We start from the raw sequence: 288,358 nt of genomic DNA on the forward strand, positions 1-288,358 counted from the left end.
AATCAGACAACCCAAACCCATGATTGGTAGACATTGACCAAATACAAAAGCTTTCATAGCGCCGGAGGTTGCAGTTCATTGGGGACTCTGTAATTTGGTAGGGTTGGTGCAGTGAATGGATTGGAAGCCCTGCGAGGGAGGAATGTGCAGCAGGTGTGCAGGGGCCACCTGTCGCCTGCATGTGGGTAGTGGGGACTGAATGATTCATAAAAGGTAAGAGTACTAAGGTAGGTATGTGGGTACCTTACACATGTTTTAAAGTAGGTACCTAAGTTAAGTCACAGATTAAATATTAGTTACTATAGTTCAATTTGATTTGTAAACTATTAACTATACTTACAGTTTTGCTACAGTAGGTACCTTTTGCACCTTGTCAAACTAACATAAGTAAGTAGGTAGTTTTTGATCTCCATAGTAAAAAGACACGTGGCCACCAAAGTTTCTGTGGTGAAGCTATTTTGTTAGTCGCGTATAAGTATTTCAAAGTCGAGCAAAAGTTGTTCAGAATGACCCCCTGAGTCACCCCTTTCGGCTTAGTATATACTAGTGATGTAACGAATGTGTGTTTTTGGACATTCGCGAATGCGAATGCGAATGCGAATATCTGATATCGACATTCGCGAATGCGAATGCGAATGCGAATATTCAGTTTGTGTTCAAAATTGGCGCCATTTGTTTGGTGGCAGTCTCGTACTGAACGAGGTACCTACGTTTCATTCTAGGCGCATTCCAAATCGGACTAGCCAATATAAGTACTAGTCGCAGTTTTTTTTTTCAAGTATTAAACTTTAGTTAGCTCTGTAACTGTTACGACACATTGCATGCAAATAATCATCATCATCATCATCTCTTTGCCATCTTGGTAGAACAGTAAACATCTATACGAATCGCTCCTTTATTAATTTAATTCTTATCGTGCGCATACGCAGTATCAAGTGCTAATTTATAATAATAACGTTAATATTAACTCAAAGTGATTGTTATTTAGCACCGGGACCTGTAAACAGTGAGTAATTACTCTTAATAACAACCACTATACCATAGAAGATCGAATCGACATCAAAAACGAAACACGGGTAGGTGGGAGGACCTCAAACTATTCTACGACTGCGCGCTACGGCATACGGGTCAAATCTGCGTGCGCGCTTCGCAGCCCGCTGCGCGGCGACGTCATAGCGGCAACGGCCATAGAATAACTAGTCGCAGACGCGGAACTGCCATCTATATCTGGGTCTTGACTCTGGGAGGCACCAAATACCGTCGATATACGGATTCGATCTTACTTCATATTCATACATACTCAGCATGGATAAAAACTCGGCTACTTCCACGGGCACTTCTGAGAAGTCCAAAAGTTGTGAATGCTGTCGTAGTCCGTTAGTGCCTAAGTGGTCACTAGTATGCTCCACGCCGTCTTGTCGCCGTGAATATAGACACAGCTGTGCTGGCTTAACCGACGACGCCTATAAAAAACTCCCAGCACTGTCTAAAAGCAAGTGGGTATGCCCGGCATGTAAGTGTGCTAGACCCAAAGGTGGAGATAACAACAACACTCCCATCCGCCCCGCACAATCAAACGCAGCGGGGAGCTTGGACATCAGTCATGTCAACACACTACCGAGAAGTAAAGGTGAAACTAAAGGTGAGATTGTTGTGTCCACTAATTGTGAATCACCGTCCTCTCTTCCCTCTTGGTACAAAACGCTGGAAGAGTCTTTGTCAACTAGACTACGTGCCATGTTGAAATCGGAGTTAACCGAGATCAAGACGTCTAATGACGAAATATTGAAAAATATCTGCTTTCTTAACGAAAGATATGACGAAATGCAAACTCAACTAACTTCTAATAATGATGAAATTGGCAAGCTTAAAAAGGAAAATGAAAAATTAAAATTAACTTTATCCGATCTCTCATCGAGGATTTCGCGAGTCGAGCTGCATTCTCGAGAGTGTAACTTGGAACTGTCATGTCTCCCGGAATTTAAAAACGAGAATCTTGTATCCACTGTCGTTCAGCTAGCATCAGTTGTATCGTGCCCCATTCAGATATCGGATACTGACATTGTCACTTGCAAAAGGGTAGCTAAACTAAATCCGTCTAGCGAGAGGCCACGTAATGTGATCGTTAAATTACGCACAACTGACCAACGAGATGGAATACTGGCAGCTGTAACAAGCTTCAACAAGAAGAATCTCAAAGAAAAGTTAAACTCAAGTCACCTGGGACTAGGAGGAACGAAGAGTCCTATTTATGTATCGGAGCATCTCTCACCATCCACTAAGCAGCTTCACGCAGCGGCAAGGAAAGCTGTTCGCGAAAAGTCCTATAAGCATATCTGGGTGCGTAACGGACTTATTTTCGTGCGGAAGGACGACACAGCTCAAGCGATAAAGATCCGTGACATCAATGATATTTTAAAGATCCAATAGTACTTTAATCATACATTTAATAATGCGTCCGTATAGACTGACATATACATTCACGATCTATTATCAAAATATGGGTGGAATTCGAACTAAATTGAAGGATCTCAGACTAGCATCATTAACCTCCACCTATGATATAATAATAGTAACGGAAAGTTGGCTTCATGACGGAATAACTGACTCTGAAGTTCTAAACCCCAATTACACTATTTATCGTCGAGACAGAACAACTAAGGAAAGCACCAAGGGTGACGGAGGTGGAAGCTTTATAGCGGTATCAAACCGGCTTAGGTCTGCTAGGATAAGAAATCTTGAGAGTTATTGTGAAGATGTGTGGGTTTCTGTGACCGACTCGGGTGGCGAACTGTTTACCGTTTGTGCTGTCTATATTCCTCCAGATTCTAATGTGCCAGTGTATAACAAGTTTTTTGATCAGTTGAGTGACAAATTATGTAACCACAAGAATAAAGTTATGATCTTCGGGGACTTTAATATAAGTGCTATTAAGTGGACACGCGACGTTTCAGGTCTTTGGTGTAATCCATCTACATCCTATGTGGGAAAAGCTCTGTCGCTTTTTGATTTTATGTCTCAAAATAATTTTTATCAGCTAAACCACACGCTCAATAGCAACTCTAACACTTTGGACTTAATCTTAAGTAGCTTTGCTGGACCAACTGTGAATGAATCACTTAACCCTCTTTGTAAAGTCGGCAAGCACCATCCTCCACTGGATTTGGAGGTTTCTCTTGGCTGTAACAATAATAAGGTGCTTAGACCTAGAAAATTCGCTAAGTATAATTTTAAGAGAGCCGATTATACCATTGTCAATGAGAAACTTAGCCAGGTCGAGTGGAGGTCATTACTGGAATCGTGTGATAACGTAGATAGCATGGTTGCAGCATTTTATTCCTCTGTTGAATCTATAATAAACAACAACATACCTAAAGCTAGGTCTCATTCGGGTGCTTATCCCTCCTGGTTTAGTTCGTCATTATTAAAAATGCTACGGGAAAAGGAGAAAAAGCGTAAAACTTTCAAGAAAACAAATAATCCGCGAGACCGGTTAGAATTTGAGTTGCTTCGATCAAGGGTTCATAGCAAAATCAAGACCGACTACAGAAACTTTATTGAGTCTGTTGAGAGTAGCCTTGTAAACAATCCCAAAAAATTTTGGTCATTTATCAAGGAAACACGTAAGGGTAAAACTGATTATCCTTGTAGTATGAGTCACGGTGACACCACTGCTGATAACAATAAGGAAATTTGTGATCTTTTTGCAACGCATTTTTCCGCTACATTCTTGCCTAAAGCTCCACTATCTGCCGACCTTACTGTCACGGAATCCAGTTGCTCAACAATACATAAATTTAAATTTACAGAAAAATCCATCTTGAAAGCTCTCGCCTCTCTTGATGCCAGTAAGGGAGCGGGCCCCGATGGTGTTCCTTCTGTATTCATTAAAAGATGTTCTAAAAGTCTAGCTCTGCCCCTTTCAATAATTTTTAATCAGTCAATGAAAACTTCAACTTTTCCTAAGGTCTGGAAGGAAGCTATGGTGGTACCTATTTATAAAAAAGGTGATACTTCCATTGTGGGAAATTACAGACCAGTTTCACTCCTATCAATATTTTCCAAGGTTTTCGAGAGTCTTGTTTACCCGGTGTTACATGGTCATGTCAGATTATTGCTTTCCCCTCTACAACACGGTTTTATGCCTAGAAAGTCAACAACAACTAATTTATTGACCTATGTGTCTGACCTTACGCATACTGTTGATTCTGGTAATCAGATCGACGCAATCTACACGGATTTCAGTAGTGCCTTCGATAAGGTCGACCACGACCTGCTTTTACACAAAATGCGCTACCAATTCGGGATTACTGGTGAGATGTGGGGCTGGTTTAAATCATATCTATCAGATCGCAATCAACGTGTAGCCAAAGATGGTTTTAACTCAGAGTCATATTTTTCGACATCGGGTGTACCGCAAGGCTCCCACCTCGGGCCATTATTGTTTAATATGTTTATTAACGACATAGTTTCAGTTATTAAGCATAGCAAATGCCTTTTATTTGCTGATGACTTGAAATTATATAAACAAATTAATTCGGACTCTGATTCTCAACTACTTCAGATTGACTTAAATAATATAAAAAAATGGTGTACTATTAATCGCATGACACTGAATGCTAGCAAATGCTTTCATATCAAATTTACGCGGAAAAAACGTCCCGTTTGCTCTAACTATACTTTAGATGGTACAAACTTAGAAGAAGTTCGAACAATAAGAGACCTGGGTGTAATTTTTGACTCCAACTTAAATTTTATAAGTCAAATTGAGCACGTTGCTAATACAAGTAACAAAATGTTGGGATTTATAAAACGCATGGCTAAGAGTTTTAAAAAAATTGAAAGTTTTAAGTTACTTTATAATGCTCTCGTTTTGTCTCGACTCGAATACTGTAGTCAGGTTTGGAACCCTACATACCAGGTGCACATAGATCGGTTAGAGAGGGTGCAGAGATCCTTTACCAGGTTTCTAGCGTACAAAACCAACAGCTCCGATATTAATAGTCGCGTTCCCTACGAGGAGAGATTAAAGTATTTTAAAATGTGTTCCCTTGAACAACGAAGACAGTACCAGGATCTCAAAAGTCTACACAAACTGGTCAGAGGCGAATTGACGGAACCAGATTTATTAACTCGACTCAACTTTAAAGTTCCGAAGTTGAATCACCGTAAATGTCAGGTTATTAAAACATTTGCTCCACTTTTTTCCCGTACCCAACTAGGTAAATTTTCGCCTCTCAATCGTTTCCAGATGAGCTACAATGATCTCGAGTCGACATTGAGCTTGGACATTTATAATGACTCCCCACTTTCTTGGAAACGTTAACTGCTGCAAACTAAATAGAACTTAATTAATCAATCATTCATCAATTCTAATTTCAACTACATATAAACCTCCTATTTCTACATTTCTACATTCAAATTATATTTTATGACATAATATAATATATATAATTTCTGTCAATTATTGTATTGGTGTTATTAATTTGTAATTAATGTTTGTATTATTTTGTAATTAATTTTTGTATTATTTTGTAATTATTTTCTGTAATCAAATCAATATAAATTTCATTGTACAATATTATACCTAATTTAGTTTAGATGTAAGCATTGTATGCATGATTGCATGTTAGAATTTAAATTAGTTATTTATAAGATAAAATTTTTGAATGCTGTTGCACACCTATAATTGGTGCATGGATAGGATAAGCAACATATACTGTGTCTGAACAATTTTTTATCTAATGTACTGTTGGTGTGTCTATTTCTGTAAATAAATAAATAAATAAATAAATTGCGACTGTGTGCGGTTTCTGAGGTTACACGAAACATTTAAACGTATATTTAAATCTATGTCTGTCTTGCTCTGACACTACAGGGTTAATGGTAAGTAGACCTGATCCTTTCAAGAGGTGATAGAGGAAGACATTCCCAGTCGATTGTATCCTATAATGCATTATCCGACCTTAACCATTTCTAAGATATTTCCCAGGTGACAAGTCCCAGGTGACTTCACCGTATCGCAGATCTGTGCTCTGTATAAGAACAAAGGTGACCGTTCTGACTGCAACTCTTACCGAGGAATATCCCTGCTGTCCACGCCTGGAAAGATTTTTGCACGCATCTTACTCAATCGCCTTGTACCTGTCTCTGAAAAGATCTTACCTGAGTCACAATTTGGTTTTCGCCCACAAAGAGGCACATGCGAGGCCATCTTCTGCCTGCGGCAACTTCAGGAGAAGAGTAGGGAGCAATGTCAACCTCTGTTCCTCTGCTTCGTTGACCTTGAGAAGGCCTTTGACTGTGTGCCACGCGAAGCCCTCTGGATGCTGTTGGGTAAACTTGGATGCCCCGATAAGTTTGTCCGCATTCTCCGACTGCTGCACGATGACATGAGGTGCTGCGTCAGTACAGACGGTGAACAATCAGACTTCTTCTCCGTCACCTGTGGAGTAAAGCAAGGCTGTGTACTGGCACCTACCTTGTTCGCATTATACTTTGCAGCGGTAGTGAATGAATCACTAAGCGTTTCAACAGCCGGTGTCCAGATTCGATTCAGAACAGACGGGAATCTTTATAACCTTGCCAGATTAAAAGCGCGTACCAAGGTATCCTGTGACACAATTAGAGAGATCATGTACGCCGATGACCTGTGCTTTGTATCAGATTCAGTAGAGGGACTGCAAGAATGGATCACCAATTTCGACGAGTCATGTCGCAGGTATGGCCTAAAAATCAGTGTTGGCAAGACGGAAGTCATGGCGATGGACACTGAAGAAGGCACCGTCAATTCGACTCTCGACATAAAGCTCGGAGAAAACTCTCTGAAACAAGTGTACAAATTCAAGTACTTGGGTAGTACTGTGTCGGCGAAATACGATCTTGACCCTGAAGTCAACAGCAGAATCGGAGCTGCTGCTGCAGCTTTCGGGAAGTTGCAGGCCAAAGTGTTCCGCTCGCATGACATCAGGCTCTCAACCAAGATTGCTGTCTATATGGCAATTGTTCTCCCGAATCTCCTCTACTCTGCCGAAACCTGGTGCCCATATCGTAAGCACATCCGCGCGCTAGACAAATTCCATCTGAGATCCCTCCGCAACATTCTGAACGTCAAATGGTCTGACCGTGTCAGAAACACGGAAATACTGCGTCGCTGTAATGTTGGGGGAATTGAAGCTTACCTGATGAGACGTCAGCTGCGCTGGTGTGGCCACGTGCGACGGATGCCCGAGGAGAGAATGGCTAAACGCATTTTCTACTGCGAACTTCAGAAAGGGAAGCGCAAACAGGGCGGGCAGTACCTTAGGTTTAAGGACGTGCAGAAACGCCACATGAAGAGTTGCGAAATTGACCATACGACATGGGAAGAGCAAGCTGAGGACCGAGCCGTGTGGCGGCATACTGTCAACACCAACATCTTCGAGTTTGAGGCTAAACGAAGAGCTGCTCTTGATGCCAAACGTGACGAACTCAGAAGTAGACCACCAGCTGCCATACAATACCACTACTCCAATGGAATCCTGACATGTAGCCAGTGCAACCGCACGTTCACAGCCAAGATCGGCTACATAAGTCATATGAGGGCACACGACCGACGCCCTCCCCAGCCGTAACAGTCGCCGTGACCGAATCCGGTCGGACAGAATCATCATCATCAATATATACTAAATTTTAAGCTTGAAACAAAAAATAACTAGCTATATTTCAATAACTTTTTTGGTTGTTTTGCATAAGTGACACCTTAATAAAGTAATTTAAAAAATCTTATGTGCATTATTTGACTAAAATTAGAGACAATTCCTCAAAATAGTAAAACATTTAAAAAAATATATCATTCATAACGTAAAAATAATAAAAAAATCATATGACATTTTTTTGTGCACTTCAGCTTAAAAACATTGTCAACTTATAAGCTTTCAAGTAAGGTATTTCAATATCAAATCGATTTAGGTATCACCAACAACCAGAGAAGGCGAAGAAAACGCACTTGACAAAAAAAAATTAAAAACTTAAATATTAAGAGCTTTAACACAAAAACTTAGACAGTATTTAACAGATGTTTAGCGCTGTCAAACGCGTACAAAATCTGTCAAATTTAGTGTAAAGCACTACTTAAACAGTGTTTAAAGTTTTTTGTGGTAGTACAGTAAAATATCTTAGAAATGGTTAAGTTTCGGATTATGCATTAAAGGGTTCAATCGACTGGAAATGTCTTCCTCTATCACCTCCTGAAAGGATCAGTTGCCCGAGCACAGGATTCGAAACCGCCGTTTACGTTGCGTATCGTCAACTGTCACTGTCAAAATGTAAGGCAAATTTGTTAGTTCCATAAGTGGCATTTGGGTTTTTTTCCGGGGTTCGCGTTGGTTGGTGCTCACGTGTTCCTCAATTTTCGCGTTTCTTGGACCCCTTTCTGGGTCAATTTAACCAGTTAACTCTTGTTTTTTGTCGTAATTGTGGTGCTGGTAAGTGTTTAGTGTTGTGTTCGTCCATAAATCCCTTCTCTTTAAAAGTGTCGGTTCCATTCTAAATAATGGAGCATCATTCGGATCCTCCGATCCGGCTCCCGCCGGATCCCCCTGATGGCGAAATGCTTACACCCGATCAACCCCCGCTATCCCCCCCGATGTTCACGGAACCGTCCCAGGAGACGCGAAAGCGTCCCAGGGATGATCAACTACCGCAAACGCAAGGTAAGCGCGTTATTGTTAGTCCAGATCTGGCATCCGCTAGCATCCAGACTATCTATACCCACCCAAGCCTCGACGCCACCAAGGTGTACGACGAAACAGACGCAGGTCCATTTCTTGTTAATGTTAGTCAGGAGATCCCATCAGGAAATCCTGCTTCTGATGCCCCCCTTAGGGCTATCAAGTTTGGTCAATTTTTATATCAAAACAAAGTAGCTGACATAACACGAGATGGTGTAAAAATGACTGGTAGAAACAGAGTCTCAGTTGAGTTTAAGACCGCAAAGGCAGCCAATGAATTTGTCCATCATCCCGCACTTGCACCAAACAAATTTAAAGCTGAAATCCCCACATACAACATAACCCGAATGGGTGTTGCCAAAAGAGTCCCGGTGGATCTATCACTAGATGACTTTGTCAACTCCCTTGATCTCCCACATGGCTGCGGGGTTGTCCTGAAAGCCCGCAGATTCAGCCGAAAGGTGGTCAACGAAGGTATAACAACACACGTCCCAACACAAAATGTAGTGATTACATTCAGGGGACAATATCTACCTGAGAAAATTTACTCCTTCCGGGCTGTAGTAGAAGTTGTGAGGTATACTTACCCCACAATTCAATGCTATGCCTGCTGTAGATTTGGACACACCCAGGCTCAATGCCGTTCAAAACCAAGGTGCTTCAAGTGTGCTCAACCACACTTGGGTGAATCGTGCAATACTCCCCAACCAACATGCCTTTACTGTTCTGGTAATCATCCCTCAACTGACAAGAATTGCCCTGAACAGTCAAGGCAAAAATCAATTAAAGTGCTTATGTCGCAGGACAGCATCTCATTTGCTGAGGCAGATGCTCGCTTACCCTCAAGCAAAAAGTCTTTTGCTGAAGTTGCTTCAACCAAACCAAATGGCCAGTCTCCCAACCGTTCCTACAAAAAAACTGTAGTCACACAACGCAGGCCTAGGTCTCCCCTTCGTCCTGGATACGACAAACTTGCCCATCAGGCTATCATCTCTTCTCCATCTTCTTCACTTCCTAATGGAAGTGCCCTGAGTGTAATCACTCCTAACGACAATTTGCTTGACCACCTTTTGTCTCTGGTTGTTAGTCTGCTGGCTAAATTCAGTGACACCCTACCGCCCAACGTTGCCCAAAAATTACAAGTTATCTCGTCTCTATGCCACAATGGCTCTGAACCCATCCCCAATGGCTGCGAACCCGATCCGGGTTCTTCAGTGGAATACTCAGAGCATTAACAGCAAGAAAAGCGAACTGCTCACATTAATTGATGACATCAAGCCCGCTGTCCTTGCCATCTCGGAGACATGGCTTGTGCCGGGTTCCCGTTTTCGGGTTTCTGGTTACTCATGTCTGCGGGATGACAGGGATGACGGGTATGCTGGGTGCGCTTTGCTAGTAAAGCGTTCCCTTACCTTTTCTTCTATCCCTATCCCCCCCCACGGGCAGGAGTTTAACGTCGTGGCTCTTAGGGCTATAGGCGTTACATTCGTGTCCGTCTACTTCCCTGATCCTCACCCTTCTCTTCTTCCTTCTTTCTACAATTTAATTTCTTCCCTCCCTCATCCCCTCCTGATCATGGGGGACTTTAACGCCCACCATTCCTCTTGGGGCTCTTATCGTACTGACTCATTCTCTGTCGCCCTCTTAGACGTGCTTGATACCTTAGATGTTTGCATTTTAAATGACGGGTCTCCAACCCGTCGAGTCCATCCTCATCAAAACCCTAAAAGTGCAGTGGATCTATCCTTCTGCTCTCCTCTTCTTTCATCATCAATATTCTGGAGGGTCCTTCCAAATACCTTTGGAAGTGATCATTTTCCCATTTCAATCACTATTCCCAACAGGTCCAGCATTCTTACCGACACATGTGCCTTTCCAAGGTACATGGTTGGCGAGAAAGACTGGTCCAACTTCATCTCATCAGTAGAAGATAAACTTAGCCTGATCCAGCCCTGTACTAGTGACAATTTTCTCGCCAACTACGACATGTTTGAGAGAGCATTGACATCCTCAGCGAAAAACAAGAAAACTCGCAAATGCCAAAGAGTCTCACCGCCTTGGTGGGATTCCGACTGTACCACGGCCATAGACGAGCGCAATAATGCTGAGGGTGTTTATCTCTCAAACATGAGCATGGACAATTTTATTTATTATAAACACATTGCGGCTCGCACTAAAAGGCTTCAAAAAAAAAAGAAGAAACAGGGCTGGTTCAGGTTTTGTGAACGTCTCTCCCCCAGATCTCCCCCTTCCTTAGTGTGGAGATACATTCGACGTTTCCGTGGATCTCTGAACGTCGAAAACATCACATCCAATGATCCCTCTGTATGGCTCGAAGGGTTCAGCGACAAGCTGGCCCCTCCATATGTCCCACACTATGATTCTCTTCCTCCTCCCCCGTCTATTATACAATCTTCAGACAGATTGGATTCACCGTTCTCTATGGACGAACTTCAATCTGCTCTATCAGGTCTATCCGATTCAACTCCAGGCATTGATGGCATTCCATATTCGTTTCTTTCAAAATCAAGCCTCAAGGTCAAGCAGGTCTACTTGGAGCTGATAAATTACTTCCTTGAGTACGGAGTTACTCCGAGCTCATGGAGTAAACAAATAGTCGTACCTATTTTGAAATCCGGAAAGGACCCTCGTGATCCAAACTCCCGTCGACCGATCGCCCTATCCTCTTCCTTGGCTAAAATTCTCGAACACATAATAAAGTGCAGGCTCGAATGGCTAGTCGAAAACAAAGGTATCTTAGCCAAAACCCAGTTTGGGTTTCGGAAAGGCATGAGTACTTTGGACAGCCTTGCGATACTCACTACAGACATCCAAATTGCCTTTAAGAGGAAAGAATACCTGGTGGGTGTCTTTCTTGATGTAGCATCTGCTTACGACAACGTACTTCTTCCTGTGCTCAGGCAGAAAATGCGCCAGCTGAGTATTCCAGTGAAGCTTACCCGTCTTGTTTGCAGCCTACTAATGGAGAGATCCATATTTATAAAATCCCCATCATCTTCCCTAGACCACCCAAAATTTGTTTGGAAAGGCCTCCCCCAGGGATCAGTCTTGAGCCCTCTCCTGTACAGCCTCTATACATACGATCTTGAACGGTCCGTTGACTGCTTTTGCGACATTTTACAATATGCTGATGACCTTGCACTCTACCACGCTTCTTCTTCATTAGGAGAGACAAATGTCCAGCTGAACCTGGCCCTAAGATACCTCTCGGACTGGCTGACTCGACATGGCTTATCCCTCTCCACTCAAAAATGTACAGCAGTCGTATTTACCAAGAAGCGCAACGTCCCTGACGTGGACATCGTTATTGGAGAAGATTCAATTGCTGTATCAAGTGAAGTAAAATTCTTAGGCGTGATATTGGATTCCAAGTTATCAGGTACCCATCATATGAGCTATGTGGCTCGGAAGTGTGAGAGGGGTGTCAACGTCCTCAGATCACTGTCGGGTGTTTGGTGGGGTTCCCACCCTTACTCACAAAAACTGCTATATAATGCGATTGTCCGGAGCCATTTCGATTATGCTGCCTTCATTATAGACCCTTGCAATAAAGCAGCTCTGGAGAAAATTGACAAAGTGCAGTACAAGTGCCTTCGCATAGTTTCAGGTGCGATGAAATCCTCCCCTACCAATGCCCTCCAGGTTGAGTGTGTTGACCCTCCTCTCTCACTTCGGAGACAATACTTATGTGATCGGTTTTTCTTTCGAATCTGGCAATCTAACTCCCATCCTTTGTTGCCCAAACTTGATATCCTTAAGCGTCTGTGTAATGCTCAAGAAACCCATGGACTTTCCTATCTACTAAAAACCTATATCTTTTCTTCTAATCTCCCCCACCCTACATCCAAATTTAGTATTTACCCTCTGTTTGATGTTCCTTACGACGCCTTAGTTTTTCAGCCCAATGTAGTAATGGATTTAGGTATCAGTAAAGACTCTCCTGCCGCTGAAAAAGCTCTAAGTGCGAAACTCAATTCAGAGTGGCCAGGCTGGCTCCCCATATTCACTGACGCATCCAAACTCTCCGAAAACAGCAACGTGGGTTTGGCCGTATGGCTGCCCAAGTACAAAGTTGCACTCAGTTTTAAGCGTCCCCCTGAGTCCTCGGTCTTCACGGGCGAGGCAACAGCTATTCTCGAGGCGCTTCTGTACGCTGAGTCACACAAACTTAACAAAACTATTATCCTTTCTGATTCGGCCAGTTCATTACAAGCAATTATTTCCTTTCCCTTTAAATCCAAATCCAAATTCCCCATCATTTTAAAAATTAGAGAAACCCTATTCCGTTGCATGACTCAGGGTATAGAAGTAGCTATCGCTTGGATACCTGGGCACAGTGGTATTATTGGTAATGAGTGTGCAGATTCCTTTGCTAAGGATGCCGTTAGCTTGGGCCTGGACACTCATTACCAAAATTTTGCCCATGACCTTGCCTCGCTCGCAGGACCGAGGCTGGATAGATCCTGGAAAGTGTCCTGGGACACTTCTAGGAATTTTAAAGGTAAATTTTACTCCCATATCCAACCTCATATCCCAAAAAAGCCATGGTTTTTTAAAGCAAAACACTTAGATAAACCAGCAACTTCCACTCTTTGTAGACTGCGTCTGGGCCACGCGTGCACCCCGGTGCACTTGGCTAGGATTCGGGTCCGTGATAGCTCTGTCTGCGACTGCGGTGCCAGTGAAGGATCTGTTGATCATCTCTTTTTCGAATGTCCCAACCTCCAAACCTCCCTATATGACATCCTCCCCCCCACCATTCCCAAACCTGTAAATACTAACTATCTTCTTACCCTTGTACATACTCCCCTAGTTAATATACTGTACAAATTCCTTAAGACTAACAATATTAAACTGTAAATGTGTTTGTACATATATACTAACAAATCTAACCATTACTTGTGATGTCCACTTATTGTTTGTATATATTGTGTTTGTCTGGTTGTTTCAGGTTTTAACTGTGTAAATAGTCTAAAATAACCGTAACGACTGCTTTCCAATACTGTGAGCATTGGTCACGTGACTCTGGCCCAGTTAGCCGTGTTAGTCACACACGGCAAAGAGCCATTCAACCAAAATTGAATTGAATTAAGTGGCATTTGTTTTTTCCATGTTAGGTGGAATTTCACCAAACGCTAAACGTATTTAGTAGCCTGTCATACGTCTGTCAGTTAGTACAAAATGTATTTAAAATTTGATTTATATACGTTTAGCGTTTGGTAAAAGTGACCCTTCGTGTAGATTCGAAAATAGTATCGAATCCTATGCTCGCTACACTGGTCTACTTGCAAATAACCCAGTGTATACTGTCAAAATACGCTTTTTGTTTTCTTAAAGAGTTTATTTATGTTTAGGTCTTCTGAAACTACAATGTGCAATGAAAAGGTTCCACTCACAAAATGCCGACACGAATCAACCCCAACATTTGATATAAAATTTGAATTAAATATTACCGTTTTTAGTTGGTAGAACCCTGATGCTCTGTTAAATGTGCTTCAATGTTGCAGAAGAAGTCATTGAGCTAGCCTTTTCCGTTTAGTAGTAATTTGGTGCTTTTCTGAGTGGAACCTTTTCATTGCCCGTGAGTGTATTAACTATAATATCTAAAATTTCATTTCCCAAAGTACCTAAATAAATAATTAATGATAAAGTATGACTGGAAATGTGATTAAGAGGGTAACTTGTAATAAAAAGGTTATAGACGAATGGATTTAGATTTTGTTAACCTACCATTATTTTCAAATATATTTTTTTTATAAGTACCTACTGATATTCGCAAAACATTCGCACAAAATTTTGCGAATGCGAATGCGAATGCGAATATCCAAAAAAATGCGAATATTCGCGAATGCGAATGCGAATGCGAATATTCGTTACATCACTAGTATATACCACTCCCCTGTATACCTACATATACCGTCAAAGTTTGAATGAACAGAGGGTGGTTTGTGAGTTGACAAGATACAAAAATGTTGAATAGGTTTTGTGTGAGCAAATCAATAAATAGGGAAGTAGGTATATTTAGTATCATTATAGTTATTACAGTTTACTAGGTAGTAGCATTCAATTCGCTGTGGCACCCGCTGAATGGAGCGCTTTTATCGCATTCATTTCCCGACTGATACAGAACGGATCTAACGGATCATGAAATTCATGGATCGCTTTGTACCGAATGCAATAGACGATAGGTAGTTAACTATACTTTTTAAACTCAAGAACTTTTACAGGTACAGGGTAGAATTTTATTAGTAAACTTCTCCTTGCCAGGTGTATACTGCGAGCAACTTTCAGTGCAGTTTACCAAAAACTGTAAAAACGTGTAAAAAAAAACTGCTCCATAAGTCCAAATAGTAACATAAGTAGCCACTTCATTACCCGCCCACAACTGGCTGACATATGATCAATAATGAAATTATTTAATAAAACAATTATTAATACGCATGTTAAATAAATGAAAGTCGAGGTGTTTAAATATATCAAATTGAAGAAATTAATAATTATTGAGTAGCCAGTGCCTAAACTACGTAAAGAATTATATTTATTGCTAATATGAAATGGTGGTATGGTCTGTGGTATGGTATAAATTTATTTATTTATTTATTTATTTAAAGGAAAACTTACAGCTAGAGATATCAGTAAAAATAGCAAAGTATGAGACAGACAGCCAATTACAAGTTTCCACATGTAAGAAACAAAATATTGCCATTATGCCTAATAAGTTCTACTTATTTCAGTGAATAGTAATAAATAAAAGTAAAAAACATTAAAATAGCCTTAAATAATAACTTTACGTAACTATAAGTGAGATTACAAATAAATGAAGTGAATGTGCCTATTACACAAAATATCTATATAAATATCTACCTACTTAACAAATTTTGAGCTGAATTTGTCGGTCAGACAGAAGTATGCCATTTTAGGGTTACTAACAAATAAGTCAAGACCTGGGTATTCTCTGGTCAGGGAGTTAAATGATCGTGAGGCTCTTAAAAGAAATGAGTTCTGTCGGTAGTTTGTGTGTATTACTGGTACATGCAAAATAGTCTTTTGTCTCATTTGACGATCGGGGGCTAATATGTTAATTTTACCTAATAAATCCGGACAGTCAATTTTATTTTGAGCGATCTTTAAAATAAATGCGATGTCTGCTGCGTCACGCCGTATATAGAGGGGCAATAAATGAAATTTGTTACACATAAATTCGTATTGACCTTTAGGGATTCTGAATTTATAACCTAAGTATTTAATAAATTTTCTTTGAATTGATTCGATCTGTGATATGTAAACATTATATAGTGGATTCCAAACCTGACTCGCGTATTCTAAATTACTCCTGACAAGGGAGCAGTATAGAATTTTTATGGACTTCATCATTTTGAAATTTTTACAGGAGCGAATAAGAAAGCCCAATGCTTTGTAGGATTTTTTTACTATAGTTTGAACATGTGTATCAAAGATAAGCTTGGAATCCATTGTTACTCCTAGGTCTCTTATTTCGGAACAATTGGAAATTGATTGGTGGTTCAGCTTGTAACTATTTCAATATATATTTCTTTTCCGACTAAATGTAATAGAAAAGCATTTAGATACGTTGATGTCTAATTTGTTATGGCGACAGTATTGTTCCACTCTATCAAGGTCATCCTGAAGCAAAGAGCAATCTAGAGAGTCATTAACTACTCTAAATACTTTCATATCGTCCGCAAAGAGGAGAAAGTCGGAGTAACGGAAGCAAGTATCTATGTCATTTATGAAAATAACGAACAATAAAGGTCCCAACAATGATCCTTGAGGAACTCCTGACGGAATATCTGTCCATAAAGATTTATAGCCATTTAGTACTACTGCCTGAGTTCTGTTACAAATGTATGAAGAAAACCAACGATACAGATCACCTCGAATGCCAGCCATAAGTAACTTTTTTAGTAACATTTTGTGATCGATGCGGTCAAACGCCTTACTGTAATCAGTATAGATTGCATCAACGTTATTGTTACTTTCCATTTCCTTGCTAATAAACTCATTTAACAGTACCAGGTTAGAAACGGTGGAGCGATGCCTTAAAAAACCATGTTGCTGGTGATTAAAAGTAAGTTTAAGTGAAACGTAGACTTCATTATAGACTATTCGTTCAAATACTTTTGCTACTAAACATAATTTTGAAATAGGTCGATAGTTGTCTACCTGATTTTTAGGACCCTTTTTATGAATAGGACTGATAAAAGCCGATTTCCAGATCACAGGAACTACGCCTTCAGCTAAGGATCTTCTAAATAGAGTGGCTATGGGGACTGATAGCGACTTTGAGCATTTGATGAGGAATATCGCTGGTAGATCATCTGGTCCTGCTGATTTATTGGGATCAATTGAACTCAATAGCTTGTGGACAGCGTCTTCGGTTATTTCTATAGAGCTTACGTCCGCAATATTAGGAGTCGCATCGTCCACAGTACCACCATCCGCATTTTGATCAGGCTCCGGTTGATGAAATGTCGACCTTTACGTTTGTTCTTTATAAAAGACCAGAAAGCCTTCGGGTTGGTGTGAAGTGAATTTTCGATGCGACTCATGTAACTATCGTAGCACTGTTTTTCAAGACGTTTAACTCTTTCTCTTAGTAACTCGAAAGTTGCCTTGTCACAGAGATTCCCATATTTTTTATATTTCTTGTGAAATTTGAATTTTTCTTTAATTGCTTTAGAAAGAGCTCTACTATACCATGGCGGATATTGGCCAGTATAACCAGTACGTTGAGCAATATGATTATCACGAATTTGACGAGGAGCTTGCCGTAAGTTATCCACAAGATAGAGCAGGAAACGGCCGCAAGGGTCCTCGACCAATCACGATTTAAATAAATACAATTTAAAACTATTAAGAACACAGAGAAGTACGTGTACTCGTAAGGCTGGCCAAAAGAGAACTGATAAAAACAGAATAATAAGTTAAGTATTTTTCTTTTTACTCCATAGTTTGGTCTGCAAACAGTAGTTATTTGCTTGCTATGATCAGTTAGGAATGGGCATTATCGCGGCACCTATCGAAGCGTTTGAATTATGAGTTTATGTGAGGTAGCCGGGCTGTCTCACTGGCCGCCGCTCCGTGACCAGAATCATCTAGTATTTACTTCGTACATACGTACCTAGATATAAATATGTAGGTAGGTACATACATCTATCTCTTATAGTCGTTAAACTGATTTGTTCAGTGGGAAGGGAAGTAGTGGGCACCAACGAAAGTGTAATATTGTAATTTTTGCTTTATAGCGCCTGCGTTACTGCTGCTTATGTGGTCTGGTTGCAGATGCCTGAGAGGCCTCGCTTCAACATCCAGAGGTTCTGGGTTCTATCCTTTATGCAGATCCAGCGAAATCTCTCCACTCATGTCGGTTATCCATACCATTTAGTTTATGAGAGTGCCCTTAATACTGTGCAGTGTGTGCACACACCTGGGTCTTGGGCTGGGCACTATATTCCACCCCTGTCCCCTGTCCCGATGAATGTTAGGTAATATCTCAACTTCTTTGTTATATTATGTAGATACCTATACGTATACTTATTTATAGGACCACATTTGCTATCCATGTATTCACAGTTCGATTATTCTCCCCGTTCCCGAGATCCGTACCTCAAAGTGGAACGCTGTCGCAAGCGGCGGCGGCGGCGGCGGCGGCGGCGGCGCGGCAGGACGCAAGTGCGAACATTAGCATTCACGCGCACGCGCACGCCGGAAGTCGCTCAAGAAACATGGCCGCGCACTCACTACCAACATGGCGACGCACCAAACATGAATCCATAATCACCAGCCAATACTAATTTCATATCACTCCATAAGAAAAATGTGATGTAACTCTGGACCATTGCCTCGGCACAATAGCTGATCCTTGGCGACGCCTAAAAGGGCCAGCTCAAATGACCACTGAATGATAAGTAGGTTTCGTTTTGGACTAGGACGGGAAGTCATTCTGATCGCGCTGGACGTGATGTGCTTTAAATGTTTGATTGTGTTACTTGTTCGCTTCTGAGAATGCGCGACAATAAATTAATAGCATCCGTTAAGTTACGTCCTCTTTAGCCTTCGATAAGTAGGTACAGTGATGGTACCTCTATGTACCTAGTGGAGCTTTTCCACGAACTGTTACACATCCTAGAGGAAACAATTGATGATTGGGGGAGAATAGTAAATTTATAACGCACGTCTAAGTACTTACCTAGGTACATCTATGTTATTTGGAGAAAGGTAAGTACTAAGTAACAAGTTAACTACCAACAATGTACCTACCTACCTAAAGTCCGCCCTGACAAGTCCTCGGCCAGAATCTGTCATAGTCGGTGGGTCCAGGTTTTTGCCGCGCACGCTCGGTCGGCCCCGGGAAATGTCTCGACGGATGCCTCGCACCGGGACTAATCATAGAACTGGGGTTTTTTGTCGACACTCTAGCAGATGTACGGAGGTAGGTACGAGGGACGGAAGATCCTTGATTTCGTTTTGGTATTTGGCTTGCTTTTTGTTTTATGCCGTTTGTATTTTAATCTAAGTATTAATTATATTTATAGGTGCCCTGCCTACAGACTTCCCACGGCACATACCTAATGCCTAGCCTAGTGTACGAGCATGCTACCCAAACATTTTGCATTTCCATGAAACATCTGTTTATTTAAGTAATTTATTACGCGCCTGACAAGCATTTTACAATTCGGAATGATCAGATGGGACAACCCCTTCGGCAGACAAAACCGTTTTGAACACCTTTTAAAGATGTAGGCTCTAGGCACCAAGCTATTAATGTGCTACAAACTTTTTTTATGAAGTTTCAATCTGTGGTAAAGCCAGCACTCCCGATCACAATCCCCGTGTGACATTGTGACGTAGCAGTCGTGACGGCCGCGCGAGGTCGCCGACCCCGCCCCATCCGCTATCCTGCGGGTTTATTCCCATTTCGAACATCACGAGAATAGGGACCCGATACTCACCTTAGCCCTAGCGTGCTAGTTATTATTCTAAACCCTAGCTAGAAGCCACCTATTGCCTATAGGTGTATATGTACTGTTAACTCGTATCGTGTTACTTGATTAATGCCTGACATTAAAAGGTTATGTGTAGGGTGCAGGATATTGAAGTGATATTCAATGTGGACGTTATTACTAAAGTAGGTGCTATTGGTATTTTTAGATAAACAGGGCGGGTTTTGTTTGTTCATCGCATTAAGTGATCGCTGTTGCGTAGAACCTTTCCCTCTATTCGTATTAATAAGTACTCTAATGATGATAGAGCTATTAATACAGACAATATGAGCATAAGGAAACAAAAAAGGTAGGATGTTTATTAGCAAATCTAAGTATTTATTATAAGAAATCATAATAAATACCTAAGTAAGTATTTTTCAAGTCAATCAACTAATACAGGCCGCATAGATTTTAAAATAAAAAACTAACTGGCTGTTTGAGTCGTTGTCGTCGGCACGCCATAGACAAGAGTAGACGCGGGTAGCTCAGCCCACCGGAAACAGGAAACGGGCAATCAACATTGTTAAAAATATCACACATTTGGAAGTCCATCCGGTGGACTGCTGAAACTTCAGTAAAATACGCTTTTGGGTGTCTTTACTATTTTAGGGCGCATAATTTGCTGAACTGAAAGAAATGTTTTTGGTTGTTCAACTTTATTGACTGAATAAATAGGTCTGTACACATAGGATATACATTGAGTTGTGTTTAATGTTTGATTACGGGATAGTTTTCCGAGTTACATTATAAGGTTTAAATTTTTACTATTTGTGAAAGTTGTTAAGAGTTGAAATATTTTTAAATTTTAAGTTGTTTTAAGTGGGACTTCCCACTATATTAAGAATTACAAAACTACTGACTACGTCGCTAGTGCTAAACTACACACCTATCTATGTTTATCTGTAAGCATTACTGAAAACTAATACAAATTATTAGGTAATAAGTATGCTAATAATTCCAAAGTTGAATAAAAATATATCTAATTTTAACTTAGAAAGTTAGTTGTGCTAGGTTTTCCTTAACTTTAAATAATAATAAACCAAAATACGTACAATATGTGAGATCTGGGTGGGTAACCTAAACTAAAAAAATAATTGTAAGTTAAGCTAATTTATAACTAATAATTATAATGGTATGAAATAACGTAGGTATTAATTATGTAGGTATATTTAAATATAAACTATCATACAAAATCAATCAAATATATTGCATACTGTTACATATAAAGAAGCTAATCAAAATACATAGCGACTGTCTTTGTAATAATTTTAATTTATACTAGGAAACTTATAATTTTTAAATCTAATGGTTGAAAGATAATCATAAATAGATACTTTAAGATATTGTATACTTTTTCATTAATCTAAGAATACACTGTTTTATCCATTCATGGGCTAAAATAAGGTAAAGTTTAAATATAGTTAAATCAAATATGATTTTACAAAGGAGTCAAAAGAATCAAGCCAAGAATTTATTTATGTCAAAAAAATAGACTGTATAATAAAGTTCAATATTTATTAGTGGATCTTTAGAATAAATAGTTCCTTGGATCATCCAAAGATGTCATCACCACTGCGTTTGTTTCAGTTTCAGATAATACCAATTAAACAACAGAGATGGCGCTAAAACACTTCATAAAAATGATTTAAAATCATAGAAAGACCTATTACTATTAGGCTATTAAGGATTTAATATCCTATATAGACCCTGTAGTGTTTTTTTTTTAATTAATTACGCAAGTTAAAAAAAAATACATGTGGCAGTAAGTACGTTTTCCATCATGTTACAGGTAAAAGCATAAATAAAATGCAAGATTGACGTATAGGTACAGGTTAAATCATGTATCTTGACCAATGACCAACACTTTTTAGGTTTCCTTGGAGGTGAAAAATTAGACTAGGGTGGAAAGTGACAACACCGTGTGTCGCATCTTCTTGTGTCATTCGTTCATAAATACAACATGCGCTGATGCCCGTCATTTTAGTCAAGATACATGATTTCTATCATTATTTTCACCTAAGACGATTCCTGTGACAGTTCATAATTTTCTGAATTACGCACTACCAAAATCTGTGTCTATAATTTAATTTTGAAAACAACTTATACAATAAGGCGACTGACCAAATCGATAGAATTTCAATATGGGATAAGTGAAAACCGTAAATCTCAACCGTCACAGGAATCATCATAGCTGAAAAGAAGTAAATGTACGGTAATTAATGTAAATGCGTATTTACATTGTTAAAGTTAGTGTTCAGACGTAGAAGAGCCGGACGCGGGAGGTGGTGATGTGCAGGTCCCCGTCGAAGAACTTTGTCTCGATCACCACGTTGCCGCTGCGGACATATAAAAAAATATAGAGACCAAATTATAGAGGGAGTTTTCAGTTGCGAGAATAAAAGGGACACACAGTATTCATATTGGGGGAGAGCCGTATAGGTCCACATGTAAAGGGTACATATCATGTATATCTGCAGCGTTTTCTGTTACATACTTCCAATCCAATACTGCAATGAAGCCAAGTGTAAACGTCTAGATCATGGCAAAAGTGCAGACGTACTGTACGTGATACGTCGTGTATTGCCGCAGTAAGGTAGGCTTATGGAACCCACACCACTCCATGGTGTCTAATTAGTCTAATAACTGGTGGTTTCATGAGGGTGGTGGAGGGAAGAGCCAGGCTGTCTCAGGTGTTGAATTCCACTCGAGAACTCATTTACCCTAATGGTCATAGGTTTTTTGGTAATATATGGCTGGCCAAAACCACTTGGGCTGATTTTTAGAGCTATGTCAGTTATTAAGGTTCTATTATTTGTACTATTAAAAGGAAAATTATTTATTTATTTATAATATGATTTACTATAATAATTATCATAGCTGAAGACTTTAAGGAGTAACCACAGTGACTAAGAGACAAAACTTCCCAAATACAGGTGCAGTCCAACCCAGATGCATGCGCCTTACAGCCTTCTTGGCTTGACTAGATTTTGCCACCATCGCGAAAGCATTATGCCTAGTTTCACCCTCTATCACAGCTAATGAGCTAGCTATACACTTTTGTACCTTGTCAAAGCCACAAATTGCAGTCATTCATTAAAAACATTGAAGTTAGACAAGTGGTCCTCGGCCGTCCTCATCCAGCCTCTACCGGCTACCCACCTAAGGTTGTCGGTCGAGCGGGCAGGAGGGCATTCTACACTACGTTTGCCTGTTTGTGGTCTGCACTTGAGAATTCATTTATCCCAATGTTTATCGGTTCTACGGCAAATATGACCAGCCCAGTCAGCCCACTGCCACTTCAGCTTGCATGTTTTGACAGCGACTCACTTGAGCACATTAGCGGGCATCATCTGGCTCTCGGGCGCGGATTCGATCAGCGACTGCCACGTGTTGTTGGAGTTGGGGATCACGTAGCCAAACTCGAAGAACCACTCCTCCAGGCAGCGGCCCTTGAAGAGGACTTTCTGGAAAGGAGATTGGGTGGAGATTAGTGAGGATGTTACAGTTGCTGGTAGCATTGGTAGCCTAATGTTTATAACCGAGATGGCATAGATTTTTCGTTCTAGAAGTGCACAGTACAGACAATAAAGGATAAAGTCCAAAGAGCAACACAAGATTCCATCCTGGCTTTTTTAATTCATCCAGGACGGTTCTTACAGGAAGGTTAGTCTTGAGCTCTCGTGTGATAGGTATGTTTAACGCAACAAAATAAAGTGATATTAAGCGCCTGTGCATGTTGTGGACTCTAGATGATGTTCATTGGAGTTTGTATATGTTTAACTAGTTTCTAAAGTTACTGACAGGTCAAGATGTCATACATATTGCGATTGAATAGATATTCATCATTGGCTCACTGAGCAGTTAATGGTCCCAAAACTCCATTGTCAAGTACAAGCAGCCCTTCAGGTTCTGGCCACATCTCTCCTTTAGAATAACGTGAATTACTAGTCTCACAAACCAACCTGCTCCAACTTGAAATGCTCCATACTCTCGCAGGAAGTGAAGTTCATCTCGCGCGACACGACGCGGCACTTGAGGATGCGCTTCGGGACCCGCGCCTCGTGCTCGCGCGACGGGCACGACATGTCCTCGTTGTGCTGCCACAGGATCTTGCCTGGAACATGGGAGGAGCCGGGTTGAGACTAGGAATTATGTTGCATGTTGAAATGAAGGAATCATGTTACATGCTTATTAATGACCTGTTTAGCAGTTAGTTTTCAGAATAGTACATAATATAAGTCTGTATTTGTTAGAGTATAATCCTAACTAATATTATAAATGCGAAAGTAACTGTGTCTGTCTGTCTGTCTGTTACTCTTTAACGCCAAAACTACTGAACGGATTTGAATGAAATTTGGTATACATATGGTCGAGACCCCTGGGAAAGAACATAGGCTACTTTTTATCCCGGAATTCCCACGGGAAAACTTTATAAGGCGAAGCGAAGCGCGCGGGAACAGCTATATATAATATATGTTTGAAGCAGTCTGATACACACATACATCATTTTTAAATCTACTGATCACATGATGGTCTTTGATTCTGCATTTAAATATGTACGTGGGTGGTCTGAAAAGTTTCCGACCTAACATAGATACAAGATTTTTTTTCTTAAAATTTATTTTTATTCTTCTACATAGCCTGTAAAACAGTAATTAGGCGGCGCCAAAACACGGATTTATTGCGCCTAAACTGCGCCAACAGAGCATTGGAAATGTTCATTCGAACACGTCGTTGGTCTGACGTTAGCAAACGCGGCAGCCATCGCGCGGACAGCCTTCTCATGCCTAAATCTTGATTTAATATGTGATAAACACGTTTTCTGGACATTTTCATTGCCTCTGCTATCTCTCTCACTTTAATTCGGCGGTCGTCTAACACCATTTGGAGAACTTTAGTGATGTTATCGTCAGTAGTTACAGATTTTGTACGTCCCGAACGTTCATCATCTCGGAAGCTCTTACGGCCACGTTTAAATTCGGCTGCCCAAAATTTTACAGTGGTAAATGACGGTGAAGAGTCCCCGTACACAGAATCTAACTCATCTTTGATTTGCGTAGGGGTATTCCCTTTCAAAAACCAATATTTTAAGACAGCTCGATACCCGATTTTTTCAATTTTCACAGAAATGCTCACATCGACTCACTCAAACGACTGTAAAATAAAAACCACGCGTCAAAAATGGCTGAAACTTTGAAGTGTTGCTGTCAAAAGATGCACAGTTACATTCCCTGACTTTAATTGATGTGTGCTGCCATCTTCACGTTGAGGTCGGAAACTTTTCAGACCACCTACGTATGTACAATATGTGTACACCTTTCTCATTTATTCCATAAGTCTTTCATTCACCCAAAGGTTGCCTGGATGACATATCATTTTCAGCGACAAGGCCACCTATTGTGCTTACTCTTTCTTTGTAACATATTTTATGTTCTGTGTTTTTCAATACAGTTATATTGTATTGTATTGTATAATGTGTTCCCTTGCAATAAAGGATGCAAACTTTGTATATCTTTATGAAAATAGTAGGTACTACAAAGTTCTCATGGGCTTCTGTTATTCAATTGGATGGTTTCTACTATGAAAATCAAATAATTTTCGGTAAAGTGCAGTCAATTAACTAACCACAGATACAACCTTAAATGTATTCATATGTGGCAATACATACACCTACCTGGGTTGCACGAAAATCAATATCTACAGGTTTGTAATGGCTATTCTATTGTATCATTATGAAAGTTTATTACCTGTATCAGCGTCGCGCAAATTCATCCAGTTACTGTAAAAATATAGTTAGGGAAATATTTGAACAATTTTCATACACAAATTACACGTGAAATTCCTGATTTTATCAAATAAATATACAAAATATGGTCAGTTACTAAATAAAAGGTACTGAAAGGATACATTTGGAAGCCACGTAGAATGGTTTCTACGCGTTCCCTCTGCGCGTCTTCAGCGGGCAGGACCTCCGTCATGTTGAAGTACGGTTTTTTGAGAATTATCTTGATGTTTTATATAATTTTTGAGTAAAAATCCTTGCGAAAGGAAAACGGGACAGGATGGCCACTTTGGTTTTTTAGTGTTGTGACAGTTTTTTTTTTATTATAATGATTCACAGAGCACAGAATACAGAGTAAAAGTAACGTAACAAAAATTGACACAGTTGCGTAAGATACTGAATGTAATGATAAATTTTATGATAATGATTATCGGTAAATTAAGATATTTATATACTTAGATAGCACAGGGGTATAATCGTGACAGTTCTGACATTGCGAAAAAGAGACGCTTAGCTACATTAAGCGTAAGAAAGAAACGTTAAGCTGTAAATGTTTTTTGTCCTTTTTGCTGTGGCGCCTATTTACGTCAGTTCTCTGTGCCAAACAATGAAACAAATGAAAAATCTGTGCCAAACAAAGGCTGACAGTTACAACAAAATTTTCTAAATGCTATTTATTTTTGATTTGCTAGTGATTTGTGGGTGTTTATTAAGTTTATTAGACTATTATCATCACTTAGCGAGTGTGTGACATGGGTGGGTGGATTTTGTTCGGTTGTACAGAGCATATTGAACGAAAACACGATGGAATGATGGATGAGATATATTTTCACATGTAAGTAGATACTATCAAGTTTAACAAGCTTACATTCATCATAGTACTATCTATTGGCTCGATTTTAATATAAAACGATACTAATTTTAATACTGTAAGGTCTTTTAGTATCAGTTTTAAGTAAAAATTACGAGGTACCATATCATAACAAATCACATGGTGTTGCAAGTTATTGAAAATTTATTTTACCCACAAATATTATAGTATGCAAAGAAAATACTAGAAATTGTAACGGACTCGGGTTGGGTTTACAAATGGGGCGCACGAATTCGGTTTTTGTGAAGATTGTATTTTGTAGAAGTCATTCTCCTCTTTCAAATGAGGTGCCTCTCATTGTGAGGAAACGTTCGTTTCTTTTTTTTTCTTCCATGTGTGATTTCTTCTGTATAATATAAAGTTTATTGTATTGATACGAAATACGTGTTTCCTTTAAAAAAAACCCCATCACATATTTGGCCCACGATTATAATGCTCATGCTCATCCATTTATCTCTTTCATAGGTTTCCGAAAGAAAAAAAAATATCAAGAAAATGGATAGACATTACCGGTCGCACAAATTGGGAACCAAGGAAACATACAAAAATTGTGTTCGGCACATTTTGAAGAGGATTGTTTCGATTGGACGAAGACAATGAATTATACAATCCACTCAGTTTGTGTATATTAAATAATTATATTGAAATCAAATAAGTATGAGTAAAGTTTTTTTTCTTATATCGTCGGTTGACAGGAAAAACTCACTAAGGCTGATTTTTCAATATTCAGATAAATGTTATCTGGGTAATACAAACATTGAGAAACATTGAGACGCAACAGCATCAAAATTATTTCCCAGCAAAACTTTTGTCTGGCTATTGAAAAATTAGCCTTTAGTGTCTTTTTCCTATCAACCGACGATATACTCAAGTTTTGTTTTTGTTATTATGATAAGTTAAATTTCCCCATATTTAGGTTTTATTTTTTTGTCGGCAACATCTATGGTTTGAGTGAGAAAGAGAATAGTGCACACGGCGATTGCGAATCTATTTGTAGTTGATCTGAGTTAGATAGAGATATTTTTTTTTTATTTATTTATTTTAATAACTGAACAAACAGCCAAACAAACAATGATTAAATACATTTGACACAAATAATAAGGCCTACAGTTCAGATAGATTAACTAATTATTTATAAACTATGCGTTAACAGAACAGCTTATTAAATTATAAACGTAAGTAATTTTACTTAACTATAAGTAATAAGAGAGAACACACATATAGAAAGGCAATTGAAGTGCTTATCTTTACATTTAAATTTAAGAATAATTATTTAAGTTTAATTGCGTTTACATTATATTAATAGGTAAATGTAGTCACACACGCCTTATTTATTTATGGAGTTATAGGTGAGAATTTATACATAAAAAAAAAAAATATATATCATATTAGTTATGTCAATTTATGCAACAAAAATACCTATAGGTTTATAGCAGGTAACTATACTAACATGGTATAATAGTAGGTAAGTAACAAGTTCACAGCAAATTTTTATTATGTACTATCCTGGGTAAATAACATTTGTTTGATTTTACTTTTGTAAGCAGCATAAGAATTGCCAAATATTTCGACACACGATAGTTTTGTATTATATAAATTACAGGCACGTCTAATAAATGAATTTCGGGTGTAGTTTGTTCTAGCACGGGAGATATGAAACAAAACATGTTTTTATTTCGAAGTCGGAGACTAGGAACTCGATATTTTATACGTTCTACTAACGGAGGTGAGTTAAGTTGACCCTGTATTATTTTGAAAAGTACAGATGCGTCAATTGCTTGACGTCTTGAGCAAAGAGATTGAACATTGTATCTTTTCAAGCAAGATTTGTAATTGTCAAACTGGTTTCGATTACGATAGTCTAGGCACTTGAGGAATTTGTTTTGTAAGTTTTCAATACGATCGTTATGTTTAGCGTAAAGAGGATACCAAACTGAGCTACCAAATTCCAAGATGCTCCTTACGAAGCTGTAGTATAAAGTTTTATATGTATTGGGGTTATGAAAAGGTTTACCCATTCTTAAAATAAAACCTAATCTTTGAAACGCCTTTTTTAATATTTTATCAATGTGGGGAATAAAGGTCAGTTTTGAATCAATAGTAACGCCTAGATCACGGATTTCTGTTACTTTTTCAAGCGTGACGTCTAAGAGATTATAATCGAATTCATAAAGTTTTCTTTTACGTGAGAATGTTATAGAAAAGCATTTTTTTGGATTTAAGTACAGGCTATTTTCATTACAGTAGTTTTGAACGCTATTCAAATCGCTTTGGAGTAGCTGACAATCATTTGAAGAGTTAATTTGTTTGAAGATTTTGGCATCATCCGCGTACAATAGATGATTAGAAAACTTAATGGATGATCCTATATCATTTATGTAAAGTATAAAAAGCAAGGGGCCCAGGTGGGACCCTTGTGGGACACCAGAACTTACTATTTGGTAATCTGAAACAAACCCTTTAAGAGCTACAGCCTGCATGCGATTTTCCAAATAGGAGAGCAACCACCGGAAGAGGTCGCCGTGTATACCGATCTCCCACAATTTCGACAGTAGCGTAAAGTGACTTATTTTATCAAAAGCTTTGGAGAAATCAGTATACACGGCGTCCACCTGTGCGTTTTTATCCATAGACTCAAGAACAGATTCAGTAAAAGTTAATAGATTTGTGTCCACACTTTTACCCACACGAAAGCCATGTTGAGTGTCGGAAATAAAATTGGAGGTTAATTTTGACAACTGGTTTGTTACAATCTTTTCAAAAATTTTGGCAAAAATATTTAATTTAGATATTGGCCGATAATCAGCAATGTTCCGTTCATCACCTTTTTTCGGTATTGGTGTGATAAGAGCATATTTCCATAGTGAAGGGAAAATTCCTTCTTGAATTGATTTAGTAAATATTAAGAAAAGTGCTTTGCTAAGAGTCGGGGCACATTTACGAATAAAGACTGGATGTATACCATCTGGCCCTGCACCTTTATTAGTATCCACGGATTTCAAAGCTGTGAGAATAACGTTTTCGTCTAAATGTATTGTATTTATGTCAAGAATTGCTGATGATGATGATGATGATGGAAGATTAAGAGCGTTGTGCAATGGTGTTGAACTTGGTTCGAAAACAGAGTTAAAATGTTCACTGAATAAATCACATGATATATGAAGTAGATATTAGTATTCATTGTTCTTATAGGTGCCTACTATTTCTTCACGAAAACTAATAAGTTACTACCACGCCATCTGTTCTTAAATACAATGAACTAGTTAACACGTGAGCAGTTCTAACCATGTTCTAACGAAGTTGCTAGGATGTTTTAGTTTTTTAAGTCACCGTTAAGTGCATCTGTTTGATCTGTTTCTGATCAAGATGACGTTAGTCACATAATTATTTCACATCAAATACACATCCGGTATATTATGTCGCCTCCCCTACAGGATTGCTCTTCTTTACAGCCTCTGAAGATGTTCCCTTCTTCCCTCTACAAGTTTACACCATACCCCATAGCATAGCATAGACGCCCAAAGTTAGTGAAGCACACGGTGCGTTGAGGCGCGTCGTACCGCAAAGTTTACGTCTTGTGATTTTGCTATGCGAAATATTTGCGTTGCAGCGCCGCCGCCGCGCCGTGTCGTAAGGTCCGCTTTGCGACTCGTGTGAGTCATTTTGTACGATTCCACTAAAACAATAATTTTTCCTTCCCTCATTCTTCCACAATTCGGTAAAGAGCTTCTAATACACTTTTTATTTAGTTACCTATTTTTGGTAAGTAGGTAGGTACATAAATAGTTTTTATACTTACTTACTTACGATATAACACATTACTTATACGAGTACTTAGTACTTATAACTACTTGTAACAACTATCATTTTATTTTACTCTTTCGGAGGTGCGGCGGGCGATACGGCCATTTTTCTCACACTAGGGGTTAATAAAACTGCTGTTTCAGCGGAAAGATGACTCAATCGATGCTCTCCGCATAAAATAAATTGGAATATCTCTCGACTCGGACCGAGAACAGATTTATAACATGTAAAGAGAGTCCCTAAGGACCTCATGCGTGAGAATTTATTGTTTTCACATAGTTCTCAAAGAATTTCCGCCCATTTGGACCCAAGGGGCTCCACTTATAGCACAGGGTGCTCTTGAGTGTAGGAGAAGTGGGCTGGAGTACTAGTCTTAATGGAAAACTATCACTTTTATTATTCTTAGTAGATACTAAGTACATATACATTACATTTAATACATAGGTATGTGAAGAGAGTTACAAAGATTACACCTTCTTTCGTTGAAGTATTAGTTAACTATCACGGATAAATCGTGATGATGAGATGGCCTACCATATACCTAACCCGGGTTCGGGTTCATATCACGACCGGAGTCACGTTTATGTTTCCAGTACATGAGTACAGCATCAGTTTTGTTCATCAATGTTCACACTTAAAGATAAAAAAATAATAATATTTAATTAAGTATTAAGTACAACTTATAATAAAATAAACGCTCTATTCTTTGTTTTCGTGTCTTCAGTTCAAGGTAAGGTAATTCGACAATATAATTACTTAGGTATTTACTCATATACTGTTTTCCCCGTGATACAGGTAGTACCTAGCTGTATAAGTAAATTACGTACCTAGGTACCTATTATAATATACTCACTTACCTATTTGAAAGGCCAGTTACTTTGAGTACCTAACTTAACTAGCTCAACCTCTTAGCTCTTAGCTAACTACTTAGGAAGGTACTTTATTTAATTAGTGAAAATAAATCTGCAGGTTCATCAAATGAGTACTTGAAGCAAAAAGTACTTAACTATATAAAAGTGATAATTACTTACTTACCCCCCAAATATACTGATGCTTTATATTATGTATCAGTTAAATTCCCACCATCCTGTAGGTTTAATAATAATACGTTCGGCTCGAAGAAAGCCTAAACTTTAGGCTCTACTAGCGCGAAAGTATATAGTGAAGTCTAGCCTATCTGTAACAAAAGTTAAACCATCTTCAAATACCGAGAGCTGTCTTATTCGGTTATAAATGTATTAATAATTAAATGGCCCCTGCATTTGAAACTTCTGTGAATAAATTAATCAAGCCACGTTTCTTATTGCCTTCTCTGGCTGTTAAGTCCTCTCTCAGAGCTTTAGATAAATAGCTTTTGTTTTGTTAGGGTAATCAGAGTCACGCCCTGACGTCGTCCGCTATACATTTATGTATTTCCTGTGAAAACTGTCAGAGATCCGTTTAATTGTCTGTTTCTCTGATTAATTAATGAAGGTAATTTAATGAATTCAGATGTCCTCTTAATCCTTGATTCTGAAAATGTCATGTTCTTCAATGCGTAGGTAGGTACTTATACTTAGTCGTTGATTTTCACCGATTTTCCTTCCTTCTTATTTATGTGACTTGAATTATATTTTTGTATCTTGTTGGTGGCTGATTAGGGAATCCTTACTTGTGATGAAAATACTTGACTAAAGAAAATATGTAGGTAGTCTCTTCACTTACTCTTTACAGGTCTGTTGGCAGATACGAAGCATCCCTATTCCTAGAAAATTAATTACGTAACTTGGGTCTTAGCTGTGAAAAGAAAATAAAGGCATTAGTAAGCCAAGTGCCTATGTAGTTATATAAAATCTATTCCGCTTAATGGAACGAATAGAAAAAGCGAATAGGATTTCTAATAACTGCTGGTGCTGCTTACTATTTCTTGCTCCCAAATGGCCCGATCAATAAACGGCCAAATTACTCGTAAATATATCTTTCCCCATACAATATGTACATAAGATATTATAAAGAGAGATGGATTGGCCGCACAAAAACACGATCGCATTAGGTACACGCTTCTGTTCTTGTATCAAACATATATTATTTTTCGACATCAAAGAGCGGACCCGGAGGATCCTCCGTCAACAAACTTGGTAAGCTTGTAAATCTTAGAACAAAAGTAATCTGTCAAGACTTATTTGTGGCCCAAACTTTCGGCCTTGTGTAAATAAAAGGTTATTTTAGGGTTAAAAGCGGCCAACGCAGACTGCATGGTGAGTGGAGTGGCGTGGAGGAGACGTGGCGTGGAGGAGACGTGGCTCGATGTTGTCGCTCCTCGTCTAAAATATTAAACGCAACCATTCGTCAGCCGTCACTCACTAAAATTGACTGAAAGAGTGAATAGAGTCGCTGTTTCTACAAAACTGTTGGTTATGAAACTAAAATAATAAGGGAGAATCTTTAAACCCCGACTGAGTAGTTTTAGTTGACTCTCATCAAGAATAAATCCATTTTACAACAAATACCCACTTCAGTAACTTTAAAAAAATCTTTCTAAGAAAATCATTTTGAAATATCACCTCTTGAAGACGTAAAATAGGTCCACAAGAAATTCATTTCCACGTTCGTCGTTCGAAGTGATGATGCTAACGGGTAAATATAGTCAGAAGCTAGCTATACACCGACATCGACATTACATGTACAACTTGACCTACTGAAAATTTGTATCGTGGGTGTTAAACCCCTTGACTTGTCGCTCATATACTGTGGCTATAGGCTTCACCACAAGCGTAGGTATGTATGTACTCTACGTGCCATTTAGAAGCCACCTGTGGCACTAATCCTCAACTCACGCGCCTATCACGCACGACTCACCCGTCTCGCACTCGACTAGGTAGGTACCTGACCCGAAGCTTCCTGTAACTGATACTAGGTGGCGTTGTATGCACTTGCCACTAGTAACCCTATAGGTACGAACTCCCTGTCCGCTTTGATTTATAAACATCGTGCACTTGAGAATGTCATTGGTGCACAAGTTTTCGTGTTGTTTTCGATCGTTGGATTATCGTTTTGTTTTGTTTTTTGGAGTCCCATAGAATAGAATACGCATTATTTTGCACCATGAAAGAAAGAATTACAGCAGTACAAAAAGGCGGTCATATTATATTTTTCATTAGTAGTAAGTTCGGAGCCTGAAAACATCATGATCAGCCGTCCAACTTCACTTGTCCAACCAGTCGAAGTGTATAAAGTAACTACATATATTTTTGCCCATATTTGATTTATCGGACGCTATGTACGCCACACCAGTCATTATAAAAGGCCTAAGTATAATGTTTAAACGTAGACAGACTAGTTATTATTCTGTGACAGTTTACAGTGCACAAACTACAACATTATGCGATGCCGTGCGGGGGTCTATTCTAGTAATCCACGGTGCTTCAGCAGCCGACATCCCTGACGGCAGTTAATAGCCGAGCACACACCGTGAGCGGCTCAAGTGACGGCTGGCGCTAAGCTCACCCTGTATAGCTGTATCATACATCCTGTATAGTGGTATCTTGCACCCTGGTTACGGAAGTGGGGCAAAAGTCGAAGAAACCCTGGAAACAGGTGGGCTATTCAGGCTGAAGACCTGTTTTTTAGGCAATGGAGAGCGGAGGTAGGTATTTTAAGTAATACCATGTACTTAATACTAAACTTGCAAAGGGTGTTTTCAGTTAGTATACCATAAAGTTACCCCTTAGATATTCGGCCTAAGTACTTAACTAACTTTATAATTATGCATCACGGGGCATCACTAAGTAAGTAGGTATTTAAAAAATAACTAAATATTAGTAAGTAAGTAGGATTATGAATTGTTAGTGAACAAAGAACGTCTATTGCCTCCCCAAAGTGCTCTATCCTTCAGACGGGGCCTGTAAAAGTTTTCCAATATCTCCAATGACATCTCCCTAGCAGGGATTACACGAAAAACTAGCAATTCCTTCAGATATAATTTCATTATCACTGATTGTCGTCAAAGGAGGCATAAAGGAATCCCCGTGAGACAGAAAAACTTCGCCATCTATCGGTAGCGGTAGGTATCACTCACTGCCGGGGCCCGTTTCATAAAACTAACATTTGTAATTAGGCTTAGTAAATAAGGCAGAATAGGTAATTAATTAATTGAAACGTCCAATAAGTTAGTATTCAACTTTTTGTGTAATCTTATTATTTAAATCTCGTAATTAGCACTTAAAAATACTATTCGATACATATCTATATGTGATGGCTATCAAAATGTATAATATGTCTTCAGTAATCTTCCTCCTCCTTGATAAATATTACTGAATTTTGAGGTATGTGGCTTTCTGCAGAATCATTCGCATAAGCAGGTGATTCGGCAGTACTATTCGAATTTTCAGTATTGTTGCACAATCTCAATTCAAAATCTGAAAACAGCTTGGCCAATTCAAGCTTGACCATGGCTTGCTCCCGCTGGGGAAACTTTTTAAACGTGTCAGCATAAGTGAGAAACAAATTATCTATCACATCGAGTTTCCTCTCGTTTTGTTTTTCTTCGAAATATTTAATGATCCTTTCGATTCCATCATCATCGCTTCCGTTACTTTGCAGAGGTCTCTTTCTGTGTCTTTGGTCGTTGTCGGTGGTTGGCATCGTGTTGTGTGACTCTATAGCGTTTGTGATTCCTGTATTAGTGTCGGTTTTGCGGATCTTGCGTGGTTTACCCGAATGATACTTGTCCAAGAATGCAAGACGTGACCCCCAGATATAGGGGCCGCCGGTGCCTTTCGACTCTTTGATTAGTTTTTTGTGCTTGGCGTATCCGTCTCTTACTGTCCTCCATTTGTTTTTAACGGCTATTCCTGCAAAAAATTAAATAATTAGGTACTTACTACTTAGTAGGTGAATAGAATAAAAGTAGAGAAGTTAAATTAAAAAATAAAAATTCTTTATTAAAAAATATTCCGTCATCAGCTATTCAAGAGCTGATGTCGGAAATCAGGAAGTTTATCAGTCCTTCATCCGCTAGAAAATTCAAACAGCTGAACTATTTTTGACAAAACATGGCTAAGATCACAAGAACAGAGGTAACATTACTTATAAGTCAAAAAATAAACATAAAATCGGTTCAGCCGTTTGGGAGCTAAGCAACCACAGGTAGACTTTAAACTTATATCACCCCTCTTTATCCGTCGGGTTTTAAAAAAATGAAAAAGATCTAACACAAATATTTCATTCAAGACATTACTTTTATCCAATGATTTCAAAAGGACGCACGCAGTAATCCTAACTAATATTATAAATGCGAAAGTAACTGTGTCTGTCTGTCTGTCTGTTACTCTTTCACGCCAAAACTACTGAACGGATTTGAATGAAATTTGGTACACATACGGTCTAGACCCTGGGAAAGAACATAGGCTACTTTTTATCCCGGAATTCCCACGGGAAAACTTTTTAAGGAGAAGCGAAGCGCGCGGGAACAGCTAGTATAATATATATGTCAATGCTTTTATCTATGAATCTTTTATGCAGAGAATACAGACTGAAATTGAATCTACACGAACCGATGAATCATCAATTTATCATAATGTACTTATAACATAACATAAATACCATGCGACACAAGTCACACGAGTGGAGTAGCATTGCAGTGGCAGACTCTGAGCTATATACAATCAAAGTGAGATAGCAATAGCATCTGCCGCCAAAACACACACGTACATACACACACACGCACAAATAATGGAATAAATAAACAAAATTTAAAGCACTTACCAGTTTCATTAATCTCTTTCCCTATGGACTGCCAAACCTCCGTCTTTAAGCTGGCATTTTTAAACTGCGGATGACTTATATCGTACAGGTAAACATGGCTGCGGACCAGTTCGATTATCCTCTCTATTTTGTCGTTGTCCATTTTGTAAAATACAAGAGTCTGTTCGTAAAACTGCTGCGCGACGCGACGGTGACGTGCGCCCTGCGTGACCGACGCTTGAGTACTAAATACGACGCTAGACAGAGACAGCGAGCGTGGCGCGACCGTAGCGTGATCGCTGGTAAAAATACAGCGCGATGCAGACGCTAAATGGCGAGGCCCCATTGGTGCGTTGCGTTGTCATTGCCGTACATTTTTATAGCCGTTCCTTTGGGACACAACGCGATGCGCGACGAAATGCAGCGGAACGCACAAATGGGCCTTCACCCAAACTGGCAACGTCGCGTCGTCGTCGCACTCGCCTTCACACGCACACAAAGAACAAAATACAATGAACTCGACATTCCCGCGTCACGCAGCTGTCTGTAGCGCTGCGGGGCGCGTCCGGAAGGTTACTCTATAGACGAATACAATAACAAACGAAAGATAACTGTCGTGCAATCGGCTCGTTGAATGCCACGAGATAGAGTCGTAGCTCGAGCAGCAGCGTTCCAAAACTTTGTTTTTCGTCATATAGAGTTACTGTTCGGGCCACTGTGTGTCACCGAACACCCTCTGTCGGCGTCACTGTGACGTAGCGGTGCCTACTTACACGCGCGGCACAAATCAGTGTACTTTTAGCAATCATACAAATCGGGTGCATTCACATCAAATCATTAGAATTATCATAGCATAGTATTTTCGGTATAAATAAATAGTGTTAAACTTTTACCGGACTATCATTTTATCAATCACATCAAAGTAGAGTAGCGACCCGCACATTGGTCCTTCGATCTTGGACCTCGCGCGCGTTTTTGGACATTCGTCGTAAGTGTCGTAACGGAGTGTGAGGACGTTTTATCAGTGACTATAGTGAGCAGTTCCGTGACTTGGATTGCAGTGCTATCGGAGCAGGAGCAGACTCTTAGCACCTCTAAAAGTGCTGGGGGCCCATATCATTATCAAAGCAGCAGCATAAAGTAAGATCTTTCCTTTTTCTTACATATCTACATCATCATCATATCAATCAACTATAAATCAATCAATCATGGAGGTCGTACTCTATACCAAGCAAGCAGAAATTTCTGAATCAATCAAGAAGCTTCTAACAAATTTTAAGAAAGATCCAGCAGATCGTAAGAGCATTGAATACTGTAAACAGCGTTTTAATCAACTTGAGTCATTATGGGGTAGTTATATGGCTAATCATCAAAAATTAGAAAGGTACGGATCGTCTGACGATGTGTATTTTAAAGACGGCGAGTGCGAGAGGACTAGGGTTTTATATCAAACTTTGTCGGATTTAATTCAAGCAAAATACGATGAGCTAATGAAGAAGGAGAAGGGAAGCAAGTTGCGTGAGGAGCAGTCACCTGGGAAAGGCATAGAAGAGCAGTTTGAAGAAGCAGCTGATCAACAGGGCAATCATCAACCAATAGCGAGTGGCAGTCAGCTATCAAGCGGGGAAGACGCCAGTAACTTCAAGTCATCTAGAGGAACCTTCAGCAAGCTAGATGACATGTTCAAGAAGCAGGGCATCAACTTCAAAGCATTTCAGCGATGTCTCGATAACATCAATGTAGATACCCTTGAAAACAAGTGGGAATATGAGGATGCTTTGAAAACTATCCAGAGCAGATGGACTGCGATCGACAACCTTCACTGGGAAATAGCTGGGGAAATCGAAGAAGAAGAACCTAGATACGAAAATCAGTACAATCAATACGAGATGAAGTTTAATGAGATCAAAAAGAAAATCAATACCAAAATGTGGTCCGTGTCCCACAGGGACAAGGCTACCCCACAGATGGACATTCCGTCTTTTAGTGGAAGTTACCAGCAATGGGTTTCGTTTAAGGACCTTTTCAACGAGGCAATCCACAACAATCCATCATTATCGAACGCTCAGAAAATGCAGTTTCTGAAAAGTAAGATCCACGGTGAAGCTGAGCGTTTAATTCACCATCTTCAGATAAGCTCGGATAATTACATAGTATGCTGGGAGATCCTTAATCACAGATATAATCACAAACGGCTTATCTTCACTTCACACATCAATAACCTTCTAAATCTCCCTACTATGCAGCAGCAATCATTGGGTCATATCAAAAAACTTCATGACGTAAGCAGGGAATGCCTACACGCCATTCAAAACCTCGGTGTGGACATATCAACGTGGGACCCTATGTTGGTCCACATATTATCACAGAAGCTGGACAATGACTCTTACAGCGAGTACATCGAGTCACTCAAGCAACCCAGGGAACTGCCCAATTTGCAGGAGTTTATGAACTTTCTAGAAGGAAAATTTACCGTTCTAGAGTCATCCCGTAGGAAGCAAGATCAACATGTACCTAAATCAAACCCACAACAGCAAGCAAATCAATCATTCTATCAGAAAAAATCAAACTATCAATCACCAAATAATAATAGGCAAAGCATTCCACCGAAATCATTTTACCTATCAAGTTCCGAGCAACAACGTGACAAATGTCCTCTTTGTAATGTGAGCCATGGGCTGTTTTGTTGCACATTATTCAACGAAATGCCCAGCGAGCAAAAACTAAGGGCAGTGAATAAACACAATTATTGCGTAAACTGCTTATACGATCACTTTGGAAAGCCGTGTTATTCTACCAAGCGATGCCGACAGTGTTCAGGGAATCACAATACACTGTTACACGATGCCTTTGCCGTGATCAATGCAAAGCCGCCGATGCCGCCGCGGAACAAAAATAGTTATCATAATTCTCAGAAAAGGAATGAAAACGTGTCGCATGTTTCCAAGGAAAACTTTACGGAAATCTTGTTGTCGACGGCGTTAGTGAAGGTGTCCGGGGCCGACGGCACCCTGCATATCATGAGAGCATTAGTGGATCAAGGATCCCAGATATCAATCATAAGAGAAAGCGCCGCGCAGCAATTAGGCCTAAAAAGAAAAGCCTGCAAAGGTGTAGTTTTCGGAGTAGGTGAAAAACAAAACAACAGCAAGGGGATGATATCAATTTCCTGTCAGTCAATGCACAGCAACTTCACATTTAATGCTGACGTTATCATCATGAACTCACTAATCAAAAACTTACCAAATCAATCATTTCCAAAGCAATCGTGGCCTTTCATAGAAAACTTGAAATTAGCAGATCCAGAATACAACGTCAGCCGCCCCGTGGACCTACTTCTGGGGGCCGACATATATTCAACTATCATGATGGGTGGGATACTAAAAGGAGAAAACGGTACCCAACCCATAGCTCAGCAAACGTACATAGGGTGGTTACTATGTGGTAACTTAAAAACTTATCAATGCAACGTCGTGTTAAATAACATGCAAGATATCCACAAATTTTGGGAGATAGAAGATATTAAGGATGAATCAGACTTATCAATGGAAGATCAAGAGTGCATTCAGTATTTTAACGACACGACTACAAGGGAATCAGACGGTCGGTACATAGTTCGTTTGCCATTGAAAGAGGACATCAATTCTAAACTTGGTCAATCAAAACACATAGCTACAGCTCAATTACGAAACATGGAAAGAAAATTAGCAAAAAACCCGAAACTCGCTGAGGACTACAAGGCCTTCATGGACGAATATATTGCATTGAACCACATGGAGCCCTGCAAACAAACATCAATCTTTGAATGCTTTCTACCGCATCATGCTGTCCAGCGGAGCGAGGCGCTCACATCTAAATTGCGAGTTGTATTCAATGCATCAGCACCAACCTCTACAGGAGTGAGTTTGAACGATCTCATGTACACCGGGCCAAATTTACAGCAAGATTTGCAATCAATCATCATGAAATGGCGCACATATCAATACGCGTGGACCGCCGATATCGAAAAGATGTTTCGGCAAATCAAGGTCAACGAACAAGATCAATGTTATCAAAAAATCTTATGGCGGGACTCACCCAATCAAGCAATCAGAATCTATAATTTGTCGACCGTGAGTTATGGCTGCCGTTCATCACCATATTTAGCAATGATGACACTGAGAAAGTTAGCATCAGATGAACGCCATAGATACCCAGCAGCAGCAAAGGTGTTGGAGGAATCATTTTACATGGATGACGTTTGCCATGGATCCCATTCAATCGAACACGGACAGCAGTTAATCATGGAATTGAATTCTCTTCTAAAATCTGGTGGGTTTTTATTGAGAAAATGGTCATCAAACGAGCCGAAACTATTAAAAAACCTCCAAGTACAAGAAAGCAACGACAGCAATCATTTTACGTTCAAAACAGACAGCATATCAAAAACACTCGGACTGCAGTGGATACCCGAAAAAGACGTGTTCACATTTACATGCACCATCCCAGATCAACCACCTGTAAAACTGACCAAGAGAATCCTACTGGGAGAGATATCAAAACTATTCGATCCATTAGGTTTCCTGGCGCCTATCACAACAAAACTCAAAATACTATTTCAGCAAGTTTGGATAGACAAGCTGAATTGGGACGACTTAGTACCCACTGAAATAAACGCTGAGTGGCAAAAAATCAGAGCACAGTTGCATCAAATCAATCAATTTGAAATTCCAAGATGGATAGGTTCACATGAAAATGACATCATTGAACTACATGGATTTTCAGACGCTTCTATTAAGGCATATAGTTGTGTGGTATATGCACGAGCACGGAAGGGAGAGCAATCATACACAGTACTATTCGGTTCCAAAACAAGACTAGTCCCGAAAAAGAAATCACTATCATTACCTAAACTGGAACTAAGCGGGGCGCATCTATTATCAAAATTTATGCAAAAAATCTATCAAAGTTTCGAAGGTCAAAATACTACTATCGAATTGCATTGTTGGTGCGACTCAATGGTGGTGCTTGGTTGGCTGAACGGAGACCCATCAAGATGGAAGCCTTTCGTAGCTAACCGAGTCAAGAGCATCAGCGAAATCATACCGAAGAACAGCTGGGATTACGTAAGCACGGGCGATAACCCCGCTGACGCAGCAAGTCGTGGCCTCTCCGTCGAGCAAATGAAAAAGCACGATTTATGGTGGAATGGCCCTTCGTGGCTGGCGACATTTCACAAGGAAGACAAGCAAGACGAGCATAAATACACAACTGATCAAGAATTGAAGATAAAACAATCAAATGTGGTCCAAAAATCGGAAAACAATCAGAGCATTATAAATGATTTATTAAACGATCATAGTAAGCTAAGCAAAGTAGTACGTATTGTAGCATGGATACTACGTATGCATAAACAGCAAAACACGACGAGGCCGGCTTATCTAACATTACATGAGCTGCGCCGTGCGAAATTAGTTGTCATCAAAAATATTCAAAGCGAGTACTTTGAGACAGAAATAGATCAGCTGAAGCAAAACAAACACTTATCAAGCAAGAGTAATTTACTAAATTTGAATCCTTTTTTGGACGGACAAGGCATATTGCGCGTGGGTGGAAGGTTAGCAAACGCAAACATACATGATAATATGAAACATCCAATCATTGTGCCACATGACAGCAGATTCACAACTCTCATCATTGATGAAGCACATCAACATACCTTCCACGGTGGCCCCCGACTGACACTCGCCAACTTAAGACAGCAATACTGGGTAATGGGCGGCAATAGAGCAGTGAAAAAGCAAATCAGAAAATGCATCACATGCAGGAAGCAGAATCCTGAGATGTCACATCAACTAATGGGTGACCTTCCAGACGCCAGAAGCAACCCTGAGTCCCCCTTTTATCATACAGGCGTAGATTATACGGGTCATGTGGAGGTCAAGGCAAGCAAAGGACGCGGGGTCAAAACAAACAAGGGCTACATAGCAATTTTCGTCTGTCTCGTCACCAAGGCGGTACACCTGGAGCTGGTGTCGGACATGACCAGTTCAGCATGTTTAGCTCCCATCCGTCGCCTAGCAGCAAGGAGGAATGTGCCCAAGCACGTTTATTCAGACTGCGGCACTAATTTTATTGGTGTGAATCGAGCAATACAAGAGCAATATCATGAGCTTCAGCAAGTATACAGTGATAGTTTTCTTGCAGAAGTCACCGAAATGGGGATCGAGTGGCATTTTAATGCTCCATCTTGGCCAAGCGCTGGAGGCCTTTGGGAGAGGGCTGTGCGGAGTCTAAAGTTTCATCTCAAACGTGTTGTGGGAGATCAAAAGCTAACGTTTGAAGAGTATGCCACATTGCTCAGTGAGATAGAAAGCTGCTTAAACTCACGGCCTCTATGTGCATTATCAGAAGACCCAGAAGACCTCGATTTTCTTACGCCTGCCCACTTTCTAACTGGGCGCGCCGGGTCAGCCATCATTCAAACAGAGCAAGATGCCAGAACGCGTTGGCACCTCACATCGAAGATGTTCCAGGAACTCTGGAAACGATGGAAGGCAGAATATCTGACGCAGATGTCTTCTAGAAGCAAGTGGTTAAAACCCAAACCCAACATCAGCATTGGAGATCTGGTCACTATACAAGATGACAACTTACCCCCGGGTAAGTGGCCAATGGGCAGAGTGACGGAGTTACATCCTGGGAAGGATGACCTGGTCAGAGTCGTCACTCTGAAGACCAAGAATGGTTATATCAAACGGCCAGTAGTAAAGTTATCAGTTTTGCCGCTGGGAAAACCGCAAAATCAAGAGCAAATATCAAGTCAATCTGTGGGAAACACGTCGGAGCAGCGGCAGCAGAAAAGGCCCAGACGCATAGGGCTCCATGCTATTGTTACAGCGTTATTATTTTTTATGACGCTGGTTTCATCATCCACGGCACAAATCAACATATCACCGCTTCCCAAAAATAAAAGCATATTCTTCGACCCTATTTCAAAAATTGAGCTAATACGAGATAAGTGGACCCTCGTAGTTTACTACGACATGGCGCCGTATTGGACTGGAGTCGAAGCCTTTAATAAATTATCAGCATACCTCAATAGCACGTGCCATAAAATTGACCGAGACACTAATTGTCAAATGATCTTACTACAATTACAGCATACGTATCAAGAGATAAGCTATTGTAATGAACTACTACTGAATCAGCATTACAACGAGCACGCTAGACAGCGTCGGCGCCGAGGCCTTATCAACGGAGTCGGCTACCTAGCAAATGCCCTGTTCGGAGTACTCGACAGCCAATTCGCAGAAAAGTACACCGAGGATATCAAACTCATAAGAGCCAACCAACAATATCAAGCAAAATTATGGCAAAATCAGACTTCAGTAGTAGAAGCAGAGTTCAACTCATTAAAACGCATAGAAAGCACTATGGAAAAGCAACATAAATATATACACAAACAACTTACAGCTTTAGAATCCTCGGCAAATGCACTACAGACCAGAATTCAAGATTTAATCATGATACAAGACTTCACATTAACAGCATTGGCCGGAAATCATCTCCTGCTAACCCTGAAGGAACTACAAAATGTATTGTTAGATACAATCACCGACATTTATCACGGACAAATAAGTCTACATCTTTTAACTCCCACGCAACTTAGAACCGAACTACAAATAATCAGCAGTCAGATGGCGAAAGAGCTCGCGTTACCTGTAACTGACCTACTACAAAACCTACAAGAAATATATAAATTACTCAGACTAAAAACTAGAGTTACTGAAGAATACATCATCTTCGAAATAACCTTTCCTCTCGTATCTAGAGATACATACCAATTGTATCAAACCATAGCCATACCACGTCAGCAACTCAACAGCATGCTCAGTATAACCCCTATATCAAAGCACTTAGCAATCAATCTGCTACGAGACTCCTATATCATATTAAATATGAACGAGTTACAATCATGCATCCTCCTGAAAGACACGTATGTTTGCCAACTGCAAAAACCTGTACGGCGACTACAAAATGATAAAGAACTTTGTCTAAGCAGCGATAAAAATACAGATCAATGTATCATTGAGAAAAACATCTGCAAAAATCAATGGTTGGAGCTAAATACACCATCACAATACTTTTATTTTTGCTGCGACAGCTACTCGGTAAAAATAATATGTGGCGATCAAATAACTACGCAACAGCTGACCGGAGCAGGCATTCTATCATTAAATCAGAACTGTATTGCAAGAGGAAAAGAGTTCACATTGCATAGCATACAACACCATTACAATACGGTACATATTTCCGCCAGTATAAACAATCCTAGAATAGATCAGATCAATCATCTCATCAATATTAGCGTGACATCCCATGAAGTCCCGGAGAAAGATGAAGGAAGTTCAATCAACCAAACCTTAGCAGAGATAGGAGAAAGGATAAAAGGTTTGAAATCAGATGCAAAATCATTAGATATGAGTACGATGTCCTTTCACGATGTGCATCAGTATTCAGTTGGCTACGGAACATTGGCCATACTAGCAACTATCATCGTGGTGTTGGTGATCCGACGACGACGGGCGTCGGGCTGGTGGTGCCTCCCGCCGCCGCCGCCGCCGCCGCCGCCGCCGCCGCCGCCGCCGCCGCCGCCGCCGCCGCCGCCGCCGCCGCAGCCGCAGCAGCCGAGCCGTGCGTCCCTAAAGGGCGCCGCTGCCGGCAGATCAGGCTCCAGTCTAAGTGTTAGTGAAGTGAATTCGCGAAAGCAGAGCACGGCTGACCGTCAGCCGAGAGTGAGTGAAGTGAATGAGAGTAGTGAAAATAATGACAGATCAAATTATAACGTTTTCAGTCGATTATCGAGCATAAGATTCAGTAAAGTAGATAAAGCAACTTCCCCGGTAATTTATAAAAGACGGTACCTCGAAGGTGATTCTGTCGTTTGAACATTGTTATTTCAAAAAGTCTATCTTTATAAATTTTATTATCATTTAGTTAAGTATGTACTAACAAATATTTAGCAGTAAGGTAAACATTGGTTCATCTTGTAATCATCTAACAACATCATTTAGCATTATATAATCTTTAGTATTGAATTTGAATTTTTGGCCCCCCGGAGCATGTTCGGGCCACTGTGTGTCACCGAACACCCTCTGTCGGCGTCACTGTGACGTAGCGGTGCCTACTTACACGCGCGGCACAAATCAGTGTACTTTTAGCAATCATACAAATCGGGTGCATTCACATCAAATCATTAGAATTATCATAGCATAGTATTTTCGGTATAAATAAATAGTGTTAAACTTTTACCGGACTATCATTTTATCAATCACATCAAAGTAGAGTAGCGACCCGCACAGTTACCCTCCCGTTTCGTCTAATCTGTTTGTATGCACGTCGTCTGGCCCTGCGTGACGTCATCTAGCCGGGCTGCGATCACGACGCTCCACTCCCTGTCTCGTCCACTGTACGTACTTAAGTACCTATAATATCTATCGCTAATTTTCAAAACTGATAGAAGAAAAAAGTTGTACAAAATTACCCCCTCTTTGAGTCCTATTTCGGCTTACACTTTTTGTATAAATATAAAATTATAGACAGACTGTGTGAGTGTGTGTATAGTACACAGAGTGTGTACTTACTAGAAATATAAATACTTAAGTAGGTAGTTTATTTTCTTTATAAATGAATATTTCATTTACTATACAAACTTGTCTGGTCTTGGTCACTACCCGAGCCCCACTTTTAAGTTAAAAGAAACCCGTGCCATTGAGGCCCCGCTATTTCCTTATGTATACAATGTACTTATGTACTTACAATTAGTTATAGAATAGATATAAAAAATAGAGCAAGAACCAAAATGTAAATTTTATAACTATTCAATACTTTTTTACTATACTATTGTGTGAGTGTTTCTGTTGTTGTAGTAAGTTCGGTAGTAATGGTAGTACTAACTTCATATATTATTTGCAAAAAAGCAATTGTCAATTTAAGAAACGGCCCCTGTTTGGTCTGTGTCTCGCGGCGGGGGGCTGACAGTAATAATAATAATAGTATGCTGAGGGGAAGTGTCCAACTTATTTTATTTCTTGAAGGGGATTGTTATCGATCAGACGGACTAACAAGAAACATTTACGACACTTGCTTGTTTGAGGTATAATTTTGTATGCCCATTTTCTCATTTGTTTAAATCGATATGTTTGGTGGAGCTTAGGTACAAAGACAAGAAAGTTACGATATGCAAAACATTTTTTTGTAAGTAGTATCAATTACATCAATTAGTTGGTTCTACCTTTTTTGGCATAAGATTTTTTTGCCTAATCTCGTATCGCATAGTAACGTTTGGTCAAAGTCTCGTTACGCCGAAAATCGTATGGCATAAATCTCGTTTAGTAAAAAGTTATTTCGCATAACATTGTTTAGCCTAATAATGGTATGGCCAAATCTTGAATAGCCTAATAATGCTATGGCATAGGTTTATACAAAGTAATAATATTCGTTTGGCTTTAACTTTGACGGAGCGTCTCCCTACATAGCGCAAACTGGTGCCTTGTATTGTTTCCGCTGTTTGGAAAACGCTCCGCTCCGCTTCGCTGCGCTCCGCTTTGGTTTTGATGAACATGTGCACCTAACACGCTCCTCCTCGCTTTGCTCGTCGTCGCACCTATTTTTAGGTTTCGATCTCATGGGGTTTGTAATAATTATATTGGTCGTTAACTTTCGATTTTTTGATCATACAATATCGTGATTTTCGGGATGTAGGAGAAAAATACTACAATTTGTACATTTACTAAATACTTAATATATTATTTATTAAGATAACATTAAGAGAAACAAGATAATACCTTTACGAACAATTTGAGCAAACGAGACTTAGGTGTTTAAAGATTGTGCCTAAAGAGTTTTAGACGAAACGAGCCTTATGCCACATAAGTCTTGGCAAAGTGATTGTTCGGCCAAAAAAGTTTAGACCATACGAGTTATGCGAAATGAGTTTTGGTCAATAAAGATTATGCCAGATGAGCGGAACCCCAATTAGTTATTTATGTAGTCCGGTCCTGGGTTCTACCTTTTTTGGCCTAAGTTTTATTTGCCTAATCTCGTATTGCATTGTAACGTTTGGTCAAAGTCTCGTTTCGCCGAAAATCGTATGGCATAAATCTCTTTTAGTAAAAAGTTATTTGGCATAATCTTGTTTAGCCTAATAATGGTATGGCCAAATCTTGAATAGCCTAATAATGCTATGGCATAGGTTATACAAAATAATAATATTCATTTGGCTTTAACTTTGATGGAGCGTCTCCCTACATAGCGCAAACAGGTGCCTTGTATTGTGACCACTATGTGGGAAACGCTCCGCTCCGCTCCGCTTTGCTTTTGAAGATAATGTGCACCTAACACGCTCCTCCTCGCTTTGCTCGTCGTCGCACCTATCTTTAGGTTTCGATCCCATGGGGTTGAATGGCGTTTGCAATCATTATAATGGTCATTCACTTTCAGGATGTAGGAGAAAAATACCACAATTTGTTTTTTCATTTTGTGTTTCACAATCATTACATTTACAACTATAATATTATAATACATATATAATATAATATTAGATAATATTAGGAGAAACAAGATACCAATACGAACAATTTGAGCAAACGAGACTTAGGTGTTTCAAGTTTGTGCCAAAAGAGTTTTAGACGAAACGAGTCTTATGCCACATAAGTCTTGGCGAAGTGATGATTCTACCAAAAAAGTTTAGACCTTACGAGTTATGCGAAACGAGTTTAGGGCAATAACGATTAGGCGAGATGAGGGGAACCCCCGGTCCTGACTCCTGCTACATAAAGTTATTGTGGAAGGGGAATGGTGTTACTGGCTCTAATCTAGTTTTCACATCCTCAGGGAGTTAGTTAAGCCCCGTCTAAATCGGGATATACATAACATAGTTCTATATACAACGGCTAGATACTAGAAAAGATACTAGATAGAAGAAAATTTCTTGCGTAGATGTATGTTGTGTATTACTGTGGGAGGTCGCCATTTTGAAAATTTATTGTGAGTAAATGTGTAAAATAATTATTAGAGTTTATTTACTTAATTAATTCTTAATTCGAACTTTTGATAAAAAAATAACTAACTTACATTACAGCTAGGAAGCTGAAACTTTTATGGTTAAAAGAACAACTTAAGAGGATGACACAAAAATGAAAAATGCTTTAAAAAAGTTATCCAAAAAATAATAAAACATAATTAATCCACTGAGGTCGATTTTCGTAGAAAATTTGGAAAAAAAATCATAACTCCTAAACTACTAAAAATTGCTGAACATACATGGGGGTGATTTGGCTACCCCTTGACCTAAGGAATCAAACATTTTCCTTTGGACGTCACTCTTTGGGCCACCCTGTATTAGTAAAGTATATAATTATACCTAGTACTATTTAGAGTCTACACTGTCTTACAGGCTATAGCAAAAAATGAAAAAGGCCGAATAAAGTAGTCGTTGCAAAAGAAAACTCTACAATTCAATCTATGTGGTACCTATGATGATTTGTAAATTTCAATTCTTGAAAAAAAGCTGCCTGTTTCCTGGACGTAAATATGTAAGTAAAGTACCTATATATTCTTAAATTTATGATCTTATCATTTTAAATTTCCAATAAAACTGAAATAAATAAAATTCCAAGTGGCTAAGAATGAGTTCTGAGTACTTTTCGGATAGATAAAGATATTATACCTAACATAAAAAATTTACGTTCCGTTATAACGACCATTCGTTTAGTACGCAATATGGTGGCAAAAGGAACGGAAATAAAATAAATAAGTCATACAATAAAATTTTACAAAGCTAAAGTACCCACTTCATTCTACTTACAAACAATGTGAGTGAAAAGAAACGGCAACTAAGTACTTGCTTGGTACATAAATAAATTCGTTTTCTCTATAAAGCTATTGCGTCAAACGGAAGGACTCGGAAAAACTCTATACAAAGTTGTACTAACAGTTATCACAGTAGACGAACTTAGGAGTTACTTAGTGATGGGGCAAATAATTTAAAATATCTTAACAGGAGAACACTTGCTTCGCATAATAAGGAATACTCGGGCTATTTATCGCATCCCTGTACTGTAAGATATACCTACTGAAACTTTGAAGTGAATATGTCTTTTGATTTTGTATTAAATCGTGAAATTTGGCACTAAAGATGCGATCAAATTGATTGACTCACCTAGGACCAGGCTCCGAGCAGCGAGCGAGCGAATCAGAGTAGCCCTGGGTGGGGTCGCGGCCCCACCGTGGCCCCCACTGAATACAGCCATCTCGGAGTCACTACGTAGTTAATAAATAAAGGCGGGAAAGGCGGCTGGTCGCGGTGCGGTTGCATAAACGTTTGACAGCAAACAGAGAGGTAGTGAGTTCCGTCCTCGTAAGTTAGTTTGTTCATTTTGTTCAGCTTTGAGCCGCTGCTTCGTTATGAGCCGAGGCAGGAAGTAGCAGTCCTTGTTTTCCCAGTATCACTGTGTATTCATAACAGGCAGCTGTGGGAAAGCAAGCCCGGAGGTATCCGGCCGACGGGAGTATTCAAATCCTGAGGATTTGTCGCGCGTGCCGGGCCCTTATTTACGCACTTCGTAATACCTTAATACCTACGCAATAATCTGATAATATACTTTAGTGATTTATGTATTTAGTGATAGGTAGGTAGGTAAGTACTGTAAATTGTAAATAATTAACAGAGTTACTACTCATTTTAATTTTACTCAGGCCCGATTATTTCATCGAAGAATAAGGCTATTCTGGGAATAAGACTTTTAACTTATTCTTCAATGGTGAAATTGGCCCTTAGACGGCTCTCAGTGTAATAACATTCTAAGATTCAACTTAAATCCACAGATTACTCTCTACCAACTTCTCCAAATTTCTTTATAATGGACATTAGGAAAGAGTACACCTATAGATTCTCGAATATCTTTACAGGAGTTTTGAATTTATGGGTAGGTAATAAATACCTACTTAAATGATTTTTTGAATAAGTTACTTGGTATTAAGTTGAATAATAAGATTAATAAGATAAGGTTTAATATGCAACACGTGCATTGACCCCATCCAGTCCCATGAGAGATGGGAAAGGGAGCATCCCCCACACACAAACTTATAAATACATTGACTTATATTGTGTATTGTAGATTACAATATAAGTAGAAAAGCAATGAAATTGTTAGCGAATCATCACTTACGCATTTGAAAAACCGACTGATTTTGGTAAGATTCCTTGGTTCAATAAGTCTTTTACTTACATACCTACTTATTTGGATCAATCGGTCCATTCGTCATATTCGAAAGTTTCAAACTCTACTTCATTATAATTATGTAATTGTAGGTACAAAGGTTACTGAACAGTGCTAATTTTTTTGTCATTTGTCATATAACTTAGCTAAATACACTCACGGGCAATGAAAAGGTTCCACTGAGAAAAGCACCAAATTACTCCTAAACTGAAAAGGATAGCTTAATTACGCCTTCTACAACATGAAGTAAGTACCTACATTTAACAGAGCATCAGGATATTACCTACTAAAAATGGTAATGTTTTGGTTAAAATTTTCATTAAATGTTTGAAATTTTTTGGGTCGTTTGGTGTCGGCATTTTGTGAGTGGCACTTTTTCATTGCCCGTGAGTGTATAAACAGTTTAGTACTTATACAAACTTAAAAAACTTTCGTTTGAAAAACGAAATAATGACGCTGCAAAGTTGTAGTTAGGTAGTTCGCTTACGGAGAACGTGGCCATATATATTATGTAGAAACCCGCTAAAGTCAACTCTCGGCATTCATTAGACAAACTCGAGTATCTAGGCACTGGCACTGTAAGTAAGAGACGTGTTTATTCTGTCCCTATTCCGTTCTATTTCTAATTCTAAGTAAGTAAAGTACGCGGAACGTGGGTGTGAGCAATCTACAATATATATTACCTATACTTAAGTACATATTATAATTACCAATATTATGATTGCAATGAAGAGGTAACGTTTGTTAATTCAAAGGGGCTGAATGAGATCCCTGGATGTGTTAAATCGATGTTTATGTAGCAATAGAATAGTTTTGATTATAATTTATTTTTATACCAGAAATCCCACGGCAAAACAATCTATAGCGAAGAGTAGCTCACGCGTGTAAGCTAGTATGAAGATTTCATTTTCTCTAGACCTCATCACAGCGTCGCCTCCCCGCGGCATCCTAGAGCCTTACATCAAGTACCTACTTACGATGGAAGGAGCACAGCACACTATGAAATGAAAAATAAAATAAGTCCCCGCGTGGCGGCAGCGCAACGCGATTACACCCCAACGCTTAGTTAGCAGGCAATTTCCAAGGCATTCCATTAGGCAAATTGAACACACACTTCGTAATTCAGAGTGGGTAATAAATGTTTACCTATCAATAAAAAACTGACGCCAATTCGGCTGTTGACTTTTTCCTCGTAGCCCTAAGGGCTCAAGTTTGGCTCGAGTAAGTCGAGTAACTTAATTATGCGTGTCCAACGGAAGGAAAGTAAACTTTAGTGTGACAGGAATCAATGATAATAAAACGATACAGCAGTATCCACGCTCACAAAGAAGCTTACAATAGCCGTAAATTAACACATCAAAAAGCGATTTTAACGCCGCTGCGGCTTCAGCGCTCATTTTCAGCCATTGCTGAAAGGGTGACGTCAACCTTTTAGCGAGAATTAATATTCTTCACTTTTAAACATAAAGTGGTCTATTGAATTATATTGTACCCTAATTTCGCTCTTACCAGTCTTACCTTATTCTACGTAAACTTGACACTTTGCATGCTGCATCGAATAATAAAATCCAGGCAAGTTCGATTAGGACTGGCAGACCCCCCACAACTCTAGCAGTAACTAGGTAGTTCCAGGGATTATGCCACGACAGTCTATTAGGTATTCTATTATAAGTTTTAATGAGTGGCGTATGGAAAAGACTGTAAAGGTTTACCGTTTTCCTCCTGCATCTCGTCGTTAAATATTTTCAGATAACTTTCAACACTCATGTTTTTATGTTGAGATGTTTTCCTAGTAATTCTAGTAGGTATAATCTAGCTAATTCCTATATGTAAGTTATCCGACCTAACTCGAAAAAACATAAAAGTATTTTGTTCTAACATACGTATAAATATAATTATGTTTTAAGTAAATGAAAAAGAAAATCACCAAATTACTACGAAACGGATAAAACTAACTTTCTGCAATTTTTAAGTGCATTTATCGGAGCATCAGAATATTACCAACTAAAATCATAAATATTTTGTTCAAATTTCCTATTAAATGTTTTAAAAAATGTACACCATTTTGGTGGCGTTTTGTAAGTGGAACTGTTTCTTTGCCCGTGAGTGTATTAGCTGTACGAATAGGTAACTTAAAGTCGTTAAAAGAAGGATAGGGCGCCCAAGAATAACTTGGATAAGGACATTAGCCCAGGAGATCAAGTCGATCAACATGAGCTGGCCAGAAGTTGTGGCTGCTGCCTCTGATCGTCAGAAGTGGAAAGCTGTAGTTGCGGCCCTATGCTCCACTAGGAGTTAAAGGACTTAAGAAGAAGAAGAAGAACTTAAAGTCATCGTTCTCATAAACTGCTGCTCTATAACATGCTAATTTAATGACTGCATTTTAAAGTTATTGATAGGAAATAGAAATAAATCTTTATTCAAGAAAAAACTTATGATAAAAACATACATCCCACAAAACCAAATGTTAATATGTTTGACTGTGGGATAGTATTTGCACCTAGGTACCGCCCTGGAAACGAAAAAGTATCCTTACTTAATTTTCTTTTTAAAATGTATTAACTGACAATGAGAAAAATACTTTGCAAAATTGCACTCTTTATTTTCATGACTTTATAGAAGGAAGGAGGGTGCAGAAAAGGGTGCACGTCCCGAAATTAAACTAGTTATAAATTTTTAATCGAATGCTAACTCCATTATTCTCTATTCTACGATTTAATTGAGTCAAATACGATGAGCAATTTCCGCCGGGTGCAGCGAATGAAGAAATAACGTTATATCTGCTTTCATTTAGGAAATTACTCGTTACTAAATTGATTTATTTAGGTCAGGCGCCGGATTTCCTACTGTAAAATTGGTTGTTTCTGACATTTTATAAAGTCCAGTTTTCGTCGGTACTGTACTAACTACTTAAATGTGATGTACTTATACATAATATCATCATAATAAAGTCAGCCAAAATAAAATGTCACCAATTGGTCAATACGCATAAAATTAATTTACATACTTAGAGACTTAATTATATCGTATTACCGGCCGCATATCGATCCCTAATGGAAGGCACACTTAAGCTTAGGTAGGTACCTATTATATTCAACTAAACAGACTGGTTTAGATTCAGCGACAGTATTATCACAAAGGTATATACAGGGCCAAACCGTCATACCTAAGCTAAGCTAAGTGCATTCTCGATATCGCAGTTACAATACCTCTGACAGACGGTTGCATCGCGTAATGGATCGCAAATTTGAGAGCGCTCCACGGTCCACAGTCCGCAGTGGTGCTCACAATAAATAAACATTACAAAAGTGCTTCGCAGCTCCGCGCCGCAGATAGAATATCTCGAAAATATCCATTCATTTGTCGCGCTTTATGATGAAGCACCTCGTTCGCCGAAAATCTCCGCATTTCCCGAACAAAATATTGCCGTTTTCTCCGCGAACACACGGAAATCATAGGAAACAAGTTTGATTGTCAACTGTCAGGGGCCGGGGGCGCTCGTTGCCGCCCCCGCGCCCCCTGAATGACAGATGTGCGGAATTAGCCCACAAACGCAACAAGTGAATAGGGGAGTCCGAATTTTTATTTACGAAAAGACTGTCTGTTAATTTATTTCCTCCGTAAAACTTTAATGGAATTCTTCGAGAAGTCGTGTACTCTTAGTCGCTTGTCTTCCCTTGTGTTTTATTTTGGAGAATGTTTTGCTCAAGTTTAGTTAAAATCAACATCAACTTTTTTTGTTTGTATTTTATTTTTAAGCGACTTCAAACAAGAAGATGTGATTTGGATGTACTTACTCCTACGTAAAATTTAAAGGATTTACCAGCTACGGCCCGGTTTAATCTAAGGGAGGGATTATACAAAATGTGCGTAAACTCATAACAAATGACTTGTCATTACTTAAAAGGTTTAATCACAAAATTGATGGTGAGCCAGGCAGTCCGCGAAGTGCCTAGTTAACTAGGAGGGATCTTAATCTTAAACCCTGTTGGCGCAATCTTAAATCTCAAAATCCCACCAGTGATTCTGAGAGCTCTCACTCAACTCGCTGCAGAAGATAGAAATGTCTGTGTTTGTTAATTAGTTTCCTTCGCGAAACTTAAATGGAATCTTTTTCGAAGTTTCTTGCCTTGCGCTTTCTTGCTCATGTTTTTTCAACATTAAGTAAATGTAAAGCTGGATTTAAAGTTATAAATATTTAGTGAGAGTGACAATATGGCTGCAGTTCTCAGTTTGTTTGAGATTTTCTTGATCCCGCCCAGCGCGCGGCGTGGCGGGTTCATGTCGGTTCAGTAATTCAGTCACTTTTTTCAACACACAATTCGTGTTTTCTTCCTAACGAACTCTCTTTACTAGAGAGAATTTACCTACAGAGTATAAAAAATATTCGATGTTTTACAAAGGTGGGTAGCTGTCTCTAAAGGTCACTCACTGGTGGCAGTCAGCCTGCGAGACATAGGTGATTTATATGTAAATAAAACTGTTTGTATGCAGGTATGTATATTATAATATGAGTAAGCTAAGTACATCGTCCACTACTTACTTATATGGATATTTCAGTACATATATTCACTAGAGTTTAATCTGTTCTTTCCTGCATAGGTACCTGTAGGTATATATGTATACACATGGTACACCCATGGAAATATGTAGAAATCAATCAATAAGTTGTCTTCGTGTGGACACAATACCAAAAACCAAAGAGACAGGTAAATTGTCACGGTGCATGCGTAAACCCGTCCGGGCTCGGATGTCCGAGTCTATGCCGATTGCTCCGTCGGGAATCGAACCCGATATGCGAAGACAACGTCCTTTGAGCGAAGTGATCGATTATTTCGCTCACTTTGTGGCCGGTGGCCATTATTTCACTGATGCAGAACAATGTGGGCTTTCGATCAGAAAACTTCAGAGAGTCGTGCAAAACAAAAAAACTTAAGCAGCATCGCTCATCTCTCAAAAATCTGTCAGATTCATGTAAAAGTTACGTCAGATATGACAGATAAGCGATTTAATAGCTTTAAACATGTCGCTTGTGTGTGTTACGGTGGAGAGAAGCAGCTCTAGGTAATGTTTGTTGACGACACGCTAAGTAGGAAGAAGTTAGATAAACTCAAGGATCCTAGAACTATAATATGCCAAGTGTGAGTTTTCTTACTGGATTGCCGTAAAGTTTAATCTCTATTTATTCGCTGCTGAAGTCACGTAGTGCTACTTTCTTGCTATTCAAATGCCAGCTAACTTCAGTAAGTATGTACTTACTTTCACAACTTATAATACCTGTGCCTCCTTGTAAATTTATCATGTTTTCATAAATAGATTGGGGAGCTTTGAGAGTTTAATTAAAGCAACGCTGACTGAAGCGCCTACCTTCTACATTCCTCGGTTGGAATCCTGAATCTGAAAACGTATACTTCATGGTGTCGAAATTATGAACTTACCGACCGCCCCTGTGCAGAGAGCTCGTTTTATTGTGAATATGTTTTTGTTTCGTAAAATACATATCTGAGAGTATTTCCCATGTCCAATCTACCAAGCTAATCTTATCCTAATCCTAACTAATATTATAAAAGCGAAAGTAACTGTGTCTGTCTGTCTGTCTGTCAGTCTGTCTGTCTGTTACTCTTTCACGCCAAAACTACTGAACGGATTTGAATGAAATTTGGTATACATACGGTCTAGACCCTGGGAAACAACATACTTTTTATCCCGGAATTCCCACGGGAAAACTTTTTAAGGCGAAGCGAAGCGCGCGGGAACAGCTAGTTTATAATATTTAAAACATATCTTATAAGATTGACAAATATACCTACCCATAACTATGTAGGTAAACAAGTATCCCTTTAGTATTTATGATTTATAAAAAGAACTTATATATTTTTAGATCAACATTTCAGCCATTAAGCCGGATAAACGTTATTTACATAGAAAAAGCAATCAACTGGAAGCAGCACGTCTGCTGAAGTCCATTGAGATTCACCGCCGCACTAATCATGATGCTGCGTTCAATACACAGGGCAGAAATTTATCAGTGCTCGTGACGACCTGATAATTAAATAAGCACATATAGGATTGTAGCCCTTCAATGTTTAACGACACGGAGCGAAACAAAGCCGTCAAATAATATATTTTTTGTATGGAAAAAGAGATATTCTTAAAATATATAGCACCAGTCACTTGTTAACCTCATCTAAGGGCTTACAGGCACAGCTATAACGCCTTGGAGGAGTTATCGCAAATGATTAAACGCGATGCACAACTCTCGAAACATAATAAACACGGGCAAAGCGTAACAACATCACATCACACGTCCGTAATACAACAGACGGCACAGTCAGCGCCGTGTTTGAACCCGCGTTGTCACATTCACATCGCATCGCAGATCTCGACACTCAATATAACTGCGAAAGGGCTACTCTAGCATAGCATAAAAGGAACGAAAGAAAGCTGTCGTGAAATATGACGTGATATAGCGAGATCTGACCTGGTTGCACGGTAACTTTATCATCGTAGATGCAATCATTTAATGCACCATTCCACCAATCACATCGCTGTGTTTGCCCCAAAATGCGATATGATGACTAACGACATGAAAACTATTCAAATCAGACCTTAGGCTACAATACATTATTTTATGTTATAAGAAGATATGATTATGTAATACTGTTACTGTTACCTATAAATTTTCAGGACTGACCATTGAACTTGGCATCCATTTAGATCTCACTTCTTTTGTCGTTGAAGTCAACATTCGTCATTTAGGTAAGTATAATAATATTGAACTTGGCTCTCATTTCACATTTATGTTTTTGATTGGATTGAGGTATCACGACCGCCACGTGTACAAAGTTGCGTTCTAATTTTGTTTCCCTCAAACGCGCGAATATGGGCTTCATTAATGCAAACGCAAAAATCCACGTCCACGGCGTCGTTCCCGATACACTCGTCGTTAAGCTAGAGCATAGACTAAAAAAAAAAAAATGTACGACGAAAACACGCCTTGTATGTACTCCCTTGCGGGGTAGGCAGAGGTGCATTGCTGCACCCACTTTTCGCCAGAGTGTTATGTTAGTCCCAATGTAATAGGGGGCGGGCCTATTGCCATTTTACGGGCACATACAAGACCTGAGAACAAATATTCGTGTTTAAACAAATATCTGCCCCAGCCGGGAATCGAACCCGGGACCTTCGGCTCAGTAGTCAGGGTCACTAACCACTACGCCATTCGGTCGTCTCACTAACCACTACGGCATTCGGTCGTCTAGCATAGACTAATACTACTTAATGTATTATTAGTGTATGGCTAGAGTGACCCCGTGTCTGCTGGCGACGTGACGCTATTCTACGTCATGTGCCGGTGACGTCACGCGCAGGCGAAGCCGGGCCGCGGGCTAGTCGCGCCGGGACGGTGTCGGCTGAAGAAATCACCGGGTAAGGAGAGTGGTACTAGTACATAGTGCAGTGAGAAATGCATTTTGTTTTGTAAGTTGTCTTGATTAAAATGATCTTTAATTGTGTTCCTTGAAAATCTATCTAACCATTCGTAACGTTTGAATGCATGGAGGTAAAATGCTTCAATGGAATAATTTTTGGATCTGATTAGGTTTTTAAAGTAAATTTATATTGCAAAAAATCACTACCAAAACATCGCACGACGCCTAAAAGTTGTCATGTGGGTAGCTGACACCCTCGATTAAAATATCTATATAGAGATATAGACTTATAGACGCTATATTAATCCCTTTTTGAACCCCCGATGGAAAAAGAGGGGGTTCAAAAAGGGATTATTCTATAAGTTAAATATTAATTAGTAAAACCGAGAAAATCCCGCAGGCAACAGTGACTACGTAGCAGATAACATTTAGATAATAGAGTACCAATAACTACGACAATACTATTTGCTCTTTATGAGTTGCCAACTATAGTTAGTAAACTGGGGAAAGTTCGGTATTCGCGATTGAGTATTTTGATGGGAACTGATGGGCTATTTGTGAACTTCTGATCGCCTCATCACAGAGTACAGATTGAATGTGTATGCGGATGAAACTATATTGCGATGTTTGTAGGTTTTTAGGTGTTGTTGAATAAAAATTACTTAGTAGTGCAAAAAAAATATATGGCTATGATGTTGACGAAATGTAGAAATTTTAAATATGATTGTTACGTATTTTACTTTCATTGTGTTTCGTTTATTTATAACATCATGTATGTATGTACTTACATCAACTCCGAATATGACTCTATTGGACGATGGACGGGTAGACGCCGCGTTTACTTGGATTTATGAGGTGACTTGCATGCATTTTGCGATCTCAACTTGTGCTTTAGGTACACTATGAACCACGTAAATTGACGAAATACACAGAATAAACTTTTTTGTTCCCCTGGAGGCGCGGGGTGAGGGGAGGCAGCTGGCATTTGTCTAATCCGCTGTTCTTGGTCTATAGCGGCAATGACTCGCTCTGATTCTCAAATAATTCGTACAATATACACCATGCGCGTCAGCCCCCAATTTTATCTTCTTTCATGATCCGAAAGTGTACCATAATAATGTATGTACCTAGAATGTTATTTGCAATAATTAGATTTGCCGCAAATTTTCTCCACTGAAGGGAATTAGCGGGAATCAATTAGCTCGACCGCAAGCACTCGCACTAAACCAATAAGGCAATAACTTAATTACTGATGCCAGTTGAGTGCAGTTTGTTGGTGACTGCCACTACGTACAGGTACAATGATGCGGGTAGACAATTCTATACAAAAACCTAACCAAAGTAAAAAAAAACACGAAATTTTACACTAAAAGTTACATAAAATTTTGATAAGCGATTAACAGATACAAGGAGGTGTTTTGTTTGTATGACAGATTTCCCTTAACCGATTATCAAAATCGGTTCTGCAGTTCCAAAGTTCTGGTTTTTAACGGGTAGGTCACACCGATGTTCAGTTGCACAATGTCGGCTCGATGCAATGGAATAGAATAGAATGGAACTAATCGGCTGTATAAAACTAGTTATTAGTTTAGTTCGCAGTAATCGCGAGAGTACTATCCTGGGGCACTGTTTGTTCACATGTTTATAAAATTAACACAGAGTTCAATAGAACCTATTTTGATACTCAAGTGGCTAGCTAAAGGAGGATGGCCGAATCTCTATGGCGCCATGACCCGCTAGAGCAGCCATTGATGAAACATATACTGATATGTAGCCCATGACTACAGTATATCCTGGTGTAAATTTTATTATTATGAGGCATGGGAGAACGAAGATATAGGTGCTGAACGTTCAAATCTCCGTACTGACTAGATGTTCCTCTAATACTATTTTTTTAAACGTGGTTTAGATTTTTAACCGACTTCAAAAAAAGTAGTTTCTCAATTCGAACACCTTTATTATTGAATAAAAATAGGTTTGGTTCGTGGTTGCAAGGCGGGTCAGATTTGGCCATTCCTTTTTTAGGTAAGTACCTAACTCGGCGGCCGCTACACGGGTTCGTTATCGACGTCGATAAACTCGTTAAAGTGGCGTTCCACCAATCACGGCGCCATATTTATGGCCAATTGCGATATAGTGACGTTTATCTACGTTGATAACGAACCCGTGAAGCGACAGCAGGGATGGTATAATTAATTATAAATACTAGAATTTTGTGTGATCCTGACAAATAATTATCAGTCCCTTTCAGCTTAAGTACACTTTTAGCAACACCCTGTATAAAAGCAAGTAAACAATGTAAACATAGACATGAAGCTTTACTAAACACCAAGTAATATCAAAACGCCAGCACAATGTATGTAGAATAGGCGAGAGGGCGGTCTGTCATGAATTAAATGGGAAAAAGTGTAATTACCTCCATGTATATTTGTATTCATACCGGGAAATTTGTGGCCCGTCCTTGTCCAGGAAAAAGTGGGCAAGTGCGAGTCACTACCGCACGGTTGAAAGGGATCCGTACGTCGTTTTGTATTTGTTTACATGTAAAAAATTACAAAATTAAATAATATTACACTCACGGGCAATGAAAAGGTTCCACCGAGAAAAGCACCAAATTACTCCTAAACGGAAAAGGCTAGCTTAATGAGGCCTTCTGCAACATTGAGTACATTTAACAGAGCATCAGGATATAACCAAATCAAAACAAGTAATATTTTGGTCAAATTTTAAATTACATGTTTGAAAAAATTGGGGTTGTTCGGCGTCGGTATTTTGTAAGTGGAACTATTTCATTGCCCGGGAGTGTATGTAGTGTTTTATTGCATAGGTTAGCGTTAACGTACTTTCCTATTATAGCCACCTTTTGTAGATACTAATAAATAATATCCCAGGCCCTGATTTATGGAATAACAATAAAAACACAATATCGTAATGATAACAATAATCGTCCGGAAATATTTTCCGCATCCGTATCCTCTTCCAACCGTATGCCATCCGATTATTTCCTGTCATCATCAGCCGCTTCCACACGATTGATTTATTATGGTCCGAGACAATACAATAAATATTATACCTGACATCCATCTTGTTCGTGTTTTCATAATGACGTTTCTCAGGAAACTGTATCTAAATGGGGCGCAGGAAAGCAGCCATACATATGTACATATGTATACATACGTGCAACCCCTGGGCAGTCAGCGTCTGACTCTAATCTAACTACCCAATCCACGGTGACTAACCATAGTCTTTGTCACCTAAAAGGGGTAAGTAGTCTACAGCTTCTCGTAGTGTCTAACTGCCAGTTTCTATAACTCTATCTACCTATCCATAACTGGTAGTTACTTTCATACGATTTTGACATAATCAAAAGTAACAATCTGTCGAAATCGTATGAAAGTAAATACCAGTTATGGATAGATAGAGTTATAGAAACTGGCAGTTAGTATTTCTACAAGCTACGATCCTGGCGGGTCACTCTATGTTACGAACAACGAAGTTTCGGAGTAATGATGCGCAAGCCACTACTCTTTCTCGTTGTAATAAACGTGCCGAGTGAACGAAAGCTCTCGTTCGTTTCTTTTTCTTTAGTATAGTGTAACCCCCCTGCTACGAGTGCGCGCGTAGTAAGCTAGTCGTAGCTGCTAGAAGCAGGGTGACGGTGGCTAGTTAAACCCTGCTAATTTATGTGGCCATCTAGAGCAGCTATACTCAAACTGCGGCCCGCGGGCCGCATGTGGCCCGCGGGCCAAATTTATTTAATTACCTTCAAAGTTTGCTTTTTAAGAAACGATACCCAGGATACGCCAACGAATTATCCAATCATCACAACAAATAAACATACAACAAATACAACATAAAAAGCGTTTAAAAATGTTGTGATGATTGGATAATTCATTGGCGTATGTGTATCGTTCCTGAAGGAGCATACATTGAAGGTGATATATACATAAATTTGGATGAATAACAATATTTTTTTGTTTTATTGGTCTAATAGTATATTCATGTGTTTTTTTATATTAGTATACATCGCTTTATAATAGTTCAAAAAAAATTGCTTGCGGCCCGCGACAGCATGACTTGAACGTGTTTGTGGCCCTTATATAAAAAAGGTTGAGTACCAATGTCTAGAGTTCTAGAGAGTCTTTATCTAGCCATCTGGAGTAAAGGTAATCGTTTTGCGGGAACTTAGCAGTTGGCGTACTCCGTTACCATTCATTGAAAATAATAAAATATGATAGTAATTAACTTCATAAACACTCGATACACTTAAAAGTTTAATTTCGGTGGATCTCTAAACCTGGGCGCGGCCGGTCCTCGCTTTTTGTGTGGCAGCCCCGGGCGCCGGCTGAGATGATGAGATCATCACATCACTCACTGGAAAATTAGTTCGTTCCTAGTTTTTCTACCTAAAGCCTACATAGGTACTCTTGAACAACGCAGACGGACTGCTGAATGGAACTTTCTAAGCTATTGGTTTTCAGGAAATTCATTCAGCGCTAACTTCGTTTTTGGGTCACTAGCTAGGCGCGTCCGTACCTATAGCTGTCTCAAGTAGAATCCACGTTAGTTCCGGTTAAAGCTAGGCTACATTCTACATTCTACCTGGGCATTATGGTGGATGCGCCGGGTACATCGCCGGTTTACAAAGCGACGGGACGACTCGTAAAAAGCTGCAATGTTTTGTAAAAACCGCGCGCCGCGAAGTTACGAAGTGGATCGACAAGGGTACGGCCAGATGAGGCGCGAGCATTCGGGAATCTAAGAGCTGAAGTATTAATAATTTACTGTGCAATCTACAGATATGGAATACATGCAATGTAATCCAAGCAAAGACCGGAAGGAAATTAAGCAGTAAACATTTTACGTTTTTCTATATTTTGCAAAATCGAACCCACTGAAAATCTTTTCCATTTGATAACATGAAAGCACGATAAATGCCCATTTAATTTCTACATCGACCGTATTGTAGCTATTTCTTTACTATTGTGTGCTCGCTTGCAACTGTACCTACCCTCAGAACGAAGGAAGTTCGCAAGTTGGGTTTGTGTGTGTGAACGAAGCGTAGCTGGAACTGGTGACGGAAAAACCAGTTTATTTCAGCTTAAACTAATGTCCAACTAAACACAATAACAATCCGTTTGAACGCTGCTAACTATTAGTTAATCTGTTGCGAGCTCCGCGCGACTGTGTTGTAATAAATGAAAATATCGGTTTTTGCGACAAAGCCCCGTATAGGATGTCGCTACATGCTGTTAGAACGTGAAGTATGATGTATGAATAATGAATTTCCGCAACCAAGCTGAAAGCTCCAATACCCATACATTATTACAGAATGTGTCACTAGCTGACGTATAGGTAAAGAGTGTATGGGGTCATATAATACTGGTACAGTTTGAAAATAATTTGTATAGGTTATAAGTATATTAATAAAGACGACTGGACAGTGGTTAAAAGCTCCGTGTCCCAGGTATTCCATTCCGTATAAGTAGGGTTGTTATTTCTCCGGTGTTGTATTTTGAAAATTGGTTGAATAAGATCTAGTATACTTACGTATTAATAAGTAACTCGACAAATAACAAACATTATATTTGCTGGCCATAAAATATTTGAGTACTTACCTACTTACTATTTATTTAGTATACTTTCATGATTGAATGCGAGAGTGCAATTCACACTTGGCCGGTTTTTCAACAACTCTATTCAGTACCTATCGTCCTACAAGCGAACAATCCATCCCGATGTAAATCCCTCTCGTCCTAGGCATTAGAGAAAGATATCTAAGCGCATCCGGCGAGTACCTAGATGTAGTAACTAGGACCTAGGTCGTAGTTTAGGGTGAAGTTTGGTGTTTACCTAGTGCTGGTGTTGTGTAAACTACAGAAAGGCGAAAACACGCCTGCATGCTTTAGAAGGCTCTGTCAGAAGTTTGTTTCGTGCAGTCGGATAGTAAATCTAGACATTTATTTTCTCACAATTGCCTTTACATTTGGAGCTTGTGCAATGTAATATACTTAAATAAATAAAATCAAAGAAATTAAGTTACCTACGGAGCAGAGAGATTGTACAGGGTGTAAAAAAGGGTTCCTCCTAATAATTTTCGTGATGTATTTTGTGTGTGTCATACTATGACGTATGTTCACTCCAAAGTGTGTAATGTATATCCATAGAATAATGAGTACTGTACTTGTTATTCTATGGTATATCCGATGAAAACAATAACTACTATATTCCATGGGATGTCCGCATTTAGTCAAAGAGCTGAGGTTATCGTCCCGACAGGCTACCGATACCTGACACTACGCTACAAAGGTCGGCGGTCGTGCGGGCCCAGGGCGCCCCACGCTTTGTTTGCCATTTCACCGTGTCCACTCGAGTACTCTTCTGCTCAATAGGTTATCGGTTCTCCGGCTAATATGACCAACCCACTTCAGGTTACAGATTTTTGCGGCTATGGATTGGATACTCGGGCTTTTGTGTTTGCTACGATCTCATACGATCTATCACTTTGAGAGAATCCCGCTTTTCGGTCAAGCTACCGGGATTTTGCTTCTTCGGACATTAAGTACTTTTTTTAACTGACTTCAAAAAAAGGAGGAGGTTCTCAATTCGTCGGGATCTTTTGATAAAATATGATTCTTTTACCAATAGAAACCCATTTTGTACCTGTGTAATTTGCCTACCCTGAAATCCCAGAATTTCCACGGTCAAAAATCTTATTACAAAAATTAAATATTACACGTCGCGGAAAAAATATGAACCTACTATACTTATACCTTCTCAGATAAATTAAGTAAGACTATTTGAATAGGAAACTAGGTACCTACTATACATTGTCCCGATCGACCATTGATCATAGTTTTATATGGCTAGGGAATACGGTAGCTAAACGGGACGTCGCATTCGCATGGCTGGCACATGGCAATAGCAACCATAATCTGATGACAAGTGACTATGTTTGCAATTAAAGTTGTAAAAACATACATGTAAACAAATGTAACAAACGCACTCTTTGTTTGTCTCCATTATGTTACCTATACCACTTCAATCGAATTCGATGTGCCATTATGGCTGTAAACTTGAATAAGCCATAAAACCATGACCCTACTAACTACGTATTGTCCGAAAGCTCGTAATATTTAACCACGGCCTCCTTAATTTCTGCACCGTCCACGCTCCACTGCATTTTATATTAATTCACTCAATTTCAATAATTAATTATATTCCCTTATATTCTCTTTTGCGCGGAACACCGCCACCGTTCCGAATTTAATTCCACTTATTACGTTAATTTGGTGCACAAACCGTATTTAGCCGGCATTCCAGGCGGAGTCGGAGGATCACGGCATTAACTGGTTACCATTATAGACTAAAGTGCTCAGCTCTGCTTAGTCAGAAAACGTGCTCAACATAAGCTTCATAATTAAGTAAGGTGCCGCTATATGCTATACTATCACACAGCTTATAATAATCAGCGAGAAACGGTCGCGATGCAGAAAGTTGCTCTCATAAAATATCGGCTTTACAAAAGAGTTTCGTTGTAAAACTCTCGCCAAAGTTGCGCAAAATATCGCGAAGGAAACGCGATGAAGAATAGGCATGTATTTCACGAACGTTTCCTAGGATTACTGTAGTTTGCAGATACGTGAGATGCGGCGGCGGCGATAAGTATCTGTAGTGCCCTATGGCCTACTTAGTTAATTTATTAATAGGTATATTTACCTAATAATTTTTGCATTAACTTAAATTCAAAATAATTTTATAACTTACATGTATAAAATATAAAAATACCTATTTACAATATCTACAGTTTAATATCATTGTTGTAAATCATTAAAGTACTAAATAAACGTAAAAATAACTTATACCTATTCTAAATTGTAAATTTAAATAAAGCATATATATATTAGTAATGTATAAAAGTAAAAATAATTATAATATAGTAAACATTAAAATAAGTGACAAACAGACAGACAAGACTAAACGTATTTTATATAGATAATTCTGTTGAGTCGTGCGCCGGCCAGCGGTAGCGCATGCGGTGACGTAGATTCCTTATCGCTGATCTACGCGCGAGCGAGATCGCATGATATTGTTCATATACTCGCACGCGGCTACCTGAGCCGGCCCGCGGCCGGCAGTCCGCTTTCGCACTCCGCCGCTAGTAGATTATTTTATTCGCTAATTATTTGCTTGCGTCGAGAATACCTACTCCGCTTATTCTTAAATCTATTGTATGTGCTATCATTTCTAAGCTATTTCTTCTACTATACTTTCTACTCCTTCTTGCTTCTTTCTAAAAGACTTTTGTGTGTGTACTTTGTGCAATAAACTTTACTTTCATTATTGTGCACTTGGGACTTTAATTGCTTATCCTGCCTACACACGCCACTATATTGGTGACCCCGCAAAAGGACACTTTGAAGATGGCTCAAGAGAAAGCATCGACATCATCGACATCATCGTCAGCGGAGACCTTCCGAGTTGGCGTGAGAATTCCGCCCTTCTACGCGGAGAAGCCAGGGCTGTGGTTCAGCCAGATGGAGGCGCAGTTCACCCTGGCCAACATCAAGACCGATGAGACGAAATACTTTTACGTCGTCGGCAACCTGGATGCCCAATACGCCGCGGAGGTAGAGGACATAATTTCCTACCCTCCGGACGCGGACAAATACGAAAAGCTCAAAACTGAGCTCATCAAGAGGCTGTCGGCGTCACGCGAGAAGAAGGTGAAGCAGCTTCTCATGCACGAGGAGCTCGGAGACCGGAAGCCCTCGCAATTCTACCGGCATCTGAAGGACCTGGCCGGCCCCGGAGTTCCTGACGAGTTCCTGCGGACCATCTGGACGAGCCGCCTGCCCAGCTCCACTCAGGCCATCATCGCATCCCAATCCAAGACGGACCTGACTGAGCTGGCCGAGTTAGCTGACAAGATCCACGACGTCGTCGGTACCCAGGTCGGATGTACAGCCGCTGTCACCTCCACAGCAGCTGCACCAGGTACGTCGGGTGGCGCCACGAGCTCAGAGATCGCCGCCCTCACCAGGCAGATGGAGAAGCTGGCGGACAAGGTGGACCGAATGTCCCGTCCCCGGGAACGCTCCAGCAGCCGCACGCGCCACGGTCGTCGATCCAGCTCCACCCGCTCATCATCTGCATACCGACGGTACCCACAGTGCTGGTACCACCAGAACTTCGGCGAGCGGGCGAAACGGTGCGTGAAGCCGTGCGACTACCCACAGGCGGGAAATGCTCGGGGCAATCAGTAATGGCGACTGATGATTGTCCGAGTGCGGGTCGCCTGTTCATCACCGATCAGCGGTCGAAGGTGCAGTTTCTGGTCGACACTGGTAGCGACCTCTGTGTCTATCCCCGATCGGCAATAGCGCGACAGTTAAACAAAACAAATTACGAGTTGTGTGCGGCTAACGGAACTACAATAAATACCTACGGTTACATAAATGTTTCTCTTAACCTAGGCTTACGCCGCGACTTCACTTGGAAATTTATTGTAGCCGACGTAACAAAGGCGATAATAGGCGTGGATTTTTTGTGCTATTATAATCTAGTTGTTGATTGCAGGAACAAACGCCTCATCGATAATAACACTAGTCTCACCACCCCGGCTTCGCCTGCCCGTCGTACTGATGACATCTCATCGGTTAAAGTAAGTCTCGGTAATTCCGCATACACTCACATACTACGCGAATTCCCAGACATCACTCGTCCTCATGGCACACACCGCACTCCCAAACACAACACTGTCCACCACATCCGCACCACACCTGGGCCACCAGTATCAGGTTCACCACGTAGGTTGGCCCCTGACAAATTAAAAATAGCCAAGGCCGAATTCGAGGCCATGTTGCAAGCTGGCACCTGTAGACCATCAGAATCGCCCTGGTCTTCGCCACTCCACCTCGCGCCGAAGAAGGACGATGGTTGGCGCCCTTGTGGAGACTACAGAATGCTGAACGCCCGTACTATTCCGGACTCTTACCCCATCCGGCACATCCAGGACTTCGCTCACAGCCTGTCTGGCTGTACCGTCTTCTCCCAGATCGACCTGGTCAAGGCGTATAACCAGATTCCTGTCCATCCGGATGACATCCCGAAGACCGCCATCACCACGCCGTTCGGTCTTTTCGAATTCCCGTACATGACGTTCGGACTTCGAAATGCCGGTCAGACGTTTCAGCGCTTCGTGGATGAGATGCTCAGGGGTCTGGATTTCACATACTCGTATATCGACGATTTTTTGGTCTTCTCGAAAGACCAGAAGACCCACGAGATCCACCTGCGTCAGCTCTTCACCAGACTGAGGGAATACGGTATGGTCATCAACAGCTCTAAGAGCGTCTTTGGTGTGCCGGAGGTAAACTTCTTAGGCTATAATATTTCAGCCAAAGGAACACGGCCCCTACCTTCCAAGGTCGAGGCCATTCACAACTTCCCTGCACCGAAAACTGTCAGGGAACTACGAAGGTTCCTCGGGATGCTAAACTTTTACCGAAGGTTTATTCCCGAGGCTGCCACTCACCAAGCACCATTAAATGCCCTACTAACCGGATCGGTAAAAGGTTCGCATCCCGTGGACTTCTCTCCACAGGAACACCTGGCATTCCAGAAGTGCAAGGACAGCTTGTGTCAAGCAGCAATGCTGGCGCATCCTGATTGCAACGCAAAGTTGGCGTTGGTCACGGACGCGTCAGACAAGGCCATTGGATCTGTCCTGCAGCAGCTGACCGAGGGAGCATGGGAGCCTCTCGCTTTCTTTTCACGTAAGTTGAGCCCTGCACAGGTTAAGTATTCTCCTTACGACCGAGAGTTGCTCGCCATTTACGAGAGTGTGAAATATTTCCGGCACATGTTGGAGGCTCGTGATTTCGTCATTTATACGGACCACAAGCCTATCACGTTTGCTTTCCACTCTCGTAAAGACAATTGTTCTCCCCGGCAGTTCAGGCATTTAGACTTCATCGCACAATTCACCACCGATATACGGCACATCTCGGGGAAGAACAATGTCGTGGCGGACACACTTTCGCGTATTGAGGAGATTGCTCAACCTGTGCACGCTGAAAGGATTGCCGCCGCTCAACTAGAGGACCCGGAGCTGAAACAGCTGCTGGCTGGAGACACTTCTCTGCACCTGAAGCAGGTAAGTATACCTGGAACAAGTAGTCAGTTGTATTGTGACATCAGCTCCTCAACCCCAAGACCGTACGTGCCCAAGGAGTTGCGTACTGCAATTTTCGCAAGCTTGCACTCCTTCAGTCATCCTGGCACCAAAGCAACTGCGAAACTGGTTTCAGACCGCTACGTCTGGCCAGGCGTTAGGAAGGACTGTCGTGAGTGGGTTCGATCCTGCTTACCTTGCCAACGATCAAAGATCACACGTCACGTGTCCGCTCCATTAGGCACCTACAAATTACCCCAGTCAAGGTTCGCCTTCATCCACATTGACCTCGTGGGACCTTTGCCATCGTGTCAAGGTTTCCGGTATTGTCTCACCGCCGTCGATCGCTTCACGCGATGGCCTGAGGCAATACCACTAGCAGATATGACTGCCGAGTCAGTGGCAAAGGCCCTGCTGAGTGGCTGGTTCTCTCGTTTTGGGTGCCCCACGGATATAGTTACGGATAGAGGAGGGCAATTTGAATCCGCTCTATTTAAGGCCCTATCCACGATTGCTGGATTCCAGCATCGTCGAACCACGGCGTACCATCCAGCTTGCAATGGACTGGTGGAGAGATTCCACCGCCAATTTAAAGCTGCGATAACTTGCCATGCAAACAACAATTGGGTGGAATCTCTTCCACTAGTGCTGATGGGTATCCGCAGCGCCTATAAAGAAGACGTACAGGCTTCAGCCGCCGAACTTGTATACGGCCAGCCTATGCGCCTTCCAGGCGAATTCTTCGACCCTGAGGCTGGTGTCACAGTTGATACAACTGATTACTTGTCTAGGCTTAGGAACTTGGTTAGGAACCTTCAACCATCACCAACAGCCAGGCACAACAGCAAGCACAACACATTTATTTTCAAGGACCTTGCCACGTCTTCTCACGTGTTTCTCAGAGACTGCACTGTTGGTGGTGCTTTGAAGCCAGCATACTCTGGTCCCCACAAGGTCGTACAACGAGGTGACAAGATTTTCAAAATCATGGTGAACGGTAAACAGGTGACCGTATCGATTGACCGCATCAAGCCGGCCTTCATACTGTGTGACCCAGACACTACCACACCTACCTCTCACACTCACCACAACACACCAAACACACCTCCTCACACAGTCACTCGTCACACTCCAAATGCGGAAAATCGAGACATACTTCGTGCTGATGATGATGAAGATGTCGTCAGGACGACGAGATCAGGGCGTCGCGTACGATTTCCCGACTATTATCGCCCTTGACGGTCTCTGGAGGGGGGTGATGTAGTGCCCTATGGCCTACTTAGTTAATTTATTAATAGGTATATTTACCTAATAATTTTTGCATTAACTTAAATTCAAAATAATTTTATAACTTACATGTATAAAATATAAAAATACCTATTTACAATATCTACAGTTTAATATCATTGTTGTAAATCATTAAAGTACTAAATAAACGTAAAAATAACTTATACCTATTCTAAATTGTAAATTTAAATAAAGCATATATATATTAGTAATGTATAAAAGTAAAAATAATTATAATATAGTAAACATTAAAATAAGTGACAAACAGACAGACAAGACTAAACGTATTTTATATAGATAATTCTGTTGAGTCGTGCGCCGGCCAGCGGTAGCGCATGCGGTGACGTAGATTCCTTATCGCTGATCTACGCGCGAGCGAGATCGCATGATATTGTTCATATACTCGCACGCGGCTACCTGAGCCGGCCCGCGGCCGGCAGTCCGCTTTCGCACTCCGCCGCTAGTAGATTATTTTATTCGCTAATTATTTGCTTGCGTCGAGAATACCTACTCCGCTTATTCTTAAATCTATTGTATGTGCTATCATTTCTAAGCTATTTCTTCTACTATACTTTCTACTCCTTCTTGCTTCTTTCTAAAAGACTTTTGTGTGTGTACTTTGTGCAATAAACTTTACTTTCATTATTGTGCACTTGGGACTTTAATTGCTTATCCTGCCTACACACGCCACTATATATCATTTATGGGGCACTCAACATTCATATTTGACTGTACGTGGCGAGGACAAGCCACTCCGAATTACCACAAACTGTGGTCCATAGTGTGCGCTAGTTACAACTTTAACCAAGCAGTGGGGTGCTCGGTTAATATCCACTACTACTAAATCACGGGATGACATGTATGGATGGGCTCGCTCGGTAGGAACTGTCTCACTGGCGGGATAGAGAGAGGAATCAATGAGCCAGTGACCGATACTTTCATGTGGAAGTGTGGAACTGTAGGACTTCGGCCCGGAGTGGCCCGGACATGCGTGCTAAGGGCGAATAAAACGAAAAATTATCGTTAAGCCACCGTGTAGGCTATTAGCTGCTATATTACCGACCTCCAGTGTAAACCTCACCCGCATTTACATTGTATCCAAGATTAGCTCCAACCAAATACCTACATAGGTAGCGAAGTAATGTTGGCATGTTTTATTATGCAAAGCCTCGTGCCTTATATGCCTCTAGGTGTTTAGGTAAGTGCCTCGGTAAGAACAGATGTTTTAAATGTAAATGTACGGCTTAGGGACTCCTACACGGCGGCCTACGGCCAGGCTGCCTACACGCTAGCGGTCACTCATTGCTTCACCATTAGAAAGTTCACCGATAAGTCCCGAATAAAAGCTGTTTTGCGGAGCCAGGTGAGTGAGCGGCCCGCATGCCGGCTGCCGCGTGCTATAGCTACAGGCTGTTGTGTGTATGTTGCATGCAAATCCCGCCGCAAATGCAATTGCCTTTCACAAAACTGCACGAGGAACCAGCCGGCTCACGATATGAGAGCAGAAAGCAAGTTTATAGGGCAAGTTGTGAAGCCCCCTGTATGTCTCGCCGCCGCCCCGCGCCCCCCGCGCGCCACTCTGTCGCTAGTGATGGGATGAAATGTTATTATTGACAGATGAGGTTGACATCTCAAGATGTATTTTTCAGAGGGATGTTCTGCTTTAGTAAACAATGCAGAAAAGTAAAAAAAATATAAATTAATACTTGTTTAAAAAGAGACCAAACTTGTAAGCGGTTTAAGCGTTCTAGTTCAAGTAAATACCTAAATTGCATTATAAAATATAATAAACATTTGGTCTGTCTCTTTTCAATCGTATAATGTACACAAAATTCGATAAAGTATTTGAATTAAATTGTAAAGTTTATTACTGGAAAGTTTGTTTACAAACTGATACATTCCTTAAATACTCGTGCAAGTAAACCTAAATTCTTTCACTTCCACTAATTCGTTAATCACTTAAATACCTATGAGAAACATTGATTTTGAGGAAAACGGACGACAGATAGGTAAATCACTTTCTTATCAACGCATACCATCACCTATAAACGGCTTATCGAGTCGACAGTCGATAACGCCTCGCGTGGCGCCACGGCCACTACCCCAGCACTACGCGTCAGTACCGCGCCGGCCGCCAAGTAGGATGGATGTGTGTTGCCATTTTGTCATCACAACCCCCTCACACCCTGCCCGATTTACTAGCGAAAGCTGAATACTGTGCGCGTGTGTATCCCGAAGCGAAACGACGACAGATTTGTATTAGTGTAGTGAGGTGTTTAGTTGGTGTTTCGACAGTTTTGTGTACAAATAGTGTTGGTGTCGAGGCAATTTACCTCGGCTGCAGTGAACGACCGGGCGCTAGCACAGGCTCCTGTGCTTTCTAAAGTCGTGCTCAATCCGACTTGAGTGCTAGCCCACTGACATTCCAATATACAGGTGAGAACATGTCTAAACTATCCTTAATACGGACACGTGGTGTTTCTTCTACGGAAACAAAACAAAACAATAGACGGTAACTTTTTATTCTTTGTACAACCGACCTGCCGAGTGCCGATAGCCCACAATCAAGCAATTACAAACGGATTGATATGAATTATTTACCTATCAATTTGTATTATTAAACTGTGCACCGTAGATTCTAGTAATCAATATTGCTTATAGCAGGTGCATTTAGATTGGTACGTATTGTAAACAAGATGTTTATTTTACAAATTAAACAATATTTAGTGAGTGGTCGCCTGTCACTTATAAATAACCAGCACACTCAACTGAAACTTGATTATTTTCTGTTTTGTAAGTAACTTGCACTTGCACAAGACCATCGCCGCCGCGCCGTGATTACTCTCTGTTTTAGGGTTCCGTAAGTACCTCAAGCGGAACCCGTTTGGGTAACTTTGTTGTCCGTCTGTCAGGGCTATTTACCTCTGGAAATCGTGGATATTTCGTGTATGATACTTAAATATGTTTACGGAAAATAAAGACACGGCCATTTAAGTTACAAAGAAAACGCTTATTCTTAATGCTTAATTCGTTTTGGCGATAACCATAACTGCGGGTACCTAGCTATAATAGCTATTCCTGTTAACCTAGACCTAGGTACCTATGAAATGTGCAAGTAATCTACCTACCTACGGATCCTTCTTCGTGCGTGAGTCCGATTCGCACTTGGCCGGTTTTTTCTGCATACGCAGCAGGTACCTAGCTAGGTAGCCATAGCCACCATGGTGAAAGATGTAGGACTTAATGGTATAGCTCTACCTACATACCCCACAATAGGGGTCTCGCATAATGTTACACTTTTTAATTTGTTCCTACCCTACATTCTCCCTAATCCTACCTCCCTGCCTAGGCCTAGCCAGAGTAGACTGTTGTGTTGTGTCTTGTGTCGCATTTCTTCACTTCCTTCTAGTTGAAAAATAAAGGAACGATTTTTTTATTCAACCTACCTAGGAGGTATACTGGTAGGTTACCTATCTATAGTCAATTTAACGTGCCCAATTTAATTAAACTTTATTTTGTCATTACGGGGCACCAATTGAGGGTGCGAATGCGAGTGCCGTGACGTGACATCAGTTAACCCGATCCTAAAGTCCATGACCCCAGTCGACCTCGAACCCGGAATTCCTGCCAATTTCTCAACTGTCCAACTTTCCGAACTTTGACAAAGAATAACCCTTTTGACTAACATTGGGATAGGATGAGCAGTATCCAGGGATTTCAGTAAAGTATTTAAAACCGTGTGACCGGATGCTACCCTTGCCGCCCCCAACTAGAACAAATCTAGGGATCCCCGACGCATGGCTACTCTTCTACAGAACACAATACACATTGTAAGGAAACTAAATAAGTACAAAATATAGATCTCCTTTCATTTCTTATTCTTATAGACCAGGTAATTTGGAAAATGGATTTATTATAGGCAGCCTAGGAATATGATGTTTAGAGTGAGTAACAATAAACAATGTTTGAAACTACTACGTTTTACCTTTAACTGCAAATCTTAATTGGATAGGCTACATGATCATAGAATAGGACAAGACAAGCCTCTTAAAAAGGAAGGTATTACTTGCAGTTAAAAACTCGTTTGCATCGCAGGCTGCATCCGACGCAAGTGATCGTAAACACATACTCATTCATTACAGCGATGCCGAAGTTGTATACAATAAAAATATCCTTGAGACAATTATTATAGAAGCCGGCAATTGGTGGAGTAATTGAACTGAACGGCTGCATGTAGACGCCGAGTGGAGCCCCTCGACCGACGACGGCCCTCGAGCATCGTCGGGATTGTTATAGCCTTCTGGCAGGAAAAAAACTTGAAAAACTCCTCGAAACCGAACCGGCTTGAAAACAACTTTTCCAAGTCAATATCTATCGAAACTATCGATATGGGAAAACTTGGGAGACCGACTCGGCACCACTTGTAGTACCTATATGTAGACCAATGAATACTTACAACAGCTACAACCTAATGTTTCAATCGACGAAAGCGCTGGCGGCCGAATGTTCAGAATATCGTAAAAATCACGTCTGATAAAATCTGCAAAGAAACGCGACTTGTTCTGACATTCACAAAGGCAGCGATTGTGGATGGAAAATAAAATACAACAGCATTTTAAAGGAGCTTCTCCAATGTTTCATTGGATGGGGTAAGTAACGGCAACAAAATAATTGCCACTTCTTCCTATTGTATGGGGAGGATAAAGCGGATTGGAAAACGCCCGCCCGGCCTCGAGAGGACGCCGGGCGCTTAGTACCGACCCGAGGAGACCGTTGTTGTCACATATTACGGACGTAAATTCAATGTTTATCCACTCAATTTGATGATGAGATGAGATGACAGCACCTATAAATTGTGGATTTAGCGAACAAAATGCAAATGGTCCACGACTAATTCTCGATGAATCTGTTACTGATTTATCGTTGTGCCAAATTGTTTGGATTAATAAATATACACGTGTATACATTTTACAGGTGGTATGTTTCGCCCGCATTTTACCACAGAAATTGAATTTTGTCACTGTTTGTTTTTGTGTATTTATCCTTGATCTCGAGAACAAGCCGCTACAGATAGGTCTGTGTGGAGCTGAAACTTATTAGCGAATCAGTAATTGAAAATGATTTTAAATAAATAATTCTTTAGTTTTGCCTCAGGCATACAATTTTAACATCCAATTATTCAATTGGATAATGTTAATTTCGAGTTTCGCCGACGTGATTAATGCAATTCCAATACAGACGCTGCGCCATGTTTTAATAAGAATGAATTTCTTGTTAACGTTTCAATAAAACGACAAGTGCATGTCTTTCAGGAAACTTACATTACTCGAATAGAATAGCGAGGTGTTTCTGAAAGAAATTCATTGTAGGTTCATCGCTGAATCAACGATCTGAAAATAATAAAAACAGAAATCAGTTTAAGACTGCACAGAAAAAAAAAACACGCATGATTCTTAACTTAATTTTAAGACCACGTCAATGTGACGATGACGGTACAAAAATACCTTAGCAGTACTATTCTTCTTTCACCCCTGACGGAATAAGAGGGGTTTTATAAGTTTAACGTGGATGTGTAGTAATTACCCAGACAGAATATCATAAAAGCCTAAATTGTTTGTGACCGAATAGGTTACTTTTTGTCCCAGAATTCCTACGGGACATCCTTTTAAGGAGAAGCAGAACTCTTTATTTATTTCCGTTGCCTCATATTTATCTCCAGTCACTCCAGCGAGCTGAAGAGCGTCTCACTCTAAGTTTGAAAGAAAAAGAAAAAGGCATTTATTTCGTTCTTCACCTTTGCCTGTCTGTGGACTTCACGCGGGATTTTGTCAACCTCACACTTATCAGTTATTCAGACGTGCCCTGTCTTCTCGTATTTTGGTAGCGCTCTGAACGTTTTGAACTGACTCAGCATCGTATTCCCATTTTCGTACTCCGATTTGGATACGAAAACTGAGGATTTCAAGAGCATGGCGTATTTACGGAAATACTGTCATTACATTGTGATAGAGAGGTTACATGCTTACCTGTGCTTGCTCATTCAAATCCTAGCCGAATAGTAAGGATGGTTCATTTTGTTTCAGCGTGGTCGGGTAATGATGCGAATAGAGTACGTATTTATGTAAAATAGTACTTCTTGTTTTATTTGTTGCATTGCTATTTGCTACTACCTGCGTCACTATCACATCACTATCACCTATGTGTAACCATATTCGTTACTTTCTTAGATTTATTTATGATTGATTTTGACGTGATTTTACTAAATTTGATACTCAATTGGTCGTGGCATTTTAGGTACTAAAATATTTGACCTACTGCATTTTTTTGTAGAAATCTTCATCGCTGTACCTGCTGATTACTAGTGTTACGATGCGCCGCCAATCACTAGACATGCAACCAACGTCGCTGCCATGGAAACGATATCTTAAACTGTAAAGCCTTCACACTGAGTTTAATGTACCGAATTAGAATTTAAATGTTAAATTATCCTGAATGGGGTTAGAAGCAAAGGGGCATTGAATCGGTATTTATATTATGTAAAAACAATTCCCTTCTTACAGCTTCGCGCTCCCGTATGAATAAAACAGGGCATAATATTGAATATATTTAATCCCGGACATATTTGAAGCGGCCGTTGGTCCTCCCGGCCTCCTGGAAGTAGGCCGTCGTCTGGGGAACCGGGACAGAGGACGGATATGAGGCCCACATACGAATATGTAAAAACGGCAAACAAGATCAGCCATTATTTCGTACGAAGAATATCCTCCCTTTGAGAGCGACACATCAAGCTACCTACAAAGCCTATACGTAGTAATCTCTTCAGATCTGCGAGATAATGTGATGAAGCACTCCGTCTTGCTTTCAATTACTTAACACAGACCACAGAAAGTTCGGCGGCGCTAAGAACCCAAACATTTCATAATGCAAGCTCTTGAAATGGATAAAATGCGGCTTTGTGCATGAACATTGTATATCTACTTATATTACTACTTACATTGCATAATACCTGCGGTAAATTTCACGTGACACGGGAAAGAACAAAATGGTCGTTAACATAAAAATATTCAGTCCCATCATGAATAAATAATAGCAGCCGAAATAGAGTCATCTTTCAGAACGAGCAAGCTTCCCGACCCGAGAGCCTGGAACGGCGTCAACTAACCACATCGACCACCCATATCCATCTCCCTTCCACTCGACAGGCCCGTGATAATCCATCCCTGTTGCCCAAAGATTGAATTTTAATAAAGCCAGCGTACGGCTGAAACAACGTTTTACAATTAAAACCGAAACATTTGTTACGAACAAATTTAAATCAATTTTTGACTTGCGGGTTAGTAATGGATATTAATTACGGCTGAATGTCGGAGGTTACACGGAGGGTGGTGTTGCTGTTGAGGCTTCGCTGCGGCTTGCGTATGACGGGAGAAACCTTACAGCTTTATCATGTAGTAACAGGCTTGAGCTGTCGGATTAAACCACTACCCCGCTGCAGTCTCGATTTCATATATTAAAAATAGCATTCCGTTTTTACGGAACTATTCTTGCTTTACTTGTACATACCTACGTAAGTTTAAAGATAAAGAAGACTTTCGCGTACTACATTATATGTGGCGACGTCGCCTTGACAGAGGCTAAGCTGGTTGAGCTTGGGGATGCACGATACGACTAACTTTATTTATGGAATTCAAGTTACTTGATTCTGTCCACCCAGAGTGTCCGTGCGCGGAGAAAAGTAAAACAAACTGCGAGGAGTGACGTCAGCAGTCTGCTGATCACCTGCTTGCATGACAAGTGAGCAGTGAGCAGACACAGGCGCGGACGTGTGAGTCCACTCCGAGCTAATGCGAATGTAGGACTCAGCGTTTTATTATTCACCTCAGCACTTTGTTTTTGCTTTTGAACTACAATTTGATTTATCTGTTTAGTTTGGCGTTCGGACATAAAAAGGAGATAAAAGACAGCTCTTAAGCCTGTTGGGTTTTTGCAAACAGAGAGGTATTATCCTAAGTCGGAGCGGTAAAAGTTACCGTAATTAGCCGATACCGGCACCGGGACTCGACGGTTTGGTCCGTCGGGAGAACTTTGTATTGTAGTTAAGTAATTAAACGACATTGAAGTAATGGAGGACAACAGCAGCCTCGTTTTATGAAGCCTTTTAAAAATAAATTAAGATTCCTCCGACATTTCTGACAATTACATTAATCAATCCTTGACCTGGCCCCTTTATATTTCTAAGCTGTAAGCGATGTAAGTCAGTACGTGACAGAGAGGAAAAATGCGCTGTTTATAATTCTGCTCGGATATTTGAACTGAATAAAAATCTGGCTACATTGAGCCGAAGGTCCAGCTGTTCCGGTGGAAATTCCATGGAAATCCGTCGAGCGGGACGTGCAAATGCCTGCGTGATAAATCAATACCTGCATGCAATTTATTATTCCCTGCTCCCTGCAAACTTTTATGTGTGGCTCATGTTAGCTTAGATCAACATGTCTGACCAAGAATTCTTATCTGGTGTATATCGCGTGATGCGAGGGCAAAAAACAGACGAAAATTCTGAGAAGCGCCAAGTGCGTGCCTTTTTCAATCTGTGATTCAATAGATATTTATTTCGTAGAATGTTTGAGTTCTTTGAACCATAGCATAGCTTTGAAGTTTTGTTATAATTAATTATTTGTCCACTGGACACTTACTGAGCCTTTGCTTTTGAAATACGATTCCCACGACGATATTCGCATCGATTCACTTTTTCAGGTCTTTCGTTTTGCACAATTTTGCAAACAACCGAATCAGGCTTATTCTAGATCTTTCTATATTCCAGCAGCGGCGGCGTGAAGAATAAATCTAGTTTGGAATCCCTGGAGAGGCAACTGTCCACTCGGAATTGTAGATTGTAATGTAAAGACCGTCTCGAGGCGGAGATGAGAAGTGAGGACGTTACTGCCTTCCAATTTGATGGCCGGCTTTTAGTCCTAGTGCCGTAACTTGCTCTACCTAGGTGACTGAATACATTTCAGACAGCGCTGACTGAGTGTTGATATAGATAGTGCAGTGGTTTAGGCCTGAGATAAGCAAAAGTTCTTCAATCGGTGTTAATAACACGATTGTTTGTGTTTTTTTGAGAGAAACATAATTAATTTTAAATATAATTTTTTATTTTGGTTATATTTTATTAATTTATTTATAAAGTATACCACAGAATATTACGCCATAACTGCGCTCGGATTCAGAACTGATCTAAGTAGCTCTCCTGGTTGCGTATAAAACTCCACCAGACACCACCACCGTTTACAGTAAAGGAACGATAAAAAATCTCTTCCAACATGTATTACCTACATATTCGATAACATTCATACCAAATCACCAAATGTTAGTCGAATTCCCTAGCAATCTAAAGTTTATTAATGAAATGCTAATCGTGTGTTTAAATCTCCAATCAAATTTACGTCTATTGGCAGCTAAACTGAGGGTTAGTCGATCGATAGCAAATAAGCTAATGCTGGCAACAAATTGAAGGCTTAGAGCTCAGGATTTAGTGGCTTATAATTATTGTTCATGCATTTGTGTCGTTTCCGGCGGCCGCCGCTGAATTCTTTCATTCGCTATGTTTTACGAGATGCTCTGTTGTTACAGGGGAGAAAACCCGCTAATTATATCTAGTTTCACCTGCAGAAACCGTAGATTTGAATACCGCAGATTATAATGTGATGTGGAAGTAGCGAGTGTGTGTAACTGGAGCAGCGCGGTGACATATTACATCCTCGCCTAACTTGGAGTTTGTTCTTCAGCAGAGAGTTGTACGTTTTGCCGTTTGCCTTCGTCTTACATGTTTTAATTAAGGATACGAACGTCTTTTATGTCTTCCGGAGGAGTATTTTATCCCCCCTCTTAACATTTATATGGCTTTAAATCCCCGACTTGAGGTTTCTGGTGTAGCGAGCTCGGCACCCTCTCGAATGAATGAAACGCAATAATACGTGTGAGAACGCTACCTTTGATCAATATTCTGGTAACCAAATATGAAATAGTGTTGCGTGTTCTGAAGCCATTTTTGAAACGCTATTGTATTTCGATAGGTTCTCACATTTCTGTACCAAATCTTTTCAGGATTATATTGAGCGTACAACGTACATGGGTAGAGAATAGAAAGGATTTTGTGTTACAATATATTATTTAGTTACAGGACGTATGTGAGGATATTAGTGCGGCGCACGCTTGCGAGGGTTCATTTCCTTTCATATCGGCTCCAGCAATATCTATTGTGTGGAGATAGGACGTGGCGCTTCCGTCTGCTGCTGCCACCGTCAGCGACAAACCCCCACTATTCCTCGTCCTACTTGTACCGAGGGAAAGAGACTACAAACATTTTCTCGGTACAGTTCACCTCACAACTTTGGAAATTAGCATTTTATTCAATTTTCTGCAATGCGACTTTTCTGCGAGCACGGCAGCCGCGACAACACTGACCGCGAAAAGCAATTACTTACCCTTTTTGGGCAAATATTTGGCGTTAGGAATTGTTAATTATTGTGCCGAAACAGCCCTTTTTGCGAAATAAAAGTCGGGAATGCGAGGCCGGCGGCGGCGGCGGCGGCGTGATCGCGCCATGATACAGCAGTTCCCGCAACGAAGGGTCATCATGGTGCTATTAAAAAGCATTCTTTCTTTGATGTATTTTTCTTACAATGCTCCGTTTATTTGCTGTACCGTCCCTTGTGTCTGAAATTACGACAGAATACACGCCCAGCTGTTACTTTCCGGGGCCACTTTAAAAATTGGAGCGTTTTAGATGAAAAACTTCGGAGCCATAAAGTTCAGCGATATTAGTAATTTTTATCATGGAATGATACTTTTATACTTTGCTCTGTAAGAAGAACTTGGCATGGAAATGCCGATTTACACAAAATACTGTAAAATGTTTATTTAAATGCAAAATCCTGGAACCTGTCCAGCTCTACATCTTTGTCGTGTATGGCATTTGTATGTAATAAGGACATCATTTTATATGGCGAAGACCGCTTCGGCCAAGCTCATTATTATTGCATGAATGAATTGCATAGCTCCGTCCTAATTTCTATGGAAATTTCATTTGTAGCCACTAAAATTGCAGCCGATTAAACGGCAGCGCCGCACCACCTTCGTGAAAAAACTCGATTCGGTCGGACTCTACTTAGCATTTTAAATGTAACGCTAAAAACCATTTAGCATTCTGCATCTGAAATAGGAAATGAAGTAGGCAATTGAAAGCGTTTGCAACAGTAGCTCGGAGTGGTTGATTCAGGGCGGCATAAAGCATCGGCTTTCCACGCGCCTCGCGGTGCTTGTAACCGCTTTATGAGGCAAGTTACCCGCCGCCCCCCCCGCGCCCCGCGCCCCACACCCCCGCACACCCGCTGCCGTAATAATAAACAAAAGAGAACCCGGCCGTGTCTCGTGCTCAGACACTTGTCATTGCAGATATAACACACAGGAAACACAGGAGCTACTGAACGTCTACTCGGTAAATGATGGCCCTTAAAATACTCGGGACCGCGGTTTCTAATAAATTGTATTGCTAGAGCAAACAGCTTCACGGCACGACAGTAATTGCTTGCTCAAACAATGCAGGTCCGCGGAGCGAAACAACGAAACAACACTTTTAGCTGTTCCGGAGACCTTATCTTAGCTCGCAGGTTTCGCTAAGTGGCCTAAATAGATTGTGCCGTTGGCGCGGGCGGCGCAGATGCCATCCCTCATTGCCATCCGCGCGGCTCAGCCTCAAATAGCTAATTAACCGTCCCATAACCTTCCACCTGTTGCGTGCGACGCGTCACATGACACGAAGTTCAAAAATTTTGAATTCCAATTTTATAGGCGCTAATTGTAAAGCACACACATGCACTCTCTGTCGTTTGCATTGCGGCCGTGCGAAGAGAACTGGTCCGGTGACTGCGTGCCGGCTCTCCATTTATGGGTCGCTTTCGTCATTTCCAAGCACTTCCAAGAATGGATGTGGCCTGTGCAACAAAGAGCGATCTTCGTAAACAGTTTCAGCTCAAAAGGAACCGAATAGCTCGAGTTGAGTGCAATTTAGATTCCTGCGCAGGAGCAGTCTGCCGGCACTGGCGCGTGTGTGTGTGTGCTCAGGGACACCATGCGGCGTGTCTGTGTGCGCGAGCGCAGCTGCCGCGCCCGCCCCCCGCGCCCCTACCGCCCCGCGCGGGGCAACTTTTATGAACTGACTGCATACCTGAGCTCAGCGCCCACTTCCCGACAGAATATTTTTACACTTTATAATAAGGTCAACAAAACATTATGGCTCTGCTGACAAATATCTTCTTCTGGATGGAGCTGGGCGCTTAAAAAGTAATTGGTCGGGTCAAAGAAGGACATAAACAGCTGAGTGAGAAACATTGCCTAAACGAGAGGTGGTGAGTCGCGTCGTGATGAGCGCGGCCGATGACCCGCCGCTGACATCATCTGGCTCACGAGCAATGACTGCCTAAAACGTAACCTCCAACGATTAGGATACAATAAAGTTGCACCCATGTGTATGTTGTGAAATACCGTTCGAAAACGAAAAGGTTAAACGCTACCCAGTCCGATTTATCGTTTTGGCAGTTTATTAATAAAGTGTATTAAACGAAACGCGGATTCGGCAATGCAAATAAAAATTACTTGCAAAGAAGTTACTTACCAAAAAGCTTATTTATTTGTTTTATTTCAACTGAATTGAAACAATCAACCTGGCCTGAATGTGAATTTACACAAATTGCTTTACGGTGTACTTTCCGGAACAAAAAACGCAAAAATCGAGAAGAGAAATTGATTCGATAGCACTGGCAAAAGATATGTAATTTTAGACCTTTTCCGATCTCTTTTAATTATGAAGTGTAACAGAACTCTTTGTTTTATCTAATAATAGCTATTGAAACCGATACGTTTATCTGTTGTGGCGATACTAAGGAGTCTTTTGTATTGAAAGAACGGATGAAATGGGAACAGAAGTAGGGTTACCAGCTTATCGCGTTTAAATTAACATTTTATCCTGATAGAAAAGTGTAACGCTTTGATTTTGTTTATCAAAACATCTAACGATCCGAAAATAGCGTGTGAACCGTGAACAAGAATAAAATGAACTGTAAAACGACGATTCCCAAGTGGCTAATAAAGGGAGCCCGGACCTTACTTTTACGTATCTGGAGAGGCGAAGTTGTCGGGGTTTAAGGGGATATAATATCTTTTGTATCTGGCAGCCCTGAGCGCAGCTATTACTATACAAATGCGCCCGGGGCCCGAGATCCCTTCTGCAGTGGCCCGAAAATTGGGTATTTGAAAAAATATACCTGTGGAGTTCCTATCTTCGGTGCGAATTTCTCTCGAGCGAATTTTAAACTTGCATATGTGCTTCTCCATTCTCAGGCTTTCATCCAATATGTGGAAAGATTTTTACTTATTCCTCGCGGGGTTACTGACGAAACCAATACCATCATTTCATTGTATGACTATTCTCATTCTCGTTATACAGCATCTCTTTTAATTAAAATGTCAACTGATACACAAGATTATGACGTCACTGTGGTGTTGTAATTTCATTAACTTGCCTTTTGACAGTAACATGACAAGCAACTATTTAAACCAAGAGGCAGTGTAATATTCTATTCCAAGTTTCTGACATGCAAAGCTTTGTAGTCTCAAAACGTGGCTCCTCGGAATTAGTTTTATTTTTAGCTCTTACTTACAGCAAGATAATCTTCCTTGGGCCGTAAATGAAACATCTTATCAACGATACCTAGAATCACAACGGGGTTATAGGTGTGCAATGAAGTGACTAATGTTGTGAGTGATCTAATTAATACGTGCTGAACGATGAAAAGTTTTTCTTATGAGAATGTATAACAATAGGATGTTTGGTCGCGCGTGTAAAAGTAATCTAAGCACGTGCGAGGAACAAAGCGAGCGACGGAGCACGCAGCGTGACCGGCGCGGCTGAGTCACGCGTGACGTCACCAGGCGCCGCCCCCAGCCTCCCGAGCCACTACCCTCACACACCACCAAGTCAAAGGGCGACCAAAAGGGTTCCTCCAAGATGATTGAGCGTCCCGACGCGGCTACAAGGGTCCCGCTCGGACCCCATTTGTCTCACAACGGCGTCTATCAGACGTGGAGCCCTCTAACCCGTAAACGACGACATTTTTTTATATTCATGGCTTAGCGGGAAAAATGGAGAGGGGAAAGCAGTTTATACGAGTGCCTCGTCTAAATATAAACACGGCGGGCTGGCGATAACTTGCCTGGCGCAGTGCGGTGCGTCTGACTAGAGTTATTTATTCTTCCAAATTTCTGGTGCATTTACATACGTGATGTTATCGCGGCGACCCTATTAGTGCGCAGAAGGCGGATTCGGAATTACGGCCCCTGCTTTGTTGTTGTTGACTTGGACAAATCTGTTCTACGCCCAACAATCCCTCCAGCCGAGTCGCAAATAATTCTGTAGTTCGGAGACGCGCTCTGTAACTTACTATTCTGAAAACGCGAGAGCAAATAAACGCTGTTTACTCCTTGCCTCGGCACTTATTTGATCGTCACGTTTCAACGATCCCCATATTTGCTACAAAGATACGTGGATCATCAAATCACCTCGGATCGCATCAACATTCCTGTGAGGGTGTACACTCGAGCAAGTATTACATTGTCCCGAACGTCGCAACAATAGAGCAAACCGCGACTCTGCGTAATGCGTGTCGGGACATCTGAAGACAAATCTGAGGATATCCGTGAGTAGAGGGCTTCCCGACGGATTTGGACGGATCACCCAGCTTTGTCTTAGAATAGAAATGTGACCTTATTTCAGCTTCGTTTGACGCGCGCGAAGATTATGTAAATTTTAAACCCTTTTATATGTCACCAAACACCGAAACGAGCCTTACTGATTGAGACATCCGTGCCATCTTTGTCATCGTTTATAATCGTAAAATTCAATGCTCCTGAATTTTACTGCCGCTCCAGCAACTCGAGTGATGAAATTGTCTGTTTACTTTAATGATATTTTGATAGCTTCCCCTCGAATGGTGAAGTTGCGGCAATCTGAAAGCCGCAGTGTAAGTTAGTCGGGAGTGCAAGTTGTTAGCCAGGCGAACACCCAAAGGTGAACAGCACAACAGGTCAGCAAGCAGAGCGTATCTACATAAATTAGTAGAGCTCGAGTGTACTTAGCGCGCCCCAAATATTTACTTGCTCATAGTGAAATTGATTAAGCTACTCGAGTGGAAGTCTTGGGGGGTGTTGTGAATTGTGCACCGTCACCGCCGACACAATGGTGGGCATAATAGAGCGACTATTCGGTGTAATGCGCTGGGTGTAGGTTTATTGCGGCAATAAAGAGCGTTCGCTCGCTGCCGCTAACTAGGGCTTGGCTGCGCCTCGCCGCTTCCTCCCGCGCCGCCGTGATCGATGACCTTGCTTCCGCCGCGCCAGGAGCCTCATGAGGGCAGCGCCGCACCGAGGTAATTGCTCTGATTGGATGACATCACCGCCCTAAGTGGACTTGCACAAAAAACGAGTAGCCATGTTATGTAATCTTTGTTGCCTAACAATACGTAGGCATACAGTGTACACACACATGTATACATATATATACATACGAGCACGAGAGTAGTTCGGAACGTGTCTTGTTCTTTGGTATGGTAATGCGGTTCGGGTTTCGACAGTTTATTACCGAATAACGCAAAAGCAATAACTCTGTTACAACGAAATTACAGAAAGCTGAAAAATATCAAAGACATTCTGTTAAAAGCTTATTATGTGCCTCTTTCATTTTAAGCTGCTTTTCATGGCATAAAAATGTTCAATATAAATTTTATAAGTGGTATTACATTATATTTATAATGTAATTGAAGACCAGAGTCTTTCGGTTACCAAATATATGGCATTTGTTCGTTAAATCTTTTACAACGAATAAAAGCTTTTTATTTGATTTGAAAGTATTTCATTGGATTTTATCGCGTGTTTTATTGAATTTTGACATCCCGTCGCTGTCTCGAGTCGTCCTCATCCGCCGCCGCCGCGCGTCGTGCCGGTCCCGTCCCGGCGCCGCCCCGGCCGGGCCCCGGTCTCGCCCCGGTCACGGCCGGTGGTCACCGCTCCTGGACGTCCAGGAATAACTGAGATTTAACGTTCTTAGATTTTAAAATCTGGTTACGTCTGGACTTTTGCGCAAGTTTTTCAGTTAACTTTCAATTTATGGAAAGCTACGGAGTGGCAGGAAGACTTAAAAGAATTGAACTGGAAAATACAGACGAAAAAGACTGGATTAGCATAAAATTTACAGCCGAACTAAGAGAAAGTTTGCGCCGAATTAAGCAAGGGGATTAAGACAAGAGGACGGAAATATATTATTGAATTAATTACGTAGTCTGCGCTTGAATGAAATTCATTTTGTTATTTGACCATTCTTTTCAGGCGACGTTCATGCATAATTAATCTTGATTATTGTAAATCTGATGGTGATGGATCCCTATTAGAGAAGACTCGTTAGTGTGGCTTTTCCGCATTATTAAAATGTTATTACCATTGTCACTCTGATAACTTTGCTTCCCAAGATAAAATACGAATTTAAGCATAATTTCTTGATTCAATTCAAGCTCAATTATGCATAAAAGCTCGCAGATATTCTCTTATTTCTTTCTGTTTCCTCAACAGCGAAATAAATTACCCTTTTATTCGGAAATTGGTTTTAATATTCAAATGGCTTGTTTGTGTCTAACTGAACACAAATTATCTGGTTGAAGCTGGCATATTAAATACCACGCTAATCCGAGATTACCGCTGCGCTGCGGACGCGCTCTGATGCCTGTGTGGTGGAAGGAAACTCAATGACTCATATAATGATATCTAGATCTACTAATATGGAAGCGATTACTGTCGCAAATTGGATCTAGCACCATCGCTCTTCCCTTGTTCTGGTAATTGCGCGCTTGTGGAGCCGTCATTAGGGACCCGGAATCAATAGCCGGCTCCAGCCCCTGATATCAGTATATTTATCCACGCTTTTTGCCGGAATAATATAATGTCTAATGGAACCCCTAGCGGCAAATCAGGTTGTTTTTACCCAACCGAGAGCGTTCCGTATTCCTGCTCCAAAATTGTCACTTTAAGCCCCCCTGCATAATGAATTTTTCATAAGCGTTCGCTCCGAGAGGCCCGGCTTAATACGCTGAAAAAATATTCCTTCCATTAGTCCAGTTTCGGATTTTAAAAGTAGCTAGCAATAGCCTAATCTGATTTAACAGAAAGGCAACTTTTTTCGAGTGTGGCGGCCAGCGTGAAACCGGCGGATAAAATTCGAATAAAACGCGCAGGTTGAAAAATCTCTCACCGACTTCCTGAAATACGAGTGCTCAGCGCCACCTCCGCAGAGCGGTTCATAAACTAGGACCGTTACAGGGAAATCTCAGAGGTAACAATGGCCGCGCCGCGAAACCGACGGCCGATTCATAACTGTGCGGTGCAGCCGGGCGGCGGATTTAATAAATATTAATGTATTATTGTAGTGGACGCGAGCAGCGGCGGCGGCGGCGGCGTGCGCGGTCCACTTGCGCAGCTAATAACACGTGCTGCTAATGAATGAATGATCAAGCGGTGCTGGTGGACACGGCGGCGGCGGGCTGCCAGCCGCGGCCGTGTCGCCATGAATAATGGAACGTAATATTGGGCGGAGACTCAGCAATCTGCCGTGAGTTACCGCCGAAACGGGGAGCAGTATTTAACGTCTCCGTAATCGTAATTTATGGATTGTAAGCTCAAAACTCCGTGTCAACATCACCCGGCTAATGCATTATCCAGAGACCTCACTCAACTTGATAACTACATATTAATTGGGGAGGAACTTTATTAACCAACGCCTAATGTGAGGGCTTGCTAACGAGCATCACAACTTTCTTGTACTTCTGCATGTGGGAATTCATTAATATTGAGTAAAACCAATTATAGTTTGAAGGAGCGTGATCGACCGAGGCACGAAATTCGGAACAATAAGGGCTCTAATAATCCTTCTGGGTAATAAAGGCACGAAACCTTTAAATGCCAATTGACATCCAACTGTTTAATCTAATGTACTCATCTAACGGAATGTGGCCCGCTGTAGCTATGATTAATATTACGGTCAGATCCAATAATAGCTTTACACCTTGGTAGACCCTTGTCACATTAAACTTCCTTGACAAGCGCGCAATTGTTGGAATAGCTGAATGTGAAGTTAATGTGATAACGTTCCAGATGTGTGCCGAGGATATAGCGCCGCGTCCGCTACTTGTTAGTCCGCGCGTTAATCTGTACTACATGCGGTGGCGAGTTTCGATCTGATAACGCGTTTTTGTGTCAAACAAACTGTAGGAAAAGTTGGTACCTGTGGCCGCGTTACCCGCCAGGCCTTTCCGATCGTGTGGCCTCAGCGATAACTGCTGGCTCGCATATCGCCGACGATGGTAATTATAAGTCCCTGGGCTCAGCGGAACTGTATCTGCGGAGCTACCTCAATTAGTAACCCAATTCGCCGGTTTCTGGAGCACATCCACTGCAAGCCTATGTTTTCATGAGCGTGTTGTAAGTATGGAGGTGGGTCCGTACGTGGCGCTCTCGGCTCGCGCAGGGCTGCGTCCGCCGCTCAAGCACTCTTGACGATTTTATTATTTTTATACAAAAAAGGTTTTTTCAAAGGTCGTTATTATATTACCTACCCGTTATAATAAATCGCCCACTTATATTTTAATGAGGAAGAATGGTAATTTCTGAAAACCATCGTTTTAATTTCGCGTGGAAACGATTTGAATTTATGTAGCGGGTACATCCCTACGTTGCGGGAGCTTTTTTATTGTCTCGCAAGTATGAAGGGCGGATGAAAAACTCGCAAGAGATTGTGACACGGAAACAGTGAGTGAAAAAGCTCGCAGCCATTCAATTCCGTTGGACTTTTCCTTATTTTTTTGTTTTTTTATCGTTATTGGCACCCCTGGGTCTGCAGATGTGGACTTCTGGCCGTCGGCCAATAATTAGCCGGCATTAAGACAAGTTACTGCTCCACTATTGTTTACAATACACGGAGATGCAGCTACTCGCCGGCTCCTCCAGAAGGTCAATGTCACGCGACGTGCTCTTAAAAAAACCTTCGTTCTTAGTTCTTAGGGGTGAGGAAATGTTTTTATCATAATATAATAAATTGCCAATGAGTTAATAATAAATATAGCAACCGAAGTATTTATAAATAGCAATGTTGCTAGGGTACAAGTAGGTAACATGGATGGACAGGTATACATTAAAATAAAAGTTAAGTAACTCACAAACAACCAGCTACAGTAAGTACTTTCGCGAAATTCACAAAGTTCCTTTGAAATAAAAAGTAATGCATATATAAGTTGTAAGTATAATAAGCTGACCTGAAATATTCGACATTCGAATTTTGTTATTTCAGCCAAGTAAATATTTCTTTTGAGTTTTCACGATTCGCGTAAAAATAAAAGCTTTTCATAATAGGTTCCATCTAAATATTTTTATTCGAAATTATCTTTCATGTTCACGGTCTTTTGTACGACTTTTATCGATATCGATAGCAAGAAAAAGGTTCCCTCTTTTTGTATCTCAGATTGATTTTATCAGAAAAAGTTGTAAAACTTCTCTGCAGCGCGGCGGAAAGTCAAAGACGTAAAAAAACATTATTTTTAACCAAGCTCAAGTTTGATAAAAGGAATCCCTTCCTTGACCCAGCACATGTATGGGTTATCGTTTGAAAGGGTGCTATTTAACATTTATAGTACTCAGTAGAGATATTACAGCGCCTTTAGTAATTATTTGGGTGAAACTGTATGACCTTTGTGTTCCATAAATGCTGAATACGCCCACGCACACACACACACACACACACACACGCACGCACGCGCGTGCACACGCTCGGCGCGGCCGGTCCAGTCCACGTAACAAGCGAGGAGTCGCTTCCGAAATTCATAAAGTAAATGTCGGGTTCTACTTTCAAAATTGAGTCAAACTGCCGACCGACGGTGGATTTCGGAAACTTACCCTCATTAAAGTTACGTGACACGGCCCCGCGCCCGCGGAATACCAACGAATCAATCTTAACGAGCTCGTGCTCGAAAGAAGATTAAAAATAAACTCGAAATGTTTTTAACAGGACGTAAACACTTGAAAATACGAAGCAAAGTCGCGAAGAGCGGAGGACACTTTACAGTTCACAAGTGGAAATCAAAGGAAATACTTACCTATAATCGTTTTACAAAATCGAGTTCCACAAACGAACCAAGTTTTGTAACTCTTGGACCTTTCGAGGGTTGCCGGTTTGATTGCGGTGTTGACAAAAGTTGTTCTCGGGAATTATTTCTGCCGTAAAATTTATAGGTATCTGCGGTGTAAAGTGGCCATGGCTGCCGGCGCTGCGGCCGTTATAAACCTCCCGGGGCTTCGGAAATAATAGTTCGTACCTAGCCTATTATATAATGTAAAAAGAAAAATGACCCCTACCCTTGTACTAAAACTTTTTGGGGCGGCAATAATTTGGAGGATAACTCTCAATAATAGACGCTCCTATTATAAAAAAGGTCACGGAAAAGTCAATGTCTCGTAAAGGCTTAGAAGTGAAATGAACGGTTCATGTATTTTAAAACGTTTTTGCTAAGTAACCAGCCGACGCCTACATTCGAGCGATTGGCAATCCCGGTAATTATGAGCTAGCTAGTGGCGGCGGCGGCGGCGGCGGGAGGCGGGAAGTTTCAGCAGCACTTCAGATAAATGACGCGGACCTGACACGCTTTCACGTGTATCTGTGCAATTTATGTGGCGTCCTCCGGTACAGTCGGCCGCCGGCTCCCGCCCGCCGCCCGCCCACTGCACCGCCGCCCGGCGCTACCTGCGGCCGACAGTCGCGGCTCGCGTGTGGCTCCTTCCCTCTCAATTTATTTATTCAGCGGCGGCATAGGATGCAGATAAAAGCCGCCCATTAACCCAGGCCCGTGGGCTTTTTAATTGTGCGTGAAATGAGCCCCGCGCCCGCCCCGCGCTCGCCCGGCGCCGCCGCCCGGATGCCAGGGACTCCCTTTGAAACTAATTCGACGCTTATACGAAGTTTGCATGAGGACTTAGCTGCTTGTGTTACCGCACTGCAGATAAACACAAACACCCGCGCCCGGCGAGCTGACTGCAACATTAACTCGGACTCGAATCCGTCACCAGTGATGGGAGCAGTGGCGGAACGTAACTCGAACGATGTCGAGCTTTTAACCTCTTCGTCAACGCAATTGTCGGCTCAATACAAGATGTGTCGGGCGAATCAATGCCGGTCCATTTCACGGGAAGCGTTTCAGTTTTCAGCCTGTTAAGTCCGCTCCAGGCCGTTAGCCGCGGTGAATGCCGCTCCGCTACAGCTTACAGCGAATTGCGACAGCCGCCGGGCGCATTGCCACTCGCAGATATTCCGCAAGCACTCGTTCCGAACACCTATTTCACTAACAAAATATATGTAGTTAAGTAGCGCGATTTACTGCCACAATTACGTGCAGTTGAGCCGCGTTTCGGCGCTATCGTGATGAGCCCCCGTTTGCGGAGAAATACGCCGCGGCGGGCATCGCCCGAGTATCGCCTATAATTTTGGGAACAACACGAAGGTTTTTTATGATAGTTGTAAATCGGAAAATTCCCGGTAACAAAAAGGAGAATTTGCTCGTAAAATTTTACTTGAGGTTAATACTTCAATAAGGGCGCCTCTCCTGGCCGGTGTGCGGGAGGTTTCTTCTGGAGGGCAATAAAAGCAGTTGTGTAACATGAATTTGTTATATAACGGCCCCTCTCGGCGCGTTACAAGTCTCAATCGGCCGCTCCGCCGCGTCCACATTTTTTTACCAACTAGTTTAGAAGTCGCTTTGCCCAAAAGTACCAAGTTTGTGGTAATATTTTCCCGCCAAGTGTTGTTTAAAAGGGATCGTAGTTTGTGATTTACTAACTAACAGTATCGTGTGATATTGCGCGTATTGCTGTATTTATTTACGACCGCAGCCGCGGCGAGGATACACTGTTTCTGTGCAAATTCATACACACATATAAATAAAAACGTAAGGAGGGAAAAGTAATGTTTATTTGTATTTATTGCCCTGCCGGAACTTTCGAGTGGGATAATAAATATAATATAATACAATAGCAGTTTACGATGTCTGTAGCAGTCGCCGACGTAATGTAGTTGTCGCCAGAACCGGGAATTTATTAGAATTAATATCCAGAACGGATGTACATGTAAATAAAATACATAGAAAGAAAACAAGAGATTCATAGTGCGCAAACCGCATACAAATCAACAGAAAAGCAAATATTGTGAAACCTACTAGCCTTTTGATATAAAATTCATCGCTTGTTTCTATATAAAAACTATTCATTTACTAAATTGAAATAACTTTGTTTAAGTTAAGATTAAGATTAAGCACTTTATATTAATTACAAGCAGGCATCTACTTATTTAATTAAATATTACACTGGAATACAAAAAGTTGAGATACATTTCGCTTTGTCTATGAATTTTTAAATCCGACTTCAACAACTGAAACTTTTCGTGAAAGAAACAGAGTACCGACTGTTTTAATACCTTATATAAGTATATCTAGCTACACTGTAGCTAAATAATTAATGTGATTCGTTAAATCTTAGGTACATAACTTAGTCCATGCTTTGTGTGAAATCTCATCAATTTGTCTTACTGAAAACTCTTCCGGAATCTAAGTTTAGTTCTCTATAAAGTACATGGCGCTTGATACAAAATAATTGTGACAAATGCTAGTCTAGCAATGTTTGCTACCGACATGGTAAGAAGCAGATAGTTTTATCAAATAAAACACAACTACAGTGTAGTGAAATCATACTTTTTAATAAAATATCATACAACAATCGTGCATTGCTTGTCGTAAAGAAAATTTGATCTTATATCTTCAGCTAGGTATACAAACGATAAGAAAAATACCCTTTAAATTTACCAATTCGTAAATATACCTGTAATTGGTAAAAGTCCCTTATACATATTATACTTTACAGACTTCTAGAGTCCGGAGTTCGGAATATCTAGAATACTTGTGAGCGCCGAAAAAGCTAAACATTTCAACAGAGAAAAGTTTCAAGAATAAATAGGTATATGTAAGAAGTACGAGTTTTTCTTTTGGAGACATAAAAGTGCGGAACTTTGTAAAACTAGTTATTGTAGTTTAGTTTTATTAAAAGAAAACATTTAAGACAAGTCGCTCGTATTAGAATTAATTTTCAGAAGGTATACACGTGGGACGCCCCCGCGCTCAGGTGTCGGCGGGTTATGCTGGACGGTAGACGGTAGACAGGTGTAGGCTTGAAATAATAACTTTCCTTAAATAGCAAAAAGTGAATAAAATAATACGTAAGGTATAAAAGCTGTTATGTTCCACTTATCGTAATATTGGGTGTAGGTCTGTTTTGTTTGCCATAGTGTATCTTTTGACTTTGTAATTGGAAAATTTGTTGAATGTGTTTTTGGTTCTCCTTTCAAGTTTTATTTTTTTTGAAGAAAAGTGGTTCAAAATGAACAGCGGTGTAAGGTCTTACCAGCTTGACGCTGTTGATGATGCTATGAAGGATATTCCCGTGTTACTTTACCAAATAATATTGAGTAGGTATCACTAGGTTCTGAAAACCAATTTCAAAATAACTTGAGTATTTGGTACAGTGCCTTCTGAATCACGAAAATGCCGAAATTGCTCGAACGGAAAGATACATTTCCGAGACATTTTAGAAACCCTTTTCAGGTATAATTTTTGAAAGATCAAAATTTTTCCAGTCTGGACATAGGCCTAAGTACCTAGTTAAGTATAAAACTTTATTTTTTATAAAAAAAAACTGGCCTGGCCTACTTTAGTTTTGTTAAAATATTTTTGCGAGAACAGACATGCTGATTATCTTATAGGTACTTAGAGCTTTGGCTCGTGTTCTTATATAACCTCTTTATTTTAATGAAGAAAGGAAATTCAAATGGAATATAATAATAAAAACTCATCTTGGACTTTTGCTTTAAAAGTGTCTTATTTTCGCTTGTGCTGCGGAAAATCGTACCTAGCGGCCGAGGCTGGCGCTGACTTTTAGTTGGTTTCTGTGGGAATTACCAGCACCTTGAACATTACAATTAAAATGTATTTTTTCGCAATTAAAGCCTTTTTTGGTCAAATGTAATGTTACGAATTACGTAAAGGGTTAAAGCACAAAACTTTTGCCACGTCTTGTCGTGCGGGTCTTGCACTCTGTGTATACATACATAAGCAGTTGTTGGAAAACTCTTATCTTACCCAATTTAGGAGCTATGTTAGCCGAACTAACCTGGTAATAAATGATGGGCATATACAGAAATAACATTATCGGGTGCTAGGGAAGGCACCATAATTATATATTTTAAAGTAAACTTGTATGTTTGTAGATCTCATTTTTTTTTGTATCTGTAAATAAATAAAAAGTATGCTCATAAATCAATGAATCAATCAATTTATTTCCATGACAGTGTTAGTTCACAAGGACGCCATACTCGTCACCCAGTGTTTAACTTAGTGTGCAAGTTTAAATAAAATGTTACTCGTATATTTCCTACATAGCATAATAATATGGAAATGAGTAAGCACATACCTAGTTTAATTGTTAGTTAACTCTTATGCTGGAGTATACCAGCTGATATTAGCTATAAAAATTTGAAAATAAAATAAAATACATTCTGTATTTCCGTTACTTATAAAAGTATATACAAGGAACAACCATAGCCGCCTCGCTACGCGATGTTGTTGTATTTCGGTAAAAGGGTTCACGAACCGCATCGACCGGCCGGTTGATTGATTGAATAACTGACAATCAGCGAAGAGCCGAGAGTGCTTCTACAAATGTGGGGACGGTGTTGAAGCCACGGCTGCCAGTGTGGCCTACGCAGCTATGCGTGACTTTAGCGATACAATTCTAATCCAATAATATTAGGCCATAGTAAAATATTATGCATGCGTATCTGGTACGATTGCGTCCAGTGGCTGGAGAATTAGCTACCCATAGATAGATAGATAGAACATACTTTATTTCTACACCAAAAAGAATAATAAAATCTACAAGTTGTATACATCTAAATTAGGGTACGAAAGGCCGTCTTATCACTTAAAGAAGAGCTTAGCTTTGTTGGTCGATTATTCGGCAAATGCGATCCGCCAGCCCTAATAGTCAGTTTGGACAACACCGATTGTTATTCGTCGTCACACTCGTCATACCTACCTACACAACAATAAAATCTAATAAATACATACATGTACAACGTTAAGAACAGTGATGTGATCTACCTACACGGCAAATGGCAGGTCAGTGCCTAAAGTACGTACTTACAAGTAAGAATACAATGCGTACTAATTCCGGCGACCCTTCGTCTTTTCCTCTGGGAGTGATGTCGTGAGAGGTGTAACAATAATGAAAGAAAGGGCAATGTATGATACTTTATTACAGAAATACCTACTATTACATTATGTAGATTTTTTAAAAGTACTTATCGCAATAATAAATGCAACAGGTTCCTAGGTGGTTGTATCTTATGGAGGACTATAAAAGCCACGCGTTATGTTGACATTTTTAATTGTTTATTGGTTAACTTCCTATTAAGGGAAACTCATACATAATCTTATAGAGACTTTAGAGACTAACGCTATACTTGCTTTTATATTATATCCGAGTTCCTAGGTAGGTTGCGTGCATCACTGTATATGTCGCGGTAAGTGTGAACATGTTACAGAAATATATTAAAACTATAATTTATTCAATAATCCTGCTTCTCCTTTATTTAATGGAGATAAGTTATTGCAAGTATTTAAACCTATGTCAGTTGTTTATGTTTTGTTCCTCTAACGTAGGCCTTTTGAAAGCCGCCAACTCTATTAGACAATGGTAGTCAGAGAATGTGTACCCCAATATTTAATTACGCCAAATTTGAATTTGAATCGAATTCAAATGAAAGCCACATTATGTACCGCCCTGTTAAGTCTGCATTATGATGTAAATAAGTTTCCTGTAACTTTGCTGTACCATGCAAATGATTATACTATTTTCCGTGTTCTAGATCGCTAAATAGCTGAATTTTAATATTGTACAATTTCTGGATTGTAATCGATTTTGAACTGGAAAATTCGGGCACCGGCAAATAGAACTTTTATTTACTTTTAGTGGGTTGAACTCGGACATATTGGATGTCATTACTTTTTACGGTTTAGCAGTTGGTTGTCGAACTTGGCCTCTATGGCGGCTCCTATTTCAGTGGATCCCCGTCATGTTCGGACGTAGAGCCGTTCCGGAAAACCAATATACGTCTAGTTACGTGTTTGCGCACAATTCACAGGTTTCGGCAATAAATTTCGTTACACAACACACCCTTTTCTTTGTATTACGGGTGTGTTTTCATCTCTCAAAGCCGTTTGCTATGATAGCTATTACCTGTGGGCACGTTCAGCTCCGCTAATCTCTGATAGTTTCAGTGCCACTTCTGGCACCCGCGGCCTCTCTTTCGTTTACTTTCATTTTTTTATATTCGCAAGCTCTTCGAAAATTAAAACTGTTTACAGACGACTAACGTTTCTCGTAAAGGAGGAAAACTCATCGAATCCATTAAGTGATTCTCAAGTTACGTCTCGTTGACCGAGACACTCTCGCGGCGTGCGTGTGTGTGTGTGTGTGTGTGCACATGCACGGCGCGCACGACACACATGCACGCGCGTCTAAATTCAATCTTGTCCGCTGTAAGTAGTGGAGAAAGGCCGGGACGCGCTCGTCTGGCGGAAGTTTGGCGAAGACATTTCCGGATTGGAAAAAAAGAGAGATAAATATTTAGCCTCAAAACGTCCGTATTCCGCTGCATCTCGATCCCAGAGGCCATTAAGGGAAATCTCGGTCCCAAAAATCTGTCCGGATTCACGGAAATTGGACGCGTGTAGTCCGTGCCTGAAAGCACTTACGGAGTATCGTTACGGAGATAAAATCGTGTCAATGATCCGCCGGCTGGAATGTTGCCAGTCGCCGCCGCGGAGTGCAGTGTGGCAACACTGGCAACACTGGCGAGGTATAATGTTGTTTATGTAGCTGAACGGCAGATTTCCGTCGCGTCGCATGATCTGTGAGCGCGACGCGAGCTACGTCCCGGTCCCGCACTCTTTACAATTTCCAGCTATTCTCTGTCATATACATTAGCCCGCCCGATTTATGGCATCGATATGAGAAAACTTTGCGCATACAATTGTCTGTATTGTTCCTTTTATTATTATTATTACTAAGCTCCTCCTTCCTTATATCCTCATCTCTGATTAAAAAGAAAGAAAGCCCGCTTTTAAGACACAATATTAAATTTTCATTACAGAGTTAATAGCACAATAAAGGTAATAAACCGTGTACTTTATTACAAGCATTTTTTACTCCTCGCGTCCGCAATTTTACAGCGGAAACTTATAGAGGAGCTCCCAGCCGTCTGTCCGTCGCAGACATTCTCTCTGGACGTTTGACAGTTTGGACAGTTACAGGGTATAAGACGGGGCAATCATTTTTTTAATTAAAAATATAAAGAGTCCCCCGCAAAAGGGTTACACAAACAGAAATCACTGACAATGAAAACTAGAAAGAAAATGTAACTAAAAAAAGAAAAGGAACATTTTCACTGTAGGTACACAAAAAAAGTTTCGGTTGTCTTTTGTTTTTAACCTTTTCTGTCATGTGTTTTATGATTGTTTCAGCTAAGCCTTGTATGAAAAGAAACGGATACTTAAATAGTTTTTTTAAACCTGTATTACACGTGCAGAGCAAACGTACGCTAAAACATCAAAGAAAACAGAGTTAAAACGTTTTACAGTAATAAAAACATCACTGAACCGAGTGAAATGAAAACAGAGGCTTTATTGAAATAATAGTGCGGTGTAGACGATACTGAGGGCCCTGGAATATAGCCGATAAATTAGTGAAGTGTTCAAGTTGGAGAGTACTTGCAGGTACATTGATACCGGGCTGCGGTTAATGTTCTAATTTAGTCATTATTGTGAATATCGTGGTGATCAAATCAATAACTAGCGCTGTGTGTGTTGTCAAACTTTGTTATGTGAACCGCCCTCAGTGTCGGTAGCATGAGTTTAAAATTGTCGATCTTAGCTATTTTGGGGACGAAGAACCATTAAAGATATAGATGGTTATGATTTTTAGGGTTCCGTTGCCAAAATGGCAAAAACGGAACCCTTATAGTTTCGTCATGTCCGTCTGTCCGTCTGTCCGTCTGTCCGTCTGTCACAGCCGATTTACTCGGAAACTATAAGTACTACAGTGATGAAATTTGATGGGAATATGTGTTGTATGAACCGCTACAAAAATATGACACTAAATAGTAAAAAAAAGAATTGGGGGTGGGGCCCCCCATACATGTAACTGAGGGATGAAATTTTTTTTTTCGATGTACATACCCGTGTGGGGTATCAATGGAAAGGTCTTTTAAAATGATATAAAGTTTTCTAAAAAACATTTTTCTTAAAGTGAACGGTTTTTGAGATATCAGCTCTCAAAGTCGTAAAAAGTATGTCCCCCCCCCTCTATTTTTATAACTACGGGGTATAAAATTCTAAAAAAAATAGAGGTGATGCATGCTAATTAACTCTTTCAACGATTTTTGGTTTGATCAAAGTATCTCTTATAGTTTTTGAGATAGGTTGATTTAACTGTAATATTATATTTGCTGCTACGGAACCCTTTGTGCGCGAGCCCGACTCGCACTTGGCCGGTTTTTTTTTAAATATGAAGTTTTCTGGCGTTGCTTTATCGCTTAAACTTTAGTAGTCACACACCTAAAAACACAGATTTAACTAATTTCAGAATTGAGAAACGTTATTCATTTGTGTATAGGTATGTAGTGTTTTTTTAGTGTGCACTTGAATGTCCTTTTTAAGTTCTTAGATTTTTTGAATGTAATGGTATCGCAGTCGTGCGTGAGCAGTATAATGTATTTATTTAAGTATACTGTAAGTATGTAAATATCGTATCTTTTAAGAAGTTTGTCCCCGAATAAATTATGGAACTTTTTACGTTACTGGACATCCAGACACTAAAAGGCTGGCTACCACGTATAAATTACATGAATATCCAGCCATATATTATGGGATAATACAACGTATGATAATGTACCCCTCTTGACTTCACTTGGCCTATCTCCGTACGGGGGTGTAATCTCCACATTTGGCGTGGCTTTGTCTGTTGTTCGCTAAATAGGTCGTTTACCCCCGCAGTAATGAGGGCTTACTGCGCGGATTCGACAACAGATGTCGCATTCGGTAACTCAAATATTACGCCCATTGCGTCCGCCGTATTGCACGGAATTGTCGTTTACGTGATTAATTGTCAAGTTTATAGGTCATCATTAGGTACTTATTGCTACATAGCTAAATTTATGTACAATTTGATTGGAAGTTAGTTTTTAAAAGATCCGTTCTTTCCGAATTATTTTGCATCGTAAAACTAACCAGATGCACAAATTCCGTTGGCGGGTATGTTACCTGGGGTTGAATACGAGTACATTTTGCTATATAAAAACTCAGTAAAAAAACTTTTCAATCGGTCGAAATCGGGCATCCATTATAATTACAACCGTTCGGAAATAGTAGTCTCTCATTTGGTGGCTGCATTAGCCGGCGCGGTGTTGCGGTGTCACTCGCGTGGCGATGATTTGACAAATTGACTTATGAGGTCGCTGCGAGTGGTTGGTACAGTTTCGGGGATTCGGCTGGCGGGGTCACTGAGGTTGGAACTAACATAATGTAATTATGTATCTCTTTAGTTTACTCATAAGAGCCGTGGTAGCTCAGTCGGGTAAGCGCCCGCTTCTCACGCCAGAGATGCGGGCTCGAATCTCGGCGCTGACATGTACCAATGAGTTATTTGGAATTTATGGAGGTACAAAGTACGTATACTATCGCTCTTACGGTGGAGGAAAACATCGTGAGGAAACCTACACATCTAGATGGTAGATGTATACCCTAAGTGCATTGTATTCATTCTAAAAAGGTGATACGGCTCGCAACGTATCACGTGAGTACAAATGTACAACGCAAAGCAGGTGACTCGCTAGGTAATATACAATTATACATATTATATAGAGTCAGTCGAATAGTTACATCCATGTTCCATAAACATCGGTCCATCGGTAGTCTCTATGTTTAATTGCTACGGCAGTACACACGTAGTCGTATTAAATTTCTGGAGGGGACCTTCATTGTTCATCAAGTGACTGGAGCATACTATTCACTGCAAGTTGACTCCCATTAAGGATCATTTTGGCTTGAACTTGCCTCTCAAGTGCCTCCGCGGTGGTGGAGGTAATTAGCGAAAGACTTTAAAGGTTGGGAAGATGCATAATCTATGTCTGTGCTAACTTGAGGTTGCTACTCGGTGCTACATTTCTAAAGCATGTTCAAAGTCGACTATTGATTGATAGATACGTTCTGAATCATCTTCAGAATAAGGGCCGATTTTAATAGTAAAAATAAATTTTATCTGAGTTTTTTTTTTATAATCTAATACAAACATTCAGATCCTACAGCATCTTATAAACCCTATAAAATTTATCTCACTCCTTTGGAGTGATTAAAAACAGAATTTATTGTGAGTAGTACGTTGGCTTACAATGTTTATAAACAGACGGTTATTTTTGAATAATCCATATCGGAAACTGTCACTTACACAGCCAGGCAGTTTGTTTAATCCTCGATTATTTCTGAATAATCTCTCGGAAACTGTTAGTCACATAGTAAGTAAGTCTAAAGTAAGTAAGTATTATATATGAGACAAACTCTACCAACGCTTGGGGGATTTGGCCTTAATCTACACGAGACTATTAAAAATTGATTGCGTCTCAGATGGATCAAGGCAGCTGCTGGTTAACTAAACTATAGTTTGCGAGCAAGGACCTCCCTCGAATTCCCCGTTCTTACCTCAGCTTAGCTGGCGTAAGATTGGAAGCCAGCTTAAAGAGGTTGCAATCACAGCGTTCTTAGCCGCCATGATCGGATCCATTGTGACTTTAAATAGGTCATTTTCTGTTCCAATTTCTTATATATTAAATTGTCTTTAGTGGTGAGGGATAAAATCTCGTGGGAGTCAGCGAGCTACATTTAAAGTTCGGTTTTTGTCAGCTAAGATGTGGCGCTTTTTGAATGCTGCAGTAGAGCGAACGCGGTTTTAATTTAGCTTAGTCTTGAGATAAAGTAATCTCGCTTTTCTTTCGCTAAGTATAGTGTGCAGGGTTGAGTTGAGAAGCCATTACGGAAGTGATTACGTCTGTAAAGTTATGCAGTGTTTGTGAGTATAGGGGGTAGGGGGAGTGTAGTAGGATCAATCTGCTACTATTGTTTTCACTCCGTGCTACTTCAGGGTCTATAAATAAATCAACAGTTAACCTTGCCGAAGTTGCACATTCGACATTTATAAGAAATCTCCGCATAACATTAGGTTTATCAAATCATGTCTCCTATGAAATAAAACTTATTGGCAATATTTTCTCATACTCCTCTGTACAATACACACTTCAAAATGTAAAAAAAATTATTGTTTACTTATTTTAGCTTGTAAGTGCTTACATATTTGCTACTCTTCCATGTGCATACAAGGACGAGACGAGCTCGCGTGTAATGTATCTTCTCAAATAAACCAGTATATTTTATGACCCAAATACGAGACCATTAAGCAAAATTTCATTCGGTCATCAATTACGGAGTACGTTTAGCCAACGACATGTCACCACAGCAGTCATAATATACTCGCAGCATTTCCGAGCGACGCGACGGCCGCCGACTGCGGTAGATAATATCTATCACTTTACCTTATCGTAATGAAGGGGCTGTAAGCCGGCTCCTGGCTCCATATGATTGGAGCCTTTGTGTCGGGTACGGTCTAAATAGGTCGTTCCCCCCTCTGCTAATTTGGACCATTACCCACAACACTGGCGCTGCGGTTTTCAATTCTCTACTCGGAGCGGGTTCGCTGATTGTTTGAGGTGGGATTTTACCTATTGTCACGGGCCAGGGCTGTACTCATTTGCTACCTACACATAGTATTCAGAATGGATAGTGGGATTGATTGGAATTGGTCAGAGTTGCAATGACAGATATGCTCTTGTTATCCCATAATAGTAATAATCTCAGATTCATACAGCATCCAGGCAAACTTTTAGGTACCATGAGGGATCTATGCTAAACTGTTGGATTGATTTTAGGGCCATATCCCGTGTGTGTGTGTGTGTGTGTGTACAGTAAACATGGGTTGGCCACAAGCGGTAGGCTACCACCATACCTGTATGTACCTCTCCTAAACTGCTCACCAGGACTTAGTGCCCCAACCTGCTTAATCCAGCCACTACCACAGCGTCAAGCGAACAGCTGACAGATAACCCACATTCCATGCCACAACACACGAGGCGTGAGCGTCAGATTGTTGCTTTTCGAATGCGAGTAGCTTATAGCTTTGTCCAGAGCGGCGCATGCACGAAATTATGTTGATGGTTGCACGACGCACGCTATCACGTTTCAACCCCGCGCTACCCGACACCGAAAACTGAGTGCGGAATCAGCTGAATCTACATACCATTATGTTAAACCCGAAAGTGATACACGGGAGGGATTACAGCAGGAGCTTCTTGGAATGCAGTACTGTGATGCGGCGGCGGCGGCGGCGGCGGCGGCACCCGCATACAATAACAACATAATAGCCCTCCGCTGCAGCAGTCGGGTGAGGCGCATTCCCGCTGGATGCCGACATGCAACAGAATTACCTGATTATCCGTAATACGACAGCTACTAGCATACCTATAACGTACAGCCCTTGTACACTTATATTTAAATTGATTATATTTTTTTCCTGGAAACCTTGTGTGCAACGTGTAATATGTGTAAGCGTGTTGCATTAAACCCTTTAAATCGGGTCAGTGCCGGCTACCACGAAATAAAGCTACATACTTACGTGTCTACGGAGCTTCATTCTTGTAATAACTTTCCCTGTATTTACAAAAAGAGGTAAAACGTAAATACCTAAATAAAAGTATCTACTGACAGAGATATATGCCACTAGATCATGAACAAGAAATTACTCGATGTAATTGAATAGCCGGCTCGAAGCTCAGCTAAAGGCAACGTGGAGGTATATTTTAGTACCGGCCCGCTTACTTATGTCTGTCGATCTCAGATGTATTACGGTCCGACCAGAGGTTAGGATGGCATGATACATTTTCAATTTTCGAAGGCTCCATCTAAGAGATAGGCGCTGGATAATTCTAGACACGTTGCAGATTCGAGGACATTATTCGGCTCACCGAATTTCCTTTCGCCGTTATAATAATAACAAATATTGAATGGATGTTGGAAAATTGAAAATTGAACGCGCACAAAATTGATTAATCCCTTCAGAGTTTCTTGTACACCTTTCACTGGAGGACAGTGTCTGGGGAAAAGAAAATGGATGGCAAGCAAGCTGTATAAAGGTGCTTTGAGTCGAGAGCGGCGCGGCGGCGGCGGCGGCGGCGGCGGCGGCGGGCGCTCGGGCACAATGAGGTTACCTGGAGAACGAATTTTCCTAAATGTATTTACCCTCCTGACTTACAAGTTCAATTATAGTGGAAGGCAGATCGTGTCTTCCGTCTCGATGAGGGCAAAAGTGGGTTTTGAGTTGTGACCGCGCGAATACAGCGAGATAATCCCGAGCCAATTTGTATTACTCAAGAATTCTTGTGTATATTTTCTTGGTTAATAAAGTATGCATATGTTTGTTGCAGACGGTGATGTCGGGAGCGCGGTGCGGCAAGTTACGACATCTAGCGTTATAGCCATACATTAACATCATCAGGTGAGTAATAAAACCCCCGGCCCGTTGAGACAGGGAGATGTGGTTTGCGTGCGTGATTGCAGGCGCTCGCGGTGTTCGACCCACTGGCACGGGCTGCTATGTTGTATAACAGTATTCACATACATAGCATAGGTATACAAATTAGGGCTACCATCAATCTCGTTTCCTATCTTTCTCCCGTCATGTATTGTTGTCTCCAACGCCTAAATTTGGGGCAGGTATCAGCCCTGCCATCTCGTCCTGAACAATGCCGCTCGAGTAGTCCCTCAGTTGGTTCTGTACACAATGTGTATACTCCGCGTACATTGTTAGTCCCCGTCCTCGACACAAACTTATCTTGAAAAGGAGCGTATAATAATGGCTCTGCAAAATATCTCCCATGTTTCCATGTTTCGAGGCTAAAACGTTAACTAGCTCGGAATTACATTTAGAATGTGTGGCGTAACGTTGTTTCAGCGCCGGCGTAAAAGTGGAGTCTACAACGTGCGTTTACCTGTTCATTATCCCTGTTTAGCGCCCGCCTTACGAAAGAAGAAACACAGAATGCCTTTAGTTGTTGGATGTTTAAACATGATTTCCACATAATTTCCACGAATAGATTTGTATGCATATAAGGCGACTAAATGCTAACGAGGTGGTGGGCGGTGACTGGGAGTCAAAACAACACTATTTTGAATTCTCCTTTCACGTCACTGGGGGTGATGACCGCACCCCCACCCCATTCACACCAGGCTGGCTACCAGGCTTCTATTTTTTAACCTTGACTGAAAAAGTGGGGGTTATAATTATAATTATAACGATAATTATGGCTTGTAAGTTTATCTGTATATAGCTACAAAAAATATAGGTACATATTTGAATGAGTTTTAGACGGGGCTTATCGATAATCACCGCAGTAGGTGTTTCATCTAAACTCGATACAATCGTTAAAAAGTTATCTCATGTGTCCTGTCCTCTTAACCGAACCTGAACCGTTTAGGTTATCTGTAGTAGAACCCTTCTAAGTATTTTACGAGTATGATATAGATAGTAAACTTCTTGCAATATCATTATTATAACAGATAGTAAACATCCGCGCCACAAGCCGTGTCATACAGCGTACAGCGTATATCATGGGGACAAATGACGCTATCCGTCTTGGTATATCGCGTTATTAAAACATTTTTTTATGACTTCATCCCGTTTGCGGCGTACATGTTAAATGAGTCCCCGGGCGTTTATTGAAATAAATGGTGTTTTAGCAATGCTGTAATATCATTATGAAGTCCCGAGCGACTTCAGCATTCCACGCTAGCGCCGGTTTAATGAAACTTTCAGTTACACAGTCTACTATTCGTGTAATCCACTTTGATCCCTCGCTAGTTTTCACGGTTATTAATAGGCATAATTTATTTACACTGTTTTGCTGAAATTCGCACACAGCGGCGGTCTGGGCCCGCCGCGGCCGCAAAAAGGCTTTTATTCCCGCGAGCGAGTTGCAGGCAGTTCACAACAACGATTTATCCCCCCTAATAAGCGCTGTACAAGACGAAAATACATTAATAAAAGTTATAACTCCACAACTTTCTTGGCTTCGCCGCGGTCGGCTAAAAAGCGGATTAAGCTGCAAGTTGAATAACCGCGTCGGGAGAACTCAATTATTTATAGTTGGTGTGTTTACCTAAACGCGTGTATGCGTCTCGTATCTAAATAATAAACATGGCGCGCACCGAGAGATCGGGCGGTTTAATAAATGATTAGCTATTTACGTAACGCGATACCGTATGTAGATCGCACCGATGCCGCCACGAGCGGGGGCTACACTCGCTTCACAAAAAACAAACGAACGAGACCTGTCAAGAAATCGGTACCTTTATTACAACGAGATAGAGTCATGGTTAGCGCCGCATATCTCCAAAACTTCCTCTTTCGTAACCTAGAGTGACCCCCCCCCTCGACTGTGATAACTTCTGTGTATAAATCATGCATTCTCATTTGCCCACAGCATTTTTTGTGATCCCACTCGAACTCTCGTTGGTATTCAAGTCGTGCCTTAATAAGAGATACTTATTCGGTATTCGATAGTCAGATAGGTACTTCGTTTTCTGGTGGACTGCACATTGTCGGCCTTCCTAGAACTCCATCTTTATATTTGACTACTAAAATTCCAATAGCGATATACCTACTTCTTGCGATAACCCGACCAAAGTTAATAGTCCTTAAGATTTACTAAGTATTTTTTAGTTCCTATTTGTTGCCAATGTATATTATACCTAATTACCTATGTAAATAATAAATATAGGTACCTACATAAGTAGTAGATAAACCTCGAATTAACTAAGTTAAACGGGACCACTCCAAACTGTGTCAACACAGACCGATGTAGTGAATCGGAAATCAGGAAGGTACGCGGTCGGTTGTTAGCCGAAGGCGCGGCCCTGTCTTATCAAGGTGTATGAACCCTCGCAGCAATACGCGATGTGTTTACTGTAGCCAGCCCACTACCGTCTTTGCTTTCAGGGGTCAGGCGCGAAATAAATGAAACCTAGGAGGTCACTTTAGATTAAGAAAAGCGAAATTTCGGAAAGCTGCTGAGGTAATTACGACTCCAAGTCGTTGCGTGCCAGTTGTAATTTGATAGTATTTGTCAAGGTGGTGTAACCCCCCTTACAAGATTTTCGGTGGAACTGTGTGCCCAGGTTTTGTTAGTCCGCGCTCTGCCGCCCGTAAAAGTTATTTTGTGGCTTGTCTTCCCCGTAAAATACACTGAAACCGGCCAACTTTGTAGCCACCTGGACTTTACGGCGCAATGTTTGTTTTAAGATAATAAATTGGTATCTTGTGTACTTATACCTCCCGCTGGTTAAAACTGTTTAACTTTAAAAACTACAAGTTATTTAAAGATTTACTGAGAAATGTATTTTGATAAAAATAGCACAATTTCATCAGGAAGTGAAAATAAAGAAATAGAAATGGTTTTACGAATGCAGCTCCATTCCACGTTGCAGTGCACAAATACGTGAATATATCGATACGTGTGCAAATTGTAACTATGCGCATTTCCTGCTTTAGCATCGAATAACAAATACAATTGAATCTTTGTCGATCTTTCATGTTTTTCTATCCAATTTCACGGAGGGAAAGCAATAACGAACGTATGCATAATTAAATTAGATACAATGGCAGCAGAATAAACAAATAATTCGGTATTCCAGAGAGCTCCGCGCAGCCGGTCACCTTAAATTTTAATGATTCGGGACCCCAAATTAATTCTAGCGACTTGACTTTGCTCGGGTGTGATTACGCTATTAAGCTGTTATCTTTTTGGCACACAGTTTATTTATTCCTCGTTACTGTAAATAGATATTTATCATCTAAATGCTGGAATAATTTACCTCCACCAATTAGACGAGCTAAAACCAAAAGTTCTTTTAAATATCTTCTTAAAAAATACCTTCTATCCCTTCAAAAACTTTGTAATACGTCACATTCCGCAACATATGCCAAGTCATATTTATTATTTTGAATTTGCTTGTACCCCGTCTAAAACTGTCGTTTAATAATTTGTAAACTGTATGTCTATTTATTTTTATATTGTTGTTATGCATTACTATTCTTTTGGTATCTTACTTAACTGTGTGTGTTTACCTAGTTGTGTTAAGCCATCCTGTTTATTCTAAAATATAAATTAAGTATTATAATATTTTTTTTTACACTGCACCGAGCACGACTCGCGGCCACCTGATGAAAATCAGCGTCACAGGCTTCTGTGACATTATGTTGAGACGGTGACCATTTTGTTTGAGACACTTTGTAACCTAGTGTATTTTTTTTTATTTGTTTTGTTTATATGTTTTGTGTCTTGGACGAAATAAATGCCTTTTTCTTTCTTTCTTAAATATAAACTCGACAAAGATAAAAAATATGGATTGGCTACGGTGAACAAATTTCTTGATAAGAAGTCTATTAATTCATACTTGGAAGTTACGTTGGTATAAATTTTATCAAAGAAAGCTCAATGACCCTCTACTAGAATTTTCCTTCCGAATACGAAATCAGTTTTTTAATTAAATCAATTTACAGCCATGGCTTTGCTGTTAGTACCTTCTAGAGTTTTGTATTCAGGGAGTGAACAAAATTGCCGAATATTTCAGGCTTCAATGTTTAATGTGAGACGATATTGGAAACTAATAACATGAATTATTAACGGTATCCATTTTAAGTGTAAATAATAGATTAATGGGGGTATTCTAGCGGGGCAAGAGTAGCTCAGTAGTTTGTGTTTGGTTAGAGATAGTTCCTATGTCTGGTCCCAGAGAGGGTAGGCGCGTAGATACATTGCATCTCTAAAGTAAAAATATTTGATGTAAGTAATGTATAGTAATAGTATCGTTAATAGTGTAACCATAGTGTAACAAAAGAAGTCGAGATATATTCTAATATTCATTCATACTCGTGGTAGATAGGAGTCACACAGATTGCAATTATTTTTTATTGAAAGTTATTTTCTGCTCTTTTCAAGTATTATGTCAGCTTATACATTTGTTGTTAGATTTTTCATGTAAACAAAAATACTTTTTCGCAACATAGAAATCCTATTAAAGCTTATCGTAAGTAGCAATAATACTTTTTCAGTAAGTAATGTTTTATTAGTACAACACTTACAAAACTTGTCGGCTGTCTTATCTATCGCGTAAAAATAACGACACTCACCCGAAAGAATAACAGAAAACGGGATGGAAGAAAATAAAATACTGCAGCGTCAATACAAATAATACCTTCACAATACATTAAGGATAGGTCCTCCAGACGACAAGAGGACATGGTGACATTGACAGTGCTCCTAGGGGACTTCCCCTGTCAGGAAACTACATAAGTACTTGTGGATAAGTCCAGTCGGAAAGCCTCTCTATTTGAACAAGCTATTCTTTTAAAAAAGTATTTCTCATCTCGCAACTTTCAGCTTGCAATTAATTAAACAACTTTAATCACAAAATGGCCATCTCCAACCCTTTTCAGGTTTTAGTATTAAAAGCGTTTTCTTAATTCGTGATGCGAATGAATTTGTTGCTCTCAGTCTAATTAAATCAGCGAGACTGTAAAAATGACCGTTTCTAGGTGACTAGTCGCGAAAATGTTCCGCCTCAATTGTTTGACTGGAGTGCTTAATTGCCGTCAAGTTTGCTTACTCATTTCTGAACGAACACTTTAGTGAACGTGTTGAAATGAAAGAGGTCGCTCTTAGCGAGGTGTCCATGACATTGAATGATTCGAGCGCGGAGATTATACAGGTGCCCTCCACAAAAGAAGTGGGGCGCTATTAAAAAGACTCTTGAAAGCGCTACTTAGCCCCACGGCCGGTGTCTGTTGACCAATTTGACTATGCAGGGGGAAAAATATTATGTTCTTGTGTATAGCTTTTGTCCGTAAGCTTTGCTTTCCGGTATGTTTTTCCCGTGAGCATTCCGGGATAAACAAATCTATGTCATTCTCCACTCCAAGCTCCAGGCTACAAATCCAAAATCACGTAAAATGTATGTGACATGAAAGTAAAAAAAAACTTGTTAGTGCATTTAAACCTACTTTGATAAAATGAAATTCTCAATACTAAAATAGCTTTGACTTTGTGTTTATTACATGTATGCCTTGGTATCTAGGACTAGCTATTTGGGTTAGTGAGGAATATGACATAAAACTAGTTATGATAGTGGTCGACCTCTGGCCTGCAATCTGCAGTATACTCCTGAGAAGTATACTGCAGAAACCTAGCTATAGGTAGGTCGGTGGACTGTAGTTTAAGTTTGTCCTACACTTCAGGATGTCCTCTCCATTCCATCCACTTATTTAATGTAATTTGCAGTCTCAGAAGTTAGTTCAATGGTACTTAAAGAGAAGTTTGGAGATCTTACCTGCCGGCTCTAGTTGAAAGACACGCGATTTAATTGAATGAGAATACTGAAAGGCCGTTGTAAGTTGAATGGAACACAATAACTTTTATAGAGGTACTCGGAAAATCTATACGCCAACCATTTGTTATCACAGTGTTCCCGCTAATCTACCATGGACTCTGTAAAAATCCTTTCTTCAATAATTTTCAGGCATCTTCAGTGTCATGTAGTATAAATGTGTAATTATTCCAGAGTGGCGGCCTCAGCATGCTGGGCGCGTGGCTCGCGCTGGCAGCGGTGGCGTGCGCGCAGGCGGGCCCCGGCCCCCCCGGCCCCCTCACCCCCCTCGAGCCGCTGCACTTCGAGTACCCGCTGTACAACCTGACCGTGCCCGAGAACAGCCCCGCGCGCACCGCGGCCGCCGCCCCGCCCGGCGCGCCCGCGCCCGCCCTGCGCCGCCCGCCCGGCACGCGCCTGCGCTTCCGCATCCGCCACGGCGACAAGGACAAGCTGTTCAAGGTGGAGGAGCGCTGCGTGGGCGAGCTCTGCTTCGCCGTGCTGCGGACGCGCGCCGGCCACGACGTGCTCAACCGCGAGCGCCGCGACCGCTACCGGCTGCAGCTGCGCGCCACCGCCGCCGGGTCCGCCGGCCGCCGCGACGCCGACACCGAGCTCGACCTCACCGTCACCGACGTCAACGACCTGTCGCCGCTGTTCTACCCCACGGAGTACGAGGTGACGGCGCGCGAGGACCTGCCCGCCGCCGCCAGCGTGGCGCGCGTGGCCGCGGACGACGCCGACCTCGGCCGCGCCGGCCAGATCTACTACAGCCTGGCCGAGCCTAGCGACCAGTTCGCCGTGCACCCCACCAGCGGGGTGGTGTGGCTCACGCGGCCGCTGCGCCACGCCGAGCGCGCGCGGCACGAGCTGGGCGTGCTGGCGCAGGACCGCGCGGCGCTGCTGGCGCGCGGGGCGGCGGCGCCGGCGGCCCGCGCGCGCCTAACCGTGCACGTGGCGCGGGCCAACCTGCACGCGCCCGAGCTGAGCGTGCAACACCTGCCCGAGCTACCCGGCGCGCCCGCCGGCCTGTACGCCGTGCTCACCGCCACGGACCGCGACGAGGGCGAGGCGGGCCGCGTGGCCGCCGTGGACATCGTGGACGGCGACCCGCACGGGCACTTCCGCGTGCGCGCGCTGCCGCAGCCGGGCCGCTGGGCCGTGCTGCTGCACGCGCTGCGGGACCCGCTGGCCGCGCCGCCGGAGTACAACCTCACCATCCGCGCGCGCGACGCCGGCCGCCCCCCGCGCGCCGCCTACCTGGCCCTGCCCGCGCGCCCCGCGCCCCGCGCCGCCGCCGCGCCCGTGTTCAGCAAGCAGCTGTACGAGGTGGCCGTGCCGGAGACGGCGCCGCCGCACACGCCGCTCGTGCGCCTGAAGGTGGCGGAGCGCGCGGGGGCGGGGGCGGGGGCGGGGGCGGCGCGCACGTCCATCGAGATCGTGGGCGGCAACGAGGGCGGCGAGTTCCTGGTGCACGCGGAGTCGGGCGTGCTGTACACGGCGGTGCGGCTGGACGCGGAGCGCCGCGCCGCCTACACGCTGACCGTGGCCGCCGTGGACCAGGGCGCCGCCGCCGCGCGCGACCAGAGCTCCGCCAAGGTGCAGGTCACCGTGCTGGACGCCAACGACAATGACCCGGTGTTCGACCCCCCGGCGCTGGAGGTCACCGTGCGCGAGAACGAGCCGGCGGGCGCCCTGGTGGCGCGGGCCGCGGCGCGCGACGCCGACTCCGGCGAGGCCGCCTACCTGTCCTACAGCCTGGCCGACCTCACGCCCGTGCCCTTCACCGTGGAGCACTTCACGGGCGCCGTGCGCACCGCGCGCCGCCTGGACTACGAGAGCATGCGGCGCGTGTGGCGCCTGCGCGTGCGCGCCAGCGACTGGGGGCAGCCGCACCGCCGCCAGGCCGAGCTGGCGCTCACCGTGCGCGTGCTGGACGTCAACGACAACCGGCCGCAGTGGGAGCGCGCGGCGTGCGCCGGCCCCCTCCCCCGCCGCACCCCCCCGGGCTCCCCGCTGGCCACGCTGTCGGCGCTGGACCCGGACGCGGGCGACGTGGTGTCGTACCGGCTGGCGGGCGGCAACGACGACGGCTGCTTCGCGCTGGACGCGGCGTCGGGCGCGCTGAGCCTGGCCTGCGACCTGCGCGACGCGCGCGCCGACACGCGCGTGCTCAACGTCACCGCCACGGACGGCACGCACTTCGCGGACGCCACCACGGTCACCTTCCACCTGACGGCGGGCGGCGGCGGCGCGCTGGAGTGCCGCGACACGGGCGCCGCGCGCCGCCTCGCGGAGCTGCTGGCGGCCGCGGCGCGCGCCAACCAGCCGCCCGACCCCGCCGACGAGTTCCCCGCGCTGCCCTCGCGCTACGGGGACAACCTGCACTCGCCCGAGTTCGTCGACTTCCCCGTCGAGGTCAAGGTCAACGAGTCGGTGGCGCTGGGCACCACGCTCGTCACTCTCAAGGCGCGCGACCGAGACCTCGGCTACAACGGGCTGCTGGTGTTCGCGATCTCGGACGGCGACTACGACTCTGCGTTCCGCGTGGACCCCAGCTCCGGCGCGCTGCAGCTGATCGGCTACCTGGACCGCGAGCGCGAGGCGGAGTACTTCCTGAACGTGACGGTGTGGGACCAGGGGGCGCCGCCGCGCGCCGCCTCGCGCCTGCTGCCCGTCACCGTGCTCGACGTCAACGACAACAAGCCCGTGTTCGCGCGATCACTCGCCAGTCTACGCGTCACCGAGAACGCACTCAACGGTACAGCGGTATTCCATGCGCATGCAACAGACGCCGACGCCGGGATATTCTCCGAGATCACCTACAGCGTCTCTGGGGCAGACGCAGGCGAATTCTGCATCGAACCCAAGGAAGGGACGCTGCTAGTCTGCGCACCGCTAGACCGAGAGAGAAGGGAGCTGTACGAGCTTACAATCACGGCGACTGACGGTGGAGGGTTAAGGAGTGAAGCTATAGTGAGAGTTACAGTGGATGACATCAACGACGTGGTCCCGCACTTCGCGCTGCCGGGATACAACGCGAGGATACGAGAGGATGTTCCAATAGGTACGGTGGTGGCGGTGGTGGAGGCCATCGACCCGGACCTGGGCGCCGGCGGCGTGCTGACCTACTCGTTGCCCGACCAGTCCAGCGACGACGTCGTGTTCACGATCGACGAGTCGTCCGGGACGCTGCGAACAGCTAAATTTCTCGACTACGAGGAACGACAGGTAAATCACCCGTTCTAGTTAAAACTTCTGACTCGATGATTCGCTTTGTAGATTGTATTTTTTGTCGAATAAACCCGCCATTTCGGTTTCAAAAGAAATATAGGTCGAGTGCGAATAGAACTCGCGTTCGCTGCGGCGTTTATTCGTGTATTTTTTTTACTATAAAAACTGATCCTCGGTCAACGGAAACTAGATTACAACATAAACGACTGTCGGCGGAACGGACGTAGTTCAATAAAACACATCGGCATGCTCCGCCATATCTGTGAATTGCATCAATTTGAATATTTCCTGGTAGTAAAAAGTGTATTTCCTTGCTCTTATAGCACTCGCTCAAAGTCGGGATACGTACCTACCGACTAGCCGTGACTTGAAGACAAAAGACTCAGTGATTCAGTGTCGTTTTGCAAGCGAAACATGTCATTCGGCTTCATCGCTTTCAGCGTTTGCTCACACTAGGTTAAGTTTTCCCGTACTGATTCTGGGACAATAATCCGTTGTGAACTTTTAAAGATCCCTACATGATACATAGGTATTCCAGACAAAACGCAAAAAGCTCCTTTTCTTCATACTATGTAGTGATAGTAATTTCCTCAATTTCCGCAGGTGTACGGCATCCTAGTCCGCGCGACAGACGGCGGTCTCCCAGCTCTATGGGCAGAAGCCACCCTCATAGTGGAGGTCCTGGACGTGGATGAGAACCAGCACGACCCCCAGTTCGCGGACTTCGTTCTAGAAGCTTCGGTCCCTGAGGATGCGCCGCGCGGGACCAGTGTCATCACTGCTGCGGCTAAGGTTAGTGTTTCAACAGTTCTATTGGGTTTAGTTTTAGATGTATATGATGGATGAAAAAGTTGAATTCAGAGATAAAACATTACCCTCCTCCTTCGGCAGTCGGGTAAAAAGTATCCTATGAGATATTCCTTAAAACAGAGGTGACGAATTACCGACCCATTTCTCTTTTACCAGCTGTGTCTAAAATATTAGAAAAAATCATAAACAACAGATTAATGCAATTTCTAAACAAAAACTCTTTTTTATCTAGAACACAATTTGGTTTTAGGCCTAAGTTATCAGCGGCAGATGCTGTACATGAGTTAACTGACTACTTAGCTCAAAATCTGGATAAAGGTAATCAGACAATAGGGATATTCTTAGATCTTTCCAAAGCCTTCGATACAGTATCTATCCCGATTTTATTACATAAACTCGAAATGTTAGGTATAAGAGGTACCCAGCTGAAACTATTTGAAAATTATCTGACCGAGCGCACTCAGTGCGTGAAGGCAATGTCGTCAGCTCTGATCAGGAAAATACCGGTTTTGGAGTTCCTCAAGGAAGTATTCTGGGCCCTACTTTATTTCTAATATATATAAACGATCTTTGCAACCTTAAACTAGAAAACGGCATTATTCTGTCGTACGCTGATGACACTGCTCTACTTTTTTCTGCTAACGCGGAAAACAAAAATCTAGTTTACGATTATGCACAAAGAGGTTTCAATATTGTTAACCGCTGGCTTCAGCATCACCTACTTACACTTAATGCCGAGAAAACAAACTTTATTGAATTTTCAAAACAAAAACCCAAATCACAATTACATATTCCAAACGTATACGCTCACTATTGTAAATCCCTGGGCTATCCCTGCACCTGTCCTACAATTACTAACACAAACAAAACTAAATATCTGGGTATTATCATCGACGAAACTCTATCATTCAAGCAACATATAGAAGCTCTAAGCAGCAGAGTTCGTAAATTAATATTTGTATTTAAAAAGCTTCGTTTTATATCAGATTCCAAAATTATCAGACAAGTCTACTTTGCGCTGTGCCAATCAGTATTAACATACTGTATCACTTCGTGGGGTGGCTCGGCTAAAACCTTATTATTGAGGATCGAAAGAGCTCAAAGAGCAGTTCTTAAAGTCTCAACATTTCGCCCTTTCCGTTATCCGACGAAACTTCTATATGAATCATGCAAAGTACTAACAGTCCGCCAGTTATTTATTTCAAGTACAGTTTTAAAACAGCACACGGCACTTCCCTACAGCCCAGAATTAACAAACAAAAGGAGAGTAGATAAAGTTTGCACAATAAAAACAACCAAACATGCGTTAACATCTAGGTTTTACTTGTTCTTGGGACCTATCCTTTACAATAGGTTAAATGCTAAATTGGTCCTTTACCCGTTAACTTACACCAAATGTAAGAACGTTCTCCAGAAATCTCTACAAGAGATGTCCTACGAAGATACAGAGAACTTATTAACTATTGTCAACTGAGAATTGTTACCGTTTAATTTAACTTATTATTATTAATGTATAACTAAACAATACTTTTAACCTTTATAATTACCTACACCTAACATAAATTGCCTTGTTTATAATAAATCTAACATAAAACATTTAGAAAGTAAGATTACTTAATATTTTCTGTTCTAAGGTTATTTAATTTAGATTCTAAAATTGTTTAATTTAGAGCTTTTCCATCTGAAATACAGGAAAAACTCTGTTATTTCCTAGTTCAGATCAGCATTTTAAACTACCTTTAGCATTAAGAGTTGACCTATTATTGTAAATAACATTTAGCATTAAGTATTTTTCTGAATAAATATTCTATTCTATTCTATTCTATTATTCCAAAGTGTAAGCTTTTTTTTTTTTTTTTTTTTTAATCCGTTTAGTAGTTTTGTGTGAAAGAGTAACACCAATTACCATACCGTACAAACTTTCGCGTTTATATTTTAAGTCAACTTACATTTGCTGTACTTAGGTACAGGGACACCAGTAACTGTGTCAGAATGAAAAACTCTTTGTGTTTGAAAATAATTTCTTGTGAGATATACCTTATAAATAAGTAAGGAAGTACATAATACTCGTAAATAATATGTAAATGCAAAGTGGTTTGTCAAATGCTCGTAAATTACTTTAGGTTTTGGTTGGGGTCCCTCAAGTAAGTTATTATGTACACTCCTCTAACTAGGGACCCCCCCCCGTGTCTGGTAGGATATCCGGATGTGAACTGTCTGACACAGACACGTTACATAGCTCACCTTAATAGGATGAAATTTACAATTTATTTGATAGCACTTATCGTTTAGTCCTTTTTAATAAAATAAGGCCGATTATTAGTATTTATTTATTTATTTGATACTTTATTGCACAAATATGAAATATAAGTGTACAAACAATATAGTATTATTACATAACATTATATTTAATTCATTAAAGTATATTAAATTAGTTATTGTAACGATTAATTATTATCAAAACGACAACGTTCACACACTCGATTTTCAAAGTCTGAAAAAAGATGATTATAAATTGGGTATAATCCACTTTATGGTTTGTTAAGAAATATTAACTTTCGTCTTCGCTCGCACTCCATCCTATTGACAGCTTGATCGATCATTATGAATGATTTCCATACTTTTGGGTATGATTATGTTATAAGTAAATGTAAGTATTATTAGTTCGAAATAATATTGATACTTACCGCAGACTTACGACTTCCGAGTGAACGATAGGTGAAAATTTAGCCAAAGGAAATTTTGTAATGAGCTATCTCAAATTTTGTCAGGATCAAATTTAAGATCTGTTCCTTAACAATTAGGTCTACAATCTATTATGTAGTTATTTATATGTCTACTATATCTATAGATAGATAATGGAAAATTGGCTTTGCTCTCGGCTCGAAGACTTTATCAAAGATAGTAGTGCTCCGCTAAACCGCAACGGATATTAAATAATTATCACCCATTTTACTTGAATTAACACACTACCGCAGTAGGTATCTATTATCTGTAGTTACTCAAGCACACATGTTTATCTAATTTACTTATTCAAACAGAAAACTAGAGTAGTATTTGTATATTTATTAGGTACACACGTCATACTATAATAGAATAATTATACCAATTCTCATTTGATTTGGCAGTATAATAATTGTCTTCATTAAAATATTCATTAATTTACTGCATGCTTATTGTGCATGTTAAATGTTATTATGAATATTTGATGATAAATTGAAGTGAAATTTTAAATAATTTAATATGCTGTTGCGCTGTGATTGTTTTCACCTATGTTGAAAAGCTTTACTGCAACTCTAATACAATCATTGCATCTGCATTGTATTGTTCCGTGTCAGGCTGTTATGTGCCGTAACAAGTTTACGTGTTTAAATGTCTGTTTGTAAACCGTTTAATTGTTCATAGTTTTTTATCTATTGCCGTTTTGCCTGTTGCTTTGTACAGGCAATCTCAAGTCACTCACAACACAGTCATCCAAGTAATCAATGAAAGTTGATGTTATACTAAAGTAATGTTTGTCCACAGGATGCCGACCCGCCGGGCCGCGACTCCCGGCTCATCTACTACGTGGTCGGAGGCAGCGGCATGGGGTACTTCTCCGTCGATGATGCAGGTACGTCTTAGACAATATCTCTAATGTACGTACAACATGGTGAAAACAAGCTTGACCTCTCTCTGGTAGCATTGTTAGTCTGTAATCTAGTTCTTGTTATTCATAGCGTGTCGTTGACTACAGGGATGACATAATGTGGTAGTGCGTGAAAGGAGTCTCCCAGAATGACGTCACCTACTCCTTATTTATAAGCGTCTGGTGTGCGTATCCGACGCTAGCCTGAGTCGCCAATCATTTGACAAACCATCTAGCTTCTATCTAGATTGTGTTTGTCACCAACACGATAAGAAGAATGGTGAAAGGGTTAGCCAGCAATATATATAGTGCAGTCGCGGACTGCCCTGGGTGTACCGGAAGTAGCCGATACTTCACTCAAGGCGGCTCCTTAAGACCACCCCAGTTTTATCAGTTATGTTATGTATTGGTAGTGTTAAACTGGCTAACTCTGATGGAACATTTGCGCGGGGGCTTAACTCCTGTCCTAAGTTAAGTCACCGTATAAATGACGTAGCTCAATGATTCCATCCCTTCAAGTACATCGTTTATTTAAGAACGTGACAAAGTATGTTTATCTTCGGGTTATCCGGTGTACGGGGTAGCCATTGAGTCATGTCATGAGCGGTTTATGTATCGGAAGCACTGTGTCAACATCGTCTGAAAAAGATTTCGCTTCAGAAATTTCGGTATTAAAAGTATCGTGTGTCCCGATCCATCTTACTGCAGTATCGCGTGGCCTAGACCCTAAATCAAACTTAGTTGGAAACTAGGCTAGCCGCTGCCCAGTTGTCGTAGAGGCTTAAATATACGGACCCGTAAGATAGATTTAATTTTACGTACGTCCATTTTGAATCATGTAGAGAGATGGATAATTGAATTACATTATCACGATGAAAATTGTATGTTTAAATAGTTATTACATTGCACGCTATTCGTTATTATTAGCCTGCCATAACGGCTACCAACTATGTAACAAAAATTTAAAATAATGGGTAGTTATTTTAAAGTACCTACCTAATAAATTAGTAGAACCTTGAATTCGATATTATTTCTGTGCTAATGCTACGTACTTAAAATACCTGATGATGCCATTTTGTACATTCTATTCTCTGTGGGGGTGTATGTACCTGCACCTGGCTCTCTCGAGTGGAACCGTTGTGCATATCATCAAGGTCTAAACTGCCTTCCTAAGCTTGGACCATTTCCCACCACGCTGGTCCACTGCGGGTTGGTGGGTTCACATATCTAGATTGTGCTAAATCTAGATAAGCAGGTTCCCTCACGATGTTTTCCTTCACCGTAAGAGCGATGGTATACATTGTACTTAAATTCAAAGAACTCAATGGTACATGTCAGCGCCGGGATTCGAACCCGCATCTCTGGCGTGAGAAGAGGGCGCTTAACCGACTGAGCTACCACCGCTCCCTTTGTACTCTCACCTTTTGCAATTTTAACGAATACAAAATATTCAATTTATTTTCATTGGCGCCATCCAAGCTAGCTGTTATGACAGCCAGCCTACACGCTTTACGGGTCAAAAACATAGGTTATTTTCCACTGCAGTCGAGTAGGCTTCAGTAAAGGCTAATCTTACGGCTCAGCTACGTTGTAGTGGGTGTTCTGTCAGTTATGTGGGCGGATATACAGGGTGTTGCTAAATAAGCTGATAGTGGGTGACACTGCTCACACTTCTGCAACTTTTTTGCTATTTTTAATTATGCCTTTTTGGCCTAAAATACCCTTTTATTTAAGTACTTCCTAGTAGGTATAAATGAGCAAACATTGAAATGATTTAATGGTGCTAAATGGGTATGTAACCGTAATGCCGCCTGCCCCCCGGGAGCCGCCGAGAGCCGCGAGTACCTACACGAACGTGCATACTGTGCCGATGCGAATTTAAATATTTAATTGTAGTTCCAGAGCCGGCAGGTACGATAAAAAAATATCACAACCCAATCAGCGCTGGCATAATATGAATATGACATTCGAAAAATACATGCGGGCTGTAAAAAAATGTTATAAAAATAAAATAAACGACGATCCCGTAACGGGCGATAACTTTTTAATGGCGGCCGTGGCTGCCCGGGTTGCTGGAAGTTAACCCCACCTGCGAAATAAATAATAACATACAGGTGTAACATATAGTGCTAAACTTGTAATGCCATTTAATCTATTGAACGCGGCATAGTGTGGTTTACCCGGCGTCGTAAATAAGGTGTGTTGTGGTGCGGAGTACTGGAGCGGATGAAATCCATTGCGTTTTTTTTCACGGGTCACTAGATCGAGAGGGGTTTTTCTAAGCCACCTTTTATATAAATAAATTCGGCCGAGTTTCTGCACTTATTCAAAATCATATTCCCTGCCTGCCCTAGTGCCTATCGGTGGCTCATATGTATTAATGAAGGCAGTCACGAAGGCACATATTGGTACAGTATAAATGTTACACTTTCACTGGGAATATTCTCGGAAATCTGAAGTTTCACGATAATATAGTGAAAATGAAATTTTGTAATTTACCGTATCAATCGAAAAGATCAATTTCCCAGGAATTTTGCCCACATAAATAAAGTCCAAATGTTATGCCAAAATTTGTATTAATAATGCAATTCCACCTAACTCATACAACACCATTTATTGTAACGAGAATTGAATTCGTGGCTGAGTGTGGAGCTAGTCTTAAAACTTTAGTGCTTACGTAAAAGTAAGTCCTAAACTTTCGTATAAAGTGAATACACAGCCTCCCCGGTACGTGGGTTCTAGTTCACAGCAGAACAGGGGCGCGATTCACATCTCAACCGAAATATTTGTAAAGCGATACGAACGAGTTACGAGATGAAATCCGCAATGTTTAAAAACGCGATTCATAGCACACATACTTTGATCTCGTTTTCATATCGCTAGTTCGTATTTGGATGGCTTGAGTGAAATGAATGAAACTATATTTTTTTAATTGCCATGCAAAAATAATAAATACTACCACTAATTGTTTTAAATAATTTTGTTCCTGCAATATATATTGTTGGAATTAGTGTCGATAGCAAGTATCAAGAAACGGCTTTTTAATTCAACGTTGAAGAAATTCATAACCTGTGGCACTTTTGACAGCCGCCATGTTTTCTCCATAAAAGCAAACATAACAAACATTGATTTTCTTTGCTCATTTTCGTGTCAACGTAGTTTTTTTGGAAAATATAAGAAGAAAGGAAGTTTAACTAACTTAGAGAAATACGACTGAGACATGTAAGTATCAATGTATTAACCTATTTTTTTTTTGAAATATAAATGTTACCGGTTGTAGTTAAGAAGGTATTGTAATTTACGATGTATCCAATTTCTGTTTGAATTGTTTTAGAATCATGAACGAGATGAACACAAGCAGCAGCCGATGTGCTTGAGTAGCAGAAGGAGCAACTGCGTTGTGAGAGGGCCACGGCTTCAGCCCTCACAATGATAGCTGAAGCAATGAACAGACAGGCTGCAGTCAATGAGAGGCTTCTTGAGCAGGGGCTCCTCATATGGAAAAAGGTAGGTTATTCCTAAATGTTTGGCTAAATAATAGAATAGAATTTAACTTCATTGTTGCCCCAATAATGTGTTAGGAAAACTGGTGTTGAATATTTATGTTACAGTGTAGTTTTGTTAGTGTCTGTCTGTAATTTTTTAGAACAATATCATACTGAACTTTTCATTTTGTCTTTTCTAGGCTAATGAAAGGAACAATCAAGACCAGACTTAAAGTAAAGGTAAGGTATAATACGTATACATAATTTATATCGGAATAACAAAATATTTTTGTAGGTATTTGTTTTAACTATAAATTGAATATCCACAGATTTTAGCGGCGACGCAGTTGCGCGACCAGTGAAGCTCTGGCTCCGCGACCGGCGTGGAGCGCGGTCCGCGCGGCGGCGGCGCTGCTGCGGCTGCTGCGCGGGAGGATCCCGTCCCTGCGCATGCGCCTGGCCTTCAATGGCCTCACACCTCTCTTCTTCCTCTTCTTCATGCGTCAATTCAAACAGAGGAGCACCTGTGATTACTGATTACCTAAGTTCCTATATACAATAATAGTTTAATAATTGTTAACAAAATATTGTATACATACATAAGTATTAATAATTATACAAAAGGCTAAAAGCATTTTGTACCAGCCAACCTATAGGAGAGAATATGAGAAAAATAATAAGACTTTAATCTTTGATTGCCATTATCTGTAGCTTTATTAAGTGGTAAAGGGACCTAATTACTACCTATATTTTTTAGTATTTGTGATAATTCATAGAATTTATTAGTTCTATCAGTAAATAAAATATACATGCATTACAATGTGTTTAATTCATTAACTTACAATTTGCACACTGAGGGAATGTGTATGCTTTCGGTTAAAATATTCTTCCTCATTCTGCGAGGGCCTCAGGCCAAAACCCACGCCAATCAAATAAATATCACTAATACAAGCTTACTATAAAGGAAAATTACGAATTCGGTAAAGATGGAAACGTATCTCGTAGGGACGGCTGTCCGGCTGAAAAATGGCTTGAAGATCTTGGAGAGATGCGTACAAGGTCAATTTCACAGTTTTTTGCAGTATTTTTTCTGAAAACGATCTAACAATTTCACCCTTTTCTTCGAAAGTTTAAAATCGCTAAAACGTCAAAATATGACGGATAAGCGATATCAAAAAATTCAACAAAAATGACATGAATCGCGTCATTCTCCATTCCTTCATTCATTTTGCGATCTCACAACGATCTTACTATGTAGCTTGGGTTTTAGTGCCATGTGAATCGCAATTTGACAACTCGTTCGTAAAAATCTGAAAACGAGATGAAAGCGACGGGGTTTTTTGTGACACGAATCACCTTCCTGGGCACCTGGCTGAAACAATCGGACATTTATAGCTTGTTAAAGTGTAGAGCGTGGACATACGTCACATCACATGTACAATGTTGACATACAAGATGGTGATTGGTTTTGTCCAGCGTGTTTGCAGTTCGTCCGATGTCCGATGCGGGCGCCCGCGTGCACTATTGACACAAACTCAATTCAGCCTCATAATAAATATCGCTATCTCATTCCCTCTGCAACGTAAAATATAGCCGTAGCGTCCACTATAAACCACTGTCCGGCCGCTGGAAGCAACAAGAAACGCGATTTATGACCTTGTCGGAGTACACAGGTGGACTAAACTCGCTTGTCAGAACTGTGCATCTTAGCTATTTACTAAGTGGCAATTTTTCCCGAGCACAAATGAAAATGCAAGTGTTATGCTCATAATGGCTGCCCCGTGACCGAGCCAGTGCTCGAGGAGTTAATTAAAATTAAACAATGCCAGCGTCGGGTACTAATAAAAATGAATTTATTTTACGGTATTGATGTCGAGAGATAGCAAGAATGCGAGGGAATTCAAATTAAAAATCAACCGAAAGTTTCAAATTAAAAGCTTTATTTACAGAAAAAATATAATCGAACCCTAACAATACCAAAGCTTAATACTGAGAGCATATAAACAGCACTCAATCATATTTGGGTACGTTTAGGTTCCTATCCCCATCACGGAAAAACACAAAGTTAGTTGTTTAACAAACTTTGTTTTTTTATACGCAGGAAATTTTATGGAAACTTGATTTTAACAAAAGCGGATCCTTATTCCAATAATTGTGTTTGCATTTTACCCTCGGCGGCACAGTGGTGGCTCGGAGATCGGTCCACTTGATTTACTGCTTACGTTTAGCGCAAGATTCATTACTTTTGTTATAAATTTTCTGTATAACCACAAAAACTGGACATTTATGTAAACAACTAGATAATACTGTAAGAAATTCATCTACAAGTTCAATTTCGACTTGAACTGGAAAAAATCATAAGTCCTAAACCTTTGTATAAAGTGAATTTCAATTTGTGAGGACAAGCCGTCTTAACATCAACATGACTCACGTCCACCGTGAACTCGTCAATGAATTTCTTACAGAATCACCATCTTTAAACAGCATCACTTGTATAAAATATGTCCAACACCGTGTCGAACTCCTATCTTCTTTCAGCACATATCAGCCCCTCTAATGACTCTGGAATTGTTTCAGGAGTGGTCCGCACGCTGGCCCCGTTGGACCGCGAGGCGGTGCCCTCGTACTGGCTCACCATCTGCGCCGAGGACCACGGGCTGGTCCCGAGGCACTCTTGTGTACAGGTATGTTTCAGGAGTGGTCCGCACGCTGGCCCCGCTGGACCGGGAGGCGGTGCGCTCCTACTGGCTCACCATCTGCGCCGAGGACCACGGGCTGGTCCCGCGGCACTCTTGTGTACAGGTATGTACCAACAGCTTCAGCGGGCCTAACGTGAAGTTGAAATGAAGTAACATTATTACGGAGTAATAATAATACATTTTGAATCAAAAAATCCTTGTCAACTCAAGTTAGCGATAGGGGGGCTGGTATCTATCTAGTGTATACCTAATAATAAAATATAATAACCTACCTATTTTGGCATCGTGATAATCACAGACCGCTTATTTATTAAAATTGAATTTGTACGTGTGAGTTTGTCAAGGAAAAGTAAGTTTTGTAATATAAATATAATTATTTACGATATTTCGAACCTTATGATCGCCTCGCCGTATACTTTCCCGTGGGGATACCAGGGTTAAAAGTTGCCTATGTATCTCTCTATGAATTTACCTACGATCTCTATATCTACTATCGTAGATATTCTTACATTCGTCTATCAGTGTACAGAGATAATATATTATTGCTAAAGTATGATTTATCTACTGATACTCGGAGAGGTGGGTAAATCAAAAGGGACAGAAACTAGTAAAAGTTTCCCAAAACTAACGTTAGGCTAGGTCTGAATTTTCTAGCCAATCAGAGGATTACATCATCAATCAGTTGTCAGACCATCCAATCACAGCACAGCTTATAGCTGATTACACTTCGATCATGTGAAAATGTATCTTCGGATTCAGGAGATAATCCCCAAAATCATTTACATACTATTAGAACGATAGCTGTACTAGTGCTAATACCTTTAGTTTAGATACAGTGAGAAATAGGCTTTAATCGGTATCGATTAATTGTTCAAAGCACTTTAAATGTAAACACGAATGTTTGAAATGTTACTCGAATTGAATCGATAATTACTTTCTAATAGAGGGTGCGAATTCTACGAAGGTTCCATGAATTGCCTAAATATGCTTCTAAGAATGGGAGGATTGCGCTGAGGATTGGAAAACATACCTCACACTTTTAAAAACAAAAGCTACAAATGCAAGTAATATAAGTACCTTGTTTTGAGTAAATACAAACCATCCTACTTTGTAGGTAAGGTCCTGTATTGCCAAGCATGTCTCTTCAATTCTTTTTAAGTAGGCAATAACAACAATAAAAATCGTTAATTGCCTCATCCTATCCGAAGTTACTTTGTTACTTTTACTACAATTACGCAGAAATAAACAGTAACTAATCCAAACTGCCTCAAGAAATGTTCTACGTAAACATATTGGCCAATTATTTCCTCTAATTACCGAACTAGTGAGATAGTTATCACTAATTCAGGCGAAAAACTTTTCCTGCTTTCATTTAGTCCCCCAGCGGGCCGATACTCGGGCGGTTTAATTTAGCGGGCTGTGAGCAGCCTCCCAGGTGGCCAATACACGGGCCCGTTTTAATCCATTTCATTCAATTCCAATTTGTTTTCGTGCATTTTACTCAATGTTCACACTAATTTTACCGCCGCAATTTCGTTCGGCCATTCTTGTCCGCATTAACTACGTCACTGTGTTAATATGCATGATGCAATCCGTTTAGTTATTCCTCAATTAAAAACGATTGGAGTCCTATTCTGTTTTGCACTTTTCCCGCCCGCCCCGGTTGTGGAGAAATTTAATTTTTATCTTCCGCCCGCCCTCGCATCGCGTCGGTGAGCAAACAACTTCTTTTATTGCGCACCTAAAAATAAAAGAGTCAATGATAATATTGTTTCAGCATTTTAAAGTTGAAAAGTTTTAAATGGGAAAGAAATTTGCCGGGTCAGGGAAATGGAAATATAAGTTTCCGCCGTCTCATTTATTAACATACATTGCAGTTGCAATAGTGTTTTGAGCCAAAAATGCGTGTTTGCGTGTGACCACCTGGGTCATTCGGAATAACTTTTGCTTTCAAGAACTAAATGAGCTTGAAGAAACTATTGATTCCATAATTACGTAACCCAAAGGTATGCTTTTGTACAGTCTGTCCATCTCTTGACTTTGTTACCATCTCCTAGTGGTATTGATATCTGTCCTAGAAAAAAGGCTGCAACATACAGGTTTCGGTTAGTGTACATCAAACGTCTCCAACTCCTCGGAGGAGTAACGGAAATGAAGAAAAAGAAGAAACGTCTCTAAGATATCCTTATACCATCTCTAACAACCACCCACCCTTCGCAGGTGTACATCGAAGTGACAGACATCAACGACAACGCGCCCTGGCCGCAACGAGCGCTCTACTCCGCGAGCATCCCGGAGCAGGCGGCCGGCGGCACGCACGTGGCCACCGTCACCGCCGAGGACCTGGACGACGCCGGGAATGTCTCCTACAGGATTGTCGCTGGCAACCCTGATGGACTGTTCTCGATTGATGAGCTTACTGGTGAGTGGTTAACGTGTGGAGGCTTTGGGAATGTGGAACTAAAGTAATCATGGCCTATCAAGGTTTAACCCTTCGACAGAGATGTGATGATGATGATGATGATGTCCTCTTCGTCGTATCCGAAAACAGCGACTCTTGCTACACTCTGTTATGTGTTGTTGTTGTGTTGAAAGAGATGTAATGTAGCTACGAAACATACGCAATCTACATGTCCACATAGATACTACGTGCATTGTACTGATTCGAATCGACTGGCCGTATGCTCGAAATGAGTATGTCTCGCGTACGCGTTACCTCTGACTACACATTTGGTGTATATAGTCGTGAACACACAATGTCAAAATTTTGTCGATAGGAATCAGCCATAACCTGCCATAACCCTTAAATGGATGCGCAGAACCCCCAATGCGCTTCTAAAGCTGTCGCCGCAACCAAGTCAACAGATTCTCACTTGTTACTCAGTTATCGATCGGTAACCACTATCTCGTTGGGAGCGCTTCGTTGCCTGAATACCTACCTGCCCGGAACATTGTAAAGGCAGGACCAATTAAGTCTTAGCAGCTTCGCAGACCGCATATGCTAACATGCAACGCTAAGCTCACTCAAAATCCAGTCTATCCTACATAATATCTTAAATTTTAAAAGCAAACTAATTTTGAACAGAGCTAAACATCTAAAGTTTGTGAGATAGAGTGGGGAGTAATCTCTGCATCTACTGAGCTAAATTTAATAATAATTTTACCAATAGAAATCCAGCTTAGAGAGTGTTATAGGCTACTTTATATCCCGTAATCCCCACGTTAAAAACGTATTTGGCGTTCCAAAAACCTCGTGGTAAAAAGCCGGTATTTTAAAAACAACGCTCTAATATCGTTTGCTGAATTCACTAATGACATCCATGAAGGTAGGATACTTCCATGACCCCGAGAGAGAGAGCTTATTCAAATTTCCACGCCACGTCGCCATAATACACCTTTGCCCAATCAATCAAAAACACTTTACCCCATAAAAAAATAAGGCGTGACGTTGACAAATTATTAGCATTAGATTACTACCTGTCGTTGACATAGTAGGTTGTCTTGTCATCAGGTGAAAATTAACCTCAACATGATTGGCACAATTTGACAATATGGCCGCGGAACACGCCACTTCCGGCACTGCACCGGTTGTAAAATGGCTGACACCACTCCCATGTATCAGGGCGGGGATGTTATTGTCATTCACTTGTTTTAACACCCACTACCTCGGTGAAATGGCGGGTTATTGTCAGTTGTTTCATGTAATCTTTGTTCTGTCAGGTGACAAATCACTGTAGTCTCAACTTGTGTCCTTGTCAAGTAAAGCTCTTGACTTATTTTACTGTTATTAATTTATTCCATCTTGCTTCATTATTTTCATTACAAGTGCTGGAAAAAGAGGGTGTAAAGTATAAGTTTTAAGAGATAGGTTTATTTAGACGCACTCTGCGTTATCTTAATTCAAAATCCTTATAGCCTCGCTTTACAAAAATCGGTTTAGCCATAATTATGCGCTAAGCTGTCATAATAGACGGGTATTGTTCACTCCGGTTAATGGAGCATTAAGCCAATTATTAAGTTAATCTTATCTGTCCTCACATTCTAAACAGGGAGCCTCCCGTCAATCTATCTCGAATGAAAGGCATCACAAAGGCACCACCAAACACAAAGGCATAAACAAACACACAAAACTCAACCCTCCTCAATAATTCAACAAAGACTTTAATCAAATCCCCCGAAGCACTAATTTCTATTTGGAGTCCGTAAAATGACGTTGTCATTTCGGCAAAGCAGCAATTATTACGTTCAACGCTGTTAGAAAGCTAATGTCAATTTACATCGGATTGAGGTTACCACTTTAAAATATGGGAAACCTTTCGAGGAAATATGCACGTCTGCGTTCTAGATATGTTTACCTATTACTTAGTCAAATAGCGATACGATATGTAGTGCATGTTAACGTGAGTACCTACAAATTGGATACGCTGCGGGTGGCTCGCTTACGAGTCACCTTTGTCTACCCTTTTACCCTTGGGCTTAGCATTGTTCATAGGTTTATTCTATGCTATTTATTTTGAACATATATGGTATTGATCGACAAATAAATTGTACCTATTAGTTGTAAGCTTCGTTCACAAATCAATTTATAAATTTGTGGGCACAGATCTGTATTCCGAATAGATATAGTTAACATTAAATGGCTCTGACTATACCGCACGAACCGCAGTAATGTGCTTATTTAGTAAAGTTGTGAACAAATACTCATTTATCCATGCATGGGTTGCAAACATTTTTAATTGAAATCAGAGAAGTACTATGATCCTTGATTGAAGTCCTATTTTACGAGTATTGTAGAACTTTCATGAACGAAAAAAAGCCGGACATTTAAGCCGCGTACAGACGGGGCCAACGAACGCCAACGGTTATCCCAACGATGGCTATTTATCATACATAATACAGGGCAGATTGCAGCAACGAAGGTCAACGAAAACCGTTCGTTGGCGTTCGTTGGGCCGGTCTGTACGCGGTATTAAAAAAAAGTACAAACAAAAAAAATATGAACGAAGCGCGAGCCCATTATTATTCTGAGATCCCACAACCCCAAACTCCTTTCGCAGGTACAATAGTAACGACCGGGCGCACGCTGGACCGGGAAGCTTCCCCCTCCCATGCACTAGAAGTGCAGGCATCAGACGGGGAGCTGGCGTCCAGCGCCAGGGTCCAAGTCACAGTGGCCGACATCAACGACCACGCGCCGGCTTTCACTCAGCGCTTCTACCAGCTCCGGGTGCCCGTCACGCCGGGGCTGCAGCTGGGGCTGCCGCAGGTAAAAAAAGAATTGAGAAAAAAAGGTAGAAGTTTTTGGAGTGAAACGAACTTAGGTACCTAAGGCGGTTCACACACTTCAACGCCTCACCGCGCAGATTGCGGATTTTCCATAGTAAATTTCCGCGCGGTGAGGTGGGTGGCGGCAATGGGTGCGGGTAAGCGATTTTTCTATGTAAACTGACATTTTTGCATACAATGATAATCCGCCAACCGCGGCGGTGCGCGGTCAAGTGTGTGAATCGCCTAACCATAGACAATACTGTGGAGGATTTTCAGAAGAATGATGAAATGCATGTGTTTACGTAAGCTGTCACCGCGGTTAAGTTGGTGGCACTGTAGTGTAAATTTTTGGATTGTGCCAAGCGTGCAGATTATGACAAATCCCTCCAATGTTGTGGAGGTCCGTGTCAAACGTTGGAATGTTACAGACTGTTTGTGTGTTGTGTTCATTCTGATGGCTGAAGTTTTGAATTTAGAACTGCCAACTACAGTACAACAGCTGGGCTGCTAAAAGGTTGTGTTGGGGTGGTTGCCAGTATTGATTTTGACAGTTCTAAGTTTAAAATTGGTTTGTATGTGTGTGTGAGCGAGAATTTTTCTGCGGCATATTTTCTTTTAAGATACCTACTTACTAAAACTATCCTTCTATGAATTTGTATTCTAGGAAAGAAACTCGACATTCTAGTTTTTTTTGGGTAGCAATAAAACGAGTGACTGTAAATTACAGTTCTAAGTGTCAAAATTAATTAATTTGGGTTATAGAATTACTAAGTGAGCGACTGACTGCGAGTGACGAGAAATCAACAGAACAGCAACTTAACAAACATTAATTTGAGTTACTTAAAATACAAAATGAGCAGCTTCATAATATTTGTGCGACCTAATATTTGTTTGAGTGTCAACTTTACGTCCTGCATTTTTTTCAATATTTGGCAAATGTATTTTTTATACTGAGCGGCATTTTATCTTAAATGAAGTGTTTCGAATACAAAAACCACTTTGAAAAATACACTAATGAGCAGAGTATAAAAAACATACATTCACGCCTTGTACTGATGTACTCCCTTGCGGGGTAGGCAGAGGTGCATTGCTGCACCCACTTTTCGCCAGAGCGTTATGTTAGTCCCAATGTAATAGGGGGCGGGTATTGCCATTTTACGGGCACATCCAAGACCCGAGAACAAATATCTGTATTTAAACAAATATCTACCCCAGCCGGGCAATCGAACCCGGGACCATCGGCTCAGTAGTCAGGGTAAGATAAAAAAGATAAAAAATATTTATTCGGTGACCAGCACCACACACCAAAAATACACAAGGAAACAACAAATAAAACAAAAGAACTTATATGACTAAACTTATAGTATAGTTTAAATCTGTAGCATTTTCGTTGCAAAGCAAAGCAAAAAGAAGCGTATCAAAATAAAAAACATAAGCCCTCAAATAGAATATCAGTAACCAATAATCATTAATAAAGCAGCATACAAAACTTTGCTCAAAGTGAACTTTTTAGTAGTTCGCTAAGTATAACCTCACTTAGAAAAATCGAATCTATCTTAATATTGAAGTTGCCCTCTCTGTATTTCCAGTCGCTCACTTAGTAATTAAGTCGCTCGGATAAAATTTTAATATCTGAAATGGATTTATCATAATCCACTTTTTGTAAGCTCGTTTTGGATTTTTTTATAAATCAATATTCGTAGTCAGTTTAGTTAATTTTTCGCTTACTAAAATTCATACCGCTCAAGTTATTAAAACAGTATGTCATCATCAGTCGCAAAGTTTTTTTTTGTTCGCTCGTTTTATAATTCCCCGTTTTTTTTTCATAACTAGGTAATTATGTTGCGCAGGTATCGGATTAATATTGAAGTGACCACGGATCAATCACCAATAAAATTCAACTCTTTGTGTTTTACGAAAGGTAGTTAGTTTTCATTACCTGTAAAGTAAATATCTCTATTTGCATTTACATTTTGAAATTATTTCGATGTTTTGTATTTCATTTCACAAATTGCTTCTGTTTGAAAGTTTTAATGGGAGTCATGATCGTATTTCCCGTTACGCATCCCACATCATAACATAATCCAACATGCTTTGTTTCACAACTAAATTATATTTTCAGAATAGGATCGTATCTTCTGTTGCATAAACAAAAAAAAAACATTTATATGGGAAAACGTAGGATGGAACATTTGGGAACATAATTATTCAGTATGTGTTTAAGGGTTCCGTACCTCAAATGCTAAAAACGTCAGTCCTTCCTTCGGTTTGTCGGTACAGTTTACAGTTATATCTTCTTAAATATTATAACCATTAAGTCCACCTTTTGTACACTTATATTTCATATTTGTGCAATAAAGTATCAAATAAATAAATAAATAACCTACCTAGGTATAAGAAGATATAACTAATAATTCGGGAGATATACCGACATAGCGTGCCCCGATAAATCCATCAAAGTCTCAGTTCTCTTTAATTAAGTACGTACGTCTATCTGAGAAATGTGCTTAGTTGAAATGAGGCAGTTGTCATAAACATTCCTGCCAACTAAACTAACGAGATATACACATATATGTACTTACTAGGCCACTACTATATGTAGTTATATCTACAGTCGCCAGAACCCTAAAATTATGGTATTCTCTTGTAACTCTTAACTAGTTGCAAAACTAGTTAATGTAATCATTTATTTGATGGTTCATTTACATGACTAAATACTGTGGAATTTACGCCTTATAAGTATTTCAGGATATAAGGTGACAAATAAATTAGAAGTACCATACACATACAGATTTGATATAAACATACATTCGAAAGAAAGCCAGCCTTATATCGTATTTGATTAATTTTAAAATAGCATGGAATTTATCAGTTAGCTTCCCGAAGGCAGACATGTAGCCGAAACCCAACATACTGAGCAACCAACTATAAAATTGCTCAATTACTTGTTCTATATAAGTTGTAGTTTACTTTAGTATGCAAATGTTTTATTTTTAGTGGAGTTCACGGATCAAATTCAACCCTCTATACACATTTAATTGTTTTACCAATTGTTATTGAATCTTCGTTTGAGAATATTCAATTTAAATTTAGCCCTAAAGCTTGATCACTTTCATCCATCCCGAGATATAATTACAAACCGATCAACGCAGCTTTGTGCAGGAAGTTCGGCACAAGACGTCAATTTGCCAACAATGGACCGGTATTAGATTAGTTTCCACTAATTACCTCGGCCATCTGCAGATAACTTCATTAACACCGCGATCTGGAAACTTCGCCACAAGCAATAGTGTAACCGCGGCTTTATTGCCAAACTAAATTAGTTGCAGCTGCCACCTATATCGAATATTACAAATAAATTTTAGATCTGCTGCACCTACTCAGAAACGCAATGTATTGTGTCAACTTGCCTAAAAAAATCTCAAAAAATCATACAAACTTAACTTATTTTTAAGTGTTTTCAGATATCATGTTTTCAGTTATTACACATATTAAACTCATAGAATAGTAAACGATAGGCGACAGTTGTAAACTATATTATTACATAGAGCATCTAAACAACAAATCGGAAACCGTTAAAATTAAACCAACTTAGCGCTTTGATTTGATTTAATATGGTAAAATATACTGCAAAATTAATTAGCTTAGCGTTGATTTATTATGTGCAGCGATGATTTATGTTTGCATTAGGACGTGTCGGTATGTACACACCGGCGATAATTGACAAAATACTGAAAATACTTGTCGAAGTAAATGATTTATGAGATTTATGTACTGGCGTAGTATCGTATCTATCTGTGTTATTCGCAATTTACTAATTAAATTCCTGAAATCTCGCCTTCACGATGGATTAGGTACCTTACTCGATTCCTGTAAAAAGAAGGGTCACTTCACGAAAACGATCTTTCTCGAAATGAAACTCTATCGCGGTGTAGTTAACGTACCGGAAGAATGAAAACTCTCTTTGGTTAGTTTTTTGTAAAGCTGGAGTAAACCGCCACCTGAAACAATATAATATAAATATTTCAGAAAACAAGAGTAGCGGCTCTGTAGCGAGGAAGTGAAACTTGAATATCTCGCAAATATCGCGAGTATCTGAATATTCCTACGTTCACTAACATTACTCTTACAAATTCTTATGTAGAGCGTTACAGCCAATGAAAGTCCTTTTATACCTACATTTTCTGTACCTCAGAGGTAAACAATAATAATAAGGCCACTTTTAAAGAAAGAAAATGAGTTCCATATCATAAATGTAAAAAAAAAGTTCTAAAAACTGGACTTATACTGTCTACCTCTGAGGTTCAACTGTTTTGTGTGTCCGCCTAACTTGTGTGCAGTAGTGTAGCCTTAACCGTGTGTAGGGCGACGCGGCGGCCGACGACGAGCTCAGCACCGAGTCCGATGTGGAGAGCGAGGACGAAGACGAGGGCTCGGGCGAGAAGCTAAGCTGGGACATGTTTGAAGAGCCAGCCGCAAGCGACGTCTACGTCGGCACGGTAAGTGGATACTAAAGGTATTGTAAGCCGAGGGAACAACTTTTGCGCTTAAAAGTTGGAGTAAAACTTTGTTGGTCACGTGAGTACGGGAATTTATGTAGTGTTTTCTTGTAAGTGTAACAAAAGGTGTCGAGAATGCCGTGCTGAGTGAGCCCCTTTCGGCTTTCAACACTATTTCTACTTTTGCATCAATATGTATTGTTTTGTTTTCGATTTTGTGTAGTGGAATTAAGGGTGTGTTTTATTTGAGTTTTGATTTCTGATCTGAATGTAAAAACCCGCTTCGCGTAATGTAATGGGAGACACCACTCCTGTGGATGTTTGGGTAATCCCATACACTGGATAGGTAGAGAGGATAATCTTTAAAGCGTAAGAGTAACAGAAATAAATGTTCTTAATTTATTTTTCTTCCAACCAGTTTGCGTGTGTTTTTATCCCCGAACGTCGGAAGAAGTTTAGATTCGGTTGCGTTTTATTATTTTTTTGGGAGGTTACTTGATCGAGAGTATTGTCGATGTGATCTTATTCTTCTTTATTCTGATTTCAATGCGCATATTTGTCATCATCACTAAGAAAATGCAGTAATGTAAGTATATTGTAGATTGCATTGTTTTTATTTGATTGCACTCCACTTATTCAGAGAGGTACAAGTCCCTCAAAAACCACAATATTTGCTGTCGACACAACATGCACTGTTGATGCTCGCGAAGTGCAGTTTATACCCCAGCTGCACCAAAGGCACAAGTGTTTGAAAAATACTGTTAGCAACTCTGAATCTGACAGTTAAATTAGCGTTCACCGGCTTTGAAATTCAACACCATTTAGTTGTAGTGTGCACTGTTTGCAACAGAAAATGCACCTCCGTCCATTTGTAGACATTAATTTTACACTCCCCTTTTTTGCTCGCGTAACTGGGTCATGTTAAAATCAAATTTATTAATTTATAGATTGGATATGTTTGATGGAGCTGCAGGTATATTTTTATTTATGAGTAAAAACTGGAAGTGTTTTTATCCCGGACTCCCCATGGGACAGCATTGAATTCAAATGCTATAATAATAATAATTTTATTTATTTCAGATAGTACAATCCATAAAATGTGTTAGTAACAATGAATCCTTAGTGTATGTTAGTAAATTATATTCATAAACATGCATGATATTATAAAAAAAGATAAATAAATAAATAATAAATAATTAATTTCACATGTCAAATAGTTAATATAAAAGATAAATGTTGCCATAGCTAACTTGGTTATAGCTAACTTGGCCATAGCTTTTCAAATTATTTCGTTAATTTCTCGCCCTTAACTCTGGTTAAAGTTCAAACTGTGAACCCATATATCCTATGGCTTAACAATGGATAAACTTCCACCTAGAATAGTCAATATATTTTTCACAAGTTACGAATACTGTAGTCACAGAAAGAATGAGTCGATGGGCACGTTATATTCTCTTTGGCAACGGACAATGTTTCTAGACAGTTGGGGCAATATTTCATTCTAAACTGTGCGGTCTAGCCGCAGCGTGTCCATTGGAAGCTGAGAGTGTGAAATAGGGAAATGAAAATCTAGATTTGGGCAGCTGACGCCCTGTATTTTTTCATTAAAATTATACAGATCAGATAGAGCTATACTTTTGTTGAGTTTTCGTATTGTTATTGGTAACACGAAAGGTAGCTGATAATGACAATTGACACGCAACAATTTATATCGTCCAATTGTTTTTAATGATATTCGTACGATAAAAACCGGCCAAGTGCGAGTCGGGCTCGCGCACAAAGGGTTCCGTAGCAGCAAAATTACAGTTAAATCAACCTATCTCAAAAACTATAAGAGATACTTTGATCAAACCAAAAATCGTTGAAAGAGTTAATTAGCATGCATCACCTCTATTTTTTTTAGAATTTTATACCCCGTAGTTATAAAAATAGAGGGGGGGGGACATACTTTTTACGACTTTGAGAGCTGATATCTCAAAAACCGTTCACTTTAAGAAAAATGTTTTTTAGAAAACTTTATATCATTTTAAAAGACCTTTCCATTGATACCCCACACGGGTATGTACATCGAAAAAAAAAATTTCATCCCTCAGTTACATGTATCCCACCCCCAATTCTTTTTTTTACTATTTAGTGTCATATTTTTGTAGCGGTTCATACAACACATATTCCCATCAAATTTCATCACTGTAGTACTTATAGTTTCCGAGTAAATCGGCTGTGACAGACGGACAGACGGACAGACGGACAGACGGACATGACGAAACTATAAGGGTTCCGTTTTTGCCATTTTGGCTACGGAACCCTAAAAACACAAGCTAGCTAGTCCTACGTATTATATGTACTCGTATGTAGATTTATCTTTAGAGCAAAAACTAGCCTTAAAATATACTCACACATATCCAAACTTATACTATAGGGCTAGTATTATCCCGCCAGCTTCTCATTGGCGTCGCCTCGAAATGTTTTCATCCATATTTCAGCGTGAGCCGTGTGCATTGAAAGATATTCAGTTTGTCACATTGCCATTCTCTTATACAATATCTGGATGTGTTCGAAATATTACCCCTTCTTATTGCATTGCATTACCAAGAATCTTCGTGGAGAAAAAGCTTTTTCATAACAAATCGATTCCGGATTCAGGGATTACATATTTGATTGTGTCTTTGTTGTGTTTATCCGGAAGTGTTGTGGCGCTTCTTCATCGTCCGATGTCCAACAGTGAACGATTACCCGACAATGCTGCCCGTTAATTTTAATGGCAGCTTTGCTTCGACCTAAAAAGTTTTCCCGTGGGAAGTCAGAGATAAAAAGTACATATACAAGCTCCTCTTAAAACACTCTATCTATTTTAAAAAAACGCCACAAAATCCGTTGCGTAGTTTTAAAGAGCTAAACAAACGTAGATACAAACAGACGCTGGAAGCGACTTTGCTTTATACTGTGTAATGATACTGATACTCGTATTATATCCTCACTAATTTCCCCCAGGTGCTAGCCCTAGACCCGGACGCAGGGCTCAACGGTACAGTCCGCTACACGGGGCGCGCGCGCGGCAGCCGGGCCCTCCGTGTCCACGCCACCACGGGCCGACTGTACGCCGTCACCGCGCTTAAGATCGGCGGGGTTTATGATCTTACTGTGAGTATGATTGGTGATGAAGTAGAGGATACAGAGGAGGAAATAACAAACATTAGAGCTGTAGGCTAGGGTTTGATACTGTGGTGAAAGGATTGGCCAGGCATGCAGTGGCTGACTGCCCAGGGTGCACCGGACGCATAATATGTATAAATAACAAGTGTTACGTCATTCGAAGGGGCTTCTGCGTTCGCTTTATAAAAGGCCTATTATATCAGTCCTGAATACGCTGAGATAAGTAAAGATCCATACATCAAAAACAAACAATTTCATCGGCTTAAAATACATTAGTAGGTACCTACAATAAAGGTGCAACGGCAAGAAGATAAATCGCCGCAACATAACAATAACTCGAGACGAGAATACTTCACTAAAGTGCCGTGTGTTGTGTGTTGTATTTCCAAATGACAAATTGAGACGCTCGCAACATTGTGTCGCTAACAACTTAGCCGCAATCGCAAAACTACCACACACATACGGGGCTCCCAGTCTGCTAACGAACGGGTTTCGGAGGGTTCTAGCTGAAAACCAGCGCTATGGTGTGGTGTAGTATACCTCCCATAGCATCAAGCTGAGCTAGAACCCATTTCGGCACCGAGAACCAACATTCATGCTTATTTTTATATATATTTTTATTACTTTTTAACCTTTTATTGTAAATGTATGTGTTGTTTCTCCGGACGTCAGTCTAGACGAGATTAGTATAGCTCTCAAACAGCTAAAAAACAACAAAGCTCCGGGAGATGATGGAATAACGACAGAACTTCTGAAAGCCGGCGGTAGACCGATTTTAATAGCACTTCGGAGGCTGTTTAATTCCGTCATACTCGAAGGCACAAGCCCGGAGGCATGGAGCAGAAGTGTAGTGACTTTGTTCTTCAAGAAAGGCAACAAAGCCCTATTGAAGAATTATAGACCCATTGCACTTCTGAGCCATGTGTACAAGCTGTTTTCGAGAGTTATTACGAATCGTCTCGAGCAAAGACTCGACGACTTCCAGCCACCCGAACAAGCCGGGTTCCGAAAAGGCTATAGTACCATAGACCACATACACACGCTTCGGCAGGTTATACAGAAGACCGAGGAGTATAATCTACCTTTATGTCTAGCGTTTGTGGACTATGAGAAAGCCTTTGATTCTATTGAGCTCTGGGCGATGCTTCAATCCCTTCAGCGGTGCCATATAGACTATCGCTATATCGAGGTGTTGAGATGTATGTACAATGCTGCCACAATGTCAGTTCGATTACACGAACATAGCACAAAACCGATCCAGTTGCAAAGGGGCGTGAGACAGGGAGATGTTATTTCTCCGAAACTGTTCACCTGTGCACTGGAAGATGTTTTTAAGCTTGTAGAGTGGAAAAGACTGGGCATTAACGTCAATGGCGAATATATCTCTCATCTACGATTTGCTGATGACATAGTTATTATGGCGAAAACGCTGGAGGAGTTAGGCGAAATGCTCACAGACCTCAATGATGCCTCTAAACAAGTTGGGCTGAAAATGAACATGGACAAGACAAAGGTCATGTCGAACGAACATGGTTCATCATCGCCCGTAACTGTAGGAGGTGTCACCATCGAAGTTGTTGATCAGTATCCCTACCTAGGACAAGTGATCCGATTAGGAAAATCCAACTTCGATAAAGAGGTAGCTCGTAGAATCCAACTCGGATGGGCAGCGTTCGGGAAATTACGACACATCTTCACTGAAAACATACCTCAGTGTCTGAAAACAAAAGTTTTCAATCAGTGCGTGTTGCCAGTGATGACTTACGGAGCCGAGACGTGGTGCTTCACCAAAGGGCTTATCCACAAGCTCAGAGTTGCTCAGCGTGCTATGGAAAGGGCTATGTTAGGCGTGTCCCTGCGAGATAGGATTCGTAATGAAGAAATCCGCAGGAGAACTAAAGTTACCGACATAGCCAAAAGGATTAGCACGCTGAAGTGGCAATGGGCTGGCCACGTAGCCCGCAGAGCCGACGACCGCTGGAGTAGAAAGGTTCTGGAGTGGAGACCCCGTGTCGGCAAACGGCGTGTCGGTCGCCCCCCAACCCGTTGGTCTGATGATCTGCGGAAGGTAGCGGGAAGCCGCTGGATGCAGATGGCGGGTGACCGTTTGGGGTGGCGATCGTTAGGAGAGGCCTATGTCCAACAGTGGACTACGGAAGGCTGAGAGAGAGAGAGAGAGAGTGTTGTTTCTGTGTGTGTTAGAAATAAATGAAGTTTCTGAAATACAAACCGTTTATTAGCGTTGACGAGGTTTTTAGAATGTTTTCGCAAGCTACCAACTGTTTTTGCGAGCGCTAAGTGAATATTTGTTACGAGCAATAATATACTCCATTAACTTCAAGTTAATGGTGATGGAAAACAAAAGCATAAAAATTATTAATCTTTTATGAACTCACGACATCAAAGCACCCCTTCTATGCTCCTTTCAGATAAAGCTCGTAATTTTCGGCAATGGGTTAGAAATACTGCATAAAATGTTACATAAAAGTTAATCGACCCGTTGTAAAACTGAATTCTTTTCCCAGAGCGGATTATCAATAATAAGTAAACGTAAATACGGACAGAGTTCGCTTGTTTGGGAGGCTGTCCTGGTGATTCCGTCAATGCGAAATAACGGAGTACTCCCAGTCCAACGACAGCCCGTTGAGCATCAGTATTTAGTAGACTCGGCCCTGTGACACTCGCGCTCCCGGATTACAGACTACAAAAGGGTCTCGGCTTAAACTTCGGCAAGTTTGTAAAGTGAAAGTTGTCCAACTATTCCGAGTACATACATATTTCTCCATTATTCGCATTCACACTCGGCATCCACTTGGGGGACATATTTTGCGGCGTTCGTGTGGTTTGCTTCGGAAAGATTTTCGCAAAGTTTTGTTATGTCACGACGCTGGAATGGCGCACTGGTAACTGCGATGTCCAAGCGTCCATTTGTTATGCGGTCACAATCAAAACATTTCCAGTCACTAAAACTGCCGCTCAATCCCACAGAAATGATAGTCAGAGCATCAATCTACATAAACGCACAGCCTCTAATAATCCACTGTAAGACATGAGCCTTCTCTTCGAGGGTTGTTGCCATAATTTTAACTTTTGGCAGGCGAGGCATATTCAAACCATTTTCCATAATAATCATCATCAGCCTTCTATCACCCACTGTTGGGTATAGGGCTCCTTATTTGTACGCCAATTCTTCCGGTCCTGTGTCGGTCTGGTCCACTTTTTGATTTCCATCATTACTCCAACTCCTTCACCCCCAGGTCCGTGCATGCGACGGCGGCGGCCGCTGCGGCTGGGCCCGCGTGGCTGTCCGCGGCGCCCCCCCCGGCTCCGGCGCGCCCCCCCGCCTGCCCCCGCCGCCCCCCCTGCAGGTGGCGGAGCTGGACTCGCCGGGGTTCCTGCTGGCGCTGCTGCAAGCGGAGGATGATGAGGGGGACACGCTGTATTATGATATTGTTGGTGAGTGGATTTGCATTCATAGTTTCCTGTAAGCTCTCAAATCACAGCACAATATACCTAAGCTGTTTTATGATATTTTTGGTAACCTAATTTGAATACATTTTCACAGTATTTTCTTGAGGTCGGACTTGGTGAAAGTATGAGTGTTCCTGATAGATCTTCGACAAGCTCAAGATCTCAAACAATACACAGCAAAAGTCTATTCACACGCAGTTTACTGTCTTCCTCGCTCTCATCACTCAGAACTGGCGACATTATTTATGCCGAGTTGGATCTCTCCCAGGCAGCCTTAGATTGAAGAAGTGGCTTTGTGTTGTGTACAAATAAATAATGTTCTATCTATCTTTGTATGCAGCTCTAGGTTTCCCTTAAATTCATTATTTAGGCTTCCACATCTAACCTCAGATGCTCATCCACAGACGGCGACCCCCGCTCGGAGTTCCACATGGGGCGCGAGGACGGGTCGCTGGTGCTGGCGCGCCGGCTGCTGTGGGAGCGGCAGGCACTCTACACCCTCAACATTAGTGTCAGCGACGGACTGAATACTATTTATACACCTGTGAGTAGATTATGTAGCCCTAGCTTAAGCCTTAGTTTCATGAAGTTTCATCATACTCTGTTAGATCGTTAACGCATAGTTACATTATAGCGAGAGATTAGTGGCCGAATTGTGAAACATCTGTCAAGAATTTAATGTAGAAATTTTATTTTAGTTGACACTTACAATGTAACAGGGGTGGTAAAGATCTAACGGACTAAGGTGAAACTAGGCATAATCCGGGCAGTTAGAGAACTATGGTTACTATAGTGAAGCAGCAGGCTGAAGTGTTAATGGGTTGGGTAAAAGAGCAGTGACCTTTTGGGTGGATACTAGATAAGTTCTTGAGTGGAGATCAGCAACAGTCAAATGTAGCGTAGGGCTCCTTTCATTTCAGCCGGCAGCCCTCTGGACCGACTCGACCTATTCAACGGAATTAGATACAAATTAAGTTACGAGTAGGTACATCAGGGTCATAAATAGACACATTTTTATACTGAAATTGCCACGGGAAACCTTTTAAAAAAAGCTAATCTATTCGTAATTATATTCTAAAAGGTCGTAGTCTAAAACCTTTTCAGTACGTACTTATGTATAAATAATATGTATTTAATACGCTTATACGAGTATCGAATAGTCTAACCGTAGATACCTGGATCAACCGAGCTTACAGCGCGTCCGCGGAATTATTTATTGATATTTAATGCAAATTCGGTATCGCACGTGTCTTCATACTGTTGGGAACCAGGGTTCAGTGATCCTCATTTGAAAAACACCAAGGTATGATTGAGAAGTCAGACGGCACCTAAAGATTTTATATTATCGCCATCAAAACGTAAATCACTCATGTATTATGGATAACAGTTATTTCTCAATGAACATTTTAGCTTCTGAAATAATTCAGAATAACTCAACTGTATAAATAATTTGGATCGTAAAAAAACTCCTAAAAGACAAACAGCGTATCTGCCAAATTGGTATAATTTATCAAACGACAGACATCAAAGTGATATTGATACGAGCGTATTTATTATGAAATTAATCGGTTGACGACCTAAAAGGCAATTTAGAGTCAATTTATTAGATTATCTATTCAAGTGTTTCGAATACACAAACATCACAATCAATTTACATTTAGTTGCTACCCTCCGATTTGATTATTTCATTATTTGGTATTTTCCTTTCCGTCCCTGTGTCACAAGTAGGTAGATACCTAAATATATACCGATGAGTTTCAATGTGTGAGTAGAATACGGCTATGATGAATCTATCATAGGCTATGATAGAGATGAAAATGGTTTTCCGACTTCTAGGTAATTAAATAACTATGTATAAACTATCTGTAACTAATTATAAATTTTACAACACTTCTTTCCAGGTAAACATAACAGTAGTAAACGACCTAAACGAAGGCGGCCTGACATTCTCGCAAGAACAGTACACGATAGAAGTGGACGAAGACACTCGAGTGGGGGCCGCTCTGGCCGCCGTCCATGCTGGCCCCCCGGGCGGCGGGGACCGGGGGCTCCGAGTCCTCTATGGGATACTGGCAGCAAGGGCCCCAGCCTCTATGCCACTGTTCCGACTGCAAGAGTTGTCTGGTGTCTTGGAGTTGGCTCAACCGCTTGACAGGTGGGTGAATTTGACGTTTGGGGAAAAGTTGGAATAGCGCTATCTAGTGGGTGCGGTTTTATCTTGGTGGGGTGATAGTTCGTGGAAAAGTTGGAATAGCGCCCTCTAGTGGATGAGGTTAGAGATACGTGGAGAGTTTGTGTGTTAGTGCATGTTAGAATGTTTTTGCTGGAGCGTTGAAGCAACAGGTTTTTCATTCTTGATGCAAATACTACGTTAGATGATAGATGGTGTACTAAGAAAGTAGTATAATGTTTTTAAATATAAAAATAATATTCGTATCCATAGAATTTCCATGTATTCACTCACACAACTTCACCTTCCACAGAGAAACATCCTCACGCCACGAGCTAACAATCTGGGCCCGCGACAGCGCCCCCCGCGCTTCCCGCGCCTACGCCCGCCTCACCGTCATCGTCAAAGACATCGACGAACACCCTCCAGAATGGGGCCGACGCCTAGCCGAGGCCCGCATCCCTTCAACTGCTCCTATTGGCTCTTCAGTTATAACTTTACAGGCTACGGATAGAGATTTTGGGGAGAACGCGCGGATAACATACTCTTTAGCCGGTGGAGACGCAAGCGGTTCATTTGAAGTGGATCCGTTGTTAGGGGAAGTCCGTCTGGCTCGTGAGTTGCCGGTGGGAGTTAAGGAGTATACTCTGAGTGTACGGGCAGCCAACCCGCCGCCCGCCGCGCGCGCCGCCACGCTGCCGCTGCATGTGATTGTCGTGGAGCCGGATAACGCGCCGCCTGTGTGAGTTGGACTTTTGGATTTTATTATAACTTTAAGGGTGAGGCCAGACGAGCGTAAGTTTGTGAGTTGTGAGTCGCGTATTCCGGCAGAAATATGTGCACGAGGACGTGGGGAGCAATTAGCTTCCCCGCCCCCCTTGCCCCGTGAATCAGAATACCTGACTCATAACTCACAAAATTACGCTCGTTTGGCCTCATCCTAAATATTTAGGGTAAAATTTGATCAGTGATGATACGACTACGGGTATTTTGACCTAGCAAGGGCTGGTCAAAATGGAACCGAGTCAGGTTCAATTACAGGCCGATTCCTCCGATCTAATTATATCCCCATAATCTGCCAACTTATTGTAACAGGTAGATCAGATGTATGAGCATAATTCAATTTTAACGCCCCAACCCTTCCACAGCTTCACCACCCCCTCAATAACGTCGGAGGTCTACTCCGACGCGGCGATTGGCACGTCCCTAGCCGTGGCCGAGGCACGGTCCTCCTGCTCAGTACAATACTCTCTGCGCGGGGCTGAGGGCCGGTTCAGAGTGAACCCCGCGGCCGGGCAGATAGCCACAGCGGCGATATTGTCGAGGAGTAAATTCCCACACGAGGAGAAGAGAGCGCCTGCGACGCAAGTGACGCCCCAGTTTTGGGTGGTCGCTACTAATATGGTGAGATTGTGGGGTATTATTATATTATAGTAGTGTGTGAAGATTGGAAAGGTGTGTATATGGGGAATCTTGTATAGTAAATATAGTAAGGCTTGGGTATAGACAATTTTTTTTCTAATATCCTAATTGTTACATGTAATAGATACATTAGGGCCATGATATGCTACACATGTACCTATAGGGTATAGTTTCGTCAGTGGGTCTCTCTGACTCACTCCGCTACGCTGAAGCGAAATAGCCAGTTTCGTAACCCCGAGAGGACCTTTCTTGTTCTGAAATGAAACCTTGTGTCATAAACTTCTTCGAAATAAACCACTACTTAACTAACAAACATTACTCTCCCCAGGGCGGCGGCACCTCCGAGATCCCGGTCACAATCCACGTGTTAGAACGCAACGAGTACCCGCCGCAGTTCACGCAGCGGGAGTACCGGGGAAGAGTCTCTGAAGCGGCTGAGACTGGCGCTTTGGTGTCGGAACAGGTGATTTATAGCTCAAATCAAATCATATTTATTTAAACAATTAGACACAGGCTTACAAGACACAATGTTGTCAGTTGTTTTAGTTTTATTTTAATCACCAAATAAACACGATACGACGTTGCATCGTAAAACGACTCCTTCCCACTGACGTGTTCAATGGGAGAGACCGGCGCGACTCGACGTTGTTACTAACAACTTAAATACTAGAAAGATTGTTAGCTTTGTTATAAAAAATATATTAAAGTGTAAAATGTGACGTGATAAATTTAGAAATTGAACAAAATCATAGACATAAGATAGTCATGTGTTTACATTCCATATGCCATTTTTACAAACTATACCTATTATCCACCCAGGGTTCCCCAGAGCCGCTAGTGCTAACCACAGAAGACGGTGACTCGCCAGCCAATCAGCAGAAGGCATTCGAAGTGCTAGACCCTGACGCAGCCAGAGTTTTCACTATCAACCCGACGACTGGTGCTGTTGTACTGAGAGAGAGTCTGGACTATGAGACCCAGCCACGATATGAGTTTACTGTTAAGGTTTGTATGTTTTGTTGCTAAGAGACTATTTATTTATAACTAGCAAAGTTTGTTGTGATCTTAAAAAATCTTCGCCAAGCAAAGGATTTCAAATATTATAATGTACTTACGAAAGTAAAAAACTAATTGAAAATGACCGATGTTGCAGAAACGAGAGTATAAGCTACGATAAGAGTGAGATAGCAAGAGTCTGTAGATCGTTATCATTGGTAGATATTATTTATATAACGTGAACTATCAGGTATGAGGAAGAGCAAAAAAAATATGAGAATGTATAAGTGAAAAATAGGTACTCCTAATATAATATAATAATAATTCAGGTTCTTATTTAACGTTTTTTTTGTTACCCACAGGTATTAGACATGGGCACACCTCGCCTCACATCCGACAGCGTGGCGACCGTCATAATCGACGTCATCGACGTAAACGACTGTGCACCCAAGTTCCCAGAATCGACCTACACCACCACCATCCTACTACCAACCGCTAAGGACGTCCTCGTCATAGAACTACTAGCCATAGACGCTGATTCTACTAAACAGACCATAAAGTACGATATCATAGAAGGCGACGAAGCCGGAGCGTTTAGACTAGAACAGAGCGGGAAATTATTAGTGGATAAACCAGATGTTTTGAACGAGGAGTATAAGCTGAGGGTCAGGGCGTCGGACGGGGAGTATTCTAGTACCACAAGGGTTCGGGTCACGGTGCGAACGCCGGAGCCAGCCGGGCTCGCGTTCCAGAAGACGGATTACTACGTGTCGGTGGTGGAGAACTCTACGAAGCCGGTGACGGTCGAAGTCTTGAACGTGCTGGGCGCGGCGTTGAATGAGCATGTCGAGTTCAAGATATTGAACCCGGTTGAAGGGTTTCAGGTGAGCATTGGTATTTCTTATGGTTTACTGGTTTAGCCCCAGTTTCACCATAGTTTGGTAGATCATTAACACCCCTGTTACATTGAAATGTCATAAATTATACGTCATCTCTATATTAAATTCTTGACCAAGTCAAAAGTCACCAACTAATCCCTTGTTATCATCTCACAGACTATGGTGAAACTGAGACTTAGCTTTCTTGTCTAACGACTGTCGCCTATAATTTTGTTATGTGCCAGTTCAAATAAGAATCCATGGACCCTTATTGTGCCATCCATGATTATTACTGACGATATTCTAAATAAAAAAACTTGCCTTTGACTTCACATTCTTTGTTTGTCAATATTCTATCCACTAACTTCCAACCTCCATTCCAGATGGGCATAACATCAGGCGCAGTGACCGCCGGTACAATCCCGCTCGACCGGGAAGAGCGTTCATCCTACATCCTTCTAATATCCGCCCGGAGTGTGGGCGCGCTGGGTGGCCCGGGTGAGCGAGTGGCCCACACCCGGCTGCACATATCCGTGACGGATGTCAACGACAACTGCCCCGTGTTTGTGGAGAAGCCCTATGTTGCTGCGGTCCGTGCGGGCGACCCGCCTGGGACGCATGTGATCAAAGTGCACGCCATCGATGCAGATGATAATGATAATGGAGAGGTTTGTGGTGTTTCCTTTTTGGTTCATTCAGCCCCTATACACTAGTACACTCACGAGCAATGAAAAAGTTGCACCTGTCATTGACGTTCTATATGTGAACGGAACTTTTTCATTGCTTGTGAGTGTATTATTCATCTATTTACAATCGAGGGCCGTACGTAAAATCCTAGAGAAAATACCTATCTTGGATACAAACATATTTATAGAGAGCTTTTATTTGTGTCGACATTTAGGCCGTCTTGCACATGAAAGTTAAACAAAATTAAATAGTTTGCCTCTTGCTCTGACAGTATAATGACAGAGCAAGAGGTCATAGATTTAATTTTGATTAACTTTGTTGTGCAAGACACCCTTAATTTCAAAAGCTTAATAATAATAATGTTCATATTATCTCTTCCATCCAAAGGTTCTCTGGTAGAGATTGCTTTAAGCAATAAGGCCGCCTTTTTGTACTGTTTTTTTTAAGTTTATACATAATTATGTTGTGCAACTAAAGGTTTATTTCACTAAATATGCCCAACTCCTCAGGTCCGTTACGAGATGAAGCGCGGCCACGGCGAGCTGTTCCACGTGGACCGGCGGTCCGGCCTCGTGACGCTGAAGCAGACGCTGGACTCGCACAGACAGGCCTACGATCTGGTTATTGCTGCGTTTGATGGAGGTACACACACAGACTCTTACACACACACAATTACGCTCCGGCCTGTCACCTTGAAGCAGACTCGCTCGTTAATAGTTTAATAGTCTAATTCTGAATAGGCTTCTCCCAAGGGGCGACCCAACACTCTGTCATCGGTATTCTTCATCCAGCCACAACCGGCTATACTATGTATGGTCGTATGTATGTCGGTCCAGCAGGCATAGAAAAGTTTGTGACTAACAGATATCCGACCAACCCTTTCTTTCACCCATACAACTCCCCTCGTATACCTCACCATACCTCAGTCCAATGACCGAAGCCCCAATTAACTTTAGGCCTAGTTCCACAATAGTCTATTAGATAATGAACACCCCTGTTACATTGTAAGACTCGATAAAATTTCCATATTGAATTCTTATCAGATGTGTCAAAATTTATTGACTTTTGACACATCTGTCAAATCTCTTGTTATAATGTGCCAGAGGTGTTAATCATGTTAATGATCTAACGGAGTATGGTGAAACTAGGCCTTAGTTTTACAGCTAATTTCAAAAACCACAATCATTCCAGGTATCCGCGCCTGCGGCTCGGAGGCCGCCGTGACGGTGCGCGTGTGGGCGGGCGGCGCCTCCCCGTCCTGGGAATCCCCACAAATCACCCTTCAGGCCAAGGAGCTGTACACGGGGCCGCTGGCGCCGGCGCTGCGGGCCGTGTCGCCGCTCCAGAGACAGCTTATATATACGCTGTTGCAGCCCGAGGATAATTCGAACTTCGAGCTGCAGTTTGATACTGGTGAGTGGAGTGAGTGAAGAATGGAAAAGGATGAATGTCAAAAAATCGTTTAGTGGTGGAGATAATGAGATGAGATAGGAATGAGTAAGACTAAGATATTAATCAAATATCTGAAATTGATTTTAATGAAGAATGTGGCATATTCGTATATGGTATCACGGGTTTTAGAAAACAACATAATATTAATGCAAATGGGTGCACTTTTTTAGGTTCCATGGTGGAAGGGGGTTTTAAGTTACTTATCATATTTATTTGAGAGTCTAACCACAGGTACAATGCATGTTGTGGTCAGGGGAAATAATGTACTGAAAAAGCATGATCTAAGTAGACCTAACCGGGCCAACATGTGCTAGAACTTTAATATGTGTAGAACCATTAACTAAAGATTAATCTTGACCAGATAGATACATTCCCTGTAAACTTTAATTTAAAAATTGGAAGTTAAAGACTGAAACGTTAGAAAAAACACATTTTAATGGGAGTTGATTTAGTTCCAAAGACTATATGGGATCTTGAACTGGACCAATTTCTACATTCACCTTCCAGGCGTATAGGAACCCCTGTTTTTCTACCTCCCTTAGTATTGTCCTACTAACTCAAGGTTTTATCCAACAGCTCATGTCCGAGGCAATAGTCCATGTGAGTACGATCATAAGGTCCAAAGTTCTGCGCATAACTCCTTACAGTTCTTGACTCCTAGTACCCGCTTGTACATTGAGCCTCGCTGACCGAGCATTTTTCATACAAATTTGCGCAGAATATCCTCATTTATCTTTGTTATTTTTTTACGATTTTTTGTCTGTTGTTCTTGGCTTAAGCTTTTGGTCTCGGTTCGTTTTGTCAGATGTTGTTTAACGATTAACAGTTTTATGTTTTCGGATTGTTTCATTTTTCAGTTGTACATAATCACGACATTTACTAATGATTTCGTGAGCTTTTGGTATTCATTTCGCATGGCTATGTTTATGGGCGATTAACTTAAAACCGTCGGTTCTAACTCATTTGTTAACAAATGAGTTAGGCAATAATACTGTACGTTCGCTTAGTTCCATAACTTTTATCTTCTGTTACTTATTTTCAGGTTATCCCCATGTTCATACAACAACAGATTCCATTTGTAATTGCACTAAAACGTACCAATATTTCAACCAATGCATAAAAACCACAGTCTAATCTTCATTTTCGACCAACCATCCACAAACCACCAATCACAAGCACCATAACCCTGACAACCAACCCTCAACCGACTATACAAACCAACCTACGTCCACAGGTATCATCGTAATATCGTCGCCACTAGACTACGAGTCTGCTCGCACGCACACTCTGACAGTTCGCGCGACAGATGGCGTCACTGGCGCTCACGCTGACGTCGGAGTGACAGTTGAAGTGACAGATGTCAACGACTGTGCGCCAGAGTTCACTAAGGACATGTATAGAGCTACTGTCAGTGAGGCGGCGGCGGTTGGAGACTTGGTTATAGTGGTGAAGGCTACTGATAATGATACTGGTAAGTAAATTAGTTCTGAAGTTTTATCTTCATTGCGTGAGAAAGAATAAGTGCCTACAGATTAAACTTATGCTTATGGAATTCTAAATGAATAGGTCCCAGAGAAACATAATAGAAACACATTCATATTTTTAAGCTCTCTCCTATACTTATTTATCGGAGGATTTATGTATTTACCATGCTACGAAACACATAAACCTTAGAAAACACATAACAACCCCTTCACAGGTCTAAACGGTGAGATCGTCTACTCAATAACCGGCGACTGGAACACGTCCAAGCCCTTATTCTACATGGACAGTTCCGGCGGCGTCCGCGTGGCGGCGCCACTTGACCGCGAGCGCAGCCCTGCGCACCACGCCACCGTCACCGCGGCGGATAGGGGCAACCCTAGCAAGCTCACTAGCAACCATCTGTTTATTACTGGTTAGTCCGGTTAAATGTTTCTGTTGCGTACCGCCATGGCATAAAGTTCATGGTGGCAACTTTTCGGCCACTGCCAGTGAAAGAGTTAAGAATTATTTAGCTACTTGTAGTTACTTACACAGACTTTGCGCCAGAATGTTATCAACAAATACATCATCAGCCAAGAAATCCTTCACTGCTAGTCACTCTTTCAAGAAGCGCCACAGCACTGTTTAGCGGATTGGATGACATTCCACGCTACGCATTCATAATGCCTTTTTGAAAACTCCTTGCAGATTTTAAGAGCTATTTCGCATCCTATATTTCCCTTACAAATTACCTCCAAAACTAAAGAACCCCTCAATTTCCAGTGGAAGACGTGAACGACAACCCGCCCCGAATGGAGCGCTCTGTCCTATCAGCCGTGGTCTCCGCCGAGGCGGCCCGAGGCACCGCCGTCACCGCCGTCTCGGCTTACGACCCTGACTCCAACGACTCCGACAAACTACGCTACGCCATCGCGTCCCACGACCCTCACCACACGTTCAGCATTGACAGCAAGACTGGCGTGATAAGCTTGGCTAACCCTAGAGCTTGGGCGTTGTTTGCTGGTTCGAGTAACTCGATGAGTTTGAATGTGTCGGTGTCGGATGGGGCTCATGCGGTGTTTGCAAGGGTTAAGTTGTCTCCGGCGCCGGCTAACACAAAGGCGCCGCATTTCCAGCATTTGCTTCATGAGGCGCGGGCGATGGAGAATCAGCCGCCGCCGCTGTTGTTGACCACGGTGAGTTGGATACAATTTATAAAGTTTTTGTTGAATGAGGTTTTATTTAGATTATTTGAATTTGACTTTGTTTATTTGTTAGCATAGGAAAAGCAGACAAGATAGGATTATGAATAAAAGTAGGAGATTTTGTGTTGTGTTTCACTTGATTGAAAATAGGGTTTAATAACGTGATATCGCGCACATAGCGACAAGTCTATGAAGAGCGTTTGTAGGTATATCTTGATGAAAACCTTCAGACACAATCACAATATACTTATACCCCAAAAAATAGTCCCACAACTTACACGAAATTTCTCCGCAGGTGAAAGCATATGACGAAGACGCCGGCGAATACGGCTCCATAACCTACTCCATACCCTCGGCTCTACTGCGAGAAACATTCGGAGTAGACCCCCGCAGCGGCGCGCTCAGTGCCAACGTGCCGCTGGACAGAGAGGCCCGGGCGGAGTGGCTGGTGCCCATCACTGCTAGCGATGGAGGTGAGTGCTCTACTCCCACCCTCGGCTCTACTGCGGGAGACGTTCGGAGTAGACCCCCGCAGCGTCTCTTACTACAAGATGCAAAGCCACATAGTGTTAATGTGTCGCCGTAGCATAGGGGGTACTACATTGGCTTATGTTCTCTATATTTGATTTGACACACTGCTGCCAAACATAGAGAAAGTTTGACAGTTTAAAAAAAACTGTGAATGTAATGTTAACAAATTGATCATCTATTTACAAGTCTCATATCCATGTATCTCCCACAGGAGGCCTGCTTCGCCACACGACCGTCCGCGTCCGCGTCGCAGACGTGAATGACAACGCTCCCGTGTTCCCCCACAAAGAATACCGCGCCTCCCTCCGCCCCTCCCGCGCCCCGCTCGCGCCCTTCCTCACACTCACAGCTTTAGATGCGGATGAGGGAGACAACGCTATGATTAAGTACTCCATCTTCGATGAGGAAGAGACGAAAGGGTTCTTTCATGTGGATGAGGGGACTGGTGCGCTGTCGTTGGCTAAGAATATTTCGCGTTTTGGTGAGTTTCCTTCTGTGCATAGCTTAGATTTTTTGACTGATACACCTCAAAAGCCTTACGTGTAAGCACGTTTACACGATAAGATCAGGCCTAGCCCTACTCGTATAAAAATAGAGCACGATCCGATTTCTCTGATTGGTTTTAGGCCTATTCTATCATGTAAACTCTTCTCTAATGATTACACTCACAAGTCAATTTGTATGCAGCTAATCAATAAATCCCACCATTTAACCCTCCCAATCCCTCCACAGTGGGTCGCGACGTGAACCTCTGGATCCGAGCCACCGACGGCGGGGGGCTAACAGCCGAGGCCCCGGTCACGGTGTCAGTGCTCGCCCCCTCTGTTGCCGCCCCCGCGACGTCGCCGCCCCCGCCCGACCTGTTCCTGCCTGAGGACGCCGCCCCCGGGACGGTTATTGTGGAGCTACCGGCTGGAGAAGCTACGTATAGGTATGAGGAATCAAATTAATGTTGTTTTTATTAAGGTTTATTTTACTGATCTGCTGGCTTCATGATTCAATAAGTGAAATCTCGAAACAATAGTTTTCAGTAGCTTGTGTTCTATATTATTTGTTATTGCTCTGTATCAATGATAAAACAGATAGGTAGGAACTTAGCTTAGTAGAGGTATGAAAGTCTAATCAATAATACATAATTATTTATTAGTAGGTATCTATTATTCATATTCTTTACCGGGTATTCACTGCCTGCACCTCTCTCTCTCGAATGGCACCTTTATGCAGTAAATTTTCCTATATACCACCATTAACCCTTAATTTTCTCCATGCCCAGATTGGCGGAAGGTCTCTGGAGTCCGGAGTTGTTTGAGATGGACGCGAGAGGAAGGCTTACGCTCACCGGCGTTCTGGACCGCGAGACCGCGCCGCTTCATCGGATCGGTATGATATTGATCTAACTGAGCACATTAAAAAACATGAAGGTTGAGGTTATTGCAATAGAATCTTGGGATAGATCTTGGTACAGCAGTGGATAATTACTGATAATGATTTTATCGGTGTGTATTTCTGGGGTTTCCTTGCGATGGAGGTTCACTTGCACTAATAATGAAGTCTTGATAAGCGCTCCTGGTGGTAACTTCAAAAATATAAAACGCAATCAATCAAATCACGGTGAATCGCTCACCTATCGATCGCAGAACAGCTACTTTATAATGTGGTCCAGTCAAATTCATGTTTGTCCATCTCCAAATCTGTACTCTCCATTCCAGGCATAATCTCCACCACCGGCGGCGTCTCATCCATGTACGAGATCCGTCTTCACGTCTTAGACGTGAACGACCACCCGCCCGCCCTGCACCAGCCCTACCTCGTGCAGCTGGGCGAGACCGCGCCGCCCCGCAGCGCCGTGCTGCAAGGTGTGTATACTAGCCCTGCTCCATGTGTGAACGAGCCTGCCCGCCCTGCACCAGCCCTACCGACTGCAGTTGCTATAAAATACGGGTGAAATTACGAAGAAATGCAAAGAAACTAGTAAATAGGAAACTTAAAAAGTAACGTTTCTCTAAGATCACTTTATTGATGCACGTGTTTAGCAAAGTAAAGTAAAGTAAAGTAGTAAAGTAAAAATTGTTTATTTGCACATAAAACACATAATACCTAAGTAAAATTTAAATCTTATTTTACAAAACAAAAAGTATTCTTGCGCACATCTTACATTTAAAATCACAAAATGAACAGGGGCCCCCGAACTAGGCTTTGCCCGTATCTCGGGGTACCATTAAAATCAAAATCTTATTGAAAGTAACATCAGTAATATAACATAAAATGTAATTATTCTAAAAAAACATCTGGCTATCAGTTTATTAATACAAAATCTACTCTCTCCAACAGTAATGGCCGAAGACCCGGACGCCGGCTCCAACGGCGAGGTCCGCTTCTCCATCGCAGAACCCTCCTCCTCCCCATTCACACTGGACCCCTACTCCGGCTGGCTTCAGACCAGTGGACCGCTGGACCGGGAGACGCAGGCTGAACATCGCTTGACTGTGTTAGCTGCTGATGCAGGGACCAATAGGTGAGCGGGTTTGGTGGGAGTGAAGCGAGTGTCGGGAGCTGAATGGCTTCTATTCTATTCTATTCTCTGTGGGGGTGTAAGTACCTGCACCTGGCTCTCTCGAATGGAACCTTTGTGCATATCCCCAAGGTCTAAACTGCCTTCCTAAGCTTGGACCATTTCCCCACCACGCTGGTCCACTGCGGGTTGGTGGGTTCACATATCTAGATTTGCTAGATCTAGATATGCAGGTTTCCTCACGATGTTTTCCTTCACCATAAGAGCGATGGTATACATTGTACTTAAGTTAAAAGAACTCATTGGTACATGTCAGCGCCGGGATCGAACCCGCATCTCTGGCGTGAGAAGCGGGCGCTTACCCGACTGAGCTACCACCGCACCTAGCTGAATGGCTTATTTAAGTACGATGTCCATTGAGTTTGAGTTTGAGGTTGTAATTCACGTATCGAAACAGAAAAAGACAGACAGAGACATGTCAGTGACCCTCTCCCTTTCGTCCATTTTGAGCGCCACAGATCTTAATCGGGAGCTGTATCACCACGAATAAAAATAAACCACATTTAGTGAGTGTTTTAAACGATAATTGGCACTTTTATAAGGCGTTTAATAAACTTTTTATAGCGGTTATCACAAATAGAAGCAAAAAATACGTATACATTCGCGGGTGATACGTTCGTTGGACAAATACTACTTGGGCTATAGCAGTTATTGTAAAATTTTAACCCTTCTATTCCCTCTCCCCAGACTGACGTCCCGCGGCACGGTGGTAGTCCGGCTCCGCGACTACAACGACTGCGCGCCGCAGTTCTCTCAACCCCACTACTACGCGGAGGTGGGGGAGGAGGCGCCGCCGGGGACTGTTGTTATTAAGCTGGAGGTACGGATCCTATTAATAATATAAATGCAAAAGTAACTGTCTGTTAGTCTTTCACGCCAAAGCTACTGAACGGATTTGAATGAAATTTCGGATTTGAGAAAGAATAAAGGCTACTTTTTATCGCGGAATTCCCACGGGAAAACTTTTAATGGCGAAGCGAAGCTCACGGGAACAGTAAGTATTAGATAAATACCTACTAGATATCACTACTACGCCGAGGTGGGGGAGGAGGCGCCGCCGGGCACTGTTGTTGTTAAGTTGGAGGTATAAATAGATCAGGTACTTCCTTCTAGATTGTTCCAGCGAACGTCAGTTCTCGCAGCCGCACTACTACGCCGAGGTGGGGGAGGAGGCGCCGCCCGGGACCGTTGTTATTAAGTTGGAGGTATGGGTGTTAGATAAATAGTATTTATCTTGAACAATCTAGTAGGTATTTATTAAATACCTACTAGATTGTTCCAGTCAATGCTTCTTGTGATTCGGCGCGATGAGAGCTCGCAATAAGCGCGTGGTCGTTACCACGCTCTCCGTGAAACTATTCGATGCATCGCGGTTTTGAGAATGATAACCTCACGGTGAAGGATAAAATAATTAGGAAGGAAACCATAGGTACATTGTAAATTTGTGCCCTAAGTGCATTTTACTCATTCTAAAATGACCATACAGCTAGCGACCTATCAAATGATTACAATGGGGAGTAACGCGTGTGAATTTGCCGCTAGGGGCGCTGGTGTCGACTGAGGTTAAGTGACATTTTACTTTTCATATAATTTGTTTGGCGGGCTTCGTGATAAATTATATTTTCGTTCATTTCCCTGTTGAAAAGTGATCTCTTTTCGCGAAATTATCGCAAATATGGATTATTTATCGATGAATGTGCACGCTTTGAAAGCTGAATTAAGGAAAAGAGGCGCATAAATAAGCGGTCTCAAAGAGCAGCTAATTCAGAGGTTAGTTTGTTTACTGTTTACAAACTTATTTTTTACGAAATGTATGCTTGTTTGCTTAGGTAACAGCTATGTTTACAAACTTATTTTTTACGAAATGTATGCTTGTTTGCTTAGGTAACAGCTATGTTTTTGCTTTTTACAGACACCAAGACTATGACCGTAACAGTAACTTGGTTGTTAACGTAGAGGACAGCATCATACAACAAAATGATTCAGTGTATACTGTTGAGTGGCCTTAAGAAACTTTGTATAGCAGTGTAAACACTAAAAAAGGAACTCCAGATCTAGATATTGTCACCAATGAGTAACTACTTTGGAATTTATGTACAGTGTACGGTGGCCTGCGCCTAAAAGTATACAGGCGGAGTTTTTAAAATAGCGATCCCTGATGATGAAGGGACCAGCTACATCTGTTATAAATCCGGGGATGTGTTGTGTGTGATGTGTGTAGCAGTGGTGTTTATGTGGATGTGCTTGAGCAGCATGTGAGCTTGAGATCGCTATTTTAAAATCGCCGCCTGTATACTTTTAGGCGCAGGCCACCGTACATACCATCGCTCTTACGGTGAATGAAAACATCGTGATAAAACCTGCATATCTAGATTTTCGAACCCACCAACCTGCAGAGGACCAGTGTGGTAGGAAATGGTCCAAGCTTAGGAGTGGAGTTTAGACCTTAAGGCGGACATGGACAAAGGCTCCATTCGAGTGAGCCAGGTGCAGGTACTGACACCCCCACAAATAATAGAATACTTAGTATACTATACTACCATTATTAAGTTTCAACTAACAACTCAACCAGCATTCATTGTGTGTATTACTAATGTGTTATATTTTTTGTATAGCAGTGTGTTTAAACGGAGAGGATAAATAAAAGTTAAATCAGTGTGTAATTCTTTTATTTTTAGTGTATTTATTAAATGCCTCATCCTTATTTACATTATGTTCTTTCTGAAATTGGTTATAATGATTTTCACAAACACGAGATTATCGGATAATAATTATTTCACAAGCCACTGTTTTAGAACAGTTTTATCACTTGGTAACATATGTCCTCCTTTTCTTTCCCAATATAACGGATCTGAACAACATTGCGGCATAGTAACTCGATATGATGATAGTTATTTTATAATTAATAAGCTTATAAGATTCAAGATTTAAAAACTTTATTTGGCGCCAATTTGATAAAGTCGCCTTTGATAAATTTGACAGCTATGGTACCTCTTTACCTCAGTCGACAGTGGCGCCAACTGGTGAGCAAAAAAACGGTAGTCCCCATTGTGGAGCTAAAAGTTGCGAGTGGCTTCTTAAGGTATCAATCATGAAGAATAATGTTGCGTCGTCTCCCTTTACAGGTTTACAAACTTAACAGGTCTGTGTTATCCTTAAAAACCAATTTTAATTAAAACAATTCCACCTAAACAAGACGACTGAATGGTGTAGTGGTTAGTGACCCTGACTACTGAGCCGATGGTCCCGGGTTCGATTCCCGGCTGCGGCAGATATTTGTTTAAACACAGATATTTGTTCTCGGGTCTTGGATGTGCCCGTAAAATGGCAATAGGCCCGCCCCCTATTACATTGGGACTAACATACACTCTGGCGAAAAGTGGGTGCAGCAATGCACCTCTGCCTACCCCGCAAGGGAGTACATTAGTACAAGGCATGAGTGCGTGTTTTTTTTTTTTTCAATTCCACCTTGCTCTTAGGGATAAGGCCGTCTATTAATCATTGCTCATAGTTTATAAGTATTATTGGTATGTTTTGTCATTGTGGTGACCAATAAAGTTCTATTCTATTTTTCCCAGGTGACAGACCCAGACCTGGCCACCACGCCTCTCTCCTTCTACATATCCGACGGGGACCCGACCAGGCGCTTCGCCGTCCGGCCCACGGGCGAGGTGTTGGTGGCGGCGAGGCTGGATCGCGAGGCGCGAGCGGCACATAGCCTGACTGTGCTGGCTACTGATGGCAAGTTCAGCCAGACTGCCAGGCTGGATATAAACGTGACTGATTATAACGGTGAGTTTACGCACGCTATAAGAATGTGCGCGGACCAAGTGACTGTTCGGATTCTGATGATACACGTCATTTAATGTGTTAAGGCGTGATCTGAGGGCTCTTGGACTGCGATTTCTAATTAGTAGAATATGATTATTTTAACAAACGGCCCTGTGTAATTTGGAACGAGGATACCCTTATTGTATAAAATTGAGCTCTCTCGAACAACTACAGAGAAATATCCTTTCAGGTTACTATAGTACTTTTCTAGAAACTTATATAAAGTCTCCCCCTAAAACTCCCTTCACAATATCTTCCAGACAACCATCCGTACTGCACTTGCAGCTCACTATACCACTTTCGTAACAACCTGTACAAATTCTCCCCCTAAAACTCCCCTCACAATTTCTTCCAGACAACCCTCCATACTGCCTGCGGCACCGTTACACCTCCATGGTCAGTGAGGACGCATCTCCCGGCTACTCTCTACTCACGGTGGAAGCCAGTGATGATGATGAGCCGCAGAATGCGAGGCTCCGGCATTACCTGACTGGAGAGGGGGCCCAGCACTTTGCTATTAATAAGGTGGGTTGTTGAATGTAGTGTTCATATTGGGTGAATTTTATTTGAATGAGAGTTGCGTTTGACGGAACGAAATGTGAAAATTACAAAAAAAAAACAGCTTCATGGAGCTATTTACATTTTTGTACCTTGTCAAACTATTAACAATCCGTCAATGTTTGAATGAATAAAAGGCAGTTAGCAGGTTACAAAAATTGTACAGCTACTTATGAATCTGAATGTACCAGGCCATGTAGCACGGGGCGCTATTAAGACGTGACAAGAGTTCTCCGTCGCGTTCGCTCTTGAGGCTGCGCGGTGTGAGTGAGCGCAATGCAAAACTCTTGTCACGTCTTAAATGCGCCCCGTACTAGCCCTCCAGGTGTGCTCTAGTTCATGATAGACCTATTTTACCACTATCTATAGGATGCAGGTTACCTAATCTAAAATTTGTTATTTTCAGGAAACCGGTCGCGTATCCGTAGCCTCAGCTCTAGACCGAGAGACCATCCCCCTCTACCATCTCCAAGCTCACGTGCAAGACAGAGACAAGCCGGACTGGGAGTGCGTGTCCGAGCTGCAGATTCACGTCGCAGACGTCAACGACAACGCACCCGTCTTCACCGCACTACGTTACTCTGTGACGCTACCTGAAGACGCAGAACTGGGGACTCTGGTTGCCAAAGTGCACGCCACAGACGCTGACCTAGGACCGAATAGACTGCTGAAGTATTCGCTAATTGATGATAATAATGGCGCTTTCGATTTGGCGGAAGATAGTGGTATTATAACGCTAAGAGCGCTGTTAGATAGAGAGACCGCGTCGTCGCATCGATTGACGGTGAAAGCGCAAGATTCGGGCGAACCGCCACGCTCCGCTACGGCTATAGTGTTATTGACTGTTGCAGATGTCAACGATAATCCTCCGGAATTCGAGTTCCAAAGGTATACGGCGACTGTCCCGGAAATGGACGCCGTAGGAACTGTCATAGTTAGAGTCATGGCCACGTCCAAAGACACTGGCGTCAACGCTGAGGTTTATTACTCGATTGTCGGAGGCAATGAGAGGGGAGATTTTATAATCGACCGAGCGACCGGAGCTATTAGCATCGCTAAGCCTTTGGACTATGAACGCAATAAAGAGTACATACTAACAGTGCAGGCTATAGACGGAGGGTCGCCGCCTTTGAGCGACCACGCCACTGTGAACATCACTGTTATTGACTGCAACGACAACGCGCCCATCTTCTCTCAAGCTTCGTACGGAGCTCGAGTGAAAGAAGACTCGCCCGTCGGCAGTAACGTGCTGCAAGTCATCGCGCTAGACGAAGATGCGGGCGAAAATGGAAGAGTCCAGTACTCTATAGCTCGAGGAAATCGCGATGGAAGATTCGCTATTGATATAGATACAGGGTATATCTCGCTAATAGCTCCATTGGATCGAGAGACGGTGCCGGCGTATGTGATAGAAGTGCGAGCGAAAGACCGAGGCACGCCTGTCATGCAAGCTTCAGCTACCGTCAATCTAGAAGTGCTAGACGCCAATGACAATCCGCCTAAATTCTCTCAAGAAAACTACACATGTGTGGTGCAAGAAGGCAGGCCCTTAGGTCATGCAGTGTTGGAGCTGAAAGTGATAGACGCAGACGCCCCGCCTAATGCTGCGCCGTATACATTCGACTTTCAAACCGGGAACGAAGGAGGGGCTTTCAGACTTGAACAAGATGGCGTCTTGCGGACTGCGACCAGGTTCAATCACAGGATCAAAGATCGGTATATTTTACAGGTGAGCTATATTTTTACTTACATAAAAACGATGCATTGATATAAGATGTAATAAAAACAAATTAAATATGGTATAATTTTGTTTCAGATCCGTGTATTCGACAACGGCACTCCCCCTCTGTATTCCGACGCGTGGGTCACAGTGCGGGTCATAGAAGAGTCACAATACCCGCCCATAGTGATACCTCTTGAAGTCGTCGTCATGTCATACTTGGACGAATTCCCCGGAGGAATCCTGGGAAGAGTCCACGCTTCTGACCGGGACGCTTATGACACGTTAACCTGGACTTTATCACCGACAGAGGGCGCTCTATATCCGGCTACAGATCTGTTCGATTTAGACGCTAAAGACGGCACCTTACGAGCGGCTCCCAGACTAGACGTGGGCGACTACAAGTTGAATGTGACAGTGAGCGATGGAAAGTTCATGTCAGCCGCATCAGTGCATGTATCAGTGGTTCTAGTTACCAATGAGATGTTAGCACAATCCGTCGTGATAAGATTCAGAGAAGTTACCGATACAGACTTCGTGCTATCCCACAGAAAGGGTTTCATTCGCGCGGTAAGAGAAGCTATGGACTGCGCGCCTAACGACGTCGTCATCATCAGCGTACAACCAAGCGGCGATGACGTCAACGAACTACCTAGAAACAAACGACAAATCGCGCAAGACCTAGACGTGCTATTCGCCGTGCGATCCGGAGCGGAATGGGCGTCCGCCGAGGAAATAAGACGTCGATTACACGCGCATTTAGAAAGACTGGAAGAACTAACTCGATTAGTAGTAGAAGAGTTGGTTAGAGCGGCTTGCGGCGGTTGCATTCGGGGGCAGTGTGTAGAAACGGCTGAGTTAGGGTCCAACACGCGTGGGGCGGCGGCTGATGTTTTCGCGCTAGTGGCGCCCTCTCATAGACTGAAAGCTTCTTGCGTCTGCCCAGCGGGATCTGAGGGAGATAGGTGCGAGCGTCCAGTGGCGCCGCCACAGCCGTCCTGCCCTGATTGTCAGACTTCAGTCGCGTATTTCGATGGTGAAAGCTACGCGTTGTATCAGATGAGTGAAGCTACTCGTACGTTTGAAGATGAACTGGAGATCACGGTGCGGTTCCGCACGCTGGCCCCGGCCGGGACTCTGCTGGCTCTGATCGGGAAGATCGACTATCTGGTGCTCGAGATCGTGGATGGATATGTGCAGGTTAGTTGACAGTTACTAATCATAATGTAGGCGAATTTTGATCTATCCCCCGTTAGTATAAAATCAACTGTACCGGCAGCTTATATTATCATCATTCACCCGCATCATACATCGTCGTATTATTAAATTCATATTTTTTCTGTGTCTACCTTCAACTATTACAATGCACAAGACGTCTTATTATTTATGTCAAATTCGTCAAAATAGAATTGTGCTTACAACTTGATACCCATAATAGGCACTGTAAATTCACTTAAAGCTAGTAGGAACCGATATGTTCTACAGATATTCACATTGATTTACCAAAAAACCAAACGACTAACTCACTCAATTTCTCCCCAGGTCCGCATGGAGCTAGGCTCCGGCCCAGTCGAGGCACGAACCTCAGCCTCGATCTCCGACGGCGCGTGGCACTCGGCCCGAGTACACCGGCGCGGCGACACGGTCCGCGTCTCGGCGGACCGGCAGCACGCGGCGGCCCGTGTCGCCCCGCCCGCCGCCGTGCTAGACCTGCCGCGGCAGCAGATGTATGTGGGCGCGTTTATGGAGCGGCATGCTCATGCTGATGCGCCGTTGCAGGTTTGTGGATTTGTTGTTGTACTGATCTTTGTAGCTAAGATTTTACAGTATTTTCTGTGTCTGTGACGGTATCGAGATTCTAGGCTCCATATTGGGCGAACATGACGTTTTTATTAACGTAAAAATACCAGTAGGCAAGGTGCATAATTATGAGACCATGGTTTCCAAAACCATCTACTTATTCACAAAACTAAACTATTAGCTGCATCTAATATGAAAGGTTGTCTGCAAGAAACTTCGCTTAAAGCCATCTTATCTCCCGTCATTTGTGCCTCATAAGCTCTGTAACTATGTTTTGTTTTCTCAATTCTAACTGAAATCTGCTCCGAGGCAGCCCTAAAAATTCACTCGCACAAAAGCAACACGCGTGCAATAACTGCAAGCACAAATCCTCGCAGGTGACTCGCGGCTTCGTCGGCTGCATCTCCGAGCTGCGCCTCGGCGACGCCCCCCTCCCCCTGCACGCCGCCCCTCCCCCCGCCGCCCCCGCGCCCACCGCCGGCCCCCTGGCGCGGGCGGTACGTGTGCGTACGTCGCCGCAGTGCCCGCCGCTGCCGCCGCCTAATGCGTGCTCGGAGTATCCGTGTCTTAATGGTGAGATCATCTTTATTCATTTTATTTCTTTAGGCATATGAAATTGATTTACGACATGGAGTTGCATACATTTATGGAATTACTTTCCCTAAACTTAGTAAAAGCATTGAAGACACATATAAAATGAAGGAAACGTCCCTTTATTTACAATTGTTGTTGTGGAATAGAGGTCGTAGAGAGAACGTTCAAAGAGGAAAAGAAGCGTACAAAAGGTTTTGAGTAACCCATATAAAAAGATGCTTATCGTTCGTGCAAAATTCTGAATTACATATTTTACATCCATATGTTCTGGTAGTCGGCAGTTTAATCTCTTACTGATATTTTATTATTACTTCAGGATCGTCAAATAGACTCATTTGTGCTTGTAATTCCAGTGTTCTTAACCATGTTTCTTTAAAATTAACTACCAAATTGGCTAATTCTTCAACTATTTTCCCTTCCAGGCGGCACGTGCCTCCCGACCCTGACCTCGCCTGCCTACACTTGCACCTGCCACGCGCGCTACACCGGCGTGCACTGCGAGGTTTGTATAACGTTCATTAAGTTTATGGGAAACGAAAGAGTAAACATAGACGTAAAATGTAGCATGAGTCCTATAACGGCTGTCAAATCTATACTTTTTATTTGCCATTTTATTGTTTTTAGATAAGCAATTTTATTCACCAGGCTCTGTCAATCAAACGTCATACAGCTCATGCTATGTTTAACAAAGTAAACTGCCTAACTTACGATAGCTGACAGTTACTGTCATACGATTTTATCATCATCGTATGATAGTAACTGTCAGCTATCGATACACTAACCGATTGATACTGGCAGTAAGACCAGTTTATCTTATACAGTCTTATTTTGGCTGTCTTATACCTGTATTTCTAGATGTATTCTAAAAAGCTAAATAAATATACAGGTGGACCTAGCCCCGTGCGCTGGGCGGCCCTGCCTGCACGGCGGGCACTGCGCCCCGGCGGACACCGAGCGCGGGTACGCCTGCGCCTGCACAGCCCCCGCCTATGGGGATAGGTGCGAGAAGGGGAGGTTCTGCTTTGGGGATAATGTGAGTTGGCTTTTGTTGTTTTATAATCTTATGTGTTTTCTGGGCTTTTTTGAAAGATTTATACAGAATGTGGGCCATATTTCTCTGCAGTCATCGGATTTATCGTTCGCTTTTTGTAGCCGAGTTTGCGTATAATGTGAGTTGGCTTTTGTTGTTTTATAATCTGATGTGTTTTTAGGGCTTTTTTGAAAGATTTATACAGAATGTGGGCCACATTTCTCTGCAGTCATCGGATTTATCGTTCGCTTTTTGTAGCCGAGTTTGCGTAGAGTAGGTAGCGTATAGAACAAAAAAAAGGTTGTTATGTCAGCCGAATGCTGACGGAACATTAGGATGCATTTGAGCGGGCGGCCCTGCCTGCACGGCGGGCACTGCGCCCCGGCGGACACCGAGCGCGGGTACGCCTGCGCCTGCGCAGCCCCCGCCTACGGGGATCGGTGCGAGAAGGGGAGGTTCTGCTTTGGGGATAATGTGAGTTGGCTTTATATTTTTAGGGCTTTGAGCGATTTACAGAATTTGCAACTCGAGGGTTATGTTTCATTGCAGGCATTTCATCTTTCTTAATTCGCTTTTTATATCCTTGACAAGTAGGTGTAGTAGTAGTATAGACATACTATAGTCTAGTCTCTATAGGATCTATAGTACAAAAAAAGTTTGTTATGTCAGCCGAATGCCGACAGAACATTGTCATGATTTGAATGTCATACATATTTGAAAAGTATGTATGTGGGTTTAGCTGTAAAACCAAATTTTATCTAACCCTGCTGCTCAAGTTTTACGACGATTCAAACAATTTACATATTTATATGAGCTGAAAAACGCCGTTTCATTCTCATTCCCCCATCTTAACCTCATCTTCCTCCAGGTATGCGACGTAGCATCTTCAATTCCCATTTAAACAATGTCCCTATTTGCTTACGCTGAAAAACGCCCTATTTCTCATTTCCCGTCCCTAACCTCATCTCCTTACCCCCATTATGCGACAACTCTGAGTCACATATCAAAATGTCCGTTGTACTGAATCTTTATAATAATATCTCCACAGGTATGCGACAACGGAGGCACCTGCGAAGAAGGCTCCTTCGGGCCGTCCTGCCGCTGCCGCGGGTACTGGGGCCCGCGCTGCCAACACGACGTGGACGAGTGCGCTGGCGAGCCCTGCGCAGAGGGCGCCACTTGTATCAACGAACCTGGGGGGTACAGATGTGCCTGCCCCCCTGGGAAAACTGGGGAACATTGTGGCAACCCACTTACGACAGGTCAGTAGTCAGTCTCTCTGTGTATCAGTACGAAAGAATGAAAGAAAGTCTCAAAAGTAGTGTATCAGTGTGTGAAGAGCCCTGCGCAGAGGGCGCCACTTGTATTAATGAGCCTGGGGGGTACAGGTGTGCCTGCCCCCCTGGGAAGACTGGGGAGCATTGCGGGAATCCACTAACAACTGGTTAGTAGCCGTGTCTTTGTGTATTTTACTTTGTTAACCGACTTCAAAAAAAGGAGGAGGTTCTCAATTCGTCGGGATCTTAAAATATAGGAAGAATCCTATGAATTTTGATAGACAGATGCTTATGCCTGGGGAATATCCATTTTCCCTTGAAAACCCACAAACGACAGATGAAATGTCTAAAAAACAGCTGTCACAATGTTCTCCCTACATTACACAAAGCATATAGAGTGTAGAGCCCTGCGGTGAAGGGTCCCTCGGGCCGTCCTGCCGCTGCCGCGGGTACTGGGGCCCGCGCTGCCAACACGACGTGGACGAGTGCGCCGGCGAGCCCTGCGCAGAGGGCGCCACTTGCGTCAACGAACCAGGGGGGTACAGGTGTGCCTGCCCCCCTGGGAAGACTGGGGAGCATTGCGGGAATCCGCTTACTACCGGTCAGTACCCTTGTCTGTTAAAGAAAGAAAGAAAAGGGATTTATTTCGATTTATACACTTAGTTAGGTATAGAGTGTGGAGAGCCCTGCGCAGAGGGCGCCACTTGCGTCAATGAACCAGGGGGGTATAGGTGTGCTTGTCCCCCTGGCAAGACTGGGGAGCATTGCGGGAACCCGCTTACTACCGGTGAGTAGCCAAGAAAGAATGGTATTATTCGATCCGGATAGTGTATCAGTGTGTGAAGAGCCCTGCGCAGAGGGCGCCACTTGTATCAACGAGCCTGGGGGGTACAGGTGTGCCTGCCCCCCTGGCAAGACTGGGGAGCATTGCGGGAACCCGCTTACTACTGGTAAGTAAGAAACAGAAAGAAAAAGAATACTACAAAAAATATATATGAAAAAAAAACAGAAAATAATACAAGGTGCTGTCCAGAGCGTCAAAAAGGCACCAGCTCAGCGTGTGCTGCGGCCAGAGAGGCCACAGCGCTGGTTTTCAGCTGGCCCTTAGTGTACAAGTAGTAAGTACACTAAGGGCCAGCTGAAAACAAGTAAGTACCCGAGTGTCTCTGTGGATTATACTTTGTAAAATATAGGAACCCTATGACGTTTGATAGACAGATGCTTATGCCTGGGGAATATCCATTTTCCCTTGAAAACCCACAAATGACAGATGAACTATCTAAAAAACAGCTGTCACAATGTTCTTCCTACATTACACAAAGTATAGAGTATAGAGCCCTGCGTGTGAAGGCTCCTTCGGGCCGTCCTGCCGCTGCCGCGGGTACTGGGGCCCGCGCTGCCAACACGACGTGGACGAGTGCGCCGGCGAGCCCTGCGCAGAGGGCGCCACTTGTATCAACGAACCTGGTGGTTATAGGTGTGCCTGCCCCCCTGGGAAGACTGGGGAGCATTGCGGGAACCCGCTTACTACCGGTGAGTAGCCAAGAAAGAATGGTATTATTCGATCCGGATAGTGTATCAGTGTATGGAGAGCCCTGCGCAGAGGGCGCCACTTGCGTCAATGAACCAGGGGGGTATAGGTGTGCTTGTCCCCCTGGGAAGACGGGCGAGCATTGCGGGAACCCGCTTACTACTGGTCAGTACCTGAGTGTGTGTGTGTTGCATACTTTGTAAAATATAGGAGAACCCAATTTTATCCAGACTTTTGATAGCCTGATGATCGTAAAGAATGGCGGCGCTTCACTTCGGCCCTTTGCTCCCCAGCGGAGATTGGGAATAAGTATGTAAGTAAGTAAGTTTTGATATCCTGGGGAATAAAGTCCATTTTCCCCATGAAAACCCACAAATGACAGATGAACTATCTAAAAAACAGCTGTCACAATGCTCTCCCTACATTATACAAAGTATATAGAGTGTAGAGCCCTGCGAGTGAAGGCTCCTTCGGGCCGTCGTGCCGCTGCCGCGGGTACTGGGGCCCGCGCTGCCAACACGACGTGGACGAGTGCGCCGGCGAGCCCTGCGCAGAGGGCGCCACTTGTATCAACGAACCGGGGGGTTACAGGTGTGCCTGCCCCCCTGGGAAGACTGGCGAGCATTGCGGGAACCCCCTTACTACCGGTAAGCCAAGAAAGAATGGTATTATTCGATTCGGATAGTGTATCAGAGTGTGAAGAGCCCTGCGCAGAGGGCGCCACTTGCGTGAATGAACCTGGTGGTCACAGATGGCAAGACTGGGGAGCATTGCGGGAACCCACTCACTACCGGTGAGTACCTGAGTGTGTCTGTGTTGCATACTTTGTAAAATATAGGAGAACCCAATTTTATCCTGACGTTTGATAGACAGATGCCTAGGGAATAAAGTCAATTTTCCCATGAATGACAGATGAAATGTCTAAAAAACAGCTGTCACAATGTTCTTTAGCCGTGTCTGTGTATCATACTTTGTAAAATATAGGAGAACCATGAAGAGAACCCAATTTTATTTTATCCTGACGTTTAATAGACAGATGCCTGGGGAATATGGTCCATTTTCCCATGAATGACAGATGAAATGTCTAAAGAACAGCTGTCATAATGTTCTTCCTACATTATACAAAGTTTAGAGTGTGTAGAGCCCTGCGCAGAGGGCGCCACTTGCGTCAATGAACCGGGCGGGTATAGGTGTGCCTGCCCGCCTGAGAAGACTGGGGAGCATTGTGGGAACCCGCTTACTACCGGTCAGTACCTGTAATAAAAGGCTTCTCCGTATACGTCCGGCGTACCCTAGGCACTCAGCCATAAACGTTAATCTGTCTGGTCAACACGGCGACAAATCCTTAGCTAAAGCAAAGCTATCCAATGTACCGATTGCATGTTAAAGCTCTCTAAACCTTTCGTTCATTGGAAGGAGACCCGTACCCCAACACTTGATGGGTTGTGGTAAACAAATACTTTTTCTCAACACCAATTTTCTCTCCAGGAGCGGTGCTATCAGCGGACAACATCGCGTCCTCCCCGGGCGTGCTCTGGCTGTGGCTTCGCTCCGTCGGCTGGCCGCTCTACGCCGCCGCCGCCGCCGTCATCATCTTACTACTGTTACTATCCCTCCTACCACTACTGTGCCGACGCAAGCGACGCGAAACCATCACCAAAGACGTGCCACTAAATAGTCATCTAGTCGAGAAGCTACCGACAAAGATGTCAAATCTAGTAGCGGATAGAAGGGAAAGACCAGCGTCTTGCGCGTGCGAACCACAAGCGTTGAATAATGCGGATACGTTGAGGAGTTATGGCTCGGCTGGTGATGAGCTGGAGGGGATGCCCCCGGATTACTTGAGGAATCTGAATATAGACCCGCCGGACCGCAAGCCGTGGTCCGAGCAGATGCATCTGCACACGTTCACGGATAACAAGATTTATAATGGTGAGTTTTCTTGCTATGTTATTCGTTATCGGTTTCAAAGATTTTTCTTTACTGATGCAAAATAAAAACCGTGGTAAATGTTGTAAAGTACAAACCCCAAATAATTTTGTTTAAATTTCCACTATAATCTAAGGCCAAGCGACTATTTTGATATCCCTCAGCGTCTCACAACGTGTAATACGTACCTATTTAATAAGTCATTCGACAACCAGAACGAATCAATAGAATCTGTCACCCTTTATTTTCATATGTACGCTCTGACTGAGTGTGACTCCGCTTTATGCCGATAGCCATATTCTTCACTCTCACTATTAATTAAACTAACTATCCCCTCTTCAACAGATCTAAAAGGCGTCAAATCAACCTGCCCCCCGTCCCCATCAGCGGCTGGGCGGGCGGGGCGGCGGCGCGGCGGCGGCGGCGACCTGGTGGGCGGCTACCACTGGGACTGCTCCGACTGGTGCGCCGCCAGCCCCGCGCTGCCCGCCATCACTGGTAACTATATGTGATCTTATTATAGTACTGCGGAGTGACAGTTTTTACACCGTTAGAGCTCCCCGCAATACAAAGTATCCAGTCGATTTGAACTGCTCGAGTTGTTAAGAAAACTTACAATTTTGCGGGGCCCTCTGGTAACAGCATTCCGTTGAAGGCACCCTGTGCCAGAAAAATAGTTACAGCAATCCAATGAAAACTCACTATTCTAGCTATCTGCGCAAGACTATTCAGACATCTTGCCGCTTCAAAATATTTCAATATAAAATGTAGTTAAGCGGTGACGAAACGACGTACCTGTGCCACGCCCCTTAAGTATACTTACTTAACAACGTGCCGCTTTCAAGCGGCAAGATCCCTGCGCCGCGTAATTCGCGCCTTAGATTCTTAATAAATACATGATGGATAGTGGCTTCACTACATTACACTTTTCATTTTAGAAATTCTACATCTATTCATCATTCCTGCTAAACATGTATTTGTTTGTGCATTTCCTTACTCATGCACACTGCCCGACAAATGCAATTATATGACATGTAGCCTAAATAAAATAATGTACAATGCATGTTGTAAATCCGACTGTATCAATTTCTTTGATACTAATTTGTACGTAGATAATTTTAAATTGACTTGGGCCAGTTTATTTTTGTCCTCAAATCAGAAACGACGTCTAGCTACAGAAGTAGCTCATCTTATTAACTCAGTTATAAGCATTATAACGAAGAAAACTTGTGTCCCTATTGACACCGTCAGTAGTAATACTGATAATAGTAATAGTACAGTAGATTTAAATTAGATTCCCAGACAACGGGAGAGCATCATAGCGTTGATATAAAGATTGATTCAGTTCACTGCTCTCTCGGCTCAAAACTATTAAAGGACAAGACATTTAAGAATGAATTTAAATTGGTACATCAGAATATTCAGAGTCTTTCTTCTAAATTGTTAGAAATAGAACTATTTTCGGAAAAATTTAACATTGATTGTTTATGTATCACAGAACATTGGTTAGACGAGAATCAAATGATGTTCCAATTGAAAAATTACAAACTTATAAGCTGTTTTAACAGAAAGTGCAACGAGCATGGCGGGTCACTTATATTTCTTAAAGAAAATTGTAAATGTAAAGAACGAAAGGACATAGTTGCTCTTTCTGTTAAACACCATATAGAAATTTCATGTGCAGAGCTAAACAAGTATATAATAGTATGTACCTACAGGCCACCTACTGGTGATTTCATTACCTTTGAGACTGTCATGGAGGATGTTCTAAGGTTAGCTTCCAATAGTAAAAAGGAAGTAATAGTGTGTGGTGACTTTAATGTTGACCTATTAAGTGACTCTCCTAATAGGTCGAAATTACTGTTACTTTTTAAATCATTTAATCTTTTTAATGTCTTTCTGGAACCAACTAGAATTACATCCACGTCTGCCACTTGTCTAGATAACATATTCTGTAACTGTGAGTTTAAAGACAGTAGTGTGATAAATTGTCTGAGGTCAGACCACAGTGGGCAGACCATTACCTTAGTAAACACTGACAAGACAAATAAAACTAAGGTGAGATGCAGACCGATTACTACAAAGAAAATTGACAATTACTTGAAGAAACTAGACGAAAAACTTCCGAAGGTTAAAGTAGATTGCAATTCTAATGAGATGTATACTAACTTATTTAAGATAATAGCTGATGAGTTTGAGAGTAATTTTAAAACGAAGGAAGTTTTGATAGACAATAAAATTAAATTTTGTGACTGGGCTACAGATGGTATTCGCAAAAGCAGGGCGACATTATATGATCTGTATGAGATGAAAACATTCATACTCCGCCCTGACTTTCAATCTTATGTGAAGAAATATAGCAAAATGTACAAATGTGTCTGTCACTGTGCGAAGACAATTTTTATTAATAACAAGATTAAAGACTCGGCTAACAAATCTAAGGCCATTTGGAATATAATTAATAACGAAACGGGGAAGAATCGAACACGCGAGACTAATTTATCTTTAAAGGTAGGCAATGACATAATAACATCAAATGACGAGGTGGCGAGAGTCTTTGAAGAGTTTTTTACGAACATTCCTTTAGAGACTACTTGCAACCTAGATTCTTCAGCTACATTAGCTGAAACCCTGGCGAAGGAGAACGCACCTTCAACCGATAAGGAATTTAAATTCAGATATATTAATACATTAACTATTATAAAAACATTTAAGTCTTTAAATATGAAGAAAACTGAAGACTTGTGGGGAATGTCAGTTAAATTTGTTCTTTCTATTATTAATAAAATCGCCCCAATTTTGGCTAACATTTTTAATAAATGTATCGCTGAAGGTGTGTTCCCAGATCTTATGAAATTGAGTAAAATTATACCTCTGTTCAAGAGTGGGGATATGGAGGACCCTGCAAATTTCAGGCCTGTCTCGGTTCTTCCAGTTTTGAGTAAAATATTTGAGAGGGTCATACTCAATCAGATGCTTTTGCATTTCAATGAAGCTCGATTGTTTCATAGCCAACAGTATGGTTTTACAAAAGGCAAATCAACAACCGATGCCGGTACTGCGTTAATTAAGCACATATTTGACGCCTGGGAAGACCATCACGATGCTATTGGAGTCTTCTGTGATCTATCGAAGGCGTTTGATTGTGTAGACCATCAGACTTTAATTTCGAAACTGAGATACTATGGAATAGGAGGAAAGGCTTTAGATTTGATAGTTTCATATTTAGACAAGAGGCAACAAAGGGTCGATATTAACAATACTAAATCACAGGGGGCTCATGTAAAGATAGGCGTCCCTCAAGGATCTATTCTAGGACCATTTTTATTCCTCATTTATATTAATGACTTGCCTTTTATGGTTGAAAAATTGACTAATATAGTTTTATTTGCTGATGATACTTCTTTGCTTTTTAAAGTTAAAAGAAGTGAAAATAATTTTAATGAAATTAATTCTATTCTATCTGACATACACGATTGGTTTACCGTTAATAATCTTCTATTGAATTCTAAGAAAACGAAATGTATTAAATTTACACTGCCGAATGTTAGACAATGCGATACTAACATTATTCTAGATGGGAATAAATTGGACCTAGTTAATGATACTGTTTTTCTTGGGATGACTATAGATTCAAAGTTACAGTGGGGACCTCACATTGAAAAATTGGCTGGAAGGTTGAGCTCCGCAGCTTTTGCTGTACGGAAAATTAGACAACTGACCGACGTTGAAACCGCCAGATTAGTTTACTTTAGTTATTTCCACAGCTTATTGTCGTATGGCATTTTGCTTTGGGGTAGAGCCGCTGATATTGAAACTATATTTGTATTACAGAAAAGAGCCATCCGCTCTATATACAAACTAGGTTCCAGGGATTCATTGAGAGAACTATTTAAAGAAATTAACATCCTTACAGTTCCATGTCAGTTCATTTTTTCCAATTTAATGTATGTACGAAAGAATATTTCAACTTTTGATACAATTGGCAGTAATCATGACATTAATACTAGGAACAAGCATAAGCTGGCTTTTCCAGCGATGCGTCTGGCGAAAGTTAATAAATCGTTTTTAGGGTACTGTATTAGATTTTATAATAAGCTTCCAACAGAAGTTGCTCAAATGCCAGAGAATAAGTTTAAGTGTTACATTAAAGAGAAACTCTGTAAAAAAGCTTATTATAAAATTGATGATTACTTAGAGGACGTTAATGCATGGCTGTGATAAGTAGTTAGCTCTGCTCATATTATTATAATAATCATTATTAAGCTTATAAGTACCTATTGTATACCAACTAGTTTTAAGTCTTTTTTTTGAAAAGATGGCTCAGGAGTTTCTTGCCTCCGTTCTTCTCCTTAGACAGAAAGAGCCCCCCCTTATCCGAACGGAGAGTAATTTGTAAAAATTGACGTTCATCAGAAAATTTTATATTTGTACGATGAATAAAAAATTTTGACTTTGACTTTGACTTTGACTTATTTTACACATTTTTACAAACTAACCCCCCTCTTTTCCCCCCTACAGAGGTGACAGTGGGCGAGCGGCGCGACTCCACGTCGCCGTCTTCAGGCCCGCGCCCGCGCCCCCCGCCCGAGTACGACACTTCCTCAGGAATGGGGGACGATGACACCAGATACGAGTTCACTGATGGTGAGTTGCTGGAACTGGCGGCCTGTGGAGCAACGAGCTCGAGAGTACTATGAACAGGCGGGTTAGGAGGCAACTGGCACGCCAAAATTCTGGCACTAGTGCGAGTTTACTTCTTTTCATAACAATAATGGTAAACTGGCATGATGCGAATTATAGGTTCGTTCCAGTTTACAGTCATTACTTTACATTACCTTAGACTGGTGGCCAGAAAGGCCTGTGTTATGGCTCTCCTTGCGAGAGGCCTGTGTCTGGGAGCACTGGACGATTACGGACTGATGATGATGAGTCATTATCGTACCTATATCTATTAAATATTTGGCAACGGGCGAAGGCGCTGGCTAGGCCAAAACGGATTCCAGGACAGATTATTGGCCGGCCTCAAGGAGTTTTTACTTATTTTATATCACTCATTTTTGAATTTTTCTGATTGAAAGTATGTTAAGCAATCAAACGATCTACCTTTAGACATAAACATAAGACATCTCTAACAGATCCCTTTCTACTCATTCGATCTATACAGGGTTTTGCAAAAAGGGTATATTAAACCGAAACCTACATAATATGCAGCATGGTATATCTAAGCCCGAAACTAAAATCAGAATTTCAATATTCACGAAAAAAATAACATTCGGCTTAGTATACCCTTTTTGCAACATCCTGTAGACATAAACATATAAAATCTCTAACCTACCCTTCTCCCCCCAGCCTCCGCCTACCTAGTGCACCCAGACGCCTACCTGCCCCGCGAGGACGACACGGGCGGCGACCGCGACGACACGCTCCGCGCCCGCACCCTGCGCGAGCCGGACGCCGCTAGCCTTATCACCATGCTGGGTACGTTGGGGCTGAGACACTGTCATATGAGATGGGCTAGCACCTTGTATCCACTTGAGCATGCTCAGGTGAATGAGCGCCTGATTTAGCCGAGCCGGTCAAGTAGAGACGCTTGAGCACGCTGGGATTTTCGTCTCCACTTGAGCGGCTAGGCTCAATGAGCCGATATTTCACCTGAGCATGCTCAAGTGGATACAAGGCTTAAAAGGTTTTGCATAGTGCTCCCTGGCATAGCGCAGCTTCAAGAGCGCGACGGAGAACTTTTGTCACGTCTTAATGGCGCCCCGTGCTAGACCATCAGTTAGGTACTACCTACTACGTTACAGATGGCAGCACACGTCAAGAAGACACTTCGAATGCATTGCCGTCTCTCCACTTTTATACATTCAATTTTGTTTAAATTTATAAAAAAAACGTACAGCCCGTAATAATCCACTGCAGGTACTGCCATAATCTCCACGCTTGGCAGGCGGGTTGGAGATATCTCACAACACATAATTTTTTAACATCTAAGACCCGACTACAAATATCTGTCTTTAAATAAATTATCTGCCCTGGCAGTGGATCGAACCCGGCAGCAGTCAGGATCTCTAATCACTCGCTCGTCCGCTTAAACTAAGTTCGTCCATAATCAATCACCACTAACCATAATTATCATCCAACAGAAGAACGCAACTCCCTTCTCGATGACGACGACCGGTCTACCACCAGCGACGCATCAGCACGACTATGCGAGATCGAGGAGTCTGACGCGGAGGAGACCACGCCCCTGCGCGACCCCGGGCCAATCAACTCGCCCCTGCGCGACGCCGGGCCAATCAGCGCATTCGGCTCACGAGACTCCGCCCCCCGCGCGAGGCAAACCGACGTGTGACGTCATCAAACGACTGACTAGCGCTAAGACCAGCGGTGGGAACGGGCCGGCTATGTCTTGCCTTCTCTCTTTGTGAACTGTGTGATACTTGACTATTGTAACGCTCTGAACTAGGATACTGTTTTGAGAAATGTTGGAATGGATAGCACACGTTGTTTGTAAGATATTATTGTAGACTTATTGTTGTTTTGTTAACTGGGAATCATATCCCAGTAAAATCGTGTGCGGACAAAGTGCCATAGCAAATCTGAGTCAACACTTTTTACATTTTCTAGTAGCGAGTTTTCTCAAGACAGTATTCTTGGCCAGAGTGTCCAACCTCGCATTTATATCAGGCTGACAGTTTCTTAACATGTACCTGACTAGTACCGTTGTATTAAATATGAACAAAAGCCGATGCCGGTGTTCCACTGCTATCCCTGCTTCCTCTACTTACTTTAAAACAGATTTGAGTGAGGGGGATAGCGTTGTATTGCTGTCCCATTCACTCAACAGCTTTAAAGTAAGCGAGGATTGTATTGTGCTTACTCTCGCAACCGCCTCGGCAGCCATTGACCAAATACTCGAGTCATAATAACTGTATTACCATGACGATCTCTCTCGCAATGTATTCATCACAAATATTTATTCACACTGGTTGACCGAAGCGGTTGTGAGCGAAAGACAATTACCCTTACCCGTAGTATATTACTACCCCTAGTATGTAAGTTACGTTATGTACCTATATATAGCTCTAATAATAAATAATGTAGATAGGTAGTCAAATATTGTGTATAACTAACTGTATAAAGAATGATATTACAAATTTGTAATTTACTTAAAACAGTATGAATTGTGCTAAGTATGTAATTTATTTATAATGATGCATTTATTTAGTAAGCACGGTGATTTGAATATGACTTTGTTAAGTTTGATTTGATCCATCGCACGTGTAGGTATCAATGTCATTATTATTCATGTATTAACATTTCATTATGATTGGGAGTGAGTCTATAATGTTGATAAAACATTGATCAGTGAGATTCGTTAGTAAATGTAAGTAATGAAAGAATGACTTTTTATACGTATGTTAAACATGTATGAATGATAATGGCGAATATGATGAAATTATTGTTTCAATATTTGAATGACCGCGCTTACTAAACTAACAAACTGTTGTGAATGTCTCTACATATTGACAGGGTGCTTCGGATATAGGAAAAAAGGCTAAATCAAACGCATCAATGTCGAATGTAGTCCCTAGACTCCTAGACATAAGGCCCTACCTTAGCCTATAGATATAAGTTTTTATGGAGAAGATCAGTAACAGTGGTATTATCTCACATGCAAAAATTTCATTAAAAGTGTGTCGATTTACACTCATTTAGATTGAAATATAAAAGTACTAGGTGTAATTTTCATACGTAAAAATCACATAAGTAATTAAAAAATACAGAAGTATTGTAACTTACATAAGTATAGATTTGTAAATCCCACTGTAACTGAATTTCTAGTTTAAAAGCAACACTACATACCACAAGTACAGAAAACTTATAAGTACATAATCATAGTAAATATTTAATTGTAATAGATTAGCCGATGGATTCGTCAATCCCTGTCTCTCTACTAACTCATATATCTGACTCTCTGAGAGGGTGTAGGACCATTGCATACCGACCGGGGGCCCTACTATGATATGGCGATTATGAAATGTCTGCCGTGTTGCCTCTAGCTATTTCAAATGGTTAACCACGTCTTCCGCACATCCGAATGAGCGTTGTCAATAGTGCTATTTATGAATATGAATGTAAGGATTATTTTGAATGTAAATTCGTTAAGTTCTCAATGGTACTTCTTCTATAGGGTCTTTACTACCCTGTTTTCGCTTTGAAACGTATTGATCGAGGGTTCATAGTAGCGGCGCCGCGACGGTCGGACCACACACAGTTTCCACCCGATGTTTTCCTCAAACATATAACTTACTAACTTAATACTTTATACTAACATTAAAATGGTGCTCTGATTATAGATTCATATCATAATTATAAACTATGCATTTATAATACATTCTCCTCGTAGATCCAAAGTGATCGGGTAAGGATTCTATTTTTTATATGTAAAGAAAGTATAAATGAGTATATCATGTCGTTGGACATTGACCCGTCAACAGTAAAATGAGATTTTAGGATTATATTGTAAAAACGCCTAGTTACCTACTTTTATCTCATAAAATCTGCTCATATCGATTAATCTTCAAGAATTTAATTAGTTCGTTCTTCTAACGCTGCGATGTGCGGCGCCACTGAGCTTGAGCTATGAATAATCTAAAACCTCATTTTAAAGTTGACGCGGCCCATCCCTTCTTCCCTTGTGCTGTAATCTTTTTCACAAACATTGTGTTCAGTATAAGAAAAAATGCAATTATTTATCGCATGTACATAGAATGTATTGATAGAATTTTTAGTAATTTAAAGTGAAGCTAATACCCATAATATGCCATATTGTCTGAAAAGTTTAAGGATCTTCTTGTTTATGACTTAACCGTATATTAAATGTGCACCTTCCAGAATTTAGTCTACCAACGTACCCAGCAACTTTGTATTATTTATTGTATCTAAAGGAAGACCAATAGGATTTGTATTTATTTTAATGCTTTTAGAAATATAAGAATGAAACTATATTTTTTCTTTTTTTTTATAGTCCCTAATATCTAAATTGTACATAGCTGTGGGCGCGTACTTTAATAAAGATTTTAGGAACGCTTATAGTCACGGCATAAAATATTAGGTATACGGGGTGTTTTGTTCACGTCAAACTAATAAAAGTTTCTGCACAGTCGTCGGTAAGTAACTTACAAAAATACAAAGCTACACATTGTCTTTATCATACATAATGTACATATCATCAACGAATTGCTATAACTATTATTCAGGCACAGTTGAACATTGATTATGTTGTTAGTTATTGCCGCAATAATTGTACCTACTAAGCTATTGTAAGAAAATATTTGATATACTACTTATAGGATATAGAAAAACTAAGATCATAATATTATAAAACTGCTACAGGTAGGTATGCAGCACATAATCTTCACCATCACTAAGAAAGACACAATAGGGAAAAACCACAGTTTTTACTTAACTTAGGTTGCGAATACGAGTAGGTACCTATTCAGCTTTTGTTTATAAAAAAAACATAAGTACATATGAATTGAGATCCTCCCCCTTTTTCGAAATCGGTCAAAAAGAAAATATTCGTGATGCATATCTGATTCTCTTTCGTAAGGAGTAACTCATAATAATATATTTATATCGATCCGTTATGACGATGGTAGGTAGTTACGCGTCGACTATCTAAGGCAAAGTTACTGTGTCACTAAACCCACTAATGCCAACAAACTCTTGCCCCATATAGGAAGGTGACAAGACAAATGGTCAAGTAGCGGTTCAAGAACTGAAGTTCTAATCTATCTATTCAATTATTTTGGCGTAAGGCTCATTCGACTGGAACCTTTATGCACATCTAAGGTGTAAATCTCCTAGCTCGGACCGTTTATGCTGGTTCTATAGGGTGGTAGTGGTGGATTCACTCATGTAGGGTCACTATTACCAAACGCTAAACTTATTTAAAATTGTATTTAATTCAAATTTTAAATACCTACATTTTGTACCAACTGACAAACGTTTGACAGGCTACTAAATACGTTTAGCATTAAGTGAAATTCCACCCTATTGCTGGAAGAGTAAAGTGACTCAGTAGGTGCCTATGTCGTGTATTATCATCATGTTTACTCATATTACCTACGCATTTTGCAAGAATTTTACAGATAGAATTCCAGTATGTATATCCTCACCTGATCCTCAGCCACAGTAGGTACATCCTAATATTTCGGTAAGTACTGAAATAAGTAGGTACATATCTTTAGTATCTTTTATGCACGTATTGCACTAAGTCTAGGGTGTTGACATAAGAGAGATGGCTCACCTACTGTGCAACAATAAAGTCCTGAAAACGGAAGTGGATCCTATAAGTAAATGGTTAAAGATCATATTTAATCGATATGTTATATTTATTAGGTGACAATCCGTTAAAAATCCATAATCAATCGGTATTTTATTTATAATTAACTGACAATCATAATTTTTTTTTAGCAAAATCGCATTATCGCACTTTTTACTGTCAGGACTTTATAGTTCGACTGTAACTAACTCGTTACTCGTGCTAATAACATCACTTTTGGCCGTTCGGAAAATTTTATCGGCATTTGTGACTTTTTACACGAAGTACCTACCTACCAAGGCGAGATCTTTATTGCAAATTTACAAAACCTTACTATAAAAACATTCACTGCCTTATTTTCAAATTCTGATTTCAGTTTTGGGCTTAGATATACCATGCTCCATGCTGCACATGTAGGTTTCGGCTTAGTATACCCTTTTTGCAACACCCTGTATTATCAGTATATCTGTAAGCAGCCCTTATAAAAACTTGCAAAATATTTTCCGTCAAAGAGTTAGCTAATGAATTAAAAAGTAATCAAATCACAGCGCAACCAATGGACTGCTGAAATAGCCCCGTGAAACTGACATAGATTCGATTCTATGTTGCTTCATCAGTTCACCTTCGGTTGCCTTCACCTTTACAGCTACAAGGGTTCGCAGTTGCCAGGGGTTTGCAGTGGTGGTGGGCATTAGTTGGCTGTTTGCACGCGGGTCGTTGCACCTCATCGCGGAAGCAAAACCACAGCGGCTTGGATGCAGCGGCCATTCCCGCGCCTACACAGCGCATGCGCGGTTTGCGTCGAGTGGCGCGAAAACTTCTGTCGTCTTCAAAACTTTTTTCTTTAATAAAAACTTTTTCTTTTTCCGAACTTTATAAACTTTTTTTTAAATTAGAAAAAATAGTTTTAAATTAAAAGTTTGTCGGTGTGTTTTAGTGATTGTGTTAAAGTAATTTTATGAAGATGAAGTATAAGGTAAGATCAGCTGATAATTTTATTTATTTATTTACCTGTGAATGATTCACCGAGAATCCTGTGTACCTACCTAATGGAATCAAATAAAATTAAAAATCTATCATAATTGAGTTCACGACTTGACGATGAGTTCTAAAAATTTAGGATAATAGTTAAATACTTAAGTATATAATCTCACACAACGATACAAACATAGGTACAATATACAGGTCAAAAAGAGAACCTAACTAAGTACCTATACGTTTATTATAAAGCCGATAAAATTATTAAGGATGCAACTTTGCCGTAAGTATCCATTATTTAAAATAGCGTAAAATTCTTCATATTGTTTCTGGCCGGTAACAGCACTGGCCGGTTATCCTGTTAAATATTTTAGTCTTCGCTTATCCGTCATATCATAACTACGTTGTGAAAGTTTCATGTAACTTTATAGGTACTTACTTACCTTCTTTGTAATTAAAAGTGTATACAAAAATTTTAAAAAAATGCAGAAGCAACCTTAGTTTGGTTATGAATAGGAAAAGATAACACAGGGCTCTGTGACCAGCGGAGAAGAATTATGATTTACAAATGTCTGATGATCCGATAATAGCCGAAGTCTCGAGGTGGTTAACAGGAAAAAGACAGAGAACTCAGGTACCTAGGTAGTTATAAGAAAGTTTTTTATTAGTGAAACTAAATAAGACCTTCGCTACGATTGTAATTGTTGTCGTAATTATTGAATGCATCTGTGACTAGACCTTGATAGCGCTGTGTCGTCAACCACATAAAAATTACCAATGAAAAAAACAAAAAAAAAACAAATGAATTTGGCTTGTGTACAATTAATATACTTACTTTACTTCATAATAAATGGTTTGAGTTACTTTAATTTCCTACCTTAAATAAATTTCACTAAATAAGTTTAAAAAAAAACTGAAGTTATTAAAAAACGTCACCTACATGGTGGGAATTCACTAGTTGTACTCTAAGTGTGGGTTGCACCATTTAACTTTAACTATTACAAACGTCAAATCCCTTGACGAGAGAGATCAATCTTCAAGAGATTTGACGTTTGTTATAGTTAAAGTTAAATGGTGCAACCCACCCTAAGTGTTAGGTAAAAATAAATCCTACATTTTAAGTCATTGTCAGTCATCAATGGGGTACACCCGAGACTGCGTTGTTCTATGCATCAATGCCATCATCATAAAACAATCGTAAAATTATATTTATGGAAATTTAGGCAGCTATTCCTACCTGCCATATCTTGAAGATGTTGATGTGACCTCTGGCTCTATTCTCAACATGGGTAATACCGACACTAATTTAACAAAGTTATTATAAGAAGCATGTCATTGTGTCATTATAATACCTACAGCTACACTCTGTTGGATTCTATCTTATATTACGCACATCATATTATATATTATGGCACATAATCTTTACAAAATATATCTAGGTACTCAATATACAGTATGATAGAAAGGGTTAGGTATGTAGTAGCCCGAAAGGATGGGATTCAGGGGGCTATTCTGAATAACAAGTATAAGTGCCCTGAAATTATGGATCAATCAAAACAATATTTTCACCAATAAGTAATTAGTGACGGCCGTACTGCTCTGGAATGCTCTTCCTGAGGAAATAAGACGTGCACCTTCTGTGGCTTCCTTCAAAGAAGGGGTCAAAAGGCACTACCTAAAGTCTCTGCCTTAGTTGAATATATTATTGCTGTATATCATGTATTATTCTGTGTAGGTATATGTATTGTATATATAGTATCATATGGGTATATATATATTTTATTTATTTTCTTGCTTTATTTGTTTATTTAGTATATGTAGTGTTTAAGTAGTGTATTATACTCTTGCACCACAACTACCTCTAATCCTATTTTTAATTTATATAACTCTCTTCCATCCAAAGGTTGTCTGGTAGAGATTGCTATAAGCAATAAGGCCGCCTTTTAGCACTGTTGTTATTTTTAAGTTTTATTTTGTATTGATTCTGTTTTTTTTGGTGCCAATAAAGAGGATTGTATTGTATTGTATTGTAATTATGTCCGATTAGTTTATCAGACACCGATAGGGTGGGTCGCCTGCAACAGGATGACAATTAGCATTTATGTAACAGAATAAGTTATAAATTATCTGAGAACGGGGTTTTCCTTGTTGATACTTCAAACAATATCTAACAGCTATGCATTTAATTTATAAAAGTGCCGTGCACGTGAATTGAATCACGTGATAGAGTTTGTAGATAGAGAGAAAGACAAGATTTTTTTATTTATTCTGTCAGTCTCACATTTATAAGAAACAGTTTTAAGAAACGTTCAGGTACGTACCTGTAGCTACTTACTATGTCTGTAAAATACACCTATTCAACGATTCATAATTAGATCACAATAAACTGTCTTCAACTACTTACATAACAAAAAAAGGCCGCAGTTTTTTTTTATGACGCATCGTGTGGAATTGTAGGTACATCATTATAAAAACAAATTATAATCATGCTGGTAGCTAAAAAAATATGTAGTTACTTGCACTACAGCTACATCTAAAACAAATTCATACCCATAGATAAGTACATTTTGAATGGAAAATATTTAAAAAAACGCATAAGGCATAAGATCTCCGAATATAAAAAAAAAATACCTACCAATATCTGCATGATTTCTTATTTAGGGTCATCATGTATGGTACTCATGGTACAGACGTGCCCGTTCGTTGCTCTGATAACATTTATGCATCTAACTGTAACGTACAATTGTTCATATCGCATCCTTTGTCACCGCATCAAGGTTTCGGATCCCGTTAGGTAAGTGGTGTACTTACTTAGTAAAATACGTATAACGTCTTATTTAATACATAACGACCGAATGGTGTAGTGGTTAGTGACCCTGACTGCCATGCCGAAGGTCCCGGGTTCGATTCCCGGCTGCGGCAGATATTTGTCAAAGACAGATGTTTGTACTCGGGTCTTGGGTGTTGATATTTATATTTAGTATGTATCTGTCTATGTATTTGTGTAGATAGGTATATCAGCTGTCCGACACCCATTACACAGGTTCTGCCTAGATTGGGGTCGGATGGCCGTGTGTGAGATGTCCCAACATATTTATTTATTTATAACGTAACCTTTGCGACGTTCGTTCGTTCTGAAAAAAAAACATCAGCATCTTAAAGAATTTGTGTTACTTACCTAAGTCCATATTAACATTAAACATTTTCATAAAGCAGCACATATATTTTTGTGGTGAAGGTAATTGTCATAACTTGCTGCCGTTCGGAGCCTGATAAAACACCTCCTTATAAATTTAATATCGATCGATAGAGGTACGCCGGTGGCCTGAGCCTAAAAGTATACAGGTGGAGGTTTTAAAATAGCGATCCCTGATGATGAAGGGACCAGTTACATCTGTTATAAATCCGGGGACGTGTTGTGTGTGATGTGTTTAGTAGTGGTGTTTATGGGGATGTGCTGGAGCAGCATGTGAGCTTGAGATCGCTATTTTAAAAACTCCGCCTGTATACTTTTAGGCGCAGGCCAGCACCGTACATATCGTGTGGGTTTGTATGTCAAACAGTTACCGGTAAGACTGTATCGGTAACTACGATCAATGACCTAAGAATTTTGAACAATAAACCTAAGTACAGTTAAGGCCACCATCGGTAAAGGTATTCAATTGTCATCGCGCATCGTCGTCGGATTTGAATTGAAGTGTGGGTGTTGGGGTTCGGGATAACTGTGTGTAGGTACATAACGGCAGTGACTTGCTATAACAATGAAAGAAAGAAAGAAAGAAAAAAACATTTATTTGACACACTGAACAATAAAAAACAGAAACAAAAAGAAAAAGAATACTACAAAAAAAATTATATGAAAAAAAACCAGAAAATAATACAAACAAACAAGGTGGCTGTCCAGAGCGTCAAAAAGGCACCAGCTCAGCGTGTGCTGTGGCCAGAGAGGCCACTTCTTATCATTGATGGTCTTTGTGCCGACTTATTGAGACTAAATTTAATGGTTATCAACGGGTGTGTGGCCCGAGTTCGTACAAACATCAAAGTAAATAAATATAATATAGCATACCTACGTGTTAAAATAATAGATAAAATAATCGTGATTTTAACAGTGTGAAACAAACAAATTAAAACAAAAGACTACACTGTAGCCATCACGTAACCAAAATATTTCAGCTACAAATGTGTGTAGTTACTTTTTTAGCCGTGATGATTCACAGGATGTCAAAATTACAATTGAGCAACTAAAAACTATGGAAAACATGCCCCAGTTTAGCATTCAACACAATTGAAAGTTAATCGACTAAAAATGTCAGCCGGCACGGGCGTCCGCTTCACACACGCTTCACAAATGGTTAATCCTATTTTCATATTGCGGTGTTATTTGCTTACAGTGTGTGTAGTAAATAGCAGGAGAGCTCAGTTTCTCACTTCGTTATATTTGGCTAAACAAGAACTTTAAGGCCTAGGTACGAGTACTAAACGATGATTAAAATGTAGAAGATAGTTAAACATCTAACTACCTACAATTATATTTTTTGTGACTACATTTGTTTTTCACGCACTGCACCTACAGTTAATTATCTTAGCTGTTAACAAACACTTTCAAATGAGAAGTCAGTTGGTCTAATCCCGTTAACACGGTCACCCAATGATAAATAATTAGGATAACATCACGGTAACCTTAGCAGCAAATATAAGATAGGTAAGTAGTTACATGTATAATTATTAACTCATAGGTACGTTTACCCTTTTGTCTTCATATTTGGATTACAATACAAAACGTCTTCCATACTTTCACTTTCTCTTTGTTAGTATAACACTCGTATGCGTTGGTCTTGTTTATAATGTTAAGTGCTAATGCTTGCTCAGAGCTAGAAGTCTAGTTTTAGCGAGTCTAGCTTAGTTACTTCTCAGATGGGTAAACATGGTAGTTTTTTTTTGTTCCGTAACAAAGCGTTAGCATAAACATTGTGCATAATTACAGGTAATGATGATTTAACTTGACGCTGAGGATAGGCACTTATAAATGCGATATTTTGTATACTTGTGTAGGTAAGTCTGGGGGCCTGTTTCAGTTTGTCTGCATAAAAGTTATCGTACCGTAGTTACCTTATTGAAAAAAACTGGTCTTAGTCATAACCATAATTTCAGAGTGCCTGATATTTATATCAATACCTACCAGACATGCAACAATATAAAACTGCGGCGGGGTTACATTTCAACTCTACTATTACTGAAGTTATATAGTTAATTATTTAGAGCCGTGGATTCAACATAAAAAGTTGTACACTCATGTATACATAATACAGAAAGAGCCCCCCTTATCCGAACGGAGAGTAGTTTGTAAAAATTGACGTTCTCATCAGAAAATTTTATATTTTTACGATGAATAAAAAATTTTGAGTTTGAGTTTGAGTTATATCGGTATTTAAAATAGATAATCGTATTATCGTGATAGATGTAGATTTATCTACCTACGTAGGTGCAGTGGTTTACATAAACTATGCGCTTAATTGACTCATCCATTACATCTGTAGCCAACACAATAATTACACTAGTGAGAATACCTTTGTCTCATCGCTCCTCATCGTGATTATAAATATTGTCATGATAGTAGGTTTTTTTTTCAGTTCTGCCTAGAGATTGTATAGGTTAGTCTTGAAACGGAATTTTATCATATACACTCACGGGCAATGAAAAGGTTCCACTGAGAAAAACACAATATTACTCCTAAGCGGAAAAGACTAGCTTAATAATGCCTTCTGCAGCATTATAGTACGTTTAATACAGCATCAGTATATAGCGTTAAGCTAGCCTTTTCCGTTTCGGAGTAATTTGTTGCTTTTCTCAGTGGAAACTTTTAATTGCCCGTGAGTGTATAAATACATACCCTATTGACAGTACCTACCTACTAACCTGCCGAATGTTTGTATAAATACAGTACTATGTTTATAATATACTGCACCGGCCGGCACAATGCTCGGAAGGTAAACAATACCAGCCCTGTAGGCGCCTGCAGCGGTGCCGGTGGTGGACAAACCACTTTCTCTGCCAGATTATACACCAGTCGGATATTCCAAACTGTCATTATCAGCGAGTTTGGAACACATTTTGCATTATCAAGGGGAGAAATTTATTGTTTCCGTAATTGTTATGTAGGTACGAACGAACTAGTCAGAATACATAAGCAATTGCCAAGACAATATTAAATGGTCTTAGGCACATAGTGTGTTGTTTTGTCTTTTAATTACCTACCCAGCATCGCCGTTGTCGATCGGTTAAAAAAATAGATTCACCGCAAGCTCATACTCACAGACTTCATCCTTCTCGAAAGAAAATAAAAACAACTATCCATTGAATAGTACAGAATTGACCCCATAGGACATACCCAGAGATACCTACATCCATAAGTTATATATCTGCTTTTTAAGTTATGAATTTTACAATGGGCATTACGCAATGTAACTTATGGTTGCCCGAGGAAACGAAAGCTCGCGGTGGACGCCGGAACCACTTGACGAAGATAAGTGTTTCGTGAGCTTTTGTGTTCATGACAAAATCAGTCGCAACTTTGACAGGTTAATAAATGTAATTTTACTGGTTTTAACGATGCCAATGTGATGTGAGTTTGAGCCTCAGGATAAGTTGGTAACGACTGTGTCTAATAACATATGGGATAAGTCTCTCTAATTTGTAATTGAAGCTACCCGGCGTGCTTTGGGAGAGGCCTACGTCCAGCAGTGGACTGCTATAGGCTGATGATGATGATGATGATGATCGGATGACGAAGAGATTAGTGACTGGGCACCGCTTTGCCGAAGGTACTGGGTTCAATCTGAATTTGAAGACATAATTAAGTACATTATTATTCTCGGGTCTTGTGTTGTGTGATTCTTCAACCAAGTGTCGAGATTACGTCAATATTCCTCCAGACTTTGAGGAGGCCGAGGGCCTGCAGTGGTATAAACGTCTTATGTTCGTTTGCGTTAATAAGTTTATCAGCGATGGGGATGCATTATTAATTGATCATTTTAGGTGGTAAACAGACTAGGTATATGCAATGTAATGTTAACCTCCGACCTACGATCCTCTCACAGACTATACTGTCTACCAAGTTGCTTGCGAGCTTTCTATTGAAATAGCTGTAAATATAAACTCTTCATTGTATATAGGAGTCATTTGCAGTAAAATTTGATGGGAAAAGCAAACACTGCTTTATCAACTTTATAGACACTAAAAGCTGATTCCATGATGCATTTAGCTATAGGCCTAACTAGTATGACATAATGTAAATGGGCACTTACCTATCGCGTGACCTAAGTAAGTAAAAAATCATACTATACTATTACTTACGGGTTCTCAGGTCCGTCCACCAAAAAAATATTGACGTTACAGCTCATAGGCAACTTAATTATTATATAGAGTCTCACACCGTTTCAATTATAACTTAGTATAGCTGAACATAAAAGAGTAGAGAATAATTGAGGGCGTGGCAATCTAAGAAAGTGGCCACACTATTATAGTTTAGAAAACGGACAAAAGTATCACGATACTTTAGCAGAAAAAATCAAAACGAGAAATGTTTCAAATATTTACTAATTATAAAATGCCACTTTTTGGGGAGGTTTATGTTAAGAGAAGAAATTAGTAGGGGAGAGGGGGGCAGTATTGAATGAATTTCATTAAATCAAATCAACTGTAATTTTTATTTCATTGTGTATTTCATAATGAATGAAACACGTGTTGGTTATCCCATTATGTAATTACTATAGGAGAAAAGTGATAGTATCACACATCGATATTTTATTACAGTTTTTTCTTGCTCAGGAAAAAGTTCAAATGTGCCCCGGCAATTCTTCTAAAACTGTGTTTACCGATTTTCCTGCAACAAATAATTTAATTGGTCAGAAAAGCAGTGACTTGCAAATTATTATGTCTGGGGAATTTATACCGACTCTTACACTGAGTTGCAGAAAGGATCTTTAAGTTAATGTCGGCATTAAATGTATTGTTGCCTTGCTTTGACAGTATACGACAGAAAGAGACAGACATAGATTTAATGTCCACATTAGCTTAAAGTCCCTTTCTGCAACTCGGCATTACATATTCATACACATATTTTTACAATAGGTACTCTAACACGGAGAGACCGACACACATAGACACCTACAGCTGTAAAACTTATCGATACCCTTTTTGAGTCGGGGGTTAGTAAAAAAGTATCTAGACCTGATGTTTTGACAACATTAGCATCCAGACCCTGATGTCATGTAACGTTTGACACTAGTATTTTCTAACCTCTATAAGAATAACAAATACACATTGAAAGGCATTCTATTACATCAAAATAGTACTTTTTTACAAGAAATATAAACAATGTATGTTAATGGTTAGAAATTAAGTACCTACTCACCAGTATAAAACGCTGCTCTTTCATAAACATCGTATATATTGACTAATACTTCTCCAGCCTCATTCTCCGCCAAACATCGTAGGTAAACGATGTAAATCATCTGTCTAGCTTCGCTGCGAATGGTTTTATTCATTTTCACTTCGTGAACAAACTCAACAATCCACAAAACTCCAAAATTAAGCAAAATTCGATTTGTTTATACAGGAACAGGGCGAGTTTGACATTCAAACCATAGAAACAGACCACAAATCACAAGTTTTTTTTTTATTGCCAGGTTTAAATCTGTTTAGTTCCAAAAACATTAATCTCTACTCTTTTGTGTTCAGCTATACTTAAGTACATGTTTAATCTAACTTCCATTTATAGACTGTAAATTCATCGAATCTTCCAGCTAGTAAGCCTACCTAAATCCTAAAGGGCATAGTTCACACAAGTCTAACCGTTCAGTCGTCGTATCAACATCTCTGAAAACCATGCAGTTTTGGATCGAACTATTGAAAGTGAATCTTATACACGTATTTGACAGCTTGGCCTAACATAGGAACAACTTACAGTCGCAAAATAGATGGTGGTACGGGGCTGGGCGTGTGTCGTGTCGTGACGTGCGAGACTCGTGAGGTAACTCGGGGGTCACTCTTGCTTACGAAAAACTAGGTTTCGGGCGCTGCTAGCCTAAACACGAATCTATCTACTTAGTTGAATTCTCTCCTACTAATATTATAAACGCAATAATTGGTGATTATGTGTGTTACTCTTTCACGAGAAAACGGCTGGATCATTATTTTATTAAATTTGGCTTAGTAAACCAACACCCTGAACTCGGATTAACATAGGCTAATTTTCATTTTCGTTTTACAATGTCTGGTTAGTGGCTAACTACCTGTGTGATAAAATACATGCTGTCACTGTCAAAAAATATTAACAGAGAGTGAGAGCATGTCTTTTATCTTATAGGTAGCCACTAACTAGACATAGACATTGTGAAACAGGGTCTAAGTAGAATATCTATGTTTGCTTTGTGTAAAGCTAAAAGCTAGACGAGCCCTGCGCCTGCGCATCCGCCACGCAAGGACGTGAGCTTTTACCGGCGCTTTGCGCGGGTCGATGACCCCTCAGATTACTCAGCTCTATTTTAGCTTTTAATTAGTTATTTGTTTATCTGTTCGTTACTTCGTTTGAGTCATCTTCATTTGTGGAGTAAATGCCAGGAGTGAATTGGTGTGACTACACTATGTAATCTAGTTTGTTGGGATCAAGGCTACCTATAATGTTTCAGTTATTTTTAAGCAAATATTTTTTTGCGGTGTGTCACATATACCTAATCAAATTATAATCGACGATTTAATTAATTTAAACTTCATATCCTTTTATTGATAAACACAGCATAATTATCATGAAGAATCGATAGGTATCTAGGAGACCTAAACTGATGATGGAAAATCACGAGAGTACTTAAACAGAATCGCTGCTAACTAATTATAATTATCCATGTTGTTTCAAAGAGTTATTATAAAATTACTAGAATTTTAGTCTAATGAGACCTACCTATTCAGCACTGCAATTTCACAAACAAGAATTTAATGGTGTCATCCATCAAACTTTTGATTAGATACGATTTTCAATGTGAATTATAACTACCACGACTTAAAAAAATATTCCTGTTCCTATTATACAGGGTACACTATTTGACGATATGTAAAGACAAAAAGAGCGTAGATTAATTGGACCGCTTTTTATAAAGCAACCAAATCTTATACCCAAGTAGTTAATCAAAATATAAACTCATTCATAGAGTAAAGTACTTACCTATAAGTAATAAACTAATCTCTCTTTTGTCGCTTATCTTTGTAATATAATTTTAGAAACTTTTGTTTTTACGAGCCGTTTTTTGCGGTTTTTCGGTTCGTGAGTTATTTTATTGCGTAAACTGCAATTTCGTGTGATTGTTAAACTACCGTTGTCAAATTTTATCTCGTTAGGGTTAAATTATGCTTGTATATTATCAACCGTTTAATGTTTAATCAAGTGGTGCATGAAAAGCGCCAGTCCGGGTGACATAAATATATCAACTCTACCTTTGCTCTACCTACATAGGTAGGGTAGTACGCGACTGACAACTAATCTGACCAGCCAGTCATCCTTTCATTGGATGAAAAGCCGCTGTCCAGTGTCCTTCTGAGTTTGTCACCGACAAGCTCAGAAGAAGAACGTTCGATTAACATCATGAATAAGTAGATGGAGTCACAGTATCAACAGCAACCGAAGTGCGTAGAGTCGGATGTTCGAATGATGATGTGATCGCAAGCTTCCGTATTATAGGGGAAAGTGTGTAATTGCACCCGTTATAATGTCAAGCCTATTCTGTCTAGTGCCTCATTTGATTGCCTATCAACTCAGTAATTACAGTACTCATTCTAAGGATCAATGGAGTGTTTGATAGCGTTGCGTGCTCGCTTCCGATACCGTTTCAGTGTCACAGATCAATTAATAGTTTTTCCGCACCCTTAATTATCCATATTTGGAGTTGGAATTAACATATCACGGGCGCACATACCTACTTCATTACTTACATGTACTTATACCACTTCCAAAAACAGTACCTACCTAATGTTGATCTCAAAAGATCAGATGACGAGTAGGTCACATCATCCACACATACCTCAGTATACTAAACAACTTTTGCTCTACGAAGTTTCATAATGCAGCTCTACCCCTTTTAGAATAATCAGTGATCGAGTAGTAACGAATAATGTTTATTGTTTATGTTATGTGTTAAACACGAAATGGGCAGAACAAACTGGTGTAATAGAAATACTACATACCTACCTGTAATGAATTTATTTATGTTACAAGAAATACCTACATGCATAGTTTAATATATCTAAGTTTAAATCCTTGTGCTTAAATATTATCATTTTTAATAAAATTCAATGGTGAATGACTTCACCATCTGATGATGATTGAGGCATATAAGTAGAGTAGGTTTCTTAGATAGGCTTAGACAGAATTTACCAGTTACCTAGATTAGTCGGGTGGTGTGAACTCCACACAGTAGGTAGCGTATGACACAAGGTTTAGTAAATAATCGTTTGAAGGGAAAGTGAGTAACAAAAACACCGATATTTTTCCCATGCCACCGGCACAGTGTGGCATAACTGCATTGCGTTTTATATTCATTTTGCAATTGGCCTATTTCTAATCATTAATCTTAGGTAGATAGGTAGATATGAAGTACACACTCTGATGAATTGACGAATTGTTACTTAGGTAAGTAATTTAGTTTGTTTTATTATTATATCGTCACTCTTTTCAATACAAAATATTTTTTAAGTTAAATTGATAGTAGTACATACATACTACCTATTGAAATAATATGTTACTTGTCAGTTTAGTTTTTTTCTAATAAAGTTTAGTTTTAGATAAGTAATAATAGGAATCATTGTTTAAATTACTTACCTACGAGTATTTTTTTTACAGATAACGTATTGATGTAATCAATGACATAATAACACGAATCTATATTTACTAATGAAATGATAGCTATGCAGCCACTAATGCGACTAGTAGGTACATATATTAGATACCAGATAGTTATGTACTGTTTTACTTATTAGTTATGTACAATAATCAAGCCATTACATAAATATAACCGATAACAACACGCAAAATCGAGATGTTTCCAATTTTTTCGAAAACTAACTAAATAATCTTTTTTAAAGGCACAAAATGTAATTATGTAAAGTAAAAAAATGCCAGTGGAAAAGAAGAATTACGGAAAAAACAACAAATTTAGAAATAAGTAAGTACTTATAAGGTTTTGACAGCATTAAAATTAGAATTTGTGAATCTCAGAATCAACATAGTTGTGATAAATAATGCTTTACTTTGTCAAGGGTTCATTAAAAAGTTAGGTACCTATAATAGTAACTTGCACCTAACATATTCTCTTTAGGCAAGACAATAAGTACTGATAGCACAACACCGGAAGGATTACACACGGGACTTATAATAACGGTTACGTATCATTATAACAGTTGGCTGAGGTACCTACTACGTGTCCTATTGCGGTTCACTCCAAAACAGGAGACCTTTAGCCATTAGCCGTTAGTTCACGCGTCATGCCTGTTGCTGTTGTAGTGGAGAAAGTGAACGCTATATCTGTATTTGTGACTACAGTGTGGCCCGCTAACACCGACAGCTTGGTTTAACTCGAGTTTAAGTTCTGCTTAGGTTTGGCCTAGTATTCCTAGTGTAGCGTGGGTTGGGTTAGGTTAGGTATGATTAAGGTAATTTTTGCTCGTAGCGTAGATCTATATGTGCGTTAATTATGGCTTAATGTAATACATGAACTTAGGAGGGACTAAGTTATGATCCTCCTAAGAATTTCCCCCGAGGGAAGACGAGAAGTTTAAATTTACTCGCTGACTCCGTGACTCATTTTATCACGGTAAACTTTAAACTTAACCCGGGATTAACCACAAACGCTGCAATCAGACCCAATCTGCACAATCCATATCCTTCACGGTTCACGCATCATTTTAGCAATGGACGTGGCGCATTTATAAATCAGGCGGACAGGTTAGTATAGCTATCTAGGCTTGTGGTCTAGAGGTTTGATGATTTGATTAGAAAATCCTTGGGTTTTTTTAGTTTCACATACTGGAGAAGTCCCACGACCCTTTGACCCTTACTGGGGACTCTTTATGTGAAGTTCTGTCTAGGTTATTTATAGTGTTCATGGGGTGCAAAAAACTGACAACTAATCGGACTGGGGCGACGGGGGGAATACATTCATCACGATGACCAACCATAGTATCGCTCTGGCGCTTGTCACCAAATACGGAGAAGAATTATTTATTTATTATATTCATCAAACAGTCACTTACTAATAATTTTACAAACATTTTTGTAAATAGACCTGGAGTTCCATAAAAAGATGTACCTACCTAACCTCTACATAGCATATTTTAAGTATAATTCATACATACCTACCTAGTAAAGGAGAAACTTTAAGATAAGAGTTATTATGAAAGGTGTACCGAGTGCACAATTCCGTAATATCTTGATCAGATTTCTTTGCCCATTGAAGCATGCCTCCTAAACTGCGGGGTTTCGTAAAGTTTATGTTGTTCTACCTAACTATAAGTACAATACCTTTAATTAAAGCCTTAGCTATTATAATGTATTTTTGATACCTTAAAAGTATTATGATGTTTACGTGATATAGAAAGAAAGAAAGAAGAAAGAAAGAAAGATACATTTATTTGACACACTGAGACAGAATAATAAGACAAAAAAGAAAGAAAAAGAAACAACAACAAAATAAAGAGAATACTTAATACAGTAATAATATGGTAATCAAATGATTTGTTTTCGCGATTAACTCCTTAAGTTTAATGTTTACAATGCATTGATTGTCATCAAACTTAATTAAGTTAATTAAAATGTTACATTATGTGCGGCAGAAGCTCTCTGATCTGAGATTGCACATACATACATGTACTTATTGGTACATTTTTCCACATATATATGGAATGGAAGCGACACAGGAAGATGCTTGGTATTATTACCGTGTCATTGCCTGTGCGCTTTTGCATCTCAGCGCAGGGGCGGACTAAGACTTAGTTTAATAGAGAATAGAATATATTATTTCAGTTTCACAGTTGAGAACGTCGGGATAAGTAGAGTGTGTGTATGGAATGCAGCAATGTGATTGGCTGAATTATAACGGTCCGAACTTAAAATTGTTTTCTTGTATAAATGTCTACTATAAGAAACTGAGAAAGTAGTGAAGTTAATCATTTTATAATTTTAATACTTCGCCGTGTCATAATTAATGATATTGGATAAGTGTATTACTGAAATAGAAAATTATATTTATTGATTTTTCCCTGGATCCGGCCCTTTGTTCATGCATAGAGCTAAGCTTTAGTGCACACGCACTATTCATGAGGTTTTCTCAACAAACATCAATGGTTTGAATAATGGTATTATACGTTTTATACTTCTCTAGGTACTTAGGTATGTACTGGCGCATCGCGGTTCAATGCCGTTAAATTGAATTTCGAAACTAGCTGTTCTGTCACTAGGTATACTCGTAGTAGTGTACATAAAACGATGGTTTCATTTTCAATGAATATTTAAACATAGCAACTAGGTAAACTTGTATGTAAACTAGAGATGCCACGAATATTCGGCAAGTATTCGGTATTCGGCCTATTCGGCCAGTTTTTTCAGTATTCGGTATTCGGCCGAATAGTAAGTAGTATTCGGCCGAATACCGAATACTTAAAAAAACCACTAAAATGTAAGAAATAATTTAAGGTTTACACAAATTCTACTCGTATGTGACAGTACAAAAAAGTTGGTGCGGTGACAAAGTAATCTGAAGAAATATGGCACCAACTTCAATAAAGAACAGTTCCTGCTTAGGTATATTTGTACTGTCACATACGAGTAGAATTTGTGTAAACCTTAAATTATTTCTTACATTTTAGTGGTTTTTTGAAGTCGGTTTTTTATTTTTTTAATTATTATTTTATTTTATAGTTTATAGTTTATTTGCAATAATTTTCAATCAAAAGTAAGGTGCAAATGATACCAAAAAGTCCTACTAATCAATACGAATCATTGAAGCCTAAACACGAAGTAGTTGCTATATACCGTTGAGGAGTTCCCCTGACTGCCTACCGTTTCCATCATCAGATCAGCTCAAGGTCACCATCATATTTTTTTGTTATAAGAACTATATTTACGTTCTTAATTTCATTAGAATCGGTTAATATGTGCCCAAAATGGAAATTCATACACTGTTTTTACCCCTTTACCCACCCTTGGGGGTGAGATAAAAATCTGAAAAAAATGGGACCACCTGGGAGCTCAACCCAATACAACAAAAAAAAATTTCAAAATCAGTTCATAAATGGCGGAGTAATCGGTGAACATACATAAAAAAAAAAAGATTCCGACGAATTGAGAACCTCCTCCTTTTTTTAAAGTCCGTTAAAAAAGTTGCAAATATCTTACAAAAGGGAATAAAAAACCAATTTAATCGAAACATTTAACTATCAAACAATCATTAATTGCGAAAAACCTGAATACAACGTCAGTATTTTTAATATTTAAAATTAATTAAAGGCAAATTGTGATGAATAATGACAAGTTTTTCGGCATTTGTTCGTAAGAGACGATTGCGCTTTTCTTCATAAAATATACAATATCTGCTGAGACACAGGTATTTTTTAACAAAATATATAAGGTCTGGCTACTGATTGGAGTTGGTTGACCACCATTTGTACGGATCTGCCGTAAGATTAAGAAGAACACTCTTTAAATAAAACTTCAACTTATTTTATTGTACTGGATCACCTGCCGAATATTCGGTGGCCGAATATTCGGTATTCGGCTGAGAGCGCCGGCCGAATATTCGGTATTCGGTATTCGGCCAAATCACTATTCGTGGCAACACTAATGTAAACCTACTAATTACCATCAAAATCTATTATTTTCACATAGCCCCCTTATTCATAGCTAAAGGACGTTTTAGCTATTGAATTGTTTTGTCCCTCTCTGTCAAGAAAATTGTTCTTTGCGACAAAACGAACCAACGAATAAGGGGAACTTAATAATATCTACCATTGTGTAATTGGTAATTGACCCAAAATCATAATTTATAAATGCCTCTCCGAATCAGCTGACCCTTTTATACTTGTCAGGTGCGGGACTCGGACGCGGAGAGCCACCACTCCACCGTCATGGACAAGAGCCGCGCCAAGCTCGAGGAGAAACTGTGAGTAAAATGCCTTGTTTTGTAGTGTAGATTGAATGCGATTCTGAACGATGTACTTATTCTAAAATTATTACTGTCACTTAAAATGGACAACATTTCATTTTCTTTACCCTATATTTTTATTAGCTATTCGGAAAGTTTATTAAAAATTAGAGGACCCGTATTTTTTTTATTTTGTAAATACATTAATTTTTGCATGTTATTTTTAACTTTAAAGTCAATTATTTTAAAACCGGAAGTGACGTCACATATTAGGTTCAATATTTATTTTTGTCTTTTGCCTTAGTCTCGAAAAAAAACATAAATGACACTGACAAGTGACATTTAAACTTTGTTTACATGCCAACCAACAAATGGATCATTTTCAAATGACATTGATATTTCTGATAAAAAATAAGCAGAAGCATTTTTTCTGCTGTGTAGGCGACTAGGCGGTGGCATGTTCTGGGACATATTATATAGAGGTCATCTCTTAATACGTACTAACCATTTTATATGATAAATAAAATAATAGTCAGAAAGTGTCAGAACAGAATTTATGAAAATGACCCAAATAAACAACAACATCACGATAAAACGTCAACGTCAATCAAAAATGAAAGTGACAATTACTTTGTTTTTAAATCTATAGGCTTTGATCATCAAAATGCATCGCACCTGATGCATGACGTCAACAGCACTTTTTTACTATTTTAGGAATTTCTCGAAAATGATACATCCAAAAAATACAAAATCATTATTTTTGTGGCCTTTAGAGCTAAATCTCGAAATGGTTTTCTATTTATAGCAGCTTTAGTTTTTTGAAATGTTGTCCATTAGATGCAGATATAATAATTAAAAAAATTAAAAAACCGACTTCAAAAAACCACTAAAATGTACGAAGTAATTTAAGGTTTACACAAATTCTACTCGTATGAGATAGTACAAATATACCTAAGCAGGAACTGTTCTTTTTTGATGTTGGTGCGGTGACAAAGTAATCTGAAGAAATATGGCACCAACTTCAAAAAAGAACAGTTCCTGCTTAGGTATATTTGTACTAATCTCATACGAGTAGAATTTGTGTAAACCTTAAATTACTTCGTACATTTTAGTGGTTTTTTGAAGTCGGTTTTTTAATTTTTTTAATTATTATTTTATTTAATAGTTTTTAGTTTATTTGTAATAATTTTCAATCAAAAGTAAGGTGCAAATGATACCAAAAAGTCCTACTAATCAATACGAATCATTCAAGCCTAAACACGAAGTAGTTGCTATATACCGTTGAGGAGTTCCCCTGACTGCCTTCCGTTTCCATCATCAGATCAGCTCAAGGTCACCATCATATTTTTTGTTATAAGAACTATATTTACGTTCTTAATTTCATTAGAATCGGTTAGTGTGTGCCCAAAATGGAAATTCATACCCTGTTTTTACCCCTTAACCCACCCTTGGGGGTGAGATAAAATTCTGAAAAAAAAATGGGACCACCTGGGAGCTCAACCCAATACAACAAAAAAAGAATTTTCAAAATCGGTTCATAAACGGCGGAGTAATCGGTGAACATACATAAAAAAATAAATAAAAAAAAAAAAAAAAAAAAGATCCCGACGAATTGAGAACCTCCTCCTTTTTTTGAAGTCGGTTAAAAATAAGGAATGTGCCACCTTCAGAATCGATTCCATTGCTTATTTTTGTAGTAGTAGTAGTAGTTTACATTTAATACTTAAAATCTATAATACATTAAGGGCGGCCTTGTAGTCACATCTAAAAACTTTTAATGGTTCAAATTTGTGGAGGAGACATGAGGTTACAGCTGGAGACTTTAAGCCATTTCACTACTGCTGGTTTCTATATGTAAGGCTATTGGATGAGTTGTCAAGCGACGCGACGTACTCAAAAGTTGTTCAGAATGACGTGCTGAGTCACCATCTTTTAACAAACTACCAATTTTGCAACACGCTGTATATCCGCGTACACTGTTGCTACCCAAAAGCAAATCACTATTATAATAGTACCTATGATAAATAGAATAGACCTCGAGCGTCCCCAGGAACAAAGACAACTGTAATAATATATCATTACATCAACATCATACTAATTCAAGCGGCCGTGGTACAATTAGTACATCCCTGTAATCATGTGAGTACCGTACTCGTGTTCACCTTCATTGAAATTCACCATACACTTGTAATATGTACAATATTGTAAAAGACAGAGCACAAAAAGAAGAACCGAGACCGAGATGTATCACATTTACACACACAGTTCTTAAAATGAACAGAACGTTTCAAAAGCAGGGCTCATTCTGAACAACTTTTGTTCTACCACTTATAGAAAATTGAGTCTCCACTTTCAGATTAATAAACTTGTACTTAAATAATTATCCACTGTAGGAAATGAGCCTCCTTCAAGACTGGAGGAGTATTGCCCTAACATTTATGCTTGACCAACAAATTGGAGATCTGCAACACCCTGTTGTAAATCATCAAATGTTTCAGCAGCCTGTCCATGCATTATCTAACGTCTACATCTCCCTGCCCCCAGCACCCGCACTCTCCGCTGCTCCTCGGTGGTGATCATCGCGCTAGGAGTCTCCCTGGCGGCGCTGGCGCTGTACACCGTGGTGCTGGTGGCCACCGACTCCGCCCCGCGGCCCTGCGTCAGCGAGGACTGCGTGGCCACTGGTCAGTATACCTACATCATCGCTCTAGGATTCTCATCTATATCATCAAAGCATCATCACCACTGATGGACTATTTATCTCGGAAAAGTTGGACCAATCTTTGATCGTGTGGTAAAGGCCATAGGTATAATATATTAACTTGCCCTTAGTACATAGTTATGTTATTATGTTAGTGGTCTACCGTTAATAACATAAAAATGCAATAAAATAATAGATTTTGATCAGTAGATTTTAAGTACTTTTTAAGTAAAATGTGCACCTTTACATCTTAATGTATTCCAGGGAAACCTATAATTAGCCTTATCATAAGTTATATGTTATGTTACGTAAACAATGTAAAACGCTGTTGGTTTCTTAAATAAAATAAAATAAAAAATAAAATAAACAACAATCTTATGCCAGAGAAAAGACAAAAGATTTCCTTAATACTCGTACCATGCCAACATCCTATTAGCATTTATTATTGGGATATTGATTAGCATTGATGATTCAAAATGTTAATTAAGATATGTTAAAGGCTAAAACGCTGTTGGAAGTCTTAAAAAACGCATTGTTCTTCAGAACAATAACTTGTAAGAGGACATTTCGTCTGTACGTGCCGCGCGCGCTCTGATAATGCACGTAGGTAAATAAAAACGTATGCATTTTGTTTGTAACAAACTAACAAGTGATATAAGATAGCTGGTAATCTATGTATGTAAGTACCTAGTACTGAGAGACTTTTGTAAAACGATATTTAAAAAGGATGCTCTTTCAATACCGAGGCAACCCGTTGAACTCTTTTGTATGAAACTACCACCATTATAAAAGTTCTGTAAGGGATAGTGCTTGCATTTTTATTTTGGCACTGACTCAGGCGTCCACATAAGTTCTGATTTGTAAGAATTAAGTAGATGGAATATTTTTTCTTCTATCTATCGTGCAGCTGACTCACGACCAGTACAGAACAACGTTATTTAAATTGAAACCACGACTAAGTATATCAACGTTACACCTAGAATTTTTACTTTAGTCTAACAAGTAGGTAACAGGCAAACGCAATGTTTGCCAGCAAACGCATCCCGGAAAGATATTTCCAATATCTGTTAATATCTGTGATCTTAACTCTTGCGGTTGGCAAGCCGCAGGGATGTAGGATGAAGACTATGAAGAGACAGGAAGTTAAGAATAGAGTTTGTGTGACTGAAGATTGCTTCCGCGACGGTGAGTCTTTGTTGACATCCTAATTATTGCCTCATCGATGTTATTATTGTTCTGGACAGTTGCCAAACGCACTCACGGGGTTCCACGGTCCCAGTGAATCATCCTGCGGTTGCTGATTAATATCTGACAAGTCTTTTGTGTAATATTCTCGGTACGGGTCAAGTTGTCAGGTCATGGTACGAGGGTTCTGGCTATTTGGGGGTTTCCAGGAATTTTGCGTTTTGGATTACGCAGGCGTTGTAAGTTTGTGTCGCTGTAATAGATGCCTGTCTGTGTTTGTACGTTTGTACCTATATTATTCAGGAAAATATGAGAATGTCATAGAAACCCAAAATATTATCAAAAACCTATGATTTCTTTTAGTTTTCAACAGTCATATTAGGTACTTACTAAGATAAGAATCTATTAGCGCCAAGAACCTATAGATAATTATTTCATCTTCATAATAAAATTCGGGGTTGGTTGCAGTATTTTTAAATGGCCATCATCATAAATTTCGTTCTACATAAAAAAACGAATGTGGTTTGCTTATTTAAAATATTTAACTACATTAAGATTAGATTACAATTAAGATTTTACGATATTAACATAGGTACGACGTAAATCTCTTTATCCCTATTAGAGCTTCGCAATACGTCTGATGCAATATTTAAATATTCGAACATGTGTCATTTTAGACTAATAATTTCACACAAAGTGCGTAGTAAGTGCTCCATTTACGCCACAAATCGGTTAATTATTTTAATAATTTAATGCAAATACGTATGAACTACTACGTTTTTACATTCATAAGTATCGAATGGCATCTCCATAGCCGATTGAGGTTTGTAACTTCGCCATTTCCGTCGTCATGAACATAAGCTACTAGCGGGCACAATAGCGAGTTTATAAACACGAGGTGAAGATCGTTTTAGCTCCTGGTCATTTACCCGTTCATTTAAGTAAATTCATGGCACTAGCGAACTGCGTACTATTCGTAGAAAACCGTGCATATTTGCAAAATTATTGTGCGCAGTGCATCTAGAAATTGATCGACATGTGGAATAATTAGATCAGTAGAATGATAGCACGCCAATTATGGGCAGGGGGGAATGATAATGACTGTTGATGACTTCGATTTGGCGCCTCGTGTCGCCAAAGGATGATGAAATGTATCATCTAACATTATCATCAAGATAATAGGTACATAATTACTTTGGTTCTTCTTATGAATTGGCCATTTAAATAGCTACTTATATAATATAAACTTTGATTTGGATAAATTGACGAGTATAGGTACTTAAGTTGTGTTGTTCGGTCAATGTTATTTTCTTATTTAATTACTTTACATACATACTTAACTTTAAATATACAGGGTTATTTGCAAGTAGTCCTGATCCTTTCAGGAGGTGCTAGAGGAAGGCATTTCCAGTCGATTTTACTCTATAATGCATTACCCGAAACTAAACCATTTCTAAGATATTTAATAAAAAAAAATATTTTCGGTTTTAAACATGAAATTTAGGCAAAAATTCAAAAAAAAATTATTATTCGCGAAGAAAGACGATGTTTTTGATGCATGCGTGATTAAACAATGTGGTTTTGATGATAGGCCCAATTCTATCACATGAAACTGGGCGATCCGTCGGTTCTGTTTTTGACTTTACTTAACAAGGTATATTTTATGGAAATGGTTTTAAAGACCGAGGACAAATCCTGATCAAATGCAAAGCTTTCAGGAGATTCTGAAGCTTAAGTATCTTCATTACTATTAAATTATGTTCAATTTCATATAGTTAGGTAATAAAATGCATATATATTTATGTAGGTACTTAATTTTTCCGTTTGAATAATTTTCCGTTTGTTGTTGTTATTTATTTACTAACAACCGCAAGTGGAAGGAAAACAATCGTGCGGAACTAGCATATAGTCGTGAAGATATTCCATTTATCCCATTATTGATTAATTTTATACTGAGAAATGTTCGCAAAGTGACAATAATATGCGATTTAATGTGAAAACTGCCATGCCATTAGATATGCTGGAATGAAGATCATCATCATCACATATGCAATACTTATGCACATCCGCGTGAATACATTTTATCATCATCATCATCACAGCTATTATCAATTAGCTCATCCTTTTCTTGATGTTATCATCTTTCCGGTTATTGCTCCATACGAGTCCATATAATTAACAATAATAGACATCTTTGTGATTTTCTATGTGTAAGATAGCAGGTTCTAGACATTCTATAAGTCTTATTAGCAGTTTCATTATGCAGTTAGGTATTGACTTGAGATTTTATTTGTGAAGTCAGTATTTATTTTCCTTTTAATTAAAATTAGAAAGTATGGCGCAAACAAAAACACATTAAGAAACAATGGTGAAATGAAACAGATATTCGATATGTGTTAGCACCCAATCAAACTAGGCTAAACTAATCTATGGTAACCTCATCGTGTTTGTACTGTGATGGCCTCATCACTGTGTACCCTTTTATACATAACCCCACAAAAACTAACCACACCTCCATCCCACAGCGTCAAGAATCCTCTCCTCTCTCAACCGAGACATGGACCCTTGCCAAGACTTCTACGAGTTTGCGTGCGGGGGCTGGGTGAAGCGCAACCCGGTGCCCGACTGGGCCACGTCGTGGGACCAGCTGGCGCGGCTCAGGGAGGCGCTGGTGTCTGACCTCAGGGAGCTCCTGGAGCAGCCTGATGAGGAGGGGCTTCCGAAGAGCGTGATGAAGGCGAAAGCGCTGTATAGGACTTGCATTGATACTGGTGAGTTGGTTTTTTTTTGTTTTTAGGAGGTGCATGATGTTGCTATGAATATAGTGAGCGTTTATGCTGACGATGGTAGAAGTGGGACACACCATTGGAACAATTGGTGGAATCGTTCAGTGAAACGTACTTGTTTTCTTTTAATGCGTTGTCCTTGAAAGGTTAAGAAGCCCTTGAATATAGATAAGATAAAGATAAAAAGTATTTATTCGGTGTCTAGCACCACACACCAAAAATAATAATAACATAAGTAAGTACACAAAAAATAAAACAAAAAAACGAAATTAAAAGTGAAAACAAACAAACAAAAGAACATTAAGAATAATTAAAAAATAAATAAATTAATAATATATATAATGGTGTGAGTTGTCCAGCACCGAAAAGGCCCGCGCCTCAGCTTACACCGCTACAGATGAGGTGGCATCCACCCACCTGACGCGGCACTGGTTTTCAGTCGCGTCCTAGAGTGACTGTCATTTGACCTACTTTTATAAAAAAAAAAAAAAATATATATATTGTATATAGGTATACGGTTATACGTAAATTTTATACTTAAATACCAATACTGGATAATATAATAACAATCATAAAAACATACACATAATATATAAAGCAAGAATGTATACAATAATATGGTCCTAATGCAGAATAAACTAATAAAAATACTAAATGAGGGTAAATGTGCCTTCGGCGTTTCAGCGGGCGAGCGACACCGGTCACACCGGTCGCCTCGCTTGTTTCAGCGCTCAGAACAGCCCGTGCCGTCGGCTGAACACTACGGTGAAACAGTTTTACAAACACAATAGATACAGTGTGAGTGAAAAAGGAACACAATTAGCACCACACAAGATCTATTTTTCAATAGCAGATAATATTGAAAAATAAAAAAAGGTAAGACAAAGGTTACACAACATATTTAACAAATAACTACCTAATTTACTTTTTTTATAATATAAACGAAATAACTATTTAATTGTATTTGGAGCGTCATTCATTAGGCCTAGGTACATATAAGTAAAAAATAATATTTGTTTCAGGTTAACGTTTCGTGAGAACAAAAGTGTATTCCTGATCATATGTAAAGGATAGACGGTGAAGAGATAGACTAGTGGAAGATAAACGCATAGACTGGCGGACTGATCCCGTGGGATTGAGTGGGAAACTAGTACCCTCCACGTGTCGTGACGAGAATGCCAGTAAGTAAATCACACATACCTATATTGTAAATAAATGTATACAAATATTATGTAACGCACTAAAACGTAAGCAAATAATAAATACATATTTTTTTTTAAAAGTCACAAGTACGCTACTGCTACATGGCTAGGCTCACCAACACGATCTCTGTTTTAAAAGGAGCATTCGCTTTAACTTAGACCTAAATGATGCAACTGATTTCAGGTTACGCAAGCTTGGGTCTAGGCGGTTCCAACAGGAAGTAGCATTAAAGGAGAACGAGGCTTTGAATATGGCGGTCTTGTGCTGAGGTGTGAGGAGCAGGTATGAAGAGGCTCTCGTACGGTACATATTGAAGTCACGGGACCACCTTAGTTTATCATAAAGGTATTCAGGTATGTGTCTATGTACTATGCCAAACAACAAACAAGCAAAATGTAGGTACCGTCGGCTTGCTATTTTTAACAATCCACTGTTATTTATGAAGGGAGTGACGTGTGCCCGGGGGGGGATGTCGTGACAGAATCGAGCGCAAGCATTTTGTACCCGCTGTAGCAGACGTTGTGTTTTCGCATAAAGGCAAGGTCCATATACCGTATCTGCATAATTTAATTTAGACAGTACTAAACTCTCACATAGTTTTATACGCAAATCGGTATTAATGTAAGGTCTAATGCGGTACAGGACTTTTAGTCTATAAAAACAACTTGAAACTAAGCACAGGATATGTTTTTCGAAACGCAGATTGGAATCAAAGCAGATACCGAGATTTCTAGCTTCAGTAACTTGTTCTATAGATTTCCCAGCTACCTTTATATCGGGGTTCATTGCTTTAATACCCTGTATTTGTTTTCTAGAGCCTATAATAAGAAATTTAGACTTTGTTGGATTAAGTAGAAGTGAATTCCTCTTGGACCATTCTACTATCATATTTAAGTCATGATTTATTTTATTGACAACGTCCACGGTGCCATCTGGAGTACACGACAGGTATATTTGCAAATCATCAGCATATATATGAAATTTACAATTTTTTATGCTCTCTACTACGTCAGCAGCGTAAAGTACAAACAATAGGGGTCCAAGGATAGACCCTTGAGGTACACCTCTCGTAACTGGATACGACAAGGAATTGTGGGATTTTCCGTTACTGTTAGTTAACTTTACTATTTGCGACCTTTGATTGAGGTAGTTGTAGAACCATCTTACTGTGTCGGCATCGAACCCGTAATAAGATAGCTTGGCTAGCAGACGTGGAACGCTGATGGTGTCAAACGCACGTGAGAAATCTAGCAAGGTCAGAATGGTACCCTTTCCTCTGTCTTGAGATGCGATGATATTGTCAACTACGTCCAGTAAAGCGGTTGACGTACTACGAAATTTCCTGAAGCCAGATTGAACAGACGGTAGGATGCCATTATTTTCAATGTATTGTGTCATTTGATAACTAACAGTTTTTTCTAGGACTTTTGACAAACAAGCTAAGAGACTTATCGGTCTTAGTTGACCATATGTAGAAGGACAGGTTGTTTTGGGGATAGGTTTAATGAGTGCGATTTTCCATAATTCAGGAAAAGTAAAAGTCGAGATAGAATAATTTATAATGAATGTAATGATGTCAAGAGTACGTGATAAGGTGAGAGAAATCATGTTAATAGCAATACGGTCAATACCTTGTGCGTTGGACTTCAGATTATTAATGATCTTTTGAACGGTTTCTTTGTTTACAGTTTTTAAACGAAATATACTATCACAAAATTTATTGGTTTCAAAATATGCCAATTCTTCAAAATTAATATTCTCCTTACAGGGCAGGTCTAAAAAATGTTTGTTAATTGCATCAGGATCATTAAAATGAGATGGTAAATCAGTATCCTTGTGACTACGAAGTACGGTATTTTTTAGGTTTTTCCAAAGAGTTGCTGAGTTATTGCTATTTTTATTAATGAAGGTTTCGTAATAGGCGCGTTTTTCGTTGTGTAAAGCAGAGTTTACTAGCCTTTTCAAGTCTAAGTAATAATCTTTATGAGAATCTAATTTTGTATTTTTAAACCGATTAAAAGCTTCGTTTCGCAGGAACATCATGTGTTTGATGTTGTCGGTGATCCACGGATAACCGGGATCCCGGATGCATATTTGTTTTTCCGGTGCGTGTAAATCATACAGTTGAAGTATCAGTGAATTAAATAAGTTTACCATTGAGTCTATATTATCCATCCTCGTGACGCTTTCCCAATCCATATTATTTAGGTCATTGTAAAAGTAATCCCATAATATGTCTTTTAATGGTCGAATAATTATAAATCTCGGCGGTGGTTTCGGTTTTTTTATATTAAGACCAACTGTTATGAAAGCATGTTTACCCAGAGCTGGAATATGATCTACAGTTAAGTTGATAATATCGGTATCGGTGCAAACCACGTCTATTAAAGTTTGGCTGCTGGAGGTAAAATGAGTAGGTTGTTGTACCCTTTGAGTTAAGTTAACAACGCTTAGAAAATCTTTAAACAAGGTAGCTTTATTATTTTGAACAAGAAGATTGATATTAAAATCTCCCATTAAAATTAACTGATCATAGCCTGAGAATGAGGTAATTGAGTCGGTTAGCGCATCGAGAAATGTGTCTACCTTTACCCATTCTGGCCTATAGGCGGTACCTACAAGAAGTTTAATTGAGTTGACGGTACAGCTGAGCCACATTTGCTCGACCGTGGGCGAGAAGGGATGTGCCCGTATGCGCGTGTTGATGCCGTGCCTGACGTAGAAGCCCACGCCCCCGCCGCGGTCTCGCAGGGTGCGCGGCCGCGGCACGTGACGCAGCTTGTACCCCGGCACGACCGGGGCGCAGTCATCGCCCCCCTCCCTGAGCCAAGTCTCATTAATGGCCATTATGTCAGCTGAGTACTGTTGCATGGTAGCTATAAACTCATCCTGTCCAGTTGATAGCGATCCTGCGTTGAAAATACCTACTGAAATAGATATAGATAAGAGTGTGTTATTTATTCCGTGGTAGGCGTTTTATCAGACACTTTTGCATTTTTGCCAGCCATTTGCCAGCGTAATGTGACTATTTTAATATTTTAACATGCTAATTACGCTACTGTTGAGGTAAACGCATAATGAAGTTATTAAAAAACGCGTTTATGTCATCGTCACTCTCACCGCCTGTCAACTAAACGACGTAGGTATTCTAGAGTACGGCAACGCTAACTTTGCTACGGGTAAGAAGGCAGCAAAAAAAAATGTTACCCTAATAAACTTTTTGGTGATGGCGATTGTTTCTGTTGCAAAGTTAGCTTCTTCTGACATAGGTTTTCTTTGTTTATTTTACCTCTCGTGATACCTAAAACCCATCTCCTCACTACCTATCTCGTAAAACTTCTTGTTTTATTATACCTACTTAGTGACTTTTTATTACAAATTGGATGCAGCCACCCGAAACACAGTTTACTTTGTTTTAAATGCCCTAACGCAATCTAGATCCTAATAAACCTCCGAGATTACAAAATGATAGCACTAAAAGCAAACGGATGAAGAAACAAGCAAAAAATTTGACATCCCTAATGTTCCGCATCAGGGCACTGTGGCAGCCCATGAATATTTTAATTATTTAAACAATTTGGCCTTTTGTAAAGTAAATTACCGTGAATGTCCGAATCACAATCGGATATCATCATCAGCTAATCATTATCTACCTACTGCTCTTCGTAATCCTATGGTCCTTTATGCCTATGTATGGTCTCCACTCGGTAAAGATGATTCGAAATGGTAGGAGTGAATGGCGAGACCCATGACATAAGATAACGAATGGAAGTATTTAGCGAATAAATACTAACTTCCATGGTTTAACATTAAAGTTATGTGTATCCACATCTCATGCAGAATGAACTTTTTTATGTATTTTGTGTATGGGGCTTAGCAGACCTTGTGCACACCCAACCGTGCTATTTTCGGATAAAAATTGGCACTAATTTGCAATAAAAAATTAAGTGGCTTCATTTTATTGTAGTCGGTAGGTAAAACAGAAGCAGTGAGTTTAATTCGGGTTTAATTTCAGTTAGCTATAAAATAATCATAAATCATTCTTTAAATAATTTAAATGATGATAACACAATAGTTTAATTTCTAACTTTATATTTTATTTTAAGATAATTACTGCCTGAAATAGCAACTTGGCCTATTTAACAGACTCGCACGCATGGCAACTGCTTGCAACCTACGAGAGTTATGTTAGAGTATAATAAGAATAGGATAATAGGCTTGCAGTCAACAACATGCGTGATTGTCGAAAAGGTTAAAAGTTCAGACTACAAGTTAACGAGCTCAGGAGGTATTTTTAGCAGCGATTTGCTAACTACAGTAGCGAGTAAAGATTATGATAATTTGCTACATGGACCCATTTTGAGAACATCGTAATTTAGGTGTAGTCATTTCAGAAGCTACGCCGCATATTATTATAAATAACCTATTGTTAGAAATTGATGTTTCAAAACATCCTAATTTCCTAAGCACTGTTCATGTTCAATTCAATGCCAGTGAGCGTATTTAGGGTTAGTGCACCGACTAATGTGACGATAGCTCCAGCCGTATCAGACGAGAGAAGTAGTTTTGATTAACGACAGATACTTCAATGATCTATCCGGTATTCTTCATTCCCAAAAAAAGGCAAATAAACGCGCGCGGTACCCGTCCCGTTATTTCTAACATGTTAGGTAGTGATCACAGCTATGCAACTCTGCCTTCCCTATAATTACAGGCGTTCTTGCTTATTAAACAATGCTAGCCTGACGTAAGTAGGTACTTCGTTTATCACTAGCTAGCCAGAAGCAGTCTCAACAACCCTATTTCCTAAATATCCACAGACAAGCTAGAAGCAGAAGGCATCAAGCCGATTCAGCGGTTGCTGACCAGCCTGGGGCTCCCCCCGCGGCCGGCGAACGAGTCTATAGGCGCGGCGTGGGAGGCCGTCAGCGGCGCGGCGCGGCGGCGGCTGGGGTTGAGCGTGCTGCTGAGTGTGCAGGTGGCTGAGGATGTGAGGAACACTAGCCGGAACCGGGTCGTTGTGAGTGGATATTTTGGAAGGGGGGATTTATGAAGTGTTATCCCTAAAGTCGATTGTCCAGCGATTAAGTGACGTATCGTTTCATTGGCGGGACAATCGACTGTTGAAGAACCGTTCAGAATCTTTCAATTTAAGTTGTATTTGAGATTAAAAAACAGACTTTAGTTTATTTGGACGTGGAGATGCAACGGTATCAATGCAATGCTTTCAGTAGTTCAGTAGATATAAACTAAACGTCTCGACTTCACAAAATCTGTTTTTAGTTTTCCACCAAGTATTTCTTGCTTTTATAAAGATCAATTTAATCTAAATTTCAGGTGGAGCAAGTCCCGCCCGGCTTCAGCGAGAGGTACCTCCTGCAGCCGAAGCAGTTCGCACACGAATTAGAGCAGTATCACAAGTACATAAGGTCCATGATCGAGATCGCCGACCCCGAGGCGAATGCTACAGACTTCGCTGATAGTATCATTGAGTTCAGCAAGAGCCTTGCTAAGGTGAGATTAATCCACTGTAGGAACTCTATGGTATCTTATTGACTGAAGAGAGTAAGGCGCTTCGCCGCACGAACTGCACATCTATTCAAGTTCATGGTCCGTAGTCCTTATAGTCCATAAGGAATCCAACCAGGGCTTTCTGGGTGTCGGGGCGAATCTATCGTCCCACTTCACTAGGACAAAGAGAAGCAGTTAGAAACAACTCTGTACCTATAAACCTACTCTTATCTACGCTCATTTTGGATGTAATTATTGTCTGGTGTTTTTAATCTACCTATATAAATATGGATCCCAAATTGTTTACAACTTGGGAAAATTTGAAGAAGCCGTGCCGTATCAAGCGTTAACTTCAGTTAGTTAAGTGTTAGGTATACAATAGTTTAAACCTGTATACTATCCTCAGATAATGACCCCGGTGGAGGTGCGCCGCAGCGGCACGCACCTGTTCCACGAGGTGAGCGTCGCGCAGCTCATCGAGGGCTCCAGCGGGGGACCCGCCGAGTGGAAGGACGTTAGTGCACTTTTACACAACTACCTCATTTTGTTAAACTACAACAATCGCGCATACAGCAATTCCGCTGGTGATGACGACAAACGGACCGAATTTAATGACGGGCGACGGACCGACCAAAATTGATATGCTTTGATAAATAGTTATAAATACTTACCATATGTTATCCAGGCTGGCACGGCGGTGTAACATGGGCACCTATGCGTCGACCCAAAGATAAATCCGACAAAATCTTGATGATCACACACACTTTTGGTTTTTAAAATATAAAATTATAGGCACAAAATTTTATCACTGTCATGCGGTAACGATATTTTATCACAAAACCTACATTCACATTACACACAACTTATTCACAAGCACATATTTCGAATTATCAAGGAATTCGATCGCGAAAGCGCAAGAGTGGCTTGAAACCGATCCACCAAGCCAAAGACCGTATTACAACTAAATATCCGCGAGCTGAAACTACCCTATCAAAATTATATTTACTTACAATATTTCAACCTACCCGCATTTATGAACAAAAAATATTTGATCTTGAATCGAAGATGGGCCTTGGGAGTAAGATACCCACCGCCCATTTGAATCACAATTACTTACGTATACCTAATATAAAGAAAGTCGCTTCCCGCGTCTGTCTGTATCTTTGTAATTATGTATGGTTAAATCTTGATGCAGTTTTTTCAATAGATAGAGTGATTGAAGAGGCTAATTTATGTATACTTTTTATTCCGTAATAAAAAAAACCTAAACAACTGCTAAAAACAAACATCCTTCCAAGTCATCCTTCAACCCTCACCCATCTTCTCCGCAGCACGACTGGTCCGGCTACCTACAACAAGTGTTCAAGGATACCAACGTGACGCTCGCGCCCGACACGGACCGTGTCATCGTGATGGACCTGCCATACTTGCAGAAACTGGCTGTGCTGCTGAACAACACTGATGAGTTGAAGATCGGTATGTTACGTAAAATATTTGACTTGAAAACTATTATGGTAAGTTCCAAGGCCTGATTTATCACAGGCATGGCTGACAACACATAAGAACGAGCGGTCGCATACCTACTATGACGCTTGCGCTCGCTTCTCGTTATCTGTCGTCGAAAATTTTGGCACGGATGGTGGCTGGACGCGCCAGCGTGTCGCTGTCACATGCACCTAGCCGTCGACCTATCTGTAGTGCATGCTACATTTGTATTAATATACCTTTGAGAAGCAGTAGCTTAATTTTTACCTCACTTCTCATTGATTTATCATATCTTTCCAGAGCGTTTCCTCTGGTGGAGCGTGTTCTCCACAGTGGCGCCCATGACCCTGTCCTCATTCCGCGACCTCGGGTTCGAGTTCTCGCGCGCGGTGTTCGGCCTGCAACAGCGCACGCCCCGCTGGAAGAGTTGCACTGCCAATGTGAATGCCAACTTTGGCGTCGCGTTGAGCTACTTGTATGTGAGGAGGCACTTCAATCAGACCTCTCGGGAGAAGGTGAGTGATATTTATACATGCATAAATGGCAAATTCCATATTGTACTAATTTAAGATGAAATTTTCAATTTATTAATTTTTAATTTATTAATTTATTTACATGAAATTGGCGCCCAAACTTGGGCCAGCTATTTTGGCGCCCAAACTTGGTTCGGACAACTTTGGCGCCCAAACTTGGGCTTGACAATTTTGGTGCCCAACTCGGGTCAGTTTTGGCGCCCAACTTGGAGTTTTTTGGCGCCCACCGTGGTTCTTTAGCCATCCAAAATTACTATTCAAATTCTTCATTTCTTTACAGGCCATAGAGATGATAGAGGACGTCCGAGAGGCGTTCGCGACGGCGGTGCGGCAGCTGGACTGGATGGACGAGGGCACGCGGCTCAAGACGCTCAACAAGCTCAAAGCGATCCGCAACTTCGTGGGGTTCCCCTCGTGGCTGCTCACGCCTGAGGAACTGGACAAGCATTATAAACATGTAGGTTTGGGTTGGTTCGGTTGTTAGTAGCATAATAATTCATTACTGGTTAACACAGATATTTAAGCACCTGTTTCACAATGTCTGGAAAATAGATAAGTGCCCGTGGGATGAAATAAAAGCTGTCTAAAACATAATAAACAGAGAGTGACGGCATGTTTTTATCTCACAGGTATCAATTTTCCAGACACTGTGAAACAGGCCCTAAGCATAGCCAAATCATTCTTAAGCCGCTTTGCCAACAGGCAGTCTATTATTCGCCATTACTAGGCGCGCGTAACGCTAAGCTATAGCAATCAAACTGTGAACACTCGGCAAGCTAAACAAATTGGTAATGCATTCTTTTAAAAAAATAGGCACTACTGTTGCATAACATTGTGATCTTAATTTATATATTTTCAGGCGGACGTGATAGAAGGCAGTTTGTTCGACACATACCTGAAGCTGTCGTACGCGGCTGTCAAGAAGAGCTTGGAGTCGCTCAGAGAAAAACCTGACCGGAATAGGTAAATAATCCATTATACGTTAACCTACTACCGTTCTATGATTTTGGGTTTTTCAGCATGTTATTATGTTTCAAATATCTCTTTTCATTACAGATGGGTGGCTACAGCGACGACTGTTAATGCTTTTTACTCAGCGACCCTCAATTCAGTCAGTAAGTATACTTTTTATATTGACAATAGAGAATAAAATTGCAAGAACTATTTTGTTTACTCTTATTGATGTATAACTAAAAAAAACTTGTTTTATTTCAGCGTTCCCAGCAGGAATCCTGAAACCTCCATTCTATGGAAACGGAATTGAGTAGGTTTTTTCAAATAATAAATAGGTATAGCTGGATTTCATAATTTTTGCCCATTTACAAATGATTAATGACTATTATGTTTTCAGAGCTATAAACTACGGATCTATTGGTGCCATAATGGGTCATGAAGTAACTCACGGATTTGACGACCAAGGTGAGATATTAATTAACTTAGTTAAGTACGTCTTTTTAAATCAATTTAACTTCTCATTCTGATATGAATTTACGAAGTGTATCACCCTCTAATATGAAGAGTGTCAGGCTACTATTTAGCTTCTTAGTGTGCTGGAAATTCTCAGCGAAGCCGGTTAGGCGTTATCTTTAAAACTTTTGGCTGAACTGTTCACTCTTTCCTAAAATTCATAAGGCAGAAATTCTAATTTGAGAACTGTCCTCACCTTAATTTCTTTAATTAGAATTCAACACTATGAGTGTTCCCGTAAATGTAATTTTTAGCTAGCAAAATGTAGTTTAACACCCTTAAAATTAGAATTTCTGCCTTCATTATCTTATAATTCTCACGCCCCCAGGCCGCCGCTACGACGAGGAGGGCAACCTGAAGCAGTGGTGGTCGGCGGCGACCCTCGAGCACTACCACGGCAAGGTGCAGTGCATCATCGACCAGTACAACCAGTACCACATGGCGCAGCTGCCCAACTATACTGTGAGTTTATTGTACCTTTATGGGCATTTACCTTGAATCCTAATTGAACGTTTTGTTGAACAAGTTCTTTGACAGAGAGTGACAAACAACAACAGTTCAATAGCTAATTAATGCGATCCGGCGGTGCGCTTAACGCAGCAAATGCATTTATTCTGATCGAATTTTGCTCTAACATGTTTAATAATTTAGGAATGGCAGCGCAAAAGCCGCACACGTACGGTCAGCTGCATAAGTAGCTATACACTTTTGTACCTTGTCAAACTACCTACATAACCAACTGTTAATGTTTAAATAGGCAATCTGTGAGTTTGACAAGGTACAAATGTGTACAGCTACTTATGCAGCTGACTGTACATACCTTTATATTGTATTGTACGTAATCCTACAAAACAAGCCTATTCTTTCAATAGCCCTATCACTAACCCACCACCCCACCCCAGGTCCACGGCTTCAACACGCAAGGAGAGAACATCGCCGACAACGGCGGCCTCCGCGCGGCGCTGCGGGCTTACAACCTGTTCACCAAGAGACATGGAGACGCGGGCAGAGTCACCCTGCCAGGGTTGCCGCAGTATGAGCCCAAACAACTGTTCTATTTGGGATTCGCTCAGGTCAGTCTTGTTATTTAAACTTGAACTTGGCGTAACATCAAGGACGCCCTGCAGTGGGTTGACATAGGCTGAAGATTAAGATGTGTTTTTTAAGTGTGACAGCACCTTCTCAAGCTATAGGTAAGTAGTGTCAATATCAATAATGAAAGACTTCGGCACTCCACGCCTACCACTGTGCCACCTGTTCAACAAGAGACACGGCGACTGAGATTCTCTCATATTAGTCTACAACCTACGTCATCCATCTTTCATCAGTCTGGTATCTGACGCTAATCTTACAATCTATAGTCTAGTGTTTGTCACTGACATGCTATTAAGAAGCCAACAATCTACCTAGGTACTATAGATAGCGAAGGAAAGGAATTACATAGAAAGGAATTGTAAAGCACTTTTTCACTAAAACTATATCTCTTTCCTCAGATATGGTGCGGCAACACAACAGTAGGCGCCTTAAAATCCAAGCTAGTCGAAGGCGTCCACAGCCCCAACAAAGTCCGAGTCATAGGCACTCTGAGCAACTCTAAGGACTTCGCCGATGCGTGGAAGTGTCCCTCAGGGTCGCCCATGAACCCCGAACATAAGTGCATACTGTGGTGATACTAGCGATAGATACGGCTAGTTGAAGCGAGACTGAGATTATAAATACGAAATTATTGGGCTGATTTTGAAACTGCAGAAGGTCTGGGCAGGGGGTTAGAGTTTGTCTCTTCAGGGTGCTAATTTATCAGTGATTGAACAGATATTATTGTATAGTTATGTAGTTATTACTATGTATTTGAGGTAAACTAAAGCAATTAATTAGCTCAGACTGTAATGTAATCGCGTTGTGGCCTAACTTTCAAAATCATCTATAGCTCTAAAAAGGTAAATATAATTTTGTAGGTAATTAGTTATTAAGTTTAGAAAGTGTACTTAAATTATGATTTGTGACGTCATCTTCAGTCCCCGCGTAGGTTTAAGTGAACCAAAGACAATTTTACACCAGTTACCAACGTGACCAGTACGTATATTAGAATAAGATATTTAAGAAATATGTACAAGTGTATTTTTGTATATTTTTTTATATAAAAAGTGGTGCCGTGTTACCATGAACAAGTTAGGTTAAGTTAAGATAACATGCTTACAAAACGATTGTGGATGTGAATCTGTGATAAACTGACGTGAAATCATAAATTTTAGTTTTATTTGAAACCCTTTTCCTTAAACAAGGAATAAAATATTAAAAGAAGAGGAAATTTTCGTTTAAAATATATACTTAATCAAAATAAGTACATAGGTATTACCGTAAGATGGCAGCACTAATACCTAACTTTATCCAATCAGTAAATCATCTAAAATGTACAGAATGCTACAGAATCATCACAGCAAATATTCACCAAACTGAAGTTAGTTTACCACATACAAAACACTTCCTTCATAAAACATTGAAGTAGGTACTTAACAAATATTTACCATTGCAACACCGGCATTTTCTACCCAATTTCAAACGGATGTTGTCTGCTATCCACCCGCCTGACGGGAGCTGAGGTCACTCTCATCTCCATACCCTTGCGTATGGCTGCAGGCGTCTTCACTGCGAGGAAGTAGACTAGCTCCAGAGCACTGAACAGCCCCACGCCGAGGAACATGTTGAATACTCCACCGAGGGACGCTGGAATGAGAAAGAATCTCCTGTTATCTACATCGTCATCAGCTCGTAAGCGTCCGCTGCTCGACATAATATAGGGCCGTTATTTCAGCTTAGACATTTCAAGAGCAAGTACCTATTTTGCATCCAATAATACTTACTCCACTGATTTCTTTCAGCCAACAACACATAAATGATTGGATTCAACATACGACACGAAAATACTAAATTCGTCTCATTTCGTGGTAATTTTTCGTGAACCCCAGTATTTGTGATATTGCTGTAAATCTCATTTTCCAGTGGGAAAACTTATATAACTAGTTTGGCGTTGCTAATATAAAATTTAGTGCCTTGAGAATAGACAACAATACTCACAGAGCAGAGTGAGCCAGGACTCGGTGGGCGTCCTCGCGAACACGTGCGAGCCCGCGCGGCGCACGCGCAGCTCCACCGCGATGTACCCAGAGCCACTAGTGTTGATGCTGGAATTGGAGGAGGGGATTCTTTGGAGTTATCTAGCTAGACCAGGGAGGCCACTACCAAAATAGAACGAACGAACAAGAGCTGTCACGCAATCGGTACAATTAATACAACTCGATAGGGTCGAAGCTTCGTAGCAACAAAACTGCTGCGCTAATCATAACTTTATCCTGTTGTATTAACCGTACCGATTGCGTAACAATTCTTGTTCGTTCGTTATTCGTCGATTTAGAAAGTGACTGCCCCCAGGAGCCACGGGATGGCATTATTATTGATGTAGATGAAGGTTACTGAATGGAGACTCTCTTTAAGATGGAGATGTGATTGGTGGGACATCAATTAAACGAGTTTATTATGTGTTTAGAATACCTACCGCGGAAGCTAGAGCCTTAGCATGCTGCGAATACCACCTAAAAAGATCTTTTTACTCGGCAAAAAATAATGTTTAACACACATGGCTTCGAAACGGATAGATCGATGAGAATACGGGTATAATATAAATTTCATTTACATAGTATCTCTCTCTCTCTCTCTCTCTCTCGCTCTCTCTCTCAGCCTTCTGTAGTCCACTGTTGGACATAGGCCTCTCTTAACGATCGCCACCCCAAACGGTCACCCGCCATCTGCATCCAGCGGCTTCCCGCTACCTTCCGCAGATCATCAGACCAACGGGTTGGGGGGCGACCGACACGCCGTTTGCCGACACGGGGTCTCCACTCCAGAACCTTTGTACTCCAGCGGTCGTCGGCTCTGCGGGCTACGTGGCCAGCCCATTGCCACTTCAGCGTGCTAATCCATTTGGCTATGTCGGTAACTTTAGTTCTCCTGCGGATTTCTTCATTACGAATCCATACATAGTATAGTATGAGTTATTTTTGTCTGACATTAAATCTAATAATGCTTGATCGATGATCAGATAAACAATGCTTACTAGAAAGGGTCATAGGTGAACTGCAGCGCGTCCAGGCGGCTCTGCTTCAGCGACATGGCGGTGGTGATGGTCTTACATGAGCGGATGCAGTGGCTGCAGGCGCCCACTGAAATATTATACACGAATTGTTTGTAGTAAACATGGTGGAGATCATAGATGGAACTGCAGGGATAGTTGAGGTAACCTAGTACCTACAACTAAAGGGACAGCTTTTTTGAGATACCAAGATGATTCTACAGGCTATTAAGGGTCTGCAATAGGGAATCGAGGGTTGGCATTGTCATAGAATTATGTAGTAAATGATGCTCTACAGCCTTGAAAAAAATCACACAGGTAGTTGAAGAGTCTAGCTAGGTGCTGAATCATTCGAATTTAAGTAAATGATTATGGATAACTGTAAATTAATTTCAGAATATCAAGAAAAACCAGTCAATCACACTCCCGTATTGTAACAACTGTGTCGTAATTATTAAGAATTTTCATATGATTTTTATCATATTATAAAGTTAAAGGCTTGGACTAGGCGCTAAATACCTTGTTTTTTAATAAACACACACTTATTTTGTGTAAATTAATCCCAAACTTGAGCAATTTTTTTCCCTCAAATCTTCATACAAATATCTATGGCGGCTTTCTGTGTTATAAAATCATAAACACAAGTGACGTTTGACTCAGTTGGCCGCTGGCCTCCAAAGAAGGGTCACGTCGGTTTAGGCAGCACTGACAGCTCGCGATCTTATCGTGTACAGATACAAAATCACTGCACATTGGTTGTCATTGCACTTTTTCAACTTTTATGACACCAACATAATTTGATTTGAAATTGAGGAAGCATAATTCTTCCAGTATATTCAATACATTAAATTAAATTAGATAGTGTGCAATATTCTCGTGATATTACAGTCTCGTAAAGGTCTGATGAGGAGCAGGAATATAGCGAATGGATCTAAGTGATGACAATACGCACGAACATTAGGTTAGGGATCAAAAATACAGTCTCTTGGTGCTGGTTGAGGTATGGTCTCGTGAGGATCTGATGAGGGCAGTAACACGGTGGTGGCTCAATTTTATTTCAAAGATGTTAATAGCTAAAAGCATCGAGTTTGGGCTATTAAGTATGTTTTTCAGAGAGAGAGAAAGAGATTTTGTTTTTCCTCTGGATGTGTTAGGTTTACTGGGTTTACTAAGTTCATTCTGTTAATGGCATCAAGATGTTATGTGTTCATAAGTAATAATTATTTATTAACAAAATGCTGTTGATTCTCCACGAAAATGTAAAAATAAAAATAAAATAAATAAAAATAAATTCGTAACGTAAAATTGTCAATGACGGAATTTCTTCTATAGACAGTAGCCACAAAAAAAACAAACGATAGATGGCGTGATTTGAAGATAAAGATACATTTTTTCGACACATAGACAGCAACAACAAAAAAATACAGATTTAAAGAAAAGAAACACATACTTATACAAAACAACAAAGAAAAAAAAAGGATACACATCAAAATGACTGGAAAAAATATAAGCCCCAATTTACTTGTGTGGGACAGGGAGTACCATAATATTTTTTTTGGAGTACTCCCCATCTATGCGAAATATAAGCTTGATATCTTTACCCGTTTCTGAGAAAAAGGGCGGTGACAGACAGTCAGTCAGACAGACGGACAACAAAGAGATCCTATAACGGTTGCTTTTTTTCTTTTGACGTTCGAAACCCTAAAATTAAGTAAAAATATTATGCTGCCAAAAAATGTACTTACAGGTATTGAAAAAGCGGTATATAAACAAATTATACCAGCAGAGGGTTCACCATTTAGCTGAATGTTACTTAGAAAACGGCCTTGAGTGGCGGTCAAGTTGGTCCCCGCCTGCGATACTTTCCATTAACATTGGGACTCGTTTTCATGTTTTTAGCGTACAGTCAGGTTTTTAGTTTTTTATAATTGTATTTTTTTATTTGTAACTTTTTAGTTGTTTTTATTTTATGAAATTTTACGTCGGTAGGTAGTTCATGATCATTTTTTATTTCAATAATTTTGGTGTTGTTATTTAAATACCTTCAATATGCATATTTTTGTAATGTGAAAATCAAGTCCTTTCATTTGATACCTTACACGGCAAAGTTGAATTATTATTTTTTCGATCATCACGTTATGTCCTCAAGAGGGCGCTATGTACATTTTAATGGAACGTCACATAGCCTATAGCCATCGCGCCATCAATACGCTTCTAACAATACCTCATACATCAAAATCTATCAAGCCGTTTAGGCTACAGGAGGGAACAAAGAAACAGACAAACATACATATATACATACATACAATCAAAAAACATTACCCTCCTCCTTCGGCAGTCGGGTAAAAAGGAGTAAGACAGGGGGTCATTCTGAACTTTTGCTCTACGAGTTTTGGAAATTAACAAAAAAAACCTTTTTCATAGAAACTTTGTTGGACATGTGACTTTTTACCATGGAAAACGAATATTTTTTTTCGCGAATTTGCAAATCTCGTAGAGCAAAAGTTGTTCAGAATGACCCCTTGAGTCATCCCCTTTTGGCTTAGTATAGCCCTTTTGCGACACTATGTATTTACTTTGCTTTGTCGTCGGGGTTCAGTTGGCTGGAGGATGCCCGAAACTTATTATCTACACTTTAATACTTTTAGTTACCTTTCTACAAGTAAATACCACATTTGTTTGAGAAAGCTAATCGGGTTCCGAGTATAGAGTAAAGTGGCACCCCTATTAATTTCTACTCTTTCCTGGTGCCTACCAGTGTAAGTAAGAATTATACTTACTTACCCTAAAATCACCCAAAATGTACTTGAACATAATTGTCAATAAAGTTGGCGAGTAAAAGTTTATCGACCCACTGTGCAAACTTACATGTGTGCGTGTCACTGCCTGTGCTGTGTGAAGAGCATTGAAAACCCAAAATTGGCGGGGCACGTCACCCTGTACGGGCCCTTAATTCAATAAAATGTAGGTATTTCTATGTCAAATTATATGAATAAGCTCATTACTTTCGTCGACGAGCCTAAAATTATGTTTTACAGAATCACATTGTGGCGGACACCTCGCCACACAATCAATAGTTGGCGCTCGGAACGCAACACACAGTACAAGTATGGAAACGAAGCAAATCTCAATGAAAACCTACATCGCGGTATCAATGTTTCTCAGCGACACTGCAGTAACCGCCAATACCTCCACCATCTCCATAATACATAATAGGTACATAGCTGATCTTATCTTAGAATTACAGTTTCAATAATTCCTAAGTTAGCTGAAAACAAAGTAGATCCCTTTTCAAAAGCTATCCTTAAATGCACTTACCACGTTTAAAAGTCCTCAAACAGGCCAGCTGCACCATCAAGCACGGAGGCAGTTTATCTCCACGGGGTAGACTGGAGTCTTCTAACGTGACTAGAGGGTCAGTGCACCCGCAGGCCTGCTCTCTACATGCTTTCTGTAGACAAATGGTGACTGTTAACATTCACACATTAAATAATAATATAAAGGTAAGGCCAATGAGGCGGCTCAAGATAAGGAAGCGTGGTGAATTATATTATTATTGTCTGTAGCACCAATCTCCTTGGGAGTAACAGGAGAAGAAAAAAAGGTCTCTCAAGTCGGCATTCGCACGCGACAAATTCTGTCATTATGTAGGATGTAAGTATGTATGTATATTTGCAATTTTGCAATTAACTGGTGTTTGTCTGAACCGATTGTTACTTAAGTAGGCATTTACAAAACCCTACTCACCATACAGCCGCTCCTGGAATACCCATCCCCCTCCACACAGGAGGGGTCGATGACCTGGTCCCCGTGGCCCCGGACGGAGTGGAACTTCAGCGCCGCCTCGTAGAGGAAGCCAGAGTCTAGCGAGCTGACGGGAACCCAGGCGGAGCCGGGGGACTGCGCTATCAGCTGAAGTGGGCAAAGGTTGAGAGTTGATCAAGATTGTAGAGCGTTCTTATTCTTATGCCTAGTTTCATCAATTAGGTATACGCCATCTCCATATTAAATGCTTACTGAATTTATGCTGAATTCTTGTTAAAAGTCTACAACTAATCCCTTGTTATAATCTAACAGAGTATGGTGAAAATAGGCTTTAGCCACGTTTAATCAAAATAGGTTAATTAATTGTGTACTGGTTTGTAAAAATGGTTGGGGTTTCCCACGGGTTTCCTATACCTTTGGAATGAAAAGTCATATTTAAACCGGCAGTACCTAATCCTGCTGGATTTCGGATGCGATATATGATCTATTTCGGTACATACAACTTATTAGTCGTTGGAGGTACAGCTATAGGTACTTACATCAAACCCGTGACATCCCAACTCGGAAGAACAGTTCAAAACCAACTCTAGCTGTTTAATTGTACTTTTGGAATTTGATTGATCATTTCTGAAACAGTAACAAGAGTAATTACTTAGAGATATCAGCCCAACACAGAATAAAGTCAAACGTATGATTACTTATTAATTTTATAGTCACCTAACAGGCCTTACTATACAGCAAACGCCAAACATCGTAACCTCCCTTTTAACCACCCCCTCACAAGGTACTTCCACACTATCGAGGCGACATCGCTTCACCACGCCTTCACAAGATGGCGTCACTCGCAATAGCGCCGACTGTAGCGTCAAGTTGTTGTCTTTGAACAGCTGTTCCAGATGTGACAGGTCTGTCTCTGGCGCTGGGAGGCCGCGGAGGATGCGGTCTAGGGCTGATATGGATTGTTGGCTTCTGTTGTAGCTTCTGAAATATTAATTTTCTCCATAATATAAGTAGGTATACCTAAAGTGGGTCAAAGAAGTAATTAAATTAGTTAGAATGTCATCAATATCAGCTATAGAACAATGGCAACGCGGACCTGTCTTTTCGTCATCCTAAATGACACCAACTAAATAATCATCCACTGCTAGAAATGCCAACCACACTATCCATGGCATTCGCTCATCCCACCACTACAGTTTAAGCTCGTCGGTCCAGGGTCCTGGCGGATGTCCCTCGCTACGTTTTCCCTTTTATGGTCTCAGGATATGAGGGATGATCAAAACTATAGTATACTCATTACTCACAAGCTATCCACGACCGCCTCAGCCACATCATTGGCCGGCACACAGACGCCCACGTCGGGCATGGCGCCGGTGTAGTCTGTGGTCTGTAACGACAGCACCGTGGGAACCTGCGTGAACCGCCACCACAGAACCGCGCAGAGCACCCCTGCGCAACACGCGCTTGATGCACAGACTAGCAGCCAGAGCAGGCTGGAAAGTGAAGGGGGGAATGTAGACATAAATACAGTGTGTTGCAAAAAGGGTATACTACCTCAAAATTCTTGAAAAAAAAGGCATTTTCCATAGTAAAAAGTCACGTGACCAACATAGTTTCTATGAAAAATTCAAAAAAAAATCGCGATTTTTGAAATTCTGATTTCATTTTCGGGCTTAGATATACCATGCTGCACATGTCGGTTTCGGCTTAGTGTACCCTTTTTGCAACACCCTGTATAGTTAGGTATGGTAAGTGAATTAAAGAGGGCATCCTTCATTAAGTTTGTCTGTTCATGCTTTACAAAGCCTCGTCATCATCAGCAATGACCAATGGTGGTCCGCTGCTGGACAATTGGACATGACTTTAAGGACACCCACAACTCTCTAATGATGACCTTTCATATACAACTAGGTACTCAACGAAGAAAGCCGTTGAGCCAGGAGTAACCATGTCATTCGTTTGGATGACACACGACGCCTATCTTTCCGGTCTTAACACAAATGTATACTATGTAATTATAATAGTCTCACTTACCGATCGCCCTTACACGGGGCATTTAAATACTTGAACCCGTGAAGAGTGGTCTTCGATAGAAAGCCAGTTAGGGCGGCCAGCGCAGCCCTCTTCATTCCTTCACGATTTCTCCTCAGAAAACTCGATAAATAACACCAAAATTACCGAAACATTCATTTTGTGCATCATTTTAAAACACTATAACACGACTGAAAGGGTTGCAGTCTGGACTGCAAATGAACAATTTACGAGGTGACAATCTGATAACATCGCGGTAGTTAACATTGAATTGTCCCCTAGGAATCATTAGCAGGCTATACGAGCCATGTTATTGTAGGTTAATTGGAAATCGGTCATTAATGTTGGACAGGGGACAATGTATGTTGAACGAATCATACCCTACATATGTAAGTACATAAATAAGTGCATATCGTGATGGCTCCCACGCGGCCACCATTCATTAATTTCATTCAGTTGCAACCCTACCTCTATGTACCTACCCATGTAGGTATGTAGAAACTAGAAAGTATAATACAAAACCTTATGATTGAAAGCGGTCATGGTCATAAGTTCCATGTTGATTAACCCTCTTTCAACTACCATACATGATTAATGCAAATAATTTACGGTGACTACCATACTTCTCGATTGTATTATAAAATTACAGAAATTTGCATCAATAAATAAAAGAGTGAGAGATAATTATGTTCCTCGTTAAAGAGTGTTATCGGATATTTAAATCCAAATCGAATTATGAAGAGCTTAGTTTTCATGAGAATCCTTACTTGCATTTATTACATCTATGTCTTTTCCACCACCATACATCTTCTCTGCCAGGCATGCAATCGTTTGATACCTCCAAATGGCTTGATAAAAACTAGTTATCACTGTGATCGATTTTTAGAAACACGAATCGAACCTATAATTATCAGTGATTGTCGGTAGGTAGTGTGACCTTGACGCAAACGGTAGCTAACTCATATTTTATTTACTTATTTAAAAATAATTTTAATTATGAGATAAAGGTCATAGAATATAGCTTATATTTGATAGCATGGCGCAACAATATCTTTGTCAATAGAGTAGAAGAGTTGCTCTATATTATATTCACTTTTTTCTATTTATATGTACTGAGTTTTGATTAAAATGCACTCATTTTACACATAATAGCTTTTATTGTACACCACTTATTATTCCATAGACACATAACTACTCACTAGTAATTAATAATCATATCTTATAATATGGAAAAGTACATTTGGCTATCTTAGTTTAAAACTTTGGAAAATAAATAATAACATTTTGGTAAAATATGAGATAGACGCAATTAAATCATGTTTAAATTTGTTGTTAGTTTCAATACAATGTTATAGCAGAAAATAATAAAGGATATAAAAAGACAAAAAAAAACTTAATATAAAATATTACATAAACATCAATAATAATCTACTTCTACTTTACATCAATAAATATTGTGTTCTAATTTGAAGGCAAAAAGTCAGAAAGTTGTATGCGAATATGCAAATTTCCAACATATCAGGCTAAAATATTTTATAGGAGATTTTTCACTGTTATACCATGCTAGTCCCAACTTAAAATAATTAAATGCACGCACCGAAACTTTAAAAGTTTTTATAATAATAATCAAAAGGTATACATATACATAGTAATATAAAGTCGCATCAGCGGAAAAAATATAACTTATATTTTTTGACTTCAGATCAGAACATTTAACATGTTTAAAGACACCAATATGCTTTAAAATATGTATCTATTACATAGCTACATACATCCAGGATTAAATAGACAATTATTATGATATAATAAATGTTTCTATCTACTTAAAATCTACAAATTAAGATCCATTTCATGAATCTACGAATAAAAAAGTCAATTAGCAACGTGAAAAATTGCACATTTTAGTATATAAATAGGATTCATATAATAAGGTAATATATTAGATTACTTAAAAGTAGGTACTTAGTAAGGGTTGGTATACTTTTTACCAAAAATAGAACCCTATTTTCGAATAGGGACAGTAAAATTGATACACAGCTAGTATAAAATAGATAATGAAATACGCAGAGCCTTCTTTTATTATTTATCTACATTTTTTGGTTCAAAACTATGCAAGTAAAAAAAACGATTATGAAAAAAGATTAGCTACCTTTCCTGTAAGTATTAAGTTTGTCAGTCGGTCATTGATTCAGTCAGGAATGGAGTCATTTTGCCAACTCTGCATCAAATGGCGGAGTGGCCATAAGTCTCAAAATAACAACTTATTGATTACAGATATTCTATGCAAAGCCTGTGATAGTTGGCTTGTACAGATACCTGCACTTGACTAGTTTCATTTCAGTATCTTTATTAATAATAACTTAAATAAAACGGCCGAAGCGTTACTAAATCTTGAATAATACGGAACTAAATGTAACATAGAATCATTATAATGTTATTATGCAATTGAGATATGTAGTAATATGTACCAAGGAAGTAGTTAGCATATAATATTCTAACATTCAATTAAACACCAAGTATGTATTATAATCGCTACACGTGTAAACACCGAATTAAAGTAGAACACATACTAAAACTTTAACCAGATATACGATAAATGGCAACATTAATTTATTAGATGAGCTTCCGAATTACCGTAAAATTTTCCGGCTATCGCTTCAAATCTAGTACTAGACTAAAGTGCTAGTGTTTTATCTACAGGTAGAATCCTTTACCAAGTATCCTTGTAGAAATAAATAAAACCCATTCGTTCAGTAATCACATTCGCAAGAAATTGCAGCTGAAAACGATAGCAATTGCAGGAAAATTTTACTGCACGAATGGCCCATCAGAATAACCAGTAAATACTAACATCAAACACCAAAGATTATTATGATTATAAATGCAAACCCATACATAAAGGGCATATTAACACTTGAAGGGTTAAACTAGCTTGACAAAAAACGAACGAACGAGAGTTGTCAAGCAATCGGTACGTTTAATCCGCGATAAGAGTGGTATTGAGTGACCCCCACTGAACCGTCGGTAGGTACCTACATACGTAAGTTAATAATAATAATATGTCACATATGGATTAAATTAACTCAAACAGCTACTGATGAATTTTGTGTTTATGCCCTTAAAATCGTACCACCGTACCGTATTGTAAAATTTAAAAAGGAATGTAAGTTTTAATTTCATCAGACTGTCTCCATCATTCAAGATGTCTCCACCTGTCCCCACTACATTCGCTCCAATAAGAAGTAATGTCATAATCATAAAGCTCAAACAGCACTCTTTTAAGGCCTTCATTCTCAAGTCCACAACTAACGCAAAAACTTTCCTTAAGATTAACATAATCTTTACAATGCCATCTGAACACACATCCATCTCTAATATCCCCCTCAATATAATTAAACTTAAAACGAACTAACATATTGTCAATCATGTAAAATAACATCGCAAAGAGACAAAATATCATAAATAAGGGTGCGATTCCAGTAGGCAAACTGCTCATTCATTACTAGGCTGTAAATTGCGTAGAATGAGCTCAAAACTACTGTATAATAAACTTATCATCTTCTTCCTCAGTCAACGACAAACGTTTCGCCCACTGAAAACACAACCTTGCGCTGGCACCACAATTATTTGTTATTGGATGTTTGCTGTATTTGACAAGTACCAAAAAAGGCAAATTCGGCAATAACTTTGGCGAATCTACCGAGCACAAATGGTAGTTTTGGCAAACACGCAAATATGAATAGCCAATTAGGTGCCAGTGCCAGCATAACACAAATAAACTTAAACTTTCTCAAACTCAATAACTTCCCCTTTGACTACCCCAAACTTAAAACAAAACACTCGCAAAAAACCCCAACTCACCCTAAACCCCAAACGTCCACACTACGGGTCCACAACCACTACGAACGCACGCCGCACTCAGGAGGCGCGCGCGCGGGCCGGACACACGTCGCGGACACAGAACACGGCGCGGCAGACCGGGCACGAGCAGCGGCCCTCCAGCCACGCCGCCGGCGCAGAGCCCGCGCCGCCCGCGCGCGCCGCCCACCAGCGGGCTATGCACAGGCAGCACCAGAGCACCCTGGGGAGGGTGAGATTAGTTATTACCATAGATAGGATGTGGTAAGATTCTAACGCACTCGCAAGCATCAAACTAGATGTTTAGAAACTCAAAACGGAGACTCTGAATAAACAAAATCGTGACTGAGGTCACCTTAAAAGAGCCATCTTTAAACCAGTGCTGAGGTCTAAGTGGTTTCATTGTATATCAGCACATCCTGAGATGATGCCTTTTTGGTGCTCTAAACAACAACCTGTTGTGTTATTGTTTGTTTTGAAATGTATTATTTTTTGTTTCTTTTTGTTGTTGCTGTCTGTGTTTACAAAAAATGTTTCTTGTCTTTATCTTTAAAATGATGTCAAATTACCTGCAGTTGCACTGCTGGCACTGCGGCTGCCCCTCCAGCACGGGCACGGTGTTGGCGTCGCAGCGCTTGCTCAGCTTCACGTCTGCTGGGGACTGCATGCAGCCGATGCACAGCTCCAGCTCCTGAGGTAACAGAGATGTGGTTTAACCCTCAATACTTCATTGGTTCAACGCGAAGCTCAAGACCACCAGTTGCGATGGAGAGTCACTGCTGTGAACGCCCTCTGGACACTTCATTGGTTGAAGGACGAAAATCAATGGAATTAAGTTCAAATCAATGTTGGATCCATCCTATAAGAGTGAAGCATGTGAAAATAGTAAAATTCTTATTGTCTGCCACAATAAGTGTCATGGCAACAGTCAGCTACCTTATAACTGTTCAGCTAGCTAACCCCCACCTTGGGGACAAACATGCTAACAGAAAGGGATACATAAAATTTAATTCCTTGCAATCAATTGTATCAATATCAATAATTATCAAGATTCGTAAGGCACAAAGTTGTTGTCCAAAAACAACATTCTCTAATACAAGAAGTCGTTTAATGATAAGATAAGTGTAAAATATGTCAAATTAAAAGTGAAAAAAAAAACCTTACCTGATCAACATAATAAATCGGGTTCTCATCCACATGTTGCTTGAAGACCATCACAAATCTCTCGATGAGCGTGGGCTGCAGGGTCAGGTGATCCGGGACCCGGACCGGGTGCAGGAGCCGCGGCTGTAAGTCCCGGAGGGCGGCCGCGCTGATGCGGAATGAGAACTGCTTGAGGTCCGGCCTGTTTGGGATGACCTCGATGGTAATGAATTGGATCTCATCCTCGCCGGCTGGAGTCAGGTTGTGGCTGTCGGTCTGTTGAGGAATTGAGGGTTTGGTAAAGTTTCACAACTTTGGTTAAGGTCTGATCATTAATAATGACTCACAGATTGAATCTATCTAGAACTCATTTATATTCTTTGATTATGTTTCAAATTCGCCTTAAATCTTTTTTTAATATTTCGTCCTATTTTCTAATGACCACTTTACTTTTAACCTTTATCCAGTAACTACTAACATTGTACATCAAATGTGGTACTTACAGAAGTAGCGACCAAGGTGCAGTCGCTCTGCTTGATGGCGTGGATGCTGTACAGACACACCTTGATGATCCAGGTCTCGGTGGTCACCAGCTTGCTGTTGGTACCGAGGTGCACTGTCACCTTGTCTACACTACAATACAAGAATTACATTGTTAGCTTCTAAGCTAGCTGCTAAGGCAGTATGGCACTAGCTCGAAATAAGACGGGATTGGACTACTCTACTGGTAGATTATCTACACTTTAATTCTGTTAAGAAGGTTTGTTGTTGAGAAAGGCCACACACGGAATTTACACATAATATCTAGATGTTACTAACAGATATTCAAGGGTGTAAACTAAATCTCAAATTCAAGTGTAATTAAATTTGAAAGGAATGCAACATAATACCCTTATATTATACACATAATAATATAGCCAGTTTCAATAACCCACAAGAGTTCAACAGGAACTAACAAAGGTTTTACATAAAATAGATTCATAAGTAAGCCCTTAATGAGTCAAGAACAACAAGATCATAGCAAAAGAAACTCTCACTTCAAAGGTAAAACTCACTTTCTGAACTCAATGTTGAGATTGGCAGCAACAATCCTCCAGTCACCTCCTTCAGGGACAAATGGCTTCAGCATCTTCACAATAGGGTTGTCCTGCTTCTCCTTCTCCCACCAGGTCATCAGTTTCAGAGACATCAGGAGAGGAATGATGGCGGCCAAGTATGTGCAAGCCATCATCCATGGGTTGGTCACTCCGCCTACCCACAGGAAGAAAATATAGCCCAGAGGCAGTGCCGAATGTAGGAACAGAGTCAGAGTGATCCTCTTCATGTGGTATCCGACGAAGTTGACATTCTCGGAGCCCAGCCAGTTCTCGAACATCAGCGGGATGGTGAACCCGGCCGACACGAACTCCGTGGGCGGATAGATGACGCAAATGCAGAATAAAATGTAAAACAGAGTTATTAGCACGTCCATTGTGTACATTATATGTTTTCCCCGGCAAGAATCATTTAATTTGTTTGTTGAACCACGGTTTTTGTTTATATTTTTGGAAAATTTATGGAGATCGGATAATTTTATGAAAAACACAGAGTAAGCCGAAATGGCGACTTGACAGTTTAAATATTGACATTTATTTAGAATCACAGACTACACTTATTAGAGGTGGGTCATATCAAGGACTTTGTATTATAACAGGACTGAGTACTGCCAAAATTTTAATTATTTAAACACATCGTAAGCTGTTGTAATAAGATTCAATTTGGCAATCAACGTTTCAAGAGCCAAAACGAGCCGAGCGAGATAGCTAGATTAGAGGCCGTTTGTCCCTTTCCAACGCTTGCCATCCCAAAAAAAACGTGATAGTTGGTAGAAAATATTTGATTTGATTTGAATTGAAAATGTTAAGATTTTTATTTCAAACAATGATTTAATTATCATACGAACTCTGAGCATAACTTATAATTAAATAATAACTTTAAACTTACTAATAAGATTAAAGTTATTATTTAATAAGATATTATTTTGTATCGTAGGTACCTCATAATAATTATGTTAAACCTGTCATTATTTCAAACACTTGGTAGTATTCTTTTTAGTACCTCATGCCAACCCTTTCATCTGTCATGGTGGTTGGACTTCCTTTTTTTGGCGGGAACTGGAAGGGCGCCTTTTTTGAACAAATTTTTAAATAAATTCAAATAACTTGGTAAACTTACGAAATACCTATCTGGGGCTCATCGTAATGGAGCCGGAGAGCGGCGGAGATGACGATGGGTGTATGGCGACACCGCGGACAACAAAGAAGCGGAAAATGAAGGAGCAGCTTCCAGCGGCGCCTTCTTCACCGGACGATAAGTACAAACCCTACTTTAAACCTGAATATAAGAGGTCATACCCGGACAACAGCTCTAAGGAGGAATTCCCGATCTATGTTGAAGGAATTAATGAGAAAATTGGGAACAAAAACCCCTTATATCTCTCAAAATTTTTCAAAAATGTAAAGGGCATAGTCGAAAAGCGTAGATTGAATGCGAACAAAATTATGGTAGTCTTCAAACAGGCGGTAGCAGCAAATGACTTCCTAAGCCATAGTTGTCTTAAGGAGAACAATTTGAAGGCGTACATACCAGCGGCGTCGGTGGAGAGAACCGGCACCATTAGATTCGTCGACAAGGAGTCGAGCAATGCAGAACTGTATGAAAAACTGATGGCTGATGCTGAAATTATAGCTGTGAGACGGTTCACCAAGAAAGTAGGTCAGGAAATAGTCCCTCTCACTACGGTGAGTGTAACATTTGTAGGCACTTCCCTCCCACAGTATGTTTTTTTGGACAAGTGGAGGTACAGGGTTTACACTTATGTGCCACCACTGATGCAATGTTTCAAGTGCATGAAGTTTAGACACAATGCAAAAATATGTAGAAATGATGAGGTATGTTCAAGGTGTTCAGGTGCACATTCCTACAAGGAGTGCACATCAGATAACTTGAAGTGTTGCAACTGTGGTGGGGACCACCTAGCTATATCTAAGTTTTGTCCCATTAAAATAGAACAACGTAAAAGGCATGAATCAAATTACCTGACTAGGATGTATTCAAAAGTAGTATCAGAAAAAGATTTTCCAGCGTTGCCCAAACCGAAAACAGACAAATCAGTGACATTTGCATTGAAAACCAAGTCTACCCCAGTTAAGAAAGTTGAAAATATTCATGAGTCCCCTATCACAACACCGGTTTCAACCGCTCCAACCCCGACTACTAACTCCAACACCTTGTCCTATGACTACCTTGTAAAAGATGATATCTTTTTACAAAAAATAATAATGACCTTAGTTACGTTAGCTAATTCAAATAAAACAAACACAACCACACACATTAAAGATATATTGATTCAAAATCTTACCAAATAATGGCTGTTTTAAAAATAATGCAACATAATATTCAGAGTGTCAATAATAAAAAGGCTTTACTTAAATCATCATTAATTCAAAATAATATAGATGTGTGTCTTCTCAATGAAACCTGGCTAAAAGATTCAAACCCCTATTTATCAATATCTGGTTATAATTATATAGGAAAAAATGCTAAAAATGAACATGGCGGTGTAGGTATTTTAATCCGTAACTCCATTAAATATAAACATCTGAAGACTAGTTTTTATCAAGATATTCAATCCATAGCAGTTTCTTTGTCCACAGCAAACGGTCCACTTTCAATCCTGTGTGTATACTGCCCACCTAAAACAAAAAACACCAATAGTCTCATTAGGATAAATAAACTAAGAAACATTGTAAAACAACTACCGAAACCTTGTATAGTATCTGGTGACTTTAATGCACATCATATTACTTTTGGATGTGAAATTACTAATCCTAGAGGTAGGGAATTATTAGACCTTTTTGATGAGTGCAACTTATGTTTACTAAATACTGGTGCACCGACCACTGTCGGTAGACCTGGATGTAATGCATCAGCTATAGACGTGACCTGTGTCAGCCCAGACCTTGCTCCATTATGTGAGTGGCGCGTGGGTGATGATGCTATGGGTAGCTATCACCTACAGACATTTACAGACATTATTGTATCTACTACAAACTATCAAGTAAATGATGATATTGAGAAATTTTTATTTAATAAAACAAACTGGGAAAGCTACAATAACTTATCAGAGGCATTGTTTTCAGATTTTAATTCTAATTCAGATAGTCCGTTACAAAAATATGATGAAATGTGTAAAATACTTAATACTTTAAGGAATGTGTGTGTACCTGTGTATAGGTGTCATGCTGGTAAAACATGTAGGGCTCCGGCTCCGTGGTGGAGCGAGGACTGTGCTGAAGCTGTAAATAAATCAAAAGATGCGTTAGCTAAATATAGGAATGATATGACAATTGAAAATTATATTGACTACAAAAGATTAGATGCTAGGAAAAAAATGATTATTAAAGAAGCTAAAAGCTCAAGTTGGAAAAAGTTATGTACATCTTTTAATAGATATACACCAATTTCTAGAGTGTGGAACTATATACGGAGATTTAAAAGAATAAATACAAATAGAAATATATCTAAGAATGATGAATGGATTGGTGATTTCATAGACAAATTGGCACAACCTGCAAATAATGCTACTAATATAGATTTAGAGTATATCTTTAATTCAGATAGTAATGATGATACATCAATTTTTCTGTTACAACCATTTACAGATGAGGAATTTAATATAGCATTGGCTTTAAGAAAGAACACTACTCCAGGATTAGACAGTTTTCCATATATTATGTTACAAAAGTTACACATATTAGCTAAAAATAGTATATTACAGATTCTTAACTCACTATGGTCACAACAACTGATTCCAGAGGCATGGAAAACTCAGTGTGTTATACCTATACTGAAACCAGATAAACCGGATGATGATCCTAATTCATACAGACCTATCTCTTTAGCCTCTTGTATAGGAAAGTTATGTGAGCAGATGATAAAAATAAGACTAGACTATTATGTTGAAAATAAGAATATAATTCCTTCATGCCAGTTTGGGTTTAGGAAAGGGAAAAGTGCAGTAGAAAGTTTTACTACATACCTGATAGATATGAAGAACTGTTTGTTGTCTAAGTCAACAGCAGTCTGTGTGTTCCTTGATGTGCAGGGAGCCTATGACAATGTGAATCTCCATCAAATGGCAAAGGTTCTTCATTCGTTGAATCTACCTGGAAAATTAATAAAGTGGCTGTTTAACTTTTCGTTTGGTCGTACATTATATGTTAAGTATAATAATATTTTACATGGCCCAAAATATGCATACAAAGGTCTAATGCAAGGTGCCTCCTTGTCCCCAATACTGTACAATTTATATACTTCTCAAATCCTTCATCATTTACCCGAAGATGTTAAAATATTACAGTTTGCTGATGATATTTTAATATATTGTGTAAATAGTAATGTACAGATTGCTCAAAGAAACATTAATTTAGCTTTAGATAAGATTAATTCTTATTACTCAAACGATTTAAAGCTAAGTATTAACTCAAGTAAAAGTTCAGTTTTAGTCTTTGGTAGCAATAGGTCTGTAAATATTAAATATAATAATATCCAATTACCACAAACAGAAGAAAAAAAGTTTTTAGGTGTAATTTTTGATACAAAATTAAAATTTGAAAAACATGTAAATTATATTTGTAGAAATGCAATGAGGGGTATAAATATTATGAGATCATTAGCTGGTACATTTTGGGGGTCAGACCCTAAAGTCCTAAGTATGTTATACAAAAGCTTAGTTCGCAGCCACTTTGATTACAGTGCAATTGTATATATGAACATAAGTCCAGTTTTATTAAAAAAGTTAGATGTTATACAAAATATGGCGTTGCGCATTATTAGCGGTGCTATGTGTACAACTCCTATAAATAATATGGAAGCAGAGACTTGTATACAACCTTTATGTATAAGGCGTTTATTTGCTACGGAGAAATTCTGTTTGAAAGTCCTAGCAATAAATAATGACATAGTCAGTAGTAGAATTTGTTTACCTGAGGTTCTGCAATCATCTTTACAAACAACTCCTTATGTTTCGGCAACAGATATCCTTAACAGTCAATATCCTTTAATTACCCGGATCATGGGTTTTGTCACTGATTTGTCTGGAAATATGCACAAGAGTCAGTCATGGCCAGTATATAAATGTAAATATGAAGCATTAACATGTAAACTAAATGTAGATACTAGTGTTATTCTTGATGAAACAGATTTTAAAGAATATTGTTCTAATAAAACTAATAGTTTATATTTGTACACAGATGGGTCAAAGTCTTTGAATTCTGTAAAGTCTGGTTATTATGACCCTCAAAATAAGACAACTAAATGTTTTAACTTGGATCAAAATTGTAGTATTTATACAGCAGAAGCATATGCAATTTATCAAACTCTTATATATGTACAAAACTTGAATAATATTGAACAATACAATGAAATAATAATAGTTTCTGACTCTAAAAGTGTACTATTGTCATTACAAAATTTCAGTTTTAATTATAAGGTCAATTATATTGTGTATAAGATTAGAAATATTGTATATAATCTCAATATTAATGTGACTTTTAAATGGGTACCGTCTCACAGAGGTATCAAAGGCAATGAAGTGGTTGACAAAGCAGTCAATTCTAATCACGATGAAGATCATAGCAACATATGCAAGATTCCTTTTACCGACCTATACACGAATTTAAAGAACGATAAAAGACGACTATGGAATGAATATTACAAGGATATTTCGAAAATGAAAGGAAGATGGTATGCAGAGATCCAAAAAGAACTCCCAATCAAACCATGGTATCATAACCATAAGGATGCCAATGAGAGAAAATATATAACCATTATAAATCGCCTGAGATTTGGACACTGCCAAACGCCCGCCCATTTACATCGCATGAAGATAACTGACAATAACAAATGCACTTACTGTGAAGCTGATGGGGCAGACTTGACCCATATTGTTATGAGATGTCCCAAATTTAACATGCAGAGACTAGCTCTTGTGGCTGATATACGAGAAGCTTTGAATACAGAGGAGGAGGAGAATGAGATCACGAACACTTCGGCTTCGGATGCCTTGGAAGAAACGGTTGAATCGGTTGATTCAAACTTGATGTCAATGCCTGATTTGCCTGCACAGATAATGACAGCTGACACCTGTCATCCTCGGAATGATGTACCCCGCCGCGTTCAAGATATTTTAGCAAACCAAAAACTGTATAAGTGTTTATTTAATTTTATATCAACTACTGTTGAACAAATTTAATGTTGTTGTGTTTTCGTCTGTAATTATTTTAGTTTAGTTTATTATTTTCTGTTTTTATTGTATGTTTGTATGCCTATGGACTTGTTTCCGGCGAATAAATGATTTAAAAAAAAAAAAAATCATGGTGGTTTGTTTCGAATTTATTTGTTGTTGTCTTGTCATACCTAGTTATTTTTGCAAATTAGTAAGTTTCATTGAAGAAATTCAGAAAAAATGCTGTGTACAAGTTTGTAAAAGTGAATCGTGTGGTGGTTGCGGCATATTATTTCACAGGTAAGCCGAGAAAGGTAATATTAGATTTATAACAAATAGGGTAACCATGCGGTATGACAATCTATTGGGGCTACGAGCTGATGATGTCCTCCTAGCCGAATTTCGACCACGGCGGCCAATCTCAATTGAGATCAGCCAACTACGCAGGAGTAGATTATAGTGCCCAAGTGTGTGCGCAGTACACAGGAGCACTCTCTGTTCCATCACTCTCATAGCCCAATGGGACGGATTGACCGACACGACTGGAGAGAGCTAGGCGCAGGACCGACTGCTTTACATGCCCATCCGACAGCATGGATCGTTTCACTGTTTCGGACATCAGGTGATCAGCCTTCTATGTCCTAACCAAACTTAGAACCACAATTTAGAAACACAAATTGATGGTCCCACCCAGGAATCGAACCCAGGACCTCTGGGTCATGAAGCGAAGCTTCTACCACTAGACCACAAAGGCAGTTACAGGCTACGAGCTACCACACAAAATAACAAAATTTTATTCGATTGTCCACGCATATCTCCGAAACTATTGATCCGGGTGCGACCATGTTATTAGGGTTCCATACCCAAAGGGTGCCAACGGAACTCTTTTACCTAGTTTCCACTGTCTGCCCGTCTGTCTTTCAATGTGCCATGACTAATTATATATTTTATTTGTTTGTCAGATTTCCCAAGAATGAAGATAAGAAAAAAAAATGGCCAGCCATCCAGATGTTGTTCCGGTGTCACAATAGATCATCATCATTGTTAATAATGATAATGAGAAATTAAAGATTTTATGCACCTTTTAAACTTTATATTATTGATTAAAGTTACAGTCGTATTTTTGAGTAGTTAGGCAGGTAATTAAGTACGCGTCTTGCTTGCGCGGTGGCTACGATCGGTTCTGCCGGTGCTTGCGTGTGAGTGGCGGGGCGCGGGCGCAGGGCCCTCCCCGCGCTCCGCTGCCGCACCTCTGGTCAGCTACAGGATGTTGCCGTCGGCGTTAACATTCTGCCCCCCTTGAAAGGAGCTGGTAGAGATCTCTTTCAATGTCTCTGCATCATCCTCGTCATCTGCAGTCACGGGTAAGGGACATACTTTGTTGAGGGCCCTCCGTTCAACGCCACGGTAGGTTATGAAGTCTGCCACTCTGCACACTCCGTCTGATCCAGGATACATGTGCTGTACTCTGGCTGATTTCCACTTCATAGGCGGGAGATTCAATTCCTTGAAGACGACCATGTCTCCAGGTTTCAAGTTTTCATGTTTAAGGCGACATTTGTTTCTTTGTTGGGTTTCTGCCAAATATTCCTTTGACCAGCGACTCCAGAAGCTTTGTCGATATTGCTCAATCAGCTGATATCTAGTGCGTATCTTCATGTTCTCGCAGGGTGGTTCTGGTAGTGACGTCAGCGGCCGCCCGATGAGGAAGTGCCCTGGGGTCAAAGGAGAAAGATCGTTGGGGTCAGGAGATAAAGGAATTAGGGGTCGGGAGTTGAGGATCGCTTCAATTTGGGTAAAAAGCGTACTCAACTCCTCGAATGTAAGACTAGCATTTCCTATTATGCGCTTAAGATGGTGCTTGGCACTTTTTACGCCTGCTTCCCAGAGTCCACCGAACGTGGGGCTGTAAGGGGGTATAAATTTGAATTGAATGCCCTCATTAGCGGTAAATTCTTTTATAGAACGAAGACTCGATCGCAGGACTTTGCCCAATTCATTGTTTGCACCCACATAATTCTTTCCATTATCACAATTAAGAATAATCGGTTTTCCTCTCCTGGAGATGAAGCGTTTCAAGCACATTATCAGGGCTTGTGTAGTGAGATCGCTGACTATTTCAAGATGTAAGGCCTTTGTTGCGAAACAAACGAATATACATAAGTAACATTTTGAGATTTTATTGCCACGACCTTTTTTACTTGAAATCATGAAAAGGCCAGCGAAATCAGTGCCACATATTTGAAAGGGAAAGCATTGAGATACTCTATTGGAAGGTAAGTTACCGAGAAACGGCTCTAAAGTCTTACCTTTCAATCTTGTACATGTTATGCATTTACGAACTGTACTTCTTGCTAAATTTCTCCCGGCTAGGGGCCAAAATTGTTCCCTAAATGAACTAAGGAGTAATTGCGGGCCAGCGTGGAAGAGTCGTAGGTGCTCGGCTGCCATAAGCATTTTAGTGTAATGATGCTTACTATCCAAAAGGGCTGGATGTTTTTGTTCGTAATTTAGAGAAGCATTCTCCAACCGACCACCTACTCTTAAAACGCCGTTCGCATCGAGGAATGGAGATAACTGTAAAATACGAGATTTATGTTTAAGTGAGTTACCTTTAGTCAATACTTCAATTTCAGATGAAAAGGATTCCTTTTGTGACATTTTAACGAGAAACATTAAAGACTCATTAAGTTCATGATTATTTAATGGCTCAGTGTTTCTGGCTTTTGTTTTACAATTTTTTATGAACCGAAACACGTAAGCATACACTCTTTTAAGTTTTAACGCATTCGAATATTTTTCAAAATTTATAACATTGTCTGTCATTTGTTTATTACGAATATGATTGACTTTTAACTCTGGTAAATCTATCTTTATGTTAGGTGTTTGAGGCCATTCTGACTCCGCTTCTGAAAGAAAGGAAGGACCTCGCCACCACAATGATGAGCTAACTAAAACACTTGGTTTTACACCCCTTGAGGCTAGGTCCGCAGGATTATGTTCCGTCGGCACATGCCTCCATGAATCACGGTCAGTCAGTTCGTGTATTTCATGTATACGATTACAGACAAACGCTTTCAAGACTTTAGGTTGCGTTCTTATCCAGCCTATAGTGATCGTTGAATCAGAACAGAAAATCTTTTTGTTAATTTGACAACGAAGTGCCTCACTTACTCTCGCTACCAGACGCGCTCCTAGGAGAGCAGCACACAGCTCAAGACGAGGTATTGTGACGGTTTTCAAAGGTGAAACCCTAGTTTTAGAACATAGTAGGCTAATTGTTACTGTGTTGCAATCATTGACGGTTCGGAGGTATACGCAGGCAGCATAAGCATTTTGGGAAGCGTCCACAAAGCAATGAAGTTCTGTGACGACAGGAGAAGTGCATAGCGTGAACCTCGGAACTGACACTGTAAGTAGAATATTTAATTGGGATATTAAGTTTTTCCATGTTTTTTCAATATTTTTGGGAACAGGGGTGTCCCACTCTAGCTTTAATTGCCATAAAGTCTGAAGAAGTATTTTTAATGTGATTGTACTAGCGCTCAGAAGGCCAAGTGGATCGAAAATTTTGCACGTGTTAGACAAAATATTTCGTTTCGTTGTTTGTGTAGTGTCTGTGTTTATGTTTATTGAGAATTTTAATGTATCTGTGTTAGGTGCCCAAGTAATTCCTAACACACTTGATTCTTTGTTTAAATTAAGAGCCTCAGTTTCTGTTTCTTGAGAAAATATTTGAGGACAATTGGTTCTAAATTTACGAATAGGAAAACAAGCAGAGGCTAATGTTTCAGTTACATTCTTATGTATATGGGCTAACTCATGTTCAGTTGAAGCTCCGGTGAGGAGGTCATCAACGTAAAAATCTTTTTGAATTACTTCTGATATTACTGGATCACGGCATTCTTTTGCTAATTGAACTAGACACCTTGTGCTTAAATAAGGTGCAGATGCCGTGCCATACGTTACTGTGTTCAATTGTAGAGTGTCAAGAGGCCTTGAATCATCATCGCGCCACAAAATTAGTTGCAAATGTCTCTGAGACTCGTCCATGCTAATTTGCCGATACATTTTTGTGATGTCGCCAGATAGCACGTATTTATGTTGACGAAACCGAACTAATATACTGAATAAGTCGTCCTGTACAACTGGACCTATGCATTGAATGTCGTTTAAAGATTTATTGGAACTAGATTTCGCGGATGCGTCAAACACGACTCTAAGACGGCTAGTTTCACTTGACTCACGTATTACCGCGTGATGTGGCATCATGTAGCCGAAGGTAGGCCTTTCAATTTTTGTTAAGTGGCCTAGGTCCTCATACTCTTTAATGAAATTTGTATATTGCTGTTTAAGATCTGGACATTTTTTAAATTTCTTCTCAAGATTTATGAAACGCTTTTCAGCCATTTTATATGAGTCACCGAGTGATGTTTCAGGATCTTCACAAAGAGGCATTAGCACTGAGAATCTACCGTTATCTAAACGCTTAGTAGTGTTCGTGAAATGTTGTTCACAGAACTCATCATTAGCACATAAAGGCTGTTTTATGGACTGAACTTCTTCAAGAGCCCAAAACTTTGTTAAGTTTTCATGAATTTCTTTTGTAAAGTTACAATGAATCTTGTTTTGAGTACCATTATGTTTCAGGTTACAATTATTAAGAGTGAGGGGTCCTACCACAATCCAGCCTAACTTGGATTCTTGAAGGATAGGCATACCAGGCCTCGACTTGATTTGTTTAGGTGACATGAGCTCATAGAACACTTCTGCACCTAAAAGAAGGTCAACTTCACATGGCTGATAAAAATTAGGATCGGCCAGCTGTATATGTTCAGGTAAGTTAAGCTGTGTGACGTCTACAGGAACGTTAGGTATGTGACCGGTAATTTGAGGCATCACTAAACATTTAAGGTAAGTACTGAACGGGTTAACTAATGATTCAATACTCAATTCACAGCTTTCTGACAAAAATATTGGCGCATTGTTTATGCCCGTTACATTTGTATTTATGTTTTTACCTACTAAACCCATTTTATGTTTCAGGTTCGAGGTGATGAATGAAGATTGGCTGCCCGCATCGAGTAAGGCACGAGCAACGTAAGTATTTTTTGTTTCAGGATTGACAACTTTAATTAAGGCTGTACCTAATAGGACTTGGCTTGGAGTTTGTGCTGATAGTGACACAGGTAAGGAGTTTAAGACTGTGTTACTAACGTTATTATTATCCGATCTATGTAATAAAGTATTATGTTTTTGTTTGCAGATCCTACAAGTGCCACTCAGTCGACACTCAGTAGCATTGTGACCTCTCCGTAAGCAGTTCGAACAAAGGTTATGTTTTACGACTTCGTTTGACCTACCTTCTGGAGATAAATTATGAAACTTGTTACATTCAACTATTCGATGTTTATCATTACAACACGGGCATGATGGCTGGCTATGTTTTTCATTGCTAGAAGCTACAAAACTTTTGCTCTTTTGTTGATGTGAATCTTTATGATAATGTTCATGTCTTTTTTGTTCTTTATGAAATGTGAACGAAGTTTTCTGTTCACCTTTGCTAACTAACATCGTCTCAAGAACATCTGCTCGATTGCGCAAAAAATTCAGGAATTCTTTTAAAGTAGGTAAGTCTGTATGACTGTTCTTTGACTCTTCCCACTTTCTTAAAGTCACAGGATCAATTTTTGTTGACATTAAATAAATTATTAAGATGTCCCAGCTATCTGTAGGTAAATCGAGGCTTTGAAGAGATCGTAAATTTTTTGTGATGTGATCAATCATAAATCTAAGCGCCTTATGCGATTCACGAGCAATTGGTTCGAAATTAAATATTGCCTTTAGGTGATTATTTATTAATATTTTTTTGTTATCGAACCGTTCGCACAAAAGTTCCCAAGCTACATTGTAATTCTGAGAGGTAAACTCAATAGATTTAATCATAACTGCCGCGTTTCCTTCTAAAGATGCCCTTAAGTAGTGAAATTTATTTATGTTTGAGATAGACTCATTTGAATTAATTAAAGAGTCAAAGGTATCCCTGTATTCTAACCAGGTAATTGCCATCGAATTTGGGTAAATTAATTGTGGGTAGTTTTACATTATTAAATTGCCCACTACAAGCGGCGGAACAAGTTGATTTGTTGGAGCCGTGATTTTCATTTTTATTTTCGTTAAATTTCGAATAATTTTCAATTATTTCTTGAGCAATGGAAACTGTGCTGTAATATTGGGATTCAAATAATTCCCTTTCAAGATATTGTTGCTCATCATCACACAAAAGTTCAATCCTAGTTTGAATGTTATCAAATTCAAAGAATAAATTTTCTATTTTTGTTAAGCGAATAGTTAATTCTTTGATCTGTAAACTTGTAATTGTTTCTACGGTACACGTAGATAAAGGCATCACATAATTACGAAATTTAGTTAATGCTCCCTTTTTTGTACCTCTTAAAGTATTCAAGTCTTTAAGTTGTAAGTTATTAATATTTACGCCTGAATTCGCTTCATTTCCAGAGGAAGGCTCGGACTTCTTATCACTAGAGGAAAACATTATCGAAGGGCACGTTCAATCAATTAGACTAAGTAGGTAAATGTGCATCAAACCACTTTGTAGGTTATTGAAGAACTCCTGCGATCAAGTCTTCGAAGAAACCCGGCGAGTGCCACGGAGCGAGCGCAGCGGTAGGCTAACAACAGCCTGCCGGCCGCCGGGTGACCTCTGCCGTTGAAGGTCACACGGAACTCGTGGCGCCTGGAATTGTTTCGGCAAATTCTATGTGACTAACTAATAATCACTGTTGCTTATCTAGGGAAAATATATCTACTAGCAGCTTAGCAAAGTTAAGGCTAAGTAACGTAAGCTAGAATTAATTTATTTTTAATGAATTGAACCGCAGTAGCAACTAATGAAATAATGAGAACTTTGAGAGCGTATTTTTTAAGTCAATTATGATTCTAACTATTTTATTTGTTATGAAAATTTGTTAGAAGGGTCTAAGGAACAATATTATTTTGCGTATAATTTGAAAATGCAATGAAATAACCGTTAATTTGACGATATAAAGTAGGTAGGTATGTATCGGAATTTATGTCGATACGCCGATGTTAAAATAAGCACTGATAAGATAACTTATATGTTAAGAAAGCATCTTATTGCACAATCATTATGCTCATGAGATAAGGAATGCAAGCTAACATCAAATTACACGCATATGTAAGCCTGACAAGCGCAAAACAAGAAAATATTTTCTTACCTAGAGGAAGTCTGGTTATAAAGAAATGGTAATTTTACTCTCAGAGTTTCGCACAACTTATACACAAATTAAAGAGGAATAGGAATAAGGAAACTCCCCTTGCACTTCCATGGAACACGGCCGGCGATCAGCAAACTCGGGCTCCGGTCCGGGGGCTCCGCGGGGCACGCTCCGCGTCGGTCGCCTCAGGAATTTTAGATTGTTCTCGAATGTTCTCGATGGCTGGATAATGCGTTGCAGATCTTCGAAAGTACGGTCGCCAGTTTTGTTAATAATGATAATGAGAAATTAAAGATTTTATGCACCTTTTAAACTTTATATTATTGATTAAAGTTACAGTCGTATTTTTGAGTAGTTAGGCAGGTAATTAAGTACGCGTCTTGCTTGCGCGGTGGCTACGATCGGTTCTGCCGGTGCTTGCGTGTGAGTGGCGGGGCGCGGGCGCAGGGCCCTCCCCGCGCTCCGCTGCCGCACCTCTGGTCAGCTACAGGATGTTGCCGTCGGCGTTAACAATCATCCAGTTCAATGTAATGAAGAACCACACATGAGTTCCAGTTGTGAAGGCATTCGCTAATTCATATTTAAATTTAAACATACTTATTCCATAATGGAAAATCAAATTCCTTAAAGAATTTAGGCAGTAAGATTGGCCTCCGGCAGAATTGTATAAAACAATATTGTTTAGCCATGTTTAGTAATAATAAAAATAAATTCAATAAATACAGTGTCTTTTATTTGAATTTGTCATAATCTACTATATCCCATTCCACGGGGAAAGACATACAAACAAAAACTAGCCTTATTCGAATGTAATAAGGGTTCTGTCAGATGTCTTTCCCCGTGGAATGCGATATAAACTATCGCCGTCCTTGATAATCACAAAATAATTTCATTTGTCATAGACAGCATCCCGAAGACAAAATAATATATCTCCAATATATGCAACTCCGAAGAATGACTAAGATTTTGTCGACCTACGGTAGCGATTTTTTAGTAGAATTATCCATAAATTATCTAAAATCAAAATCAAAATATTTATTGCAATCAAGTGTACATTAGATCTTCAATATAGGGATGTCCTTAATACTTGATTACCCATATACTACCTATAAAGCAAAAATATTTTTTTTTGGGTCCCAATTTTTGATCACTTTAATAATTATATTACTACAACAACTCCCCAAAGTCCCACGTAACACAAATTTCGTGGTCACCTTATTAGAAAGGGACAAACGGCCTCTTTACTACACCTCCTGCTCGGCTCGCTTTTGGGTTCCGAGTACTCAGTCCTGTTATATATACAAAGTCCTTGGGTCATATATAAGTTATTATATGACCCACCTCTTTCGTTGCCGGCGCGGCGGCGGCGGCGTGGCGTGGCAAATAATATAATAATATGAAAAATTATTATAACAATGAGGCGTTTGTTAAAAAAAAAAAAGTTCCTTTTTGGGGAAATAGATGGCGTTGTCTGGGGTTGTACCAACTTTCAAACCCTCAGAACACACTCAGATCACAATATGTTATTCTGTGAGGCTAACGAAATGTGAAAGTGACGTATAGTGCCACAATCTTATCTGTTCTGGTGGCGACGTCGCTGTCATGTAATCCAGTGATGCCATCGATTAAATTTTGCCTATTTCTGGTTTAAACGACAATGCATTTCTGCTATTACCTATTATTATAATTTTAAACCAGAAATAGGCAAAATTTAATACATTCATAAGTATAGATAAATCAAAATATAGGGTCGATAGAAAATGAAAGTGGATATAAACGACATTTGTTGTAAGGAAAATTTGTCCACGGCGAACAGAAATAAAATTGGTTCTGATTATGTTCTGCTTCTGATATAGGAGATTAAATCTAGATTACAATGGTATAGGTAATATATTTATGTGGGTCGTGAGAATAACGAGATAGATAGACTTAAAAAAAACTATTAATTAAGTATTATTTTTGAACAACTTTATTTTACATTTTCTAAAGTAACAAGAAAAAAAGCAAACAATTAAAAGAAATTCAGACAGTGTGCAAAGGCTAATTCATCAATTTCATCATTCAAGTATATTGCCTAAGATTTAAAGTATCATGTCACGTCCTCACACCTGTAACCAAAGAAAAATAAAGATTATATACTTTTCATCACGAGTACCACGACCCATCCCGTCCCCACTACTGGGGCATGGGCCTCTCGGGAAAATATTTCATAAAATTACATGGAGTATATATGGGTAAAATTATTCGTCATATTCGGCAACACTAACCTGTAGCAGCTGCAACTCGTTCTTCCAATTTTTCAAACGGAATTAAAGGCGCCTGAATACGTTATTCTTCCTGCATAAAAGCCAATATATATAGTACTACTTTTCTTGCATCACATTACAGCGTTTTTGGCAGTATTTCACCCAGAAAATCACAAAACAAATTAAATAACGTAGCATCAGCTTCTTCGCAGAAATTGACAACTCAAATAACGCACAGAGTATGAAATGACGTTTGACAATAACGTCTCGTTGTTGCACATTTTGACCACCGGAACAGATAAGATTGTGGCACTATAGGTAGGTAGAATTGTAGTATTATTTTCTCTATGATGTCGATGTCACTGTTGCTTCAGCGTTCAGTGCGACTGTGCGTACAGTGCTTTTCAAGTTTTCTCAGTTTCCTTGTGTTTCTCCTGTATTAATTGAGTTGTAGTTGAGCTATCTGCTCCTCCTCCTTTGATACTGTAGAGTTAGTGCACTTGAGATAGTGACTCTTTTGAGATAGTGACTCTTGTGAGATAGTGACTCTTGTGATAGTGACTGCTATACTGTAATAATGCCTAAGGACTATGGATCATGGTCCCTTGCCAATCTGAAGATAGAGTTACGAAAACGGAATGCCAAACTAACTGGACGGAAAGCCGTATTCACAGAATACTTAGCACTATCCCAAGCCACATGCAGTCTGAGCCTCGGAAGGATGGCTCGCGCTACCACCCGACATTTAATCACAACTAGTGAGTTCTTATTCTGAGTTTAGTACTCTTTGCTCTCTATGTAATTTTTGACAGTTGGTACACTGCGTTTTCACGCCATCTATCGGCTTACCCAAAAGCTCAACTGACAGCTGTCAAGGAAAACGGCTCATAGTAGTCAATACATTTTATAAGAACACTCTGCAGCCCTTGAGTCCCTGGACATAATGTGCGCGAACCTTTACATTTCCTTTTCAACCATAGACACTATTTATTTCATTCATTCATCATAGACAAATCCATAGAGTATATTCAAAATCATTCACTCAACGCGTAGCCGGCCATTTTATTTTAGCTGTGCGTGTTTGTTTGTGAAATAAATAGTGAAATGTTAACCGCAAAAAACTATAAAAATCTCAATCTCAAATACCAGCTGTGGTAATAAAACAATCTTAATAATGTCTCGTGACGTGGGACGAAAGGGATACTTCCCACGGGATCCCCGGGACCCGCGAGAACGCCGGGACAGCAACCGCGACAGAGACGATTATCATGGTGGGCGAATGTACGACGCGCGGCGGCCTTTGTCTCGCAAGCGCAGCCTCAGCCGGGGCCGCGGCGACGCCGACCGGCGCCCGCGGAGCCGCTCGCCACGGAAAGGAGACAAGGACATGATCGACGATAATATTCTAAGTGAAATCTCTAAACTGCCCGAGCCTAGTGAACTATGGGAGAGTCAGAACAACTTTGCGCCTCCTCCTCACATCGCTCCACCTTTCAACCATGAGGTAAACATTTTTATCATTGTTTTTAGAATGCAACATAAAAGTATTAAACTTTTACTAACAAACACCCTTTCCACAGGCTGTGCCAAGTGCTAACCCTGGTTACCCAAACTACGTGGCCCAGCCATCATACTCCGGTATCTATGACGACTTCCCCCCCACAATATCGGCCGTGCAGCCCAACCCTCAGCCTCCAGCAGAGTGGAACCAGATGGCCCTACCGCCACCTCCCACGGCCCCGAGCAGCTCTTTTATACCAAATATTGAAGATCAGATCAAGAAAGAAGGTATGTTTTTTTACTCCTTGTACTGTTTAGTTGAATAACAACTCTTTCAATCTTTAGAATTAATGCACTGATAATTTTAAGGTTTTAGTATCTTCAACATCATTCTGGAATGAGTTTTCAGCTCAGTAAGTAAGCCCAAAGGTAGCCAGCAGAGTTAAAATAAAATGTATTCTTTTATGTACTCCCATGTGGTGTGTTTTTTTAGTGTAGAAATTGATTGCTTTGTTGAATAAACCTGCTTGATAAAATTTAATATACCTAGGTTAATCTATATTAAAATTATTAAACTTTTTTGATGCATATTTTTGGGATGGGGATGGAGGCATGTGAAAAGAATAAAGCATGTTTTCTACTCCAAGCATCATCAAAAGCATATACTGTGACTTAAATATTCACAATTGAACCTGTATGCATGAAACTAAAATATTAGCTTCCCTAATTAAGTATTATATCAACCTACCTATCAAATAAGTATAATAAGTAAATTTTTCCATACAATATTTATGATATCACATCATTACCAGGTTTGTAAATATTTTTATTTATAAAATATGCATTACATTTTATTGAAAATACTTATCTGGAAAATCATTCATGCAAAAATATCCCATATAATACTTGCCTTGAATTTTCTTTTAGGTGACCTGCTTTTTGCTTTCCTCAGTTTAGTTTAATCTATGATGAGATTGGCCTTTCAAGATCCAAAAGACACTGCAAACCCTCCCAAGCTATTGTACCTCGCTGAAGTATTATGAAGATATAGTTATAATGCAAACAGTCTCATGTATTTACTGTGTACATGCTGTTAGAAATAATGGTTGCTGCCCTGCAATGAGAGTAAACTCATAAACATTTTATTAATTGGCTTATAGGAAATAATCTAAAAACAATATGATTTCACTCTCATTGATCATTGAAACTCCATAACCATTTTTATTCGGACAGCTGCCATTGAATCAGAAATGCGCCACCAAAAGGCAGCTCTGTCGAAGCAGAGAGAAGATTACATTAAGAAGGCGGGTATTTTGAAGAAAGAACTGGACACACTGAAGGACCAACGCAACGAGCTGCGCGGAGACTCGCGCCGCTCCCCGAGCCCTGACACTAAGAGGTTTTTAAAGGAAAACACCAAGCTACAGGTTTGACTACAACAAAACATGATGTGAATCAAATTATGCTACTGTACATCTTGAAGTTTATTCCCAAATCATTTATTTGTTTATTTGATATAATAAACAGTTGCTTGACTGGACAAATGCATGTATTGTTTCAAACAACATTCATCTCTTACTGTAGTAATGCTTAGGGTTGATTTTTCTGTCCCCTCAGTTGGAGATCCAGAATAAGTTGAAGACCATCAACAATGTGGTGGACATGCTGAATGGCATCATCGGGGAGGAGGCGCAGGAAACGGTGGAGTCCGACGAGTCCGGGGAGACTCGGGAGACTCGCACTTCCAAGAGGAAGTCCAGGTATGCCCAATGACAATTTTCACCTTAATTTACTTTAAATTTTGCTGAACCAAACTCACCAGAGCGCTGTTGCGAATTTGTTAGATGAAATTTTATTTGCATTTTGATTAAAGCTTGCAGTTTGGTTTAACAAGATGATCAATTTCAATTTGGTTCTTAAGGAACGGTGAGTATAGTGATGATATTGGTTTGTTGTTATTACAATGAAGTAACATTTCTCCCTACACCAGGATTGCCCTTGCTTTGCATCGGGACAAGATGCCGGAAGCCTTGCTTTTGAACTGCCTTGCCTTTAGTGCTTTAATGTGGGTGTTGTGAAGGAGAACGCCAGAAGTGGACTCATCAGGGAACGGCGCTGAAGATGCTCAAAGGACATTGCGTGTTCAGGATAACACTTTTATATTCTATTTTATATTTACGGGGCTTCATTGTAACCATTGCTATGTTTATACAATGTCATAGATTTATTCATAGAGAAAAAATAAACAATTCTGATTTATTGATGATGTGCAATTAGTGCGATAATGAATTCCTGTAAGCATTAAATTAAATAAATGTGATCGTTATTGAATTGTGAAACTGTGATGTATTTATCTGGTTCACTTGTGATTTTGTACATACATATTTATATTGTTTTGTAATATTTGTAAATACCTAATTGATGTAGGTAAAACTCTTGTGTTATAAAAAAAATTACATTAGTATTATATCAAATAGGATAAGATCTGTGTATTGTAAGGTTCCACTTACAAAATGTAAAGTGTGAAATTCAACACTCGTTGTTATCTACACCTCACTGTGACCTCATTCAACAATTATTTGTTATGAACTGGATCTGTGTTTTATTTCCCTTTGATATTGTTTTTTACAATAATAACATTGTGCTGTTTCAAACGCGACAAAAATACTATGAAAATAAAGCGGAAAAATATGAATTTTATACGAAGCCTGGCTATATTTATTTAGCCGTTTGTTTTAACACTTTAACGTATACCTATTTATTCCGGTGCAGCCATCAAATTGGTGTACTTACCTGTACTCTACAGAACAAATCGTACCGTAAAAGTGGCTGGAAAATTTACACTTTTGCGAAAGCCCAGCCTTTTACCTCGGTAACCTATTCCACCTGAACTTACTCATTTACCTTCTCACCCGCACCACCGCAACCCAGCTCTACAACTCCCCTCCCTGCGCAGGTCACCATCTACGGGCAAGTTCAACTACGTTTACTACGACCCCGAGATGCACTGGTGCCGGGTGTGCAACGAGTTCCCGCCCACTGCTAAAGACTACCTCAACCATCTGCACTCGCCTGCGCATCACAAGTGAGTATTTACACTAAACACCCGCAAGCACGTGATCAAGACAGCTTTTATTGAGAAGCGCTGTTAGATATTTGCGAAATTTCAGAGGCCGTAGTACAAAAGTTGTTCTCTTCACGACAGTTTGATCGACATAGCAAATGATAAGAGATGACCAATAGACATATTGCCTTCGCTTGTCAGTCATCACACAGTCCAATGTACGTGAACAGAACTATAGCATGTTTAGCAATCGAAGATATTTATGGAGGTTTGCTCACGCATTTTTTTCCATCCTTTATTGACATTGCATTTGCGAAGATAACCCACAATATTTATATATTTCCAGAATGGCGGCGCAACACATGGAGGCCCCGTGGCACACTGTGACCGGCATCAACGAGGGGTTCCCTAGTTACCCGTCAGCCCCTACGAAGCGGACACCCATTAGAGGTAATTGTGGATTTACGATTAAAACCTAGGTACTTACTACTTACGATCTTAGAAAGATTAATAATTAATTATGCCCTACTTATCACGAAATCTCTATGAAAAACCTTCTTATAAAAGCTTTCTCGTAAATGAGTCTTATGTAAGGGCCATAAATGCTGAAGAATCAATGACCGGTGTGTTAAAGCAATTTTCGAGTGGAGACCAGAAACAGACTGGCTGGGTGAGAATGGTTCAGGACAGAGAGGTGTGGCGCTCCTTTGTATAAGTTTGCTTTCAGTTACGGGCTGATGATGATTATGAATGCTAAAGTAAAGAAAATAATCTCTCTCACTCACCAGACTTTCCCCCAGTATCTCTATATAGATATAGATAGATCTATGCACAAACCGTCTTTATAACTTCACTATCCCCACAGGTTTGCAATTCTTCGTCCCGTCGACGGCGTGGTACTGCAAGCTGTGCGACCAGTTCATCGGAGACCTGCACTGCGCCTCCGCGCATCTCAAGTCTATTGTTCATTCCAAGAACTATTCCGTAAGTACTTACAGAGGGACTAGTGGTTGACAAAAAATTACGAGATAGAGTCGTGGTTAGCGCAACCGGTGATAGTTAGTTTTTCGTAATCTAGAGTGACCAACCTGCTGTACCTATTATTTTTGGTAAATATAGCTTTACCGTGGATAAGGCAGTCAGATCTTCCTAAAAATATAACAACTGTACCAGCTACTTAAAACTTGACTGAAGATATTTTTGAGGCAGGTGTGGTGTGCAAGACACTAACCGAACCAGTAGGTGCAGCCTGTTTCATTAGTAAACTAAGAAAACGCCTAAGTATTCATTGATTTAAAGATTGACAGGTATGTTAATGAAGCGGACCTAAATTGGCAAAGGATAAAGTATGCAATGTTTTTTAAAATCCAAAGTGTTATCAAAATAGAAAATATCTTAATACCGCGATATAAGAGTAACTATGGATACCCATTTACAACAGAACCTAACCTTACCCCCACCAGAACTTCGTAGAACAAAACCCTCACTGGGAGACGGACTGGATGTCGGACCGGCAGAAGTCGGTGGAGAAAAGCCGCGCCCGCAGCAAGCCCGCCCCCGCGCCCGCGCCCGCCCCCGCCCCGCCCGACGCGCCGCCGCAGTATACCGCGCATACTATAACGTTCCATAAGGAGGGCTTCCATACTAACAACAGGTGAGAAGGAAGGAAAATAGTGTATTAGTGATATATAGAGGACGTGAGTGAAGCCCGCCCCCGCCCCCGCGCCCGCCCCCATCCCGCCCGAGGGGCCGCCGCAGTATACAGCGCATACCATCACGTTCCATAAGGAGGGCTTCCATACTAACAACAGGTGAGGAAAGAAAGATATACAGGTGACTCTGAGGCCGAAGCGCTGGCGCCGGAGTATACAGCACATACTATAACGTTCCATAAGGAGGGCTTCCATACTAACAACAGGTGAGGTTGCATGAAAGATCATTGATTGATGATACACAGGATGTCACGCACGTCAGCTGGCAGAGGTGCAGACGTGCAGTATACCGCGCATACTATAACGTTCCATAAGGAGGGCTTCCATACTCACAATAGGTGAGGAAGGAAGGTAGTTTCTTAGTGATATACAGGACGTGAGTCAAGCCCGCCCCCGCCCCCGCGCCCGCGCCCGCCCCCGCCCCGCCCGAGCAGCCGCCGCAGTATACGGCACATACTATAACGTTCCATAAGGATAAGGAGGGCTTCCATACTAACAACAGGTGAGGTTGCACGCTCAGCATAATGCCGAACGTCCACTGCCGGATAAAGTATCATAAACTATGCACTATGTATGAAAAACTGGCTCAGTGGACGTTCGGCTTATGGTTTATACCGAAGTATGCCTAGTTCCACCGATAAGACTCTAGTTATTAAAAAACAATACACCTATTAGGCTATAGTCCACGTCTAGATATAGGTCTCTCTCTACCTCGGCCTCTCCCCTCTCTCTCTCCCACTCCCCCTCTCTCTGTTTCTCTCCCCACCCCTCATCTCTTTCTCTCTGTCCCAAGAAGCGTCACAGGAAAAAAAAACATCCTTAATCTGCAATTTTATTTTACAAAATATTACATTGATTGTTGATTTGACATAAAACACCATTCTTTTAAACTACCTAATAGTGCTAAGAAGTAATCGTCACGCTAAAACCAACACCCCTTCCTTCCGTCACAGAAAGCCGAGCCCGCCGCCCGCGCCCGTAGAAGAGAAGAAGAAGAAGAAGGAGAAGAAGAAGAGCAAGAAGCGCAAGAAGGACAGCAGCAGTAGTTCGGACAGCTCCTCCAGCAGCTCCGACAGCGACGAAAGCCCCAGCAAGAAGAAGAAGAAGAGTAAGTGAACTTTGGAATATTTGTAACTAGCTTCCAATCGTCAGCAGTCGTTGGGTCCGTCCGCCACTCCAACTTTCATATGAGAAAGGGATGTCTCACGCTCTATTTACTTATGTACTTACGCTCTATATACTCTTCCTAATATAAACTTGGCTCCCATAGATGTGCGATTTGACTCTCTAAATGGGTGTCACAATAGACTCTTTGCTCCCACTTGCGTATTGGCACTAGTTTATCCTCCTGTTTTCAATAACTATAACTAAAAAATCCCCTAATATGTCCACAGAGAAGAAAGCCAAAGAATCAGACGAGAAAATGCTCTCAGAGTGGATGTCATCAATCAACTCAAACCGCCTCACTGAGAAGGACCGGAAACTCCTCGACTCACTCAAGAGCAAGATCAAGCAGGAGAAGCCATCGCCAGAGAGAAGTGCGCGAGAAAGAGAAAGAGAGAGAGAACGGGAGAAGGAGAGAGAGAAGAACATTGCGGATATGCAGAAGAAAATCAGGTGGGTTTCTGGTTTGTTCAATAGAGTTGAGTGGAGTACAGTGCCACTAACTTGTTTGACGAAATACAAACTGCGCTAACCTTAACCACTGTTCTATCTCGTTGCATTACGTACAGATTGCGTGACAGACCTCTCAGAAATGTTCAAGCAAGGCTTGGGACTGTTGTGGACGTTTTAATATTATGTGAACTAACTATGAAAACTATACTTTATTTCGTTTTCGTTTCCGCATTTCCACCTGAAAACGTCCGGATGAATAACTTAGTGGCACTGGACTTAAATTGGTAGCATTTCCATGGCATGGCCGAATTGTGCAATATACGTGTTTTTCCGTTTGCGTTTTTTGCCGTATAGCAATGTTATAGTTAACTAAGATGCTTTACTTTATGCTTTTCGGTAAGTGGAATTATTATATTCTTTTAATCGTGGTCAGAAATATATTATGAATACCAATTTATTAACTAGATTTTGTTTGTTTTTGTTATAGAAAACGAAAACGCAAACGTCCGGACAAAAAAGCAAATACATTCAAATTATAATAGAAGATAAAACAAATCACAGAAGCTAAAAGTATCAAATTCGTGAGAAAAGTGCTAGTGAACTGTTGTATATTTTGTAATTGTTGAGCATGACAAATTAAAACTTGAAGTTTATAAATGTGCCTTTTATTTATATTCAAAAGAAAATCAAATAAATAAATTATTGACCAAATCATCATAGGCAATAATCGTTCAAACATAGGCCACCAACCGACAATTATCGAAAGATTATTATTAATTCTTTATTGCACAAAAATCATAATACAAAGGCGAACTTATTGGTATTAGTGATTAGTTGATTGATGGTTTAGGGGTAATGTTATTACATAGGTACTCGGCATTGCGAACTGCTGAACGTTTTACAGACAACTACAGGAAATAAATCTATTATTTCAGTCTTTAGCTTTCTTGCTTCACAAATAGGTTCCACGATCTTTTTTATGCCCCATAGTTTGAGCAAACAGAGTGGCAGTGCGATATTATATGCGATTGTTCTTGTTCTATGCTCACACTTTTTATATAGTTGCTTTCAAAAATGTCGACACAATATTGTCGACCTCCGACCACGTCACGATGCATTTATTCATGAATCTGCTTTGGCTAAATATAAAATAGAAAAAAGAATAGTAAAGTTACGGTGTACGCAACTGTAAATTCATATTTCCACAAACAAATAATCTACCTCTGATCCCACAATAAGAGTGAATGATAAGTCAGCGATGCGATAATTTCCCTGATCCATTCTCGCACATTACACATTCGTCACCACGCAATCCCATGTCTTTTTAATTCCCTTGTTGTATTCCCGCACATATTACATGACACCCTCTCTCTTCCTCTCAGAGAGAGTGAGCGAGAGTGTCGCAGCATTTTTTTTTGCTTGATCTATCCTTGCACATATTACAAAGACACCTATCTCTGTCCCCCACAGGGAGAGTGAGCGAGAGCGTCGCGGCGAGCGGCGCAGTCGGCCACGCGAGCCGGACCGCCACCGCAGCCCGAGCCGGGCCGCCTCCACGGCACGGGAGCAGAAGAAACCCGAGATCAGGAAGATGCCTTTTATTGGTGAGTGGGTAGAGTTGGCATAGATGGGACGCATGGTGTAAAGGTTCCTCCACACATGGACGGGGCGTGATGTACACGTATTACAACGTCGTCGCGTCGACGTCAAGACCCGCCCGCAGTCTGCCCATTGCCCAGAGCTTAAGTCTAGCTATATTAATTAAAAATTAATTTATAATTATGTTAACACAGTGAAATTCAGGTAGTGTTCTGCAAACAGTGCACCTTTTGTCTGGTTTAATGCATAACTATTTATATTTTCAGGCAAAATGCCAGTTTACAAGTCGCTAGGCAAGGCCAAAGAAGAACAGAAGAAGGAGGAAGAGAAGAAGAAAGAAGATGACGAAGCGGCCAAGAAGAGACAGGCCGAGATCGACGCGGAGATACAGAAGAAGGTAATACGTAGTTACATACGTTTACGTACTTACCTACATTTTCTATAACCACCACATGAACCTATAGACAACACTTTGGCAGATATAACGCTCGAACATAGAGAAACAATGCAGAAATTACGGATAGACTCAGACGACCTGTATTTGCATGAACACTCTTTCCCACTCCCTCTCCTTATATCATTTAATTATTTAAAGCAGTGTTTTTCAACCTTTTTCATGACGCGACCCCCCTGGTATAAAAAAATATTTCGCGACCCCCTTGACCCTTTCGGTTATTTATCATGTATGTATGTGTATGTTACAGTATTCCCAATATTCATTCCATACGACGTATTTATGGTCTCCATAATTAGGATTCGAAGTAGTAAGTACATACTTATCGGATTTAACATACATATCACATTTTTATACAATTACACACATCGGATACGTGTGGCCATGTACATAGGAACGTACGACTAATGCTATTGCGACCCGGAATTTCTTTTTCGAAATTAGCTTTTTCTTTTTGACTTTTTTGAGGATTCAAATAGGTATCTTGAATAAAAAGTTTTCAAGAAATAAAAAGACTCAATACCTGACTTTACAAAAAAAAAATACTTGAGGTCGTCGTCTTTGAACCAGGCAGGAAGGCCTCCCACGCTACATTTGCCTATTCCTGGTCTCTACTCGAGAACTCGTTTACCCCAATGCTTATCGGTTCTTCTTCAGATATGACCAGCACACTACCACTTCAGCTTGCATATTTTGACAGCTATGTCAGTAATCTTAATCCTCTGACCGACGGAAAACCTCATTTCTGATACGATTCATCAGAGAGACCCCAAGCATAGCTCTCTCCATAGCACGCTGAGCGACTTTAAATCAGTGGACTAGTCCTACGCTCCTACCGTCAATGCCCACGTATCTGCACCATACGTCGTCACTGCCAGGACGCACTGGTTGAAATATTTAGTCTTCAGGCTCTGAGGGATGGCCAAGGAGAATATGTGCTGACGAAGTTTTCCGAATGTAGGCCAACCCAGTTGGATGCGCCTTGCAGCCTCCTTGTCGAAGTTGCTTCTGCCTAGCCGAATAGTCTGCCCGAGGTAGACATATTCTTGCACAACTTCGATTGTTGCCTCACCAACGATCACCGGCTCCATTGTACATGACTTTCGTCTTGTCCAAATTTATACCCTTGGGAAGCAGCATTTAGGCCACTCCCATCATCCAGCTGAGTTCCTGCAGAGATTCTGCCATAATAACGATGTCGTCCGCGAAGCAGAGAGGTGTGACATGTACTCGCCATTTATACATTTGAAATCTCTGCAACGCTTCCAAAATTGCCCATTTCTCGATGGAGTTGAAGGTGTTTTTATAGTCCGCAGAGGCTGATTATACTCTTCAGTCTTCTGTGTAATCTCATAATCCGCCTTACTGTGTGGATGTGGTCTATTGTACTAAAACAGACCCACGATGAGATAATTTAATTCATAAAAAACAAGATCAGCCTTTGCATTTTAAGAAAATTTTAAGTAAAAATATTTTTAAAGTAAGAGTCTTTCTTAATAAATTAATACTAATGGTCTTTATTGTTTTTTTACTAAAGTTCCCAGTTTTTTCGCCCTTTGGCGACCCCCCTACAGAAGCTTCGCGACCCCCCAGGGGGTCGCGACCCACAGGTTGAAAAACACTGATTTAAAGCAATACTCCCTGCACCCCGCCACATTTAACTATTTGTTTTTCATAGTTCATACTCAAGTTTACTGTGGTCTTTCAGGCTATACTGTGTGTGAGTATAATTAAGAATTAATCGAAAATCGGAACAAAATCTAAATCTTTTTTTAAATCAAAAACTTTAATTCACTATCCGTGAAAGAAACATACTACCTACCCTACATAGCATTCTTCTAATTATTATTTATTTATTAAACATACATTTTTATAACACGTACCATAAACCCCACAGGTGGCAGAATTCAAAGAGAAGATCGCCAAGGCGCAACTAGAGCGCGCGCAAGCGGCGGCGCCGGGCGCGGACCTGGGCTCGCTGCCGGACTTCAGCGGGCTCATCCCGCCGCCCGGCCTGGCGCTGCCCGCCGCGCTGCCGCCCGCGCCGCCGCTGCCGCCCATGTGAGTGCCATTCGGTTTGCAATAAGTAGAAGAGAAGATGAGAAATAAAAAATAAACAAAATTATGAGTTAAAATGGCGTATCATATGCGTAATTCAGAGCTTTAGCTTACATACGAGTAGAACCAGTTATGATGCAACAGATAATTATGTTGAATTTTATAATCATCATAATTTTATTATGTTTGCATTATAACAATAACATGTTAATAACTTGTGGATATCAATTTCAGGCCAGCGCCTGCGGTGGTGCCGCCCTCGCCCGCCGTGCCGGCCGTGCCCGCCGTGCCCAACCTGCCCAAGGACTTCCAGGACGCGCTCGACATCATCTTCCCCACCGACCAGAAGGCCAAAGAACAGGCACAGGACCTCTTCAACAACATGCCGCCCATCCCCGGCTTCCCCGGCCCCCTCCTGCCCGGCATGCCGCCCTTCCCCCCTCTCATGCCCAACTTCATGGGCTTCGATATGAACCAGCAGATGTTCCAGCCCCGCCCCCAGCTCTACGACACCCATGTGCCCCTGGTACCCGGCCAGAAACCGAGACACCCCGGCAAGAATATCCGGATGAACATGATGAAACCGAACTATAATAATAAGAAGCAACAACACCATCAGAATAATAAGAATCAACAGAATAGGAATCAGAATCAGAGTCAACAGAATAAGCCGAAACAGGAGGAAAGGCAGAAGATTGGTAAAGATGCGCAAGCGCAAGCGCAGCAGGACACAAATGGAGCTGTCGCTAAGAAGAAGGAAGAACTGGAAGACCTGGCGATGCTGGGCATCGACGCGTCGGACGTCGGAGCTAATTGTTAGTGGGATATCAATGAATTTTACTTATACTTATTACGATAATTTTCACTATTTACTTTATTGTAAGTATTCTTTTAAAATAAGATGACGTGTTTTATTGATGAATAAATGGTACCGGTTGGAGAAATTATTCTATCTTTTTAAATTTTTTTTACCTACCTAATGGACAACATTTCATTTTCTTTACCCTATATTTTTATTAGTTATTCGGAAAGTTTATAGAAAATTAGTGGACCCGTATTTTTTTATTTTGTATATACATAAATTTTTGCATGTTATTTTTAACTTTAAAGTTAATTATTTTAAAACCGGAAGTGCCGTCACATATTAGGCTCAATTTTTATTTTTGTCTATTGCCTGAGTCTTGAAAAAAACATAAATGACACTGACAAGTGACATTTAAACTTTGTTTACATGCCAACCAACAAATGGGGTCATTTTCAAATGACCTTGATATTTCTAATGATGGAAAGTAGGTACTTATCATGTAAAAAAATAAGCAGAAGCATATTTTCCGCTGTGTAGGCGGTGGCATGCTCTGGGACATATTATATAGAGGTCATCTCTTAATAATAAATAAAAAAATAGTCAGAAAGTGTCAGAACAGAATTAATGAAAATGACCCAAATAAACAACAACGTCACGATAAAACGTCAACGTCAATCAAAAATGAAAGTGACAGTTACTTTGTTTTTAAATCTATAGGCTTTGATCATCAAAATGCATCGCACCTGATGCATGACGTCATCAGTACTTTTTTACTATTTTATGATTTTCTCGAAAATGATACATCCAAAAAATACAAAAACATTTTTTTTGTGGCCTTTAGAGCTAAATCTCGAAATGGTTTTCGATTTATAGCAGCTTTAGTTTTTTGAAATGTTGTCCATTAGTACCGTTTTGAAGACGCTATGTGTGGAGTCGATGATTTCACAAACGAGACCACCACGCAACGATGCGAGCTGCACAACTGCTAAATCTGGCACCTTATTCTGGGTTCGATTTACGAACCACAGAGTAAAATGGAAAATAATTTTGACAGCCGACTGCACTGTCATGTCAAATAATGAAAAGAACACAAAATTTCAAAACAAATAAACTTGCGGCTCCTTGCGGGAAACTATTTTCATTTAATATTGGTGATTGCTAGTACTATTTAATAAATTTAAGTACTATAATAGCTGCAGAACTAAAGCTCATTTTCTTGTTGGTAAATGCTTCTGTCACTGATAGTCTTCGGTTGTTAGTTAAAATCCACAACAATAAGTAATTTTATAAAATGCCAGAAGAAACTGAGGAAAAATTCAGATGTATTCACTGTGGGACACGGGCCCCCAGCCTTTACAAAGATTATGGCTCTTCTGTGATAAAATTAACGAAATGTGTAAGTAGAATCACACTTTTTACCCACAGTATAAACATGATAACCCTTATGTGTCGTATTTTTTTGTAAGTATTCATACTTTCCATCATGGAAGTAGAAAAAAATCTACTTCCATGCTTTCAATCTACATTTAGTCAATATTTTCGATGATCTAAACAAGATTTCATTTGGTGTTTCAGGAAAGCTGTGGGAATCCTGTAGACAAATATGTGGAGTATGATATTGTGAATGTCATGATAGACCTAGTGATAATGTCCAAAGAAGCTCAGAGGCACATTATTTATAATACAGAATTTAAGGTGAGTTTTAGTACCTTCATCTTTGTCATAGCAACTATTCTTGACTCCCAGCTGAGTTAGAATAGGGTAGAATTTACCAAGGGACTTATGTTACATCTAATTTAGCCTCTTACTTATCTGGTGGTATGTAAGTCAATATTCCGGGATATAAAGCATATGAATGTGTTAATCCATGGTGTCAGCAAATAAGATGGCAAATTTCTTTAAAAAACATCAACCCTTTTCTGTGAAAGAGAAAGAAGAATGGCGAAACCTGACCCGCTTTGCATAAGTTAGCAGCCACTAACCAAACCTATTTTAAGTTATTGATAAAAATGTCTATTATCAGGGAAAAATATTTAAAAAAATCTAAACCATGGGGTTCTTGAGATATTAAGGTTAAAAAGTAAATTATTTAAATATATTTTTTTCGTTAAATAAGATATTGATGAATGGGACACGCACAAATAAGTTTTATAATCTAAATCATGGGATTCCCAATACATAGCGCATCACAAAATGTATTACATGATTTTATTTATGCAAATAATATCATAATTATTTTTGCACATTTCACACTCAGAAACCAATTTTTATAAAGAGACCAATTTCAAAAATTATTTCATTATTTTCAAGTTCCTGTTATCCCGAAGTATTATAAAATACTTTTTATCCAGGAATTCCCACGGGAACACTTTTAAAATCAATTTTTAGCTCGAGGGTAACATCTAGTACAGTAGAAAGACTTGATCTTTCATCACCTATATCTTCGTTCTCCCATGCCTCATAATAATAAAATTAATACCAGTATATGCTGTAGTCACGGACTACATATCAGTGTATGTTTCATCAATGGCCGCTCTGGGTCATGGCGCCATAGAGAAATGGCCATTCTCCTTTATAATAGTAGTAGAATATCTTATTGCCAGTCATATTGGAAGCTGATAATAATCCTGATGCTGCTGGAGACGTATGCGACATGGAGGAACGAGAGCCTCACCACTGTGATGGTGCACACCATCTGCGACACCATCATACAGAACATCACCATAGGGAACACTACGGAAGAGAGGATTTTTAACAATGACACTCTTTGGTAAGGTTATAATATTGTTTTATAATTATATTCTTTTGTGTTGATGCCCCTTTGATTGCACCAGACCCTCTAATTTTTCTCAACTAGACCCAAGGAACTACTCATAATTACTTTTCTAACGAAAACTCTGCAATCACTCTGTCCTGGTGATATTGGTAAGGTCCTCACCTCAGGCATCCAGAAGTTAAGGAATGCAAGGCACACACAGTCAGTTAAGTACAGGACTATATGTATAATAATGAAATCTTTTTAATGTCTTGTAAAAAATAAAAAATCATAAATCCTCTCCCACATTCCAGGATGAGTGAGCTCCTAGGGTCCACCCTGACCTACTACAACTGGTCGCTGCCGGCGACGTGGGCCGGCAACTGCTGGGCGTGGCTCCCGCAGGGCGGCGATGAGACCGACCTCTTCATATGGGAGAAGGACTTTTATATACAGTTCTTGTCTGTTGTTTTTGGTGAGTAAAATGAGAAACATTAAGTATAATGAGCTTCATAAGTAGCAGTAAGAAAAAGAGATTGTTTTATGTTGCAGGGACTATTGCGTTTTGGTGCAATGGCTACTTAATCTCCAAAGTTGGTATATTCCCTTCACAAAACCAAGGTGAGTAACCTATCCAAAATATTATTAACTTCAGACTCGTGAGTTATTATTAAGTTAGTTAATTGAGACTTGTCACCTTGGAAAGTCCTATATGTCCTTCTTGTCTTGACTATACGACCGAAAGGATCAAGTTGATAGCATTACAAACACCTTTAAAAGATACAGGTCACTGTACGATACACTATCATTGACTTATCAATCATCGTAGGACATATTTTACATTTGCTTACATTCCTTCCGTTATTGGTGCCGCATTTTACGGCAGTGAAGCGGCTTCCGAAGCTTGGGGCCACGGGTTCGAATCCCGTCCAGGGCAAACATTTGTGTGATGAGCATTTGTATTTGCCTTGAGTCTGGTATAACTTGTCTTCTTCTTAAATTTAAGAGCCTTGCTCTTGTTGGTGTAGTTCCCGCCACCGCGGTCTGCTAAAATCCAGTATAACTGGTATATAAAAAAAAACGTTTATCTTTCAGCGCCCCTCCTCACGCAAGTGAAGGGCTTCGCGCTGTCCAACATGAGCCTGGTGCTGGCGCTGCCCACGCTGGTGTGGGGCGCGGGCGCGGCGGCCGCGCTGCCCCTCGCGCTGCAAGCCGCCTACCGCCTAGTGGTGTTCTACAGCGTGTTCTCAGGTCAGTGTGTCCGTGCCTACCCACGCAGAGACCACGCTGGTGTGGGCTGTAAACCGCCTACCGCATAGTGGTGTTCTATAGCGTGTTCTCAGGTCTGTCTCGCTGCTACACGAGTTCAATGTCGACTTAGATAAATGTAGCTATATCACGATTCGCCATAAATTCGGCGAAGTGATGGAACGCGCATTAAACAAGTTTGTCAATGTTGGTTACCAGTCCCTGTCAGTGCATTGCTACTTCATTCATCAGTCCTTGTAGTAAATCTTATTTTTTCTTATTTTTATATAAACTAATAATTTATCACCCATATTAAATTATATTTTATTTCTTTCCAGTGCTTTTTGTAAGTCCAATTTATCTCTAAGATTAAATTACGGTTAATTTGTTTCCAGTGGTATTTGAATGTCACCCTCTGCAGTCCTTGGCGATGGTGCTCCTGTGCAGCTACGGCAAGTTCCAGACCACGTTCCACGCCACGCCCGTCATCCGCACCCTCGTGCCATAGACAACAAATTATGCTTCTTGAAATATGTCGGAGTATATTATCATACCATGAGATATAGGTTTAAAGGTGCCAGTTCGAGCTCAGTGTCTCTAACGCGGCGTCTGTCACGGAATTCTAGGAAATTCAAGACAAGTAGACGCTCTGCCTCGGCGTCGCAGATGCTCGCTTCGAAAAGGTATCTTAAAGTGGGGTAACATAAGAGTGCGCTCATGATCCGGTTGCGCTGTTTGGCTATCATCTGAGAGCTTACCAATCATTATTTGTGATACATAGACGAGTAGCATCGGAACAGTCACTCGGTCAGTGCATACTCTTGTGTATACGCCTATTTAACAGCCTACCAAAGGTTCCTAAGAACTGAGTGAAACAACCTTGCAGTATCACAGAGTATTTATGTCTTTTATTCAGAAAATATACACATTTGCTCTAACATGTTTTGTAAGAGGTCAAATTTTACATTTGTTTGTTTATAAATTAATAATTTATTTTTTAATATACAAGACTGAATGAACATGACTGTGTTTTATTCGAAATTATGTAGGTAAAAGGTACGTATTTACAGGAAACACTGAATTTAATAACAATGATTAATTTTAACATTGAAATGCAGCCATAGTTCGGTATAATGAGAAACAAAATTCACAATCACGACTGTAGGAATGGGTTTTCCTTATCAGAATTGTTATTGATTTTAGATATTTCTTAACATTATCACATTAACATTTTGAACAACATGTATTGTGCTCAGTTATAGGTATGTATTTAGAAGCTTATGTTCGTCTTCTCAAGGTCAAGAAAGAGTTCTATAAATATTGGAAGTATGCCCAACATTATAATATGTAGGTAATTAAAACTACATTGTCATGCTTGCATGCACTCTAACCGAGAGTCTTAAATAAACAATAGGAAACTTTCACATTAATAACTAAATTATAAACTAATGGTAAAGAAAATAGTCAACATCTTTTATACATACATATACAAACTCATGATAGATCATAATATACAGATAGTTTGCCTTTTACACTTAATGAATAAACACTTTGCTCCTCATTCAATTGAGGCCCGTTGCTACTGGTCATCAACTCAGTCTTTGGCAAAATTGAGCTAATTTAACTTAATAATTTAATCAAAATGTTGTCTTAATACTTCTGTTTTCTATTCACTATTGTAATTGTGAGAACAATGAGCATTATACTTATAGCTTCATCATAAACAAGCTGTTTATTTATAATTTGAATGAAAACAGGTGTATGATTGGTTCTTGGTTCTTCTAACATTATTCTTTTCTGAGGATTAAACCAAACCTGATCGAGTTCTTGGATTACACAAGATTCCCATGCATACAATATCTTATTGACTCTTACTGAATTACAGATATCTAGGTTTGTAATAACAAGAAATAAGTTATAATATTAATAACATGAACATTAGGTGAGGCAAGATAACTTGGATGCTGCTGCTTAAAACCTATTTGAATAAATTACAAACATCATAGCCTAACTACGGATTCAAGGGGGGGTCGTCGTTCCCGATCATGACATCTTCATACATGACATCGTTGCCTCTTCTGAGATTGATCTTCTGGCGAACATACTCTATGAGGTTATACTTCTTAACGACTAGGAAGAGGCCGGCGGCGAGCAGCGCGAGGGTGAAGATGGAGACGACGGCGGCCGTGGCCCCGTGCCGCGCGCCCGCTGCCGCCGCCGCCGCGCACTGACCATCTGACATGGTAAACCCATCCAGACACTCACATTGCCCGGTCTTCGCGCTGCATATCTGGTTATCTCCCGTACAACTCTCGAGCGTCGTTACGTTGCAAGACAGGATGTGCTCTGTTAAAAAGAATAAAGCTGCAGGATAACACGTCCTGGATAAATTGATTCAATTAAATAATTGTTCAGTACTTACGTGCGTATGCCGTATGAAGAACATGGAATATAAGCGTTAGGACGATGTCGGTGAGTTTGATAGTCATGTCTTCGGTTGCACCCTCACTGAATTCACATTAGAATTGAAGGGAAACAATAGCTTTTATGTGTAAATAACTGGAAGATGAGTCGAGAAATCACTGTGCGAAGCTAAACATCTGTCAGCCAGCCAACCAAACAACAAGACGCACACAGACTAACTGACTGACATGAACATATGAGGTGACGTGAGACATATCATATGTCACTCTGACAATCAACCGAAGCCGTTATTATTCTGAGCGTCAAAGTCCTGGTGTAGTGAGTGTGAAAATGTAAATTTAAAAAATATACTAAATCAGTTCTGCATCTACCATCTCCTCTCCTGTGTATTGAGGAGCACCAGCACCACAACACTCTGTAAACCTAATCGGCCTTCCACAGCCATGCGCTACCCACTGATAGGTATGTATGGGTAGGTAGGTAACGGTTATGAGCAAATGAACTATTTATAATAAGGAAGTAAATAATTATGGTCATGGAAATGTGTTTTATTTTGCTGAAGACTCGTTACTGTCGTTAACAATAGATGGGTTGGTAAACACTGAGTACACGAAAATATTATTTCGTTCTGCAGTGGAATCGGGTTTGGGATTTGTTTCGCTGAACGTGTTTTCCCATTCTTTCGTCAGATTTAAAGATTCTAGCGCCTTAGCTCTGCAAATAAAAATATTTACTTAATCATTTTCATGTTTATCACCATGAACCATGTTCATGTAGGTACCTAGCAAACATTATATAGGTAAGTAGGTAGGTACCTATTTATCATCCGCATCCGCAGTAAGGCATTGATCGTTACCCAACACCGCCAACACCAACATTAATATCTTTTGCTTCAACGGGTCGATGACAAACACTACCTACAGAGCGTCTGGGGTTTGTCACCGTGGTGAAGGATTAGGTACCCAGTAAGAATAGCTTCCGTCGTTGCTACGTCACTCGGGGAGGCTTTTCCTGCACTCCGAATGAATATTATGAATATCATGATTGACTCACGCCTCAGCATTGGTTACATCGAACCGCAGCAGCGGGAAGCCGGCGTCCCGGCCTCGCTTGATGGCCTGTCCTACCAGGAGCCGCACTAGCTCCGGACTCGAGGCCCCGTCTGGCACTATCAGGGTCATCTGGACAATCAAAAAGGTGCAAGAATGTTGATAAGTATTGATCTGTTTGTAAGGTCAGCTGCATAAGTAGCTATACACTTTTGTACCTTGTCAAACTGACTACATAACAATCCGTCAATGTTTGAATAGGCAGTTTGTGAGTTTGACAAGATACAAAAGTGTACAGCTACTTATGCAACTGACTGTACATAATAACTACTTATTATGTACAAACATCCAGGTTAACGGTCTTATTCATAAAAAAACCTTAAAGTAGGTTTACTGAGCTCAATAGTTACGGAACACATTAAGCCTATTTGAGGTTTCGTAAAAATCTCTATTCATAATAGTTCCGTAGACCTTCAGTAACTATAATGATGCTAATAGATTTCACAGACCAAACATTTTGACATTTACCCTATTAAGTTGCCGGTCCGACGAAACCATAAACAAAAATAGCGAAAACTTTCATTCATTTATCAATCTCTATTATCTATGTTAGCCACGGCGCGGCACTTAAAAAAGTTTACGTTGGCTTAAAGGCGCAGTTGGCCAAGTCAAAACCCACAAAAAAAATAATTAAATTTTTACGTTACCATGGCAACTTATTTTCAGCAAATATTAACTCACAACAAATGTCAAATCGTCAATAAAGCAGAACAGCTGTTGACCGGCCGCCATGTTTTTGTACAAGAGGAGGTTTACGGAAGGTGTCTAGTAGGGTCCAGCCAACTTTAGCATATCAAGGTTTTACGAATCAGTTGGAGAGTTCTTTAGCGCTATTGATCGTTTATGAATAAAGTTTTTTTGACATTTGCTTATAGCAGGCCTATAGGTCTCCCGTAACTTTTTATGAATAAGACCGTAAAAATGTATCTAAACTCCAAAACCAAACCCAGTTAACTTGAAGTTTTGCTCAAGCTGAACTGGCCGAAAGCAAACCATGGGTCGAGTTTACGAATAAAAAGTAGGTAGGTACCTACGCGTAAGCTTATTGAAGGAACTTAGTTATAATCTACCAGTGTGTATGATTAGGAAGGTGCAACGCATGAAGATTGGTAACAATACCTGCAGAATATTATGCACCCGATACTTCTCGTGCAACTTGGGCGCGCGGAGGCAGTGTGCGGTGGCGGCCACGAGATCCCGGGCAGGCGCGGCGCGCAGGCAGCGGCCCCAGCGGGCCAGCAGCGCGGCGTCCCACGGGCAGGCGGCGGCGCCGATGGCCACGCCGCGCACTCGAGCCCAGCCCGCCTGCCGCTCCTGCTGCTCCGCTAGCATCGAGTGTCCTGGAAATACAAGGTGTTCGCATCCTTCAGGATTAAAACCTATGCATATTAGCTCTAGATCTAGAAAAACCTGCCGGGCTGCTGAGCGTGGTGATTATGGCATTATTCTACACGTTAAATAATATTAAATATGATTCATAAGAAATTTCAGAATACGCTAATATCTATCTGAATATTTTGATAAAGCAATCACTTCCACTGGCATTTGGCCTTTGATGATGGCCATATTATAGATGCGACGTTGCTTCGCAAAAAAACTGCGACGGTTTTGACAGTTTTTTAGGCCAAATGCTTGATTACTGTCGCAGTTTTGTGTACCTAACTACCAATACCTACCTTTTTTTTTTTTTTTTTTTTTTATAAACGTTTATTGTTGATCAGAGTATAACTTACAAATTACATATATATACTCCCAAACTGCAGTACAGTTTAGCGGGAGACAAAGACTCGCATTTATACAAACAAATTAGGTAAGTTACACAACTAATAGGTATATATATCTATTACTAGTGTAAATTTAGTAACTTATGCTATTACAAGTTATTATTAAAGATTACATAGATGTACTTAATGAACATATGCATTTAGTGTACTTATAATACTCATTGCAGGTAGCTTAATCTTGTAATAAATGATATTTTATTTTATTTTTTATAGTTTTTTTAGAACATCTTAGTTTTAATAAATTAGGTGGTAAGTTATTAAATATAGTCGGTGTTAGGTATTCTTTAGTACGTTTGCCATAAAAATTGTTTATATTCGGTTTGATTAACCTAATGAGCTACTTATGATTTTGTAACCATGAGTTACCAACCTTGCGCCAGCGCCCGGGCCACTAAGTCGGCCAGCGCGACGGCGGCGGCGCGCGCCGGTGGGGCTCCGGGCCAGCCCCCCGCGTGCTCGCGCACGAAGCGGACCACGCGCGGGGCGTCCCCGGGCCGCGCGCGCCGCACGCGCAACCGCTCCGACGTGTCTGTGGTTGTAGTCTGCGGGGTGAAGAAGACAGAGTGTGTTTTAGGGGGCAAGAAGCCGAGGATAGCTAGTTTGGTGTGTAGATCTAGCGGGTAGTTCAGTGGTATATATACCTAGTTACGCGTTATGGGTACTATCATGGACGGTACTCTGGAGGACATCCATGTCAAACAGGGGATGTTAACCTTTAACTATGGACGTGGAGTCTCACAGGCTACCTAATGTTTACGTTTTCATAGTTTTGCCTATTTCCCCCCGCTCCCCGCGATTGAGCGGCTCAGTAGCTTTTGTTTTAGTTGCCAAATTACCAATGAGAGAGGAGGTTGAGTCGTCCGGTGAATATCACGTGAGTAATGACCATCAAAAAATTGACTGGAGCCTGTCAGGCTACACGTCCATTGTTGTCATACAATATATTTTGTATGGGCGATTATGTTTTTTTTACATTTTTTTTTCAAAATGTGAAAAATAAATAATGCTGGTACTTCTAAAGGTAAAGGGTATTTCTAAAAAAACTAGCACGTGTGCATGTAGTGCCTCATGTGCAAAGACGTGATATAAATAGATGATTGCCAATAGAACTGAGATTGACTAATGAATCGAGTTTTAGGTGATGATAATTATGGTCACAGAAGGTGTCCAGGATCAAGAAACCAGTCAAGGGTCCACAAGAGCATGTAGAATCTGTCCCGCGAAAAAACATAGGATGAATACCTATGTTTGTGTTGCCTGTGTGTCTCCAAGTGTTTTAGACCTCTGTGCATTGACTGCCAATAAATTGGCGCTATTAGACTGTGGTCAATATTTTATATAATCGTTACCTGAAGCAGGTGTTTTGTGTTTTCGGTTACTTATGTATTATATTTTAAGAAAATAAGACTAATTTTGTTATAGTAATAAGTTTGACTGTTTTTAATACCAGAAAATGTAGCCTCAGTAAATTAGGACTTAAAATTGCCATAAGTTTGAATTTTTCACATTTCTATATTTTTTTAAATAATATTTGATTACGTAAGAACGTTATTTTATTGCTAAATCCTTTAAATTCAATGTCCAATCAGTTTTAAAGTAATCTTATATCAAATTCTCAAAAAAAGTGTATGGAGCATATAGGAGCCTGTGAGGCTCCACGTCCGCACTGGTGTTAAGAAAAAATTACGTCCATACTTAAAGGTTAATAGCTAGTGATGATGATTGAGCAAAGTGGTATCCATGCTTTTAACTAAAGTTTAATTGTTAGGTAACTAAATATTCAGTGGTGTCATTTAGTTTAGTCCTAGGTAGTTAATTAAAATTACTTCAGGCGCTCACTACCAAAGATCTGAATTAGCAAAACCTTTTAAACTTGATCAATCAATAAACTTACAGTTTGGATTGAAGCTGGCTCAGATTTTGGGGGTTTCTTGGCATCTGCATAGTGCCTGGTGATGGTGTGTCGTCTTCCGCAATGAAGATGAGCGTCTGGTGCCTTCCTGTTGACTTTTCGTCCACAAGAGAGGTACCTGAGGATGTTACTGGCTCTCATCATGGCTGGAAGGTGGTGGTGGTGGGAAGATGAGGTTTATGTCAGCGAAGCATGCTGTAGCTAGATTTACTTTGAATTTTTGTTGCATTTGCAATATTGAGGAGGCATTTCGTATGTTTTGTTTGATCATTGATGGTATTTGACACTATTTGACGCTTTTTTGACGTGAAGCAAAAAGTTTCAAATTTCTGAATTTGCTTAAAATAAGAAAGAGTATGAAAGAAACTTTGGGAAAGCTGATCTGTATTATCAGTGCCATGGTTATTCTTCTTCAAAAACCATGAACACCATAAACATGTGATAAACATAAACACACCCATAAATTTCAAAAGAGAAAACAATAAATATCCACGAAGTGCCCACGAAAAAGCCACGAAAGATAATAAACAAAATATCAAATTACAGATCTAAATAAGATGCAGAACTTCCTCAAACAAAGATAAAATAAGTTCAACAGCATGTCATGAGCCCCCACTACAACCACTACCAACATGAATGTTTTAAGAACCTTGTCACACCACGCGGCCCGCCGCCCCGGGGCCCTACTCTGGTTCTCTCCACGGCGGTTTGAGTGCAAGAAGAAGAAGACTGAGGAGTGCAGGAACCCCATCACACCCTGCGATGTCGCCTTCATGGAACCAGACAAAAAAACGGCAAGCTATTTATTCCTTTGATTCAAATGTTCAACCTTATAGATGCCTCTGCCATATGTAACTGACGTCTTTCTATTCTTTGTGAGGGTGTTGATTCCTGCTAACTCGATTCGTTAATATGCTAAACTTGAAGCATTCCTCAAAATATGGGCTTATTCTATCACGATGTTGTCTTTCATTGTAATAGTAACTAAGTAGGTATTGTAAGCATTGTTATGTACCTAGGTAGGTGTCTTTATGCCTGGCAATAGTACTAAAAGAAGGGCAAAGGTTCTCTACTTACCTGTCAACTTACCTTCCATAGTGCTTCGACATGCGCAACGTGACGCTCGAGCGCGCCTCCCAGCACCACGGGAGGATGATCAGCTCATTCCTCAACAATCAGCACTGGCCGCGCGAGCCCACCGTCACCAGCCTGTATCTTCCACCAGACTCACGGTACCTGCAGGTGCTGAGTGAGAAATATGCCTATAGCGGTTAGTTGATTCTGATTCTTCCGTATGTAGAGTCCACGCTTGGCTGAGAAACTGATTGAGTAAATCTTGCCATCTTCACAGGGGACCGTCTAATAGCGCTCGAAAAGAATGACCGTACGGACGAGCGGCGTCTGATTGGCGTAGCCGTAGCCAATAAGATCTTCCCGTGGATGGCCAATGAGCTGGAGGAATGGGGGCACAGCACCACAGACAAGGCGGAGCGACACCGCATGTTCTTCCAGGCCCACTGCTACCGACATCCCAACCTGTTTAAGAAGTATAAGGTGGATTATATCTGGGATGTAAGTGAGCTAGGCTCGAGACTAAGTATACCTATAAGGTACTTTATAGTTACTTACAGTTCCACATTTTGACAATGAATATACTATATATGGCTCCAGCAGTAACCTACCACAATGATTATGTTAACCCATCTCGCACCCGCTTAAAATAAAAAAAATGAGGGCCATGAAACTTCAAGTGGCTATTTACGCCTGCCGCCTTGCACCCAAGAGTCCTCTACCCTTAGGCTACGTCCGCACAGGCAGGAGGTTTGCTAAGCGCCTACTGGCGCCTACCCACCCCTAGCTCGCTTAGCGTGTATCAATGTGGCCATTCACGAAGATTCTATATAGATCGTTCGTTTTACTGAGCTACTCCCTTGGTGACTCTTTAGGCGCTAAGCAAACCTGCCTACTGCCTTGGCGTAGGGAGCCTTTAGGGTTCCTTCCCGCCCTCCCGTCACTCCCTGCCCCTTCAGATCGAGGTCCTGTGCACCGCCTCGGATGTCTCGGGGCACGGCGTCTGCTCGGTGCTGCTACGTCACATGCTGGAGGAAGGAGTCGACGCGCGCCATCCCCTCGCGCAGGTCACCGCCACTAGCACTTACTTGTAAGTCTTTTGGCTCTTTGAAGCTTTACGTTTGTAGATTAGATCTGTGTATGTCTGTACTATAACATGATAGGGTGATAAACGAAAGCGCGTCTAGTTTTTACTGCGGCGGAAGGATTAGCCAGTCAGAATAGCGTCATTCGCTGATTGCCCAGGATAAGGTGCTAGTACATAGTACCTACATAGTTATTATGAAATGTCCTCATCGTGATCCGATCACTGCATTTATTAAGAATGGTATTTTACATATTTTTATGCCTTTTGACGACGCTAAATGTCTGATGAATACCACTGTCTATGTTTTTGTGGTAAATCTCCTTCAATCTGAGCTTACCCACAGTGTTTCAGTTGCAGCATCGTCTTAACTTTCATCCTCTATCTGTTCTGCAGAGCTGCAGCCTGCGAGCATAGCGGTATGAAGAAGGAATGGAGCATGAACTACCAGGACTTCGTGGACTCGGCCGGGCAGCGGGCCTTCTACCCGAGGAAGCCACACACCAGCGTCAACATTTACGTACAGAAGTTCAAGCCTAAAGCCTTCTATTGCACATGAAAGCTTTATTTCCATGATAATCAGCACTTGACCAAGTTACAAATAAATCCACTAGAAACGGAAACTTTTTCATTCATGTATTAGTTATTAGTTACTTACTAACAAACTGTATTTTAATATGTCTACTAACAAAATTGGATCTTAGTAATCTGAATAAAGAAATTATTATTATTATTATTTTGATTCTGATTTTGTTCAGCTCAGCTATTTATACAAATAACTGGTATAATGAACCACACGGGCCTAAGCCAAGTATGATTCATGGGGTATGTGTTGGGTCGGTTTGCATAAATTTACGCACTATTCGGCAAGTATTGAGCACTGTAGCTTTCTGGAGGGATATATATGTGTAGGATGGGAGATCGAGCGTTTTTAATGATTTTTCTAATTGCTTAGGGATAACTCCTGTCGTGGAACAGAATAGGGACTATGGTAGCTGTCTTGAGTCGCCACATACGAATTACCTCATCTTTAAGATCTGTGTATTTGGTAAGTTTTTCTGCTATTGTATTTTGCATGTTATGTGTATTTGGGATCGCAATATCTATAATAAGAGCTGATTTGTTGACTTTATCTATTAATGTAATATCCGGTCTGTTGAAGTGAATGGTTCTATCTGTGAGGATGGCTCTGTCAAAATACAGTTTGTGCGTGGAGTTCTCAATGACAACTTCTGGGGTATAGTTGTAATACGGAGTGGGTGGTGAAGGTGCAAGATTGTGTTTAATGGCGAGTTTTTGATGTATGATGTTTGCCACCTGATCATGCCGATGCTTATAGTCGGTCTGTACTATCGCTTTGCAGGCACCAGTTATATGTTGGATAGTTTCAGGCAAGGCATTACATTTACGGCATCTGTCTGTATGCGAGCCAGGGAGTTTCATAATATGCTTCTGGTAATTTTTGGTCTCTATCACTTGATCTTGAATAGCAATGAGGAACCCTTCTGTCTCTGGGAACAGCTCACCTCGACGGAGCCACTCGTGCGACGCTTCTTTGTCGAAGTTTGGTTGACTCAAGTCGTGGGGGTGTCGTCCATACAATGTCTTCCGATTCCACTCACTTATCTTTGTTTTATGGTCTGTTTGTGTTTCATTTAGCTGTGGGTTTCTGTCTTGTAAGTTTAATGGTGTAAATTTTGTATCTGTCTGTACTATGGCTACGTGGACATTAGATGTAGTAGCTTTCATGTGAAAGTAATTTCTAAGTGCTGTTATTTGTTTATTATGCAAGTTCACTATATCAATTAGTCCACGGCCTCCTTCACAACGTGGTAGGGTCTGTCTTTGGACACAAGCTCTTGGATGATGTTTTCTGTGCTTCGTCATCGATGTGTTTATAGTTCTCTGAAGGTTCTTAAGTTCAGTTTTGGTCCAAAAAATTATTCCAAAAGAATAAGTTAATATAGGTATTGCGTAAGTATTTATGGCTTATACTATATTTTTTGCGTTAAGTTGAGTTTTTAATATTGCATTAAGACGATGTTTAAACTGTTGAGTAAGTTTGGCTTTGGTTTCTTTGTATTGGATTTGTTTAGCTTGGTTATACCCTAAATATAAGTTTCGGATTCAGTAAGTGGTTCTATTGTAGTTCCGGATTGTGTTTGATATTGGTGGGGGTAAGTTTTACCTGATTTAACAGAATTTATTTTGAACTTGTCCATTCCAAATTCCATGTGTATATCTTGTGATAGTTTGTCTGTAAGTTCAGCCAAATGGTCTAATTCACTTTCAGAAGAGGCATAAAGTTTAATGTCATCCATATATAGAAGGTGGTTTATTTTAACATTTCGATCATGATTATTATTGTCAGGTTTGTTAGAAAGTCGTAATCCTGATTGGGACGAGTTCAAGAGGTTTGAAAGTGGATTTACTGCAAGACAAAACCACATTGGACTCAGAGCATCTCCTTGAAATATGCCCCTTTGAACTTTAATAAAGTCTGTCAGTCTGTCATTAAGTTTTAGTTGTGTAGTCCATTTGATCATTGTTAGTTTCAAAAAGTTAATTATTTGCGGGTTTAATTTATATATTTCCAAAATTTTTAAGAGCCATGAGTGTGGAACAGAGTCATATGCTTTTTTATAATCAATGTACACAGTGTGCAAGTCTTTTTTCTTTTGTTTTACTAATTTTAGAATAACTGAATCTATAACAAGCTGTTCTTTGCATCCCTGACTGAATTTTCTACACCCTTTTTGTTGTTCAGTTAAAATTTTATTGCTTTCACAGTGTATGTAAATTAATTGGGTAATGCAAGATGTAATTATTTTGTAGATAGTTTGTAAGCATGTAATGGGTCTATATTTTGCTGGGTTTTTAGTATCACTGCTATCCTTAGGTATCATGTAAGTAATCCATTCAGTAACGTATTTGGGCATATTCTGTGGATTTTTTATGAAATTATTGATGAAATTGTACAGGAACGGATGTAAATATGTAAATTTCTTGTACCAGTAATTATGGATTTTGTCAGTCCCAGGAGCTTTCCAGTTATGTAGGGATCTTAGGACATCTTGATACGTCTCCAACGGGATGTGATCAAATTCCATCTGAGTGGTTTCCGAATATCTTAGTTCTTCCTCTTTGATCCACTCGGCGTCTGCATTGTGTTCTTTTGGATCTGCCCATATCTGAGACCAAAACTCCTGTAACTCTTCAGGTGGAGGTGTTTCTGTAGGTTGGTTAGTGGTGTTATTTGTAGAGGACTTTATAAGATTACGGTAAAACAGTTTTTCGTTGTTAAAGAATTGATTATTTTGTGTTTTACGAAGTGAGCAGGCTGTATATCGTTTCAATCTACTAGCTACTACGGTGAGTTTTTGTTTCAGGGTATCTAAAAAGTGTGTGAGTTCGGAATTTGGAGGTTCGTGGGTTGAATGTACCATATATTCTTCCAGGGTCTTTTTTACAGTTTTCGTTAGTTTTTTACTTCTATTTCCATTAATATACTGAGTTAATCTGCTTATTTTAGATCTTAGGTCATCTACTTTTCGTTCAAGTCTAACTTGCCATCTTGGTTTTGAGTTATATCTCTTGGTGCTTTGGTCTTCAGGTGTCGTTGGGGTGAGATCAAGTTTAGCTCCATTCATTTTAGCTGCGGTCCATGCTGCACAGTATATCGTGGTTTGTAAAGAATTAAATTCAGTGTTGGCATTAACATTAACAGGCAGGATCTTTTTATCTATGTATTCTACTAATATTGCTAGTTTTCGGGATGGTTTTTGGCGGGGAATGTATGGTCTGTCAGTAGGTTCAATGTTTGTAAAATAGTCTAAGGCATTTTGAAATGTTTCTTCAATCTGTTGGCTTTTCTCTGAATTTAAATACTCAATTTGTTTACTTAGGTGGTACTGCAATGTCTGTGAGGCAGTCAGTTTGGATCTGAGACATAAAATCCGGTCTGATCTCTAATTCTAATGGTGTGTTTGTATCAGGTAAGTTCGAGGCAATTTCTAATTCTGAAGCAATCTCTGTTCGTATTTGGGCGAGTCTATCATAATCTATAAGTTTATTGTTTATTATGATTCTCCTCTGATCCGAAATTCGCTGTTCTGATAGGTGAGATAGCTCTGGGAACCTGCTTGTAATGGCTTGATGTAATTGAGGTCTGTATGCTGTTGAGTTCGTTTCCATTTCTGTTATTCTAAAGTAACAACGCATTATTTCCTCGTTGTATTCTGAAGTCCACCTTATTCGCTGTGATTGCGTATGCTGGGTACTTTGCAGCCGAGCACCTTCAATTCCTGTTTCTATATTTTCTAGCTCTGTAGCAGCCTCTTTTTTTATTTCTTCTATTTCGTCTGGGGTTAATAGGTTGCTCCTTATGATGGCCCTACGCTGATCTCCTATTCTTTGCCGTGATACCTGCATGTGAGGGAATTTTTCAAGAAACTTGGTGTGTAGCGGTGGAAGATATACTTTTAAGTCTGTCTCCATTGCGGTAAGTTGATAGAAGGTACGCAGTATGAATTTATTCATGTCTTTGGTCCATTTCCTGCGTGTACACTTGCTGCGAGTAGTGGGCACAGAATCTGAGACCGTAGAAGCCTCCTGCGCAACATCTACAGGCAGTATGCTGAAGGATGAAGAAAGTGTAGGGGAAGAGCGGTATGATGGATTTGTGGCTGAAGATGAATAGGGTGAGTATGGGTCCGATTCCTGATCTGATTGTTCGGCTGTAACATATTGTTGGACGGGAGCCCGCCTGCTCAGCTCCGCGTCGCCAATGGTTCGCATGCTGTCACATCCAGCACTGGCTCCAGATGCGCCCCGGCGTCCTCCGGGAAGCGACATTAAATTATATCTCCTAGTACTGGTCCAAGTCCTAGTTCTCGTATCTGACGCAGCACTATTGACAGTGGGCTGGGTCTCTCCTATTGATGTTGATGATCTGCTGGTTGATTGTGTCACTCTCATAAGCGGTACGTTGCCCCCCCCAGAGTACGAGGGGCAGCCCGAGCCTCGTGGCCCGGGGCGGGATTGACCAGCGCTGTTGGCGCTGGGACCCGCCTGGGGTAGCTTCGTCTCTCGTTCCGCTACCATGATGATGATGACTATGGCTCCGTTAGCCGCTGGTAAGTATATGTCGATAAACGACGCCAGCGTCCGCCCCTCACGTGGCACTGATGGTCGTGCCGGACGTGGAGTTAGATTTGTGAGGGGCTTATTATTATTATTATTAGTTAGTTACTTACCTATCTTTATTAAATTTGCCTCTGTAATAGGTATTTGACTCTCTATTTAGGTGACGAATAAAACATTGATTACATTTTTATTTATATTTTATTCAAAATAGGTATCAATTAAATATTTATATTTACATTTAAAAAGCAGATCCTAATAATTATATAATAAATAAGTAGTTAGGTAAGTAGTAAACTCTTTAGTAAATTGTTACTTCTTGTGAAGTATCTATAGCTAGGTATTTGTACTATCCAAGACATGCCCACATTATTATTTTATGAAACTTGCACTTTACGCAGATATATTCAGAAAATATTCTTAACAATATTCACTTAAATTCATTTAAGTAGGTAGGTAAATTCTAGTACATGAAATATTTTATCACAGTACCTAACGAAAACGATTACGCCGAACGGTAAACTAAACCAAGAACCACCTTACGATTTACTATTTAATTTGAAGCACTTATACGGCACCACCTGTACCTTGTCGAGGTTTCCTTTCCTGGTGTAGGTGTAGGTCATCTTCTTGTAGCCGTGGCAGGCGGCGCCGTGGTCGCCCTCTAGGTTGATGGCCACCACCGCGCCCTTGAAGCAGGGGTAGCGCTTACAGATGCGCGTGAGGGCGATGCGCGCCGCCGCGTCGGGCCGCCAGCCGCGCCGCATGGCCTCCACGGCCAGCACGCCGGGCAGGAAGCGCACCAGCAGGTCGCCGTCCCCCGACGCCGCCGCCGCGCCCACGTCGTCGTCCACGTACACCGCCGCGCCCGGCAGCACCGCCTCCGCCACGCGCCCCGCGATGCGGAAGCGCGGCCCGCTGCTGGTGGCGCCCCCCGCCAGGCTGCGGTTGCGGTCCAGCACCAGCAGCGCCACCGAGTCCGGCTCCACCACCTCCTTGGGCATACGCACGATGCCATCTTCTTCATCATCATCATCGTCGTCGTCGTCCGGACACGTGCAGATGATGTGGCTCTGCTTGCACTTGTTCTCGCACTTCTTGGACGGGTGCGCCTGGCACCGGCCCAGGGGGCGCTGCCCGCAGCACGTGTCATGCTTGTCGTCTTGGCTCTTCTCCTTCTTCTTTTCCTCACAGCTCTCTTCGTCCTGGTATTTGCTTTGCCCGTGATGTCGCCCTTTGTACCTGTGATGGTTCAGTGCGCTTTTGTATTTTTCCTTGATTTTTTGCAGGATGTCCTTCCTTCTTCGGCAGTAGTGGTTGCGGCGAAGGGAAGCTGGAGGCTGTTTAGTGCGAAACAGCCGGGAGGCGGCGCGGTGGCGCGCCTGAACCCCGCCCGGGTCCTCGCACGGGGACTTCCCCTGCTCCTCTGGCATCACGTTGCTTGTGGTGGAAGAGAAGTCATCACATTCTGAAGTTGAGGGGATTTCGTCACATTCCGTAGTGGAGGGGATGTCATCACATTCTGTAGTAGAGGGGATGTCATCACATTCTGTAGTGGAGGGAATGTCATCACACTCTGTAGTGGTGGAGGAGGATGAGTGACACTCGCAGTGGCACTTCTTGCAGGGGATGCAGGGCTTGCCGGGGTGGCCGGGGTGGCATTCACGGGCGGGGTCCTCCGGCACCGGCGGCGGAGGCTCATAGTTAGGATCATCGGTGTCGTTAGGGTTCAGTCTATCCCGCGGTATTTTGAAGTACGGACCGCAATGGATCTTCGGGTCGGGGTCGACGTTCGCATAAAAGTTCGGTTGGCAGTTGTTGTAGTTGTGCCACTTGGTCCACTCCTCGTCGGAGACGGTGGTGTTGAGCGGCTCCTCGAACCGGCCCATGCGGAGCGCGAACTCGGTGGCCTGGCTGCAGGACAGGATGGAGTGCGTGGTGTGGTTCATGACGAGGCGCGCCACGCCGGTGGGGTTGCGCACGCGGCGCAGGCTGGCCACGGCGCCCACCGACAGGTTCTTCCCCTCCATGAGCAGCGCGTCGAAGGTGACCTCGCGGTCCTCGTCGGGGTGCCCGTGACAGGTCAGATCCTCTGCGAAGGTCAGCGCCTTCTCCACGGCGTCCAGCGCGCTGCCGTTCTGTATCAGCACGTCGTAGGCTCTCTGCGTAACGTTCGGAAACGCCCACAGCATGATCGCCATCGGAACATTCTTGCCGTGTGCTTGAAACAAAGAAGCTTGCGTGTGCTCCAGTAGAAAACATAGAGTTAACAGTAACGGACGTGACACATACATCTGTAGACGCTAGAAGGCACAGAAGCAGGAATACGAGTTTCGTCTCATGAATAACGTTGCTGTAAGTTTTATATACGAAGTAAATATTATAGAAGAAATATTTATCACACTACAGTGACATAATAAGGTGTCATTAGTCATTGGTGTCATAATCTTTGGTCTCATACATTTTTAAATCATACAATCATACAATAAACACAGAAACAAATAAAAATGCTTAGAATTTTCGGTCGGTACAATGGATTTATTGGTTGTTTGAGGAGAGATTCATATTCATATTCATTTATTCAGAGATCACTTTAAGGATCGAGTAAGTTTCATTATTTAATAATAGAAGGTACCTAAGTACTTATATTAATATTATTTTATCTCCATCATCCATGTCTTTCAGACATCAGCGCAGTCTCCTTCAGAATCACATTTGAAAAACTATTGTCTTCAAAGAGTACCTACTATTTATGCTTCGACCAAAGTTTTTATTTTTCTCTATGTTTGTAACTTTTCCAAAACATTTTTTTTTGTTCTGAAACTATTATTGAACAACACACGAAGAATATGCGAGTGTAACTCAATTCCCTTAAATTTTACGCCAATTTGCTGCATAGTAAAATTAATCACAACCGGATCGTTCACGTTCACGAACGTTTTAAAAGTTAAATGTGTGTGTAAGTACTTGTGCTTCAAATTACAGAAATGTTTTCAATACATACCTATCCATCTGATTCATAACCTCTATAGCTACGTAAACGGAACAATGATAACCACTATTCTTTCAGCTGCACTTTTATCTGCAAGTATTTTGAAAGGAGATCCAGACGTGCTAGATCAGACGTTAGACCTGAATTACACCGGGCTAGCGGGTCAGGCTGAGCTGAACAAGAATGACGTGTTATCGTTCCTTAACCAGAGGGATATTCGGGAGCAGTATCAAATACTTCATGAAACTTTACTATCCAAACTTGTTGGTAAGATACGTAAGATATGTATTTAATTTTGAATTAAAAAAATACATAATACCTGCAATTCTATTAAGTACTTACGCTTGTTATCAGTATAGCCTTCTATTATTAATTATTTGTTTCTATTACAGACTCCGATAACCGGCGTCGAGGTGAGTGCAAACCATTACTTAACTATTAACTACCCCCTCTATAAATAGCACCCCGTATAATGTATTATAAGGGTTGTCGCTACGGGGACATCTGAGTGAAACGCCGGTTGCTTTAAGACTGAGTATATTGGATAATTCAAGAGTATAGACGGATACAAATAAGGGCAGCTCCACAACACCACCCACGCAAATGAAAAAAAAAAAAAAAAGTTACTAACTTACATTTTTTTTTTAAATCATAAAGAATACATACTTTTATGTTTGTCATTATAATAATTGTTATAACATATTGATTATGTTTACATTGATTACATTGAATACACTGATTACATTGAATACACTGATTACATTGAATACACTGATTACATTGAATACACTGATTATATTGGTTACATTGATTATGTGTTTCTTCTATTTCACAAATAACTTTGTTCTATTCTTATGCACGATATCGACTTTTCCATCTTTAATTACTTTTACATTCGGTGACAAGTCTTCTAATACAACATAAGGACCATTATACACATTTTCAAATTTATTTCCGGTTTCATTTTTTATTAGAATACAGTCATTGGGCTTGTATGTTACACTTCTGCTGGTTTGATTAGCTTTTTCTGTTCTTGTAATTTTAGATTGTATCAAATTTTGTCTAGCTTGCTCCTGAGCTTTTTGTATTCTGTATTGAACTAGGGCTGGGTAATTATCACAATTATACAATGGTTCTACATGTTTCACTAAATTACTTGGGATATTACATATTTTACCAAATACAAGTTCATACGGAGTAAATTTTGTTGAAGTATGGACAGTTGTGTTGTAACTAAAACACCAATATGGCACCCATGTGCTCCACAATTTTAGTTCATTGTTTGTTTGTATTCTCAGGAAAGCATTCAAAGTTTTATGCGAGTTCTCTAATGATCCTATCGTTTCATGATGGTAAGCTGTCGATGTCAATTTCGTTATTTTCAACAATTCACACACTTCTTTCAGGACTGAATTTAAAAATTCAGTTCCGCGGTCGGTTGCGATTTCTTTTGGAATACCGTACCTAAGAATAAAACCTTCCACGAACGCTCTCGCTACTGTAATAGCATCCTTACTGTCTAATGCATAAGCCTCCACATACTTGGTAAGCTCGCACTGTATGGTTAATATATAAACTTTATTAAAATAATCCTTAACTAGGGGCCCAACTATATCTAAATATATTTTATCAAAAGCCGATGTTGCCGTAGTTGTAACGACCATTGGCTCTTTAACCGGTATCGAGTGTTTTTGTGTTTGACACTTACTACACTTGGAAACATATTCCTTGACGTCTTGTTCCATTTTTGGCCACGTGTAATACTTCTTTATATTATTAATCATTCTGCGTATACCTGCATGACCTGCTGTAGGTAATATATGAAAATCATTCATTACTACTAATTTATCATCATTTGAATTGATTCTTTGCTTCTCTTTTATTATATAAATTCGCGGTCCGGACCGTTTATATTTATTACTTTTATTACAATCGTTGGCTAGCCATTGTATATATTTATCATTACAATCATTTTTCATTATATAAATTTCTTTTATATTTGTTTTCTCACAGAACTGCTCAAATTTTCTCACGTATACGTCTCGCGTAATACATGATCGAGATTGTGGGCAAGTATAAATCGTAAACCTTTGTGGGTCATAAACAAACAATTCATTTCTTTCATTATCTATCATTCTTTCTAACTTTTCCCTTGATGTAAACACTATTCTACAGAATTTTTCGGCTTACTAACCATTTCGACTATGTCCGGCTGCGCACACCGTTCACCCTCGGAAATGTTATCATCCGTAATATTCTGTTTAACCTCTCTTTCCTTTTGTTCACTCCTCTGTCGTCTTGTCATAACACTCACAACATGCTCACTCATTCCTTTCAGCTCATCCGATGTTAACAACACTCGTGATAATGCGTCTGCAGCTGCATTATCCTTTCCTTTTACATACTCGATTTCAAAATCGTACTCTTCTAACTTTAACCTGAACTTAGTTAGTCTGCTGCTTGGGTTGTTCATATTGAATAAATATACCAGAGGTCGATGATCTGTAAATATTCTAAACTTTTTCCCTAATAAATAATGCCTGAAGTAATTTACTGACCAAACTATAGCCAAAAGTTCTTTTTCTATGGTCGGGTAATTTAATTCTGCCTTATTGAGTCCACGACTGGCGTAAGCAATTGGTAAATTGTTTTTGTTGCTTAACACCGAGCCTATAGCCCTTCCTGAAGCGTCTGTTTGTAAACGGAATTCGTTTTCTGGTGAGAAATCTGGAAACTGTAAAACTGGGGGTGTTGAAAGTGACTGTCTCAATGTTTCAAATGACTCTTGGCAACTGCTGTCCCAAACAAACGTTGCATATTTTTTACATAATTTATTTAGAGGTATTACAATTTCACTGAAATTTGGAATAAAACGCCGATAATAGTTACTAAAGGCCACAAATCTTTTTACCTCATCTACTGTTTTCGGTACCGGGTAGTCAGTTAGTGCCTGAATTTTACCGGGATCTGGTTTAACTCCGTCTGGCGTAACTACATGACCTAAATAAACGATCTCCTTTTTTAGAAACTCGCACTTTTTCGGATTTAACCTCAAGTTTACTTCTCTTAGTCTGTAAAATACATCTATTAAATTTTTATTATGTGTTGATAAATTTCTCCCAAAAACAATCAAATCATCAAGATATACTAGGCATTTCTCGTAATTTAAACCGGATAAGGCAACTGTCATTACTCGTGAAAAGGCACTGGGGCTTATTTTTAATCCCATTGGCATTCGTTTCATTTGGTATTGTTTATCAAATGTGAATGCAGTGCACTTTCTACTTTCTTCATCTAATTTCACCTGATAATAACCAGAAAATAAATCTAAATGTGTAAAGTAAACAGAGCCTGTTAGGGCGTCGAGAATGTCAAGAATGTTAGGTAAAGGGAAACGGTCATCAACAATTTTTTCATTCAATTTTCGGTAATCTATTACAAGCCTAAATTATTTTTCTTCTGAAACTGATTTTTTAGGTACGAGTAAAATAGGGCTGGACCACGGGCTCTTGGTTTCTTCTATGACGTCATCGTCCAACATTTTTCTTAATTGTTTTTTAATTTCACTCGCCTGAAATTTAGGTAGCCGATATTGTTTTGTGTAAACTGGATCCGTATCTGGTTTTAACTGTATTTTTTGTTCAAAAATGTTGGTGGTTGTTAACTTATCTCCATCTAAATGAAAAATATCCGAAAATTTGGCACATATTTTTTCTATTTCCATCTGTTCTTCCCCATTCAATCCTTTCAAATTTAATTCCTTAAACATTCTCTTTACACGTTCAGCATTATTTACGGGTTTTTCATAGCTTAATAAATCATACTCCGCTAGTGAACTTACTTGTGGTTTGAAAAAACTCAATTTAATTTCGTTGTTCCTTGTATTTAAAATTTTTATAGGTATTTTTCCATCTATAGGACTCACTACTAAACCGGCCATAAAAACACCTTCACTCAGTTGACTTGGATAAACCACACAATCTTCATTCATTGAAGTTGACACGAAATGTATTGACTCTGATCGCGGCGGTACTGTTAAGTAGTTATTTAACCCAATATTACCCATTTGCAACGGTATATAAGTTCGTTCATTATTATTCTTTAGTGAAAATATATTTAACTCATAGTCTAAAATTCCATTGTACTTGCTTATAAAATCAAGTCCTAAAATTCCATCACATTTACAGCACAAGTTCTTAAACACGTGAAACTTGTGTACGAATTCCTTTCCTTCAAAGGCAAGTGTTAGATAAACAAAACCTTCAGAATAAAGTTCACCACACACTCCGTTTATTCTTACCTTTCCATTATGGATTGGAATGTTATGATGTCTCAATTTCTCGTACTTTATGGCGCTAAGCGACGCGCCAGTGTCTATGAGCCAATTATGACTCTGTCGATTGGTGTCTAATATTACATTGTTATAACTATTATATGCACAAATATTAGCATGACCGACGAAAAAATATGCTGTTTTCCCCTGATCGTTCTGGAAAATTTTCTTCTGGCGGCGTAACTGCGTCATCAGCATAATGTACATGATGGTCTCGGTCTCGACTCAGGTTGCTAGGGAATGACTTACCCCTTGCGCCTCTGCCCTGGTGCCTAGGGAAATATCCCCGGCTTCGGCCCCGATTGGTAGAGTATCCACGCCATTGCTGACTCGGTGGATCCCCGCGATTGCTGTTTCCGCCTCGTCCGTGGGAATACCCTCTCTGCTGTCCGCGCTGAAACTGTAAGCCACGCTGAAAACGTTGGTAATTTGGCCTGTAACCCTGGTCATATCGCATTATCGCGCCGTCTGATGGTCCCGACGATATCTCCTCGTCCTTAGCGCCACGAATTGCGTCTTTTAATGACGTATAATTTCGTGCTGAAATAATTATGCTTAGGTGACCATTTCGCAATCCGTCTGAGAACCGCTTGATAGCCTGTTTTTCATTAATTGGCTTTAGAATTTCAAACTTAGTTGGGTCTCCTTCGGCTTGCGAAATAGTTAGGTCAACAAAAAGTTTTTCTATTTCTTTTCCATAGTCTTCTATGGTCTTTTGATTTTGTGACGCACGAAGTAACCTCGCCTGAAGAGCGGTGAAAGATTTTTGGACCAATAAATGTTTTTTCATGTCTTCTACTAGATTAGAAACTGATGTATAACTAGATGCTAGCCTAAGTTTTGCGCTTTCTGAAAGACGCGTTTTGAGGACGAAATCAATCAACGTCAGCTTACCATCATTTTGTAATAATGACGCATACATTTCAATAGCCGATATTAACTGCATTACAGATTTTTCACTACTGTCAATAATCGGCAGCAAGGCCACAGCCGTTTTTAAATCAAATTTTTCCATTTCTTGACTTTCTTTTGTACTACTTACTGAACAAAATTCCTGAATTTGTGTATATATTGTATTTATCCTAACACAAATTTCTTTTATCTCTATAATATCGGAACCTTTTATCTCGCTATTACATATTTGCTCATCTATTAATTCCGAGCACTTGACATATTCAGCATATACTCTAGAAGCTTCATCATATTTATTTTTTAAAGTTTCTGGCGTTCTTCTAGCCTGACTTAATTTTACAAGATTATCTTTTATTAACTTTAACTTACATATAATATTTTTAAGCTTATCTGCCATGGCAAATTACAGTTGACCATTTTTATACCTATACTTTAGTCTACATTAAAATAACAATAGCTTAGAGTTTAATTATTAATTAAAATCGGTACCTTATAGTCCATGTTTACCACTTAATCTCCATATGGGCATCGGAATGTCGCAGCCGCCCATATACATCAACCGACGGTCGCGTCGTCATGCACTAATTTACGAATTTTACGCGATCACTTTAACTGGCAAATTTTAATTTATCTGTTCACACTTGCTCCAAACCATCTTCCTTGTGGTCCGGATTGCCACGACGACGGTACACCGAACGCCGCAAATGCCCGCTGTTCAGTTCACGCCGAATCCACTTTGTATGGCAGCTCTTGTATAATTTAGCCATGAAGAGACACCCAGCAAACAGGAACATGATAATCATTGCAGTCAGGATTACATTGGTCGTACTAAGATGGGTTTTAATTTCCTCTAATGAAGAAGCATTCGAACCCGCTGCGTTCTGCGCTATTATTATTTCTTCCTTAGACTGAGGCTTCCCCATGATTTTATTTCTTCTTTATGTCTCGTTCATTGAAAAAAATAATATAGTATTATGCGAACATTACGATCACGATTATTTTCACGGATAGTCCCAAAATAACTAGGTACACGCCACCATTTAATTTAATTAATTATTTCACTTTAATGTTCCGACATTAATTATTATTTAATTATTTTTATCTCCGCACTAAATACAGGACAGGACGCGACGCGAGTCGCGCCGACTGGCAAGGTCGCCATATAAGGGTTGTCGCTACGGGGACATCTGAGTGAAACGCCGGTTGCTTTAAGACTGAGTATTGGATAATTCAAGAGTATAGACGGATACAAATAAGGGCAGCTCCACAACAGTATTATACTTACCTCCTTCAGCGGTAACAGGGGGGGTCACTCCCTACATGGACAAACGAAGGGACAATGAGATAGAGTTGTCGTTATAGCCCTGCAGATTTGCCCTTCCAAAGTTTCAGAGCGCTCCGTGCCAAAATAACCGTGCTGATTGAGACTCATTTCCCCTGATCCCCAGCGGATGCCGACTCCACGCGGCGCATCGTACGCGGGCGCAACACGTCCATCGCGGCGGTGCCGTGGCAGGCGTCGCTGCGGCGCCGCGGCCGCCCCATCTGTGGAGCCTCCGTGATCACGCCGCAGTGGCTCATCACCGCAGCCCACTGCTTGCTCAGGTGAGGGACTCAAGACTGGCTTGACTGTACGAAGAGGGGCAGTCAAAGCGTAATTTTGAGATGGCTATTGATGTTTACGTGCTAGGTTTTTGACATAGAGGCCTCTTCATGTTCTTTATTATACGTTCGGCGCCTGAAGGTGGACCCCATTCCGTCTGCCCTTTACCAATCACCCTATACCTAAGTATTGAACACTGGCAAAAACACAACCATACTTAAATTATTCTCCCTTATACCAGCGCTCGGCCCAGCGAGCTGACAGTCCGTCTGGGCTCCTCGTGGAAGTCCCACGGCGGGGAACTCTACGACGTGAAGGAATGCTTCGTGCACCCGCGCTACAACGCACACTCGAAGCAACACGACGTGGGGCTCATGCAGCTCTACGCCACGCTCCGGTTCTCCGCCAGTGTGATGCCGATCAGACTCGTGGATGAGGGCGTCAGGATCCTGGCGGGACGGCCCGCTGTTGTGTCGGGGTGGGGACGGCTGCAGGTAAAGTGTAAAGTAAACTTAAGTCCATGAGTCTTATTTATTATTTGTAATGAAATCGTAACGGTTAAAATTGGATAATAAGAATACATGGATTGGATGGTACAAAATGCATGTCCTGACGCAGAGAGAGACGCTGAATGATAAACCAGAACCAGATGTTGAGGCCAGAACCTCCCGAATCTTTGTTTATATTGTTATAGGTATTAAAAGTACTTTTACGGCTATACCAGATATGGCCATAATAAATTACAGCTGATTTTAAACGATAGACTCTAGAAAGACGATTACTTTAACCCTATCTTACCCTGATGCAGGAGAAAGGCACGGGCACGCAGTTCCTGCAGTCCACGTGGATCCCCAGCATCACCATGAAGAAGTGCCGGCGCTCGGGGCTGGCCCGCTCCTCCATCGACCCCAGCTCCATGTTCTGTGCAGGCTCCTTCGAGCACGGCTCGCCTGATGCTTGCCAGGTTAACGTCCTGTTCCTATAAGTTCACCAGAATATAGTTTGGAGTTGCGGCAAATCCACAAACAGCCGCTGATTATTTTTTTGAGAATTTTCGATTGCTCTTTATATACTTAAATCTCAAGCAATAGCAGAATTTTAATTACTTATGCAATTTTTGCGAGATTTCCGACACATTACTTACCCATTTACGGAACCGTCACTCACGTAAGAACTGTAGGTATACGACACTTAAGTATTTATAGCTACTTGTAGTAGAATGATAAAGATCATTACAAACTAGATCTGTCCAATGTCCACTACTAACCAATCCAGTTCCAGACAGCTTTTATCATTCACAAACCATCAGCTCCCCTTTGATTCCTCCATCCCTCTCCCCACAGGGTGACAGCGGCGGCCCGATGGTGATGGACGGGGTGCTGGTTGGCGTGGTCTCGTGGGGACTCGGCTGCGCTCGCGGCAACTTCCCCGGGGTGTACACGCGCCTGGCGCAGCCCGCGGTCAGCGCCTGGGTGCACCAGCACATCGGCAGGCAAGGGGCTGCTAGTGGGCAGGGTGAGGAGTTGTGAGAAACAAAAGACTATGGCAACTGAGTGCACCGCCACATTGGCAGGCAGGCTGCTAGCGGGGGTTGTGGATACAGTGTGATGGGCTCAGGTTCGAAAGGAAACGACCGGCTCGAATGAGTACATGTTTAATAGTGAGTAAATATTGAAGTAAATGCGATTACAGAGTATACATTCAATACAGACAAAATATAGTGTAGATGCAATATAGAGTACTTAACACACTTCACCTCCGGGGGTGAAAAAAGAAAAAAAAAATAATACATTATATTTTTTTTTTTAAAATCTAATACGTATTTAAAAGTTTTAATTATTGAATAAATGGCTTAGTTCTATTCTTATGTATAATGTCAATTTTGTTATTCTTAAGTATTTTAACATTTGGTTCTATGTCTTCTATAACTACAAATGGTCCATCATACAAACAATCCAGTTTATTAGCTGTTTCATTTCGAACTAATATCAAATCGTCTTTAGAGTAAGTAACAGGGTTAACAGATTTATCGTAAACATTTTTTCTTTCATTTTTACTTTTTAATACATTATTACGAGCATCACTGTGTGCTACTTGTAAGCGATATCTGAGTTCAAAAGGATAGTAATCAGGGTTATATAAAGGTTGTACATCTTCTTCTGTTATTTTAGGTAAATTTGAGGTTCTGCCAAAAACTAATTCGAATGGAGTGTATTTTGTTGCACTATGTACTGTGTTATTGTATGTATAACACCAAAATGGTAACCAATGAGACCAAGTTTCCGGATGTCCATCACATTGGATTCTTAAAAACGCACCTAAGTTTTTATGTGTGTTCTCAAGAGCTCCAATGGATTGATGATGATAAGATGTTGAGTTTAGTTTATCGATTTCTAATAACTTGCAAACATCTGTCATTACAGAAGACATAAATTCAGATCCACGGTCTGTAGCGATGATTTTTGGAATACTATACCGAAGAATGAAGTTGTTGACAAAATTTCTAGCAACTGTCTCACTTTCTTTATTTTTAAGAGGATATGCCTCGATAAATTTCGATAACTCACATTGTATTGTAAGTATATACTTATAACCGCTATAATCTACTTCAATAGGTCCTACTATATCTAAAAATATCTTCTCGAAAGCATAAGTAGATGTAGTGGTAATAACCATTGGTTCCTTTATATGTTTAGAATATTTCATCTTTTGACACTTGTCACATTTTCTTATGAGCTCTCGAACATCTTTTTCTAAAGAAGGCCAATAAAATCTACGCTTAATAGTATTCACCATTCTGCGCACACCAGCGTGTCCACTAGTGGGCAGTAAATGAAAATCATGTAAAATCAAAGCTTTTTCTTCATCATTATCTATTCTTTTAACACCTTTTAATATGCAAATGCGGGGTCCGGACCACACTTTTAATCTTTGTATTTCATCATTAATATTTTTTATAAATAACGCGTTTTCTTTATCTTTTATTATATATATTTCTTTTATATTTCTTTCATTACAAAATTTCTTTAATTTCTGCACAAAAACGGCTCGCGTGTAGAGTGCCTTGAAACTAAGATTAATGTATAAAATTCGTCGACTTTCATTAAGAGCAAAACATTCTGCCTCGGCAGTTATTAAATTATGTTTTCTATACTCTTGTAATTCTTTTTCTTCTATTAACATCATTTAAGTTGTAAAATCAGGTTTATTTAGCATTTCCACAACTCTCGGGTGATCAGTCCGATGTTCTGTACGTGCATTTTGTGTCGAATCCGTTTGTTTATTTGCATCTTGCATCTTTTTACTCTGGGCCCTA

At 40.5% G+C, this 288,358-nt stretch overlaps 14 protein-coding genes and 1 long non-coding RNA gene across 15 annotated transcripts; 8 read left to right on the top strand and 7 right to left on the bottom strand.

Annotated features, from left to right (window-relative positions):
* Positions 1–20,514: 20,514 nt before the first annotated feature.
* LOC105398231 (retinal rod rhodopsin-sensitive cGMP 3',5'-cyclic phosphodiesterase subunit delta) lies at positions 20,515–25,846 on the bottom strand. The gene is made up of 5 exons (XM_011570291.3): positions 25,646–25,846; positions 25,486–25,517; positions 23,701–23,852; positions 23,066–23,202; positions 20,515–22,074 (listed from the first exon to the last, which is right to left on the bottom strand). Exons 1-5 carry the CDS (start codon positions 25,714–25,716, stop codon positions 21,993–21,995), a joined length of 474 nt encoding a protein of 157 aa, XP_011568593.2. The 5' UTR covers positions 25,717–25,846; the 3' UTR covers positions 20,515–21,992.
* An 8,497-nt stretch (positions 25,847–34,343) lies between these two features.
* On the bottom strand, positions 34,344–36,175 carry LOC105398232. Its single transcript, XM_011570292.3, has 2 exons — positions 35,941–36,175; positions 34,344–35,027 (listed from the first exon to the last, which is right to left on the bottom strand). Exons 1-2 carry the CDS (start codon positions 36,080–36,082, stop codon positions 34,456–34,458), a joined length of 714 nt encoding a protein of 237 aa, XP_011568594.3. The 5' UTR covers positions 36,083–36,175; the 3' UTR covers positions 34,344–34,455.
* Positions 36,176–66,036: 29,861 nt separating this feature from the next.
* Positions 66,037–66,879, top strand: LOC119691670. The gene has a single exon (XM_038109581.2). It carries the CDS (start codon positions 66,037–66,039, stop codon positions 66,877–66,879), a length of 843 nt encoding a protein of 280 aa, XP_037965509.2.
* Positions 66,880–72,180: 5,301 nt separating this feature from the next.
* LOC105398253 (fat-like cadherin-related tumor suppressor homolog) lies at positions 72,181–176,814 on the top strand. The gene is made up of 48 exons (XM_048625001.1): positions 72,181–72,512; positions 103,912–103,982; positions 110,102–113,137; positions 113,744–113,932; positions 117,476–117,563; positions 123,641–123,747; positions 125,983–126,184; positions 128,820–129,028; positions 133,395–133,529; positions 136,521–136,670; positions 139,940–140,138; positions 140,558–140,697; positions 142,055–142,308; positions 142,637–143,065; positions 143,472–143,727; positions 144,074–144,208; positions 144,565–144,750; positions 145,104–145,625; positions 146,003–146,287; positions 146,816–146,948; positions 147,498–147,719; positions 148,335–148,358; positions 148,993–149,229; positions 149,458–149,655; positions 150,006–150,418; positions 150,723–150,900; positions 151,170–151,439; positions 151,691–151,889; positions 152,232–152,338; positions 152,668–152,814; positions 153,290–153,473; positions 154,218–154,350; positions 157,109–157,322; positions 157,717–157,886; positions 158,326–159,648; positions 159,736–160,839; positions 161,182–161,418; positions 161,817–162,012; positions 162,456–162,535; positions 162,920–163,066; positions 164,112–164,325; positions 164,744–164,941; positions 165,691–165,873; positions 167,360–167,803; positions 168,146–168,298; positions 172,322–172,447; positions 173,153–173,281; positions 173,947–176,814. Exons 3-48 carry the CDS (start codon positions 110,117–110,119, stop codon positions 174,153–174,155), a joined length of 14,079 nt encoding a protein of 4,692 aa, XP_048480958.1. The 5' UTR covers positions 72,181–72,512; positions 103,912–103,982; positions 110,102–110,116; the 3' UTR covers positions 174,156–176,814.
* Positions 120,329–121,466, top strand: LOC125489382. Its single transcript, XR_007266936.1, has 4 exons — positions 120,329–120,800; positions 120,913–121,085; positions 121,264–121,303; positions 121,393–121,466. It is a non-coding gene; the product is annotated as an uncharacterized LOC125489382 (long non-coding RNA).
* A 2,075-nt stretch (positions 176,815–178,889) lies between the features above and the next one.
* On the top strand, positions 178,890–214,415 carry LOC105394430 (neprilysin-4). The gene is made up of 17 exons (XM_038112176.2): positions 178,890–179,109; positions 195,243–195,316; positions 197,843–197,982; positions 201,710–201,955; positions 207,994–208,193; positions 208,511–208,687; positions 209,091–209,198; positions 210,016–210,160; positions 210,470–210,684; positions 210,983–211,159; positions 211,562–211,665; positions 211,759–211,817; positions 211,918–211,966; positions 212,054–212,121; positions 212,498–212,631; positions 213,072–213,242; positions 213,663–214,415. Exons 1-17 carry the CDS (start codon positions 179,092–179,094, stop codon positions 213,837–213,839), a joined length of 2,262 nt encoding a protein of 753 aa, XP_037968104.2. The 5' UTR covers positions 178,890–179,091; the 3' UTR covers positions 213,840–214,415.
* Positions 214,416–214,714: 299 nt separating this feature from the next.
* LOC119692242 lies at positions 214,715–222,189 on the bottom strand. The gene is made up of 9 exons (XM_048625002.1): positions 222,095–222,189; positions 221,365–221,553; positions 220,778–221,041; positions 220,600–220,687; positions 220,043–220,207; positions 219,614–219,746; positions 216,281–216,386; positions 215,245–215,351; positions 214,715–214,893 (listed from the first exon to the last, which is right to left on the bottom strand). The coding sequence occupies exons 1-9, from the start codon at positions 222,187–222,189 to the stop codon at positions 214,715–214,717; spliced, it is 1,326 nt and encodes a 441-aa protein (XP_048480959.1).
* Positions 222,190–225,879: 3,690 nt separating this feature from the next.
* Positions 225,880–228,717, bottom strand: LOC105392131 (E3 ubiquitin-protein ligase TM129). The gene is made up of 5 exons (XM_038112011.2): positions 228,148–228,717; positions 227,596–227,725; positions 227,114–227,368; positions 226,519–226,640; positions 225,880–226,172 (listed from the first exon to the last, which is right to left on the bottom strand). Exons 1-5 carry the CDS (start codon positions 228,570–228,572, stop codon positions 226,010–226,012), a joined length of 1,095 nt encoding a protein of 364 aa, XP_037967939.1. The 5' UTR covers positions 228,573–228,717; the 3' UTR covers positions 225,880–226,009.
* Positions 228,718–235,430: 6,713 nt separating this feature from the next.
* Positions 235,431–240,413, bottom strand: LOC105388069 (the record flags this gene model as incomplete). The annotated part of the gene is made up of 1 exon (XM_048625004.1): positions 235,431–240,413. A coding segment is annotated over one exon (4,794 nt), but the record flags the coding sequence as incomplete, so codon positions are not given.
* A 4,491-nt stretch (positions 240,414–244,904) lies between these two features.
* Positions 244,905–256,815, top strand: LOC105394435 (zinc finger matrin-type protein CG9776). The gene is made up of 14 exons (XM_048625072.1): positions 244,905–245,368; positions 245,445–245,652; positions 246,598–246,791; positions 246,982–247,124; positions 248,321–248,449; positions 248,775–248,878; positions 249,294–249,412; positions 249,892–250,082; positions 251,094–251,248; positions 251,535–251,757; positions 253,228–253,361; positions 253,623–253,753; positions 255,708–255,871; positions 256,103–256,815. The coding sequence occupies exons 1-14, from the start codon at positions 245,039–245,041 to the stop codon at positions 256,686–256,688; spliced, it is 2,811 nt and encodes a 936-aa protein (XP_048481029.1). The 5' UTR covers positions 244,905–245,038; the 3' UTR covers positions 256,689–256,815.
* A 1,004-nt stretch (positions 256,816–257,819) lies between these two features.
* On the top strand, positions 257,820–261,695 carry LOC105392133. The gene is made up of 7 exons (XM_038112146.2): positions 257,820–258,069; positions 258,249–258,368; positions 259,277–259,443; positions 259,743–259,903; positions 259,981–260,049; positions 260,524–260,679; positions 261,072–261,695. Exons 1-7 carry the CDS (start codon positions 257,965–257,967, stop codon positions 261,182–261,184), a joined length of 891 nt encoding a protein of 296 aa, XP_037968074.2. The 5' UTR covers positions 257,820–257,964; the 3' UTR covers positions 261,185–261,695.
* On the bottom strand, positions 261,560–263,328 carry LOC105392120. The gene is made up of 2 exons (XM_011563716.3): positions 263,099–263,328; positions 261,560–263,022 (listed from the first exon to the last, which is right to left on the bottom strand). The coding sequence occupies exons 1-2, from the start codon at positions 263,163–263,165 to the stop codon at positions 262,688–262,690; spliced, it is 402 nt and encodes a 133-aa protein (XP_011562018.3). The 5' UTR covers positions 263,166–263,328; the 3' UTR covers positions 261,560–262,687.
* A 301-nt stretch (positions 263,329–263,629) lies between these two features.
* Positions 263,630–268,204, bottom strand: LOC105392121. Its single transcript, XM_048624971.1, has 5 exons — positions 267,888–268,204; positions 266,364–266,535; positions 265,329–265,549; positions 264,154–264,281; positions 263,630–263,814 (listed from the first exon to the last, which is right to left on the bottom strand). The coding sequence occupies exons 1-5, from the start codon at positions 268,047–268,049 to the stop codon at positions 263,649–263,651; spliced, it is 849 nt and encodes a 282-aa protein (XP_048480928.1). The 5' UTR covers positions 268,050–268,204; the 3' UTR covers positions 263,630–263,648.
* A 135-nt stretch (positions 268,205–268,339) lies between these two features.
* LOC105392122 lies at positions 268,340–270,683 on the top strand. The gene is made up of 5 exons (XM_011563718.3): positions 268,340–268,699; positions 269,004–269,175; positions 269,257–269,477; positions 269,936–270,066; positions 270,457–270,683. The coding sequence occupies exons 1-5, from the start codon at positions 268,538–268,540 to the stop codon at positions 270,617–270,619; spliced, it is 849 nt and encodes a 282-aa protein (XP_011562020.3). The 5' UTR covers positions 268,340–268,537; the 3' UTR covers positions 270,620–270,683.
* Positions 270,684–277,542: 6,859 nt separating this feature from the next.
* Positions 277,543–286,642, top strand: LOC105392124 (trypsin-1). Its single transcript, XM_048625005.1, has 8 exons — positions 277,543–277,557; positions 277,888–278,161; positions 278,273–278,461; positions 278,587–278,607; positions 284,888–285,044; positions 285,284–285,536; positions 285,851–286,006; positions 286,386–286,642. The coding sequence occupies exons 1-8, from the start codon at positions 277,543–277,545 to the stop codon at positions 286,569–286,571; spliced, it is 1,251 nt and encodes a 416-aa protein (XP_048480962.1). The 3' UTR covers positions 286,572–286,642.
* The last annotated feature ends 1,716 nt before the right edge of the window (positions 286,643–288,358 follow it).

This window comes from Plutella xylostella, chromosome 13, assembly GCF_932276165.1.
Source record: "Plutella xylostella chromosome 13, ilPluXylo3.1, whole genome shotgun sequence".
NCBI classification, from domain to species: domain Eukaryota; kingdom Metazoa; phylum Arthropoda; class Insecta; order Lepidoptera; family Plutellidae; genus Plutella; species Plutella xylostella.

What these genes read in the sequence shown, in the direction of transcription:
- LOC105398231 (XM_011570291.3), bottom strand. Translation starts at nt 25,716, where the DNA reads ATGACGGAGGTCCTGCCCGCTGAAGACGCGCAGAGGGAACGCGTAGAA. An exon ending in ATTCTACGTGGCTTCCAAAT is followed by an intron (nt 25,518 to 25,645) that starts GTATCCTTTCAG and finishes ATATTTTTACAG; the next exon opens with TAACTGGATGAATTTGCGCG. An exon ending in ATGCCCGCTAATGTGCTCAA is followed by an intron (nt 22,075 to 23,065) that starts GTGAGTCGCTGT and finishes ATATGTCCGCAG; the next exon opens with CGGCAACGTGGTGATCGAGA.
- LOC105398232 (XM_011570292.3), bottom strand. Translation starts at nt 36,082, where the DNA reads ATGGACAACGACAAAATAGAGAGGATAATCGAACTGGTCCGCAGCCAT. An exon ending in GAAAGAGATTAATGAAACTG is followed by an intron (nt 35,028 to 35,940) that starts GTAAGTGCTTTA and finishes AATTTTTTGCAG; the next exon opens with GAATAGCCGTTAAAAACAAA.
- LOC119691670 (XM_038109581.2), top strand. Translation starts at nt 66,037, where the DNA reads ATGGCTCAAGAGAAAGCATCGACATCATCGACATCATCGTCAGCGGAG.
- LOC105398253 (XM_048625001.1), top strand. Translation starts at nt 110,117, where the DNA reads ATGCTGGGCGCGTGGCTCGCGCTGGCAGCGGTGGCGTGCGCGCAGGCG. An exon ending in CGAGCTGCAGTTTGATACTG is followed by an intron (nt 147,720 to 148,334) that starts GTGAGTGGAGTG and finishes TTTATCCAACAG; the next exon opens with CTCATGTCCGAGGCAATAGT. An exon ending in AGCACTTTGCTATTAATAAG is followed by an intron (nt 157,887 to 158,325) that starts GTGGGTTGTTGA and finishes TGTTATTTTCAG; the next exon opens with GAAACCGGTCGCGTATCCGT.
- LOC105394430 (XM_038112176.2), top strand. An exon ending in CGAGGACTGCGTGGCCACTG is followed by an intron (nt 197,983 to 201,709) that starts GTCAGTATACCT and finishes TCCATCCCACAG; the next exon opens with CGTCAAGAATCCTCTCCTCT. An exon ending in GAAAAACCTGACCGGAATAG is followed by an intron (nt 211,666 to 211,758) that starts GTAAATAATCCA and finishes TTTTCATTACAG; the next exon opens with ATGGGTGGCTACAGCGACGA.
- LOC119692242 (XM_048625002.1), bottom strand. Translation starts at nt 222,189, where the DNA reads ATGAAGAGGGCTGCGCTGGCCGCCCTAACTGGCTTTCTATCGAAGACC. An exon ending in GCCCCGTGTAAGGGCGATCG is followed by an intron (nt 221,554 to 222,094) that starts GTAAGTGAGACT and finishes TTCACTTTCCAG; the next exon opens with CCTGCTCTGGCTGCTAGTCT. An exon ending in GAGGCGGTCGTGGATAGCTT is followed by an intron (nt 221,042 to 221,364) that starts GTGAGTAATGAG and finishes TTAATATTTCAG; the next exon opens with AAGCTACAACAGAAGCCAAC.
- LOC105392131 (XM_038112011.2), bottom strand. Translation starts at nt 228,572, where the DNA reads ATGTACACAATGGACGTGCTAATAACTCTGTTTTACATTTTATTCTGC. An exon ending in GCACCTTGGTCGCTACTTCT is followed by an intron (nt 227,369 to 227,595) that starts GTAAGTACCACA and finishes ATTCCTCAACAG; the next exon opens with ACCGACAGCCACAACCTGAC. An exon ending in CGATTTATTATGTTGATCAG is followed by an intron (nt 226,641 to 227,113) that starts GTAAGGTTTTTT and finishes CTGTTACCTCAG; the next exon opens with GAGCTGGAGCTGTGCATCGG.
- LOC105394435 (XM_048625072.1), top strand. Translation starts at nt 245,039, where the DNA reads ATGTCTCGTGACGTGGGACGAAAGGGATACTTCCCACGGGATCCCCGG. An exon ending in CACTCGCCTGCGCATCACAA is followed by an intron (nt 248,450 to 248,774) that starts GTGAGTATTTAC and finishes ATATATTTCCAG; the next exon opens with AATGGCGGCGCAACACATGG. An exon ending in TTCATTCCAAGAACTATTCC is followed by an intron (nt 249,413 to 249,891) that starts GTAAGTACTTAC and finishes TACCCCCACCAG; the next exon opens with AACTTCGTAGAACAAAACCC.
- LOC105392133 (XM_038112146.2), top strand. Translation starts at nt 257,965, where the DNA reads ATGCCAGAAGAAACTGAGGAAAAATTCAGATGTATTCACTGTGGGACA. An exon ending in TTTATAATACAGAATTTAAG is followed by an intron (nt 258,369 to 259,276) that starts GTGAGTTTTAGT and finishes TCTTATTGCCAG; the next exon opens with TCATATTGGAAGCTGATAAT. An exon ending in TTTAACAATGACACTCTTTG is followed by an intron (nt 259,444 to 259,742) that starts GTAAGGTTATAA and finishes CCCACATTCCAG; the next exon opens with GATGAGTGAGCTCCTAGGGT.
- LOC105392120 (XM_011563716.3), bottom strand. Translation starts at nt 263,165, where the DNA reads ATGACTATCAAACTCACCGACATCGTCCTAACGCTTATATTCCATGTT. An exon ending in TCTTCATACGGCATACGCAC is followed by an intron (nt 263,023 to 263,098) that starts GTAAGTACTGAA and finishes TCTTTTTAACAG; the next exon opens with AGCACATCCTGTCTTGCAAC.
- LOC105392121 (XM_048624971.1), bottom strand. Translation starts at nt 268,049, where the DNA reads ATGATGAGAGCCAGTAACATCCTCAGGTACCTCTCTTGTGGACGAAAA. An exon ending in GGCCCGGGCGCTGGCGCAAG is followed by an intron (nt 265,550 to 266,363) that starts GTTGGTAACTCA and finishes TTGTATTTCCAG; the next exon opens with GACACTCGATGCTAGCGGAG. An exon ending in GATGTAACCAATGCTGAGGC is followed by an intron (nt 263,815 to 264,153) that starts GTGAGTCAATCA and finishes TTTTATTTGCAG; the next exon opens with AGCTAAGGCGCTAGAATCTT.
- LOC105392122 (XM_011563718.3), top strand. Translation starts at nt 268,538, where the DNA reads ATGAATGTTTTAAGAACCTTGTCACACCACGCGGCCCGCCGCCCCGGG. An exon ending in TGAGAAATATGCCTATAGCG is followed by an intron (nt 269,176 to 269,256) that starts GTTAGTTGATTC and finishes CCATCTTCACAG; the next exon opens with GGGACCGTCTAATAGCGCTC. An exon ending in AGGTGGATTATATCTGGGAT is followed by an intron (nt 269,478 to 269,935) that starts GTAAGTGAGCTA and finishes CTGCCCCTTCAG; the next exon opens with ATCGAGGTCCTGTGCACCGC.
- LOC105392124 (XM_048625005.1), top strand. An exon ending in CTCCGATAACCGGCGTCGAG is followed by an intron (nt 278,608 to 284,887) that starts GTGAGTGCAAAC and finishes CCTGATCCCCAG; the next exon opens with CGGATGCCGACTCCACGCGG. An exon ending in GCAGCCCACTGCTTGCTCAG is followed by an intron (nt 285,045 to 285,283) that starts GTGAGGGACTCA and finishes CCCTTATACCAG; the next exon opens with CGCTCGGCCCAGCGAGCTGA.